The 262,981-nt window shown below is 38.9% G+C and overlaps 3 protein-coding genes and 1 long non-coding RNA gene across 11 annotated transcripts; 1 reads left to right on the top strand and 3 right to left on the bottom strand.

Annotated features, from left to right (window-relative positions):
• Positions 1 to 12,204: 12,204 nt before the first annotated feature.
• On the bottom strand, positions 12,205 to 14,754 carry Snx3 (sorting nexin 3). Its single transcript, XM_067769620.1, has 3 exons — positions 14,233 to 14,754; positions 13,032 to 13,127; positions 12,205 to 12,965 (listed from the first exon to the last, which is right to left on the bottom strand). The coding sequence occupies exons 1-3, from the start codon at positions 14,407 to 14,409 to the stop codon at positions 12,735 to 12,737; spliced, it is 504 nt and encodes a 167-aa protein (XP_067625721.1). The 5' UTR covers positions 14,410 to 14,754; the 3' UTR covers positions 12,205 to 12,734.
• Positions 14,755 to 63,030: 48,276 nt separating this feature from the next.
• LOC137242261 (uncharacterized) lies at positions 63,031 to 63,575 on the bottom strand. Its single transcript, XR_010950159.1, has 2 exons — positions 63,475 to 63,575; positions 63,031 to 63,411 (listed from the first exon to the last, which is right to left on the bottom strand). It is a non-coding gene; the product is annotated as an uncharacterized lncRNA (long non-coding RNA).
• Positions 63,576 to 71,594: 8,019 nt separating this feature from the next.
• On the bottom strand, positions 71,595 to 199,116 carry LOC137237161 (very long chain fatty acid elongase AAEL008004). Of its 8 annotated transcripts, XM_067760480.1 has the most exons (9): positions 198,995 to 199,108; positions 198,614 to 198,674; positions 198,214 to 198,434; positions 113,112 to 113,468; positions 112,958 to 113,038; positions 98,599 to 98,705; positions 98,463 to 98,518; positions 73,237 to 73,373; positions 71,595 to 73,160 (listed from the first exon to the last, which is right to left on the bottom strand). In XM_067760480.1, the coding sequence occupies exons 4-9, from the start codon at positions 113,373 to 113,375 to the stop codon at positions 72,963 to 72,965; spliced, it is 843 nt and encodes a 280-aa protein (XP_067616581.1). In that variant the 5' UTR covers positions 113,376 to 113,468; positions 198,214 to 198,434; positions 198,614 to 198,674; positions 198,995 to 199,108; the 3' UTR covers positions 71,595 to 72,962. The 8 variants fall into 8 exon arrangements, with proteins under 8 accessions (XP_067616581.1, XP_067616583.1, XP_067616580.1 ...); XM_067760482.1 differs by lacking the exon at positions 198,614 to 198,674 and having other exon boundaries at positions 198,214 to 198,322; positions 198,995 to 199,116; XM_067760479.1 differs by having other exon boundaries at positions 198,614 to 199,115.
• LOC137242252 (uncharacterized) lies at positions 133,122 to 134,307 on the top strand. Its single transcript, XM_067769608.1, has 4 exons — positions 133,122 to 133,214; positions 133,276 to 133,396; positions 133,457 to 133,625; positions 133,688 to 134,307. Exons 2-4 carry the CDS (start codon positions 133,373 to 133,375, stop codon positions 134,242 to 134,244), a joined length of 750 nt encoding a protein of 249 aa, XP_067625709.1. The 5' UTR covers positions 133,122 to 133,214; positions 133,276 to 133,372; the 3' UTR covers positions 134,245 to 134,307.
• Positions 199,117 to 262,981: the final 63,865 nt, after the last annotated feature.

The raw sequence follows: 262,981 nt of genomic DNA, 5'->3' as shown, positions 1-262,981 counted from the left end.
CGGCTGCCAGTTGACGCAGTTTACGAGTTCTGCGCTCACGATTGAGATATCTGGCGAACTGTGACAGCTTCCTACCATACGTGTGGGGGCGTCTCCGTTTATTGTGCAGAACGTCGTTTTTTCTATTTGATCCGCCAACATCTCACCCCTACTGTCCGCCCGCAAGTTTGAATGCCATAGATCGTGATAGGCATTGAAATCGCCTAAGATAATGCGATTGTTGCCAGTGAGTAATGCTCTGATATTAGAACGGTATCCACTGGGCCAACAGGTGGCAGGGGGGATGTAGATGTTGATGATTTCTAGGTTTGCATCGCCTGACCGGACAGATAGGCTTTGGCGTTCTAAGACATTGTCCCTGCGGTAGATGCCAGGATCAAATATATAATAATGCACAGAGTGGTGTATTATAAACGCGAGGCCGCCTCCATTTCCGTTCTCGCGATCTTTTCTGTGGACATTATATCCAGAGCAGGTCTGCAATGCAGATCGTGCTGTGAGTTCAGTCTCTTGAATCGCAGCAATGCGGATGTTGTGCCGCTTCATGAAATCGACTATCTCCGTAATCTTCCCAGTTAGTCCATTACAGTTTAACTGCAGAATTCTGAAGTGCATGGGGGGAGACGTCGCCACTCTGGGGGTAAGTGACGGGTGACTACGCCTGGGTTGAGGACGGCCAGGACGCAATTGCTGTTGTGGCCCTGGGACCGGGCGTCCTTGGGCAAGCATTGGGGTACCCGGATGATTTGGGTTTGCGACCTGGCAACATGGCGCGATGAAACCCGTCGGGGGTTGCCGTCGCGGAGACCAGAACATCTAGGAAAGTGGCACCACCCAAGGCAGGAGCTGCATTGGGCGGATGTCGCAAACATATATATGTATGTATGTATGTATGTATTTATTTGAAAAATTGCTGTTGGCAAACGGTGCAAACGGAGGTAGGGACTAAGAGTCTGTTTCCCTGGCCTACACGATTGCTGCCGGAAAAGAGGAGGAGAAGACGGGGACAGGGGCTGTTGCTCAGCATTGCTTCCGACTCTACTACGAAGATTGAAGTTATGAGTGGTAGCAGCTGTTTGAGTTGTTGGCGCGGTGGGGCGCGAGCAGCAGCGGGTACTTGTTGTGGCTTGCTGAGCGGCGGGGCTGCTGGAAGGTAGTGGAGGGGCGCTTAAACGTAGACTACAGGACGCCCTTGGGCGTGAACAGCAAGGAGCCACAAAATATTTATAAAAGTTACGTAGACGTCGGGTTTTGGGATCAAGCCCAGAACAACCTGTCAGATGCAACCATCCCTTACACGAGACACACTGAACAGAGTATGACCGTCCTAAAAAGATTCTTTTCAGGCAGATGCAGCATAACCATTTCTCAGGACCGGGGTCAGGAGACGGACCCGGATTGGATTCGATACCTTCCCGGAGCAAGAGAATATGGAGCAGTCCTGCTGCAAGGAGCTGCTGGGAGGATGACAATTTGTGGGGGGGGGGGGGGCGCAACAAATTAACTGAGATGACAGTCCTTGGTCGGGAAAAATCCCGCGTCGCTCCGGTACATAGAACCGACTGCCTTGGAAAGCGTACTTTGTCTTTTCCCCAAGTACTGCCGGCAAGAGATTTGAAGATTTTATTACGGGTCTGTATTTTTGGTACAATTGTACATCCTGATCAAACGTCCCACCCAAGATTTTGGGGTGTAGGACAGTCGGTAGCGTAGTGCCATCGACGTGGATGTTCAAAATGGTCGACATTTGGGACAACCATGTTGTAAATAAGGTCGCGGAGGATTTAGTCGGTGATAATTTCAGGTTTCGCGAGGCGAAAAAACCGGAGAGATCAGGGAGGTAGCCGTTTATTCTGTTGCAAAGCTCATCGATCCCTGGGCCTGGGCCTGTGGCCATTATTGTGCAGTTATCGGCGTAGGAAACGATAGTAACCCCTTCTGGTGGCGAAGGTAGCTTAGATATGTAGAAATTAAACAAAATTAGGGATAGGACACCACCCTGTGGCACCCCCTGTTTAATTCTTCTTGGTTTTGATGTTTCATTTCTAAATTGCACCGATGCCTGCCGACCACCCAGATAATTTGCGGTCCACCTTTTAAGACATGGGGACAGGGTAGACCCTTCCAAGTCTTGCAGTAACGTGCCATGGTTGACCGTATCAAAAGCTTTTCATAGGTCAAGCGATGCGAGTACTGTTCTATGGTGGGGGATTTGATTTAAACTGCAGTTTATCTGGGTGCTAATGGCATTTAGCGCGGTGGTGGTGCTATGGAGTTTTCTGAAGCCATGGTGATGGCAGGCTAGCTGCAAATTTGCTTTGAAGTAGGGGAGCAAAATGCTTTCAAGCGTCTTGGCTACTGGCGATAGGAGAGATATCGGGCGATATGACTCTCCTATGTTAGCTGGTTTCCCAGGCTTTAGTAGCGGGATCATCTTGACCATTTTACATTTTTCGGGTATGACAAAGGTGGAAAGAGACAGGTTGAAGAAGATATGTGCTAAATATTTGAAACCCTCTTTCCCTAGGCTTTTAAGGATCGGCATGGATATGCCGTCTGGGCCCACTGCTTTGGATGGTTTAGCATGACCGATGGCATCCTCAACATCTTTGGCGATGATGGTAATTGGTGACGTGCTGAACTTATGTTTATGTGCGTGTGTGTTGGCCCTCCGTCTATCTTTGTCGACCGTATAATGCATTATATATTGTCGGCAGAAAGCGCTCGCGCATTTTTTTCCCATCCGACAGCACTTTATCGCCAAAGGCAATGGAAACTTTGTCATTGTACATAGACGGATTCGATAGGGACTTTACGGTGGACCAACACCTACCTACACCGGCAGAGAGGTCACAACCGCTTAGGTGCTCCTCCCATTTCGCCCGCTTGTGTTCATCCACAAGCAATCTGATGCGTTGGTTTATATCCCTTATTTGGGGGTCGCCGGGATCGAACTGTCTTATAAGGTCACGTTCTCTCGCCAAACTTGCGGCCTCCGCCGGGAAGTGAGGCCGAATTTCGGGAATTCTACCGGCGGGAATGAAACGAGCCGAGGCGGATTCAATGACCTTGCCGAAAGCACGCTCCCCTTGGCGGGCATCAATTGTGATAGGGAGGGCAGCAAAGCGGTTGTCTGTAAAGGATTTGTATTCGTCCCACTTTCCTTTTTTAAAGTTAATGAAAGTGCGTTTTTCTGCGACGATGAAGTCGGCGGAACGCTCGAGCGAAATAAGTATAGGCAGCTGGTCGGATGCCAATGTTACCATCGGCTGCCAGTTGATGCAGTTTACGAGTTCTGCGCTCACGATTGAAATAACCGGCGAACTGGGGCATCTTCCTACCATACGTGTGGGGGCGTCTCCGTTTATTGTACAGAACGTCGTTTCTTCTATATGATCCGCCAACATCTCACCCCTACTGTCTACCCGCAAGTTTGAATGCCATAGATCGTGATGGGCATTGAAATCGCCTAAGATAATGCGATTGTTGGCAGTGATTACTGCGCTGATATTAGAGCGGTGTCCACTGGGGCAACAGGTGGCAGGAGGGATGTAGATGTTGATAGTTTGCATCGCCTGACCGGACAAATAGGCCTTGACGTTCTAAGACATTGTCCCTGCGGTTGTGCCAGGATCAAATATATGATATTGCACAGAGTGGTGTATGATAAACGCGAGGCCGCCTCCATTTCCGCTCTCGCGATCTTTTCTGTGGACATTGTACCCAGAACAGGTCTGCAACGCAGATCTTGCTGTGAGTTTAGTCTCTTGAATAGCAGCAATGTGGATGTTGTGCCGCGTCATTAAATCGACTATCTCCGTGATCTTCCCAGTTAATCCATTACAGTTTAACTGCAGAATTCTGAAGTGAATAGGGGGAGACGTCGTCACTCTGGGAGTAAGTGACGGGTGACAACGCCTGGGTTGTGGAATGCCAGGACGCGACTGCTGTTGTGGCCCTGGGACTGAACGTCCTTGGGTAAGCATTGGGGTACCCGGTGTATTTGGGTATGCGGCCTGGCAACATGGTGCAATGAAACCCGTCGGGGGGTTGCCGTCGCGGAGACCAGAACATCTAGGAAAGTGGAACCGTCCATGGCAGGAGCTGCATTGGGCGAATGTCGCAAACGTATATATTCTGTGCTGGCAAACGGTGCAAAGGGAGGTAGGGACTAAGAGTCTGTTTCCCTGACCTACACAATTGCTGCCGGATAAGAGGGAGGGGGGGGGGGGGGGGAGAAGACGGGGGCAGGGGCTGATGCTCGGCATTGCTCCCGACTCTACTATGGAGATTGTAGGTATGAGTGGGAGCAGCCGTGTAAGTTGGTGTCGCCGTGGGGCGCGAGCAACAGCGGGTACTTGTTGTGGCTTGGAGAGCAGCGGAGCTGCTGGAAGGTAAAGGGGCGCGCTATGACGCAGACTACGTGACGTCCTAGGGCGTGAACAGCAAAGAGTCACAAAAGATTTATAGAAGTTACGTGGAAATCTGGTTTTGGGGTCTAGCCCAAAACAACCTGTCCGATGCAACCATCCCCTACACGAGACACACTGACAAGAGTATGACCGCCCTAAAAAGATTCTTTTCCGGCAGATGCAGGTCTGGGGTCAGGAGACGGACCCGGATTGTGTTCGATACCTTCCCGGAGCAAGAGAATATGGAGCAGTCCCGCTGCAAGGAGCTGCCGGGAGGATGACAATTTGTGGGAGGGACGCAACAAATTAATTGGGGTTACACTGAAATGGCTGTCCTTGGTCGGGAAAAATCCCGAGTTGCTCCGGTACATAGAACCGACGGCCTTGGGAAGCGTGCAGCTAGCCTGTCATCAGCATGGCTTCAGAAAACTCGACAGCACCACCACCGCGCTCGCTTCCCAAGGCAGTCGGTTCTATGTACCGGAGCGACTCGGGATTTTTCCCGACCAAGGACTGTCATTTCAGTGTGACCCCATTTAATTTGTTTCGTCCCTCCCACAAATTGTCATCCTCCCAGCAGCTCCTTGCAGCAGGACTGCTACATATTCTCTTACTCCGGGAAGGTATCGAACCCAATCCGGGTCCGTCTCCTGAACCCGGTCCTGAGAAATGGTTTTGCTGCATTTGCCAGAAAAGAATCTTTTTAGGACGGTCATACTCTGTTCAGTGTGTCTCGTGCAAGGGATGGTTGCATCGGACAGGTTGTTCTGGGCTTGATCCCAAAACCCGACGTCCACGTAACTTTTATAAATCTTTTGTGGCTCCTTGCTGCTCACGCCCAAGGGCGTCCCGTAGTCTACGCCTAAGCGTATCCCCACTACCTTCCAGCAGCTTCGCTGCTCAGCAAGCCACAACAAGTACCCGCTGCTGCTCGCGCCCCACGGCGCCAACAACTCAAACAGCTGATACCACTCATAACTACTACCTTCGTAGTAGAGCTGGTAGCAATGCTGAGCATCAGCCCCTGCCCCCGTCTTCTTCTCCCCCCCCCTCTTTTCTGGCAGCAATCGTGCAGGTCAGGGAAACAGACTCTTAGTCCCTGCCTCCGTTTGCACCGTCTGCCAGCACAGAATATATAGGTTTGCGACATCCGCTCAATGCAGCTCCTGCCTTGGGTGGTGCCACTTTCCTAGATGTTCTGGTCTCCGCGACGGCAACCGCTCGACGGGTTTCATCGCGCCATGTTGCCAGGTCGCAAACACAAATCATCCGGGTACCCCAATGCTTGCCCAAGGGCGCCCAGTCCCAAGGCCACAACAGCAATTGCGTCCTGGCCTTCCACAACCTAGGCGTAGTCACCCCTCACTTACCCCTAGAGTGGCGGCGTCACCCCTCATGCACTTCAGAATTCTGCAGTTCAACTGTAATGGACTAACTGGGAAGATTACGGAGATAGTCGATTTCATGAAGCGGCACAACATCCGCATTGCTGCGATTCAAGAGACTAAACTCACAGCAAGATCTGCATTGCAGACCTGCTCTGGTTATAATGTCCACAGGAAAGACCGCGAGAGCGGAAATGGAGGCGGCCTCGCGTTTATTATACACCACTCTGTGCAATATCATATATTTGATCCTGGCATCGACCGCAGTGACAATGTCTTAGAACGTCAAGGCCTATCTGTCCGGTCAGGCGATGCAAATCTAGAAATCATCAACATCTATATCCCTCCTGTCACCTGTTGCCCCAGTGGATACCGCCCTAATATCGAGGCCTTACTCACTGGCAACAATCGCATTATCTTAGGCGATTTCAATGCCCATCACGACCTATGGCATTCAAACTTGCGGGCGGACAGTAGGGGTGAGATGTTGGCGGATCAAATAGACGAAACGACGCTCTGCACAATAAACGGAGACGACCCCACACGTATGGTAGGAAGCTGTCATAGCTCGCCAGATATCTCAATCGTGAGCGCAGAACTCGTAAACTGCGTCAACTGGCAGCCGATGGTAACATTGGCATCCGACCACCTGCCCATACTTATTTCGTTCGAGCGTACCGCCGACTTCATCGTCACCGAAAAACGCACTTTCATAAACTTCAAAAAAGGAAAGTGGGAAGAATATAAATCTGCAACAGACAGCAGCTTTGCTGCCCTCCCTATCCCGACTGATGCCCGCCAAGGGGAGTGTGCCTTCCGTAAGGTCATTGAATCCGCCTCGGCACATTTCATTCCCGCCGGGAGAATTCCCGAAATCCGGCCCCACTTCCCGGCGGAGGCCGCGAGCTTAGCGAGGGAACGCGACCTTATAAGACAGCTTGATCCAGGCGACCCCCAAATAAGGGATATAAACCAACGCATCAGATTGCTTGTGGACGAACACAAGCGGGCGAAATGGGAAGAGCACCTAAGAGGTTGTAACCTCTCTACCGGTGTAGGTAAACTTTGGCCCACCGTAAAGTCCCTATCGAATCCGACTAAGCACAAAGACAAAGTTTCCATCGCCTTTGGCGATAAGGTGCTGTCGGATGCGAAAAAATGCGCGAGCGCTTTCTGCCGACAATATATAATGCATCCTACGGTCGACAAAGATAGACGGAGAGCCAATAGACACGCACATAAACACAAACTCAGCGCGTCACCAATTACCATCACCGCTAGAGAGGTTGAGGACGCCATTGGTCGCGCTAAACCATCCAAAGCAGTGGGCCCAGACGGCATAGCCATGCCGATGCTTAAAAACCTAGGGAAAGAGGGTTTCAAATATTTAGCGCATGTCTTCAACCTGTCTCTTTCCACCTTTGTCATACCCGAGAAATGGAAAATGGCCAAGGTGGTCCCGCTACTAAAGCCTGGGAAACCTGCTAACGTAGGTGAGTCATATCGTCCGATATCTCTCCTATCGCCAGTGGCAAAGACGCTTGAAGCCATTTTGCTCCCTTATTTCCAAGCACATTTGCAGCTAGCCCCTCATCAGCATGGCTTCAGAAAACTCCATAGCACTACCTCCGCGCTAAATGTCATTGGCACCCAGATAAATTGCGGTTTGAATCAATATCCCCACCATAGAACAGAACTCGTAGCGTTAGACCTTTCAAAAGCTTTTGATACGGTCAACCATGGCTCGTTACTGCAAGACCTGGAAGGGTCTACCCTTCCCCCATGTCTTAAAAGGTGGACCGCAAATTATCTGGGTGGTCGGCAGGCATCGGTGCAATTCAGAAACGAAACATCAAAACAAAGGAGAATTAAACAAGGGGTGCCACAGGGTGGTGTCCTATCCCCGCTTTTGTTTAATTTCTACATATCTAAGCTACCTTCACCACCGGAAGGAGTCACAATCGTTTCCTACGCCGATGACTGCACAATAATGGCCACAGGCCCAGGCCCAAAGATCGATGAGCTATGCAATAAAATAAACGGCTCCCTGATCTCTCCAGTTTTTTCGCCTCGCGAAACCTGGCATTGTCACCGACTAAATCTTCCGCGACCTTATTTACAACATGGACACCCCAAATATCGACCATATTGAACATCCACGTCGATGGCACTACGCTACCGACTGTCCTACACCCCAAAATCTTGGGTGTGACGTTTGATCAGGATCTACATTTTGGTGCGCACGCAACCACAATTGTTCCAAGAATTCAGAGCCGTAATAAAATCCTCAAATCCCTTGCTGGCAGTACCTGGGGAAAAGATAAAGAAACGCTCTTGACCACATACAAAGCAATTAGCCAGCCGATTACGTGCTACGCGTCACCCATATGGTCGCCAAGCCTAAAAACCACCCACTGGAAGAAACTACAGGCCTGCCAAAATACTGCTCTCAGAATCGCCACGGGCTGTCTTCTTATGTCCCCAGAACACCATCTGCATAATGAGGCGAGAATACTCCCCATCAGGGAGAGAAATGAGATGCTGACCAAACAGTTTCTGTTGAATACCCAGAAACCTGGGCATCGCAACAGACATCTGATTGACGAACCAGCACTGCCTAGGGGCCTAAGGAGTCATCTCCGTAAGCATTTTGAGGAAATACGGCACCTGAGAACCCAGCCGTATGAAGCGGAAAAACACAAGCAGGTCCTTGGTGAACTCCATAGACAGGCGTCGGACCTTTATGTCGAGAATTGCCCGGTGAATCCAGTACTTGAAGAAAAATATCCAGAACTCGCAGAAGAGGAACGCATACTCCCCAGGGAAACGCGTGTCACTCTTGCTCAACTTCGTTCTGGATACTGTAACAGGTTAAACTCTTACCTATCCAGAATCAACCCCGACATACAAAATGTATGCCCTGCTTGCAATGTGTACCCACATATCACCAACCATCTCTTTAATTGTAATGTGGAACCAACGCCTCTAACACCCCTTTCCTTATGGTCCACCCCTGTTGAAACGGCAAGTTTCCTTGGACTCCCGTTAGAGGATATTGATGACAATTTGTGATCGGTCGCGGCTATTAGGTGGGGCGAGCATTGCTACAACAACAACAACAACCACCGCGCTAATTGCCATTAGCACCCAGATAAATTGCGGTTTAAATCAAAACCAGGCGTCGTCGTAACTTTTATAAATCTTTTGTGGCTCCTTGCAGTTCACGCCCACCATAGAACAGAACTCGTTGCGCTAGACCTATCAAAAGCTTTTGATACGGTCAACAATGGCACGTGACTGCAAGACCTGGAAGGGTCTACCCTTCCCCCAAGTCTTAAAAGGTGGACCGCAAATTATCTAGGTGGCCGGCAGGCATCGGTGCAATTTAGAAACGCAACATCAAGACCAAGAAGAATTAAACACGGGGTGCAACAGGGTGGTGTCCTATCACCACTTTTGTTTAAGTTCTACATATCAAAGCTAACTTGACCACCCGAAGGAGTCAGTATCATTTTTTACGCCGATGACTGCACAATAATGGACACAGGCCCAGGTCCGCAGATCGATGAGCTTTGTAGCAAAATAAACAGCTACCTCCCTGATCTCTCCAGTTTTTTCACCTCGCGAAACCTGACATTATCACCGACTAAATCATCGGCGACCTTGTTTACAACATGGACGTCCCAAACGTCGACTATTTTGAACATCCACGGCGATGGCACTACGCTGACGACTTGGGTGTGATGTTTGATCAGGATCTACATTTTGGTGAGCATGCAGCCGCAATTGTACCGAAAATCCAGAGCCGTAATAAAATCCTCAAATCTTTTGCTGGCAGTACTTGGGGAAAAGACAAAGAAACGCTCATTACCACTTACAAAGCAATTGGCCAGCCGATTGCATGCTACGCGTCCCCTACATGGTCGCCAAACCTAAAAACTACACACGGGAAGAAGCTATAGGCCTGCCAAAATACTGCTCTCAGAACCGCCACGGGCTGTCTTCTTATGTCCCCAGGACACCATCTACATAATGAGGCGAGCATACGCGCCATCAGGGAGAGAAGTGAGATGCTAACCAAACAGTTCCTGTTGAATACCCAGAAACCTGGGCATCCCAACAGACATCTGATTGATGAGCTAACACCCCCCAGGGGCTTAAGGAGTCATCTCCGTAAGCATTATCAGGAAATACGGCACCTGAGAACACAGACGTATGAAGCCAAAAAACACAAGCAGGCCTTCAGTGAACTCCATAAATAGGCGTCGGACCTTTATGCCAGGAGATGCTCGGTGAATCCAGTTCTCAAAGAACAGCACACAAAACTTGTGGAAGAGGAATGCACACTCCCCAGGGAAACGCGAGTCACTCTAGCTCAACTTCGATCTGGATACTGTAACAGGTTAAACTCTTACCTATCCAGAATCAACCCCGACATACAAAACATATGTCCTGCTTGTCACGTGTCCCCACATGACACCAACCATCTTTTTAATTGTAATGTGGAACCAACGCCTCTAACACCCCTCTCATTATGGTCCACCCCTGTTGAAACAGCAAGTTTCCTTGGACTCCCGTTACGAGGATATTGATGACAATTTGTGATCGGTCGCACCTATTGAATGTGGCGAAGCACTGCTACAACAACAACAAGCGTACTTTCCGCAAGGTCATTGAATCTGGCTCGCTTTATTTCCGCCGAAATTCGGCCTGATTTTCCAGCGGATGCCGCAAATTTAGCGAGAGAACCTTATAAGACAGCTCGATCCCGGCGACCCCCAAATAAGGGATATAAACCAACCCATCAGATTGCTTGTGGATGAACACAAGCGGGCGAAATGGGAGGAGCATCTAAGTCTGCCGTGTGGCTAAGCTTTGGTCCACCGTAAAGTCCCTATCGAATCCGTTCAACCCCGACATACAAAATGTATGCCCCGCTTGCAATGTGTCCCCACATGACACCAACCATCTCTTTAATTGTAATGTGGAACCAATGCCTCTAACACCCCTTTCCTTATGGTCCACCCCTGTTGAAACGGCAAGTTTCCTTGGACTCCCGTTAGAGGATATTGATGACAATTTGTGATCGGTCGCGGCTATTAGGTGGGGCGAGCATTGCTACAACAACAACAATCCGTCCAAGCACAACGACAAAATTTCCGCCGCCTTTGGCGATAAAGTGCTGTCGGATGGGAAAAAATGTGTGAGCTCTTTTTGCCGACAATATTTTTTGCATTCTACGGTTGACAAAGTTAGACGGAGGGCCAACAGACACGCACATAAACATAAATTCAGCGCGTTCCCAATTACCATCACCGCCAAAGAGGTTGAGGATACATTCGGTCAAGCTAAACCATCTAAAGCAGTGGGCCCAGAGGGCATAGCCATGCCGATGCTTAAAAGCCTAGGAAAAAGAGGGTTTCAAATATTTAGCACATGTCTTCAACCAGTCCCTTTGGGTAAATATAAAGAAACCCTCACTGGAAGAAGCTGCAGGCCTGTCAAAATACTATCCTCAGAACCGATACGGGTTGTCTGTTTTCTTATGTCCCCAGAACACCATCTACATAATGAGGCGAGAATACTCCCCATTAGGGAGAGAAATGACATGCTAACCAAACAGTTCCCGTTGAATACCCAGAAACTTGGGCATCCCAACAGACATCTGATTGATGAGCCAACACCGCCTAGGGACTTAAGGAGTCATCTCCGAAAGCATTATGAGGAAATACGGCACCTGAGAACACAGCCGTATGAAGCCAAAAAATACTAGCAGGTCCTCAGTGAACTCCATAAACAGGCGTCGGACCTCTATGCCAGGAATTACTCGGTGAATCCTGTACTCAAAGAACAATACCCAAAACTTGCAGAAGAGGAACGCACACTCCCTAGGGAAACGCGAGTCACTCTAGCTCAACTTCTATCTGGATACTGTAACTGCCCGTTTCCTTGGACTCCCGTTAGAGGATATTGTTGAGAATTTGTTATCGGTCTCAACTATTGGATGGGGCGAAGCACTGCTATAACAACAACCTCAAAATACAATCCAACCATTCAAAATACATTGGCCATCGGATGTTAAAAACCCCATTTCGCTGATTCTCTCTGTAAACTTACCAGCAAATTGCTGATTGGTAGGAAAATCTATTTGACACATTTCGCAAATAATCTCATTTTAGTTTCATATACTCGCTCAGAATTGTACTTATAAATAAGTTCGACTTTTTTTGACAAAAAAGTATAACTATTAATTTTATTTACTCAGACATTTTTTTTCTTGGAACAAAAGCAATATATCTATCTGTGTTTCTTTAAGAACACCAATTATTCAATCAATTCATGGAGTAACATTAAAAACTACATAAACATTTACATATCATCATAATAAAGAAATGGTTCGCAAAACATAATGTCAAAATAATGATTGTTTTTAATTTAAAGTACATATGTATGTACATATATTACATTTTTGTAAATTTAATATACATTTACATACTAAACATACTCTTACATTTATATTAATTTTGTTAGACTTTATAGTAATATTCATCTTTTATTTTCACACATTTAAAGGATGCAGCAAAATTGATAGTAAAGATAAAATAGTTTTGGAATTCGAAAATAGATATATATGTATGCATGTTTGTAAGTATGCGTTTATGTATGTATATGTTGATTAGAATGTGTTTTAATTCATACATTAAATATTATATTTTCAAATATATCAAATATAACCCCGACATTTTAAAAAATAAACCTTTTACTGAGCAGTTAAATCTTTCACTCATATAATTTTGTATGTATTTATGTATATTCGCATCTTTTCATTTAACTTGTACTCCCCAGCACGTGTGCACACTAGCAACTGTAACAACCACCTTTTTCTTTCGGCATACATTTCCCTTTTTATTTTTTGGACATTAACGTTTATTGCCTTTTATGTATTGCGAATCTTGCCGGGTACATAGTTCTTATCGATGACATTCTCCTGCAGAAACATATGTAAACAACGTTCATTTTGAGCTAATGGATGGCCAGCGATTTTGTTTATAAAGGCCTCTAATCCTTTACGTCGTTCTTCGATAAAGTTTTCATCAAAAATACCTTCGTCGCCGCGGAAAGGCATTTGCCGTTTCCATGCTTTGCCGGGCAAAGGTGGAACAACTATCTAATAAAGTTACGGTTTTAAAACTAAATTAACAGTTTTTAGATTTGGGTGTTAAAAAATTTGTACCTTGCTATCACGCTCCAATTCATTTCTTAACCATTCAAAATCGCTGTAGCGGCGGCGTACGCTAGACTCCTTTACTTTGAATACTGGCAGATTTGTCTAAAACAAAATATAAATTTGCGTTGTAACTACATAACTTAATAATTTAAAATTTTGTTAAATGATTGTTAAGTCTACAGTATTTTAATTAAAATGTATGTCTAGAAGTCATCATATTATCATTTCATTCGAATGTGGAACGACCGATGTTGCTGTTGTAGCGATAAGGACAATCGCAAAACGCACACTCCGTAGGGAAACGAGTCACTCTAGCTCAACTTCGATCTGGGAGGAACTTGAAGAAACAGGATTCGCCACGGGTAGGTGATGTGGACGATTGGGTTGGAGAAGCTATATATTGCGCTGGCACCGCTTGAATCAATTTGGTATTTTAGTCGCCTCTTAAGACAGGCATACCTGCCGCGGAGATATTCTAAGCCCCTAACCCTCTGAGGGTCTTGAAGATAACCGATCTTAGAGATAATCACTTTCGCTTGCCGGCGTAATATGGAGCCTATGTTCTTTCCTTTAAATAAAAGCGTGACCGCTTATCAAATAACGGCCGCCCTTGTATTTTTTCGTAACGATTGACTCGCTAGCAAAAAATGGACTGCGCTTCCGATTGCGCTGGATATATATTATCAAGAATAAGTTGTCGACACCCTGTAAAAACAGCGAAACTTTCTTTTGGGTAAATAAGAGGTTTTGTTTGCACATTTTTCGTTATTCATGTCACATGAATGATAAATCATATGTAATGTTCCACATGCGGGGTATTTTTAAATTGTTTCTACACATTTTCATTAGGTAGGTATTTCGGTTTATTTTACAGGAGTTTATTTATTAAACTATCATCATTTTTCCAGCAGTTACAGTATACATTATTTCAACGCCAACGCAGAAAGGTGTCTGCGCAAAAATACTATGGATCCCACCCCCGGTTTCGGAAGTACCCGCGGGTCTTTTTTCGGTTTTTCGTTAATATCTTTTGAACGAGTTAAAATTTTTCTTTTCCGCCTTCGATTATTGTTCTCGAGATTAATACGCGTCTTTTGACACCTCTCTCGATATTTTTTGACGCGTATTAGCAGTCGACCCCCCAACTAGACTATTACCACTATTTCAATGTAGCTACTACGGCAAATCAGTTTAAAAGGACACTTACCCGCATTCGCACCTCATAGTCCGTATATCGTTTTTTGCCTGCTGCCATGGTTGTTAGTGGATTGACAACATCAATTTCTAAAAAGTTAGCTGGAACCGCATATGCATCGTCCAGCGTTTGCTTTTTAACATTGAGGCGGCGTGTGGCATCAGCAGTTCCATCAGATTCAACCATCATTTTATTTTTTCGTTGTTTCTACCACAAATTAGATCTAAGCTGTAACGCCGGTGGGGAGAGGCACGGCTTATATGTATGTATATATAACTGTAGCGTAGATATAGATATGTAAGTTGCTTTACAAACAAGTAGCGAATCTTATTATGAGTTTTAGTGCTCGAACACTTTCAAAGTCGTGCAGCTGCAAACATTCAAATCAATAACGCGAATGCAATCAGTATTTAAGCCAAAAAATATTTTTGTGTTATTCGAGAATTTTTAACATTTAAATTGCACTTTCGTTGTCAGAGTCGTGATCCGCCCCTTTGCATTGACCATGCCGCAACGATACAAGGTGGCAGCATGGAACAGCTGATTATAAATTTTTTTTATTTGATTTGATACATCAACTTCCGGTGCAGTACGATTTTGACATTTGTCCATCGAATTTGCAAAAACAAAGTACATGGAATTTGTATTTATGTTTGTAGGTATGTCACCATGCTGCCACCTTGTATCATTCCGCTATGGCATTGACTACAAATTTTTTTCGTTTTGACTTCTACGGTTCTTCTTTGGTGTTGCCATATCACGCGGTGACCATTGTAAATCAAACTAAAGGGCAAATTAATGGTGACATATAACCATAAAGCCATAACCAGATAAAACAGCTGATCACACCTACATTATGGAAATCAATGTAATCGAGTTAGCGTTATGGTATGGCACCATTAACCGATTGCATTGATTTCCAAAGGTAGGTTCGATCAGCTGTTTTATCTGGTTATGGATTTATGGTTATAAGTCACCATTAATTCGCCCTTTAAGTGTGTCAACTGCCGGACAGGATGTTCAATATGGCTACTTTTTAGTGTTTGTTACGGTCTGCTGCTACGGTCTACGGCTACGACCCACTTGGGAGCGTGTTCACGGGAACACACCTAGCGATGTGGAAAGGGTTGCGATGAAAAATATCGAAAAAGAAGGGAACAGACAGACCGGCCATCACTAGAAGACGGAAAAAAAGAAAAAAAAAAGGAAGAAAAAACCACCACGAGTTTCCGAGGAAGAAAAAACTTCCTTTTTTTCTTTTTGCTGGCGGTCTGAAGCGGTAGAGCACACAACCCTCGTGACCAAAAAGTGGTCAAGTGAAAAATTACAGGATACTTAAGTGCATCCACATATAGTTGGTGGAACTGACGAGCGCGTTCTCAAATACAGATAGTTCACCATCAAAATTTGGGCGGTTTATAGCAATCGTAAAACACTCCTCTACATATGTTCATCGTATTTTCGGAATTCCTCAAAGCCGTGCTTATATACATAGCCAAATTTTGAAAGGCTAAGGAGCTACATACGGGAAGTTTACATTTTAACGTTTTAACCCGAAAATTGTCTCCGAAATGAGTGAATTCAATTAAAAACGAAGTAAGCTAGCCGGTGGCCACGTTGAGACCGTTTTAACCTACTCTCAGGACGTGCTAAATTCCCGAACATCGTGAATACTAATAAATAGTAATTGGAAGGCATCGGCGTTGCCTTCTCCGCGTATGCGAGGAGCGCGGGAATGTTGGAATATTCCCAACGATTGCCACGTAATATACACGGTTCCTCAACTTAGCAATAGTGGTGTTGGCTTAGCGGTGTCATTTCCATCCACACCAACTGCAATAGCACCAACCATATCCAGTGACCCCGGCACCGTCATATGCCAAGACGCCAGACGTACCACTCCTAGAGTGACATATCAACAAACACAGCGCCATTCACCACAGCAACATATTAATGATACACAACAATTGCAACAATTACAATTGCAACAACAAACGCAAAACCATCATCTAAACGAGCTGAGCAAATATTGGGTGGTGTCCAATGGCCAAGCATTGCCCTATAACATTCTACCTAATGGCACGATAATCACACCTCATTAACGCCAGCCAGCAACATCTGAGCAACATACGCACACTCAGCAGCAGCAGGTTCAGCAGCAGCAACAGCAACAACAACAGTACCAACACCAACTACAACAACAACGTTTGAAACTGGGTGAGTCCGTTCCAACTCGGTGAAATTGTATTATGTATCTATGTGAAGTGATAAAATTCGTCACTTACAGATTATCGTTTCAAATTTTTGTAATTCATTCCAAGCACGCTTAATGAATCTAAAGACCCCTTTCTGTAACTCGATTCGAACGTACGGTATATGCATTCGGACACTTTGGTGCTCTTAACTCTGTTGACCCGTCGGATAAGTGCAATGTAAAACCCGTTCTGCAATCTTGCGAATAAGAACCATTGTTCTGTAAAGCTTGTGAAAGGTCAATACAGTCAAGAAATAGAAAACCAAAATTATGAAAGTGTGAGTTCTGCAGATAATTTTATTCCAGTCGAGTTACAGAATAGTGTCACTAGTATATATATAATACCTTACATATTTGAATGTGTCACTCGGAACCATAAATTTTTTTATACTTACCTGCGAAAGCCATGTAAATGGGTAATGCATTACACATTAGCGACACAGGCCTTTCTGCGAGAGTTATAACCTAGATGCAACAGGGGTTGGGGAGCGATGTCCTTTTGAACCCGGAACAATAAACTCGTTTCAGACGTTTTTTTTTTTTTGTATTTTCAAATAACGTCGCGAATGAACCCTTGCACAAAAAAAAAAGGAAGAAGAGGAAGAATTCCCCAAATTAAATGAAATACATAAAAATGAATTTAATGTAATTGCACTAGTAATTAAAAACCAAAAGATATTTAGTACATTCAAAATATTTTCTACACTATATACGAAACCACTAGGCTGTAAGACATATAAGGAGTTGAATCCGAATAATTGTATGCGATGTAAATGTAATTCGGAATAAACGTAAACTCTAGCATCACATGTGAAACTTAGAAATTCTCGATAGAATCCTAAAAATTTAATGCATAAGTTATTAATTAGTATGAACTGTCAATAAATCTAAATTGTAAATGGGAATGCTGAGGTCTCCTTTCTTTTAGAGGGCACCTAAGGTATACAGGTAAGGGGCCACCGAAATTTTAGGTGCGTCGGTGGCCATGGATTTTGAGGGTGGGACTAAGCACCGGGCGTCGCAACACCACCCGCGGCGCCCCCTATGTATATTCGGCCCTTTTCTTTTTTTATTTTTAATTTTTCCAGCCTTTTTGTTATTGGTTGGTTTTTCAGCGTTTTTTTTTTGAATTTGATTTTCAGCGTTAGTAACCGGCCATGTCCGGTTCGGTAGTATTTTTTTGCGTCAGTTTTTTTTTGAATTTGAATTTAAATTTTTGGAATGTTAACGGTCTGTCCGTGACATCCGGTTCAGCCGGATGTTGTTTTATTTTGTATTGATAAGCGTTTTGAGTCGGTCTCTGCGCTTCTGCCAGGTTTTTTGAATTTGACAGCTGCTCGTTTTGATAGGCATGATAGGAACATTTTTCTGCTTATGGCGCAGGAACAGTAAGGTTGGCAAGGACCCGCCCCAGCCGACAATGACTAGCCACTGTGCACCAACACATCATGCCGACCGCCTTCCTTACTGCTCCGTTGTAGATGCGATACCATAACAGATGGCGCCCAACGTGGGGCCTGAAGCGCTGACCGCGGGGGTCAGTCGGGTCAACCTGTGAGGTTGACCATCCCACCAGTCCGAGTGAGCAGCCACAGAGCTGCCACCTACGTTGCGGTGGGATGGTTAGACGGATCAGGTTGTCCGGGCTGGTCATCGGGGGCAGTGGCTGACGGAGCCACGTGACTTAACGTCAGTTATCGGGATTTTGTATTCACCCGATGAGGCAGTGCTGCACGCACTTTATTTTTTTTGTAGTTGGGGTTTTTATTTTCCCGGAATGTTGTCCGTTAGTCGGCTATGGAATAATTTTGTCCGCTAATTGGGTTTAATTTTTTTTTGTAAAGTAGTTTTTTTTGTTTATTAGCCGAATTTGTGTTGTCCAGGGTGAATGTGTGTGCGCATGTAGTGAGGACCCCAGCTCATCCCACGTCCCAGGTGGTAGCTTGGAATACCACCTGGATGGTGATGGGTTGAGCTGGGATTCAGAGTGGCACTCCTTCCTGTCCCACCAGACTGGGGGAGCGGTTCCGAAACCGCTCCACCCATTGCGGCGGAGGCAGGAGGGGTGCCCAGTAAAAATGAACGGGAGGCCTCAACACCCCCAACCAGTCCCAGGGGCAAGCCCCTGGAGACTGCCCCTGCGTTGCGGCTGGGCGTGTTGAGACCAACCCGTGTGTGCCTGGAGTGACCCTAGTGGCCTCAGACCAGTCTCGTAGGGGGACCTTAAGACCCCCTCGCACTGCGGTTGGGAGCACTAGGGCCAAGTATGAATGTGTTTGTAGTAAATTTTTTTTTCTCAACCTGTAGCCCAGGTGCCTTCTGGGAATGGGATGTCAGCGTTCCCATTACAATTGCTACCAAGTTTTCTCAACTCCTCGCGTAATTTTTATATACACATTTTTTTTTTTTCAAGGCATCGCCTAAAATATAAGGTAAAAGGGGGAATTCTGATTTTTTTTTGTTGACCCCTAACTGCGCTACGCGGCAAAAGTTTTTTTTAACTACTACGTAACGAGCTACATTTTTTTTATATAATTATTTTTGATTATGTCACGCGAGCAATCGTTCGGCCAACCGGGGCGAAATACTCCGTTCGGGAGTGCGGGAGGGTTCCGGGGAAACCAAAACCGGGGCGGTGCTAATAGGGGGGCTTTTTCGAAAGCAAGGCGTCCTTTGGTGGTGCATACCCCAGTAGGAGGATCCTACGGAAATCCCGCGGGGACTCATATAGGCTCGGGCCCGAACGACGACCGCGACAAACTGGACATACCTGTAAGCACCAGCAATTTAAATGCATCGCTGCTAAACACACACAACATCTCGGGGATAATGACCAATGTGTCGAACTATGCACCAGATGGAGCGGGTGCCTTACCACCAAATCAAGAGGTTGGAAATTTTGGGGACGCTACCAGCGATCAGGCGAACCTCCTAGGAATGCAGGACGAAGCCACTCGTGGAGGCTCGTGGGTGGACGTGCTACACCAACTGTTCCAGGCTTCGCAGGAGGAAATGCGGAGAGAGATGGGCTCAATTAGAGCCAACATGGCCCAGCTCAACGCCGCTCTCGAATCCACGCAGCAAGCACACCAGCAACACAGGAACGCAAGCAGGATGGACCGTAACCCATTGCCATCGGTAGTACCGCCAATGTACCCGACTCCAAGCAGCATAACAGTAAAACCGCAGGAGTGGAAAATCGCATTCGACGGCACTGGGAGTGTAAGCGATTTCCTCTTCAAATTAAACACCTTGTGTGAGCGCACACAATGCCCTGACGAACAAATAATGGCCAGTTTCCACTTATTCCTTTCGGGACGAGCCGAAGAATGGTACTGGCTGTTCACAAAACAAAACCCAAATGCGACATATGCCTTTTTGTGCTACTCCTTAAAAAGAGAGTTTGGCACCTTGAAAACGGACCACGAGATCATGATGGAGATCTCCATGCGCAAGCAAAAGGCAAGTGAGTGTTATGACGTGTTTCACGCGGACATAATCTCCTTGAACGCGCGCTTAAGGGAGCCGATGTCAGAGCTTCTACTGATTGACATAATAAAAAGGAACGTCAACAGTAGCCTTAAGCTAATGCTTTTTAATGCGGACGTAAGGAACCTCCATGATCTGCGCGATGTAGCACGCCGAGGTGAACAAGTGCTGAAAGAGAGCAAGCTGCTGGGAGCCAATTACTCAGGACGGCATGTAAGCGAGGCACGCGTGACAACCCCGGACATGAAGATGGAAGGCGAGGACGGCGAGATAGATCCCCAGATAGAGGCGCTGGAATATAGACGCAGCAGAAGACCGGACTACTCAGGAATCCAGTGCTGGAATTGCCAGGGAATGGGGCACTCCTATATATATTGCGAGGAACCCATAAAAAGTCCTTTTTGTTTTAAATGTGGGTATAAGGGTGTATTCACTCCTAAATGCCCTAGGGACCATCGCAGGCAGGGAAACCAGTACCCGAGCGAGAAGATGGGGGAACCTCGTTCGGCTTCATAGCTCCCACATCAGCCAGTGCTCGAGGCGTCGTCCCGTGCGCTGAACCAGAGGGCGAATCTCTGCATGGAGGTGGTGAGCTTCCGAGGTGCAGTAGTACCCTGGCAGAAGAACCCTCGACTGTAATAATAACCTTCCCCGATAGTACTGACGATTCGAATAGTTCTGAATCCGAGAGTCGAACGTCCTCTTCCACGATGGGCGAGCAAATCAAAATCCTGCGACGCCAGCATAGGGATGTCGCGTGCCAAACGCAACTTTTCCCAACCCTAAAAGAAAGGGAGGATAGGTATGAACAAATGAGACATACCATTTTTGACCAATATCCGGTATCGGACAATATTTTGAAGTGTAGGAAGAGATACCACCGGAGAGTACAGGAGCGTAGACTGCTGCAAGCCACCACGTTAACGCTTACAGAGGACGAAAGGCCTTTAGTAAAGGCTAAAATTAAAAATAGTTTTCTTGTAGGGTTGTTGGACTCGGGAGCCAACGTCTCCATCTTAGGGAAGAATGGATTAGAATTCCTAAAGGGTAACGGCTTCGAATATCAGCCCTTACATGCGTTCATATATACCGCAGGCGGCAACAAGCAAAAAATTTTAGGCTCAGTATCTCTACCGGTCACTTTTAAAAATACCACAAAGATTATTCGTTTTTACCTTGTTCCCTCATTGCTCCAAGAAGCATACTTCGGGGTAGATTTTTGGAGAGCATTTGCGTTAGCTCCCGAAATATTCCCGAGCGTAGAGTGTTTAGAGACTAGGCTTGAAAAGGAGGAGGAACTTAACCTCCATGAATTGTCACCAGAACAGAAATCAGAATTGCGAAAAGTCATCGAGACGTTTCCTTCGTACGAGAAGTTAGGCCTAGGGCAAACTAAATTAGTGGAGCATCACATCGACACCGGTGATGCTGTGCCTATAAAAAGCAAGCATTTTCCTCTTTCGCCGCCGAGGCAAGCCGAAGCTTTTAGAGAACTAGACAGGTTACTACAGTTAGGAGTTATAGAAGAATCCAACTCCCCGTGGTGTAGTCCTGTAGTACTGGTCCGGAAACCAGGCAAAGTCAGGCTGTGCATAGATTCGAGAAAGGTCAACGCGGTGACTAAGAAGGATTCGTACCCCCTGCCTCATATCAACGGCTTATTGAGCAGACTGAAAGATACGCATTTTATTAGTGGCATTGATCTGAAAGACGCGTTCTTCCAGATCAAATTGACAGAGTCCTCGAAGGAAAAAACAGCATTCGCAGTTCCGGGGAGGCCTCTGTACCACTTCAAGGTGATGCCATTTGGTCTGTGCAATGGACCGCAGACTATGAGTAGGCTGATGGACAAGGCGATCCCTTCGCGTCTGCGAGAGAACGTCTTTGGCTACCTGGACGATCTGATGGTATGTAGCACTAATTTTGAGGATCATCTAAAATTGCTAGCGGAAGTGGCGAACTGTTTGAGAGATGCAGGTCTGACAATAAATGTGGAAAAAAGTAAATTTTGTCAGAAAGAAATACGCTACTTAGGGTATTTGATAGGCAGCGGGTGTCTGAAAGTGGATCCGGGAAAAGTAGAAGCAATACAAAACTTCCCGATCCCTAAATCCCCTCGGCAAGTGCGTAGGTTTGTGGGCATGGCGAATTGGTACCGAGCATTTATTACCAATTTTGCTGACTTGGCAGGTCCCTTGACCGACTGTCTCCGCAAGTCAGCAGGCCCGTTTAAACTCACTCCTGAAGCTATAGAGGCGTTCGAAAAACTAAAAGTAGCTTTGAGTTCCGCCCCTGTTTTGGCCCAACCAGACTTTTCAAGGGAATTCGTGATACAATGTGACGCTTCCAAAATAGGTGTTGGCGGAGTATTGTTTCAGGTCGATGATGATGGCGCTGAGCATCCAATCGCATTCGTGTCGAAAAAGCTGAATAATGCTCAACGCAATTACACAGTAACCGAGCTGGAATGTCTTGCAGCCATAATTAGCGTGAAGCGTTTCCGACCCTATGTCGAAGGATTACCTTTTCGGATTGTTACGGACCACTCCAGTCTCAAGTGGTTGATGACACAAAAAGACTTGAGCGGGAGGTTGGCGAGATGGTCACTCTTACTGCAAAGATACGATTTTAGAATGGAACATCGTAAGGGCACCCTGAATGTAGTACCAGACGCGCTGTCGCGTTTTGACGTTGACGAGTTAACTTTCACTACCACACCCGGAGAAATAGACTTAGTCTCTCCCGAATTTACCAGCAATGAGTATTTAGACTTAATTCGGACCGTCACCGAAAACGAGGAATCACTTCCGGATTTACGAGTGGTGGACGGTGTAATTTTCAAAAGAGTTAAGTTTCGTAAGGGGATGGAAGGGGAAGAAGACTCGCTGTGGCGTTTATGGTTGCCAAAAGGGTTGACTGAGGAAGCAGTGAGATTAGCACATGACGCTAACCGGAGTTACCATGGCGGATGGCTGAAAACCTTAGAACGTGTTAGGCAGAAGTACTTCTGGCCGCAGCAGACTAAGGACGTCAGGGACTACGTCCAGCGTTGTGACACCTGCAAAACGGTAAAACCCACCAATCAGCAGTCGAGACCACCTATAGGGAGTACCTTTGAATCCGAAAGGCCATTTCAGCGGTTGTATTGCGACTTTCTAGGGCCGTATCCGAGATCTAAGCGGCGAAATCAATTTCTTTTCATAGTGCTAGACCATTTTTCAAAATACGTTTGGCTAAAGCCCATGCAGAGAGCCACCACTGTAAACGTTATAAATTACTTCGCTTCAGAAATTTTTCCGGCTGTAGGGGTCCCTGAGTTTATTCACAGTGACAATGGTAAACAGTTCATCTCGAAGGAAATGAACCAATTTTTTGCAAACTCCGGGGTGACGCACGTGAGGACGGGGCTATATTCTCCCCAAGCGAACGCATCCGAACGCGTCAACAGAGAAATTGTTTCTAAGATTAGGATTTTCCTGAAGGATAAACCTGACCACACTAATTGGGATAAGCATATACCCGAAATTTTATCAGTTTTGAGAAGTGATTTTCATACAGCGATTCAGTGTTCTCCGTACTTTGCATTATATGGCCAAAACATGGTCCAACATGCCTCAACGTACAACATTTTAGGGAAACTCGGCAGCCTTCGAGAAGACCAGGTTACGGTAGTAAGCCGAGCTGACAAGTTGACTAATATTCGTGAGCAGATCCGCAGAAATTTAGATCAGGCCAAAGATAGGGGAGTAACCACCTATAACAAGCGCTCTAGACACGTCAACTATAAGGAAGGTCAGGAAGTTTTCCGGAGAAACTTTGCCTTAAGTAATTTTAAACAGGGCATTAATGCCAAATTCCTACCCAAATACCTGAAGTGTCGCGTGCTTCGAAAAATAGGTAACGCATTGTATGATCTCGAGGACCTAAACGGGAAATTGATATGTCGCTTTCACGCGTCGGACATTCGCCCGCAATGAACTAGAAAACGTTTCTTTTGCCAATTTACAATTTGATTTTTTTTATACACCCACCAATTGGACCTTTTTTTTGTCTGGGCGTTTTGGCGGTCGGGGACATCTCGCCCAGTATTCTCCCCGAGCACTGACCTCATAGGTTGTTCACACGCGTACTCACCGAGGACCGTGAACACCCTGGCAGTCCACGCTTAGGTCGGACTAGCCTTTCGGAGTTTGGACGAGTTCTCCTTTACCAAAATGTCTACGAAAATTTTTTTTTGTCTTGCCTTTTGTGGGGGCGATAACCACTAAAACCTTTCGGAGTTTTGACGAGTTCTCCATAACAAATGTCTAATTGCCGCAAAGCCCTTTTAAACTAGGAAACAGAATTAATTCCCAAATTTGACTTAACTTTTTTTGATGGACCCATGTTGCCCGGCTAGCTTCGTAGTAGGACTTTGAGACTCTTATCTCAGGGGTGAGTCGTGCCCCACGTTGCTTGTCATCGGAGATCCCTGGCAATAGCTTCCCACAGATGATCCGGTTCCCTGTTCGCTTCATCGTCAGGTCTTCAAAGCGAAGCAGGTTTGTTACGGTCTGCTGCTACGGTCTACGGCTACGACCCACTTGGGAGCGTGTTCACGGGAACACACCTAGCGATGTGGAAAGGGTTGCGATGAAAAATATCGAAAAAGAAGGGAACAGACAGACCGGCCATCACTAGAAGACGGAAAAAAAGAAAAAAAAAAGGAAGAAAAAACCACCACGAGTTTCCGAGGAAGAAAAAACTTCCTTTTTTTCTTTTTGCTGGCGGTCTGAAGCGGTAGAGCACACAACCCTCGTGACCAAAAAGTGGTCAAGTGAAAAATTACAGGATACTTAAGTGCATCCACATATAGTTGGTGGAACTGACGAGCGCGTTCTCAAATACAGATAGTTCACCATCAAAATTTGGGCGGTTTATAGCAATCGTAAAACACTCCTCTACATATGTTCATCGTATTTTCGGAATTCCTCAAAGCCGTGCTTATATACATAGCCAAATTTTGAAAGGCTAAGGAGCTACATACGGGAAGTTTACATTTTAACGTTTTAACCCGAAAATTGTCTCCGAAATGAGTGAATTCAATTAAAAACGAAGTAAGCTAGCCGGTGGCCACGTTGAGACCGTTTTAACCTACTCTCAGGACGTGCTAAATTCCCGAACATCGTGAATACTAATAAATAGTAATTGGAAGGCATCGGCGTTGCCTTCTCCGCGTATGCGAGGAGCGCGGGAATGTTGGAATATTCCCAACGATTGCCACGTAATATACACGGTTCCTCAACTTAGCAATAGTGGTGTTGGCTTAGCGGTGTCATTTCCATCCACACCAACTGCAATAGCACCAACCATATCCAGTGACCCCGGCACCGTCATATGCCAAGACGCCAGACGTACCACTCCTAGAGTGACATATCAACAAACACAGCGCCATTCACCACAGCAACATATTAATGATACACAACAATTGCAACAATTACAATTGCAACAACAAACGCAAAACCATCATCTAAACGAGCTGAGCAAATATTGGGTGGTGTCCAATGGCCAAGCATTGCCCTATAACATTCTACCTAATGGCACGATAATCACACCTCATTAACGCCAGCCAGCAACATCTGAGCAACATACGCACACTCAGCAGCAGCAGGTTCAGCAGCAGCAACAGCAACAACAACAGTACCAACACCAACTACAACAACAACGTTTGAAACTGGGTGAGTCCGTTCCAACTCGGTGAAATTGTATTATGTATCTATGTGAAGTGATAAAATTCGTCACTTACAGATTATCGTTTCAAATTTTTGTAATTCATTCCAAGCACGCTTAATGAATCTAAAGACCCCTTTCTGTAACTCGATTCGAACGTACGGTATATGCATTCGGACACTTTGGTGCTCTTAACTCTGTTGACCCGTCGGATAAGTGCAATGTAAAACCCGTTCTGCAATCTTGCGAATAAGAACCATTGTTCTGTAAAGCTTGTGAAAGGTCAATACAGTCAAGAAATAGAAAACCAAAATTATGAAAGTGTGAGTTCTGCAGATAATTTTATTCCAGTCGAGTTACAGAATAGTGTCACTAGTATATATATAATACCTTACATATTTGAATGTGTCACTCGGAACCATAAATTTTTTTATACTTACCTGCGAAAGCCATGTAAATGGGTAATGCATTACACATTAGCGACACAGGCCTTTCTGCGAGAGTTATAACCTAGATGCAACAGGGGTTGGGGAGCGATGTCCTTTTGAACCCGGAACAATAAACTCGTTTCAGACGTTTTTTTTTTTTGTATTTTCAAATAACGTCGCGAATGAACCCTTGCACAAAAAAAAAAGGAAGAAGAGGAAGAATTCCCCAAATTAAATGAAATACATAAAAATGAATTTAATGTAATTGCACTAGTAATTAAAAACCAAAAGATATTTAGTACATTCAAAATATTTTCTACACTATATACGAAACCACTAGGCTGTAAGACATATAAGGAGTTGAATCCGAATAATTGTATGCGATGTAAATGTAATTCGGAATAAACGTAAACTCTAGCATCACATGTGAAACTTAGAAATTCTCGATAGAATCCTAAAAATTTAATGCATAAGTTATTAATTAGTATGAACTGTCAATAAATCTAAATTGTAAATGGGAATGCTGAGGTCTCCTTTCTTTTAGAGGGCACCTAAGGTATACAGGTAAGGGGCCACCGAAATTTTAGGTGCGTCGGTGGCCATGGATTTTGAGGGTGGGACTAAGCACCGGGCGTCGCAACACCACCCGCGGCGCCCCCTATGTATATTCGGCCCTTTTCTTTTTTTATTTTTAATTTTTCCAGCCTTTTTGTTATTGGTTGGTTTTTCAGCGTTTTTTTTTTGAATTTGATTTTCAGCGTTAGTAACCGGCCATGTCCGGTTCGGTAGTATTTTTTTGCGTCAGTTTTTTTTTGAATTTGAATTTAAATTTTTGGAATGTTAACGGTCTGTCCGTGACATCCGGTTCAGCCGGATGTTGTTTTATTTTGTATTGATAAGCGTTTTGAGTCGGTCTCTGCGCTTCTGCCAGGTTTTTTGAATTTGACAGCTGCTCGTTTTGATAGGCATGATAGGAACATTTTTCTGCTTATGGCGCAGGAACAGTAAGGTTGGCAAGGACCCGCCCCAGCCGACAATGACTAGCCACTGTGCACCAACACATCATGCCGACCGCCTTCCTTACTGCTCCGTTGTAGATGCGATACCATAACATGTTTTGACCACAAATCACACACACAAGATTGCGCATTGCGAGGGCGAATCCACCAAGGATGGGGTGCGGAAGAGGAGGAGTGTTGATGGAAATCCGTCAAATTAATCTTCAGCACTCTAAGATGGCTTCCGTAAATGTGTTGCTTTACCTTGAAAAAGGCGGAGTGGATATAGTCCTTGTCCAGGAGCCGTGGCTGAGTAGTAACGGCAGAAAGATTTCTTTATTAAGGACGGATAAATTCAACACCTTGCTGCATGGGGGGGGGGGGGGGGGGGGGGAGGGGGGCAGGTAGGCCTGGATCCTGTGTGCTGACGTAAACACGGTCTGCCTCGAGCGAGGCAGTAACGAAATGTGGGTGATCTCAGCGTACATGCCCCATGGGGACGTAGCGGGACCACCACTTGCGATACTGGGCGAAATCACCGCTGAGGCAAGGCGGAGAGGTGTTGGCGTGATCATAGGTGCCGATGCTAATGCCCACCATAGCATCTGGGATAGCTCGGATACGAATACCCGAGGTGAGTCTTTACTTACTTTTATTGTAGATGAGGGACTTTGTATATGTAATATGGGGGATGATCCGACTTTTATTACTGCGGTAAGGGAGCAGGATATCTGGATGGAGTGTTCTCAACGAGCACTCCTTCTCTGATCACCATTATATTCAGTTCTCGGTGAACGAAGAAAGTCTCGATAAAATATCTTTTAGGAATCCTAAAAGTACTAACTGAGACTTGTATTGTAGGAAGCTGGGAGAGATGTTGGCTGCGGCGCCTACCGTTAGTTCGGGCCTGTCCGAACCTGAGATAGACGTTCTCGTGGAAAACTTCACCTCGGCAAGCAATAGCGCCTTTCAACTGTCCTGTCCGTTGAAAACTTACAGGGGGAAGGGAAAGTCGCCCTGGTGGTCTGATTCTCCTGACGACCTAAGAGCATCCAGTAGGCGGCTCTTCAACAGAGCCAGGAGGAGTACATTACCCTCGGACTGGGAGCTCTATAAGGTGAGTGTGGGGATTTATAAATATGAAATGAGGATAGCCAAGCGAGGTTCATGGCGAAGCTTCTGCGAAAACGTAGAAGGCTGCAATGAATCCGCGAGGTTTAAAAAATACTCTCTAGAAATCCCGCCCCTCCGGGGTATCTCAGAGATGATGGTGGGGACTGGTTGAGGAGTAGCGAGGAGTCCTTAAGGCTTTTACTGGACAATCATTTTCCCGATGTGCCAGTTGCGCATTGATCTTCGCCTGCATGGTCGGCGGTAGTTGGCCATGCAGAAATGCCTGCCATTCCACTACGGTAAAGTTAAATAACCTAGGCTATAGGCCCGTTCAAGCCCTATAAGTCTCCGGGTCCGGATGGAATCATTCCTGCGCAACTTCAAAAGTCTTTAGGGATTTCCTGCCGCTGGTTGGCCACCATCTACATTAACTGCCTCAGGCTTAACTATAACCTGAAGTCTTGGCACACGGTTAGGGTCATCTTCATTCCGAAGGCCGGCAGAAGTTCTCATGTATCACCTAAGGATTTCAGGTCAATCAGTCCCTCGTTGTTTCTTCGTAAGACGTTTGAGCGGTTTTGACCTGTACCTACGGGAAAGGATTTTTCGGGAGTTACTGTCGGCTTCACAGCATGCGTACTGCAAGGGCAGATCGACGGAAATGGCTCTCTATTCGATTGTAAAGCAAATAGAGGGGTCCCTAGAACACAAAGAGTTTGCTCTGGGTGCCGAGGGGGCTTTTAACAATGTCTTACCGGGGACAATCGAAAGATCTCTGGTGGGTTTAGGAGTAGAGGCCGCTCTGGTTGAATTTATTAGCAAACTTCTATGCAGCAGAATTGCCACAGCGTAGTGGGCAGGGGCCATAATTGAGAGGAAGGTGTGCAGGGTCACACCATAGGGGGTGTCCTATCTCCTCTGCTCTGGGTTGTGGTAGTCAACGAGCTTCTTGTGGAGCTGGAAGCCAATGGTTTTCGGGTGGTTGCCTATGCAGATGACCTCAATATCCTAGTCAGAGGCAAATTTCTGGGTACCCTGCGCGATGTTCTGCAGGGCCACCTGGATACTGTGGCTAGGTGGGCTGAATCGTGTGGATTGGCGGTCAACGCGGGGAAAACGGAATTGGTTCTTTGTACAAAGAGATATAAGATGCACGATTTTCGAACTCCCTCGATTGGAGGGGTACCGTTGGTACTTTCTGATAGGGTTAAATATTTGGGGAATGTTTTGGACAAGAAACTGTCCTGGAGACCCAATGTGGAAGATAGGGCCAGGAAGGCCGCGGTTGCCTTGTACTGCTGCAGGGGGCTATCGGAAAGAGATGGGGACTCGCGCCAGGAGTAGTACACTGGCTTTATGAGATGGTTGTTAAACCGATTCTACTTTATGGGGTGCTGGTCTGGTGGAAAGCACTGGACACGGCAAGCACCCCCAAAATGTTAGTATCAGTGCAACGGGCGACGCTGATCGATATCAGTGGCGCCCTCAGAACAACACCTACCTTGCAACGAGTGTCATGCTGAACATACATCCAGTAGATATTGCGAGAAAGGCAGCCGCGGCCCGGTCATTGGCTTTGTGATATGGGCTATGGGCTTTCTGACTTCGGACACTCTAGACTTATTACTATGTTCGACTTTATCCCGGACAGGACGAAATATTGTAACTGCTCCCTATACAACCTTCACACCGGTCATTCCCCCGAGAGAGGAGTGGGGAAGAGGATTCATCTGGGGAAGGGGACCGGCTAACTTTTTCACGGATGGGTCGAAGTTGGACGGAAAGGTTGGTGGGGGGGGGGGGGGGGGCTTTTGTCAAGAGCGAAATGTAAGCCGCAAGTTTAAGTTGGCTGATCACTGCAGTGCATTCGAAGCGGAAGTTTCTGCGATTAACCAGTGTTACTACGGTTAGGGAATTCAACATCTACTCTGATAGCCAAGCGGCTATCAAGGCCTTGAGTTCAACTACAGTGAGATCGAGTGCTTGACCTCGAGTGGGAGTGCCTGATCTCGTTTGTGATTGCATCGAACTATTTTATAATTAAGATTATCAGGTCCGGGGCCATGGTGATATCCCGGGCAACTGTCAAGCGGATTTCTTAGCCCACATCGGTACAACTGAACCGGACGAAGATAACTGTAGGGATCTCGTGGTTCCGCTGGCCACCTGTGGTTTGCTCCTCCATAGCTGGGCTTAGGGTCAGCTCAGCAAACGTTGGGCGGACACCACCTCTTGCAGGGTAGCAAGTTCTTTCTGGCCGAATGTGGATGGCAGGAGGTCTGCCGAAGTACTTCACTAAGGCTCACCTATCAATGGTCATTGGCGTTTTGACAGAGCACTGTCTCATAGGTATCCATGCGGTACGTCTCAATATACTGGAAACTCCATCCTGCTGCAGCTGTATGGAGGATGATGAGGTGGAATCATCAAATCACTTTATGATTGACTGCCCAGGTTTTGCCAGAACAAGGCGAAAGTACTTCGATCGCGACTCACTTGGATCTCCCAAGGATTTATCCAAGGTTGAGATCGGTATCATTCGGAACTTCCTAACGATTCTCTAAGTAGCTATATCTACGTCACCGCTATTTTATTTTATTGTATATGGTATCACAACGGACCTTCATGTTGTCCAAGTGAGCTTCCCCTATCAGGGTAGCTACCAACAAACCTAACCTAACCTAACTAGTAGTTTACACCGATCACTTTATCGTCGGCGCCGTAGGCACTATTATATACCGGCGGCGGCCAGCTTACATAAAAAATGATTTTTCTATTTAAAAAAATAAATTGTTTGTATGTATTTAAGGAAATCAACGTTTTGGCCATTTCGGAGGGACTGTCCTTCATTCACTTATTCCAGGGAGGTTTCGAACCTAACCCCTGTCTAAGGGACTGGTACTGCTACGACTGCTGAAAAAAGTTTAAGTACTTAAAATGGCCACACTTCTGTCTGTATGTCTCGTACAAAGTGTAGTTTCACCGAAGGAGATGTTCTGGTCTAACTCCTAATACTCGTTGTAGACACGATTTCTTTAAATTATTTGTGGCCGCTTGCTGGTCACGCACAAAGGCGACTTATGGTTGCTATTAATGGCCTTTTAATACTCATGGCTCTCGTGGCACAGTTTTCAACGCTGGTCTATTGTTGATCGCGGCAAAGGGCGCCTCCAGTTTTTTCGGCTGATTTAAGAGCTATAGTTCCCAATGTGCAAACAGTAGTAATCCTGTCCACCACTAGTCACTACCACGCCTCCGTGCCCTCACACCACATGCTAGCACAGAAGCTATAGGACTGCGATTTAGAACTCATACCTTCATCGACGTCACTTTCCTATAAGCTCTAGGTGTAGCTCCGAAGACTTTCTAACGGATTTTTTTTGTCGCGCTATGCTGCCGAGCACTACCATAGAAACACCTTGAAACGTTAGGAAGTAACTATTCGGCCAAGGATGCCGCCCTTGAAGTCAAAGCAGTCGAAATGGATATTATTGCGTAACTCATGGGTGGAAATGAGTATATTTAAATGTAGACCAAAATTTGCAGGCGTTTGTGTTCGAAACATTGATTTCAATAGTCTTCGTTAAACCAAACGATATTTTAGAATGAAAGTGGACCGATTTTAAATTGAAAGATGTTAAGGTTATATGCTCAGTTCAAACTATTGCTTTCCGACCTTTTGATACAAGAATTCATTAAGAGAAACCGCGTAGCTTCAGTTTTCAGACTAGTTCGACTGTCCACTACGTTAGAGGAGTAGCACACCCCGTCATTTGTTTGGCTCTCTGGGGAAAACTTTTGCTTCACAAAATTGAATGTTCTTGCGAAGGAAAAAGCCTCACCTGGTAAATAAACATATGTACCTACGTATTCACATATGTAACAGGAGCCGTAACGTGTAGGTGATATTTAAACTTGGTTGATGGGCTAGAATCAAAGTGATTCACTCCAAGGGACTAGTTGGGCTAGGGCCGCCAACTTTAGAAAATTTCAAATGTTGAATGATGAAGTATGAAAATCAAAATTAACACATCAGGCGCTATTTTAAAGTTTCGCAAATAAACAACATGAATATAGGGTCAAGTGACTTTTCAAACCCTTCTCATACGTTCATAAATCTTCAACTTAAGTATGAGCTGAGAATAATTTCAAAGGAGAGTTTAAACCCCCGGAACCTACTATAGGATTTTGCATCACTGATTTCGCTTATTATTTTAGATAATCTGAGTATAGAATTTGTGAAAAAATCAGCGCTTTTCTCGGATTACTTGCTTTTTTAACCACTTAAGGACAATTTGAAGACATGTTCGACTTGGGTAATTTTATTTGCATTCATTGTTCCTTATTAATTTTTTGAAAAAATTATGTAAGGTGAGCATTTACATTTTTTATATAACTTTTCTTTTAGAATTTTGTTTAAATAACTTGGTGAATTGGGTGATGCAAAATCCGTGTTGGCATTGAAAGCACCAGTTTTTAAATAACTTTTGAACGGATGGGAAGAGTTAAATTTCGCAATTGGATTTTTATAACTGGAAGTGATGCGTATCCGTTGATACTCCTTTCAAACATTTCGGCCCAATTTTCGACATGAACAGTGAATGGCCTAGACAGTAGAGCTGCAAAAGTATCGAAATTCAGCATACTCGATATTTAATAGGGAGGGTATCGATATATCGCGATATATACCGAATTTTTTGTTATAGTGAAAAGCGCTTACTCAATTTAAAAGCAATATCAGGTATATATCAGACATTTAAGTAAATATAATATATACATGTATATATATATATTTAATATTGTCTTCATAACTTCGAAACGATCATAAAACACATTGTCCGCGATGGTAGCTTATACAGCGAAGCGAGGGTATATACAAAGTTACGACACCCTTTGTCATCCACTATGGGAAAACGTCGAACGTCTGCGGTGGCTAAACCCCAGTAGGGTGCTGGCAAAAGCCTTTTACGTGATGATGGATCTTCATGTGTTTTTCCATATAAAAATTAATCTTATTTGGCGAGCTTTGTCAATCTAAATTTCCAGTTGTATGCGATCGTTCTATATGGTGAAACAAATTGAACATATTACCACTAGTTGTATAAATTTTTTGCAATAGTATTACTGATTTTGTCAAAATGGGTCAAAATGCTTGACTTTGTACTTCGTAGCTTTTTGGCAATACAATTTTCGTCTTCAAACTCAATGATGTCTTCTGTTGCGTGTATATCTACATATACGAATACATGTATATATGTGTATATAATACAGGGATGCACCTTAACGTTAAGCTAATCGTTTATCAAAAAATTTCCACAGTTTCCGTTGAAACACTTCGAAATATTATCGATAAAGAAATTATCAAGATAAATTGTATCTCGTTTTTAACCGAAAGGAAAAGCTTTCGTTAGCGTTAAAAACGTTAACAGAAACGTGATACTTTATGTTTGAATTGTGCTGGCAATGCTATAGCCATGGTGAAGCCGTAAGGTGGTAACAGCGAGCGGACATACACACACACAAACTCCATGTAATTTGTATGTGTAATTCGTTGTGGTAATGTCAAAAACACTCTGATAAATGTTCGTACTGTCAAAATTCATGAGAAAAGTTGCAACCAGCTTGGCTAATGCTTTCACCTTTAATGACTCCGCCACCAATCAGTTTTGCCAGCATAGTTTGAAATTAATAATCAACATAAACGATTTGATTTCGTTTTGATATGGCAGAAAACGAAACAAAATCATTTCGTTAATTTGACGTTCTTAACGTTAATAAACGAAACGAAATGACTTTGTTTCGTTTATTAACGTTAATTATCGTAACGAAATGATATCGGTTCGTTGGTTAAGCATGCCTGATATAATATGAAAAAAATAACGTAACTTTCACATTGAACTTTTGTAAGAATTTTTCAATATTCGGAGCCTTGTTAGGTATTCATCTAAAATAAACACAAATCTGACATAATGTATGTAATTTTATTTATTCATTTTTTATTTGTCTTACCAAAGTTTTAGACGCTGGTAATTCTGCCGCTAGAAAAAGGAATACGAAATGGGAATAAAGTACTCAATATTTAGAAAAAACAATCGATAATCGCACCTGGCATCGATGTATCGATATTTATATCGATACTTTTGCAGCTCTACTAGACAGTAGAAAATTTACATTCGGCGGTGCTGTGCGAAAACGACGAAAATCGGCGGCGGCGTATATCGCTAGTGTCTACATAGCAACACATTTTTATACCTTTCATGAAAATGAAATGGTATATTAATTTCGTCACGAATCCCAAAGTTATAAGCCCTTAAAGGAAAATAGATAGACCCACCTTTAAGTATACCGAAATAATCAGGATGAAGAGCTGAGTTGATTTAGCCATTTTTGTTTAGTCTGTCCGTCTGTCTGTTTGTATGTTAGTTCCTCAATTTTTGAGATATCTTGATAAAATTTGGTAAGCGGGTGTATTTGGGTGTCCGATTAGACATTTGTCGGAACCGGCCAGATCGGACCACTATAGCATATATCCTCCATACAACCGATTTTTCAGAAAAAGAGGATTTTTGTCATATCTTCCTCAATTTATCAGATTGAAGCTTCAAACTTCACCATATACTTTCGTATATTGCACATATTGTTGTCTGAAAAAATTGATGAGATCGGTCGTATATATAGTATATATCCCCACAACCGATTGCTCAGATAAGAAACTTTTCGTAATTACTGCCGTACTTTAAGAGCTAGAGGCTTCAAATTTCAACAAATGCTTACGTATATAGCATATATTGTTGTCTGAAAAAATCATAGAGATCGGTGGTATATATGGTATATATCTCATACAACCGATTGTTCAGATAAGAAACTTTTAGCAATTTCTACCCCATTATAACAGCTTTAAACTTCACCGATTGCCTACGTATACAGTTTATATTGTGGTGTAAAAAAATCATCGAGATCGTTGATATATATAATATATATATGATGGTATATATAGCATATATATAAAAAATAAAATAAATGTAAGGCGCGATAACCTCCGAAGAGATCTAAGGCCGAGCTTCTCTTCCAATTTGCGTCGTGCTCCTCTTGATTTTCCCTACAAATTGGCCGGAGGGGACCTACATGTTTTATGCCGACTCCGAACGGCATCTGCAAGGCAGATGAGTTTTCACTGAGAGCTTTTCATGGCAGAAATACACCCGGAGCGTTTGCCAAACACTGCCGAGGGGCGACCCCGCTTAGAAAAATTTTCTTCTAATTGAAAAACCTTATTTCTAAAATTTTGATGTTGCTTTGCCCGGGAGTTGAACCCAGGGCATACGGTGTAATAGGCGGAGCACGCTACCATCACCACACCAATTTTTTGCAATTTCATCCCCATTTTAACAGCTAGAAGCTTCAAATTCCACCAAATCCTTACGTGTATAGCATATATTGTTGTCTGAAAAAATCATTGACATCGGTGATATACATAGTATATATCTCATACAACCGATTGTTCAGATAAGAAACTTTGCGCAATTTCTGCCCCATTCTAACAGCTAGAAGCTTCAAATTTCACCAAATGCTTACGTATATAGCATATATTGTTGTCTTAAAAAATCATAGAGATCGGTGGTATATATGTTATATACCCCATATAAACTGTCATTTTTGCCCCCTTTTTACGGCTAGAAGCTTCAAAATTCATCAAATTTCATCAAATAGTTACGTTTACGGGAGGGTGGAGCCGTGTGTAGAAGTCCACGAAAGTGGGGAAAGCTTCTGACCGCCATTCACCTGGGAATGGCCAGAGCGATTCTTTTGCATGCGGTTCAAGCAGCTCACTACTGCCGGTCGCTTGCGGCCAAGTATCCTCTGGGTAGCCGCTAAACATCCGTTCAGCGGTGAGCTAATGTGAGAAGGCGACAACCTGGCTAGGCCACTCTGACATAATCGGTTTAAGGGCTAGCCGGGGGAGATCTCATCGGCAGCGTCTGTACACCTCTAGGTGCGGCTGCAAGAGGGCGTCTGTCTTGGAGCAAGCGGCTCGCTATATAAACGTGCCAAGTAATATTTTCACCCCCGCTGTGCTGGTTGTGCGCTGGGCTTGGGACCCGCCACGTAAAACCATACTCCAATGAAATATAACAACAAGCCTCGGATAAATACACTCTCTATTGATGACGACCATGGCAAAAGTTTGAAGGACAATGAATTGATGGCATGCACCTGGAACGTCCGCTCTCTGAATGGGATTGGTGCAGATGCCCGGCTGGTTGATGTCCTCGTCAGTGCAAAATCTGACATCACCGCCATCCAAGAAATGCGTTGGACGAAGCAAGGAAGAAAGAAGATCAAAAATTGTGACATCTATTGGAGTAGCCATACGAATAAGCGCAGTTTCGGCGTCGGATTCGTGGGTGAGAGAGAGACTTTGTCGCCAAGTTCTGGCGTTCACACCTGTGGACGAACGTCTCGCCGCTAACGAATAAAAGCAAAATTTTTCAATGTATCATTCATCTGCGCCCATGCGCCGACAGAGGAGAAAGACGATGAGGTGAAAGACACCTTTTATGAACAATTAGAACGCACATACGAGCGCTGCCCCCGTCACGATATAAAAGTCGTGCTTGGTGACTTTAACGCCAGGGTGGGCAAAGAAGGTGTTTTTGGCCCTACAGTCGGAAAGTTCAGCCTACACAATGAAACTTCTTCTAACGGACTGAGGCTGATTGACTTTTCCGGTGCTCGAAACATGGTCATATCCAGCACGAGGTTCATGCATAAAAAGATACATCAAGCTACATGGCTGTCTCCTGATCGAAATACTCGCAATCAGATCGATCACGTTGTGATAGACGGACGGCATGCCTCCAGTGTTTTAGATGTGCACACGTTCCGAGGACCTAACATCGACTCGGACCATTATCTCGTTGCAGCCAAAATACGCACTCGCCTCAACGCGGCTAAAACCAAGGAACAAAAAACATAAGGAAAGCTAGACGTCGAAAAGCTTCAATCACAACAGACTGTCAATGATTTCGCAACTCGACTCTCACACCTGCTCTCTGAGAGCACAACTCATCCTGAAGGAATACAGGAGGAGTGGGAGCATATTTCCAAAGCACTTCGTACTGCCGCCGAGGAAAAAATTGGTTACCGGCGACCACGAAAAAACAACTGGTACGATGAAGAATGCCGCGTTGCAACTGAAAGAAAAGACGCTGCCTACAGGGCTACGTTAAAAGCGATCGCATCAAGAGGAATGTGTGAACGCTATCGTGAGTTGAAAAAGGAAGCGAGACACCTTTTCAGGAAGAAAAAAGCAAAAACAGAAAGGCTTGAGTGCGAGGACCTTGAGCTGCTATCCACCAGGAATAACGCCCGAAAATTTTACCAAAAAATACGGCGACAGACGGAAGGTTTTAAGACCGAGGCAAACTCCTGGAGGAACGAAAACGGCGACCTTGTAACTGATGTCCAGAGAGTGCTTAGATTATGGAGGGAACACTTCTCTGTTCTCCTAAATGGAGGCAGCAATTCACCGCGCAGAGATGAAGAACCCGATCCCGCAATCGATGATGATGGAATATATGTCCCCCGCCCGATTATGATGAAGTTAGAATAGCAATAACCAGATTGAAAAACAACAAGGCCGTGGGCGCTGATGGATTGCCTGCGGAGCTATTCAAGTACGGCGGCGAGGAGTTGGTAAGGCGCATGCAGCAGCTTTTTAGCAAAATATGGGCGGAAGAGTGCATGCCCGACGGTTGGAATCTAAGTGTTCTTTGCCCAGTCCACAAGAAGGGGGATACTGCAAAATGCACCAAATATCGTGGAATCAGCCTTCTCAATATCGCATATAAGGTCCTTTCAAGTATATTGCGCGAAAAATTGAAGCCCACCGTGAACCGGCTGATTGGACCTTATCAGTGCGGCTTCAGACCTGGTAAACCTACCATCGACCAGATTTTCACAATGCGCCAAATCGTGGAAAAAAACCGTGAAAAAAGAATCGACGCACATCACCTCTTCGTCGACTTTAAAGCCGCCTTCGACAGCACGAAAAGGAGCTGCATATATGCCGCTATGTCTGAATTTGGTTTCCCCGCAAAACTTATACGGCTGTGCAAAATGACGTTGAGCAACACCATCAGCTCAGTCAGAATTGGGAAGGACCTCTCCGAGCCGTTCGAAACTAAACGAGGTTTCAGACAGGGTGACCCCCTATCGTGCGATTTCTTTAATTTGATGCTGCAGAAAATTATACTAGCTGCAGAACTTAACCGCACTGGAACAATATACTATAAAAGCGTGCAATTACTGGCATATGCTGATGACATTGATATCATCGGCCTAAACACCCGCGCTGTTGGCTCTGCTTACTCCAAACTGGAAAAAGAAGCGGTAAATATGGGTTTGATGGTGAATGAGGACAAAACGAAGTACCTGCTGTCATCGAGCAAAGAGTCAGCGCATATGCGCCTTGGCAACCACGCTACTTTTGGCAGCCATAATTTCGAAATAGTAAAAGACTTCGTTTATTTGGGAACCAGCATCAACACTACCAACAACATCAGCACTGAAATTCAGCGAAGAATCAGTCTTGCCAATAAATGCTACTTTGGACTAGGTAGGCAACTGAAAAGTAAAGTCCTCTCTCGGCGAACGAAAATCATACTCTACAAGTCACTTATCGTACCCGTCCTGTTATATGGGGCAGAAGCATGGACCATGACAACAGCAGATGAAGCGGCTTTGGGAGTGTTCGAGAGAAAAGTTCTTCGAAAGATTTATGGACCTCTACGCGTTGGCGATGGCGAGTACCGAAGAAGATTTAATGATGAGCTGTACGAGCTATACGCAGACATCAACATAGTCCATCGAATTAAAACGCAGCGGCTGCGCTGGCTAGGGCATGTCATGCGAATAAAAAATGATGCTCCGGCCAAGAAAGTGTTTCTATCGGAACCCGCCTATGGAAGCAGAGGTAGAGGTAGAGGGCGGCCCCACTCCGTTGGAAGGACCAGGTGGAAAACGATTTAAACTCCCTTGAATTGGCGCCGGTTGGCGGAGCGAAGGAGCGACTGGCGCGCCGTGTTGGACGGCCATAACCGTTTAGACGGTTAAGCGCCAATTAAGTAAGTAAGTAAGTTACGTTTACGTCATATATTGTTCAAATACGTGATTCGTAGTCATATTTTTTACATGCAGACCACAAAAAACGTGAATCTTTGCATCCTCACACCAAGTACCCACCTATTTTTATACCTTTCATGAAAATGAAATGGTATATTAATTTCATCACGAAACCCAAAATTGTAAGTCCTTAAAGGAAAATAGATAGACCCACCATTAAGTATACCGAAATAATCAGAATGAAGAGCTGATTTGATTTAGCCATGTCCGTCTGTCTGTTTGTATGCAAACTAGTTTTATTTTATATTTATCTTAAAAATCGTTTAGATATGTTCAAATTTCACCAAATGCTTACGTATATAGCATATATTGTTGTCTGGAAAAATCATAAAGATCGGTGGTATATATAGTATATATATGGTGGTATATATGTATATGTGTAGTAATAAATTAAATCGTGATCGCTTTTAAGGTTCTAGAACGAATGATTTATTCAACAGTAATTTCTTTATTACTACCTACGTATTATTTTACTTTACAGCTAACTATGTGCTATCATTCCAATGAGTACTTGCGAGAGCTCAATTGACATACATACATATATAGGATTATTCTCTTAGCAGCCGTGCTGCCGTAGTGTTTAATTCTAAATTTCGGCTTAAAAAGATTTAATTATATTTTGATGTGCTGCCACACTACCTTCCTCCAGAATCTTCGCTAAGCGGAGATAAGAAAGCAGGCTTCAGCTGATCGATTGAAATTTTTACACGTCTACCGTTCATATTGACTTCAAAATATTTCTCATGTCTGCTAACAATTTCAAACTGACCTTTATAATGCGAGGACAACGAAGACCTAATCTGGCCATCTCTTAGAAATACGTGCGTGTACATTCTCAAGCTGGGATGTACAAGTACTTTCCTTCGTGTATGCCAGGCAGTCTCTGTCGGCCTCAGCTCTCTCATAGCTTTACGAAAATTTTGCAAAGACTCTGCGTGAGATTAATCGGGTTCGCTGCTTGTAAAAAATTCTCCCGGCAGTCGAAGGGTGGTACCGTATTATACGAGATCACTGGGCGTTAATTTTATATCTTCTTTATAAGTGCAGCGCATACCTAGAAGTATTATTGGTAGGAAAGTAGTCCAGTTCTGCGCACTGTGACACAACATTGCGGATTTTAATGTGCGATGCCACCCTTCGACAGGCCCATTCGTTTGCGGATGGTACGGCGTCATACGCAGGTGTTTAATCCCGAGAGTTTTCATAAGCTGTCGAAAAACTGTGCTCTCAAACTGCTGGCCGAGGTCCGTGGTAATATCGACGGGAACTCCAAAATTGGCGATCCAACCATTAATCCATGCGTTGGATACTGTCTCAGCTGTCTTGTCGGGCATCGGAATAGCCTCTGGCCATCGAGTAAAACGGTCTACTATCGTGAGACAGTATCGGAATCCATCAGAAATGGGGAACGGGCCAACGATATCGACGTTTGTGTGGGCGAATCGCTGAGATGGTGTTTCCCGTCTGTAAAGTGGAGTAACGCAGTTGCGCTGAATCTTGTTTCGTTGGCAGGCCGTGCAGTGCTGAGCAAACCGTCTGCTGTCACGTTGCATTCCTGGCCAGACGTTCACACATTAGTCGAGACGTCGCTTTAGGCCCAGGATGTGATAAATCGTGAGTTGCATGTAGAGCGTTTGACCGAAACCGCTGGGTGATAAATGGCCGTATTCGCTTTTGCGAAAAGTCACAAATAATTGATCTATTACTGCTTAACAAAATATATGGCATTAATTGGAGTGAATTTTTTTTATTACCTTCGTGAAGAAATTTCTTTAGCTCTTCATCCCTCTCTTGATCCGCAGCTAATTCCTCGTAATTTATACCTTCCGAAGTTATAGACTGGATGCGCGATAGCAGATCAGCAACGATGTTTTCGCTGCCCACAATATAACGAATGTCGGTGGTTATTTAGCTGATGAAATCGAGCTGTCTTGCTTGACGATCGGATGCCTTTGATGAATTTTGCTGGAATGCGAATGGAAGAAGTCTATGGTCGGTGTAGATATGGCATCGCCTACCTTCCAGCATATATCGAAAGTGTTTCACCGCCAGGTATACGGCAGTCAGTTCGCGATCATAAGTGCTATAGCGAATTTCGGCCGGAGAAAATTTCAGTGAGAAGAAACTCAGCGGTTGCACTTCGTTACTCGCAACTTGATTTAGAACAGCCCCAGCAGCATAGTTTGAAGCTTCAACCCAAAGTGACAATTCAGTGTCCGGTAACGGATGGGCCAGCAATGTTGCTTCTGCTAGCTGTTGTTTCCTTTTCTCAAAACAGTATCAGTGGTCCATTTTAACAAGGTTTAGCCATTTTTTTTATTTGACTTAGCCATCTCAAATAGTGGACCTTGGATATTGATTGCATTTTTTAAAAATCGTCTATAAAAATTGAGCATAGCTAAAAACTTTTTCATCTCTTTGACGGTTTGGGGTTTCGGGAAATTTAATAATACATCGACATGCTTGCGCAGTGTGCGAATACCGTGCCTCGTTATAGTATGTCCTAGAAATTCCAGTTAGGTTACCCCAAAAATTGACTTCGATGCGTTTATGTATAAATTGTTATCACTAAGACGTTGAAAATATATTCGTAAATGTTTGCAATGAGTTTCGGAATTAAGGGGAGGCAACCACCACGTCGTCTAAATATGCGAACACAAAATTCAAACCTCTAAGAACCTCATGAATTAAGCGTTTAAACGTTTGGGCTGCATTTCTAAGCCCAAACGTCGCATGAGTGAATTCATACAGGTCGAAGAGTGTGCAGATGGCTGTTTTAGGAATATCTGTGGGATGGATCGGTACCTGGTGGAAAGCTTTTCTTAAATCAATTTTCGAGAATTTGAATTTCCTGCTAGGATTGTAGAAAAGTCGTTAAGATACGGTAAGGGGTACCGGTCCGGAACCGTAATTCAGTTAAGGGCTCGGTAATCCCCGCATGGTCTCCAGGACCCATCCGCCTTACGCGCCATGTGTAAAGGGCTAGACCAGCTGCTATTCGATGGACGGCATATACCGCGCTTCATTAGAGCCTCAAATTCCTCCTTAGCAGCAGTTAGCTTTTCGGGCGACAGCCTTCTAGGGCGAGCGAAAACCCGATGACCCCTTGTTTCTATGAAATGCGTAACGCCAGATAATATTTTAGTGCCTGGAACCGGTGGGCGAGTAATTGCCGCGAATTCTTCGATGATTTTTGAAATGTTCATGTTGATTTTAAACGATTTAATGGACAGTACATTGCTGCGGTCGATTTTGCAAACATATGTTGCGGCAGTACGGCGATCAAGTAAACATCGATGTTTAAGATCTACTAAAAGATCGAAGTGTGCTAAAGAATCAGCGCCAATGATAGGGCAGCTGACATCAGCGATATAGAAATTCCATACAAATTCACGATTGAAATTTAAGTTTAAGTTGAGTAGAACTTCTCCGAATACCTCTATCGGAGAACCGTTCTCTGCGAACAATTGAGCGTTGGTGGGTTTTGCCCTGACAGATTTTAATGATTTAGGAATGACAGACACGTCCGCCCCTATGTCTGCCAAAAAGGTTAAATTAGTTTTTTTACCATTTATTTTAAGGCGGGACATGCCATGTGTGCTCTGATGTAATTGACGTGCTACAGTTTGTTCGCGTTTACTTATAACACAACCTGTCGAGCAACCCTATTGTAAATTTGTTTTGTTCGGTTGCTGTTGTTGGATGTTTTGCCTTGCTTGTGGTTTTTCTTTCGCAAATAAACACGGGTCCCTACATTTTGTTGCTTGTCTACCATATTTTCGGTGATACCAACAAATGTTAGAGTCGTTTGTAGGAGAGCGAACAGAAGAGCTAAGATTCTCGAATTTTTTATTGATATGTTGAATTTCAGCAGAAATCTGAGCTATATCGTCGCGTAAGCTTAAAATCTCTGTGCCAGAAGTAACTGCGCTTACCTGAGTGCTTTGTAAACTATTTGCTTCAACTATAGCATCAGCGATGCGCAATTTTTCTGCTAAGTTTGCCGTAGATGCAATGACTGCGGGCTGCGCGGTCGGTGGGAGTCGACTGATCCAAAGATTCAGAAGTGCGCTTTCACTCCATGATGTACCAGCTACGTGCTGCATGTTAGAAAAAAATTCGCTGGGTTTTTGATCGCCTAATACCATCTCTTGAAGAACTTTTTAAAGACGTCTTGGTTGGCTGTCGGTGAAACGTTGAACTAAAGTGGATTTGGGGTAGTCGTACTTGCTTGATGACGGCGTAGCATCGATTATCGAGCGTAAGCAAAGTAGTTTGCTAGGAGGAATACTAGCTAAAACTATTGAATATTTGCGGCTGTCACCAGAAATGCCAGAAGCCTCATTTCAGCCCCATTTTAACAGCTAGAAGCTCCAACTTTCACCAAACGCTTTCTTATATAGCATACATTGTTGTCTGAAAAAATCATAGAGACCGGTGGTATATATAGTATATATCTCATACAACCGATTGTTCAGATAAGAAACTTTTCGCAATTTCTACCCCATTTTAGCAGCTATAAGCTTCAAATTTCAACAATTGCTTACGTATATAGTATATATTGTTGTGTGAAAAAATCATAGAGATCCGTGGTATATATAGTATATACAGAATTTACTGCAAACCCTCTTATTCGCAACTTTCTACTATCGTTCGTATCGCTAAACAGTTGAATAAATAACTCCAATATTTAATAATGCAAAATGGCCTTTATTAAAGTACTTCACAATAACACTGATACTTCACAACCAATAGCTTGCTTAAATGAAACTGAATTGTGATGCCTCAGCCTGTGCCGCTTTTATACTCTTCGGTTTCCTCGTTCACCCATTTCTTCTAAGGTCTAGTAATTTCGTGAACCTGATGCTTGTTTACTAGCTATATACACGTATTTTTGCAATTTGTATCCATATGCGTGTATATGTGTGAGCGGCTGATGATGACATGCGCTTGTGAGTATCTCTCTCTGTTGCCCCGCACGTATGTGTACAGACAATGATTAATTTGTTGACGTACATACAAGTGTAGCAGCTTGATTTATTGTTGTTGTGGCTTTATTTACTTACACCCCTATTATGAACTCATACGATACACGATAAACGCTTGCTTCAATGAAACTGAATTGTGATGTCTCAGCCTATCCACTTTTATACTCTTCGGTTTCCTCGTTCATCCATTTCTCCTAAGGTCTAGTAATTACGTGAACCTGATGCTTGTTTACTAGCTATATACACGTATTTTTGCAATTTGTATCCATATGCGTGTGTATGTGTGATCGGCTGATGATGACATGCGCTTGTGAGGATCTGTCTTTGTTGCCCCGCACGTGTGTGTGCAGACAATGATTAATTTGTTTACGTACATACAAGTGTAGCAGCTTGCTTTATTGTTGTTGTGGCTTTATTTACTTAGTATCAGATTAGTGATGGGAGTATCACTTAAAAAAAAATAAATAATGTAAAGCGCGATAACCTCCGAAGAGATTTAAGGCCGAGCTTCTCTTCCAATTTGCGTCGTGCTCCTCTTGATTTTCCCTTCAAATTGGCCGGACGGGACCTACATGTTTTATGCCGACTCCGAACGGCATCTGCAAGGCAGACGAGTTTTCACTGAGAGCTTTTCATGGCAGAAATACACCCGGAGCGCTTGCCAAACACTGCCGAGGGGCGACCCCGCTTAGAAAAATTGTCTTCTAATAATAAAACCCTTATTTCTAAAATGTTGATGTTGCTTTGCCTGGGGTGCGAACCCAGGGCATACGGTGTGGTAGGCGGAGCACGCTACCATCACACCACGGTGGCCGTGAGTATCACTTAGTGTCACTAATATTCGTCACAATATATATTATATATATTTTTTTTTTGCAACTTCAGCACCATTTTAACAGCTAGAAGCTTCAAATTGCACCAAATGCTTACGTGTATAGCGTATATTGTTGTCTGAAAAAATCATAGAGATCGGTGGTATATATATTATATACCCCATATAAACTGTAATTTTTGGCCCATTTTTTACGGCTAGAAGCTTCAAGTTTCAACAAATTTCATCAAATAGTAAATACGTGATTCGTAGTCATAGTTTTTACATGCAGACCACAAAAAACCTGAAACTTTGGATCCTCACACAAAGTACCTACCTATTTTTTTTATATTTATCTTAAAAATCGCTTAGGTATGTACATCTGTTCACCATATATTTCTTATCTTTTACATCCGATTATTTGGAGATTACGAACGGGGTAAGATTATTGTTCAGCTCCATTCATGAAAGGTGTGAAGTCTTCGGCACTGCCGAAGACAGTACCGTCCTTAGTTGTTTAACTTAAATTAAGCACATAAAATACACTGATTGGAATTTTTGAGAGAAAATGTTCATTTATTTTGTACAGATTATATGAATAAAAAATGTACAAATAATTATTAAATAATAATTACAGACAGTGGGTAGCTTCATACATTTTGCTGTGGTGAAAGTGTGAAGGTTACCTCAAATTATTTTTCGCGCATGCAACATCTTGGTATTCGAACGTATTTGATCAAAATACAGGTGCAGCAGCTTTGCCGTAGCACTGCTCGTTTTTTGTAATTAAATAGCTAGATTTCCCACATAATCGATAATCGGTAATAATGAACAAATTTTAGAAAAGCCGTTTTTTTTCCTATACCTTAAAGTGCGGACAAGGTGCTAAGGAATCGAGCCCCGGGAGTTCCGATCCCGAATCCCGGGCCTCCCAAGCCATATTGCAATCCCCAAATCCCGGGATAATATACAATATAGTAATATATATGATATACGGTTTCCAGTTAAATGTGCAAAAAGTTAAGGTCTAGCCTTTTAGATGTTATTTTAGATGCACTTATAGGTTAACGAGTCTTAAAATAAAAAAAATATTTTGAATTGACTGAAATTTCATATGTAACACATGTGTTAAAGTGTGCAAAACAATTTTTTTTTTTTTTGCGAAAATGATAATAATAATATTTTTTTGTTTACAAAACGTGTGTTTGAATTTGATTGATTCGATATGAAAAACATTTCATTCCTTTAAACTACTCATATTTGTATACGTAACAAAATTATTTTTGAACCAAAACTCAAAGGTAACAGTCTCTTTATGATCCCAAAAGATCCCAGGATCCCGGTATTCGCAATTCGAAATCCCGAAACCTCGGGATTGCAAAAGTGCCCGGCATCCCCGATCCTAAATCCCGGGCCTTCCGAGCCATTTTGCCGTCATGAAATCCCGGGATTACATTTAAAACAATCCCGGAATTTTGGGATTTCTTAAGGATCTCATATCTTTAATTGGTTTATTTTGTTGTTTTCATTTGCAACCACAGGTAATCCTTTTCCTGGTAAAGTATAGCCTCCTTTAGACGTCTCAAATTTAAATTATCCGATTTCAAAGGAAACAGACAGTTTTCTTATAAGTGTTTTTTGTTAACCTATTCATACTTGTATAATTGTCTCTAGATGATCCCGCAAAATTCTATGGTCCCGGAGTTAAAATTTTCAAATCCCGATATCCCGGGATTGCAAAAGATCTTCAGGACTCGATGCGGCGCGACATTTAGCGGCAGTTGCGCTACACCATTTGATCAACTTGGATGCTTTCAGCTAACGAAATTTTTGTTGATACGTGTTAGGATCTGCTGCTACGGTCTACGGTTACGGTCCACTTGGGAGCGTACTCGCGCGAACACACCTAGTGATGGGGCGAAAGTTGCGATAAAAAGTATCGAAAAAGAAGGAAAAAAAAACAGACCGGCCATCACTAGCGAAAATTGCCACGAGTTTTCGGCAAGAAAAAAAGGAAGAAGGTTGGTAAATTGCGTGAGCAAAAATTTTTGGCGGCCCTACAATTATATAAAAGGGATTATATAACATCTAGGGGCACAACTTCAACAGCAAAGGCGTCAAGCTCAGTTAATATACTGCTTCAGTAACCTTATTGCTCACTTCAACTGCGCATCCCCAACGATACTCAACTAATTACAAAACATCCTCGCCGGCTGTGCGCGTAAGCAGGTAAATGTCCAGAAACTAGGAAAGAGTCGATAGCACAAGGTACCGAAACCGTTCATTCCGACAAATCTCGTTTCTGCGCGTCTATTTTGGGTGGTAATAAACCTTACACCGGTTGTGTTGTGTTGACCCAAGATCCAGTTGAAGTAGGTCGGCGTTCACAGTCACACCTAGTGAGATAAACCCCTTCCTCTACGTTTACGAAGAACACTACCACCTGCGGAAAAGCGTCCGACACCACCTCCGCCTCCAGGGCCAGCAGTACGCTGTCGCTTAATACAATTAACGTCAAAATGGCCAAGTCATCCGGCTCGTAAAGGGCAGCACGAAGCTTTATCGCCACCCGGTTCATTCGGTTACCTCGGCCAGAAGCGCCAACCAGCACCAACGGCGCCTAATATTATCACGGACATCACCATCGGTAGTACCTCCCCCAACCCCTTCATTAGCGCCAACCACGAGCGCAACAACCACCAGACGTACCGCCACCACCAGTTGCAACGCACGTAGCAGGGCCACGAACATAGGCCTGCGGCCACTAATGTTAACACTGACAACAGGCGGTACCACCGACAACAATACTAGCCGCAACCTTATCAGCTACGACCATAACGGCTACAACAATACTAGCCGCAACCTTATCAGCTACGACCATACGGGCTACAACAATACCAGCGTAACAATACCAGCTACAATAACCACCGCAGGGCAGCGAACATAGGCCTGCGGCCATCCCAATTACGACAACGAATATCAGCGGTTAAAGCGGTGAGTTCGTTCCGATACTGACTAAATATACATATTTGTAGCCTCAATCTTGTTCTTTCATTTTTTTTTTGTATGACTCTGCAACAACATATAGTATTGATATACAAACATATTCAAATTTAAGGCTATCACCCTAGTATAGAATCTTAACACGTAACACATACATACCTGCATATACCTAAGTTAAAGAGAGCAAGCTGCATCCACTTGTAGTAAAGTTAACTTATTATACCATGCAAAAAAAAAAAAAAAGTAGACGTAACGTAAAGTTAAGTAGATAGGTTTAATTAACTTAGACGCAAAAAAAAAAAAAAGAAACAAGTAAGGAAGGCTAAGTTCGGGTGTAACCGAAAATTACATACTCACTTGAGAGCTATGGAGACAAAATAAGGAAAATCACCATGTAGGAAAATGAACCTAGGGTAACCCTGGAATGTGGTTGTATGACATGTGTATCAAATGGAAGGTATTAAAGAGTATTTTAAGAGAGAGTAGGCCATAGTTCTATGGATGGACGCCATTTAGGGATATCGCCATGAAGGTGGACCAGGGCTGACTCTAGAATTTGTTTGCACGATATGGGTATGAAATGAAAGGTGTTACTGAGCATTTTAAGAGGGAGTGGGCCTTAGGTCTATCGGTGGACGCCTTTTCGAGATATCGCCATTAAGGTGGACCAGGGGTGACTCTAGAATGTGTTTGTATCAAATGAAAGGTGGTAATGAGTATTTTAAAAGGGAATGGGCTTTAGTTCTATAGGTGAACGCCTTTTCGAGAAATCGCCATAAAGGTGGACCAGGGGTGACTCTAGAATATGTTTGACCGATATGGATATCAAATGAAAGCTGTTAATGAGTATTTTGAAAAGGAGTGATCCTTAGTTCCATAGGTGGACGCCGTTTCGAGATATCGCCATAAAGGTGGACCAGGGGTGTCTCTAGAATGTGTTTGTACGATATGGGAATCAAATGAAAGGTGTTACTGAGCATTTTAAGAGGGAGTGGGCATTAGGTCTATAGGTGGACGCCTTTTCGAGATATCGCCATTAGGGTGGGCCAGGGGTGACTCTAGAATGTTTGTACGATATGAGTATCAAACGAAAAGTGTTACTGAGCATTTTAAGAGGGAGTGGGCATTAGGTCTATAGGTGGACGTCTTTTCGAAATGTCGCCATTAGGGTGGGCCAGGGGTGACTCTAGAATGTGTTTGTATGATATGGGTATCAAATGAAAGATGGTAATGAGTATTTTAAAAGTGAGTAATCCTTAGTTCTATAGGTGGACGCGTTTTCGAGATATCGCCATAAAGGTGGACCAAGGGTGACTCTAGAATGTTTGTACGATATGGGTATCAAACGAAAGGTGTTACTGAGCATTTTAAGAGGGAGTGGGCATGAAGTCTATAGGTGGACTCCTTTTCGAGATATCGTCATTAGGGTGGGCCAGGGGTGACTCTAGAATGTGTTTGTACGATATGGGTATCAAACGAAAGGTGTTACTGAGCATTTTAAGAGGGAGTGGGCATTAGGTCTATAGGTGGACGCCTTTTCGAGATATCGCCATAAAGGTGGACCAAGGGTGACTCTAGAATGTTTGAACGATATGGGTATCAAACGAAAGGTGTTACTGAGCATTTTAAGAGGGAGTGGGCATTAGGTCTATAGTGGACGCCTTTTCGAGATATCGTCATTAGCGTGGGCCAGGGGTGACTCTAGAATGTTTGTACGATATGGGTATCAAACGAAAGGTGTTACTGAGAATTTTAAGAGGGAGTGGGCATTAGGTCTATAGGTGGACGCCTTTTCGAGATATCGCCATTAGGGTGGGCCATGGGTGACTCTAGAATGTTTGTACGATATGGGTATCAAACGAAAGGTGTGACTGAATAATTCGATTGAAATTAGGCTTTCTGACCAATTTGGTTTGAAGTGCAAGTTATATAAACTCCACTTTTTCAACCCTACGTTTCGCTAGGCTTCCTAGCATCCTCAGGGGTGATCTATTTATTTGCAACAACAAATATACATTAGACATCAAAAAGTTATGGCATATACGTACAAATATATAACAATACTTACAAAATTTAACTTAATGCTATTTTAAACTAAAGGGCATAAATCAGTACCACTCTTAACTGGTATCATTGTCATACTAAGTTTTGATTATAAACATAAAATGTAAGTAGCTGCAATAAAGTCAGTATCATTGTTTACTATATAGTTTGGCAGCTTAATTCGAGGTTATGTTGCGAATAGAGTGGAAGGCACTCGCAAGCCGTGAAAATAGGCACTCGAATGGAGTGGAATGAAGAACAGTAGGAAGACCAGAGTTGCATTGGATCAATCATTGCATCAATATTAAAGATAAATTTAGAAAAAATAATTAAATACTTGAGTATAAGCAAACATTTTCTTTCAATTACTGCAATTAAGGTGTCCTAGATGCTATATATTCCAAAATTATAACATTTTATGTCTGTTTAAAAATTTAACTTCAATTTCCCTAAGATTTCCGTAATATGGCCATTAGTGATGTTTGTGTGTGTGTGCAAATTTTGAGCGATCAGCTGTTAGTTGCGCTACTTGGTAAAGTTTACAATGGTCAGTATCTTCTTTCTTTTTTACTGTGTTTTCTCTTTTTTCCATTATTCGCAAACTCTCCAATATGTATCGTGTTCTGCCTTTTTTGTTTTTGTCTATTATTTTTGTGTTTATAAGATCAGCTGAGTGTCCAGTTGTAGTAGTGTGCTGTGATAAGGCGGTGGTGGTTTTCAACTTCCTTATGTCGGCTTCATGCTCTTTAAGTCGGACTCCCAGCGCTCTCTTAGTCGTCCCTATGTATAATTTTTCACACTTTTCGTTTTCTTTCCCTTTACATGTGATTTCATATATGACATTGTTTTGTTGCAGTTTTTCTATGGGGCTTTTTGTTTGTGTGAATATGGTGGCTAGTGTGCGATTAGATCTGTATGCTAATGATATAGTTGGATTGTTGGTGGTGATTACTTTACTGAGATTCTGGGAGAGGATTGGAATATATGTTGCGTTGAAATATTGCTTTGTTTCATTTTCTCTATGTGTTTTTGTTGATGTGTTTTGTTTGTTATTGATTTCAAGTATTTTGTGTTCAGTTAAGCTTTTTATTAGAGTGCCTGGGTAATTGTTGTTTTTCAGTATTTTGTTTATTTCCTGAAGATTAGCATTCCAGAATTTTTTGTCGCTTATAGTTAGTACTTTATGTATTTATTTTGTATTTTAAGGGTTGCGACGAATGAAAATTTATTAAGGGGCCCGAGGATAAGGACTTCGTGTACCAGTCGAATGAGAGACTTCCATAATTTTTATCTTTGTATATTTTAGCGTCGAGGTAGGGAATATTGCAATCGTTTTCTAGTTCATATGTGAATTGTATTTTTCTGTGGTAATTATTCAGTGCATTTTGGATAATTTCGATATCTTTACGTTTGACAATTGCCAAGATATCATCTACGTATTTTACCAGAAATTTTATTTTTATATTTGATATTTGCTTTAGATTATTGAGGGTATTTTCAATGAGATTATCTAATATTATGTCCGCAATTGTAGGGGAAAGTGGATTTCCCATTGGCATGCCAAATGTTTGCGCATAAACTTCGTTGTTGTATATAAAGTAATTGTTGTCTAGTAAACAAAAACTTAAGATGTCGCGGAATTTGCTTTTAGGTATACTTGTCATTGTTTTTATTTTGTCCCATTTTTCCATTATTATACGTATAGCGAGATTCGTGGGAATGTTTGTAAATAATGATACAACGTCGAATGATACGAGAACTTCTTCTCTGTTGACACGTATCTCTTTTAGTTGCTATTTAAGCCTAAACACATTCTTAATGTTGTACTCTTCCGACGTGATATATCTTAAGATGTTTGCTATTTGTTTTGATAATTTATAGCATGGTACATTAAATGACGAGGCTATAGGGCGTAAGGGCATGTTAGGTTTATGAAGTTTTGGTAGCCCGTATAACCTAGGAGCAATCGCTGCTGAGCAAGATAACGCAGCTTTTTCTTGTGCACTTATGTATTGTTGTTTGTATAGGTCTTCCACTAGTTTATTGTTTTTCTTTTGTAGTGTGTGTGTTGGATCCGTTCTCATTTTTCTATACGTATTTTTATCTTTTAGTAACTCTTCCATTTTCTCTGAGTACTCTTTTTTGTATATTACCACAGTTTTATTTCCCTTGTCTGCGTCCGTTATCACTATGTTGTCTTTGTGTAGTTTTAGGAAGGTTTTGCTTTTGTTGCATGTTTCTATTATGAATTTCTCTGTTCGACTGTTTCTTATGTTTCTTTTAAATTGAAGAATCCTATTGCTAACCTTGTTTCTCGTTTTTTCCTTTACATCTTCATCTCCTAATGCCTGAATTGCCTGTTCTATTTCTGCAATTGTGTGTATTGCTGAAAAGTTTGTTTTTGTTGTAGGTAGGGTGAATTTTTTCCCTAACGAGAGCAGCCATTTGACTTCTTCGGGAAAGCTTATGTTAGTCTTATTTACGAACCAGTCATTGTTTATGTGTATTCCTAAGTTGCGTAGTTGTTGTGTTTTTAAGTTGTTTATTTTTCTTGTGTGTACTTCTTGTATTTCCCTCGTTATTCTCTGCCCATAAAATGTTTGTTTATTTTTAAAAGTTGTTAGCTCACCTTCGTTAAGCTTGCGTACTAGCTCCTTTGTTGCATGGCATATATTTTTCTTCGTTGTTTTTATCTCTAAATTTGTTTGCGTGATTTCTATGCTCAAAACTTTCCGTAAGAAATTATGCTTAGTTTTTTGCAGTTTTTCCTTTAACTTTTGAGATGTTACTGAGCATTTTAAGAGGGAGTGGGCATTAGGTCTATAGCTGGACGCCTTTTCGAGATATCGCCATTAGGGTGGGCCAGGGGTGACTCTAGAATGTGTTTGTACGATATGGATATCAAATTAAAGGTATTAATGAGGGTTTTAAAAGCGAGTGGCCCTTAGATGTATATGTGAAGGCGTTCTCGCGATATCGACCAAAATGTGGACCAGGTGATACAAAAAATCATCTGTCGGGTACTGCTAATTTATTTATATATGCAATACCACTAACAGTATTCCTGCTAAGATTCCAAGGGCTGTTGATTTCGCCTTGTAGAACTTTTTCATTTTCTTCTACTTAATATGGTAGGTGTCACACCCATTTTACAAAGTTTTTTCCAAAGTTATATTTTGCGTCAATAAACCAATCCAGTTACCATGTTTCATCCCTTTTTTCGTATTTGGTATAGAATTATGACATTTTTTTCATTTTTCGTAATTTTCGATATCGATGAAGTGGGCGTGGTTATGGTCGGATTTCGGCCATTTTTTATACCAAGATAAAGTGAGTTCAGATAAGTACGTGGGCTATGTTTAGTAAAGATATGTCGGTTTTTGCTCAAGTTATTGTGTTAACGGCCGAGCGGAAGGACAGACGGTGGACTGTGTATAAAAACTGGGCGTGGCTTCCACCGATTTCGCCCATTTTCACAGAGAACAGTTACCGTCATAGAATCTATGCCCCTACCAAATTTGAGAAGGATTGGTAAATTTTTGTTCGACTTATGGCATTAAAAGTATTCTAGACAAACTAAATGAAAATGGGCGGAGCCACGCCCATTTTGAAATTTTCTTTTATTTTTGTATTTTGTTGCATCATATCATTACTGGGGTTGAATTTTGACTTAATTTACTTATATACAGTAAAGATATTAAATTTTTTGTTAAAATTTGAATTAAAAAAAATTTTTTTTAAAAAGTGGGCGTGTTCTTCATCCAATTTTGCTAATTTTTATTTAGCACATATATAGTAATAGTAGTAACGTTCCTGCTAAATTTCATCAGGATATCTTCAACGACTGCCAATTTACAGCTTGCAAAACTTTTAAATTACCTTCTTGTAAAAGTGGGCGGTGCCACGCCCATTGTCCAAAATCTTACTAATTTTCTATTCTGCGTCATAACGTCAACCCATCTACCAAGTTTCATCGCTTTAACCGCCTTTGGCAATGAATTATCGCATTCTTTCGGTTTTTCGAAATTTTCGATATCGAAAAAGTGGGCGTGGTTATAGTCCGATATCGTTCATTTTAAATAGCGATCTGAGATGAGTGCCCAGGAATCTACATACCAAATTTCATCAAGATACCTCAAAATTTACTCAAGTTATCGTGTTAAAGGACGGACGGACGGACGGACATGGCTCAATCAAATTTTTTTTCGATACTGATGATTTTGATATATGGAAGTCTATATCTATCTCGATTCCTTTATACCTGTACAACCAACGGTTATCCAATCAAAGTTAATATACTCTGTGAGCTCTGCTCAACTGAGTATAAAAAAAAACAAAACAATACCAGCACTGACTGGTAAATGCAAAACAGTTTACGTTTTACCTGAACATGTAAAACGATTTCATTAATTTTACTATAAATTTAAAAGTACCCGTTTTACCTGAACATGTAAAACGATTCCGTTAATTTTTCTATGAATTTAAAAGTACCCGTTTTACCTGAACATGTAAAACGATTCCGTTAATTTCCTATAAATTTAAAAGTTATGCTTTACTTGAATATGTGAAACAATTTCTTCGAGGAGTATGATTTACCCCAAATTTAATCTTAATTGCGTTTATAACAAATTTTCTTAGTTCATATTATATATTAGTGTCATTATACTATGCGTTATACCGAATTGATATTTTGTTAACCTCAAAAATAAGTTCTACTACAACAACATATTAATTTTGTAAGGGGGCCCCAATTATCGGAATTTGTATCCAAACTGTATAGCCCTAGAATAGGTTGGGAATGAAACGAAAACGGGCATTTAACCAAATTTTTACTTTGTATGTAATATATCTACTATTCCTAAGCACATTTGTTTACAATTTTTTTTTCACACCAAGCGCTTATAACCCTTGTCAAGAAAAAAGGGGTGACATAAATATAGGTATAGCTTTAAATATTTCTTTTATAGCATACATACGTTAGTAAAAATGAAATTTGAATAAACTTGTAAATAATATGGGAATGCTGGCGTCGCCATTTATTTAGAATGCACGTAGAGTTACTGGTAAGGGGCCACCGAAATTTAGGCCCGTCGGTGGCCATGGATTTTGAGGGTGGGTCGCAACAACACCCGCGGCGCCCCTTTGTATATTCGGCCCTTTATGTTTATTTTCCTTTTGGTTCTTTTATTTTAATTTCAGCATTTTTTTTCTCTTTGATTTTCATCGTTTGGTAACCGGTCATGTCCGGTTCGGTAATTTTTGTTGCGTTTAGTTTCTTTTTTGAATTTGAATTTAAATCTTTGAATGTCAACGGTCTGTCCGTGACATCCGGTTCGGCCGGATGTTGTTTTATTTTGAATTATAAGCGTTTTGAGTCGTCTCTGCGCTTCTGTCAGTTTATTTTAAATTTGACAGCTGCTAGTTTGATAGCCATGATAGGAACTTTTTCTGTTTATGGCGCAGGAACAGTAAGGTTGGCAAGGACCCGCCCCAGCCGATAATGACTAGCCGCTGTGCACCCCAACATCATGCCGACCCCCTTCCTTACTGCTTCCACGGAAAATGCGAATCCATAACAGATGGCGCCCAACGGGATTTGGTGCCTGAGGCGCTGTCGCGCTGATCATTCCGGGTCAACTTGTGGAGTTGACCATCCCACCAGTCCGAGGTGAGCAGCCGCAGGAGCAGCCACCTGCGTTGCGGTGGGATGGTTGTCCGAAGTGATCATCGTTGACAGTTGCTGAGGGCGCCATAACAGATGGCGCCCAACGTGGCGCCTGAGGCGCTGGTCGCGGGGGTCAGTCGGGTCAACCGGTGAAGTTGACCATCCCACCAGTCCGAGTGAGCAGCCACAGAAGCTGCCACCTACGTTGCGGTGGGATGGTTAGACGGATCAGGTTGTCCGGGCTGGTCATCGGGGGCAGTGGCTGACGGAGCCACGGACTACACGTCAAGTCCTCCGGATTTTTGTATTCACCCGGTGAGGCAGTGGTGCACGCACTTTATTTTTTTTTGTAAATTGGGTTTTTTTTTGTTGCCGGAATGTTGTCCGTTAGTCGGCTTTGGAAAATATATGTCCGCTAAGTTGGGTTTTTTTTTGTCAAAATTTTTATAGTTTTTTTAGTTTTCTTATGCCGAATTTTGTGATGTTCGTGTGAGTGCGTGTGTGTATGTGTTGAAAGAACCCCAGCTCATCCCACGTCCCAGGTGGTAGTTTAAAATACCACCTGGACTGTGACGGGTTGAGCTGGGATTCAAAGTGGCACCTCTTTCTGTCCCACCAGTCTGGGGAGCGGCCCTGGAAGTGCTCCACCCATTGCGGCGGAGGCAGGAGGGGTGTCCAGGGTGAATGATCGGGAGGCCTCAGCACCCCCAGCCAGTCCCACTAGCGAGTCCCTAGAGACCGCCTCTGCGTTGCGGCTGGGTGTGTTGGGACCAACCTATGTGTATAGGAAATTGACCCTAGTGGCCCCAACCAGTCCCAGAGGCAGGTCCTTAAGACCTCCTTATGCGTTGCGGTTGGGAACACTAGCGACAAGAATGAATGGGTTTGTGTTTTTATTTCTTCTTTTTTTTTGTAGCCAGAGTGCCTTCGGGGAATGGAATGTCAGCGTTCCCATTGACTACCCAAATATTTTTTTTTGGTCTTCTGTGGGGGCGATAACCACTAGCCTTTCGGAGTTTGGACGAGTTCTCCTTTATCAAAATGTCTACCCAAATATTTTTTTTTTGCCGTCTGTGGGGGTGATAACCACTAGCCTTTCGGAGTTTGGACGAGTTCTCCATATCAAAATGTCTACACCTTTTTTTTTGTTTTGCCTTTCTGTGGGGGCGATAGCCACTAGAAATCATCTTTCGTTTTGACGAGTTATCTTTAACAAATGTCTAATTGCCGCAAAGCCCTTTTAAACTAGGAAACAGAATTAATTCCCAACTTGACTTAGTTTTTTTTGATGGACCTAGGTTGCCCGGCTAGCTTCGTAATAGGACTTTGAGACTCTTATCTGAGGGGTGAGTCGTGCCCCACGTTGATTGGCATCGGAGGCCCCTGGCAGTGGCTTCCCACAGCGGATCCGGTTTCCTGTTCGCTTCATCGCCAGGTCTTCAAAGTGAAGCAGGTTTGTTAGGGTCTGCTGCTACGGTCTACGGTTACGGTCCACTTGGGAGCGTACTCGCGCGAACACACCAAGTGATGGGGCGAAAGTTGCGATAAAAAGTATCGAAAAAGAAGGAAAAAAAAAACAGACCGGCCATCACTAGCGAAAATTTCCACGAATTTCCGGCAAGAAGGAAAGGAAGAAGGTTGGTAAATTGCGTGAGCAAAAATTTTTGGCGGCCCTACAATTATATAAAAGGGATTGTATAACATCTAGGGGCACAACTTCAACAGCAAAGGCGTCAAGCTCAGTTAATATACTCCTTCAGTAACCTTATTGCTCACTTCAACTGCGCATCCCCAACGATACTCAACTAATTACAAAACATCCGCGCCGGCTGTGCGCGTAAGCAGGTAAATGTCCAGAAACTAGGAAAGAGTCGATAGCACAAAGTACCGAAACCGTTCATTCCGACAAATCTCGTTTCTGCGCGTCTATTTTGGGTGGTAATAACCCTTACACCGGTTGTGTTGTGTTGACCCAAGATCCAGTTGAAGTAGGTCGGCGTTCACATTCACACCTAGTGAGATAAACCCCTTCCTCTACGTTTACGAAGAACACTGCCACCTGCGGAAAAGCGTCCGACACCACCTCCGCCTCCAGGGCCAGCAGTACGCTGCCGCGTAATAAAATTAACGTCAAAATGGCCAAGTCATCCGGCTCGTAAAGGGCAGCACGAAGTTTTATCGCCACCCGGTTCATTCGGTTACCTCTGCCCGAAGCGCCAACCACCACCAACGGCGCCTAATATTATCACGGGCATCACCATCAGTAGTACCTCCCCCAACCCCTTCATTAGTGCCAACCACGAGCGTAACAACCACCAGACGTACCGCCACCACCAGTTGCAACGCACGTAGCAGGGCCGCGAATATAGGCCTGCGGCCACTAATGTTAACACTGACAACAGGCGGTACCACCGATAACAATACTAGCCGCAACCTTATCAGCTACGACCATAACGGCTACAACAATACTAGCCGCAACCTTATCAGCTACGACCATACGGGCTACAACAATACCAGCGTAACAATACCAGCTACAATAACCACCGCAGGGCAGCGAACATAGGCCTGCGGCCATCCCAATTACGACAACGAATATCAGCGGTTAAAGCGGTGAGTTCGTTCCGATACTGACTAAATATACATATTTGTATCCTCAATCTTGTTCTTTCATTTTTTTTTTGTATGACTCTGCAACAACATATAGTATTGATATACAAACATATTCAAATTTAAGGCTATCACCATAGTATAGAATCTTAACACGTAATACATACATACCTGCATATACCTAAGTTAAAGAGAGCAAGCTGCATCCACTTGTAGTAAAGTTAACTTATTATACCATGCAAAAAAAAAAAAAGTAGACGTAACGTAAAGTTAAGTAGATAGGTTTAATTAACTTAGAAGCAAAAAAAACAAAACAATACCAGCACTGACTGGTAAATGCAAAACAGTTTACGTTTTACCTGAACATGTAAAACGATTTCGTTAATTTTACCATAAATTTAAAAGTTCACGTTTTACCTGAACATGTAAAACGATTTCGTTAATTTTACCATAAATTTAAAAAGTTCACGTTTTACCTGAACATGTAAACGATTTCGTTAATTTTTCTATGAATTTAAAAGTACCCGTTTCACCTGAACATGTAAAACGATTCCGTTAATTTCCTATAAATTTAAAAGTTATGCTTTACTTGAATATGTGAAACAATTTCTTCGAGGAGTATGATTTACCCCAAATTTAATCTTAATTGCGTTTATAACAAATTTTCCTAGTACATATTATATATTAGTGTCATTATACTATGCGTTATACCGAATTGATATTTTGTTAAACTCAAAAATAAGTTCTACTACAACAACATATTAATTTTGTAAGGGGGCCCCAATTATCGGAATTTGTATCCAAACTGTATAGCCCTAGAATAGGTTGGGAATGAAACGAAAACGGGCATTTAACCAAATTTTTACTTTGTATGTAATATATCTACTATTCCTAAGCACATTTGTTTACAATTTTTTTTTCACACCAAGCGCTTATAACCCTTGTCAAGAAAAAGGGGGTGACATAAATATAGGTATAGCTTTAAATATTTCTTTTATAGCATACATACGTTAGTAAAAATGAAATTTTAATAAACTTGTAAATAATATGGGAATGCTGGCGTCGCCATTTATTTAGAAGGCACGTAGAGTTACCAGGTAAGGGGCCACTGAAATTTAGGTGAGTCGGTGGCCATGGATTTTGAGGGTGGGTCATGCACCGGGCGTCGCAACAACACCCGCGGCGCCCCTTTATACATATATTCGGCCCTTTATGTTTATTTTCCTTTTGGTTCTTTTATTTTAATTTCAGCATTTTTTTTCTCTTTGATTTTCATCGTTTGGTAACCGGTCATGTCCGGTTCGGTAATTTTTGTTGCGTTTAGTTTATTTTGAGTTTCTTTTTTGAATTTGAAGTTAAATCTTTGAATGTCAACAGTCTGTCCGTGACATCCGGTTCGGCCGGATGTTGTTTTATTTTGAATTATAAGCGTTTTGAGTCGTCTCTGCGCTTCTGTCAGTTTATTTTAAATTTGACAGCTGCTAGTTTGATAGGCATGATAGGAACTTTTTTCTGTTTATGGCGCAGGAACAGTAAGGTTGGCAAGGACCCGCTCCAGCCGACAATGACTAGCCACTGTGCACCACAACATCACGCCGACCGCCTTCCTTACTGCTTCCACTGTAAATGCGTTACCATAACATACGTTGCAAACATATTTCCGTTCGCTGAGTGATTGAAAATGTGTTCTACGATCGGAGAGTTCAGCCAACTGCCAAATGATAAAATTATTATTTAATTTTAAGGAAAAGGACTAAGTAGGTATTAAATTGGGGAGCCTAGAGGTGCCCAAACCTTTAAGATCTTTGAGTTAGCTCCCTATTGATCTATGTGTGCGGTACATGTAGCGGGGGTCTAATTTAAAAAAAATATATTTATCAACATAAAATGCATTTATATATATTACAGTACAATCTACAGGTGAAAACTATAAAAAAGATTTGGACCTAGTTTACATACAACAAGATTATCTTTTTTATTGTACTTAAATCCTAATCGGTGATTATATAACTAGATTTCCCATAGTTGGTTATCTGTTATAATTATAACTAGAGATGTACGTGTATAGCTCTCATATGCGCGTGTGTTTGTGAGCGACACTTCCACAATTATAATTGCATATCTCAGATAAGATATCTGCATGTGTTTGTGCGCTGCTTCTCTGCTACGGTACGCACATATGTGTAGTCATAATGATTGAATTATTGATGTGCATTCACGTCTCTGCTTAGCATCGGCTTAGAGATGGCAGTACCCCTTAATGTTGCTAATATTCGTAACAATATTCAACCATAAATTAATGGATGATCTAAAGTTAAGATAAATCGAAATTAAATTCAACGAGATAGAGTGGTTTTGCTTTTTTACTAGAATCGAAATAGAATTTTTAAACTAAATTTTTTTAAAAAATGTGTACTTTATTTCTGAATTCATATTTTTAATAAGGAAACACCCAATTTCACCGCTGTATTAAAAAAAAAGTATTACAAAAAAAAAAAAAAAACAAGTAAGGAGGGCTAAGTTCGAGTGTAGCCGAACATTACATACTCAGCTGAGAGCTATGGAGACAAAATAAGGGAAAATCGCCATGTAGGAAAATGAACCTAGGGTAACCCTGGAATGTGTTTGTATGACATGTGTATCGCCATAAAGGTGGACCAGGGCTGACTCTAGAATTTATTTATTTGTATGTTATGGGTATCAAATGAAGGGTGTTAATAAGTATTTTAAAAGAGCGTGGACCAAGGGCGCTCCCAGCTCTTCACAAAGGGGGGGGGGGGGGGGGGGGGAATTTATATATTTGCTGAATAATTATCATTTTTCTTGGGTTTTTTGCAAATTCATCTAAAATTAAATCTTTTATCTCCTCATCGTTTTCCTGAACCAATTTTCTGTGCGCACTTTGGAAAAGAATCTATACTTAATGGTGAATAACATTAAGTATAGATTCCGTCATTGTTGTTCTCAAACACGTTTTAACCCTCTTCAGAGTGCTGAAGGAGCGCTCCACCGTAGCGGTTGTACAGGGCATTGCCAGCAGTATTCAAAAAGCTTTTCTTATTTTTGGATAAAATCCTGTATTCTCGAAGGCACACACAAGTTCTATTGTTTGTTGATTTTGGCAGGCCATTTACCACAATTCCACTTCATTGTCGATGCCATCTAATTCATAAAGAACTTTGGCATCCACAAGTTTGTTGCTAATGTCTTCAATACTCATATTTTTTAAAATATTTGGATGCAACGCAGTCAATGAAAAGGCAGGATTATTTTGCTCCGAGAACCTCTCATTAACGGAACATACTAGAGAGTCTAGATAAGGTACAAAAACTGCTCGCCGGTAATACTCTAAAATAGATGTAAAAGGAACGTTCGATCTATTTGTTTGCCTTTCCACCACTCTCGGCATGCTCATTTCAACAGAAACACTTTCAGCCAGCTCAGAAGCATCTTTGAATATGTTATTGAATACAATATCAGTGGTCGATCTATGCGCTTGCACTAGTTCCAAAATTTTAGTTATATGTTTGGCGCATTTTATAATGTCATTTTCCTTCGATTGCAGTTTATTCGCTACGGCATAAAATAAAGACAGATTTACATGACGCGCTGTGCAACTGAAAGCACGCGTTTCTAGTGGCCGCATTTCCCTCTATACTTAGTTTTTCAAGAGCCATAACTATTGGAACAAAGTGCTTTTTAAAATCGCTTATACTGGCATATTTTTAAGACCATCGGGTTTCACAAAGCGAATGGATATTGGACACGTACTGTCTGCGTATAGGTGATTCTTTAAAGAAAACGATTATGTCTTTAATTGTGGAAATTGTGTTCCTTATTTCGGCAACCTTGTTCAAGTCATTGATTACTAAATTAAGTCTATGGCTTGCACAATGAAAATAAAGGCTTTTCGGAAAGGATTTCTTTAAAATTTGTTGGACACCATTGATTTTACCAACCATGGTAGCACATCCGTCAAAGCCAAGTCCAACGCATTTTAGATGGTCAAGGTCTAATGCAAAAACCAATTCCCTGATATTATCAGCTATTACTTCTGCCTTCATGGACTTGAGTTCTACAAAGCCCATAAATTCTTCCCGAATAAGCATTTGCCTCTGATCAAAAAAACGAATCCCTATAGAAAGTTGCTCTTTTCCTGCCATGTCCGCTGTTTCGTCCGCCAATATACTGTATGCCGTTGCTTCTTTTATATCTTTGCAAATATATAATTTTAACACATTTGCGCAAATTTCTAACAGCTCACTTTGGATTCTTGGAGACGTATATGGTGCATTTTTGTTAGCTTCAACCTTTGATTTTAGGCATTCATCTCCAGATTCTATTTTCAGCATCAGTAAGCCGTGTAATATGCCTGGAAAAAGGATATTCAGTCTTTTAGTTTTAGATTCACACTTATTTACAAGAACATGTATCGAGAAATTACCCAGAAAGTTCATGAAATACATATCGTTACCTTAATTCACAAATGCCCTAACTGACACATTTTTCGAAAATGCGTTTTTCACATATTTTAGTATGATATATTTATATACACCCTCACTACAAATTTTAGAGTGTTACTAGCAATAATAACAAACAGAAAGTTCCTTTTAGCTTGCTTGAATATACCATCCATGGTTTATACATTTCGAGCCAATTATAATTAAACTTTCGTTGTAAATGCTCAGCATCAGCTGAAAAATCATAATGCGCCGGTGGTACCCAACAGTTTAGAAGGAGCTCCCCTTTTTGGGAGAAAGTTATTGAGCTTCGGGCATTGACCCATTCCCCAATGTCATTGTGATGATAATTTACAACTCCAATATTGCTTGCAACAGGTGATTCCGCTGGATATTCCACACTCATCAGAACTAGTTGGGCTATGTCTTCTTTTTGAAGCTGTATTAACAAATAAGGGTTATGGTCTAATAATTAAACCATAACTAATAAAAAGATACTTACACCCAGAGGTGCAAAAAAACTTTCTTATATCCATAGCTTATATTTTATGTTGCACTTGCCAAAAAATTACAAAGAGTGATCGCAATTGTCAGCTGTTTTAGCTATTTACGTGTAATCGATGGTTATCGATATTGTCGGAGATGTACAGCAATAGGTGCGTTGGTGCACTTTTCTAGTACAATTGAAGGGTCAAATGCATTTGTCATTCGAAGTTATCAAAATCACGATTAATTGAATTTGGCTGATCAACTTATGCAACTGCATGAAAACATACCAATTATTAATTGGACTTTTAAAAACTAATAATAACTTCGAGATCTCTGGTATTCTAGGAATTCTAAAAAATGATTGTTGTAGATTTTTTAAAGCTCAGTTTCATCCGTTAAGTGGGCGGAAACGGCCCCCCTGCCCTTCCCCGGGAACGCCCTTGGCGTGGGCTTAATTCTATAGGTGGACGCCTTTTCGAGATATCGCCATAAAGGTGGACCAGGGGTGACTCTAGAATTTGTTTGTACGATATGAGTATCAAATGAAAGGTGTTAATGAGTATTTTAAAAGGGCGTGGGTCTTAGTTCTATAGGTGGACGCCTTTTCGAGATATTGCCATAAAGGTGGACCAGGGCTGACTCTAGAATTTGTTTGTACGATATGGGTATCAAATGAAAAGTGTTAATGAGTATTTTAAAAGGGCGTGGGCCTTAGTTCTATAGGTGGACGCCTTTTCGCGATATCGCCATAAATGTGGACCAGGGGTGACTCTAGAATTTGTTTGTACGATATGGGTATCAAATGAAAGGTGTAAATGAGTATTTTGAAAGGGTGTGGGCCTTAGTTCTATAGGTGGACGCCTTTTCGAGATATTGCCATAAAGGTGGACCAGGGGTGACTCTAGAATTTGTTTGTACGATATGGGTATCAAATGAAGTGTTAATGAGTATTTTAAAAGGGCGTGGGCCTTAGTTCTATAGGTGGACGCCTTTTGGCGATATCGCCATAAATGTGGACCAGGGGTGACTCTAGAATTTGTTTGTACGATATGGGTATCAACTGAAAGGTGCTAATGAGTATTTTAAAAGGGAGTGGGCCTTAGTTCTATAGGTGGACGCCTTTTCGCGATATCGCCATAAAGGTGGACCAGTGTTGACTCTAGAATTTGTTTGTACGATATGGGTATCAAATGAAAGGTGTTGATGAGTATTTTAAAAGGGCGTGGGCCTTAGTTCTATAAGTGGACGCCTTTTCGCGATATCGCCATAAATGTGGACCAGGGGTGACTCTAGAATTTGTTTGTACGATATGGGTATCAAATGAAAGGTGCTAATGAGTATTTTATAAGGGCGTGGGCCTTAGTTCTATAGGTGGACGCCTTTTCGCGATATCGCCATAAAGGTGGACCAGTGTTGACTCTAGAATTTGTTTGTATTATATGGGTATCAAATGAAAGGTGTTAATGAGTATTTTAAAAGGGCGTGGGCCTTAGTTTTATAGGTGGACGCCTTTTGGAGATATTGCCATAAAGTTGGACCAGGGGTGACTCTAGAATTTGTTTGTACGATATGGGTATCAAATGAAAGGTGTTAATGAGTATTTTAAAAGGAGTGGGCCTTAGTTCTATATCAAATGAAAAGTGTTAATGAGTATTTTAAAAGGGAGTGGACCTTAGTTCTATAGGTGGACGCCTTTTCGAGATATCGCCATAAAGGTGGACCAGGGGTGACTCTAAAATGCAGTTGTACGATATGGGTATCAAATGAAAGGTGTTAATGAGTATTTTAAAAGGGCTTGGGCCTTAGTTCTATAGGTGGACGCCTCTTCGAGATATCGCCATAAAGGTGGACCAGGGGTGACTCTAGAGTTTGTTTGTACGATATGGGTATCAAATGAAAGGTATTTATGAGTATTTTAAAAGGGTGTGGGCCTTAGTTCTATAAGTGGACGCCTTTTCGAGATATCGCCATAAAGGTGGACCAGGGGTGACTCTAGAATTTGTTCGTACGATATTGGTATTAAACGAAAGGTATTAATGAGTATTTTGAAGGGAGTGGGCCTTAGTTCTATAGGTGGACGCCTTTTCGGGATATCGCCATAAAGGTGGACCAGCGTGACTCTAGAATTTGTTTATACGATATGGGTATCAAATGAAAGGTGTTAATGAGTATTTTAAAAGGGCTTGGGCCTTAGTTCTATAGGTGGACGCCTCTTCGAGATATCGCCACAAAGGTGGACCAGGGGTGACTCTAGAATTTGTTTGTACGATATGGGTATCAAATGAAAGGTGTTAATGAGTATTTTAAGAGGGAGTGGTCCTTAGTTCTATAGGTGGACGCCTCTTCGAGATATCGCCATAAAGGTGGACCAGGGGTGACTCTAGAATTTGTTTGTACGATATGGGTATCACAAATGAAAGGGGTTAATGAGTATTTTAAAAGGAAGTGGGCTTTAGTTCTACACGTGGACGCCTTTTCGAGATATCGCCATAAAGGTGGACCAGGGGTGACTCTAGAATTTGTTTGTACGATATGGGTATCAGACGAAAGGTGTTAATGAGTATTTTAAAAGAGAGTGGGCCTTAGTTCTATAGGTGGACGCCTTTTCGAGATATCGCCATAAAGGTGGGCCTGGAGTGAGTCTAGAATTTGTTTGTACGATATGGGTATCAAATGAAAGGGGTTAATGAGTATTTTAAAAGGAAGTGGGCTTTAGTTCTACACGTGGACGCCTTTTCGAGATATCGCCATAAAGGTGGACCAGGGGTGACTCTAGAATTTGTTTGTACGATATGGGTATCAGACGAAAGGTGTTAATGAGTATTTTAAAAGAGAGTGGGCCTTAGTTCTATAGGTGGACGCCTTTTCGAGATATCGCCATAAAGGTGGGCCTGGAGTGAGTCTAGAATTTGTTTGTACGATATGGGTATCAAATGAAAGGCGTTAATGAATATTTTAAAAGGAGTGTTGGTAGTTCTATATGTGAAGGCGTTTTCGAGATATTTACCAAAATGTGGACCAGGGTGACCCAGAACATCATATGTCGGGTACCGCTAATTTATTTATATATGTAATACTACGGACGGTATTCCCGCCAACATTCCAAGGGCTTTTGATTTCGCCCTGCAGAAGTTTTTCATTTTCTTCTACTTAATATGGTAGGTGTCACACACATTTTGCAAAATTTTTTTCTAAAGTTATATTTTGCGCCAATAAACCAATCCAATTACCATGTTTCATCCCTTTTTTCGTATTTGGTATAGAATTATGGCATTTTTTTCATTTTTCGTAACTTTCGATATCGAAAAAGTGGGCGTGGTCATAGTCGGATTTCCGCCATTTTTTACACCAATACAATGTGAGTTCAGATAAGTACGTGAACTGAGTTTAGTAAAGATATATCGATTTTTGCTGAAGCTATCGTGTTAACGGCCGATCGGAAGGACAGACGGTCGACTGTGTATAAAAACTGGGCGCGGCTTCAACCGATTTCGCCCTTTTTCACAGAAACCAGTTATCGTCCTAGAATCTAAGCCCCTACCAAATTTCACAAGGATTGGTAAATTTTTGATCGACTTATGGCATTAAAAGTATCCTGGACAAATTAAATGAAAGAGGGTGGAGCCACGCCCATTTTGAAATTTTATTTTATTTTTGTATTTTATTGCACCATATTATTACTGGGGTCGAACGTGGACATAATTTACTTATATACTGTAAAGATATTAAATTTTTTGTTAAAATTTTTTTTTAGTGGGCGTGGTCGCTCTCCGATTTTGCTAATTTTTATTACGCATACATACAGTAATAGAAGAAACGTTCCTGCCGAATTTCATCATGATATCTTCAACGACTGCCAAATTACAGCTTGCAAAACTTTTAAAAGTGCCACGCCAATTGTCAAAAATTTTACTAATTTTCTATCCAGAGTCATAAGCTCAACTCACCTACCAAGTTTCATCGCTTTATCCGTCTTTGGTAATTAATTGTCGCACTTGTTCTGTTTTTCGAAATTTTCGATATCGAAAAAGTGTGCGTGGTTATAGTCCGATATCGTTCATTTTAAACAGCGATCTGAGATGAGTGCCCAGGAACCTACATACCAAATTTCATCAAGATACCTCAAAATTTACGCATGTTATCGTGTTAACGGACGGACGGACGGACGGACGGACATGGCTCAATCAAATTTTTTTTCGATACTGATGATTTTGATATAAGGAAGTCTATATCTATCTCGTTTCCTTTATACCTGTACAACCAACCGTTATCCAATCAAAGTTAATATACTCTGTGAGCTCTGCTCAACTGAGTATAAAAAAATAGAGGTATGTTTAGTTTTATTTAAACGCGTGGATTATGTGTTGAGGATTTATTGTAGATTAGTGCATGTGTAAACGTGGTTGGCTAACTTGTAACGAGTTCAATGTTCGCCCATATAAAAAGCAGTGACAACCTATCAATAGCATGCACCTTGGCGTCCTTTAAAGTAAAAATTTCGGTTGTAATTCATACTTTTCCTAAACATTCGAATTTATCAACTTACTCCATAGTGCGCTAGGCTGTGAAGGTGGTGTTCTCGTCTACCCCAACGAAGGTTCAGGGTTTAAGTCCGTGTCAAGCAAGTTTCCCGAAGACTTTGCAAGCACTCCGAGTGTATTCCTGCCATGAAAAGCTTCTTAACCAAAATTTATTTGCTTTACAGATGCCAATCGAAGTCGGCATAAAACATTTAGGTCACGTTCCGCGAATTTTGTACGAAAAATTAAGAGGAAGATCGACGCAAATTGAAAGAGAAACTCAGCCTAATTTTCTCGTAGGTGTACGGCGCCAGGTTAGTTTAGGTTGCACAGGCCGGTCCGTGAGTACCTCATATAGACTTAATGAGTCCGTAGTGTTACAAGAAGTTTATTTAGCGACCAAATTGAAAACCCCTATCAAAAACCAGGACCTATGTTAAAAGATAACTCTGTCCTCTTGGCAAATACTAGATACTTCTAGAGCCTTTGCCACTTGCTGCTTCTAGATCCGACTGTTGTATCACTCCTAACAGCTAGAGTCTTCGTTTGGTAAGCGTAGGGCACCATCACAAAACGTGCTCGATCATTTCCTCCTCAAACCCGCACTTCCTACATGTGCTATCACTGACCAAGCCTAATTTAAAGGCATGTGACGTCAGAAGGCAGTGTCAAGTCACAATACCCGTCATGAGGCTTCAGTCCTCTCTTCTAAATGATTGAAGTAACTTTGTCCAAGGTTGTAAGACCTACACATAATCTTCTTTACAGCCCCGCTCTTGGGCCCATGCCTTTCGAAGTTGATCGAATATGTGCAACTATCGCCTTAATTGCTGCTTCCTTCCATTTGGACGTAGTAAACGCAAAGTCCGCGCGTGCTGAGCCCAGAATCCTTTCCTCCCGATGAGAGTCATGGCTCTTGGTTCAGCACCACGTCAAACAAACTCTTCTCAAAGGTTATGAGGAGTGCACTTGACGCCACATTACTGTGTTGGAGGTTTATCTGTAAGTTTCGCAACGGCATCGGGCGCTATGATGGTGGGCTAAGCCCTCGCACTAACAACAAGGTGCATACGCTAGTGAGGGATCCTTACCGTACCGCGCCAAGTTATCATTTTTATTTATTTATTTATTTAAAGTCGACACAAAATGAAAACGGTCGACTGGTGAAGTATAAAATGAGTACAAAAAGTATTATAGCTTGTAAATTATAAGGTTAACATTGAATAAAAGTAAATTTATGCATTTAACAATTCAAATTTATCAGATCAGCCATCGTGAGAAGCTCAGAAGGGAGCTTACGCGAGGTGCTCAGAAAGGAGCTTGGTGCACATAAGGGATCACGCGAACTCACGCCTGTTTTCTACGGAAGAAATAAATGACGTATTAGTAATTAATATACATACATATAATGCATAGAATTAGTAGAAAATGAATTCAATATATTAATGAATACAGTTAGTTACTATTAAGAGAGGAAAGAACAGATTTTTTAATGCAAAAAAGCGAGTCCGAAACATCAAATGTGCTAGAGTGGGAGTTATAATTCTGACACAAACAGCGGAAGGGCTCATTTAATTCAAAATATGTTCTACAATGTTTTAGGTAGAGAGGTTTAAAATGTCTTGAAGGCCGGGAAGGGACATTAAAGTTTACTTGGCTCAACAGAAATGAGCTAGAGACCGAACCATTTAATAAATTAATCATAAATACAATTCCAAGCATTTCCCTACGACTAGCAAAGGTGGGAAGATTAATAAGTTTCAGGCGGTTAGTATAAGGTGGCAGATTACACGTAGAATCCCAATGGAAATCTCTAAGGAGAAAAGTAAGAATTGTTTTTGGACTGATTCTAGCCGATCAATATGAACCTGGTAGCTCGGGTTCCAAATTATTGCACCATATTCTAATATCGGCTTGACTAATGTTGTAAAAGAGCTTTAGTAACATATGGGTGACTAAATTCTTTAGACCATCGCTTTGCAAGCGCTAGAACTCCTCTAGCCTTATTAACAGTTGCAGTAATATGAAGGTGGACGTTAAGTTTATTGTCCATATTAACACCAACGTCTATAAAACTGTATACCTGTTCAAGATTATAATTGTTAAGAGAGTAGGAAGCTGGCTGAAGTAATCTACGAGAAAAGCACATAAATTTGCATTTTTTAAGATTAAGTGGCATATAGTTGATGGTGCACCAATTGTACAATGCGTCCAGATCAGATTGTGAAAGAGACCTTTCTTCGCTTGACGCATAGGATAAAAAAAATTTTACATCATCAGCATACATCAAGATTTTAGAAAATTGTATTGTTGTAGAAATATCGTTTATAAACAGCAAGAACAGAATTTGGCCAAGATGACTGCCCAGAGGAACTTCAGAAGTTACATCAATGACATCAGACAAAGCATTTTTAAAGATAACTCTTTGGGTTCTATCAAGAAGATAAGACGATATCCACTACGTGAGACCTGGTTGAAAGCCCAGAATGTCCAGTTTACGAATAAGTAGCGAGTGACATACTTTGTCAAACGCTTTACTAAAGTCTGTGTATACAACGTCCGTGTGCATGTATTCTCGAAACCCATTTGAGACATGAGTTTTGAATTCAAGCAAGTTGGTAATAGTGGATTTTCCCTTCCAAAATCCGTGTTGGCAACTAGCAATTGATGTAGAGATCGGAAGTGTGAGCAGGCTGGTAACAATAGCTTCAAATAATTTTGGAATAGCGGAGAGCTTAGCTATGCCCCGATAGTTTTTAATGAGAGACCTACTCCCGTTCTTATGAAGAGGAATGAGAAAAGATTCTTTCCACGCTGATGGAAAGATGTCACACTTCAAATATAGATTAAAAAAGTTAGTTAAAGGCTTATAGACATAATCTGCGCATTTTATTAAAAAGCATGTGGGAATTTTATCAGGACCGCTTTTGGAAGATTCCTTTAAGGTCCTGAAGTAAAATAAAACATCGTCATGAGAGATAGTTGGCGTAGTGATTAAGTTGTTAGAGCGAAATTGATAGGGATAATTGTGTGACTGAGCAAAGCCATCTATGGAATAATTAGCTTTGAAAAATTGTGCAAAAAAATTTACAATATCTTGAGTATCGTTGGATAAAAAATCTCTGAACTTCATAACTGGAGGGAACCCCTTTACGTTGCGTTTGGAGTTTACGAAACCATAAAAATATTTCGGATTGCGGATAATATTATTTTTCATCTTACAGATATAAGGCTTATAACACTTTTTAATGAGTTCAAAATACTTCTGACGTAAATTCGAGTACCGCAAGTAGTCTTTGATTTCTCGTATAACTTAAATGACCGGGGTTTTTTATTTTTTAAAGCTTTAAGTTCTTTAGTTAACCATACTTGGGTTGGTTCAACATAGGCAAAATTATGTTTAGGAACATACTTTTCGAATAGGCTGTAAATGGTATTATTAAAATGCCAGACGTTGGCTTCGTTGTTATTATTATTTATATACATACGGGATAAGAAAGGTGTCTTAACGATATTCGATCGAATCTTTTATAAGGGAGAGTTGATATTTGATCGTGTCTGGATAATTATTTTGGGAGTTAGTACATAATAAAATACATTTAAAACAATTTTTTTTAAATATTTATTCATTTTGAAATTTACAACACATATGTATATAAGTATGCCTGAATGTTTGTTGTAGTTCTTATGTACAAAATTTGTAGTCTAGCGTTTACATACATACATAACACAATGCACGAAAAGCCTTTAACATTCTTATTTTTTGACGCACGCTCTTTCCACAAACCATGGTTCAATTATATGGTTGGCTCATCTCATCAGCTGATTTTATTTATTTCATTGCATGGCTGATGGGATTCTCAAAAAGAGATGGCAAACTCAAAATGAAACCAACACATTGACAACATGTTCTTACTACACACAAAAACTGCTATGTTTTATGTTTTCATTTCATTCCATTCGCCTAATACCAATAAACAAATTTTGACAATTTGAACAGACATAATTTGTTGCTTTACAGAGGAGCCAACCATATAGTTGAACCATGCCACAAACCAAAAAAAAAAAAAAAGAATAAAAAAAAATTATGTAAAAAGCCACATTTGAATTATACAATTTTTTAAAGTTTTTTCGATCAATTTTGCTTAATCATTAGGCTTACTTCACAACTACCTTGCTCTGTGCTCTATTCGAGCAAATTCATTACTCAGGCTGACTAGTTGTGAAACCAAATTCTCATTATAAAAATTTTAACTAAAGTAAAATATTTGGTTCAGTTACATAAATTGTTCCATTTCAAAGGCTGGCTCTTAAGCTCGAATAGAGCCTAAGTTTGTGTGAGGGGCAACGATCGCTATAGTTTTTAGTTAATATTTGTTTGCGCTTACTTATCTACACAAAATGTAATTAAAGATAACATTTAAATATACGTACATAAGACTATACTTTTTTATATTTACTTATACGCTAAATATGTACAATTATGCACACATGTATCCACGGACCCTCAGCCTAGAACCACATTCACAAAACTTATTTTAAATCTATTTTCATCTGCGTTAAATCTCTTAAGCTCTATGGTATTTGTCGCGTTTTTAGCCTGCAACTTATGTTAAAAATTTTACTGATTTCTTTAGCAACATGCAGCAAGTCCACCCAATACCTTTACCTTTTATCCTACCTTTTTCACGCTACATCTACTCAAAATGTTGATTTTATACCTATCTTGACCGTTTATTGTTCAGGGGGTGTTGATTATGAATCACGTATCGTTTCTTATTGTCGTCCTTCAAAAGCTTCAACATATTGCAAACGTATAATTCATCAGTTGTGTGTTAGGAACGCTACAATTGTTTCCCCTTTGCACATATGAATACTTGTGCTAAGTCGAGTTTGGATTAAATATTTTGGGTGCATGATGGAGACATTCAATTTGCCATAAAATAGTGAAACGTATAGCAAGAAGCAATTGAAGACCGGTTCAATCCTGTTTTATGGCTCCATTCGCCTTGGCTTTCAATGCAGCTTCCTTATTGTAGTTTTTGATATAGAAAGAACTGAACATATATGTGAACAGGCCAGCATTAAATGTAAGTAACGCAGCGATTGGTTTTGGGAAATTGCAGTTCGGTTGAAATTGAATTTGAAGCGTATGCATAAAAATGATAAGAAATTGAATCTGCAAAGGAGGATTAAAAGTATTTGATTATAATTGCAAGTTCATGCTACCTCTAAATCTCAGTTTATGTACTTACAATTTGTAGAATAGTAATGTACTTTTTCCACCATAAATATTTTTGTACTTTGGGACCCAATGCGGAGAGCAGATAATAGGCATACATAATAATATGAATGAAAGAATTAATGAAGCCCAGCAGTGTGCCGTGACCGCCTTTTTGAAGAAAAATAAAATAAAATACAGTTTAAATTATCACAATTTCATACATGAGTAGAACTTAACACAAAATTTTTGGCAATTAACAAAAAAAAAAAAAAACAAGTAAAGGTGTCAAGTTCGGGTGTAACCGAACATTATATACTCAGCGTGAGCTTCAATTGTACATTTCATTTCAGATAAATTACTTTTCTATATAACACGTGGCACCGCCCGTTTAAAAAAAGTTTCTCCCCATTTCCTCTTACAAAAAAACTTTATAAGTGAAATATCATTGATTAAAAACTATTTTTTGTAAGTTAATAAGCTATAACTCTATTCTAGTCTATGACCCTTTTAAACTTGTTTTATATCAAAGTTGCCATGGTCTTTAATCGATCCCGGCGATTTTTACTAGAAATATTTTCCGCTATAAGGAAAATATGTTGACACAATTTCATTACGATATGTTAATTTTTCTTCGAGTCATGGGTGCTGAAACAGAAAATTGCTTAGACATAAAAGGGGCGGTGCCACACACATTTTCAAAAATTTTAGTGTTTTCCAATTTATTGTTATAATTCAATTTAGAAAGTAAAATTCTATTGATATAAAGCTCTTTTTGCAAAGATATAGCTTATTTTATTCGTCCACGACCCTTTTAAAAATCTTTTGCATAAAAAGTGGGCGTGGTTATCATCCGATTTCGCTCATTTTCAATACCAATCTATTGTGGGTCCGGATAAGCTAGTGTATCAAATTTGGTGAAGATATCTCAATATTTACTCAAGTTATCGTGCTGTACAACCAGCCGTTATCTAATCAAAGTTAATATACTCTGTGTGCAAAGCACGCTGAGTATAATTAAGGCATATTAATGAACAGAGCGTTTTAAGATATAATAAGACAAAATAACATCACATTACGAAACAACATAAGAAAGTATAAAACAACCAGTTATAACACTATGCGACAAAATCAACTTGTTTTCTGGGTATTGGACCAAACCTACTTTTTTGAGGAGATTGAGGCTTAGGTATAAAAAGCAATATCTCCGTTTTTCGAAGTTAGCCTCCAAAAAATAGATATCGGCTTTCGAAGTTCGAAATTCTACATTTGGAAATTTTATTTTTAGTTTTTTTTTTGTTAACGCGTTCACCAAATTAAAAAAGTAAAAATGTGGTCGTGGTCCGCTCGTTTCCCTTATTTGAAGGGCGGAATTCTTTTTTTGAGAAATTTAGTATAACAGCTGTTATACGAGGTGAAAAGTCAGAGCTTCGAAAATATGAAAAACCTCATATCTCCGAATTTTCGCTACACATATCAAAAATCTTAGTATTGCTGTGAAGGTGGTTAAATGGCCTTTGTTTTGATATGCATATCTTTAAAGAGAAATTTGGCAAAACCCCTGTTTAAGCGAAAAAATGCGTTTTTCTACCAAAAATTTATTTTAACCATCACAATTTCTAGCTGATAAAACTAATGAATATTAAATAAATCACAAACCTGCATTAAATGTGCTATTTTCAAATCAAAGCAATGCGTTTTTATACTTTTGAGCTCTGAACAGTACTTTTGTCCACTGTGCTCCCCAACAAATTATGACAATCATCTATGCCATGATTTAAATGTGTGTAAAAACGACAACTAAACCAGTCTCTACCTAAAAATTTTGTACAATTAAATCAAATAAAGCATGACTACACAGTAGAACTGCAGTTAAACTTGTGTTTTGTTAAGCTAAATTTGTTAAAAGATATACCTATTACAAATGATTTTACATATTGTTTGAAACAAGATTATTTTCTTAATCTATACCGTTAACGCCTTGGTCACCGTCAATTTCGTTCTCGTCCAAGCTTTCCTCAGCAATCTTTAGTCACCAAAATATATCAGCTATCATGGCGTTTAGCTTTTTGCCTTTGTATCGAGACTCCATTGGTATAGCTGTTTGGTGGAAGAGCTCTCCCTGTTCATCGGATTCGGTAGAAAGTTGTCTCTCTAACCAGTCGAGATGAGCATGCATCAAATGCACTTTTAAAGACATGTGGACGTGTGCTTTTGAAAACGCTTCCTCTAGGTTGGTGGCGTAATCTATACAATTGTCATCGCGCTGATTTCCAAGAACCTTAGTAATAACAATTTTGGCGCAAGAAAGTTTAAGAGACATTTGTCTCAGACACGCTTTTGAGGCATCATTGGTTTCAATGAATGAGTTTATAAAGTTTATTACTAGTCCCAATTTTATATGTAATGGCGGAATCAAGATTTTCTCACGACTTACTAGAGGACTGTTTATGACGTTTGCTTTCCCAACAGTATATTCTTATCGAAGTGGCCAATCTGTTTTATTGCATTGATCTCCGGTATAACGCGTATCCCACAAACAAATAAAACTCATATTCTTTGGCCATCCAGACGGCGGCAGTCCCATGATAGTGGCTACTACTTTCATGTCTGCACATACTCTCCACTGGAATGCTCGCACTGTATATAATTGGGAAGGACTTTCAAGTTGTTGTATGTTTCAAGCCTGCCTGTATTATACGCTAGTGGGACTGGGGGAATACCAAATCTCAGCTGTTCTAATTTACTTACATTAAAAGCATCGCACACTTGATGACCATCATATGTTGGGAAGCACAGTGGAAATAAGTACTGTTAAGGGCTCATAAGTATAAAAACGCAGTGTTTTGATTAAAAAATAGCACATTTAATGCAAGTTTATGATTTTTTTAATATTAAATAGTTTTACCAGCTGGAAATTGTGTGGTTAGAATAAATTTTTGGTAAAAAAAGGAATTTTTTCGCTTAAACAAAGGTTTTGACAAATTTTTCTTCATAAAATTTAAAGATATGCATACCAAAATAAAAGCCATTTAACCACCTTCGCAGCAATATTAGGATTTTTATATGGGTTGCGAAAATTAGGAAATATGAGGGTTTTCAAATTTTCGAAGTTCTGACATTTCACCTCCTATAACAGCTGTTTTTCAAAATTTTTCAAAATAAGAATTCAGTCATTCAAATAAAAGAAAAAGGCGGACTACGACCACATTTTTACTTTTTTAATTTGCTGAACGCGTTAACAACAAAAAAAAATAAAATTTCGAAATCTAGAATTTCGAACTTCGAAAGCCGATATCTATTTTTTGGAGGCTAACTTCGAAAAACGGAGATAGTACTTTGCCTACTTAAGCCTCAATCCCTACAAAAAAGTGGGTTTGATCCAATATCCAGCCGGCTGCTGCACAGTGTAATATAAAGTAAAATCGCACAGCGACGAGTAGCATTACGTATCAGGCATGCCTGTCTTAAGAGGGGACTAACATACACTAGAAGGTTCAATGTGGTCACATTAAATCGAGGAGGTCGAAATGGTACCTTAATGGTGCTTGTTACCGGAACGGTCCGGATCTTTATCCGACAAAGAACCATCAACATCGATAACAGTCTCCAAAGCCTTTGGGCAGTGTCTATTGCTACAATAATAACAACAACATAACGTATCAAAATATAATAAAACAATACATAAAACAAACGTACCTAATAGAAATAGAACATAAGACATAGTTTACATACAACGAGATTATCTTCATTTTCGTACTTAGCTCCTAACCGTTAATTATAAAGCTAGATTTCCCATATAAGTTTTCCCCTCGATAATCGGTAATTATGAGCAAGCTTTAGAGATGCGGATTTTTTTTTTTTCATAAAAAAGTTCCACCTCTAGAGTGTAATCTCTAATTGGAAGCACAAAATCAAGGCGTATTCAGTACCAAGTGTTGTTATCCCAACAGACGATTGCTTCTTCTAGATAATTTTCCAAAAACCGCCTTGTACAACAAAACGTCAGTTAATCGAAATCGATGAGAATTTACTTTTGACTTGACATTCTTCTGCACGGCGAATCGGTTGAATTCGCTTCGCCACCACCTGGTATAGATTCACCTTGCGTAAAATAAAAGAGAAACGTCAAATTTAACAGAAAATCATCTAGTTCCCTCGGATGGAACATATGTAAATGCGTAAATTATCTATTGAAGATTTATTGTATATTAAGGCATGTGTAAACGTGGCCTAAGATTTCATTAAGAAAATGAGTTATAAAATAGGAAAATATATATTTTCAAATAAACAATTTTAAAGTTTGGCTTGCAAGAGGAAAATAAATAATGTCTTGAGCGTTTTATTCTGATCGGGATGCCGCGGTTAAATCTAAAAATAAATTAATAAGACAACTTTTGCATACGCACTAGTCTACAATAAATCCTTAATAGTTTATCTACACGTTCACGTATGTATATCCCACTCCTAGGAACTAGATTATTAACTGTCAAGTTTTCACGTTTCTCCTTTATTTCGTGCCTTTTTTTTTGGTTTTCAATTTGCATGGCGAGCAGTCCACCCATATGGCCAGGGTAATCAAAACGTATTTCGTGCCTTCACCTAGAGCAAGGCGAATCCATACCAGGTGGCGGCAAAGCAAATTCAACGAATTCGCCGTGCAGAAGAATGTCAAGTCAAAAGAAAATTTTAATTGATTTCGATTAACTGACATATTAAAGTACAATACGCTGTATGGAAAATAATCAAGAAGAAGCAATCAGCTGTTGGGATAACAACACCTGGTACTGAATTCGCCTTAGTATAACAACACCTGGTACTGAATTCACCTTGACATAGAGTTGACAGCCTGGAGATGGTTCTTTATCATAATTATCGATGTGGTAAATTTATATGAGGAATATAGTTATTTAAATAACGATTATATGAAATAAGGACATTTCAGCTACAAAATCTTCTAAGAAATTAAGCACTCCACAAAAAGGTTTTTATTAAAATTTGGATGATCCCAATGTGTAAAATTTTTTTAGGTAACCGAAAAAAGCAGCCATTGATTCGGTGATCTCGAATGAGAGAAATCGGACTGTCAGAAGGACCGAGATTATGCCGGTCCACATGTAACCTATATACATATAAACGATATCTTTTCGGTGTTAAAACTTAGCAAAGTCAGGGTATTTGCGTATGACGCACTAATCGATAATGCTGGAAGACTTGAACTCGCTATACAGGTGGCTTTGTAGCAATAAGCTGACATTTAATATTAATAATTTTATGGTCATATCGAGAGCAATATATGAGCCCTTGATTTTGAAAGTGGTCTAAGTCAAAATTTTTAAAAATCGAGTTTATCAGCTACTTGTTATCTAACCATAATAAAATAACATAATCTGAAGAGATTGGCGGTATGCCATGAAAATTAACTCGTAAAATTGAATGAATTTTTTGGTTGTTAAACAAAATATAGAAACTGTTTATTTTGAAAGTGGTCTAAGTCAGTCTGTTGAGAAATTTTGGAAAATAAATAGTAATTTTGTAATGCCTTCAGATAACGATTCAGGTATGATTAAGTAATCCTTAAAATGTAAAAATGTTCTATATATAGTTAATTGTAGACATTATTCTGCGAAGAAGTGTAAGTAATGCTCCCAAGAAATGGAAACGAATAAGAGTAATATCGTCTTCAGATGAATCAACTGATACTTTAAAAGTGAATTCGGAACCCCTACAAATGGAAGAAATTAACTTGAAATCAAGAAAGAGGAGCCGAAATCAACATAATTATGCACAAAATTTAAGAAAAATTAAGAGAAATAGGGGAGAGGAATATGAAACAAAAAAGTCTAAGCTTGTGAGTGGCAAACTTTTCGAAAATAAATATTGCCTTTGTTCCAAACAATGTATAAATGCAATTGGATATGAAGACAGGAAAGCTAATTTTGATGCATTTTGGAAATTAGCAAGTTTCGAAAAAGAGAATTTGTTTCTGCATGGTTTGGTTGGAAAACTATTAATAAAGCAAAGGCGACCCAGAAATAACAAAGGATACATGAGAAAATGTAGTTATAAGTTTCATATAAATTTACGGATACTTTTAAAATATCTTACGGAAGATTAAGCCGTTCCTTAAATGCTAAATCCCCTGGAATGGATTTACGTGGCAAAATGACTGGTTCATCGAGAAAAACAGATGAAGAAAAAATTAAAGTGGTACGAGAACATATTCTGAGTTTTCCAGCATGTGAGAGCCATTACACGAGATCACATCACACTTCAGGTCGAAAGTATTTAAGTGCTGACTTAGATATTCGAAAAATGTATGAGCTGTATGTAGAAAAATGTGATGAAAATAATACACCACGTGTGAAGGAGTGGACTTACAGGAAAATTTTCAATACGGAGTTCAACTTAAATTTTCATACTCCTCGCAAAGACACTTGCCAATAGTGTGATTCACTAAAACTAAAAATAGAAGCATCCAGTAACGAAGACGAGAAGTTGCATCTTATGGAAATTCATGATTCCCATCTTAACAGTGCCGAACAGGCTAGAAAAAGTTTGACAGAAGACATACAAAGAGCAAAAGATAACCCGAGTGAATATTACGGTTTCACATTTGATCTACAGAAAGCACTTTCTTACCCAAAACTTTCTGTCTCGGTAGCTTATTATAAGCGCAACATGTATGTATACAATTTAGGGTTTCATAATTTCCACAATGAAAATGCTAAAATGTATGTATGGGATGAAACAATCGCTTCAAGGGGATCACAGGAAGTTGCGTCTTGCATCTTAAAGCACATTCAGGACATTACCACTCAAAAGCATGTCATAGCTTACAGTGATGCATGCACAGGACAAAATCGTAACATCAACATAGCTTTAATTTGGTTAAAAATTGTTCAGTCATCTGATAATAATGTTGAAACTGTTGATCATAAATTTATGGTATCCGGCCATTCTTTTTTGCCAAATGATCGGGATTTTGGTTTAATAGAAACTAAAATTAAAAAATCAAATTATTTATACATACCTGAGCATTATTATAGTTTAATAGAAGTATGTAAAAAGAAAAACCCATTTTTGGTGGTACAAATGGCTCAGAGAAATTTTATTTCGACAAAAAAACTTAAAGATTCAACGAATAATAGAAAGAAAAACACCAATGGAGAAGCTGTGTCTTGGCTTAAAATTCAATGGATCAGATTTCTAAAAAAATCTCCACATAAGATGTTTTATAAAACTTCCTTGGATGACAATTCCGAATTCAAAATATTAGACCTCTAACCTAAAAAATTAAGACCTAGAATATATGCAAATATTGATTTGCCTCCATTATACACAACTATTAGACCAATAACAAAAGAAAATCATAAAGATATGATGGATTTACTACCCTATATCCCACCAATTTTTCACAAACACTTCACTTCCCTAAATATGTCATAATAAATAATTTACTTTGTTATAATGAAATGAGTTTGAATAAAATGTTAATTACTAATTAAAATGTTTCCTTGGTATAAGTCATTTATAAAGTCATTCTGTTAATTTTGAAAGTGGTCTAAGTCATTTCCAACCTTTCAAAAGCACATTTCCAGTTAAAAATGGTAATAAATTTCACAACCATAATAAATTCTTGTTTGTTGGCACTACTTTACTGTCGAAAAATCATTTTCCATAGTGCAAAAATATTTTTCAATCCTTTATAACGCAAAACTCTACTTATCTCGAAACAAGGAAAATATGACTTAGACCACTTTCAAAATCAAGGGCTCATATGTATGTACATTAGGCCGGGTCGATTTGTGGGGAGGCAAAAAAATCGCCCATTGCTCTGTGAAAATCATATTCTAGGGATCAAAATAAGAAACTTTGCCGAAGGAACCGTACCTCTAAAACGAATTCTGATGTCCCCCCTTTGGGTCGTAGGGGCAAATTTTGAAAAATCCCACTTTGAAATGCATATGTTTTTTCTTTTTGGAGTTTATTTTTCTCTTTAGAAATTTATTTATTCAGAACATATGTAAATGAAAAAATGAATTTAACTTAGTAATAGAAAAGAAATTTAAAAAAATTATTGGAAATTAGCGTTTTTACAATCCCCTTTTAAAACCAAGGCATCACTGTGATGCATTTGCATGTCGTAAACATAGTTGTGTGGGTTTTTTATTCAGCCGTTTTAAAAAATGAAGGTATCACTGTGACACAATTGCAGATCGTAAAATTGCTTGTGTTGTTTTTTTTTAAGCCACCACAAGACACAGCAGGTAGAATTGAAATTGCCCCTACCCAAAAGTTCGACCCAAAGGGGGGGACATCAGAATTCGTTTTAGAGGTATGGTTCCTTCGGCAAAGTTTCTTATTTTGATCCCTAGAATACGATTTTCATAGAGCAATGAGCGATTTTTAAATCGACCCGCCCTAATGTACATACAAAGAATCTCGTGAAAGCACCCTTAAAATAATGAGCTCAAACATTGACGAATGAGCAATTCACAAAAGTGTGAATGTTAAATTATAAGAATTGAGTTGTTGCCATTTTTTCGCATACTATCATCTCTAAGCCGATACTAAGCAGTGACTTGTATGCACCTCAACAAATCAATCATTATGTCTATACATATGTCCAAACAAGCAGCGGAGAGAAACGCACAAATACATGCACATATCAGAGATACTCCCAAAAGTAGGCAATCATCGGTGGAAGTATCACTCACATATACACGCGCATATGGCTATGCGAGAAGCTATAATAATCGTGCATCTGTTGTTATAGCTGAGAAATTTATAGCTGAGAAATTTATAGCTGGTAAACAAGTAGTAAATTCTAGAAATAGAAACGCCTAGAAGTATGCGAACGAGACATCACAGAGTATAAAAGGAGCTAAAGCTGAGTAAGCAGTAATCAGTTAGATTTAAGCACGCTATTGGTTGCCGCTTTGCATCGAATACGTGGTTTCAGTGAAGGACGGTAATACCCCTCTAAGCATATGCCCCGCGAAATTAGCATGGAAACCGAAGCATACGCAAAGATATTGCTGATCGTATTAGCTCAATGCCCGTGTGTGACTTTGCAAAACTAGACTTACGGACCTGCTGAACTTTTGTACCTCCAGTTATATAAACTTGCTAATTACTTTTTTTTTGATGAATTCATTCAGATCGAATAAAGTTTAAGTGCGTTAATAAGTGATAACTATTTATTCTCCAATGCGTGCAAATACCCGTAAGTTTGCATTAAATCTGGTGTATATTCCTGTAAGTAACAAAATTTAGCGTAGGAGGCTACTGATAAATTAACTGATGTGATGGTAACAACGTTGGAAAGTAAAGCAAAATCTGCTGCTGCGGTTTTTTGTAGGAAACCTAAATATATTTCGGAAAATGCGTGGTTTGACAGCCAATGTTTTAAGGCGCGCAAAGGGTTGTTGAAACATTTAGATGAACTTAGAACCAGTGGTTCTGAAGAAGCTCGCGTATCTTATGTTGCACTTCGTTCTAGCTATTCTAAACTGTGCTCCAAGAAAAAATTGGAATATAGATGCAAAGAAATTAACTAATACAGTAAGAAACTCAAAAAACTGGTGGCGGGTTGATAACTCGTTAAAAAACCGTCCTCATAGTATGACTGGTAGTTTGACGCTAGGAGATTTATATAATCATTTTAAGATGCTGTTGTCGGATACACATGAAGCACCCTCCATGCAATGGACGTTGCCCTCAGTGGTCGACCTTTTTCTCGATGCCCCTTTTGAGCTCCGCGAGCTGCAGCTTGTACTCAAAGGTTTGAAAGACAACAAAGCTCCTGGCCAAGACCGTATCAGCTATGAGTTTTACAAATATGCGCCACAATCCCTCTTAACCGAACTACTTGCTTTGTTTAACGTAATTTTTCTAAAAAAAACAAGTACCTCATTCGTTTCGCAGCGCTATTATAATCGCCTTTTTCAAAAAAGGTGACCCTGATCTTCCATCCAACTACAGGGGCCTATCACTGCTTGATTCGATTTATAAAATTTTCGCTGGTTTGCTGCTGAGCCGCATCAACGCGTGGCTTTATTGTAACAATATAAATACGGAATACCAGGTGGGTTTCCGCAAAAACTATTCAACAATGGACAATCTGTTCAATTTAACTAGTATAGTACACTTAAACTTCAGTGCGAAGAAGAAAACTTTCGCTTTCTTTGTGGATTTTTCATGTGCTTTTGACACAGTTCCTCGGAATATGCTTTTTTACAAGTTGGCTCAAATCGGTCTCTCCAGCCACATTATAGAGGTTCTGCGACTCATTTATAAAGATACATCAAGTCAGGTATGGTTTGATGGAGTGCTTTCTGAGTCGTTTACTGTCAATCAAAGTGTTCTTTTCTCGATATATATAAATGACCTAAGTGACAGTCTCACCGGCGGTGTACAGGTTGCGGACACAACAGTAAAAGCTCTTATGTACGCCGATGATATCGTGCTTTTAGCCGACTCGGCACAAGTTTTACAAAAAATGATAAATGAGCTTTACGAGTACAGTATGCAGTGGGGAATGTTTTCAGGGAATGTAACAGGTCTCTTACTTTTCAATGGAATTATGGGAGCGAGATCATTGAAATTGTTAATGAGTACAAGTACTTGGGAGTTCTATTGAACTAAAAATTATCGTACATAAAGCACCTTGAGGCGAAACTGGCAGAGGTTAAGACAGCTATAAATGCTACATGGTTAAAATACATAAATAACCCTCGCATTTGTATCTCAAAAAAGATGAAAATTTTTGACGCCGCATGTAGGTCCATAATGTTTTACGGTGCCCAAATATGGGGTGTTGATAAGTTTGAATGCGTAGAGAAACTTCTGCGTTTCTTTGTAAAAAAGTGAATCTTTCTGCCATCTAACACACCAAATTATATGATACACCCAGAATCAGGTTTATGCTCCCTATTTATACATACTTTGCGTACACACATGCTTTATATTTCACGCTGTTTAAGTTTGACTCCAAACAGACTCCCCCGCGTTGTAGCAGAGGAAGCAGTAAGGCAATGTTCCTACTGGGTCAAAAAGTGGAAAAACATTTACGAAAGTGTTAACATGATTCCCCAGTCGGACTTCTCCCACGCATCGCTCAAGCTTAGTATTCCAATAGTACTAGAAAAATTGATTCAAAAAGAGTTTGATAACTACACCGAAAGTGCACGCCAGTCTAGGTCACATGACCTCTACTCCGGCTTGATTCCTACGGACTCCACCTATTTTAATGATACGTATTCTGTGTATGCCACAAGACTGATGTTCCGGGCAAGGCGTGGCTTGCTAAATCTTAATGCTACAACTTTCAAAAACGTTGCTTCCGTAAACTGCTCTATTTGCAACCTAAATCCTGTTGAAGACACATACCATTTCATTGGCATATGTCCTATATATAAAGATATTCGGTATAATTGTTTTGGTGAGAAAGTTTTAGATCTGCAGATGGTGATAAATATCCTAAAAGGTTGTAACTATCATTCGCTTTACGTTTATATAAGTAACTGTCTTAAATATAGAAGTCTTATTATGAACGAATTTTCCTAAATGTTTTTTTAGATATAAATGATATTAAGACACACAACATTTATTGTTATTGTCTAAAAAATTTTTTTATTTATTTTATATCTAGTTCAGGTTAATTTTACTTTTACTTTTGTAATTCCATTTTTAAAAGAAAATAAATAAACTACTACTACTACTATTGGTTGCGAAGTATAAGTGTTATTGCGAAGTACTTTAATAAAGGCCATTTTGCATTATTGAATACTAGAGTTATTTATTCAACAATTTAGCGATACGAACGTTAATAGAAGGTGGAAAATAAGCGGAGTTTCCCGAAATTCGTTACAATATAAAATTTGAAAAAAGCATAGCACATACGGCGTATAGCAGACCTTGTGAATTACTTAAAGGTTAAAACTTTTTAGTACTAGGGGCCCAGATTGATAGTAAATTATAATTTAAAGATCATATTCATTATAAAGTTGTCAAAATTGGCAAAAAAATAGATTTTTAGACGAGATTAAGACAATTTATTGGACATTCATATGCTATAAGAACAAAATAACAAATTAAGATTACCTCTTTTCAAAAAAGAATTCGGCTTGGAAAATATATTTTACAACGGCCTGAAATATTTTAATGAATTTCTAATAAATTAAATGAAAGTGTTTAGGTTACTATACTTTTAAATAAAGTTTAATGGATCATTGTAAAATCCTCCAAATAATTTTTCCGTGTTATTTGCATTGTTTTTGTTGTGAAAAATGTTAGGTTAGGTTAAGTTGGGTGGTAGCTTCCCTGATAGGGGAAGCTCACTTGGACAACATGACGGTCCGTTGTGATACCACATATAATAAACTAAACTAACGGTGACGTAGATATAACTACTTAGAGAATCGTTGGGTAGCAACGATAAAGTTCCGAATGATCCCGATCTCGACCTTGGATAGCTCCTCGGGAGATCCAAGTGAGTCACGACCGAAATACTTTCGCCTAGTTCTGGCAAAAGCTGGGCAGTCAAGCATAAAGTGATTTGGTGATTCCACCTCATCATCCTCCATACAGCTGCAGCAGGATGGAGTTTCTAATATATTGAGACGTACCGCATGGATACCCATGGGACAGTGCCCTGTCAAAACCCCAATGACCATTGATAGGTGAGCCTTAGTGAACACAATTATTTCAGCAGACCTCTTGCCATCCACTTTCAGCCAGAAAGATCTTAATACCCTGCAAGACGTAGTGTCCGCCCAACGTTTGCTGAGCTGACTCGAGGCCCATTTATGCAAATAATATTAGTTGTTTGAACCAAATTTGAAATAATGCATTTTCGCGTTTACAATTTGGAAAATTGCTAACTGAAGCTATTTCATTTTTATTAAAAACTTCCCAAATATTATCGGCTAATTTAACCAATTCACTTATTTCACTCGAATTCGAATTAGCAAGAAAAACACTTAAATTTTTTATTAAATTCCTCATCCAAAGCTTTTTAAGAATTTCCTTGCTAAAATTGTTTCCAGAGAGTAGCACTAGAGACCGATAAAACTCAGAAGGTTTACGATCTCCCATTTCTGAATCGGATAGCACTCGATCTAACTTGGCATTCTCACTTAATGAGTGCATTTCGATTAAAACTAGCTTTAATGCAGAAAATTTGTTATCTTCAGGGGGATTTTGAATAAAATCAAGAATTTTTATAACTACATCCTGCGGAAGTGCAGTTATGACATATTCATGTTTTGTTTCTTCCTGAGTAATGTTCTTTCGACTAAATTGCATTTCAGCATGGATGAACCATGCTTCAGGGCAATTGGTCCAAAATTGGGGAAGTTTTACAGATGTAGCAATAATTTCGTTATTTCGATTCGCATATGGATTTGGTAAATCATTTTGATAATTTTCATTGTCTAAATCGATAAGCGAATCATTTACTTGATTTCGTGGTGTAGATGTGCGTGTATTTGATGGTGAATGAAACATTGTTAATTAAAATAACTACAAAAATTATATTATAAGAAAAAAGTTCAGAAAGGAGCGTTTACAAAAGTTTAATTTATTTTGATACATATACATATACATACATATAAATAATATAAATTTAAATAAAATAAATGTTAGATACAGCTCACCAAATCCCTTTATTTGTTGTTGATAGTTGTCGCAATTGCATATTTTTTACTGATTTTGAAATAAGGTGGTTGTCCAGAAGACCCAAAACTTCGTAACAAATTTTCCTAAGTTCCTTCTCAACACGTTCTCTGTACTCGCGTGCGAGCTGTCTATTACATGTTTCTATTACATTTGTTGTTGTTGTTGTTTCTTCCCGCTTTCTATTGTAGTTGTTGTAGTTCACTGCTCTTTATTTCAAATGAATTCTTTAGTTAAATTTAGATTGTAGTTTTGGAATTATTGTAATTTTATACAGGATATTATAATAATAAATCGCACTGCTTATTGTGTGTATCTAATTTTTTTCTTTGAATAAAATTTTGGCTTAAAATGCACATGGATAACACTCTCAGCTCTATGTGTATTGTTCGGCTCCAAGTTATAGCTTTAGATGAGATATCTTTTCTGCTCTTAATTGTTGCTCTAGCAATTTACATCAACCAGGAACGTTTTTTCTTCTTGCTGTTGTTGTTACTACTGCTGTTGCTGCTACTGCTTTTGCTTCTGTTGCTGCTTGCTTTTCTTGCACGCTTTTTGTGGTGTTATTGTTTAATGTTTGCTTGGTTGCATTCTAGCTTTTATACTGTAACGAATTTACTGCAAATCCTCTTATTTGCCCTTCTGCTAACGTTCGAATCACTAAACTGTTGAATAAATAACTGCAATATTTAATAATGCAAAATGGCCTTTATTACAGTACTTCACAATAACACTGATACTTCACACCCAATAGCTTGCTTAAATGAAACTAACTCGCGCCTCTACTGTTGTCGCCTTTTATACTGTCTGATTTCCTCGTTGCATACTTCTAGGCTTTTCCATTCCAGAACTTACTAGTTAGTTATCAGCTACAAAATTACCAGCCACAACTACGTTTATAGCTTGTCATATGCGCGTGAGTAATACTTTCACAAATTATTGCCCTCTCTTGTGAGCACCTCAGATAAGATATATGCATGTGTTTGTGCGCCTCTTCTCCGCTGCTCGTATGGACATATGTGTAGACATAATGATTGATCTATTGATGTGCATACAAGTCACTGCTTAGCATCGCTAAGGGATGACAGTACCCCTTAGTGTTGCTAATATTCGTAACAATACATTCATCGTTCAGGATCCCAACAAGATGGCCAAGTAATGGCACTGGGCATTTGTTAATTTTCTGCTAATCTTGTTGAAGTTATATTTGAGGTTGTTTTGTACGCTTTTTAAAAAAGGCTGGCTGATCGGCAATGTGGTAGTTGATAAATATACCACTATTTAATTGTACACATACTTTTTATTTTTTATAAAATATCTTTATTTTAACGACTCCTAAATGTATGTTACAGTAAGTTTATAAAATTCATAAACGAATGAAAATTTTTGAAAGAAGAATAATTTCAAAATTGAAATATAAAAAATTAACAAGAACAAAAATTCACTTTCTTTAAAGTAGATTCATTTAAAGTTAAATATAAATATAACCTTACAGACTGAAGCTAACAAATTTTTTTAACGGCAGCAGATTACTAAACGTCCAAAAGGAATAATAGCCAAACTCATCAATGCAGTCAAACTTTAGGTGTTAAAATAACCTAAATTTGTACGGCAGCCATAGTTCTGAAAATTCCCATTTGTAGGGATGGTGCCATGCCCCCTTTTCCCAATTCCACATTTTCTTGGTGGTGTTAGGGATTTCAATGTTCTGCCATGTATACCTTCAGAGTTATGCAGAATCAAAGATTCCATTTGTATGGGAGGTGCCACGCCCCTTTTATATATCGAAATTATTTTTAGCCCAAAACCATCGTGTTGATCGAAGGAACCCATAGCCACAATTTGGTGATGATTGAATTGTGGGAAATACGTTTCCATAGCGAGTACACATGCAGAATTTGATTTTTATATATACAGAAGATTATATGTGTTTGTGTAAACATAAAAATTGCACAAGTAAATTGTCTTAGATAACAACATTTCAATGGAAGTTGACGATTTAGGTTAGGTTGAACTGGCTGGTCCATGAGGACCTCTCATAGACTGAATGAGTTCGTAGTATTACCAGAAGTTTGTTTTAACGACCAAACTGAAAACCCCGATCAAAAAACAGGACATATGTATGTTGTAAAATAACTCCGTCCTCTTGGCAAATACTAGAAGCTTTCTAGGACTTAAGCCACTTACTGCTTCAAGATCTGACATCGGTATCACTCCTAATAGCTGGAGTCTTAGCCTGGCAAGCGCAGCGCACGAGCACAGAACGTGCTCGATCGTTTCCTCCTCCAAACCTTCTTACATCTGCTATCACTGGCGAAGCCTAATTTAAAGGCATGTGACGCTAGAAGGCAGTGTCCAGTCAGAATACCCGTCATGAGTCTACAGTCCCCCCTTTTTAATGATAGAAGCAACTTTTTGAGTCTAAGGTTGTAAGACCTACACTTCGACACTTTACAGCCCCGCGCTTGAACCCCGCCTTTCCCGCTTGGTCGATCATGTGCAGCTCTCGCCTTGTCTTAATCACGCCCAGTCAAATTTGGACTTCTACGGACCAAGCTTCAAGGGATGCGCCCTTTTTAGCTAGTTCATCTGCTTTTTCATTCCCATCTATTCCCATATGCCCTGGGACCCAATATAGATGTATGCTTCTCCATGTCCCGATTCTCTCCAGAGACTGCTTACACTCTAACACGCATTTGGATGCTGTGCTACGCGAGATTATTGCCTTAATTGCTGCTTGACTGTGAATATAAAACTTAACACCGATGCAGCTTAAGCTATCCTCTTCCAGTGTTTCTATTGCTTTCGTTACGGCTAATATGTCAGTGATCTGGCAGCTTGTAGGATCTGTTTATTTCCGGATCAGCAGAGTATACCGCGGACCCTACTCCTTCCACTACTTTGGAACCATCTGTGTACACATGTATCGGCTCGTCCGCCATTTGAGCACCCTTGCGTCAAGCATCCACCTCTATTGTGGCTTTAAGATCTCCCTCGAAGCGCAGATAGGGAATCAGGTAGTCTGTTCATTTTATGATTGATGACGCTATACTACTATGGCCGTATGGTCAGCGCTCAAGCTGCCCCGAGGCACCGAGGCTGGTTGCAGTAACGTTTTGCTACCAGGTCTACAGGTGGAATGTGCAGAATGGCATACAGCGCAACCGTCGGGGTTGTTTTCAGGGCTCCCGTAATGCTAAACATTGATAGTCTGCATACTCCTTCTAATTTTCTGAGGAAGGCTATTTTGTGTGGCTTTCCACCAAACAAGAACTCCATAGTATAGAATAGGGTTTACAATCGCTGTAGAAACCCAATGAGAAAGAGAGGGCGATAAGCCCCACGTACACCCTAGAATTCTTTTCAATACATAAAGTGCCTTTGAGGCGTTCTTGCTAATCGTTGGAAGGCACTTTCCACTTATGACGATTGCAACGTCATCTGCGTAAGCCGTAAGTTTTACGGATCCCTCATCGAATCGCCTGAGCAGTTTGTTGATGACCAGCGTCCACAGCAGAGGTGATAGCACCCCTCCCTGCGGCGTGCTACTGTCCACTGATTTCGTGACCTCGTATAATCCCAATTGTGATGTAAATTTCCTGCAATTTAACATGCAGCCGATCCATCTCGTTAAGGCTGGATGTACTTTAATGTAATTAAGACCATCCATAATCGCCCATTTAGAAACATTATTGAAAGCACGGCAATGTCTAAGAAGACTCCTAGAGCATATTCCTTATATTCCAGGGCTTTCTCTATGCTTATTACCACCCTATGCAATGCGGTGTCTACCGACTTGCCTTTGGTGTACGCATGTTGTGTTGTGGAGAGCAGTTTTTCATCCACGTTGGACTTTATGTACACATCTATCAGCCTCTCAAAGGTTTTGAGCAGAAATGATGTTAAGCTAATGGGTCTATAGTCTTTGGGATGCACATGACCGATCTTCCCCGCCTATGGTAGGAAAGCTACACGAGCAGTTCTCCAAGAGTGCGGTACATGATTTAGCCTTATGCACCCATCGAATATTATTTCAAGCCATTGCACGACCGCTCCCCTTGAAACTTGTAGCATGGCCGGGAATATACTATGTGGGCCCGGCGATTTAAACTTAGAAAACGTCTTCACCGCCCATTCGACCTTGGTATTGGTTACCAAGCTCGGCACTAGCCGTTCCGTGTTGGAAGTGTGATTGCTGTCTGCTGGCTCTTCTAAATCATCTCCCGATAGGAAATGTATCGAAAACCACCTCAAGGGATTCCTCACTATTACGTGACCATTCCCCGTTCTCTTTATTTATTAGTCCCTTGACTATGTTTCCCCCTGCTAAGACTTTTTTCAATCACGCCGTTTCGCTGGAGCACTCTATGTTCGTACAGACACTTTCCATGAGATACTCTTCGCCCTGGAAATTTTACGCTTGTAGATTGTAGCATGCAACGTTTTGTAGTAAGCACAGTATATACAAAAAGTACGGAGCGGGTGCACGTTTTTAAGTCTGGCTCTTGCTCGTCGGCTAACGGAGTGGAGTTCTTGCTCCTATCTTTCGCTGCCAGCTTACACTACAGCACAATTATTTTATTTAACGTGTCAAAGGAAAAGGAAAAAAGATACCTAAAGGAAAGCGGATACCTACATTGACTTACAAGTTTTGATGTCGCATTGGTTTCAGTATGGGGCATGTTGTATGGTGTTGTTGCAACAATCGCCCTCCCTACCATGATTTCTGTAGTCTCTGACTAAAACAAAACGAACTTGGAAATCCCTACATTATTTCTGCTTCTTCTTCTTTAAGAAAGATTAGATATAGACACCAATGTGTGTCATAATTAAATGCATGTACACTTTATATTTATATAGATAAATATATTTAATTTTCCACATTTTTTCTACAAAAACTAAGAACCATGGAATTTTCTTTTCCTTTAATTTGTAAGAAAACAAAATTTATATTTAAATTATAGGACTTAGAAGTAAAAGCACGATTTTAATTCCGAAAAATTTAGCTTTTTCTTTCAAAGATAAGTAAAAACTTGGCAGCGAACTTCACTCTTTTATACACTAGGAAATATGCCGCATCCCAAAGAGAACTCGTCCTCAGAGGATGATGAAACTGGATGCTGGATTTCGGGGGTCCTTTTAATTTTAAAATTTTTATATATTATAATTAATTTCGTGGGTTAAAATCTCGCGGATTTATGAATTTTAAGAACTCGATTATCGCGAACATTTCGAACCGACTTATAAATTTAGCTTTCGATTTTGAAAGTCGACGAGAGTCACACTTAAGACTCAGAAATTTCGCACGGTATCGAAGCACGAACTCAAAACTGAGACACCGCCTTCTTCCGCTTGGCTTAGTCGCAACATGCGGGATTTTTGGTTTTTTTTTGCTTAATCGTCGCGATTGTCGTGATTTTTAAGATCTTAAAACGACATAATCAGGCCTGTTCTGAATTCCGATTCCGATCAACTTTTTCGGAATCGAAATAGATTGGTGTTCTCAATTTCGATTCCGACCAAAAATTATCGGTTTGAAAAGTATTGCCTCTGAGCAGTCGGAATGAAAATTAATTGGCAGATTATACACAAATGTTGCGATATTTGTCTTTCAAATAATTTTTTTTAATTCTTCATTTTATTTGGAAGAGTTGTATGTATTTTTTTGATTAAATTTGAGTTAAATTGGCATAATAAATCTTTCTTTAAAAACTTCTATCAATAAATCTGTTCGGCAAACAAATCAATGCTGATCGAAATGAAGTCGACCTGTTCTGAATTCCGATCCAGCGCATTTTTACGATTCGCACGCACAATAGCACGTCTTCTTGCGTTTGCGCATCCAAAAACCATATCTGCAGGCATTTTTTAATTAAAATAACATTTTATGATACTTAAAACAAAACACATAAACAAAAACAGCTGATTAAACTGGTTACCGAATCGGAATGAAAACGATTCGAAATCGACTTCGAGTCGATTTTTTACAATCGGAATTGAGAACACCAAATAGAAACCGAGTCGAAATCAATGTCGATTTACTTTTCATTCCGAGTCGGAATTCAGAACAGGCCTGAATGATAAATGTCAGTGTAAACATTCAGGCCTGTTCTGGATTCCGATTCCGATCAATTTTTTCGGAATCGAAATGGATTGGTGTTCTCAATTTCGATTCCGACCAAAAATTATCGGTTTGAAAAGTATTGCCTCTGAGCAGTCGGAATGAAAATTAATTGGCAGATTATACACAAATGTTGCGATATTTGTCTTTCAAATAATTTTTTTTAAATTCTTCATTTTATTTGGAAGAGTTGTGTGTATTTTTTGTTTAAATTTGAGTTAAATTGGCATAATAAATCTTTCTTTAAAAACTTCTATCAAGAAATCTATTAGGCAAACAAATCGATGCTGATCGAAATGAAGTCGACCTGTTCTGAATTCCGATCCAGCGCATTTTTACGATTCGCACGCACAATAGCACGTATTCTTGCGTCTGCGCATCAAAAACCATATCTGCAGGCATTTTTTAATTAAAATAAAATTTTATGATGCTTAAACCAAAACACATAAACAAAAACAGCTGTTTAAACTGGTTACCGAATCGGAATGAAAACGATTCGAAATCGACTTCGAATCGATTTTTTACAATCGGAATTGAGAACACCAAATAGAAACCGAGTCGAAATCAATGTCGTTTTACTTTTCATTCCGAGTCGGAATTCAGAACAGGCCTGATTAATATTGTTTACATGAAGTGGCAATTCCTAGATTAGCAAATGACAAAACCTGAAGTTCGAATTTTTCGATATAAAAGTAATTCGAAATTCGGTACTTCTAATTAGAATTCAAACTTAAAAAGGCAAAATAATTTGAGATATATTTGCATGTAGGTATAACTAAATAAGAACTAAAATCATAGAACAGAATAATAAAGATATAGTAGATATAGATAAAATAGCTATAATTAATAATAATAGCATAGATAGGGTAGATATAAAAAAATTAGATATAGTTGTACTAAAATTCAATCCAAAATTTTAATTGGAAGATTATGATTGAAAAATTTGCATTCTACTAATCTTATACAAAAAATTTGACTGGCAAGTAGAAATGTGGTTCATGCAAGATAGGAATGGTAATTCGGCTACAAGATCCTCAGTAGATCCCTGTACTCGTCCCGACACGCTTCGCTTTCCGCGGTCTTTGCTAGCTAAAACATTTCTTTTAACTGTCTCCTTAGAGAGACTCAGCTCATTGTTCCACCATGGCGGCTTTGCTTTTCCTCTGGATCTTCCTAGAGGGCAAGCTCCATTATACGCAGTCATAAGCGTCCTTGTTAGGAATTCATTACACTCCTCCAGTTCCTCCATATTGGCAACCTCTTTGGGTTGTCCCAGTTTTCACCTGTTTCTGGAATTTAGTCCAGTTCGTTGACCTAGAGTTTCTAAAGATTCCTCCCTTCTCTACCCTCTTTAGGGCGATGCTGAAGCCACGCATGGTCGGAAAAGAATGGTCTATCAAGAGCCATCCAATCATACCTTGTTATATTACGTTCGGAGCTCAATGTAATATCAAGAACATTGCTGAATATTGGACCACTGTATGTAGAAACACTTCCCCTGTTGGCTATCTGCAAATTGGTTTGCAGGATGTAACAAAATAAAGATTCACCTCTCTCTTTCGTACCTCCTCGTCTCTACGCATTGCGGTACGCATTTGCATCCGCGCCTATGACCAACCGCCCTTCGTACTGTACTAGCCTCTTGCACTCCATCGGCGGAACCTCCGCAGCAAGGGCCAGGTAGCAGGATGCCAGGATAAATGCCTGCTTATTCTTTTGCTCAACGGCCACCACCTTAGGTCCCCAGTAGTGTAATTAGACAGCATATATGAATGCAGCAGTTTCCTTACTCTGACTACAGCTCGCACCCGTCCTTCCGTTTGCGCGTAGTAAACGCCAAATCGGCGTGCGCTTAGTCTAGAAACCTTTCCTTTCGATGACAGCGACGGCTCCTGGATCAGCGCCACGTCAAACGAACCCTCCTCAAGGGTTAGGAGGAGTTCGCTCGACTCCACTTTACTGTGTTGGAGGCTTATCTGTAAGACTCGCAGCACCATTGGGCTGTTTGTCCCCCTCCGGCACCTTCATCGTGACGTTTTCGTCCTCCCCTTGCCCTTTTGGTTTAGAGTATTCGATGCCTCCTTCAGCCTCTCGTAAATGTTGTGCCGGGTGTTCCTCTGCGCCACTCGCAGCACCTCTTCTAACACCTTCGTGGTGACGTCGGGTACCTCCACCTGTCCTTTTTCTCTTAGGCTTTTGAGGTCCTTTTCGACTTCGCCCACTTCTATCGTGTTGGGATTTGTACCCTTGGCACTTCTTTTCCTGAGTCGCATATAAATTTTTCCTGTACTAAAGGACATTTTTCCAAGCTTCGTGTACAATATGTCCTCCACCTGCTTGTTTATTTGGAAGATGTAAAACTGACCTTCCTCATTAGGCCGAGATACAGCAAGTACCTGCCAATCCTGTATCGGTATGTTCGGATCTGATTCTGCAAAAGTCCCAGTGTATCCTCCGACCTCATCACGAATGGTATCCATACCTTAACTTTTGGTACCGTGGGGATTTGCGCTTTATCAACCACCTCAAACCGCGCGTTCGTGCCTTGACTTTGGAGGCTTGGAGCCACTTCCTCCAGCCACCGCAAGCTTGCGATCATCTTCACACCATTACAGACGTTTCCCGAAGAAGAGCGGAATAACTATGAAGCGTTGATGGCTGCTGTAGAACGAGGATACGGAACCGAGCATAGGAGACAGATATACCAAATGTAGTTACTGAACCGCTGTCAGAAGGCTGGTGAAACATCAAGAGTTCGCGGCGGAAATTGAAAGATTGACTCACCTTGCAAAGGCGGGACGCACCTGTGGCATACACTGAGAGAGTTAAAATTCAAACTTTCACAAATGGAATTCGGGATGTCGAAACGAAGCGAGCCATATACGCAAACCCAAAACCTACATTCGCAGAAACGGTATCACATGCTCTGATTCAGGAAACAGCATCGCTTCTGTGTAAGCGAGCTTTCAAAGTACGCCGTTTGGAAGTAGAAAGGCCAGACTGGGTGAACACAATATAAGAGGCACTGAAAGGATCGCAAAAGCGGAGTGAAAGACTTATCAAATGTGTCAAATGAGGGAAGCCAGGTCACATTGCACGTCATTGCGGTATTGATTCTAGTGGTTACAACAGCACGGGTGGTGTTAAGTACAAAACTGGAGGAGATGAGCAAGAGCGAACCAGATGTATAGATCGAGAGCTAGCTCCAGCTGTTGAATGTCCCGTTATCTCTGTATCACAAATCGGAAGAAAATCGAACAGTCTTACCGATGGAGGATATGTGGATGGCGAGGAGCGTTTACTGACCATAGATACGGGTGCATCATTCTTTAATCCGATCCGATTTGGTAAACAGTAGAGTAAAGCAATTACCTGAAGCAAGATTGCGTACGGTCCAGGGAGGAGTGGTTTGTGAAGTCTTAATGAGGAAGCTTATGGTTCTACACAAATTCGTTGTGGCAGAGATCGTTGAGGAAGTCATATTGGGAGTGGATATAAGAACAAGGAGGTACTTAACTTCAGTTCTGAGAAAGGGTTCAGCATTAAGCGAGTGCTGGTGGAGAGATTCGGCAAAGACCACGAAAGTCAAATGCAGTAGGCAGGGCAAAGATTGGTGGAACGAATGGAACACACAAATCAAAACCGACTGTACCTGCGGGAAGAACACTGGCATTGACTAACCCAAATGGACGCGTTAAAACAAAAGAAATAATTCTCCAGAAATAATGCAAGGGTGGTTTCAAGCCACGACGTATAACTTTTGTGAAACGTCAAAACCATACTGATTATGTATAGTTAATCCGTTAGGCTCAAGCTCTACGAAGTAGTTCATTGGTCAAACAACAGAGTGTGAGGGAACGAACCAGGATAATGAGTAGTAAGATGAAACACAGGTACGACGTGAACAACAATTCGGAAGGTTTCTTGGAGGGAGATTTGGTACTGTTACACAACCCTCACCGGCGGAGAGGTGTTCTATCCAAATTTCGGTGCAGTTGGGAAGGCCCGTAGAAAGTTGTGAAGCGAATCAGTGATGCCGCATACCGCATACAAACAATTGGGAAACCACGAAATAGAAGGGTGGTCCATTTGGAGAGGCTACTAGCGGTTGGATCTGACTTAGGTGGAGGGCAGTGTGGTGAATATTATGCTGTTAGTAAATAATCGCAACAACAAAAACAGCAAGAAACGACACTTATGTACAAGGCAACGAAGAACATTCCACACGCATAAAATAATAAAGTTAATTAATTCACCGAAAATGAAATATTTATAGGTTAAGGATTGATCAGCTGTTTTATACCGATATGGATATTAGACTAGGTCGATGTATTAACCGATATCGCGCCATCGATTTTTCGATAGGATTTCGGCTCATGAAAAAAAAGTTCCACTACGCATACCAAAAAAAAAAATAATTTCCGAGCCTGCGAAATTTCATCGATTTTTTCGATTTTTTATGCATTTTTTTCATTTTCAAGGCTCCAAATAATTTTTTATGTGTTTTTTTCGTGTCAATTGGCAAATGCAAAATTGGTAAATGCCGTTTTTTGAAAAAAATTTCTTTTATGGAGATTTAGAAGAATTTTGGTCGAAAAATCTACTTTTTTTTCGCAGGCTCGCAAATTATTTTTTTAGTTATGCGTAGTGGAACTTTTTTTCCTGAGCCCAAATCCTATCGAAAAATTGAATGCGCGATAATGGCGCAATGGATACCCTTCAAAAACGCGAGTACTCTATAAATAGTGTAAGGAATACTCCTTTAGGAGTGTTCCAAAACTAATCTGTATTCATACAAAAAATGTGCTCCAATTAACATTGCGATGTCCTAGGAGAGGTTTGTGAGTATTCCATAGAGTACATACGTTAGACTACTTTCCAAAGTACTTTCACTGTAGTACTCTATGGAGCACCCACAGAGGATCATATGCCAAAGTACTAAAGAGGAATTGTATCGGAAAGAATTATCGGAGTGAATTTAATTTAAAATGAAAGTAAATGAAGAGGGGCAATACAACTTTTATATTTTATACTACGAATATTCTTATGTTATTTAGCATTTGCGTGAATAAAGAAACTATTGTATGTATACATAAAACCAGTGCGCGGTTGCATTTTATCAGAGTTGCCGTAGTAAAATTTTATCATCACTTATTGTATGCAATATTTTACTTTTGGCAACTTTGCTCGATCGTGAACGTGTCGTGATCACGGTCGTTAAAAAACGAGCAATGATCGGCTGATGGTGGTCCGCAAACGCATTGCAAAGGAGTATTGTTAGAGTACTCCAACATGAAGAAAATGGAACACGTAATCCAACAATTTTTGCAGGGTATGCCAACTTTGCCAGGGCCTCAATAGTCATATATAAGTTCTATAAGGTAACGGACCATTGGATTGGGCAATAAATCCGCTAAAATAGTAATAAATATAAACACCATAATTAAAAAAATACCAACCAGCAAAATATTTAACACCCACAAAGGCACAAATTGGCATCAAGGTATGGTGGTATCTGGAAGTTTAAGATATGTTAATTTAACAAATGTGCGAACAAAACCAAAAAATAACTAATTTATACTTAGATTAACTTACAAGTGCAGAAAGGAAATTTGACGTTGTTTCTTTCTCAACACAAAGAAAACCGTATCCAATAGTTCAGTGAGTTTAGCAATATAGTAAAGCCAAACCGCTCGCGCCATCTGTAGAAGAAATTGTACAAAAAATCGATTAATTCATACAAATATAACATTGTACCTATCTTAAAATCAAAATTTGTGTAAACTTATTCCCAGAAATGCAGTAGCAGTCGCTATAGTATTTAGACAATATTTTGGCTAAACTATTTAGGCAAAAAGTATTGCGCAAAACAACATTGTGTATAAGTACAAGTGTGTTGACTTCTTACTGACAGGCACTCACTTAAGTTAGCATAACGGGAAAATCTGGGTTGCCATTGTTGTTTCGGTTGAAAATGGTCAATTAGGGTTCTGTGCAGGGACGTAAAAGATTGAAACAGGGTTTATGTAGTCACAAAAGTGTTGCTCCTGGTACACAGCATTTTAATTTTTTTCATGGCGAAAATTGTCCAGTTCAGAGTTATTGGCTCATAATCATAGTCAAAATAAAATAGGTTTTAAATTTAGTTGCAGCTTTTTGACATCATTTTCTATGAGCTATCTGTCAAAAAAGCTGCAACTAAATTTAAAACCTATTTTATTTTGACTATGATTATGCGCCATTGATTTTCAATGAAAATTTAATTTATAACATGAGGTTACTCCTATAAGTGTAAAAAGCATAGAAAACGTCGAATTTTTCGAATTATTGTGAAAAAGTTTTTAACACAAGAACAAAGTATATCGGTAATTTATTTTCTATGATTTCTTAATTTCTGTACACAAGTTCATTATATTTGTGTAATACAATAACCTGGTAACAGCATTTTTAAATGAAAAAACAATAATGTTACACGTGTGGCGCTTTATATTTTGTTAAGTTTTTCTTGACGTTTTTGACTCTAATTTTAATAAATATTGCTATGTCCGTATGTTTCCGCATTGTTGGAGGCTAAAAGTCTTCTATTATTTTTATTTCCGTGGAAATATATGCAACTATTTGAACTGTAAATACTACAAAGTTTTATTAAACTATTAAATGCAACTCAGCTTAAAGTACTCGTACGTACCAAAAATGTAACTCTAGACCTGAGATTTGCATCAGGTGAGCGAGGCTGTTTGTAATTTTGACGTTTATCGCTCGTTTATCGCACTATGCAAAACAAGACCAAAAAATGAAGTGTTAATATATAATAGGCTGTATCATTGTGTTTGAAACTAAGTGTGATATCTTATCTGTCAACTGCCTGACAGGATGTTCAATATGGCTAGTTTTTAGCGTTTTGACAGGGTGTTCAATATGGCGGCGCATATTTTCAGCGGGTGATAGAAAGAGATACAGAATGAGACAGCGATAGTCAATTACAAACCAGGTGATCCAATCACTTTGGAATTTTGACGTCTATGCAGAAGATATCACACTTAGTTTCATTCACAATGGGCTGTATTTTTCATGCTAATCATTTCAAAGTAACGTTTTTTTTAGTTTGAAATAGTCATGGTCGGGTCAATAAGTTTAAATCAATGAATCATATACCGCACTCTTGCAAAACTGCTCGTGAAGTTTTCCTGCCACAGGCGGGGAAGATCGGTCATATTTATTCCAAAGACTACAGACCCATTAGCTTAACATCATTTCTGATCAAAACCTTTGAGAGGCTGATTGATGTGTACATGAAGTCCAACATGGATGAAAAGCTGCTCTCCACAACATAACATGCGTACACCAAAGCACCATGTCTACTAAGCACTGCATAGGGTGGTTATAAACATAGACTGGAATATAAGGAGTATCTAAAGCATAGTCATAGAGTCTTTTTAGACATCGCATGGGCTTTCAACAATGTCTCTAAACGAGCGATTATGGAAAATGGATCCTCTGCATGTTAAATTGCAGGAAAATTACTTCGTTATATGAGGCTACGAAATCAGTGGACTGGGGCACGCCATAGTTCGGGGTATTATCACCCCTTCTGGAGACGCTGGCTATCAACCAACTGCTCAAGCGATTCAATGAGGGACCCCTGAAACATACAGTGTAAGCAGATGACGTTACAGTTGTCACAAGTGGAAAGTGCCTTCCAAAAATTAGCTTTTTAGTGGATCCGGTGCGTTGGGATATATGTACATACCTGGACATCTGATATCGGATTGATCGCCAACACGGAGAATATTGATATGGTCTTCTTTACTAATGCCCGGTTCTGCAGTGCGAGTTTAAACTACAGTTGAAGTTGTCTAGAGTTTAACCCTGCCACTGAAAAACCGGGCATAAGAGGTATAAGGTCGCAAGGAGGGGTTACCCCGCAGGAGAAACCTTGAATAAAATATTTAGGAATCATTCAAGGCAGTACTTTATGCATGTAAAAAAAGCTGGGACGTACATGGGGTCTATTACCCTCTAACTCTCATTAGGTATATACAGCGGTTGTAAGGCCTAGCCTATACTATGGAGTCCTTATTTGGGGGGGTCTATCACCCTCTCGCTCTCATTGGGTATATACAGCGGTTGTAAGGCCTAGCCTATACTATGGAGTCCTTTTTTGGTGGAAAGACACACAAAATAGCCTTCCTCAGAAAATTAGAAGGAATATGCAGGGTATCAGGGTTTAGAATTGTGAGAGCCCTGAAAAAAACCCCTCGCTTGCACCGTATGCCATTCTGCATATTCCACCTGTAAACCTAGTGGGAAAGAACATAGCTTTAACAACAAGGCTAAGTGCCTCGTTGCAGTTTTAGCGCAAAACACATGGCCATAGTAGTAATGCCATCAAATACAGGACGAACATACTACCTGATTCCTGCGCTTCAAGGGGCTCTTAGAACCACAATAGAGGCGCAAGGGTGCTCAAATGGCAGACGTCGCGATACACTTGTTCACCGATGGTTACAAAGTAATGGAAGGAGTAGGGCCTGCGGTGTACTGTGCTGACTCGGAAACAAAGAGATCCCACAAGCTGTGAGATCACTGTAGTACTTTTCAGGCAGAAGTAGTAGCCGTAGGCAATGCAGTGAAATACTCGAATAAAATAGCTTAAACTGCAGCCCCGCCAACTTTTATATTGATAGCTAAGCAGCAATTAAGGCAATGATCTCGCATAGCACAATATCTAAGAGGGTTTTAAAGTGTAAGCAATCCCTTTAAAAATTGGGATAGGGGGCAGCAAACATCTATATTGGGAAAAGATGGGAATGGAAAAAGCGCCATGAGCTACCGAAAAAGGATTCATCCCTCGAAGCTTGCTCAGTAGACCTCTCAATTAGATTGAACGAGAATAAGAAAAGGAGAGAGTTGCGAATGATTGACGTTTTGTGCTCGCGCTTGCCAGGCTAAGACTCCAGTTATTAGGAGTGATACAGCTATCAGATTTAAAAGCAGTAAGCGGCATAGATACTAGAAAGCTTCTAGTATTTGCCAAGAGGACAAATTTATTTTAAACCATAGGTCCTGGTTTTTGATAGGGGACGAACTCAGTCTATGTGAGATCCTCAAGGACCTGCCATTTCAACCTTACCTAACCAGGTGAATAATTTATAAAACTTTTACTAACTTAAAGCAGTTACCAGTAAGCTAGAGGTTTACGCCGATCACTATATCGGCGGCGGCGGCGTGGGCGGCACGCCTGTGTACGCCGGTGTTCTTGCTTTAAAGCGCTTTTTTCTATTTAAAAAAGTAATATTTAGGCAAGGTGTTGTTTGTATGTACAAATTTGTTAGTGTAGAAATAAGATAAACCGAATTAAGCAAGGAGAAAAATACAAAGAGGATAGCCTACCCTGCAAAAATTGCGAGTACTCCATGCATGAATGTATGGAGTACTCGCTATGGACCAACCGAGTGCTCCAAAATTAACCACAATTCATAAGAAAAAAGTGGTCCAATTAACATTGCGATGTCCTAGGACTGGACCATATACTCCAGCTCCGCATTACATCAGAGTAATCCATGGAGTACACACAGTCCAATAAACATCGTGTAATGATTACAATCGTTAAAAACGAGTAATGATCGGAGCGTGCTTTCCGCAAGGTCATTGAATTCGCCGCGGCTCGCTTTACTCCCTCCGGAAGAATTACCGAAATTCGGCTTCACGTTCCGGCGTAGGCCGCAAATTTAGCGAGAGAACGTGACCTTATAAGACAGCTCGATCCCGGCGACCCCCAAATAAGGGACATAAACCAACACATCAGATTGCTTGTGGATGAACACAAGAGGGCTAAATAGGAGGAGCATCTAAGAAGCTGTAATCTCTCTGCCGGTGTGGGTAAGCTTTGGTCCACCGTAAAGTCCCTCTCGATCCGTCCAAGCACAACGACAAAATTTCCATCGCCTTTGGCGATAAAGTGCTGTCGGATGCGAAAAAATGCGCGAGCGCATTTTGCCGAAAATATATAATGCATTCTACAGTCGACAAAGCTAGACGGAGGGCCAACAGACACGCGCACAAACATAAATTCAGCGCGTCCCCAATTCCCATCACCGCCAAAGAGGTTGAGGATGCCATCGGTCAAGCTAAACTATCTAAAGATGTGGGCACTGACGACATAGCCATGTCGATGCTTAAAAGCCTAGGAAATGAGGGTTTTAAATATTTAGCACATGTCTTCAACCTGTCTCTTTTCACTTTTGTCATTCCCGAAAAATGCAAAATGGCCAAGGTGGTCCCGCTACTAAAGCCTGGGAAACTAGCTAACATAGGAGAGTCATATCGCCCAATATCTCTCCTATCGCCAGTAGCCAAGACGCTTGAAGCCATTTTACTGCCCCATTTTAAGGCAAATTTGCCACTAGCCTCTTTGCCACTTGATACGGTCAACCATGGAACGTTACTGCATGATCTGGAAGGGTCTACCATTCCCCCAAGTCTTGAAAGGTAGACCGTAAATTATCTGGGTGGATGGCACGCATCGGTGCAATTTAGAAACGAAACATCTAAACCATACATGTTAAATTCCAATTAGAATTAGCAATTGATGCAATTGGTTTATATTCTCTAATTCATTAAACAATTAGAAATAGCTCAACTAATTTCCATTAGGTAATTGTAATTTTTATTCTAATGGTAAATCTAATTGCAATTAGGTGCCATTAGCAAAAAAAAATTGGGTTACATTTACAATTAGAAATCTAATTGACTTCTGCTAATGCAATTAGATATTCAATTAGCTCGAATTAGAATCAATTATTTATAGTTATTTACATCATTATTCGCTCACTTCAATAATTCTTTGAAAAAAATTTATTTTTATCAAAATAATTGATTCTAATTCGAGCTAATTAAATATCTAATTGCATTAGCAGAAGTCAATTAGATTTCTAATTGTAAAGGTAAACCAATTTTTTTTTTGCTAATGGGAACTAATTGCAATTAGATTTACCATTGGAATAAAAATTTCAATTATCTAATGGGAATTAGTTGAACTAATTCTAATTATTTAATGTATTAGAGAATTTCGCAATTGAAGGTTAATTAGCAATCATTAGCATTATCTAATAATTACTTAACATTATGATCTAAACCAAGGAGAGTTAAGCAAGGGGTGCCACAGGGTGGTGTCCTATCCCCAATTTTGTTTAACTTCTACATATCAAAGCTACCTTCGCCACCAGAATGAGTTACTGTCGTTTCCTACGCCTGCACAATAATGGCCACAGGCCCAGGCCCACAGATCGATGAGCTATGCAACAAAACAAACGGCTACCTCCCTGATCTCTCCAGTTTTTTCACCGCGCGAAACCTGATATTATCACCGACTAAATCACCGGCGACTTTATTTACAACATGGACGTCCCAAATGTCGACCATTTTGAACGTCCACGTTAATGGCACTATGCTACCAACTGTCTTACACCTCAAAACCTTGGGTGGGACGTTCGATCAGGATCTACACTTTGGTGAGCATGCAGCAGCAATTGTACCGAAAATCCAGAGCCGTAATAAAATCCTCAAATCTCTTGCTGGCAGTACTTGGGGAAAAGATAAAGAAACGCTTATTACCACTTACAAAGCAATTGGCCAGCCGACTGCATGCTACGCGTCCCCGATATGGTCGTCAAGCCTAAAGATTACCCACTGGAAGAAGCTAAATGTCTGCCAAAATACTGCCCTTAGAACCGCCACGGGTTGTCTCCATATGTCCCCAGAACACCATCTACATAATGAGGCGAGAATTCTACCAATAAGGGAAAGAAATGAAATGCTAACCAAACAGTTTCTGTTGAATACCCAGAAACCTGGGCATCCCAACAGACATCTGATTGATGGGCCAACACCGTCGAGGGGCTTAAGGAGTCACCTCTGTAAGCACTATGAGGAAATACGGCACCTGAGAACACAGCCGTATGAAGCCAAAAAACATAAGCAGGTCCTTGGTGAACTCCATAAACAGCCTTCGGATCTCGTATGTCAGGAATTGCCCGGTGAATCCAGTACTCAAAGAACAACTCCTAAACTTGCAGAAGAGGAACGAACACTCCCTAGGGAAACGCCATTCACTCTAGCCCAACTTCGATCTGGATACTGTAACAGGTTAAACTCTTACCTATCCAGAATCAACCCCGACATACAAAATGTATGCCCTGCTTGCAATGTGTCCCCACATGACACCACCCATGTCTTCAATTGTAATGTGGAACCAACGCCTCTAACACCCCTCTCATTATGGTCCAGCCCTGTTGAAACAGCAAGTTTCCTCGGACTCCCGTTAGAGGACATTGATGACAATTTGTGATCGGTCAGACCTATTGGATGGGGCGAAGCACTGCTACAACAACAACAACAACAACAGTAATGATCGGCTTAGAATATGTTCGTGTAGAAACATGAGTTGGTCCATTGCTGCATTACGGTGGAGTAAAATGGTAAGTACTCCAGTGGACCACATGATCCAACGATTTTTTCAGGGTAGTGGTTAAGGCAACTGCAGTTTCACCATGTGATTCGCGGTTCGAATCTCGGTGAAACCTTTGATAACATTACGAAATTGCCTGACGATGAATTCGTGGCGGTTTTCGAAATGGTACCATCGCAATATGCCAGTAAATGTTTCTTTCTTTCTTTTCAGTTTCTCTTAGAAAAACATAACAATTGAATATTCTATTATTACAAGCCGGTGTTAAGCTCATGACTTCTTAATAAAAATTAAATTTAATTATAAAAAATTTAAGTACTTCAAATGGTCACACTTTTGTCTGTATGTCTCGTGCAAAGCGTAGTTTCACCGAAGGAGATGTTGTGGTTTAACTTCTAATACTCGTTATCGACACGATTTCTTTAACTTATTTGTGACCCCTTTTTGGGCACACACAAAGGCGACTTACGGTTCCTATTAATGGTCTTTTAATACTCATGGCACAGTTTTAACGATGAGCACCAACGCGGGCCTATTGTTAATCGCGTCAAAGGGCACATCTAGTTTTTTCCCGAAGTGCGAACAGTAGCAATCCTGTCCATCACCAGTCGCTACCATGCCTCCTGAGCCTCATACACAATGCCAGCACAGAAGCTATAGCACTGCGGCTTCGAACTCATATCTTCCTGAACGTCACTAGAAGCTCTATGTATAGCTCCGAAGGCTGTCTAATATATTTTTTATAAAATTTTTCTTTTGGTGTTTTGTTTTAATAACTTGGTGAATTGGGTGATGCAAAATCCGTGTTAAGCTGGCATTGCAAGCGTCTGTTTTTATAAATTACTCTTGAACGGGTAGAAAGAGTTACATTTCGCAATTGGATTCCTATAACTGGCAGTGATGCGCATCCGTTGATACCCCTTTCGACCATATCCGTCCAATTTTCGACATGAACAATAAATGGCCTAGACAGTTTTAAATGAGTAGAAAATATAGTACCGCGCCGGACGCCGCCGCCGCGCCGATATTTTTGACATTCGGCGGCGGCGTGCGAAAAACGATGAAAATCGGCGGCGTATATCTCTAAAGTGAGCACAACAACAAAATTGTGGGGCTGATCAAAACTAAAGCAATAAATCATTACATTGAAAACAAACCTTTCGTTTGGAGTAAGTAAGTTATAATCTACAGCCTAATGTGATATCAGCTGTCACTTCTCATTGATGTTTATTAACAAACAGTAACGGTTAATAGACCGCTGAGGCTCTAAAGGGGATTCAAGACTATTTACTGGGTCCATGAATAACACACCATAAGCCCTTTTATTCCCAGATGATAATTTATTAGCATGGGCTACTAATTCGGGTCGTTATTTTAGTAAACAATTCTTATATGCTGCATAATCCACTGCGCCTACACGTTTATTTTCGTTTAGATGGCTTACACATCACAGCACTGTGGCAGGTTTCTGTCAAAAATATTTTATGCACATATGTACAACATGTATGAGAGCCATGCAATTGAATTAACTGCGTAAAAGCTACCTCGGCTACCAAATTTCGGTTTGGTAACTTTTCGGTTTGACGTTTGCAGCAGAATTTGTGAGCGTTATTCCTATCAGCAAGCATCAGAAACTCCACGCACTATCGCCGTTCGGTCTCTGGTTTTTTCTATCTAAGCTTATTGTTCCCGTCGACATTATACCGTTTGTTTTCTGGACTCACAAGAACCCCTATATTTATGTATATACCAGGAACACAAATTCCATATGGAGTTCTATTCTGTCTTGTAGCTCATCGTAACTTCAACACAGGGATGCACCTTAACGTTAAGCTAATCGTTTATCAAAAAATGTCCACCGCTTCCGCTGAAACACTTCGAAATATTATCGATAAAGAAATTATCAAGATAAATGGGTTTTAACCGAAACGAAAAGCCTTCGTTAACGTTATAGACGTTAACAAAAACGTGATACTTCATATTTGAATTTTGCTGGCAATGCTATAGCCCAGGGATGCACCTTAACGTTAAGCTAATCGTTTATCAAAAAAATTCCACCGTTTCCGTTGAAACACTTCGAAATATTATCGATAAAAAAATTATCAAGATAAATTGTATCTCGTTTTTAACCGAAACGAAAAGCTTTCGTTAACGTTAAAAACGTTAACAAAAACGTGATACTTTATGTTTGAATTGTGCTGGCAATGCTATAGCCATGCTGAAGCCATAAGGTGGTAACAACGAGCGCACATACGCACACAAACTCCATGTAATTTGTTTGTGTAATTCGTTGGTGGTAATGTCAAAAATACTCTGAGAAATGTTCGTACCAAGGCGAATCTATACTAGGTGGTGGCAAAGAGAATTCAACCAATTCGCCGTGCGGAAGAATGTCAAGTCAAAAGAAAATTTTCATTGATTTCGATTAACTGACATGTTGTAGTACTAGGCTTTGTATGGAAAATTATCAAGAAGAAGCAATCAGCTGATGGGATAACACCACCTGGAATGAATTCGTCTTGGTTCGTACTGTTAAAATTCATGAGAAAAGTTGCAATCAGCTTGGCTAATGCTTTCACCTTTAATGACTCCGCCATAAATCAGCTTTGCCAGCATAGTTTGAAATTAATAATCAACATAAACGATTTGATTTCGTTTTGATATGGCAGAAAACAAAACGAAATCATTTCGTTAATTTGACGTTCTTAACGTTAATAAACGAAACGAAATGACTTTGTTTCGTTTATTAACGTTAATTATCGTAACGAAATGATATCGGTTCGTTGGTTAAGCATGCCTGCTATAGCCATGGTAAAGCCGTAAGGTGGTAGCAGCGAGCGGACATACACACACAAACTCCACGTAATTTGTTTGTGTAATTCGTTGGTGGTAATGTCAAAAATACTGTGAGAAATATTCGTACTGTCAAAATTCATGAGAAAATTTTTTAATGACTCCGCCATCAATCAGCTTTGCCAGCATAGTTTGAAATTAATAATCAACATAAACGATTTGATTTCGTTTTGATATGGCAGAAAACGAAACAAAATCATGCAATATCATATATTTGATCCTGGCATCGACCACAGGGACAATGTCTTAGAACGTCAAGGCCTATCTGTCCGGTCAGGCGATGCAAATATAGAAATCATCAACATATACATCCCTCCTGTCACCTGTTGCCCCAGTGGATACCGCCCTAAAATCGAGGCCTTACTCACTGGCAACAATCGCATTATCTTAGGCGATTTCAATGCCCATCACGACCTATGGCACTCAAACTTGCGGGCGGACAGTAGGGGTGAGATGTTGGCGGATCAAATAGAAGAAACGACGTTCTGCACAATAAACGGAGACGCCCCCACACGTATGGTAGGAAGCTGTCATAGCTCGCCAGATATCTCAATCGTGAGCGCAGAACTCGTAAACTGCGTCAACTGGCAGCCGATGGTAACATTGGTATCCGACCACCTGCCCATACTTATTTCGTTCGAGCGTACCGCCGACTTCATCGTCACCGAAAAACGCACTTTCATAAACTTCAAAAAAGGAAAGTGGGAAGAATATAAATCTGCAACAGACAGCAGCTTTGCTGCCCTCCCTATCCCGACTGATGCCCGCCAAGGGGAGCGTGCCTACCGTAAGGTCATTGAATCCGCCTCGGCAAATTTCATTCCCGCCGGGAGAATTCCCGAAATCCGGCACCACTTCCCGGCGGAGGCCGCGAGCTTAGCGAGGGAACGCGACCTTATAAGACAGCTTGATCCAGGCGACCCCCAAATAAGGGATATAAACCAACGCATCAGATTCCTTGTGGACGAACACAAGCGGGCGAAATGGGAAGAGCACCTAAGAGGTTGTAACCTCAATACCGGTGTAGGTAAACTTTGGTCCACCGTAAAGTCCCTATCGAATCCGACTAAGCACAAAGACAAAGTTTCCATCGCCTTTGGCGATAAGGTGCTGTCGGATGCGGAAAAATGCGCGAGCGCTTTCTGCCGACAATATATAATGCATCCTACGGTCGACAAAGATAAACGGAGAGCCAATAGACACGCACATAAACACAAATTCAGCGCGTCACCAATCACCATCACCGCTAGAGAGGTTGAGGACGCCATTGGTCGCGCTAAACCATCCAAAGCAGTGGGCCCAGACGGCATAGCCATGCCGATGCTTAAAAACCTAGGGAAAGAGGGTTTAAAATATTTAGCGCATGTCTTCAACCTGTCTCTCTCCACCTTTGCCATACCCGAGAAATGGAAAATGGCCAAGGTGGTCCCGCTACTAAAGCCTGGGAAACCAGCTAATGTAGGTGAGTCATATCGTCCGATATCTCTCCTATCGCCAGTGGCAAAGACGCTTGAAGCCCCTCATCAGCATGGCTTCAGAAAACTCTATAGCACTACCTCCGCTCTGTATGTCATTAGCACCCAGATAAATTGCGGTTTGAATCAATACCCCCACCATAGAACAGTACTCGTAGCGCTAGACCTATCAAAAGCCTTTGATACGGTCAACCATGGCTCATTACTGCAACACCTGGAAGGGTCTACCCTTCCCCCATGTCTTAAAAGGTGGACCGCAAATTATCTGGGTGGTCGGCAGGCATCGGTGCAATTCAGAAACGAAACATCAAAACCAAGGAGAATTAAACAAGGGGTGCCACAGGGTGGTGTCCTATCCCCACTTTTGTTTAATTTCTACATATCTAAGCTACCTTCACCACCGGAAGGAGTCACAATCGTTTCCTACGCCGATGACTGCACAATAATGGCCACAGGCCCAGGCCCAGAGATCGATGAGCTATGCAATAAAATAAACGGCTATCTCCCTGATCTCTCCAGTTTTTTCGCCTCGCGAAACCTGGCATTGTCACCGACTAAATCTTCCGCGACCTTATTTACAACATGGACGCCCCAAATGTCGACCATATTGAACATCCACGTCGATGGCACTACGCTACCGACTGTCCTACACCCCAAAATCTTGGGTGTGAAGTTTGATCAGGATCTACATTTTGGTGCGCACGCAACTGCAATTGTTCCGAGAATTCAGAGCCGTAATAAAATCCTCAAATCCCTTGCTGGCAGTACCTGGGGAAAAGATAAAGAAACGCTCATGACCACATACAAAGCAATTAGCCAGCCGATTACGTGCTACGCGTCACCCATATGGTCGCCAAGCCTAAAAACTACCCACTGGAAGAAACTACAGGCCTGCCAAAATACTGCTCTCAGAATCGCCACGGGCTGTCTTCTTATGTCCCCAGAACACCATCTGCATAATGAGGCGAGAATACTCCCCATCAGGGAGAGAAATGAGATGCTGACCAAACAGTTTCTGTTGAATACCCAGAAACCTGGGCATCCCAACAGACATCTGATTGACGAACCAGCACCGCCTAGGGGCCTAAGGAGTCATCTCCGTAAGCATTTTGAGGAAATACGGCACCTGAGAACCCAGCCGTATGAAGCGAAAAAACACAAGCAGGTCCTTGGTGAACTCCATAGACAGGCGTCGGACCTTTATGTCGGGAATTGCCCGGTGAATCCAGTACTTGAAGAAAAATATCCAGAACTCGCGGAAGAGGAACGCATACCCCCCAGGGAAACGCGTGTCACTCTTGCTCAACTTCGTTCTGGATATTGTAACAGGTTAAACTCTTACCTATCCAGAATCAACCCCGACATACAAAATGTATGCCCCGCTTGCAATGTGTCCCCACATGACACCAACCATCTCTTTAATTGTAATGTGGAACCAACGCCTCTAACACCCCTTTCCTTATGGTCCACCCCTGTTGAAACGGCAAGTTTCCTTGGACTCCCGTTAGAGGATATTGATGACAATTTGTGATCGGTCGCGGCTATTAGGTGGGGCGAGCATTGCTACAACAACAACAACAACAACAAACAAAATCATTTCGTTAATTTGACGTTCTTAACGTTAATAAACGAAACGAAATGACTTTGTTTCGTTTATTAACGTTAATTATCGTAACGAAATGATATCGGTCCGTTGGTTTAGCATGCCTGCTTCAACATGTAGGTAGGATCATATTGTTCTTGCATTTGCATTATACATTTTTATCGGAAACTGGATCACTGTCCAGCGGAACGCACTAAATGAAACGTATTTCTTCACTCTGCTGCGGTCAAAGTGTAAATGTAAATCCGCTGAGGAAGTCGTATATGTTTACACGAAAGCGCCCGTATGGGCGACGCTGCACAGCCCTTGCTTAAACCAAAGATTATCGAAAAGCAAAGATGTTGCAGGGACGAAAAATCGTGTGAAGCAAGCTTCACAAAACTTGTAGTAGGTCACATTCACCACTTACCACAGCAGAATTTGTTAACTACCACTGTCTGTATTTGTTAATTAATAATTATTTATACACTTTTTATTCAGCTAATGTGTTCAGAATTTTAACTTTTACTCTCTAAAACTACAATCAGTGTATTTTTGTGCTTAAATTATGTTAAAAATTGTGTTAAAGTTTTTGGTGTGATGGAAGTGATCTACTAGAATTTTGTTACGCTCCGCTGCTTTCCACCAAAGTTTGCGCGTGCAAAATCTTTACTTTTCGATAATCTTTGTTTAAACTAGAGGTGCACAGCTTCGAATACAAACGCACGCAACATTTTGGAAGTGGTATTTGTGTACATCGAGAAGGGTGAATTATAATTTGAGCATAAAGGGATATGAGATATATACTGCTTGAAATTCAAGCGAAACCCAGGCCCGTATTACGTTTTACGATCATTGGCCGATAACCATTTTCACTCAATCGTTAACTATGCAACTGTCAAACTGTTTCTATAAATTATAGCGAGTTATGTAACGAGTAGTATTTGTCGCTAGTTCACATATCCCATTAATCCGATCCACCATTTCAGAACTATTGTAATTTAAAAGAGGAGTGTCGATCAGGGATCGTAAAACGCCATACGGTCTCAGATTTACTGCTTGTTCTCCTGAGCCAAGAGGGTAAATATAATAAGAGCCGTCACTTGTTATTTTGTGGTGAGTAACTCGCTGGAAATTAAAAAAATTGATGCCGAATGTTTTCTGAGAGGAACATTTTTAATTGTCTAGAATTTATCCATGCCGTGTAGGCACCTTGTGCAACTGTGATTTTTGGAAAGAGAATTAAATAATTATATACAGTCGAAAAAATTTAACACAAATACACCACGAAAATGTATAGAAAAAATTTATTAACATCTCGCCCAAAGAAAAAGTAGCGACTACCTCTCAGTTAACATCGAGCAAATGCCTAAAAAATAACGAGTGACGGCTCTTATTATATTTATCCTCTTTGTACTGACTCTTCAAATAGATCTTCGATGATGTACGAATATTTTCTGGGCACCTATGCTTTAAACTATTAAAAAATAAGTCATTAAATTGATGTATTAAATTAAGTAACAACAACAAAAGTGCGTTTGAAAAAAACGTATACGTCAATTCAATTTTACGCACCCGCATTGAAATTGGATCTGTGGCATAATTCACCGGTTGGCAACGGAAATTGTAGTGTCCGCCCCATCCTGATTTGTAGCCCTGAAAAGATGGAAACAAAAAAGTTTGTTTTGAAATATTTTTTTCAAAATAAAAGAGTGTATAAATAACTTGCCTCATAGAATAGCACCCAACTGAGCAGCACTTGCACCGCATTATACACCAGCAATGTATTCTTCAACTCGAATGCTTTACGATCGCGCATATACCGTGGACCCGCATACAAACAAAAATACAAATAGCCAGCCAAAATCATGAAAAGTGGTCCAGGCGCATTTGAAAGAAACCAACTTTTTGTGCGCATATCTTCATGTTCCACCAAAAAATTCACCATACGATCAACAATTGTATTTGTCTCGTTCATTCTAACAGCTGACATTTTGTCAAAGTGTATATGTGTATGTTTGTGGCTTAAATCCGGTATTTGAAGTGTTAAGTACAAGTTCCGGGAATTTTTATTCGACGGAAATATCTAAAAAAGTTCACAGTAAAAATTGCATAAAATTATAATTAGTATTGAAGTGTTTATGTAAGCGGCGTGAAAATCAATATAGTATATTATTTATGTGCATACACTCTTTTGTATATATAACATATAAAAAATATTTACAAAATAAATACCTGGTTGAGGATAATTTGTTCTTATTTAGAGCACTTAAGCGATAGTAAATATATTAAATTGCAAAAGCAAAAACGCTATACTGTTTACTGATATTAATGTCATTTATTAAAAAAAGTTAACTTCGAAATAATTAAAGCATAATGGTTTTGTTTTTTCAAATACGTTAATACAAAGCGTTGCTCAAAACACATTTAAATTTATATTCAAATATTTTCATTTAAATTTCTGATAATCTTGATCAGACCTGCTTACACTTATTGCACCTTTGTTTTGAATATAAAAAAAAATTTTCATAGCACTCCCATATGCCCTCATATATAAATAAGATTCATATTGTGAAGTGTCTGAATTTCATATGAAAGTGTAAAGAAAAAGCCCTTCCATACCTTCCAACCAAGGAACTTCGGTATGATATTAAAATTTACACTAGCAAATTGATAGCACACAATTGTTTAAAAATGTTGTAGCACTGAGATAAATTGAATTCGAAATGTATTCATTAATACCTTTATGACACTACTTTGTCTTGGATTCCAAGCTGAAAAAACTGACGAAACTTTATCGGAACTTCAAAATACAAAAACAATTTCTACCATGAAAGGGCGAGACCACTATTCCCCCAAAATTTGTGAGTTTGACCTGTTTCTGTTTATATTTTAAATTAAATTTTTTCTATAACATTTTTAACAATAAAAACAATCCAAATAACACGGGAAAATTATTTCAGTCTCTGTTGGAAAGTTGATTTTAGTTGTGTTTTTATGCACAAAATTTTCAAACTAAAAACAAAACTTTCATTTGTCAGAAAAAACGGCCCAATATCAAGAATAAAAAAAAATAAATGTAAGGCGCGATAACCTCCGAAGAGATCTAAGGCCGAGCTTCTCTTCCTATTTGCGCCGTGCTCCTCTTGATTTTCCCTACAAATTGGCCGGACAGGACCTACATGTTTTATGCCGACTCCGAACGGCATCTGCAAGGCAGATGAGTTTTCACTGAGAGCTTTTCATGGCAGAAATACACCCGGAGCGCTTGCCAAACACTGCCGAGGGGCGACCCCGTTTAGAAAAATGTTCTTCTAATTGAAAAACCTTATTTCTAAAATTTTGATGTTGCTTTTCCCGGGGCGTGAGCCCAGGGCATACGGTGTGGTAGGCGGAGCACGCTACCATCACACCACGGTGGCCGCCAATATCAAGAAAACCTATCGAAATACAAACGGACTCGGTTGTTTTTAATGAACTAGTTGTATTTTCCTTCTATTTCGTTAGTTTTTTGAAATATAGTTTACACACACCAGTATTGAAACCGTATTAGGAGGGAGAGCGACAAAAAATACAGGAAAAACTAAGAGAAAATAGTGTCATATATTTATAAGAGGACCATAAAAATTCTTTAAATATTTAAAATATTGTACCCAAAAAATTTGTTTCAAGAGATTGATAGAAAGCTTCCTTGATGTCTTTTGAAGTTCGAAATTAACTCATCTTAATATATATTTTTTCTTTATTGTATTCGAACCATTGTGAACAAAATAAGTGTGATACATTGTGGCAAAGAGGATAAATACAATTTTTTATTTTTTTGGCATTTACGCGATGTATACTGAGAGGTAGTCGCTACTTTTCTTTTGGGCGAGATGTTTATAAATGTCTTCTATACATTTTCGTGGGGTATTTGTGTTTATTTTTCCGACTGTATTTAATTAATTTATTTAATTCTCTTTCCAAAAATCACAGTTACACAAGGGGCCTACACGACATGGATAAATGCGAGCCAATTAAAAATGTCCCTCTCAGAAAACATTCGGCATCAATTTTTTCAATTTCCATCGAGATATTCGCCACAAAATAACGAGTGACGGCTCTTATTGTATTTATCCTCTTTGGTATGCGTCCATGGTTCAATTATGTACAGGTTGGCTCATCTCATCAGCTGATTTTATTTATGTCATTCCATGGTCGAAGGGATTGTCAAAAGGAGATGGCAAACTCAAAATGAAACCAACACATTGGCAACATTTTACTTATACATACAAAAACTGCTAAGTTTTATGTTTCCATTCCATACCATTAGCCCCAACACCAATACACAGATTTTGACAATTTGAACAGACATATTTTGTTGCTTTACAGATGAGCCAACCTGTATATAGTTGAACCATGGTATGCGTCGCCATATTGTCAAAACCAAGGCGAATCCATGCCAGGTGGTGGCAAAGCGAATTCAACCAATTCGCCGTGCAGAAGAATGTCAAGTCAAAAGAAAATTTTCATTGATTTCGATTAACTGACATATTGTTGTACAAGGTTTTGTATGGACAATTGTCAAGAAGAAGCAATTAGCTGTTGGGATAACACCACATCTACTGAATTCGCCTTGGTCAAAGCGCTGCCAAAACACGAAAAAGTAGCCATCCTGAACATCCTGTCAGGCAGGTGACGGGTAAGATATCGCACTTGTTTTTTCCACAATGGTGTGATATCTTAAGCATAGACGTCATAATAACATATACAGGCCTGTTCTGGATTCCGATTCCGATCAATTTTTTCGGAATCGAAATGGATTTGTGTTCTCAATTTCGATTCCGACCAAAAATTATCGGTTTGAAAAGTATTGCCTCTGAGCAGTCGGAATGAAAATTAATTGGCAGATTATACACAAATGTTGCGATATTTGTCTTTCAAATAATTTTTTTTAAATTCTTCATTTTATTTGGAAGAGTTGTGTGTATTTTTTGTTTAAATTTGAGTTAAATTGGCATAATAAATCTTTCTTTAAAAACTTCTATCAAGAAATCTATTAGGCAAACAAATCGATGCTGATCGAAATGAAGTCGACCTGTTCTGAATTCCGATCCAGCGCATTTTTACGATTCGCACGCACAATAGCAAGTATTCTTGCGTCTGCGCATCAAAAACCATATCTGCAGGCATTTTTTAATTAAAATAAATTTTTATGATACTTAAACCAAAACACATAAACAAAAACAGCTGATTAAACTGGTTACCGAATCGGAATGAAAACGATTCGAAATCGACTTCGAATCGATTTTTTACAATCGGAATTGAGAACACCAAATAGAAACCGAGTCGAAATCAATGTCGTTTTACTTTTCATTCCGAGTCGGAATTCAGAACAGGCCTGATAGTCACGATCACGTGACGGTTTTATTTATTTCAATAATATCAAAACCGAATCAAGGTGTCATATGACCCCTGCCGAGGATCAGGCGGCTGTAGGCCCTGTAAAATAGTCCATACGGATTATATCGAACACCGGGCGGAAAATGCGGATCTTTGTTGGGGCGGACCTTTCCTTTATCCGCTAATCGCGGGTGTGTATAAAGTAGAGTTTTAAAAAAATAAAACCATTACTTTTGAGGAGATCGGCTTTCCAAAAAATTCGAATGGAGCTAGCTCCGCTAAATGTGTCCCGGCACAATCGGCTATTGGGGCCGGGTGAAGGCGGGCTCGCGTAGTCCAAAGGCTAGGATATAACGCAGAGGTACTGGATGGGCGGCTAACTCGCAAAACAAAGACTACATCAGTGGACTTGTCATTCGGCGTTCAGCGTCTGATGATCACGCTGCGGGAGGCTCAAAGGTCGTGTGAAGTCGAAAATAGTGCCCAGGACGCATATAGATGACTACCGGTTAACTACAAGGTATCTGCTGAAGACTGGGCGAAGGAATGGCAAGATCCTGCGTCGGCGCGGCTAATTTTGCCGGAAACCTCGAAGCGCCGGTGTTTAGTGGAGAAGGTAACTCCATAAGTATTGCAGGGAAATACAACATACTTGGCACTGCGCAAACAACTTGAGATTTTAAATGGATAATAATGACTTCGAGTGTAAGTGTTAGAAATTCCAATGCACAGCCTTGTCCTAACCCACATACATGTTGCGACATAATACAAAATGGCGTGACCTGGTGAAGTGTTGATACCACTTGTTTTAGTGCACCGGGGTCGCAACGCTTTGGGGCTTTTTTTACACTTAGCTTACAAATTCTGTAGCGGTAGCCTGGTTCGTTTAGAACAACTCTACTGCGAGTCTCTCGAAAGAGCTTACGTTTGCACACTATCAAAAATGACCGCAGAGAGGATAAAAACGGGAATAAAAAATCATGTACACGGTAGGCTACACGTCCTGGCTAAGCGCAACTTTGGATGGGAGGATGCAAATTGAAGCTCATTAAGACCATACTTTAAATGAGACCTAACACATGGTAACAGGTACGGCTCTCAGATACTCTCTGTCGGTTTGGCTACTCCAGCTTCACTGATCATCTTGGTAAGCACAGTCTCAGCGTTTGAAGAAAATCTCTGAACTTAGGGATTCAGCCCTAGATGACATATTTTGAAATGACTTAGGTTACTGGAAATTTCTCAAACTTAATACTATTGCATTCTTATCTTATTGGCCTCGTGGACTTTGCACTTCTTGCAGTTGGTAGGCTAGAGATTATTTAGAAAACGTGTTTTTATAGAGAAAGGGCATTGAAGAGATTTACAAGTTATAATAACAGCTGTCGCCTTGTCCGTGCTGATGTCACGTTGTTTAAATCTTTCCAAATTATTAAATAAGTTAGAAATTATAAATTATTTTTATACTAAATTAAGATGAAATCCCATCCTGAAACCTTTGGAGCTGTTAAGTATAGCAGTTACTTAATTTAATTTATTTATTTCAACACCAACTCTCACTTACTGATATATCCTTTATCTCACTTTTTTGAATATAAATTGTATGCTTTTTAATTTAACTGTCAATACCGTTACTAGCAGTCCATCAAACTTTTAAGTAATAATTTCTCTTAAACATTGTTACGAAATTCCGCAAAAATTAAATGTCATATAAACTCAAGAATTAGTTAAAGAATCGAACTTGCATAACCCGCACTACTTAAAATCTAATAGAAGACTGTCGATCACATCCAAAAACACTCGCACGATATTAACTGGAGTAGTTTACTAATATCTCTAATACATATTTTTTCTAAACACCCGAAAAAAAGAGATGCTCACAAGATCAAAAACCAATATACATACATATCTTGGCCATCCGTTTTTTCGATACCGTCAATCGAACTCATATGCAAATAAGTAATGTCAAAAAGTATTGACTTTGTCGCTTATTCATATAAAATAGACAAATAAACACACAAAATGCTAGAACTGCTTACCCTCCAACAAAAGTGTTCTTTATAATGTGATCATAGGAGTTATAAATCATTTATTAATTACTTGTTTCTTAACCGCCTAAGCGGTTTTGGTCGTTGTTAAGCAATTTACGCTAGGGATCCCCGTTTGGCGGTATCTGACGCCAATTGGCGATTGAATGGTGGATCGAGTAAAATTCTTCCCTTACTCTGTTTTCAAATGCTGGTATGCATACGAACACATTTTAGGCTGGAGTCCTTTTATCCGCTCTGCAAAAAGCTAATACAGCTCAAAATTGTACTTTCTTCGATAGTCGCCGTCAGCATCAAGGACACTCCAAGGGCCATTCATGAATACAGGTAGTGTTGTACCGATAGTACCTTGTACTCGATACCTGCACGATTTGATGCACTCACTTGATAGGATCGAGAAAGGTAATTATTAAAATTTAACCCTTAGCTATATATTATAAAATAATCGGATTATGATAAAAATAGGTAAGGTTCCACTAAAAAGAAGTAGGCGTAGTTTTCAGAGCGCCCGCTAAATCGCATACTTACATGGATCTAATACTGTTAAGTCCTGTTTAATATTGTTTTTGTGTGCGGGTATAATTACTTAAAACGGACCATGATTTTTTATGAAAATCTATCGTTTCTGAATGTAGTTTTTCACGAGAAAGGCTTAAGTCGAAGCCAACGAACTGATTGTACGTTATCGGTACGGTTAGGCGCCGATTAATGATAATGGTTTCTTCATGAGAATTAAAAATTTCCAACGCCTGGATTTTTTTGGAAGCCAATGTATGAGCGGTGTGCAATATTCTTTTTGGGATACTTTTATATGGGAACTTAAAACAAAGTTTAGCGGGAATAGAACAAATTTGCAAAGTACAGATAGCCGTATTTGACATGAGTAATTGGTACCTAGATACGGTGCCCACGTACTCGACACGTTAGAAAGTAATTGCACGACGTTTGACTACGAAAACTGCTCGGTACTTTGGCAAAGTACTCGAGTGTGTACTCGTATCAGAACAAAGCTAATTTTGCGACACTTGTAAGGTATAATTTTTATTCGACGAGAGAGGACTTTACTTTTTAATGACATACTCAGTCCAAAGTAGTAGTCAAATGATTCTCCTTTAGATATTCAAGCTGGCATAGTTTTCACTGTTAATGCTGGTTAAATTATATACGAAATCCTTCAAAGTTTCGAATTTATAACTGTGGACAGGTACGTTGCAAGCCATTCACCTCATGTCTCCCTTTTTCGCCTTTTTATCCAGATCAGAGAAGGCAAAAATTACTAAGTTTTTGCTAAGCCTAACGATATCAACTTAATTTTTGCGAACTCTCGGAGTTTGAATAGCTTGGTTGGTTCGTTTCCCGACAGTGTGTTACATTGGGTTGTAATATTAGGAACGCATATTTCGTCATCGAGAGTTGAATATTTGGTATCGGGTTCATCATCCCCCTCACTATCATGCAATGAGGAAAAATGATCCCCCATACTTCGCCTGCTGGGTGCTTTGTTACAAAAACGCTCTTCGATTTCCTTCAATATTTCAGAGAAAAGGCGTTTTTGAAACAAATTATGAAACAGGGCGTTATTTAAAAGTTTTCTGAGATAAGTTGTTTTCGAAACGGCACCCAAGATAAGGTGATATTCCACTCAGCAGCCTGTTTTAAGCCAGGTCTTCAAGCACGGTTTATAAAATACACAAAAATATGTCCACCATTATATTAGTAGGATTTCAGTAATATCATATTATTTAAAGGCCACAGGAGCATAATTTTTAATAATGCCCAATCCAGGGCCGTGCCTTTTAGCTTTTATTGGTGAGTTCAAGAGCCGGTCAATCGGAGTCGGCACATCTCGAATATATTACCCGAGTGCTACATCACACTTTTTTAAGAACGAAATTTGAATAAAAACAGGACACAACAGGATGTTTTAATTAAACGATCTTGCCCACTTTTATTAGAAATATTCCTCTTTAAAAAGGAAAAAATTTACCGTTTTTAAAATAGTTAAAATTTCCCACCAGTTATTGCTCCCGACGCTCGGTGGGGTATTTGATCAATCTACATTGCCAAAATTAATGCAGTAGTTATATCTGTTAAAAAAGTGGTTGCCTCACTTCAATGTTATTAAAGGGAATATTTGACAGTAAATTCAAGGTGTTCCGCGCAGAATTACTATGGATCGAACCCCGGTTTCGGAGGAACCCGGGGTCATTTTTTGGCATTACATGAGATATGTATGTCAATATGGGTATTAAACGAAAGGTATTTTACTCCGCATCTCTACCGACAGTTTTAAGTAGGGTTGACACCTCATCTTTTTTTTTATATTTCTTTATATATCAACTACCATCTCGGAAACGGCTTAACCGATTTGAAAGAAATTTGGTACATCGATATAGTATTACAGTTTGAGGATTTTTCACAAGGTTGCCACCTTTTTTAAGTTAAACAAAATTACATGGGCTATACCAATAAGGGCATCAGTCTCTTAAAAGTTGATCACCATCCAAAAAATCGCTTTTGAAAAAAACACAAGCTTATGTATCGCCAAAAAATTACTGACATGTTATGCCATGAAAAAAATATATCTTTTTGTTTGCAAGGTTTTAAAAAAATTAATATTGAAAAGTAGTAGTATTACAAGTAGAATAACTAAGTTAAAAATTGCGGTATAAAAAATCTAAAAAATGAATTAAAAACGCATTTACCTGTCCTAAAAGAGAACGTAATTAGAGTTGCTTAATGCTAAACAAGTGTACAAGTATTTAGGTTAGAAGGCTATATTGCTTTTTAATCCAAAAATACATCGAACTACACACAATTTTTATACAACTTTAGATGTGCGTGCTTAGCTCCGTTGACTTTGCAGACGGCTTTTGTGGTATGTATACTATTCAGTGGACATCTAGAAACGCCAGGGAGTATATTTAAAAAAAAATTGCAATATTTTGAAAAATCGACTTTTGGCCAGCTAGATTGATCAAATACCCCACCGTGCGACGTGTAGAATAATGGCGCTCATTTTCAAATATTTTTTATTTTTGCAAAGTCTTGGTTTAATTGAACTTCGGAAGTAAATTGGCATTAATCTAATATTATTTTTCACAAAGATATTGTCTATTCTATTAATCTACGATCCTTTTAAATATGTTTTATATTAAAGTGGGCGCGGTCCTTAACCGATTTGACTTTGTGAGCTTTTCTCAGCTGAGTATAAAGTAAGGAGTAAGGTTGGTATTGAGAAGGAAAAATGATGAATGACTTGCTCTACCCTGGTGGTTGTATTTGTCAGTCAGTTATCTAAAAACTAGGTGACTTGGGAGCTAGATGGAGTCTCACCAAAATGGTCTAGACGGTTAAGTCTCAATTAGGAGGAGTATAAATTTGTATCCAACCTGTCGACGAAAGGTATACAACAAGTAGTTCTGCAAAACCGATGTCTACAATTGCCTACATCCGTAGACAAAAATGCCGCTTTTTTCATGTCTTTTTTACGTTTTATGAAAAATGCAGTTTTTGAGAGAAAAATTTATAACTCCCGACTCGTGTGCCATATTTGATGAACATTTTGAAGCTTTCCCCTTACAAATAAAAATATTTTCACCCTAAGCAAAGGAGCGCGACTCAAATTCGAAGAGAAGCTCAGGCTAAATTTCTTTGGGCTCATGATTAATTACTAGAGGTTTGTTCTTAAACAACGACAGAGCTTTAACTCCCAAAGTTAAAAATCAGGACTGCTTGCTTTTACGAAGCAAGCAAAGCGGGGAATAATTCAATTCCCTGCAGCGAAAATTGTAGTAGAAAAGTAACTTGAGTAGTACATTAGTACAGATGGTAATTTTGCAAAGGCCAACAGGTTATAGAAGTTATTAATTTTTTACTCAATATTCAGGAGATTATTGAGCTATATTGCTTTTGCCATTATTTCAGAATTTTTTGTTTGAAGAGGACCGTACTTCAGAATTAGTTTCAAAACTACCCAATCTGAACTATATTCAATATATTTGACATAAGATACGGCGTTTGTGAATCAAATTCTGAGATAGGGCCCTTTTGAAACAAATCCTAAGTTGTAGAATTTTTGAAAAATACTTTGAGATAGGGCGAGTTCAGCTTATGTGCGGTCTTGCTACGCAGAGAATGCATTTACATATTTATTCCTGAAACTTCGGAAAGCTTTTTTTCGTTTAGATATTCATGGAATCGTTCCGGATAAACCGTTCATTTGGAATATTCGAAACACGTTCGCTCTGAATATTTCAAATATAAAAACGATTCCATAAAATGGAACTGAGCATGCTTGGTGATCGATTCCCCATTTTCGCAGGAAATTGTATACCAAAAATGAGGATCGTACCAAACTTCATTATTCGATCATATTTGGTTCTAAAGTTATGATTCTTAGGAATTTTAAATATTATTAAATGTGTATACAGGAAATGATCAAGGTAACTTACTTAAAAAATAGTAGTTGAACCATTTATGGAGTTATCATAAAATATTACAAAATGATAGCGATATGCAGGTACAGATGTTGATTTGCATGACTTTTATTACAGATTTACTCTAGAGTAAAAGTAGTACGTTCACCAGTTTTGAATAAAATAACTCTATAAACTTATGTAGTAGAACCGCCTTCGCAAACAAAAACAATCGTCTACTCAAAAAATTGTTATGAAAGTGAATTTCAGTTTGACAGCTTAATGTCCTTCAAATACATTGCCAAAAGCTACGGTAAAAAGTGGGAGTGGCTTTTAAACCGATTTCGCCCATTTTCTGGGCAACTAATTTTCGTCTTTTGTATCAAGCAAAATGCCCCTGACAAATTCCAAAAACTTATATTCAACGACTTTTGATTTGTGTCTTGCATAAATTTTAAATTTCCTACTTTGAACTGTGAGCGGTGCCATTTCCAAATCGTGCTTTTGGTTATAAATACAATCCACTTTACCTGTGGATGAATTAGATCATTTTTCCACATCCATTTCATTCCATTTCGATGAATTAGACAATTTTTCTGGTTTTTGAAATCTTCGATAAAAGTGGGCCGATTTCGCTAGCCGATTTCGCTAAGATTACCGTGTATAACAAATATGTATTCAAGTTATCATATAAACGCACCCTCAGATGGAAAGGCGAACGATGGGACAGGAGAACGATGGGACGGCGAACGATGGGACAGGGCTCAATCAAAATTTTTTTCGACACTGATAATTTTGATACAAGGACTAGTGATAGAATTTTCCTTAATTCATTGACAACAGACCGTTATTCTATTATAATTATAACGCCTTGCTCACAAGTAGAGCTATTAAATTTAAAATTTTGCGGTATATTTCTTATTTAGGAAGGAAGCTGCAGAAATGGGAAAAACAGCATCACCAATTTGGAAAAAATTTTTACGTTTTCTTTCAATTAGAGAAAGTTTTTCTAACCGTGGTTGCACGCGTCAGTGGTTTGACAAACGCTGAGTGTATTTCTGTCATGAAAACGTTCTCAGTGAAAATGCATCGGCCGTTCGAAGTCGCGAAAATTAGTAGAGAAAATTAAAAGGAGCTCGAAGGCAGTTGAAAGAAAATCTTGGTTGATTGCACTGAAATGGGAGACGAAATTGGGCTCACTATCATTTCGCTCTGACCTCGTGACCTCTAGTTGCAGGAGAACAGACCGTTTGTAACAGGTAGATCGTTAAAGATTACGGAAGCTACCGATCTTATCGGCGAATTCTTCATAGCTGAAAGCGCTCGCACAATTTTCTAGCAGGTATGCAAATTTTTAAACAAATAAATATTAAAGAAGTCGCTATAAGACTTTCAAGAAGAAGAAGAGTAAGAAGTACAAGATAATAATGAAAAAAAAAAACAACAAAATGAAGCGATATTTCTTAATGTGTGGCAATAATTAAGTGGGACAATGCCATACAAACGCCAGCGAAACTTGAAGAGGAATATAACTATAATTAATGCAGATATGCATATTAACATTTAAGAATCAAAGCTATATATTTCGGATACATCCGTAAATAATAAATAAAAAAAAGCCAAACGAGAATAAGAAGTAATAAAATATGCACACGCGAATTGAACGCAAGCGAACAAAAGAAGAAATTAAAGCTGAATATAATTTTTTTTGTTATCCGTGAAATTAAAAAGTTACGCAAAAATTTAGTTCCACCTTAGCGAAAATTAATAAATATATGCAGAGTTACGTATGTACATATGTATATAAATAAGAGCAAGCGTATTTTTATAAATAGCCGCATAGTTTTGTTTATAATTGGTTTTTTTTCTTTGAATTATGTATATATTTTTAAATTTAATATTCTTCTATTACTTTATAAAATAAAAAAGAACAAATCTCTTAAGCAATCACTTAAGCAAGTCGTGGTAGAAAAAAAAAATAAAACAATATCTGCACAATAATCTGATGAAATTTTAAAAATTCATAAAATCTAAAAAATCAGTGGTATACTTATGTACATATGCATATTGTATATGTATTTGACCGACCTTGTGATTGGTTTCTTCAGATTTTTGCAGATTATAATGTATGCCATATATGTAAGCATCTGGTAAAATTTGAAGATAAAGCTCTTAAAATAAAGAAGTTTCGAAAAAAAGTCTTAACTTAACAATCACTTGTATGGGATATAAATAATATTGTGACGAATATTACCATCTCTAAGCTGTTACTAAGTAAATGCATAACAACAAAAACATTAGAATAAGCTACATAAACACATTAATCATCATTTACCCACATACATACAAGGCAACGAAGAGATAAATCACACACAGATGTAGTCATCAATCGAAGTAGTACTCACATGTACACACTCATATGGCTATGCGAGAGGCTATAAACTACAAATACGCACACATGGATGGTAACCAAGTAGAAAATTCTAGGAGAAGAAACGTCTAGACATTTGGGCAGAGAGTATAAAAGCAGCACAAGCTGAGCAGTCAGTAATCAGTTTTGATTTAAGCACGCTATTGGTTGTGAAGTATAAGTGTTATTGTGAAGTACTTTCAAAGTATTCTAATAAAGGTCATTTTGCATTATTGAATATTGGAGTTATTTATTCAACAATTTAGCGATACGAACGTCAGTAGAAGGTTGCAAATAAGCGAACTTTCCCTAAATTCGTTACAATATATATGGCCGAACTTGACCATTGAAGAAATTATGAAAACCCTTTCGTAAAAATTTCGTATGGGAGACATATTCTGTAGTGGCCCGATCCCGTCGGTTCCGAAAAGTGTTAAATCGGACACCCAAAAATATCCACTCATCAAATTTTATCAAAATATCTCTAAAATTGAGTGACTAGTGCCCTCAGATATTGGTCATCAATCAAATGCTCAAGCGTAAACCCAGCTCTCTGATGACTAGGCATATAGACGACGGATCTAGTATTGTTTAGTAGGAAGTATATTTTACCAAATCTGAATAAGTCTAAGCTTTGGGGTAGCCCTGTAAGATTTACCCATTACAAAATATATCAAATCTTGGCTGTTGTTGTGAAAGCTCAATGTGGAAGCGAGAGTGTTTAACTTGGGTGTTTAAAGCTATTATGAACCCTCGAAAACAAGCTGCCAGCTCACTGTAGTTCTTTTCAAGCGTGGTTATCAAAGCATCACAGATATTGGAGGAACACTGCAACTGGTCTAAGTTTACATTGACAACCAGAGAAGTATTTTGCGGATGTGGGCAATTTATTTTGGGAATTGAGAGCAAAGTGGTGGAATGGGTTTTTTTTTTTGTTTAACTCTGTCTGTAACAATAATATGCGTAAAAAGCAGGTAATGATTTACGCCCTTATTCTAAGTTGGCAACAACATTTTTTTTACCGGTTACGAAAATTACAACTTTTCGTATTCATTTATTGTTGCTGTGGATAACAACGTTACCACCAACTAGGTGGCAACGTCTCGGTACCACGCAAAAGTGCACGAGTTAAATTGCAGTTACCCACGAACGTACGTACAAAAAACGTGTCAGCTGACAAGACCTATCTAATGAATGTGCAATGTAAACGAAAACTCACCGACGTTCCACGCACGTACGTACGTAGCCCGGAACGTAGAAATCAAAACAAATTTGATTTTTCCGTAAGAACGTGTCAGCTGATCGCTCTCTCACTAGACAGGGTTGCCTAGTAAACTTTTGTACGCTAATTTTTTACCGTTTGCAGTTTTATGCAAAAACACCTAATTAATGTTTGAAATATTGTGGAAATAATTCGAAATAATTATGTAAAAGTTCAGATTATAAACATGTAATCTATTTATACTTCTTTAATATTAATTCCAGCTTTTTACAACATCAAAATTAAAATAGAAAAAGTTGATGTTTCCATAAGCATGCATTCAAATAGGTCAATGGCAACATTTTTTCGTTGCCACTACGGGCATAAATTTCGCTCAAACTTGTGTACGTACGGTATACGTATACGTACGTTACACACATCGGTGCATAACTGCAGCTTTAACTAACGGCCTTATTCCGAACGTTACCTGTAGTTTTTTATTATTTAACCGAAAATCTTTACCAGTTCATGCAACCGTGATTCTGGCTTGTAAGGTTATACTGTAAAAAAACCAAGATGCGCAATTGAGAATAAAATGCGAACTAAATTTCGGGTTAAAAAGTATTAATATTGTTTAGATATTCGTATACATTAGCATGGTTACTTTTTACATGCAATTTTGCGTAGTGGCGAGATGTTACCAGCTACTTTGCTGGTAACGTTGTTATCCGCAATCAGAATACGGGAAAGTTGTTTTTAATTTGTGTAACCGGTTAAATTAATGTTGTTACCATCTTAGAATAAAGGTGCAACTATTTGTTTGAACAAAAAGCATTTTCATTTTATTCTCAACTGCGCATCTTTCAATTCTGACAGTGTAACAGTGCACGTTACACTAACGGCCAGACTCTGAGCGTTACCGGTAAAATAGTACCCAGAACAGTATGTAACCGAAAATCGTTACCAGTTCTTTGATTGGCGATTCTGGCCAAAGTGGTAACGCTGTCATCACCGAAAAACTCACCAGTGTCTGTGGTGATATTTAAAAGTTGGCTTTCTTCGTTTTACCCATGGCGGAACGATACAAGGTGGTAGCATGGGACAGCTGAATATAAACTTTTTTTATTTGATTTGATACATCAACTTCGGCGCAGTATGATTTTGAAATTTTTTGTCCATCGAATTTACAAAAACAAAGTACATGAAATTTTTATTTATGTTTGTACCATGCGGCTACCTTGTATGATTCCGCCATGGCTTTACCGAAAATGCGTTACTCGTAGATACGAGGTTAACGAGTAAACGGGACGATGTGTATATATGTACATACATGCATAAGTTTTTACATAGCTATATTGTAATATATACTGTGAAAGTACGTAATGTAAACAAATGTGTATAGCAAGAGGCAATACTTTTTTACTATTATCTTTCCTTATTTGCGCTTACAATTCTTTATTTTTCAGTTTTGCCTTTTTGTAAACAACAGCTGTTGTGTGGTTATTTCGATGTAACCACCTACTTTTGTGGGTAAACAATTATCCGGCTAATTTCGCGGGTAGAATACCAAAAGGGTGTATAAGTTGCTACATGATTTCGTTACCGTGGTGATGAATGTTGTTACCACACCAGAATCGGGGCGTAACTGGTAACGATTTTCGGTTGCAAATTTATCGGTAACGTCCGGAATAAGAGCGTGAATGTGAAAAGTGCGACGAAGAAGCGCGAACGAGCCAATGGATATGTGGGATTGACTGAATGACAGTCAAATTAGCAAATGCACCTGTGTATAACAGTAAGTGATTGTCATTGTATGACAGTAATGTGCAAAAGTCCCAGGTTCATACTTCGGGAAAGTAGACATGAAAATTATTCAGGAAACGGTTTTCAAAGCGGAGCTGCCCCTAGGCATTGATTGACCAAACTCTACCATTATATTTATGCCATTAAAAGCTTCTCAATACAATAATCATCTGCTGTAGCAAATGCTTTCGGAGTTAAGCTGCAGACATTGGTGCTTTATCGGTAACCGTATCGGTAACCTTATAACAGCTGATTAGACCAACCTTATGAGAATCAATGCAATCGATTATTAGTGCCGCTAATGTGGTAACCGTATCGTAGCCAACCAATTGGTTTTTGGTTTACCGTCGTAACGATAAACAGCTGACGTTAGAGTTACGACTATAGCGATACGAAAAACGGCACCAATGACTACAGCTTTAGCGAAAAACTGTAGGGGAAGAAATATAGCTCGGCCTTTATCTCCTTGAAGTCAAATCGAGCCGAATGATTATTATTATTGTTTATAATATCACAAACCAACGGTAAGGTTACAATGTTGAGGCACCCTCTCAACAAGCACACTTTCATAGAACAACATACACACATGAAATGCCTGACTTTAGTAACGGTTCACTGCACAAAGTGGGAAATTTCACTTTTTTCGGTAATTTCGAGTGGATTAACACAGTATGCAGGTACCTACATTTTATATAAAAGCGTCGAAGCTGAGAAAATTCGCTATTCGTCTTAACACAAGCGCAAAACGCCTTCATTGCTACACTTTTTTCATCATTTATTCAGACACTTGTGTTCATTGACGAACCAACGCGCGAAGCTGAGAAAATTCGCATTCGTCTTAACACAAGCGCAAAACGCCTTCATTGCTACACTTTTTTCATCATTTATTCAGACACTTGTGTTCATTGACGAACCAACGCGCTACTTTTTGTGTGATGGATGTAGTCCTAAAAAATATGTATGAGTGATGTTGGTGCTTAATGTTTAAAAATCCGAATCTGGGATTTCAGTTCTTTACATATGTGTTCATTTAGGTTTTAAGGTCGCATTTGTGATGTGTAAACTTTTTTGCTCGCAGTATGGTGGAATACAGAATGCAAGCTTGTAAAGAAAGGCAAGGAAAGAAAAGGCAATGGGAGAATAGGAACAGAAGGCAAAGGAACAATGGAAGAAATGAAAAGAGAAGATAGGAAAGATTAGAAGGAAACAAAAGCGGATGATAAGCTCAACTTGTTTTCGCAGTTTAACGCCTTAATTATCGAAGTGTAATTAACTTGCTATCGATAACAAATGTTGTCAGTTTCACTTGCAATGTGGAACCATCGGCTCTAACATCAATGTCCCCCTAGTCCATTCCCGTTGAAACTGCAAGTTTCCTAGGACCCTCGTTGGAGAATATCGATCGACTTACGTGTGATTCGGCGAAGCACTACCATAAGAAGATGAGTTACGGTTTGGTATCGATTCTTTATCGAAAAGTAGTTGATATGTTATCAAAAAGTCATAACTTTGCTATCGATAAGTTATCGATGTATTATCGGAGTGTTATCGATTTGTTATCGAAATATATAGATTTGTTTTCAGAAAGCTATCGATTCATTTTCAAAAATCCCTCGATATGTTATCAATAAGTTTTCAATATGTTATCAAAGGGTCTCTAATTTTTTATCGATATATTATCGATTTTTTATAGAAAAATAATCGGTTTTACCCAATTTGCTATAGGGGTGTTTGCATTTTGTTATGGATGACTCAGCGAATTATTATGAAACTTCAACATAAAATAGTCGGAAATATGAAACCCGACGATGATATGCCGAAAAGAAACAAATAATAAGACGATGACAAGCCGATTACGAGCCGCTAACAAAACGATAGCTCGGCATTAACTTCGCTTTCGATAATAAAGCAATAACTTGTAGGTATGGGTTGTTACCAATAAGAAGCCGACGAAGCATTACTCAAATAGCCCGAAACTATTTATGGTAAAGTTACCTCTGTTTTGGTCTAAGTTCAACCCCTGGGTGCGCTCTAGTTAACTTAACACTATAAGTTTTCTAGACGTACCTACACGAGTACTTAGTAGTCGTGCCTTTTTTGGTGCTTTAAAATGATTTTTCGAGTCTATGGAACCACTCCTCAGTTCTCCTGAAACAATTGTGAGTCGGTCATTTGAAATCGAAAAACTACATATGTGACCTGGAATCATGAAAGGGACCTATTGTGCGCAAATACCGTTGTTCACTTTTTGTCTGATTCTTATAGGAAATTTAACGCTCTTTCCAATGGAACAAACCACAGTTTTCTATCTTTCTAGTTTTTTTCACAAATCGCATTTATAGCCAAATCGGACCACAAATACGATTTTTTGAAATATTTCGATCCATGCGCCACCTATCGGAGTTTTTTTCTTATTATTGCATTGTCATCGGGTTCTGAACTATATTCCAAGTTTCAAGCTTGTAGCTTATCAGGAAGTTACTTAAATTTTAATTCCAAAATTCGTTCAAAACCGGCCGGCCGCTACACAGAGTCAAGCTAAACAAAAACCGCGAGTTTGAATCGAGCTCAAGGCCTAACAATAATTATTTTATCATTATTATTGTTATAATATATTTTTTCTTAATTGAAAAAATTTTTTAATTAGAATAGAAGAAAGAAAAAATTTAGACAACTGCCAAAGCTCGTTGTATAGATCCATTTCGGGAACTGCTAAATTCCTTCATCGGCTACGTTTAGGCGCCGCTGCTATAACCATTCAGCCACCACAGCGGTTTTTTGTTTGTCTTCATTATTCCTACTTCAATTCTGGTTCTTGCCAATTGATGTTCACAGCACTGCGACATCTGTTACAGAATAGTTGTGAAAATTGGACTTTGTTTATGGCGATGATGCCATAGTGTCATATTTTATTGACACTTTTTCCCCGTGCTCTGGGATGTATTAACAAGTTTTGTTGTTATATCGGCCTACTGATTTTAAAGATCGCGAGTTTGAATCGAGCTCAAGGCCTAACAATAATTATTTTATCATTATTATTGTTATAATATATTTTTTCTTAATTGAAAAAATTTTTAAATTAGAATAGAAGAAAGAAAAAATTTAGAGAACTGCCAAAGCTCGTTGTATAGATCCATTTCGGGAACTGCTAAATTCCTTCATCGGCAACGTTTAGGCGCCGCTGCTATAACCATTCAGCCACCACAGCGGTTTTTTGTTTGTCTTCATTATTCCTACTTCAATTCTGGTTCTTGCCAATTGATATTCACAGCACTGCGACATCTGTTACAGAATAGTTGTGAAAATTGGACTTTGTTTATGGCGATGATGCCATAGTGTCATATTTTATTGACACTTTTTCCCCGTGCTCTGGGATGTATTAACAATTTTTGTTGTTATATCGGCCTACTGATTTGTAAGATCGCGAGTTTGAATCGAGCTCAAGGCCTAACAATAATTATTTTATCATTATTATTGTTATAATATATTTTTTCTTAATTGAAAAAATTTTTAAATTAGAATAGAAGAAAGAAAAAATTTAGACAACTGCCAAAGCTCGTTGTATAGATCCATTTCGGGAACTGCTAAATTCCTTCATCGGCAACGTTTAGGCAACAAAAATTGCTAAACAAAAACTTTAAACGGGTTTTTCTCGAAAACTTGTTTTCGCACAATGGGTCCCTTTCATGCTTTCGGGTCACATATATTCAAACCTGCTTTAAGTTTCTTCACGGTCGGGTTTCCACGTGTTCATTAATATACATATGTATGCATATTTGACTGTAAGTTAGTTATAAAGGCCCAAGCCGTTGTAGCATGAGTCGCAACCAACGGTAGAACATCAATGAATACACTCAGATGTGTACAGATATATACTTGAATGTATGTAAGTAAGATCATTGCTGCAAATATAATTGCAAATTTGGTGTGAGGTTGAAATCATGAAATCGTAATGATCGATGTCAAGTGGTCAAGTGCCATTGGCTGTAAGTTCCTTTAACGGTATTAAGCATATGTTCATTAGGATGTTGTACTCTTAATAATATTTTTTGTATCTTATACATATATGTATGTATCATAATCAGGGCAACCTGGAGTATGCATATTTTTTATATGATACGTAAACATTGAACCAATAAAATATGTATACGTTTTACTTTATATAACATATTTTCGCAAATTGTACCACAAATGCACATATTTGCATTTTTTCCAGTTAATACATATTTATTGGTATGTTTGGCAAACAAAAAGTTATATTTTATTACTTTTTTTTACAGTCAGAGCTAATAATATTTAGGGATTTCACAATATGTACTATTCATTGTATTCCTTTAATCATGCTATTGCATTAGCACAGTTGTAAAACTGTTGTTTTTGTTTCACATGCACAAATATTCCTATTTCAATACAACCTTGGAAGGTATGTTTAGTGTGCTATTTGTGTATGCTATACGATCAGCTGATTTTGTTTACCATCATTTTTACATTTTTTGCAAGACCGAAATCAAAAGTAATTACTAGTATTAATTAATAAAACAGAAGAATGGAATTAGAGCAAAATAATAAAGTAAGTAATATTTTTTTAAATGCAAACTCATTTGGCTTTTTAAAAACTTTTTTGATTCCAGGTCAAAAGCAAGCGCATTCGCTGCAACCCAACTCGGAGATGGACGGTGGCAGATGAGAAGTATCTGATTGAATTTTTACTGGAAAATCGGCTACTTGATGTTTGTTTTTGTTTGCACAGAAGTAAAATAAAATTATGTGGAAATATACATATATACATACGTGCATACGTTTATTTTGCAGAAGCCGTCCGCTCAAGTTTACTATAAGCGGTTTTGCGAGGAGAAGAATGTCACAATGGAGTGGAAGCTGGTGCGTGAAAAAGTGCGGAACATGAGGTCGGGCTACAATAAAGCCAAAGCATGGGAGGAATCGACGGGAGCAGGCAGCATGACCGGCGATACCATTAAAGGTATATAGGTTCTTAAAATATTTCTTTACCGATGAATTTCAAAAGCCAACATTTTTTCCAAGGAACTTTGCTAAAAATGTGCACATTTTTTTACGAGCTGGATGACATTTTTGGAAGCCGGATTTGCGAGTCTTCCGTAATCGATGACACAATGGCAAATTTAAATGATGAGGGCCAAATAATCGAAGTGACTGAAGAGTGCCAAATAATTGGAACCGAATCGCAAAGGCCGGTACAGATTACGGAAAGCTATCATATTCCGGTATGCTCTTCTAAGATGACACCAACCACGAGCTCCCAGAGTCCAACAGCAGGCATGAGCTGTAAAGGTATATACAGCCGGACAGCAGCTTCCGACATTATGAAGGTGCAAGCTGAAGCAATGGCATTCAAGAAGCAGAAATTGGAGGCAGAAACTATAGCAAGAGAGAAGGAGTTGGTCGTAAGGGAAAATGAATTTACCCTTAAGCAAAAGGAGTTTGAGCTAAAGGAAAGGCGGGTACGAAATGAAGAAAATTTTAAAGAAAAGCAACTCCAAAGCCAAGAAAAATTGAAAATTCTTGAACTTGAAATGCAAGAGCGTTTGGCTATGGAGGAATTGAAACTAAAGTTTAAATGAAAAACTTCATTAAATAATGTCCTCATATGCATATGAAAATATTTTTTAACTCTTTTTATTAATAAAAACACACAACTGATTGAAAATTATGTTATTCAAAACCTTTTTTCAGTGCTACACAATTTTTTTTAAAACTTTTTGATGTCAATTTGTTAGTGTACATTTCAATATCATACCGAAGTGCCTTGGCTTCATATGGAAGTGATTTTTCTTTGCACTTTTAGAAATTCAGGCACTTTTATATGAATGTGAGGGCATATGGGAGTGCTATGAAAATTTTTTTAAATTCAGGGTGTGAATTTGTATCTGTGCCTATTCTGCAGGGTAAAAAAAAAAAAACAAAAATGCTACAAGTGGATATGGGTTGAAAGCTCTGCTATAAGTAAAAATATTTGGAGTAACCATATTTTATTAACATGATGGAGGAGTTTGATAGTAGCATTAATTACTGGGTTGATTTTGAATAAAGTTTAATAAACTATCCCTGAGGTTCGTTAACGGTAATAAGTTGGCAGTTGGCTCTAAACTACTTTCTTCACCCTCATTGTTGAAGCTTATGAAAATGTTGTGCAAAATACAGCATACCATTATCCAATCATTGCAATCTCATTTGTTTTGTATTGTATGCAATCTGAACTTGAGTTCTTTCAGGCTAGGAAAATTTTCTTTCAAAGCCCCGAAACAATTTTCAATTCGCACGCGATATTTTGAGAAGTACTTGTTAAATTTTTCTCGCTCCTCTCTAGTGTATTCCGTACTATTTTGGCGGAATGGGGTCAGTAGATATGATTTCAGTGGACATGCACTATCACCAGCAATCCATTGCGATGTCGACAAAAACCTATGTGGGTGTTTTGAGAGCAAGGAGTCCGAAAACATTTTTGCATCGTGGACACTACCCGGGTAATGTAGTGTAGCTTGCCTTATGCGTAAGCGATAATCACAAGTTACTTGAATTTTGATGGAGTACTGGCGTTTATGGGAAAAGAAGATCTCATGATGCCTTACGGGTGCTTCGGCCAATTTAATTTCGGAGCCGTCAATATATCCAACACACCCAGGCATTTCTTTTTCTGTGGCTGCAATCAAGTGTAAACGCTCCCTTTCATTAGACCAAAATAAAAATCTACCCTTTAAATTGAGTATGGCTTGAAAAACTCGCCTAGTTACGATTTGAATAGTACTGCCATCTCCAACACCAAACAAAGATGCCATTTTCCGGATCGAAAGTCCTTCACCTGAAGATCCCAACCTATAAAGTACGATTTTAAGCTGAAGTTCAATCGGAAGTTGTACTGTGTTGTTATCACTACGAAACGCATCATCGTCTTTTACTAAGTTAAAAAGGTGGTCAAACTCCGTTTGGTTTACGCGCAGCATTTGGCAAAATTTATTTTCATCTAAATGCTCCAATACATTCAGCTCCCATTGGTTGGACTTAGGAATTCCTAAATGGACACCTCGGCGATTGTTTAGCAATAGCAGCATATATAGTCTGAACCTTTCATCGATATCTTCCTGCTCGTCTTCGTCACCTACAATCAACACGTAAAAAAAGCACAAAGGAAGTGTTGGATTGCCTACTCTCTTCCACAATGACGACGTCATATGTATATTTTTGACAAATCGCAGCTATTATTTTACTTTTTTCGCTCCTCATGGAAATTTTTATGTTTATATTTATATTTTGTATTATTTTCTCTTCTGCTAAACAGCTGATTAATTGGATGAATAGCACACACAATATTGCATAAAATAGCACAGGCTGTTCACACGTTCGGCTATGCAAGTGTGCTATATCAATAGCAGAAGGTAGAAATAGCATCAATAGTACACCTTGTGAACTCCCTAATTGTAACGTGTTTCGGGAAACTCCACTTATTTAAAACCTTCTGCGAACGTACGAATCGCTAAATTGTCGAATAAATAACTCCAATATTCAGTAATGCAAAATGGACTTTATTAGACTACTTTAAGGTACTTCACAATAACACTTATACTTCACAACTGATTGCGCGTTTAAATCAAAACTGATTCTGCTTACTCAGCTTTCGCTCCTTTTATACTCTATGCTGTGTCGTTCGCATACGTCTAGGCGTTTCTTCTTCCAGAATTTACTACTTAGTTACCAGCTATAAACTACAGATGCACGCATAGCCATATGCGCGTGTATATGTGAGTGATACTTCCATCGATGATTGCATACTTTTGTGGGTATCTCAGATATATGCATGTGTTTGTGCGTTTCTCTCCGCTGCTTGTATGTACATATGTGTAGACATAATGATTGATTTGTTTATGTACATACCAGTAACTGCTTAGTATCGGCTTAGAGATGATAGTATCCCTAAGTGTTGCTAATATTCGTCACAATATGAATTTTAGTAATATAACAATATGGGTTTTATAAATTAAGGTAAAAATATGGTTAATAAACAAGGAAAGGTACCCAACAAGCAAAGTAAACCTTAAATAAATGTTTAAGATACGAAGCAGATGTTAAGCTTTCAAAGAGCTGATTTTTCCTTTACAAAGCCTTTGAAATTAAACGTAAAATAGTAGGAATGGAATGTTAGTCAAAAGCTTATAAATGCAAACCTACGTAAAACTAAAAAATTAGGCTTTTTGTAAATGTTTATCCAACCCCTTATTTAAGTGATATTTAAATATCTAATACTTATTTTATATGTTCCTGTATATAGGGTATTTCATCCCATTTCGACCAATTTTAAACCCGACCCCTTTAGAATTGGCTGAAAGTTTTTCTTCTTTTTCTAGCTTACGAAAGACGTTTTTCAGAATTTTTTCATTCAACTCAAAAAAAGTTATGAATTTAAAAAAAAAAACACCGTTTTTGTTTTCAAAAAGCTATAACTTTTTCAAAAATTGACCGTTTGGGATCTTTTTTTTAAAAAAAATTTGTTTTTAAATGTATTTTCCGAAAAAAATTTATTTAATTGAAAAAAAAATAAAATTTAAAAATTTTTTTGTGTTTTTTCCGAAAATTACATTTAAAAACGAATTTAAAAAAAAAAAAAGATCCCAAACGGTCAATTTTTGAAAAAGTTATAGCATTTTGAAAACAAAAACTGTGTCCAACTCAAAATAAGTTATGAATTTAAAAAAAAAATTGTTCATACAATTACGGTGGCTAACTACAATTTGACGTGTTGGTAATTTGGAAAAGCGGCTTGGATGCAGCCATTCTCATGTACAAACATGCGAGCTTTGTAATTTTTCTCTAATATCAATAAGAAAAATATGGTTTATGAAATTATTTAGAAAATTTTCAAGATGAAATAAATTGAAAAATTGTTTTATGCTTTTTTTGTAAACATTTGCGTTTTGTATTTAAAGTTAAATCATTAATAAATATTCACTCTCAACGTTAGGTTACTAAACAATTTTTAATTTCTTCAATATTGAAAACCGTTATGCTTCATATAGTATTAGATCAAGCTTATTTTAAATGGTTTTCAAATACATTTACAGCTTGACATTTACAGAAATGCATGTTGGCTATCGAAGAAATTGAAAGTGTTTTAAAAATATGCGTACTAAATGTTTAGGTTTTGTTTGTGAATTATGTTCATTTATTCCAATAGAATTTGTTCAAACAGGGAGAAGCTGGTTTATGATGATTCCATCAATCTTCCCAGAACTTAAGTGAAAAATTCACGCATCCCTAGCCAAGAATAACTTTAAGGGCTTCAAAATTCTGATGTTAAGTATGACTTAAGCCCTCTGACCTTGGAAAACTTCACTAAAAGAAGTTTGGGTCCGTTAAAATTTGATGTTCTGGGTGCTGATCGCCGCGGAAATGCTTCTTTTAGAAGAGGAAGTCAATTCATGACATGAAGAAATGTATACTTTTGGAAAATTTTTGACCTTAAGTGTAAATTTTCAAGCATCAATTTAGACTTTAAGGATAAACAATAAGCGTCAAAAAGCTGTATTTCTGCATATTTCGGATTGTCCCAATCATAGCTTAAGCAGACTTGTGCATGGCTTTAACTAGGTTGAATTTGACCACAAACTTGGTCATATCACTGAAAAGGGCCTGTCACACAAAGTCCAATGCCTTTGCAGTCATATTTGACTACAAAGTGACGATTAAATTGACCAATAAGTGAAAACGGCCGCAATTACCCAACGGTTTGACGTTTTATTTGTTTACATGTTGCAATTTAGTTAAGTTAGCCAACGGTCTGATGAACATTCCTAAAAGAATTTTTGCTTTTGTATAACAAATTTCGCGCACCCTAATATAAAATTGATGTACATTAGACTGGGTCGATTTATTAACCGATATCGCGCCATCGATTTTTCCATAGGAGTTGGGCTCAGGAAAAAAAGTTCCACTACGCATACCCAAAATAATAATTTTCGAGCCTGCGAAATTTAATTTTTTTTACTTTTTTCGACTTTGGATTTTTAACGTTTTTTTCATGACCTACTAAAAAATTTTCATTTGATTGTAAAATTTTCAATTATACCCTGTCCGACCCAAAAATGTCCGCTAAAAACATTGGCGATAACATTTTTTTGAAAGAAAAAAAATATTTTTCGACTTTGATTTTTCATTTTTTTTTTTTTTTTCAAAAAACTGCTATCGACAACGTTTTTAGCGAACATTTTTGGGTTGGACAGGGTATACATTCATACCAACGCTTTTTTAGTAGGTCATGAAAAAACCTTGAAAATCAAAGTCGAAAAAAGTCAAAAAAATGAAAATTCGCAGGCTTGAAAATTATTTTTTTGGGTATGCGTAGTGGAACTTTTATTCCTGAGCCCAATCCTATCGGAAAAACGACGACGCGATATCGGTTCACTTTCGCCCATACAAATCGACCCACCCTAATGTACATACATATGTGTGTGCATACTTTGTATACAAGATCTGCTGACAAAGAAGCATATCATTCATAAATCTATAATCTACGGCTAATGGGCTTACTTCAATAACGACTGTGCCTTTTGCACATGCAATTTTGGCTTAATTTCAGAAGCTCAACTAAAGCGTGGCTTAGACCATCGACCCTGTGGTAAAGACAGTTGAGTATTTGTTTTACATACAGTATGTCTTGTGCAGTGCACGGACTTTACCACTTTATTGGTAGATCTACAACTACTACGATCATTAGGCAAACGTATTTAATTTCCGAGCACACCCAAATAACATTAGGAGGTGACACTAACCAAACTAACCAATTTTGAAAAATTTGTGCGCAAATTCAAACAAGAAATACATTTTAATAATTTGGGAAAAATTTAAACATTAAAAATTGCTTCAAATAAATGTTTTCATACATTTAAAGCAATAAGGGTAATCCCCGCTTAAAAAAAAAACTCATACAAAAAGAAATAAATTTGTTTATGTAATAAATGTAGTAAATGAGCACGCAAATATTTTCCTGCGATATTTTCATCAGTTTTTATACCCAGCTGAGCAGAGCTCACAGAGTATATTAACTTTGTTCGCATAACGGCAATCCGTAATGGCATAAACTAATCGAGATAGATATAGACTTCTATATATCAAAATGATCTGGGCAAAAAAAGAAATTCATTTAGCCATGTCCGTCCGTCCGCCCGTAAACACGATAACTTGAGTAAATTTTGAGGTATCTTGATGAAATTGGGTATGTGGGCTCCTGGGCGCTCATCTCAGATCTCTATTTAAAATGAACGAAATCGCAACCACGCCCACTTTTTCGATATCGAAAATTTCGAAAAACAGAAAAAGTGCGATAATTCATTACCAAAGGCGGATAAAGCGATGAAACTTGGTAGGTAGGTTGACCTTATGACGCAGAATAGAAAACTAGTAAAATTTTGTACAATGGACGTGGCACCGCCCACTTTTAAAATAAGGTAATTTAAAAGTTTTGCAAGCTGTAATTTGGCAGTCGTTGAAGATATCACGATGAAATTTGGTAGTCACGTTACTCCTATTACTGTATATGTGCTAAATAAAAATTAGCGAAATCGGATAAAGAACACGCCCACTTTAAAAAAAAAAATTTTTAAGTCAAATTTTAACAAAAAATTTGATATCTTTACAGTATATAAGTAAGTTATGCCAACATTCAACTCCAGTAATGATATGGTGCAACAAACTACAAAAATAAAAGACATTTTCAAAATGGGCGTGGCTCCACCCTTTTTCATTTATTTCGTCTAGAATACTTTTGATGCCATAAGTCGAACAAAAATTTACCAATCCTTGTGAAATTTGGTAGGGGCACAGATTCTATGACGATAACTGTTTTATGTGAAAATGGGCTAAATCGGTTGATATATCTTTACTAAACTGAGTTCCCGTACTTATCTGAACTCACTTTATCTTGGTATAAAAAGTGGCCGAAATCGGACTATAACCACGCCCACTTTTTCGATGTCGAAAATTACGAAAAATGAAAACAAAATGCCATAATTCTATATCAAATATGAAAAAAGGGATGAAACATGGTAATTGGATTGTTTTATTGACGCAAAATATAACTTTAGAAAAAACTTTGTAAAATGGGTGTGACACCTACCATATTAAGTAGAAGATAATGAAAAAGTTATGCAGGGCGAGTTCAAAAGCCCTTGCAATGTTGGCAGGAATACAATTTGTGGTACTACATATATAAATAAATTAGCGGTACCCAACATATGATGTTCTGGGTCACCCTGGTCCACATTTTGGTCGATATCTGGAAAACGCCTTCACATATACAACTAAGGGCCACTCCCTTTTAGAACCCTCATTAATAGCTTTAATTTGATTCCCATAACGTACAAACACATTCTAGAGTCACCCCTGGTCCACCTCTATGGTGAAATCTCGAAAAGGCGTCCACCTATAGAACTAAGGCCCACTACATTTTAAATAATCATTAACACCTTTCATTTGATACCCATATCATACAAACGCATTCTAGTCACCCCTGGCCCACCTTTATGGCGATATCTCGAAAAGGCGTCCACCTATAGAACTAAGGCCCACTCCCTTTTAAAATAATCATTAACACCTTTCATTTGATACCCATATCGTACAAACACATTCTAGAGTCACCCCTGATCCACCTTTATGGCGATATCCCGAAATGGAATCCACCTATAGAACTATGGCCCACACCCTTTTAAAAGGCTCTTTAATACCTTTGATTTGATACCCATGTCATACAAACACATTGCAGGGTTACCCTAGGTTCATTTTCCTAAATGGTGATTTCCCCTTATTTTGTCTCCAAAGCTCTCAGCATGTTATGTACGGTTACACCCGAACTTAGCCTTCCTTACTTGTTTGTGAATAGTTTTGAAAGAAAATAAAAAAAGTTTTAAGTAAACGATAACATGCCGAAGTGGGTTATTTTGTGGCAGTATTTTTGGTACATTGGAAAATTGTTGTTGTTATTATACGTTTCGGTAAATTTTCGTCAGTATTTTAAGCCCGAAATACTGGAAAAAAGCAAGTATCATATATGCATAAGCTATGTATATACAAATTTACATATATTTTTTTGTTTTGTTTACATGCTTTTTAAACGTGTTATTTCCTTGAAATGGGCTTTATTTGTTATACAATACGTTATGAATTGTTTAGTAAGTAAACCCAACGCTTTGTTGGCTATAGATGAAATATGCATGTTAAAATTCAATTTCGGATCAAAAAGGACACCTAGATCATTTGCAATAGATATACGCTCCAAAGGCGTACCATCTATTACATAAGATTTCAATGCTGGCTTCACTCGGTGAAATGTCATATGCTTACATTTAGAGCAATTTAAAGCTAGTAAATTTGTTGTGTACCAACATTGGAACGAGTTCAAGTCGGCCTGAAGAAGATCCAAGGAACTCAAATCGATAGGACAGTAAGTGTAGCAAAGTTTTACATCATCCGCATACATTATAGTATGGGAATATAATATTGTCTGTGGCAAGTCATTAATGAAAAGGGCAAAGAGCAAAGGGCCTAGATGATTTCCCTGGGGTACGCCGGAGGAAACTCCGAACGATTCCGACAGATTGCACTTGAACAGGACTTTTTGGGTCCGGTTAGAAAGATAGCTTTTCAGCCACATTAATAAGTGAAACGGAAAGCCCAGTAAATCAAGCTTATGAATAAGCAACTCATGGTTGACGGTATCAAATGCTTTGCTGAAGTCCGTGTAGATGACATCCGTTTGCTTGTTCGCTAAAAATCCTTCCATAACTATAGAGGCGAATACAAGCAAATTTGTAGTGGTTGACCTTTGACGAATAAAACCGTGTTGGCATGGAGATAAAAGACTAGAACACTGATATTGGAGTTGACTGGTAACAATATGTTCAAAGACTTTAGGAATGACTGCAAGTTTAGCAATACCCCTGTAGTTTTAAACTTTTGACCTACTACCTTTTTTATGCAGGGGTATAATAAAAGACTGTTTCCAAAGTGCCGGGAATGACGCAGATCCCAGAGATAGCTCAAATAATTTTAAAATAGGCTCATACATGTTTTCGGCGCAGTACCTAAGCACGCAACTAGGAACACCGTCCGGTCCCGGAGAAAGGGTGGGCTTCAAAGATTGAAGACCCTGAAGAACAATATTACCATCAATAGCAGGATTCCTAATGTAATTCGAGCTATCTAAGCGATAGGGATATTGACCGGAATGAAAACCACTGGATGAATACGTGGACTTAAAGAACTCAGAAAATAGTTCAGCAACGTCGTCATCAGTGCAAGCTTTTTTACCTCCAAAGGTTAATGAGGAAGGATACCCAGAAGTTTTCCGCTTTGAATTTACGAAACTGTAAAACTTTTTTGGATTTCTAAAAAATTGGGCTTTACAACAACTCAAGTAATTTTTATAACAAAGCTGATTAAGACGGTGAAATTTAGAACGAGCTATTAGATATTTAGAGAGGTCTGCAGATGCTCCAGATTTCTTGAAGCTCTTATAAAGCCTAGATTTGATATTATTAAGTCTGATAAGTTGCCTTGAAAACCAAGGGGGCTTATTCGAACATAGGGTATAGCGACTAGGAATGCAGGTATAAAAGAAGCCATCAAGCGTACTGTAAAATATAGAGATAGCCGAATCGACATCAGTGCAAGCATAGAGATCCGACCAATCATGGGAAGCCAATAGATCATTGAGCATAATGAAATTTGCTTTGTAGAAGCATCTAGATCGGGGACGAGACTGTACTTGAATCCAACGGGGTAGGCTGATATCAAGTGATATCTCTAGCGTAGGGTGAAGAGGGTCTTCTGGAAGGGATAAAGGTGGTATTTGCGTAAGGGCAGTACCCACCGAGTCATCCACAAATACTAAATCCAGCATTTTATTTCCAATATTTGGAACATTGTTAATCTGTAAAAGAGATGAGTCTAACAAACAATTGAGAAACTCATGTTGAGCGGTGGGAGTTAAAAAGTTTGAATCACTTATATTAACCCAACTAACTGTTGGCAAGTTAAAGTCACCAACAACAACAAGTCGATCGTTATCTCCCAACTGCGAATGCAAATCGCAGATGGCCGGGCTATGACTAGCATAAACATCCATATCCGAACGAGGTGGTATATACGAACAGCAAACAATTAGGCTATAGCTACCGAATGAAAGCTCAACTGCTATGAATTCGATATGAGAGATATTGTCCAGCGAAATCAACTCAGATGATAGGTTAGATTCAACAGCAATAAGGACACGTCCCGCTCTAGAGATGCAATCACGCCGATAAACAGCATATTTATTTGAAAAAACCTCAGAATTGTAATTATCAGGCTTTAGCCAGGTCTCCGTAAAAGCTACAACTTGTGCAGAAAAGTTGAAAGAATTAAGGAAGAATGGAACAAGTTTTGATCGTACACCACGAACATTTTGGTAATTAATGAGAAGACGGGACAGATCAGCAATTACCTTTTTGTTGTTATTACTGTGTTCGTCATACCGTGTTTTGGCTGTAATAAAACAGGTTCGGCCGTCGCCTTTCTTGTGAACAAGTGAACCACAAAAAAAGAAATCAAGTACCTTATCGAAATATTCATCTGAAAGGAATATTTTAAATGAGGAGATGTCTCTCTCATATTTAAAGTTAAATTTATACACACTGATGTTACTAGTGGGTGCAACACCAAGTTTAGAGCAAACGTAATGAGCAATGTCATTTTCGGTAAGCGAGACGTGTAATCGGGACACAAATACAACCCTACGAGGTGGCACGCCAGTCACCTGCAAAGGAGTAGCGGATAGCGCACCAGAGAGCTGGGAAGGTGCGGCCGTTATAGAACAGTTGACAGAAAACGCATTGCTTGACCTAGCGTTGGTTATCGAGCCCGTCAAAGAATTACTATTTTTTTCATGTACACTTGTATCGCTAGCAACAACCCCAGTATCGGTAACTGTTATTGTTGGAGCTAAAGATACCGGTGGAGGTGTAGGATGAATTGGGGAGTCCAGCGAAATCAACATTGGTGACGTAGAACAAACAGCCGCAAAGGTACCACTATTAGTTCGTGCATCGTTTAATTTGCCAGAGATCGTCTCACTGGAAGTCTCGACATAACCTTGTGGAGATTCTTGTGGAGATTCCTGAGCTGCATTGTTCATAACGTCTTTGGTAAGTCTGTTCGAATCAGTCAACGCGGTTGAAGGGACATTCGTAGGAGGACAGCTTTGCCCCTGACTCGAAGACAAGTTGAAGTCATTGTTAGGCATACATTTCTTACGTTTTGGGGATTCAGATATCACTTTCAATTTTTTAAAGTGAGCCTCCATCGTTTTGAATCTTTCGTTAAGGTCACGAAACCCAATAAAAATGTTGTTGAACTCTTTCTGAGTTTGCCTCATAAAAGCTCGCATGTCATTTTCTACGGAACGACAATCCTGACATGTCCAGTTCAGTCCAATTTTGCTGGATATTAGGTCAACCACCCGACCACCTATGTGAGAGAAACCGGTACAGATAATATGAGCCATATTATCACAGAGCCAACAACAAACATAAGTATCACCACGGGAAATTGTCGTTGAAGATATCATGATGAAATTTGGCAGGAACGTTACTCCTATTACTACATGTGCGCTAAATAAAAATTAGCAAAATCGGATGACGAACACACCCACTTTTAAAAAAAAAAAATTTTAAAGTAAAATTTTAACAAATAATTTAATATCTTTACAGTATATAAGTAAATTATGTCAACATTCGACTCCAGTAATGATGTGGTGCAATAAAATACAAAAATAAAAGAAAATTTCAAAATGGGCGTGGCTCCGCCCTTTTCCATTTAATTTGTCTAGAATACTTTTAATGCCATAAGTCGAACAAAAATTTACCAATCCATGTAAGGGCATTGCCTCGATAATTTTAACTGTTTTCTGGGAAAATGGGCGAAATCGGTTGAAGCCACGCCCAGTTACACGATAACTTCAACCGGCCGTTAACACGATAACTTCAACAAAAATCGATATATCTTTACTAAACTTAGTTCACGTACTTATCTGAGCTCACTTTATCTTAGTATTAAAAATGGGCGAAATCCGACTATGGCCACGCCCACTTTTTCGATATCGAAATTTTCGAAAAATGAAAAAAATGCCATAATTCTATACCAAATGCGAAAACAAAGGATGAAAGATGGTGATTGGTTTGGTTTTTTGACGCAAAGTATACATAAATTTAGAAAAAACTTTGTAAAATGGGTGTGATACCTACCATATTAATTAGAGGAAATTGTAAAAGTTCTGCAGGGCGAAATCAAAAGCCCTTGGAATCATGGCAGGAATACTGTTCGTGGTATTGTATATATAAATAAATTAGTGGTACCGGACAGATGATGTTCTGGGTCACCTTGGTCCACATTTTGGTCGATATCTCGAACGCTTGTAGCTAAATGAGAACTTACATAAAAACCAATCCCAAAATTCCCTCCGTTTCGTACGATTTTCCTAAATATCTCATCCCGTGTGCCCCCTAGCGAATCTTTTTTTATTGTTTCGTCAGCTGTCATCGACCTATGAGTTTGAAATTTCAAGTCTCTAGCTCATCGAGAAGTTACTTAAAAGCTGGTTTGAAAATTTTCAAATTATTACCTAATTTTTTCGATTCGTGCGCCACCTAACGGATTTTTTTACTTTTGTAAAAAAAAGTATTTAATATACATACATGCATACTTTAATGTCTATATGTTTTTAATAAATTTATAAAGTGAATATTCATTTATTTAATAAATCGTTTGAAAGTCTTGAAAAGAGTATCTATCACAGCAAATATATGTATGTACATAGTATGAATGCAACTACGTATTTATGTATGTTATGAACAAGTGCTAAGATAATTAAACGCATCACTACTTAATATATTACATTCGATTGCAGGTATATGTATGTATGTATGTAGGTAAATATATGAAAAAATCAGTTTTTCGCTACATTTCAAACATTTGGTGATTAAATTTACATAATTATACCCTTAGGTTATAAAAAAAATACTGTATAATTTGTCATCACATTATCTCGTTGACTTAATTAATTGAAAGTCACAAAGTCATGCAAAAATGTACTTAAGTACTTATATCCCAAGAACTTATCAGCTAGCGTTACTTTAATAATAATAGTAAACAGTAAACCACCTAACGCTCTACCGACATGAGGGGCGCATCCGCATGACCCACCGACTTTCCTTTGGTTTTCGCTGATTGTAGTCGGGGCATCTAGGATTTAAATAGCGCATGTGCACTTTGTTTCATCAGAATCATTAATTAGCGCTTAACTGTTAGGAATTTGTGACCGTTGCGTAACAAAGCATGCCAGCTATCTCTGTTAGAATATATCTGATGCCAATTGAAACACGGGGTCGTGGCTTTCTTCTCCTACCAACTTCATCTTGTAGCAGTAGTTCGCTTATGAATAGCAATCGATTGGACGGAAGTCCAAGGAAACTAGCAGTTACAACAGGGTTGGACCATATAGACGTTGATCTTAGAGGCGAACTAACGCACATCACAATTAAAAAATTGCTAGTGTGATTTGGGGACACGTTAGATGCATGACGTATGTTACGTATAAGTAATTGTCTGACTATAACAATAACCAGATCGATACAGTTGAGGCAAAGTGACGCGCGACTCTCTGTGTAGTTTCTCGTTACCATCCTTTATGGAAAGCACCTTCGCCTCCTATGTAAATGATGTTCAGATGTCATAAGGTTTGCAAGTGAGGAGATGTCTTCTTTATGAGTAACTAGCAGCGTTTAATTGGTTTTTGCCCCAAGAGCGCCTAGCGAAAGACTTGAAGCTTTTAATGTGGATCTGTACTAACGATGCAATTACGGTTGCATGTGAATAGAAGGTGGGGCCAATATTAAAGTAACGTCACACATAGATGTTCAATAGTTATCTACCTTATCTCTGTCGTGAATAATGTTGCTATAAAATTAGCTGGTGATAATTTCAAATTACGTGAGGCCAAAAAGCTGGAAATACTAGGATGATATACTTTAATTGTGAAGCATAGCTCGTGAATGGAAAAGCACGGGGATGAAGCCATTATTGTGCAGTCATCCGTAAAGGAACCAATTATGACTCCTTCTGGTGAGGGTGGGCATGTTTCATTCCTTAACTGTAGTGATACCTGCCGACTATTCAAATAAATGTGCTTCATTCATTGAAGACTGGGGGAAGGGAAAATGCTTCTATGTCTTCCTATAACGTACAATGAATGACTGTGTCAAAAGTCTTTGACAGATCTAGTGCAACATATACTGTCATGTAGAGGAGTGTGTCTTAATTTAACTCGCAATCTATTTAGGGGAGCAAATTTGATACATAGCAAACCGGAGATTTGCGATAAAATGAGAGGACAGGATGGTTGCCAATGTCTTCATAGCTCGTGACAGGAAGAATATCGGGCGTTATGACTCTCGTAAGCTAGCTAGCTTTCCAGCCAGTTAAAAAACATCTTTATTATATAAAACTTTTGAGGAGTGACAAAGGTGGATAGGAACAAATTGAACACATGCACCAGGTAACTTAATCCCTAGTCGCCAAGGCATCGGCATGGCTTTTCGGTCTGGCACTACTGCTATTGAGGACTTTGCCTCCTTGCTGGCTTGGGCAGCTTCTACGGTGCCGATTATGGGAGACGTATTCAATCGCCGCCGTCTGCCTCATCAACCAAGTAATGCATTACATATTGTCGGCAAAAAGTGCTCCACCTGTCTCTCCTAACTCAGAGAAGGTTTTCTACTTACTCTGATGCCGAATACGCCGGAAATCCTTACTTTATGGATAACGCTTCTTAAGGCCCGGTTTTCAGTACATCTCCAACTCAGTTTGTTAGTTAAAATACGCTTAAACTTATCATGTAGCTTTTCAATCTACTTTAACTGAAATCTAAGCTGAGATTAAGCAATGGCGTCGAATATATCCAACAAGCATTTGGGCTTGAGTACCATAAGAGCTCATGTTGATAACTAGCGTAATTTTAAAATCACAAGCGTTGTTTCGAAACAGTGCCCAACTTGAGAATCATACCGTTTACAGCGAAAAACGGACTTTTTTATAAAAGAAAAAATGCTGTTACTTAAGTTGAAAAACAAATAGTTTTCAACTTTATTCTGTGATCCTCTGATTCGACTCAAATGTTAAATTCCAGTAATACGGTATTTTAACGAAAGTAAAATAAATGTATAACTCTATATTACTGTTACTAACCAGATGCTTTTTTTTAAATTAACATTTGTTTGCTGTGGTGGTACCGCCTGCGAGAAGATTTTTATCAACTGCATCTCAACTCAATATCCTATGTAGGCGGTTCACTGGGGAAATGTGCTGGATATTCATTTGAGAACTATACATTTCTCAAAATCTCTCAAAGGTTGGAGAATAATTTGAAAATGACATTGGAGATCAACTGGAGACTGTAATTTTTACAAATTTCTCAAAGGTTTTATAGTGATTGGAGAATAATATCGGATTTAAACTCTCGAAATATTAGAAATATATTTCTCGAAGGTTGGAAAAATACTTTCATGGAGTGTTCTATCTACAAATTATCTTGATTATAATGAAAACCCGATGATGCCGTACAAAAAAGCTAACCCCAAACAGTGACTGAAAACCTGATCTGTAGTTTAACTGGAGTTTGAATTTGACTAGAGCTTAAGCAACCTAAGTTTAAAATTAGCTTAACCAACCACTGAAAAACCAGGCCTTAATATTTATTGAGTGGCATCCTTGATAGTGAAATGTCAAAATTTACGAAGTGTTCCCAGGGGAATTAAGAAAAAACTAGTAACCATTTATTCGCGCCGCACATCTTGAGCAGAATTAAGCAAAGTTAAGTATTTTTCTCTATTTGAGAATTCTTGCCCTTTTTTATATTTTTTTCAGAATAGCGTCCACTTCCATTATCTGCAGTTGCGTTCCACGACGAACAAAGACAAATGCCATTTTCTCAGAAAAAATCACAAATTAAACATCAAAATAATAATAACAGGGTATTTAAATCAGTAAACAACAATCTCGAGCATGATTGCCATTAACCATTGCTGCGTGCAGTTTTGAAGTGTCCATTATAGTTTGAATAAAACTATTTTAATTTGCTTTTAACCGCATTTTCACAAAATTTATTTAAATTATATAATTTTCTTTTGATTTATTCAAAAATTTTCATTTTAAAAAGGTAACAAAATTATTTTTAAATATTGAAATATTACAAGTAGAAAACAAGTTAAAGTATTAACATAAATAAAGTAAACAACTAAATATAGACCCTACATTTATGCTATGTTCAAACAGAAAAATAAATTGAGGCAATATCAATTCAAATTGAGTGGTGTTCATACAACTAGATTTAGCTTACACAATAGTAATTTGATGGCCAGTTGGCTCATCTCTACAGCAACAACATACCTGTGTTCAGAATGTCAAAATGTGCGTGTTGGAATTAGGTGAATGGAATGGAATGAAAACATAAAACTTTAAAATTTTTATGTGTTGTAAGATAATGTGTTCAATGTTTTGGTTTCATTTTGAGTTTGCCATCCTCCTTTGACAATTCATACTCCAGTGAAATGAAAAAAATAATATCAGCTGATGAGATGAGCCAACCATATAGTTGAGCCATGCGCAGCTGACGTTTAAATCGACTCAATGAACACACTTTACAAGGTTGTATTTACAGTTTGAAACAATTTATTACGCAATTTTTTTTAAATTGGCAATTTGTTATTACAATTTATTATATGATAAATTGCGTAATAAATTGCCCAAATGGTATAAATTGCCAATATGGCGTGTGTTTGTACCTAGTATTACTCCCCCTCCAGTGAAACGATCAATAAAATTAAATATTAATTAAGGTTAAATGAAATTTTTTTTGTTGTGTGCATTAGTCATTATTGTATGTGCGGGCTTAAGTAAATCTATGGAACGAGTTTTTATAGTATTACCATGTTGAATTTTGAATGTTTTATTTTGTCTGGAAATGACTTTAAATTGTCCCTCGTAAGGTGGTTGTAAATTAGACTTCTGAATAACTTTAAGAAAGACGTATTCATAAGTGTCTAAATTTTTTGGAATAAAATAATTTTCTTTGATATGATGAGTTATTTTTGATCGAACAATTGAGAAATGTTTTCTAAGCTTAGTAAGAGTTTCATTTGTGTTTTCAATTTCATTATTATTATTAGAAACAACTAATTTACCAGGTAGTCTAATTGTTTGTCCATATACAAGTTCAGCGGAAGAGCATTTCAAATCTTCTTTAATAGAAGTTCGTAAACCTAAAAGTATCTAAGGTAAAATCTCTGACCAATGTGTGGAGTCGTCCGAAGCTGTAATTGCCGTTTTTAAAGTTTTATGAAATCTTTCAATCATTCCATTTGACTGTGGGTGATATGGAGAAGTCTGAATTTTATGAGCCCCTAATAAAACAGTTAATTCAGTGAATAATTTAGATGTAAATTGTGAACCTTGCTCCACTGTAATTTTGAGTATACCGAAACGAGGAACATAATTTTAAACAAACGTAGTTGATACTGTTTTTGCTGAAATATCTTTTAGTGGATATGCTCTGGCCAACGTGTATGTCTATCGATAATAATCAATATATACCGATTTTCTCTAGATATAGGCAGTGCACCAACTAGATCCATATGTATATGTTCAAATCGTCCTGAAGGTATATCACTTTTCGTATATTTAGGAATTTCACATTTTTGCCAGTTAATACAACTAATTGCCGAATTATTAATACCCTTACCCATTTCTGGCCAAAAATATTTAGATTGGATGAGACGTCTAGTTGTACGAACACTTGGGTGAGATATACAATGAATTTTGTCAATTATAATTTTTCTCATCGAATTAGGAACATATGGTCTAAAAGGGTTTTGAGCAATGTCACGCCAAATATTGAGATTGAGAAGAGATATTAATTCCTTTTAAATTATTTTTTGAACAAAGATCTGAAATTATATTTTTAAGAATTTCATCTTTTTGTTGTTCATCATATAATGTTTGAAAATTAGTATCTTTTGTTAAAATTGTATTAATATCTGGAATCCGCGAGAGAGTATCAGCTACTATATTAATTTTTCCAGAAATGTATTGAATGTCATTGGTGAATTGTGCAATGTATTCAAGATGACGAGTTTGACGAGGAGATCTGTCTGTTTTTGAATTTGAAATATGTGTTAAAGGTTTATGGTCAGTGTATATAGTAAATGTTCTTCCTTCAAGAAAATGTCTAAAGTGTTTAATAGAGTTATATATTGCTAGAAGTTCCCTATCAAAAATATATAATTTATTTCAGTTTGAGTTAATTTTCTTGAAATATATGCAAGTGGCTCTAAAGAGTTGTTACTTATTTGTTGTAGAACTGCTCCAATTGCAACATTTGATGCATCTACAGCAAGTGATAATTGACCCTTTTTATCAAAGTGAGTGAGTAGTGTTTTTGTGTAAAAAGTTTCTTAACATTTTCAACAGCTGAATTAGTTTTTTCTGTCCAAATTTAATATTTCATGTAGTAGACTAAGTTCTTTTGCCAAAATTTTAATATATCTATGGTAATAATTCACAATACCTTTGTAATTTATTAATTGAGAGAGGTTTTTGAAAATTAGAAATTATTTCAACTTGTTCAAAAGAAGGTCTGATTCCTTCACTAGAAATTTCGTAACTTAGAAAGTCTAATTTTTCAACTCCGAAAGTACATTTCGTAGGCTTAATATTTAAATTATATTTCTCAAGTCTTTTAAAAACTGTTTTTAAATGTTCTTCCTCATTGTTACTCATTGTCGTCAATATAGACAAAAACAAAATCTAACAACTGACTTATCTTGTTTTGTTGATTTTCCGACAGGGTGGATAAATGATGTATATTGGAACGATTTTCCGTCATCCCTTGTCAAATTTGGTTTTGGGACAAACCGGTTTCGCCGTTGTGCCATCATCAGTGTCGATTTTCGTTCTGATCTGTTATTGTCGTTTGTCCTGTATTTATAGTTCGTAGGTGCATGAGTAGGTATTGTCAAAATTGATGCTTGTGTATATTTATTTAGTTATTTGTATGTGCTGTGTGTTCATTCAGAACCGAGAGTCGTTTACTAATCGATTTGTGTGGCTGACTGGGGAAGGTAGAAATCCGCAATTTTAGTCGTTTGACCTTCTTTGTGGGTTTGTTGTTTTGATGTGTTAATTGTTTTGTGTTTATTTGTTGTTGTGTATTTGTGTGTTGTACCTGTGTGATTACTTTGTTTCTTGTAAACAAGTTTTAGAGGCTCGAATATTGTGTCAGATATTGTGTTTACCTGTTCGTTTATTATTCTACCGTCGAATGTTTTCTGTTTGTAGATTTCCATGTTTTCGAGTACGTTGAGGCGTCGGCCTTTTGCTTGTATGTGCAATATCATTGATACCATAGGAAGAAAAGGAGCACGCAAGACACATGTGCAGGGAAATCATAAAAAAGGAGGTGAAAGCACAGGAAGGACAAAAATCTAATACAGAGGAAAAAACAATAAAGAATCTACGGCATAAACTAAGGAAAAACAATATTGCCACAACGAAAGCGGACAAAGGAAACACCACTGTGCTAATCGAAAAAGAGAAATATATATCCAAAACCGAAGATCTCATAGAGGAAATGAAATTTCGTAGAATGAGAGAGGACCTCACAGATGAATACCAAAAACAAATCAAAGTTGCTATAAAAAATGCAACAAATATAGTAGATTCTAACATGGCACATAGATTGGTCCAAATGAACCCTTCGGCTCCTCCACTGATTGCGCTACCAAAAATCCACAAGCCGGACACGCCACAGAGACCCATCATAAATTTTAAATTGGCACCATGTTACAAACTATCCAAATATTTCAAAACGATATTGAAAGATTCGTGTTATTTTATGCTAGATACGTCGATGACATAATATGCGTTTTAACTACAAATAACGAAGAGCTTGTACTGGAGTACCTCAACAAGCAGCACGGAAATATAAAATTTACAATGGAAACCGAAAAAGACGGAGGAATCAACTATCTAGACCTCACGATAAATATTGATAAAGAAGCCAAAATATTTAACTATGACATATATAGAAAGCGAACGGCCACCGACATAATAATACATAATACCTCAAATCACCCCCAACAGCATAAAAATGCAGCATTAAGGCACTTGGTACATAGACTTGAAAGAACACCTCTTACATAAGAGGCATAAAAGAGACAACTTGAGGTCATATATAATATCGCTGCAAACAACGGATATAAAAAAGCACTAGTAGATAAGCTCAGAAGGACAAATGGAGAACCAAAAAGAAATAATGAAAAGGAAAATAATAGCTGGACGACTATGACATATACTGGAAAAGCAACATATAAATTGGCAAACTTCTTTAAAAAATACAACATTAACACAGCATTCAAAACATCAAACAATCTAGGGCGAAAACTAAGAACTAACACTAACCCAGACGATCCGTTTAGCAGCCACGGCGTATACAAGCTTACCTGCGGATGCCAGCATAGTTATATAGGACAAACAGGACGGAAAATAAGAACGGGGTTCACAGAACAATTAGAGATTACAACAAAAAAATACGGAATCCAAACATTATACCCGAGTCTAACTTCGCGAATAACATGGTCGAGAATGAATGTTCCCCAGCAAATATCAATAAAACAGTTAGGATTCTTCACATACAAGCAAAAGGCCGACGTCTCAACGTACTCGAAAACATGGAAATCGAAAAAACAGAAAACATTCAACGGTAGAATAATAAACGAACAGATAAACACAATTTCTGGCACAATATTCGAGCCTTTAAAATATTTTAATTTATTTTAGTTAACTTGTTTACAAGAAACAAAGTAATCACACAGGTACAACACACAAACACACAACAACAAATAAACACAGAACAATTAACACACCAAAACAACAAACCCACAAAGAAGGTCAAACGATTAAATTATGGATTTTTACCTACTATCTTACCTACCTACCCTCTTACCTCAGCCACACAAATCGATTAGTAAACTACCCTCGGTTCTGAATGAACACACAGCCCATATCATAGATAAATATACACCAGCATCAATTTTGACAATACCTGCTCCTGCACCTACGAACTATAAATACAGAACAAACGGCAACAACAGATCAGAACAAAAATCGACGCTGATAATGGCACAACGCCGAAACCGGGTTGTCTCAAAACCAAATTTGACAAGGGATGACGGAAAATCCTTCCAATATACATCAAAATCTAACAATTTTTGTTGTTATATCGGCCTACTGATTTGTAAGATCGCGAGTTTGAATCGAGCTCAAGGCCTAACAATAATTATTTTATCATTATTACATCCCAGAGCACGGGGAAAAAGTGTTAATAAAATATGACACTATGGCATCGTTGCCATAAACAAGTCAAATTTTCACAATTATTCTGCAGTGCTGTAAATATCAACTGGCAAGAACCGAATAGAGATAGAAATAATGAAGACAAATAAACAGCCGCTGTGATAACTGAATGCTTATAGCAGCGGCGCCTAAACGTTGCCGATGAAGGAATTTAGCAGTTCCCGAAATGGAACTATACAACGAGATTTTACAGTTGTCTAAATTTTTTCTTTCTTCTAATCTAATTTAAAATTTTTTCAATTAAGAAAAAATGTATCATAACAATAATAATGATAAAATAATTATTGTTAGGCCTTGAGCTCGATTCAAACTCGCGATGTTACAAAAACAAAATCTAAACCTGAAAATACTTCGTTTATGAAACGTTGAAATGTCTGAGCACTGTTTCGTAATCCAAATGGCATTCGTACGAATTCAAACATTCCGAATAGAGTTGGTATAGCTGTTTTGTGACTATCTTCTTCTGCCATTGGTATTTGGTGATATGCACGAATGAGGTCAGTTTTTAAAAATATCTTTTTATTTTTCAAATCTATGTTAAAATGATGAATATGAGGTAAGTGATGCCTATCTGGTATTATTATAAAATTTAGTCGTCTGTAATCTCTACAAGGTCTCCAGTCATTTGGATCTTTATTAGGGACTAGATGGAGTGGAGAAGCAATGTGAGAGTTAGAAGGCCTACATACACCAGTTTTGACTAAAAATTCAAATTCAGTTTTTGCTATTTTTAATTTAATAGGATCTAGACGACGAGGTTTAGAAAAAGGAGATACGTCTTTTATTTCTATTCGGTGAACCGTTTTGTGTTGTACTTTTTCAGTATAATTAGGTTCACACGTAATAAAAGGAAATTCATTTTATATAATTTTCTTTTTTAATTGATTCAAAAATTTTCATTTTAAAAAGGTAACAAAATTATTTTTAAATATTGAAATATTACAAGTAGAAAACAAGTTAAACTATTAACATAAATAAAGTAAACAACTAAAGTAAACAACCTTTATCTTCACAGATTGTAGAGAGATTATTCTACATCCACCCGATAAATATGGTCGGCATTTGCTTGGTGTATGTTGTAAAAATGTCGCCCTGGATTTGGTCAGTAACAATGTCAGATTTCGCGACGTGAAAAAACTGAAAAAATTAGGGAGATAGTTGTTGATTTTATAGCATGGCTCGTCGATGGATGGAACGGAACTTGTTGCCCTTATCGTGCAGTCATCGGCTTAGGTTACGAAAGTAACGCCTTTTGTTGGGGAAGGCACCCCTTGTTAAATTTTTTTTTTTGGGTATAGATGTTACGTTCTTGAACGGCACCGATTCCTGCCGGCCACACGGATAATTTGCAGTCCACCTTTTGAGACTGGGAGGAAGGGTGGACCCTTCCAAGTCTTGCAGTACGCGCCGTGGTGACTGTATCCAAGGCTTTTGATAAGTCAAGCGTCTTGAGTATTGTTCTATGGTGGGGTTCTTGATTCAGTACACAATTTATCTGTGTGTTGAATGCGTTTAGCACAGTGGTGGTGCTATGTAGTTTTCGAAAGTCATGCTGATGATTGCCAAGCCGCAGGTTTGCGGTGAAATAAGGAAGCAAGAAAGTTTCAAGTATCTTGGCTGCTGGCGATCAGAGAGATATTGGCCGATAGGAGTCTTCTACGATAGCTGGTTTCCGAGGCTTTATTGGCGGTACCACCCTCGCCAGGACAAAAGCAGGGTGAATAAGAGCGCTGAGTAATTTAGTCTTTCATGGCCGAGGTTTTTAAGCATCGGCATGACAATCCGGTCCGAGCCTTATACTTTGGATGGTTTAACATGTATTCGATGATGGTAATAGGGGACACGCTATGTTTTTCACCCTGATCTTTTTGATATGTGAAAGGCTATATTCGATTAGTTTAGGCCCTTACAAGCTACCGGTATGCCAACAAAGCTCTATAGCTTTGCTTAGCTGAGTATTAAAAGCTTCAGATAGTTTCTTTATTAAATGAAGACGCAGGTTTGAAGAATCTTAAAAGCAATTTTTATTTTTCTATTTTGGTAATGATCGCCGTTAATATTTTTTATTGAGATTGAAGATTTTACTCTTCAATTACAAAACCTTCAAAATGCAATGACAGCGTTTATTATTTATTAGAATAGAGAGGGAGTGAGCAAGTAAGGATGGGACTGTCTTCTGCTGTGTCGATATGTAAGATATGTGTTAATGTACAAATGTATATAAGCGCCATTTTCGATAAATATCAAACACATCACAGACCGGTAGTTCTCGCACAAAACTTAACGTTTTTTGTTGTCTATTTGAGATAGCTAGGACGATGAATATAATTTGTATGGGATATTTACTATATATACAACCGATCTCTATGTTTTGTCCAGACCACAATAAAAGCCGTGTTCGAAAGTATTTGGTGAAATTTGAAGCTGCCAGCTGCTAACGTGGCACAGAAATTATGATAAGCTTACAATCTGAACATTAAGTTGTATGGGATATATATATATATATATATGACTTTTTCATACGACAATATGTGAAAAATGCGAAAGCATTGTGTGAAATTTAAGCTCCTAATTCCTAAATTGAAGATGAGATGTGATAAAAAATACCTCTTTTCTGAAAAATCGGTAGCATTGGGTATATATGCTACAATGGCGGGATCCATTCAGTTTCTACAAATGTATAATCGGACACCAAAGTATGCCCGCTCATCTAATTTATTCAAGGTATTCCAAAAATTGCGTTCAAATAGACCGACAGATACGCAGACATGACTGAGCCAACTCAGATCATCATCCTGATCATTTCGGCATAGTACGGGTGGGTTTACCTCTTCTTCTTTAAGGAAATATAATGTTGAAATTTGTACCAAATTTAATGTGCCATGTCATTTTCATGTCAGTTATAAAAATTCCGGTCAACCGATATTAACATAAAAACAAAGTCAAACAAAACCCGTTAAAATTCAAAAGTTCATACACGACCACACGGCACTGGGTCAACGGCATTTTGATTGTGTTCTTTGTCAGCCTTACTATTAGAAACTAACAAAGAGGAAACCCAAATTGAATTTGAGAGGCGTTCTTTTTTTATTGCCCATTATCGAAATCGAATGGAAATATTTAATAACTAACATTGTCGTCATCGACGTTAAATTATAACAATAACAAGAACACTTACTATTTCAAGCACATAAAGTTATGCATAAGTAGGTACGCAATGAATGGAATTCGATTATATGAACATATGGACGAAATTAGTTAATTACATTAAACCGTCCTGAAAAATTTAACAATTCTTCACCAGGGACCCAAAAAAATTATAAAAAAAATAAAATTAAATCCGGAATTTTCTATTTTAAGGTCCGTTTTTATAACTATCTAAATAAGTTGAATTCCTTTTAATACAGAATACTTATTCTAACACAAAACGGTGTATAAAATTGCAATTTAAGTTTACTATGGAAAAATACTAGTATAGTGAGAGTTGGTTATTGTTTTTCGATGACAAATCTCTAGTATTAGTGTCAAATATTTTGAGAGTCCCTAGAGGTTTCAAATCCAGATTTTAGGAGTACTGATTGGTAAAAAATTCGTTTCATTTCTGCCCTCAAAGCATAAAAGTCCTGATTTTATTTTAAAGTTCCAAAAGAAAGTGTGCATGATATGTCATGAAAACGCTATGGGGATCCCCGGGAACCCTACAGTGAACCCGCTTTACACATCTATTTTGAATCCACCCAATTTGCCCAATAAAAGAAGCTATAGCACTACGAATGAACGCCAACTTCATGGCTGCCAACCGTAAAATAGTTGCTAACGGCAATCATCTTTTTAACACGCTTATGTTAGCTACACTTGTATGTATGCATGTTTGTAACTCTCTAGGCTAGGCGCGCAAAGGAGAGTTACAAACAAATAAGTGTAGTTTAAAAGAAAAGTGAAAAATAAATATAGTTTAAAAAAACTAAAAAACACTAAATAAACTCGAAATAAAAAGTTAAAAATAATTTTCAAAGTAAGTTTAAAACAATAATGAACGAAGAATACTAGTATTATTGTGAAGCGTTTTCGCTTTGTGCCATATTTTTCAATATTCCTTAGTTTAAATTATGACTTAAGCCCCTACCCGGAACATCTCATCTGAAACAATAAAATCCAACTCGAAAAAATTACTCGTCCTTCAAACCGTTGCATGTGATATATTCCTTAGGGTAAATGCTTTTTAAGGATTCGAAAATATATGCTGATGCACCAACTGCTCAAATATCGATTAAGAAGGCAATACAACCTGTGAACAATTATTATTAAATTGTTTTAAACTAAGTTATTGAACAATAAGTTTATTGATATTGACCTGTTATATTAAGTCTGATTGCCAGTTTGAAAAAAGATTATACCAGAATATTTGGCAAAATGTCCTACTTTCTTTCAAATTTCTTCAAAAACGGTTCATCCCTAATTCGTTCGAAGACCGCCTTATATCCTCAAGAGTAATTTTTGCGCAATCTCCTGATCTATTGATAGCAGTGCTAAACCGACAAGCTGTCATGGCCGAACGCAAGTACGTTTTGATTAATTTCAGTTTCGAAAAGCTACGCTCGCCACTCGTAACCGACATTGGTATCGTCAACAAAATACTAAATTGGGCATGAGACCAGACAAGTTGTGTTGTAAAATATAACTAAGGTGAAAATTAAATTTTTTTAATGAAACTAAATATAGGGCCCCTACAAAATTTCTTTTTTTTTTTTTGCAAAAAAGATTTTTAGTACAAAAGCGTTTATCGAATTTGGTGCCCCCTAGAACTTGGTGCCCTAGGCGGTCGCGTATATGGTAGAGTCGGCCCTGAGCTCAAGGCATTCTTCAAGTATCTTTGGAGATAAGTTCGTTGAAATGGAGCTTTTCTAAAATGCCAGATACTTCACTCAGCAGTCGATTTTAAAACAATTTCAAGATCATTGTGAGACTGTCTCCGAGTAATGTCCTGATTGTTTGAGCGCTTCGTAATTATGAAGAGCTATTCAGTACTGCTTTAAAGGTGGTCTTTGGGACATTTTTGGGACTATTTTTGGGATCATTGTGAGTCTGTTTCGGGACGATTTCAGAAAAATTTGGGATTAGTTATTTCTGAAAGTTTCGAAAATGATTAGGAATTATTTTGGGATTTTTTAAAGATTGTATAAGGATCATAACTAGACCATTTTGTTGGCATTTGAAATTGTTTTGAAATTTGTTTTAGGGTTATTCAAAGGATAATTTCGGGACTTTTTCGGGCACCATAGGATGGTCTGAATTTTTGTTCTTTTGTATCTAAAAATGCTGCTGCAAAAATATTCCATAATGGAATATATACACTAGACTGGGTCGATTTATTAACCGATATCGCGCCATCAATTTTTCGATAGGTTTTGTGCTCAGGAAAAAAAGTTCCACTACGCATACCCAAAAAAAATAATTGTCGAGCCTGCGACCTACTAACAAATTTTCGTTTGATTGTAAAATTATTAAAAAAAAATACTTTTTTTCAAAAAACTGTTAGCAACAACGTTTTTAGCGGACATTTTTGGGTCGGACAGGGTATACATATGAAATTTTTTTTTAGTAGGTCATGAAAAATCAAAGTCGAAAAAAGTCAAAAAAATTAAATTTCGCAGGATCGAAAATTATTGTTTTGGGTATGCGTAGTGGAACTTTTTCCTGAGCCCAAACCCTATCGAGAAACCGATGGCGCGATATCGGTTAACTTTCGTCCATACAAATCGATCCACCCTAATATACACTGGTCTTTTGATAATTTGCTACTGTCTAATGTACAAACTTACAAATAAAGTTATATATGCTTATATGATGATTAGTATTTCCGTGATATTTTCTTCGACTTTAGCTAAATAAATTCTTGACACGTTTATGTCTCCGCCGGTATGTGTATACAATGTATACATATATAATAATTTGGTATTGTCCTTTTGCTTTTGAAATTCTATACAATAGTTTTCGAGCTATCATCGCATCATATGCCTTTTAGCTTCAATTAAAGCATATTTCAAAAGCGCTGCCTTTTTTGGGCTCGGTTGCCTTATGTAATGGCATATTATTTAAATTTCAGCTCACTAATATTTTATAAATTCAACACAAGCTAAGGTTTTATATTTGTAACTTTACAGTACTTTATAAAATAAATGTAAATATGATGTTTAAAAAAGGGTAAGAACTTATATTTGAATGAAATATACATAAGTTTTAAATTTCGTTAACACAAATATTGCAGAAAATATATGCCCAAAGTCAGCTATAAGTCAGTTGTTAGTCGTGTAGGGTTGTTATGGTAACCACTGTACTTGTCAAAATAATCAAACCGAAATTTTTTAAGGCAAGTGTGATGTATAAAGCATTTACTCACTTAATTAGCGCTTAACCGTTTAAACGGTTATGGCCCTCCCACAAAGGAGGGCCAGTCGCTTTTTACCTCTGCTCACTGGCGCCAATTGGTAACACCAAGGAATTTAAATCGTTTTCGACCTGCTCCTTCTAGCGGAGTGGGGGCCGCTCTCTTCCTTTGCTTACATAGGCGAGTTCGATAAAAACACTTTCTTAGCCGGAGCATCGCATAACATGGCCTAGCCAGCGTATCCGCTATATTTTAATTCGCTGAACTATTTTGCGTAAATCTTGTACAGTTGCGAGAGTGGAGCCGTGTGTCCACGCAACTGAGGAAAACTTCTGACCACCATTATCTAGGGAATATCCATGTCGTTTTTTTCGCACGTGGTTCAAGCAACTCACTACTGCCGGTCGCTTGTGGCTAAGTATCCTCTGGATAGCCCCTGGACATCCGCTTAGTGGTGAGCTAATGTGAAAAGGCGACAACCTGGCTAGGCCACACTGACATACTCGATTTAAAGGCTAGCTGGAGGATTTTCATCGGCAGTGTCTGTCCACCATAAGGTACGGCTGCAAGCGGGCATCTCTCTTGAATCTTGCGGGTTATGCGCTGAGCTTGGAACCCGCAAACCACAATCCAATTAAAAAAGATACAAAAAGGCACGTTCACTAGATTTTTAAAGTCTCATCCTGCATCTCTTTCTATCACCCGTTGAATATAGCCGAACGTATGCACCGCCATACTGAACATCTTGCCCAAACGCGAAAAAAAGTCATTTTGAACATCCTGTCAGTCAGTTTGATGGATAAGATATCACACTTGTTTTGTATACTTTGTTTCACATAGTTCATTATACACGAGCAGTGTAAGAAAAAGTATGCAAATAAATATATTTGGCAATTCACAGGAGTTCGTATTCATGCCAAAATTTAAATTTGATTTGTTTCCCGAGTTACCAACATAAAGACATACAGATAACAGTGAACAATGATTCATTGAAAGCTCACTTATATCAAGTTTGTAGTTTCCAGCTGGGTATTAACAAATCTGCCTCATTGTAGCATATGATTTAACATTCAGTATAGTGAAATTTTATGACATTAAAACGGATAGGGATTGGGAGAGTATGATGTAGACTGTGGAAGAGGGGAGGAGGGAAAGGGTTTAGATAGAGACAGAGGGTGAGGGAGATGTAAAGGAGAGAGCGAAGGGGGAGATATAAGGAAACAGTTATGAAAAGGGAGAAAAAGTTTGCCTATCGGGATTCAAGAGGTTGCCAGCGCAATTCATAGCTTCTTAACCCCAATAGCCAACGTCACCTTCCCTCTTACTTAGTAGGAAAGGAGGTTGGATGACCTAGAAGGTTCAATGTGGTCACATAAACCTATCCCCAGAGGATCAATATCCGGCAAAGCACTATCCTCCTCAAAACCTTCCGGATGTCTTCCTTAAAGCTACAAAGAGAAAAAGAGAAATTGTTAATCATTACAGCTTATAACTAAATACGAAATATTTTTCTAAAAACTGTTTTGTACAATTGGGTTTTCCGCGGCAGGAATGCGCCGGGTACCAACTAGTTCCATATAAAGGAATCAAAAGTAGTTTTAGTCGCATGATCTCTTAGGCACGTTTTGAAACATATTCTAAGATAGGGCGTTCTTCAAAAACGTTTCCGCCGTGATAGAGTGGAATATTAGCAGTCGCAATAAAACAGATTCATATCAAAGTCGCCATAAAACAACGATAACTCACACAGATAAATATGCTTTTATTTATTGTTATCATTGTTACCAAAACAGGACTTCTATAAGGTCTTTCCGATTTTTAGAGATTGCCCACACGAAAAACTTAATGATATATTTGAATTGTAATTGGAGTATTTTTGTAAATTTACATGGACGCGCAGAATTAATAAAATTTAATTAAAACCCATTTTTGGCGGGAATATACATTAAACACGTGTGCCAAAATAGTCAAAATATTGTAGGTAGGTATGTATGTATATATGTAAATGAATCGATTATGATTGTATGACAATATACCTACGATACGCATGTGCGTGGTTTTAAGTTCGAATTTTTTAAATTTATACATATTTACATGACTGGTTTTTTTTTTAAATGATATTCACACAAAGTTAAGTGCTTATTTAGTTATTCACTATTTATACATGTATGTTCTAGTGATGTATGGTCGCGAGTATTTAAAAAGCCGGTACAAGTCGGCTTCTGAGTAGCGCTACAACTTGATGAGTAATGCAATCAAAAATGCACCTGGAATTTATATTTTTGTTTAGATGACCTATAAAGCCCTCATTTTCACCAGCTATAACACTTGCCCCATTCATAAATACTTCTATGAATTTATTTGGGAGTGTTTTCAATCATTTCTAAATTTTGCAAAAATTTTAAGTTTATTTCGCCTTGCCAATTCAAAATTTGCCACATTCTCACTATACTGGAAAGATAACATATTTTTGTTTTTCATTTGTTAAATTGCAGTTTTTAACTGTGAGCAATTTTAGAAAAGTACCAACAAAGTACCACCCTTAGCCAAAGCAAATGTCATCTTCTTTTTATGCTTTGCTTGCAACAAAAGTTGGAAGTTGGCTACTTTTTCATGTTAGATGGCGCCAGTGTCGCTGAATCTGCCGTTCTCCTTAAAAATACGGGCAGTCTACTCATAATGTATAAGATTGAGTTAAACGAAAAAAAAAAATTAATAATAACAAGTAAGGAAGGCTAAGTTCGGGTGTAACCGAACATTACATACTCAGTTGAGAGCTGTGGAGACAAAGTAAGGGAAAATCACCATGTTGTAAAAAGAACCTAGGGTAACCCTGGAATGTGTTTGTATAACATGTGTATCAAATGGAAGGTATTAAAGAGTATTTTAAAGGAAGTGGGCCATAGTTCTCTAGATGGACGCCATTTAGGGATATCGCCATAAAGGTGGACCAGGCCTGACTCTAGAATTTGTTTGTACGATATGGGTATCAAATGAAAGGTATTAATGAGTATTTTAAGAGGGCGTGGGCCTTAGTTCTATATGTGGACGCCTTTTCGAGATATCGCCATAAAGGTGGACCAGGGATGACTCTAGAATTTGTTTGTACGATATGGGTATCAAATGAAAGGTGTTAATGAGTATTTTAAAAGGGCGTGGGCCTTAGTTGTATAGGTGGACGCCTTTTCAAGATATCGCCATAAAGGTGGACCAGGGGTGACTCTAGAATTTGTTTGTACAATATGGGTATCAAATGAAAGGTGTTAATGAGTATTTTAAAAAGGCGTGGGCCTTAGTTGTATAGGTGGACGCCTTTTCGAGATATCGCCATAAAGATGGGCAAGGGGTAACTCTAGAAGTTTTTTGTACGATATGGGTATCAAATGAAAGGTATTAATGAGGGTTTTAAAAGGGAGTGGCCCTTAGTTGTATATGTGAAGGCGTTTTCTAGATATCGACCAAAATGTGGACCAGGGTGATCCAGAACATCATCTGTCGGGTACCGCTAATTTATTTATATACGTAATACCAGTAACAGTATTCCTTCCAAGATTCCAAGGGCTTTTGATTTCGCCCTGCAAAACTTTTTCATTTTCTTCTACTTAATATGGTAGGTGTCACACCCATTTTACCAAGTTTTTTTCTAAAGTTATATTTTGCGTCAATAGACCAATACAATTACCATGTTTCATCCCTTTTTTCGTATTTGGTATATAATTATGGCATTTTTATCATTTTTCGTAATTTTCGATATCGAAAAAGTGGGCGTGTTCATAGTCCGATTTCGGCCATTTTTTACACCAATACAAAGTGAGTTCAGATAAGTACGTGAACTGAGTTTAGTAAAGATATATCGATTTTTGCTCAAGTTATCGTGTTAACGGCCGAGCGGAAGGACATACCGTCGACTGTGTATAAAAACTGGACGTGGCTTCAACCGATTTCACCCTTTTTCACAGAAAACAGTTACCGTCCTAGAATCTAAGCCTCTACCAAATTTCACAAGGATTGGTAAATTTTTGTTCGACTTATGGCATTAAAATTATCCTAGACAAATTAAATGAAAAAGGGCGGAGCCACGCCCATTTTGAAATTTTCTTTTATTTTTCTATTTTGTTGCAACATATCATTACTGGAGTTGAATGTTGACATAATTTACTTATATACTGTAAAGATATTAACTTTTCTTTTAAAATTTGAATTAAAAAAACATTTTTTTTAAAAAGTGGGCGTGGTTGTTCTCCGATTTTGCTAATTTTTATTAAGCAGACATATAGTAATAAGAGTAACGTTCCATGATATCTTCAACGACTGCCAAATTACAGTTTGCAAAACTTCTAAATTACCTTCTTTTAAAAGTGGGCGGTGCCACGCCCATTGTCCAAAATTTTACTAGTTTTCTATTCTGCGTCATAAGTTCAACTCACCTACCAAGTTTCATCGCTTAATCCGTATTTGGTAATGAATTATCGCACTTTTTCGATTTTTCGAAATTTCCGATATCGAAAAAGTGGGCGTGGTTATTGTCCGATATCGTTCATTTTAAATACCGATCTGAGATGAGTGCCCAGGAACTTACATACCAAATTTCATCAAGATACCTCGAAATTTACTCAAGTTATCGTGTTAACGGACAGACGGACGGACGGACGGACATGGCTCAATCGAATTTTTTTTTTCGATACTGATGATTTTGATATATGGAAGTCTATATCTATCTCGATTCCTTTATACCTGTACAACCAACCGTTATCCAATCAAAGTTAATATACTCTGTGAGCTCTGCTCAACTGAGTATAAAAAAGCTGCTTATGTGACAGGGCTTTTATTTAAAGTATTGATAACCTTTGTTTAATGCGCGTTTTTTAGAAATTTTCAAGTTCAACAAAATTATATGAATGAAGTTTCTTAACGAACAAACTATGAAAAACCAGGACAACGTTCTCTTGGCAAACACTAGTGCTCGATCGTTTCCCTTCCTACCCGAACTTCTCGGTGTACACGTGTATCGCCTCGTCTGCTATTAGGACCACCTTGGACCAACCATACCCCTTTATTTTCATGCTCCGCCTACCACATCGAAGATTGTGGGTTCAGCTCCCGGCCAAAGCAGCATCGAAAATTCGTAAACAAGTTTTTTCAATGAGAAAAAAGTTTTTCTAAGCGGGGTCGCCCCACGGCAGTGATTGGGCAAACACGCCGAGTGTATTTCTGTCGTGAAAAGCTTCTCAGTGAAAATTCATCTGCCTTGCAGATGGCGTTCGGAGTCGACATAAAGCATGTAGGTCTCGCCAATTTGTAGGAAAAATGAAAAGGAGCACGTCGCAAATTGGAAGAGAAGCCCGGCCTAAAATATCTTCGGAGGTTATCGCGCCTTTAATTTATTTTATTTTTATACTACTATGGTCGTATGATCTGCGATCAAGTTGCCCAAAGGCATTGAGCTTCGTTGCAGTTGTTAACGATATGCTCTTCGCCAACATGTCTACAGGGGGAATGTGCAGAATGGCATACAGTACAGCCGTCGGGGTTATTTTAAGAGCTCCCGTAATGCTAAGCATTGATAACCTGCATATCCCCTCAAATTTTTGAGTTAGGTTCTATTTTGTGTGGCTGTCTACCGAACAAGGTTTCTAAAGTATAGAATAGGCTTTACAATTGCTGTACTTAAATACCCAATGAGAGAGAGAGAGAGCGATGGGCCTCACCCCACACTCGTTTACATGCATTAAATGCGGTCGAGGCCTTCTTCATTTTGTCCTCCATCTTGAGCTTCCACGATAACTTACTGCCTAGAATGACAACCTGATCAGTTGGTTGATAAACAGCGTCCACAGCGGAGTTGATAATACCCCGCCCTGCGGCGTACTCCTGTCCACAGTTTTTGTAGCTTCAAACAACCCCCATTGTGAAGTTATCTTCCTGCAATTTAGCATGCAGTCGATCCATCTGATTGGGGCTGGATGTGCTTCAATGTTATTAAGTCCATTCATGTTCGGCCGTTCAGAGTCTTTATTGATTTGCAGCGAAATTACAACTATATTTCGATGGTAACGTTTTCCTGAACAGGGATAAGGTAATGTTTTGAAAAAAAGTTGTTTAAGTGTGATTAATCTGAATACGCCGGCATAGTGTAGAGATAGCGTGCTCCGCCTACCACACCGCAGGTCCTGCCTTCAAGTCGGGTGCAAAGCGATATCAAAAATTTAGAAAAAATTCTTCATTAGCAAAAAGTTTTTCTAGGCGGGATCACCTCACGACAGTAGTTTGGCAAACACTACTAGTGAAAATTTATCTGCCTTCCATATGCCGTCATGCTGTTGGAAAAATGAAAAGGAGCACGATGAAAATGAAAGAGAAACTCAGTCTAATTCTCTTCTTTTTTAACCTGAGTCTATGGTTTTCGTTTCTGTATTCCGATTTCGGGTTAGGTTATGTTTGAGATACACACTTAAGCAAATACGGAGGTTTCAGGAGCCAATCAGCACAAGTCAGTAAACCAAAATATGTAATAAAATAGATTTTTATTTTCATAATATCGCATTAATATCACATTATTTATTCGGCGATCACGCTAGGCGCCGCCATCTCTTACTGACCTTCGCAAGTAATAACTTGAGCGCTTTGGCAACCGAAAGTAAGCAGTGGTGGTTGACGCTAAAATGGTGAAAATAGCAGTGGAGTAGGGGTCTACTTTGCTATTGGTATCTCTTTGAAAGTACAGTTGACAGTTTATTATCAAAACATGAGCTCAATATCATATGATTTAGCTTGCGAAAGCTATTCATACATAGCATATTACTTATAAGTTTTGAGTACCCAAATCTTGTGGTTACCAAAACTGGAGATGCGTTTTGCCTACCTTTACGCAGGTGCAAGTGCTCGATACACTGATGCTGGGTATATTCAGTGAACTATGTACGCCATAATTTCCTATCGCTTACCTTGCCCTGCTAACAAACAGGGCAGTTATTGTTTTCGTACATCTGTTGTCGTTTGCTCGTTGCTCGTTGCAACTTTCATTGTCTAAACCAACAATGTTATAAATTGTACTTAAGCAGTTGTAAATTTCAATTTTTCAACAATCCGAAAAGATTTTACAGTTTTGTTAATTCCAAGAGGAAAACATCTGGTTTTCCAGCTCATTTTTCTTTTGGTTGCAAGAATGCTAGTTCTGATAATGATATTGCGGAATTATTTGCAGAATTCTTCAGGTCGACCTACTCATCTAAACGTTTTCAACCCGGTCAACACTCATACAACTTGGAAAGTTTTAATTGCATTCCTAATCCAGTAATTGATAAGAATACTGTTCTTCAGAGCCTTCTCGGTTTGAAACCGATTTTTTCTCCGGGTCCAGATGGTGTTCCTAGTTGTGTACTCAAATACTGTGCAGTTAACTTATCCGAGCCGATACATAAATTATTCCAATTATCTGTGGAATCTGCCACTTTTCCATTGATTTGGAAGAAATCATTTATTATACCTTTACACAAAAAAGGTAGTAGGTCTAGTATCGAGAACTATAGAGGTATAGCTAAGCTTTCAGCTATTCCCAAAACATTTGAGCGAATAATTACATGTCGACTTCAACACATGTGTAGCTCCATATTATCGCCCTGCCAGCATGGGTTTGTGCCGCGCAGATCAACTACTACCAACTTGCTAGAGTTTACTTCTTTTGTAATGGATGGATTTTTAAACAATAGGCAAACGGATGTGATCTATACCGACTTCTGTAAAGCGTTTGACTCTGTCAATCATGAGCTTTTAGTTTACAAACTTGATTTACTTAGATTTCCAAAGCATTTGCTTGCATGGCTCGAAAGCTATCTCGCGAATCGGACTCAACAAGTTTTGTTTAAAACCAGCTTTTCTAGGTTGTTTGATGTAACGTCTCGTGTGCCTCAGGGTAGTCATTTGGGTCCGTTACTTTTTACCTTGTTTATAAATGACTTACCACAAACTCTCATACATTCCCGAACTCTTATGTATGCAGATGATGTTAAACTTTGTTACTCATACTTGCCTTCGGAGTCTTCCCGTGTGGAGTTTCTTCAGGCAGACTTGGACTCATTTCAATGTTGGTGTACTGCAAATTTACTAGTTTTGAATTGCTCGAAGTGTAAACTAATGACATTTCACCGAGTGAAGCCAAGTTTGACATCGTATACGTTAAACAGCACGCCTTTGGAGCGTATATCTGTCGTAAGTGATCTAGGCGTTCTTTTTGATCCTAAACTGACTTTTAATACGCATATCTCATCAATGGTAAGCAAAGCAACGGGTATACTCGGTTTTGTGAAGCGATGGGCTAAGGAGTTTAATGATCCGTATCTGACTAAGACCCTCTACACATCGTTGGTACGACCAATCTTAGAGTATTGTTCGTGTGTCTGGTGCCCAGGGTATCAAAACTTTATAAAGCGTATTGAGTCAGTACAGAAGCAATTCATTATATTTGCACTACGTGGTCTTAACTGGGATTCTAGTGTGCATTTGCCACCATATATAAATAGGCTTCTCCTTATAAATCTGCCAACTTTAGAAAATCGAAGAACTTTACTCGGGGTAATGTTCATTCACAAGCTCATTGTGGGCGAGATCGACTCATCTGATCTTGTTAGTCGACTAAATTTTGCTGTTCCTGGTAGAACATCCAGGCACTTTGTGCCTTTTTATTTACCACTTTGCCGGCAAAATTTTGCCAAAAATAATCCACTGCGAAGTTGGTGTTCGCACTACAACAACTTGTATAACTGCATCAGTTTTGAATGTTCGTTTTCCGAGTTGCATAATTCAATACTGTCACGTCTGGCCTAATATTTTGTACTTTCTTTCCTATGTATGGTTGAATTTAAAATATTTCTAACATTAATTTTATGTTTTATATATCTTAGTAGTCGACCGCATTGTGTCTGTGTCGACTTTAATCCAAATAAATTAAATTAAATTAAATTAAATTAAATTAAAGCTAGATAGCAGCGTACGCATCGACTTGGCAACCAGTGTTTTACGGCCTGAAAAGGCAAAAATATTTCGCGCGTCTATTCTATTAGCGTGGGTCGTCTCCAGAATTTGGCGAATGGTGAATATATGTTTAAACAGATTTACCAGGTTTGAGTTCGCAATGATGGAGCACAACCAGTTCATTGACGGGCTTCAAGGCGGGGCATGCGCTTGTCTGATCATATTTAGCAGTTAATATATGCCCTTATCAACCCTAAGCATCTGCGTTTGAACAGCTTTGAGGGTAGTCAGTCGTTATCGGCCGCCTTGCCATTGTTTAGGCGGGATATTGCCATTCCGCATCGACAGGAAACTGAACCGGTCTTGAAACCTTTCGTCATGAAAGGGACTATTGTGCGAAAACAAGTTTTCGAGAAAAACGCGTTTAAAGTTTTTGTTTAGCTTTTAAGTAACTTCCCTATAAGCTACAAGCTTGAAACTTGGAATTTAGTTTAGAACCCGATGACAATGCAGTAATAAGAAAAAAACTCCGATAGGTGGCGCATGGATGGAAATATCTCAAAAAATCGTATTTGTCGTCCGATGTGGCTTTAAATGCGATTTGTGAAAAAACTAAGAAAGATAGAAAACTGCGTTAAATTTCCTATAAGAATCACTCAAAAAGCGAACAACGGTATTTTCGCACAATAGGTCCCTTTTATGTTCACATATTAAGAACCAAGATTAAGTTCATTAAAGCTCTAAATGTTCGGTTTTACATGCTTTTCTGTATTCGGTTTCTCCCTTCGGCACATCACTTACGCTAACTCTCGCACACACACCTTAACTATTTTGGTATGCACTCAGCATTAAATCCACACAGTAATTCGTTGAATACTAATCAATTCAACCAAACATTTCATTGCTTTTGAAGGTGATGGTGATCGAGATGAAGATGATGGCGATGCCGATGGTTGTGATGTTGTTTGTTGTTTTTCTTGCTGCTTTTTAAAAATTTGAAGGTCAGCTGATGTAGGAAATGAGCTATTGCAACTAGTTGGTTGCTGCTGCTGATGATGCTAAACAAGTGTTAAATGTTGCTGTTGTTGTTATTTAGTATTTTCGGCTTCTTTCACAATTTTCCAACAGCTCTTGGTTACTAAACTTGTATTTCTTTCAATTTTAAATGCATGCTAATCAACTTGTCTATTTATTATTCACAAGCTATTAAACTGCAGTGTGCTAAAATATTTTATTGTTATTATATAAACTTACCAAAAAAAAAAAAAAGATCATTAATGGATCGGCGGAAACAATAAATAACTGAATTCGTAACATTGCGCCTGTGTGCGTAAGTGTAAGAATAACTAAATGTATGTATTTCAAATCAAATGGTTTGTAAAAAAATCAATACAGGTGAATAAACTCCTAAATATTGCGTGCATAGTAAATGTTTTTTGTTTAGATAATTATATTAATTTTTAAATCCGCAGCGCTGCAAGTATAAGTGGCCAAATGCGCGTGATATTGCTTCAGCTACCATTGCTCACTTGTTGACCTTGAATGGTATCAACGAAACAATTTAATGCGTCGAGAACACTACTTAAGAAATAATTATCGAATTAAGTTCCGGTTTTAAATCAATAATTTAAATTTATAAATAAGAAGCTGAACGATTTAGAATGCACGATTGGCAAAAAGTTTTGTTGAATAGGGCATTTTAGTATTAGACAAACTGCTTACAATAAGACAAAATAATCAACGCCATAATGTAATTTTGGAATCTATGTGACGAAACTCAAACATGGGGTGCATCAAACATGAAGGGAGATGGAGATGAGGCTTAGAAAGAATAACCTCAGGACCGATTTCTTTCACTTTGTGCATTCTTTTGTTTTCTACCTGCCATGGTAAATTTCATACTTCTGTCACACTCAAATAACTATTAAAATAAAGAAAAATCGTTTATCATATTTCGCCATATAAATCCTTCCCCGATCTATATAGAAAAGTAATTTTCTAAAAACATAAAAAAGTTTTGTTGCTTTCTTTGAAGGAATACTTTTCTTAAGAATGGAAGTATATTTCGAGTTGAGGTTTTGCCAACAAAGTGTATTCAACAAAGTCAATTCCATTCAACAAAAACAAATATTAGCCCACTTGTGAAACCGCGGCCGGCGTGGTGTGATCGTAGCGTGCTCCGCCTACCACACCGAAGATCCTGTGTTCACGCTCCGCGCAAAGCAACATCAAAATTTTAGAAACAAGTTTTTTCAATTAGAAGACATTTTTTCTAAGTCGGCAGTGTTTGGCAAGCACTCCGAGTATATTTCTTTTCTGCCATGAAAAGCTTCTCAGTGAAAATTCATCTGCCTTGCAGATGCCGCTCGGAGTCGGCATTAAACAAGTAGGTCCCGTCCCACCAATTTGTAGGAAAAACTAAAAGGAGCACGATGCAATTCGGGCCTTACATTTATTATTTTAATATAAATGTAGAAATAGGTAAATTTTTATATTTTTAAATAAAAACAATTATTTGCGATAGCAGCACATCAAGAAGAGTAAATACATACATGAACACTTATAATATTTTGCAGCTTACAAGATTCAAATGGAGATCATAGACGATGCAAGTATGAAAAGGACAAGAACATACGAACTTTGCGAAGACAGCGAAATAGATCGACTTTTCAAAAGGGCAGCATGCGAATCAAGACGGAAGTGATGTGTATATGTCACTTGTGAAAAACACTTTAAGAAAACTAACTTTATCAGCTGTCAGCCAGAGATAGCGCTATTGTATTCATGCCAATAAGAAATACGTAAGACACAGTCTACAAGTCTTTTATCGGGCCCGTCTTACTATATGGTGCAGAAGCATGGACCTTGACAACATCAGATTTAACGGCTCTGGGAGTGTTCGAGAGACAAGTTCTTCGAAAGATTTATGGACCTCTACGCGTTAGGCGATGGCGAGCACCGAGGAAGATTTAACGATGAGCTGTACGACCTTTACGCAGACATCAACATAGTTCAGCGAATAAAAAGGCCGATGTTGCGCAGGCTAGGCCATGTTATGCGAATAATAAATGACGCTCCGGCTAAGAAAGTGTTTCTATCGGAATCCGCCTATGGAAGCAGAGCAAGAGGGCGGCATCCACTCCGCTGGAAGGACCAGGTGGAAAATGATTTAAACTACCTTGATGTGACCAATTGGCGCCAGTGGGCAGAGAGAAGAAGCGACTGGCGCGCCTTGTTGGACGGCCATAACCGTTTAAACGGTTAAGCGCCAATTAAATATGTATGTAATACAAAATACATATACGCACCAGATAGACACACTGTAACTTGCGTGTGTTTAAGTGATAAAATGCAACATGTACCACATACAGTAAATTCATTTATTTGTATCTTCTTGGTGTAACAGTGCCTTACAAGATAATCAAGGCCGCAGCACAATGAAATTTTTCATATAGAAGCGTTTAACATAAGCTTTTGCATTCCAGTAACATCGCCACAATCAACCAAGCCATTCCGTCCGTCCGTCCGTTAACACGATAGCTTGAGTTTTAATTGAGACACCATTACGAAATTTGGTATACTGGCTAACATTGACAAAGAATAGATTGGTATTAAAAATGGACACAACCGAGCGATAACCACGCCCACTTTTTCGGTATCGAAAATTTCGAAAAATTAAAAATATTTCGATAATTAATTAACAAAGATAAATAATAATAATATTGACTTTATGACAAAAAATTTATGTTTGGAAAAAATTTGGAAAATGGGCGTAGCATCGCCTACATATAGAAGAAACAAATTTGAAAGTCTTCTAAGCCGTTGAAGATATACCGAAAGAAATAAAGCTTGGAAAATCAACAAACTGGTCTTATTGTTCTTGATTTAACAGTTGTGCAGCAAAATTGATTCATTATTGCTACTTCAACGGAGTTTTTTGTCCAGAGGACAAACTTGTGTGGTCATTTCAATAGAGGAAAAACTGTCAGTCTCAAGTTACCAATTTTCTATAAAAAATACAGTTTCTCAATCAATCTAACTAACTTTTCTGTTAAATAAGAAATGGCTTTAGTATAAGCAGCCACTGTTATATTTTAATAGTTTTCATTGCTATTTTAAATACACCAGAGCTAGACAGCGTCCGTGGTGTTTTGGTAGCGTGTTACGCCTACTACACCAAAAATTCTGGAATCTTGCCTGGAAAAAGCAACATCACGCGATTTACATTCGATCAAATTTTTTTTGTTCATTTCACTGTTAAAACGGTTAATTCAGAATCAGAAATTTGTTCTAAGTTGATTCAACAGCTCAATTTACAGATACATCGGTTGAATTCGGTAGATTTTATAAAAAGAAGGTTTTAAAGTTTTGCAAACCGTGATTTAAAAGCCATTTCCTATATCAGAAAAATGGAAAAAATGCTAAATTTCGTTACCAGAGACCGATAAATTAATGAAACTTGATATGTTGGTTGACTTTGTGACGAAAAATATATACTTGGTAAAATTTAGGAAACGAGCCGGAGCCGTGCAAATCTTGCGCAACCCATATCAAAGTATCTTATCAAATATCAACAAAAATCAGCTGTTCTATCAATCAATTAAAACTTGCAGCTTGCGCTGCCATCTAGCGTATGATAGCAACTGCCAGTAATGCAGTGCAAATATTCACAATTCTTTGTGTGCTCACAATCGTTTATTTTTAACAAATTCTTTCAATAAAATATAGCTAAACAAAAGCTCTACAACCAAAATTGCCAAAAGCTCGCTAATAGCCCGAACCTCCATCGTTACAACCTGTTGAGGTTTTCACTTTTAGCAATTAAATGGTATCTTACAATGTGGCAACTACATTTCGTTTCCTGTATGTCATAATTAAAAATATTGCGGATTCTGTAATTCCTTTTCCGTTTTTGTTATCTCTCTCTCTCTAAAAGATCTCGCTAAGGTGAACACGTTTCTTTTGATACGTCTTGTATATTTCATAAATTGTAATCAATACTCATCTATTAATTACTTAAATTAAATCATTTATCACATAGCATAAACCTTTGTCGTTATTACTTGGTCTGTTCTACGTTTTTATTTTGGGTGATCCTGAAAAATCTTCTTTATCTTAACAGGTTATGGGCCCAGGATCCTAACTGCACAAAACGCATAACATTTTTATATGGAAAGTAAAGAACCATCTTCCCATATAGATTCTGCGATTGGAACGGAGCTTACAGAGAGTTTAACCGACGGTGATAGGTCTATTCAAGCCGAGGGTGAAGACATTACTGAGACAAAGATGAGTGAATCGAAGGTGTATCACATACATCGTTTTAATGGGCAGAACTACCAACTATGGCGTAGACAAATGGAAATATACATGGTTGAAAATAAGCTAAAGAAATATATCCTGGGAGCGGAAAAGCGAACGGACTCAAATGCCACAAAATGGGACGAAAAGGATGCAGAAGCGCAAGCCTTCATCATGAGAGGTATCGAGCTTGAACAATTAAAGTATCTTACAGAATGCTCTACAGCAGCCGAGATGTGGTCTAAATTAAAAGCTGTCCATGGCGAAAAAAGCGAGCAATCAGCGCAGGTTCTCTTAGAAAAATTTATGAGTGCTAAAATGAGCGATGAGCAGCCAATTGTCGATTACGTCGCAGATATTACATCCGTAGCACAACGACTTAAAGATATGGAGTTAGAGCAGAAGGAGCCTATGGTAATTGCAAAAATCTTAAGCAGTTTGCCAGCTAGATTTGATCATGTACGTACAGCCTGGTATGCAGTTCCACGTGAAAGCCAAAATATTGAGCGGTTAACAGAGCATCTAGTAAACGAAGAAAGTTTCATGAATTCCCGATCAAATGTAGACACCAACAATGTGAGCAATTCGGTCTACTCAGCAAGTAAATTTAGAGGCAACAACAACTATTCAGCAAACAAAGGTAAGAACAACAATAATGCAAAACGAAAAGGCAATTGCAACTATTGTCATAAGCCTGGCCATTGGGCTCGCGAATGTCGAAAACGTCAAAAACATCAACAAAACGTAATAGAGAAGAAAAATGAGTCTCAAAATCTATTACTTGAAAGTAAAACAAATGACAAGAAAGGGCAAACAAAAGAAACAGCTGATCGTCAAAGCTCATATTTATTTATTTTGAACGCATCAAAAAATGCAAATAAAGTTGAGAATGTTTTCTATGCAGATTCTGGTGCAACAGATCACATGTCATTTCAGAAAGAACTCTTAACGAATTTTAATAACAAAGTGAGCAACGTATATGTAAAAGTTGGCGACGGCAGGCGTCTCAAAGTTGAAGGTAAAGGCGATATCGAGGTACGTGGCTACATGAACTGCTTGCACATAATCAAGGACGTTTTACTAGTTCCAGATTTAGACAAAAATTTCATTTCAATATCTAAAGCAACCAGAGGTGGTGCAAGTGTAGTATTCGAATCTGGTGGTAAACACGTTTACTTTATGAATGAAAATAATGTAATTAGCAAAGGTCAAATTGAGAGCGGCTTGTATCGTATGGACTTGAAACCAGAGGTGGCATCAGCTGCAAATGTTCTAACATCTGAGACTGCAATGTTATGGCATGAGAGATTGGGTCACGTGAACTTTAATACACTTCAAAAAATGTGTGAGAGGAGTGTGGTAGATGGGCTGAATCTAACCGATATACAAACAACCAATGTATTTTGTGAAGGCTGCGCATACGGAAAACAGCACAGACAATCTTTCCCAAAAAGCAGGGCGAAACGTGCCCAAGTACCCGGAGAAGTTTTTCACATGGACCTATGTGGAAAGATGAGTATTCCATCGGCTGGTGGGTCCAATTATTTTCTTCTTTTGAAAGATGACTACTCGCGTTATTGTTTTGTTTATTTTTTGAAAAATAAAACAGATGTTTATAAAACACTTTCGCAGTTCTTGGTAGACGTTCGAGCAGACGGACATTCTGTACAGCGCATACGTTCAGATGCTGGTTTAGAGTTTTGTAATGAACACATTTATCAATTGCTCCTGAAAAACAGCATAAAACACGAAGTTACTACGCCAAGAGCGCCCGAACAAAATGGTTTTATTGAAAGGCAAAACAGAACCATAGTTGAAAGTGCAAAATCAATGCTTCACAGCAGGCACTATGCAAGTATAAGTGTCCGTAATAACTTTTGCGTTATTAACTGCTGTTTACATGTAAATATGTATGTTTAATAACGGGTGAGCTCTCACTGTTGCCTTCTATGCATGTGGCTGAGAAATATGCAATCAAAGTCAATTGTGTTTTTTTTTACGTTTAAATTATGTTAAAATATGAACATTATGAAGTATATCCTCATTGTAGGTTATATGTACATTGCTTTTTTACCCCATCCAATAGGATAATTTTGAACAACTTTTCAAATAGTTGTACAGCTTGCGAAATTTAAATACAATCGTAAGATCATCATGTTGATTTATTATTTTTTAAATCAAGTTTAATGCAATTTTGCTTTACATATTTTCTAGAAAACAATAACCTTAAAAGAAATTATCTGATACATCGGACGCGTTCAATTGCGAATGTCTTACTGAGAACAAACATGAAATTTTTACTTCAGGTTTATGTGGAGCGCACAGTCTTATCATGATTTGAAAAACATGCATACAACTTATATATAAAAATGGTACTCAATTAAACCACAAAAACATGCATGTATCTATCGCTGTGCTTTATCTATCAATTGCGCGTAAAAGTAAATAATACTGCGCAGTATCTATCCGAAGAGATTTCATCCAATTTGCGAGTAGCATAGTTTAAAAACTGTATCACTTAAGTTATTATGCTGACTGCGATGGAATATGCTGGGTGACTGTAGGTTGGCAGTTTAATTTTACAAAATGCCTTAATTTTACACTTAAGAGGAAAGTGAGGCTATTAATAAAAGATGCCACATTACTCTTTTCAAAGGTTTTCAAGGAGCTCCCTACAATCTTCCCTATGTTTGTTTGGGAAACACGCGCAATTATTACCAAAAACCGAAATTTTTAGGAAATTTTTTTCGCATTTAGTTGTTTTTTTATTTCTGAGTGCACATTCTAGCTAAAGTGGGTGATATTTGAGCACTACCGCAAGCAAAAAAAGCTCAGAGAAGTATCCCAGATAACATGAACCGCTGACGGTGTCGCAGGCACTAAAATATTTCTGCCAGGGTAATTTACAAATCGTATGACTTTCCTATCAAAAGTTCTGCAATGACAGGCGGCAACAATATATATTTCTGAAGCCAATTTGAAACTTGCATACTCATTGCACTTTTCGTTAACATCTATTGCTTTGTGGCCGGGGTCAGAGTAAACACTGCCTCTTTGCATTCCAGGACACTTCTTGATGAAGTAATTACTGTGTGAATTTATTGCCATAATCACCGCCTCGCGATTGCAGCTTAAGCAACCTTCCTCCAAAACTTCTTCTACATTCTTCACGGCCACATTTTCCACCTAAAAACACCGCAGTGATATGGAAGCCTTTAGAATCTACTTGTGATAAAAATATTATATCAAACAAGGTTTATACGATATGTTTTATTCACTGAAAATCACTAAAATCTCTCCCACAAACTGTGAGATTATAGATAATTTAAAATATTTGCAAAATATAAATGTATCTACATACATACACAGCTTTTGTTTAAAGTTGCAACTTTATATATTTTTTTTAATTTATTACTTTCTTATTTAAATTAAATTGCAAATGTCACCAGTTTAAGCAGCAGTGATAAGTCGCCAGTTGCCTTATATGAATTAATCACTTGAAATATTTATTATTTATAGTAAGAGCTTTAATCAATTCAAGTGTAGAAAATTGTAAATGAACAACGCCCTCTAACACATTTACTGCCGAGCTCTATAAATATAAGTTTAGTATTTAAATGCTGATTGTAAAATATTGCAGATCTAACGAGAGACTTAAGACACGAACTTCATTCCATTTATCGTATGTAATATTGTTTAGTACTTTGGTAGCTCAATTTAAATACCACAAATCCATGATCAGCAGTAAAAAGGCAAACGCATGTAAACAATCACAAATCAGGGCTTTTCTTTTGAAAGCAAGTGATTTTTATTACGATTACATAAAAATTATATTAGTTAGTGATAATTGGATAGCGCCATGAATTTACGCCATTAATTCCATACATATAAATATTAAAGTTACTTAACTCGTTTGTATAAATTAAATAACGAAAAAAAACTAAAATTAAGAACGGGAATCTATTATGAGGTTCATTTTAAATAGCACTGTCATATATTTGTTAGAAATAATTATATATTTCATGTGAAAACGGTAAAAAGCACCAAGAATAGGATGGAGAAGATGTTCAATTGTATCGCAGACAAGTCAATAAAAGCTATTGCAGCCTTGCAAATTTGCTAAAGGCCATGACTTCTATTATTTTTTGTTGGTTGGCTTCTGTGCCGCAAGGGGCGCCATTTCTTCTGGAACCAATTGCTGATGTTTTAGTATGGCTAGTCGGTAGTCCGTTCGAACCATTTGGTGTGGGCGATGAGTCTGCTAATATATTTGTGCAGAATATTTAGTTACTTCCTTAAGTTTCGGCAGTATATAACTGCCCATTCTTGGAAGCCTAGTATGTGCTAAAGCTGGGCATTCACGCAGAGAGTGCGCGACTGTTTCTTTGCTGCCTTCCTCAACGCAGCTCCTGCAAATGCTGTTAAAAGAATCACCATTACTTCAGCATTTCACCATTATGTAGTAGGTCCTCTGTTCTCCTACTAACGTAATTCAGCCAGGTTTGATTGGTTATCTTGCAGGTATCCGAGGAGTACCAGTTGGGAGCTTGCTAACACCTTAAATCTGTTATGTATGTTTCTTTTGATTGATGTAAGTGGATGATGCATCTTGACAGCCTTCAGCAATGCGACTGTCTTTGCAAGTTTGTCTGCCTTCTCGATGTTCCTGTGGCCAGGTACCAAGATAAAATCTATGTTTGCGAAGTAAGCTGTGCCTTGAAGCGATGGGGATAAATGCACACTACACGCCTTATGACATCTGTCAATAATCTTATTACATAGCAACACCGGAAAGGCTTAGGAGAATACTGCGTGTGGTCATACTGCCTCAAGTTTGGACAGTTAGACTCATGCAGTCTTACTGCCAAATAAGTTGCATTTTCACGTATGTGAAGGTTCAGAGGCAGTTGATATAGGAGCATATTTAGTGTGCCAGTTGGATACGACCTCCGTGCACTTGTTACCCCTCCGTGGAATGCCGAACAGCAGGCATTATGTTCATCTTTTTAATTTATATTGTTTGTCAATAACCCGCGACAATGCTATAGTTAGTATAGATCTGACCACAGCCTTATATAGCCACATCTCGAATTTGCGCTTAATTCCCCAGTTTCTGCCTTTGTAAGCCTTTGTAAGCCTTTTGGACCGTATGTTCGATATTCGATTCGTGGTATTTTGTTCTTGTTACTAAACAGTATCAGCTTCCTTTTGTTAAGGTTTACTTTAAGGCCCCTTTTGACTGTCCAGACGTTAATCTACTCTATTTGAATCAGACAAATGATATTAAGATATATGAATGGTAGAGCTGGGAATGTTCGATTATTCGAATGATTGGAATGCTTTAATATTTGATTTTCACAATTCGATTAGCTGAAATCGAATAATCGTACATTGTCGATTAGTAGAACAATCGATGCTAAACGATTATTGGAATGTAGAAATATTCATACATAAACTTGAATGCATAATAATTTAATATGTCTCAAGAGTGTGACCGTCCTAAAAAGATTCGTTTTCGGCACACGCAGAAAAAATATTTCTATGGACCGGGGTCTGGAACTGGCCCCGTATTGGGTTCAATACCTTCCCAGAAGTGGGAGAATATGGAGCAGTCCCTCTGCAAGGATTTTCTAGGAGGAGGAAAATTTGTGGGAGAGACACAACAAATTAAATGGGGTTACACTGAAATGACAGCACTTGGTCAGGATTTTTGTCGACATAAAACCTGCTCCATACAGCATACCTATACCGCACTTTCTATTACTCTATACACTACATATACCAATATTACACACTACTCCTGCATTTACATTATACATGTATTTCCCATATAGCATGCCCATTCCAAATCTACACTTACGCTTACACCTTAGACCTTACGCTTACATTCAGGATTCCCACACCGTGAGCAAATAATCAGCCCTATTCTGCATTTCGATTACGTTCCCGTTCTACGCTCCGCTTTAATCGAAGTTTGCTATTCTGCATTACGACGGAATCGTAAAGAGAAGAGGAAGACCAAATGATTTTTCGAAATCAGCTGTTGGTACGGAATGTGTGAACATTGGAACAAAATAAATTTAAGAAAATTTGTAAAAAACACTAGGGGGGACTCATGTAACCGTATAAATGCCTTATAAAGTGTGTAAACGTATAAATTTATCTAGTGCGTAAACGAGCTGTCAAATTTTGTATGAAAAATCATTTACACAATTTGTATAAATTTACGCGCACATTTCATTGTGTAAACGCGATAAACTCGAAGGAATGCAACCTTGCAGACATTACAGCAGGCATTTTCATCAGAAATCTCCAACATCAGCAAGTAAAGGCGTTTTAGTTTTGATTTTTCACTTAATCTTGGTATTTTTTAATTTGTATAACAATCAAAAAAATTTTGTTTGGCAATAATACAGCTGATAAATAATCAAGTTTATCAAGAGTATTGCCAGGTGCGTTCATATAACCGCGTGTGTAAATGGATATAATTTTACACCTTATAAGTTTATATGCTATCATGAGTCCCCCCACTGAAAAACGTTTAAATTTTATTATCCACGCCAGTTTGTACTTAAAAAAGCAATAGAATATATTGTCGCAGTGTTATATTTTTTTGAGTGAAGTGCTTTCATAATTGTAAGTTTGTTTTTGTCGTTCTTTTGGTCAATTCCCTGCCGTGGCCACCAAGTTTTGTTAAAACGGATTTCTGCACGAATATAGTTGATATTTTCTAAATTTTAAGGATGCTAATTTCATTGCACTGACTTAAAATACTTTATAAAGGTTTATTTATTCTTTCCGCAAGGATTGTTTACGTTTTCGCTGCACCTTCCTCTATGCCGGCAGCTTGCTTTGGCATATAACTGGACCCAACGAACAGACACAAATTATAGCTGTCTATTATAATGGAATCAATAGCCGCGGCATTATTTATGGAGTTGGAAAGCAACGCATACGAAAATTGCCAGGCGAGAATGGAAAGGCAAATATTGCGAGACGAGTGACGAATTGTAAGAAATTGAACTTAAAAGTGGTAAAGTTTAATGACTTATTTTCTTATTTAGGTTCAAAAAAAAAACTATCGACTTAACAAGGATGCTTTCAAGTATGTGTTAGATACTTTTGCGGGGCAAATACGTCCAAGGACATCGACATGTTGTTTTTGACCTGGAAACATATAAAAAACAATCATCATCAAGCATTCTACGTTTCTTAACAAATTTTACTTATATTTTTGTTAAAATTTTGTTATAAATTAATAAAAAATTAACAAGAAAATATTTTTCCGCCAACTAATTTGCAACGTAGAAAAACGGAACTACGATCGAAATGCAGAATACAAAAAATCGAACGATTCGAAGTTGGATCGAAAGAGATTGGAACACAGAATACCAAAATTGTCAAATCGAAAAAATTCCAATCCAAGTCGAAATGCAGAATAGGGCTGAATATCGTAAGATATTAACGTAAATAAAAACACACAAAGTCAGCCTTAGCAAGCACAATCCAGAGTTGCCAGAGCTTGAAGCATTTTCTGCAAAAAAAAACACACATAGTCAGCTTTAGCAAGCCCAATCCAGAGTTGCCAGAGCTTGAAGCATTTTCTGCTAAAAACAACTCCCTAATTTGAAAACTTCACCACCGATATTTGCCTAGCTATTAGCGTAGAATACATGTGAATGTACGGTTGGGGTGTGCTCTACTCATTGTGTATTATACATGCGATAAATAATTTGATAATGATATTTCATAGCTGTCCCTACATACATACATCAACTTTGCTCTACGAGTACTTCCCAACATATTTGGCTATGCTGGTTCGCTGCACTGACATTGAAGGTGTGTATGTATTTGTGTGATTAGCGTGATGTTGTCATCATTTTACTTGGTATTTGTTTGTTCTGTTTGAGCGACTTTGCCAAAAAGGCACTTACATTTTTTTCTCGAATTTTTTAGTGTTTTCTTGTTGTTTTATTTATTTCTCTGCACGCATGTGTGAATTTTCTTAATTCATAACAATTCAACTCAGGGTTTAATTTTGGGTGTTATTGTCGTTTTAACAAGACAAGTTAGCTTTACTTTTAGCATGAGTAAGTTATGCAAAAATGTGTTAGAGATGACAACTTTTAAAAATTATTGTTCAGCGTTGTGCATATGAAAGAATGAGAGAGAGAGTATTTAACATATTTACTAATTTTTAGTTATTTCAGTTTAAACAAAAATAAATAAATTTTCATAACATACTAAGAGCGCCCACTAATGAGATTAATCGGAAAGAGAAAATATGGAATACTTAAAAACATCACACACCGCAGTTACTTGACCAGTTCATTGTTTTTGAATAGGTGAAGATGATCCCGTTCGGGATGTATTGCTATTGATACGTTCTACTGATAGTAGAGCAGTGGTCGGCAAAAATTTAAATGTAAGTGTATTAGTGAGAACTAGAGCACAGCACCCAGTAGGAAATTACAATTAAAATGCAACGTGCGTTTATTAAAAAGAGTTATACCAAAATTTTTTAAAAATTAAATTTTTGATTCAGAAATATTTGAAAATATTCCCAAGCCAATTCATAAAGTTTTACACGCTTTAAAGGGTACCCGATATTTTTACATGCGAATATCCAAAAAGAATGCAAATACATTTTTGCAACCATGGAAATACAAAATGTTTAAGAAATATGTGGCTGACTTAAAAAAAATACATAAAGACACATTAATGCCAATTTTTTTACTACTTCGCTAAGTTACTTTAAACATTATAAAATAATTTTTTCCAATGAAGAAGTTCAATTTCTTGGCTCAGAAAATAAAGGAGTAAGATGCTTACACCTTTGTTAAAATAATTAAATAAAAATAATTAAACATGCAACACATGGGAAAGTTATTAAATATAACATATCTGAAAAGGAAAAACCCCAAACCAAAACATGTTTGGAAGTTGAGCTACATATGAAAAGGCCGTCTTGCCGTTGCGTTTCCTCGTACTAAAATTTCTCATAGGGAATTTTAACATTTGTGCGACAGCCGTGCGCAGTGTTTATTCGTCGCTATTTTGCTAACGACTGACGATGGAGAGTAAGACGGCCCATACATTAAACAAAAGCCATGCGCAAATATAAAACGACGGAATTTGTGCAAATGAAAATTTTGACATACACGGCTCAAAAACACTGCGCAATATTCATTTTTAATGTAGCGCAACAAATGAAACATGTGTTTTAATTGTATAAAGAAGGCACTAATTTTATAAAAAAGCACTATTTATTTTCCACAGTGCTGGTAATTCACAGTATAAGTCGAAAAACCCGCACCAGAAGTGTTTATTTTCCATTTTATTTATAATATATATATTTTAGTTGCAAGACCATCTCAACTCATTGCAGCACTGCGCAATATTCATTTTTCAACTAACACAACAAATGAAACATGTGTTCTAATTGTATAAAAAATTATTATGTATTATTGAATTTGTGTGAATTCCTGTTACAAACTAGAGATGGTCCTTAAGCCTTCGATATTAACATTTTTAAGCACCAATTACTGATATTATATTATCAGAAACCAAAGGTAAACTGTGTAACATTCACCACACACGAGCATGTGCAATATTTGCAGACATGCGTAAATATCAAAATCGTTTTGATTTTAGCGCAGCTCTCTGCGCAAATAGCGCAACCAGTACACACACCGGGCAAATCCTTGTGCAAATTCGTAATTGGCACAAGGATACTTGAGCCGTGTAATTGGCGTATAAGAATATGTGTGAAGCAAGTCTGGCTCAATTGAGCTACGGCGTGCCGACCACTGTAGTAGAGCAAATTGAAGATATTTGTTACGAATGTAAACATGGTGGAAGATGCGTTTCTTTTGGCGTTTTGCTTTGGTTTGTCGTTATCATGAGAAGACAACGACTTTTCGACCCCTCCAATTTTCATGAAAGTGGATTTAAGTCGCTTATTATGACAGGTATGTCCATCGTGGGAATATACCAAAGGCCTGAACTCATTCAACTTTAACATCGTTTTGGCGATGGCGTCACTTTGAAAAAATTTACTTTGAAAGTTTTCCTGCCACAATGAATACAGTAAGAAAGCTGAAGTTTTAATTTTTCATTCGAAATATATATACAACATATTTTTAAGTTCAAACGAGAAGAACTTTTTGTAAATTAGTAGTTTCACGAGGTTTGAATAGATAAATTCATCTTGTTGTTGTTTTTATTGCTGTAGCAGCGCTTTGCCCCCTTCATACATCGGGTATGTTAGGGTTGCTTATGGATAGGTTAGAGTTTAACCTACCCCAGTCAACTGTGAGCTTAGCGTATTTGTCTTTTAGAGCGGGGTTCGCTGGGCATTTGTTAGCATAGGAATTTGACGACTTGCTGTGGATGTCTCTGAGAGCCCATTTTTTTTTGCTTCTTTTCTTCATACGGCTAAATTTTTGAGTGTCGCATTTTTGCATAGTGCTTACGAAGATGACTGCTTCAGTTCCTGGGATGCACGCCTTCCTCAACCAGATATTGAGATGCCCAGGTTTCTAAGTATTTAACAGAAACTGCTTGTTACGTTAGTTGGTTTCTTAGGCTTTTCAGCGATGATGAAACTAGGCAGAGACAGATTGAAGACGAGCGCCAGGTATTTCAATCCCTCATAGCCAAGGTTGTTAAGCATCGGCATGGTAATCTCGGATACGGGACTACTGCGTTAGATAATTTAGTATGTTCGATGGCTTCTTTAACCTGTGTGGTGGTGATGGTAATAGGAGACGAGCTGTATTTATGCTTATGTGTGCATCTATTTGCTGGCTGTCTGAATGTCGACGGCCGAATGCATTACGTATTGCCGGCAGAAAGTGCTCGCGGCTTTCATCGCATCCGATAGCACTTTATCAAGTCACTTAATACAATACATGGAATAATATTTGCAAACAAAAACGTATGCTAATCCATTTGCATATAAGACGAAATCTATGCAGATTTAAAAATTAAAAGTAAAAAAGGCTTTAATATTATCGCAGTTGGTTAGTTGTGCAGCTTATAATCCATAAAGTCCTCTACATAGAGGTCATATGGCATTTCGTTTGATTTTTTGATAATCATTGTTAATCCAACTTTTTACCTTCAACTATAATAAGGAGAAACTTTCACTGAAAGTTGAAAATATTGAGAGCGGTTTTCACCATCTCCACTTTTCGTTAACTGACACTAATCTCACAGATCATCGAACAATTTGTGGCTATAAATTGCTAGTTAGCGCTAACGGCATGATAAAAATATAGAAGCGTAGTTCCACTTGTTCTTTTCCGCCATTGCCAACATTTAACAAAAACTGTGTTTTGACATTCTCTTGACCGTCCCAAAACGAGGTTTTTGTTTGCAATTCTACTTGTCTCTTTCTTTAAATATTTTGGTCTATTTTTTGATGTTCTAAAAGCTTTTCAAGGCAGGTATTGAAGACAAGAGCAAAAAAGAACTGTATTTGCAGGAAAATAGAGATCTTGCTCCTTCGTATCCAGTTAAATTTAACTATTGCTCCGAGCTTGACCCATAGCAAACATATATCAATCTCTTTTCCATTTTTGGATCTTAAGCCATTGATAGCACAGGCAGCTTGTCACTAATGTTAGGGCTAAGTCCTACTATTAAGTTTGAGTGGGTTAGACACTTGCGCGCGGAAGTTGTGCTGTATTTGAACACAGCCTTTCTCTCACTTTTATTGATATATGAACGTGTGTTAAGACAGGTACTCCGGTTTTACTTTGATAACGAAGAAAAATGCTGTGACTCCTTCTTTATAAGAAGGTTAACGGAGCGACGAAGCAGTTCCTGGCTGTGACGCTGATAGAAGCTGGAATTCCAATGGAGTTAGGTTTAAATATTTAAAGAACTTTTTCCACACTTTCAAAGGCAGAGCAAGATTTCCATTTGAGGTAAAGTCTCATGACGTGTCGGACCGGAATTAAAACCGTAATATACCGACACGGGACTGAAAAGTACTCCGCATATATCGTTTCTCCTTATAAGAAAAGAGGCGGGATATATGTTGTACCCAGGACAAAAAGAAGACGTAGTCACAATGCACACAACCTTGTAGGGGGACAAAGAAATTGCTTAGCAATGGTTTGCAGAATAGTTTTCCCACCAAAGCAGTCAGGGGTTAAGAAGCAATACTTTCCTTTAAGGAGTATACAGATTTACTTTACTATTTGGATTCGACATTTCAGTTTAATTTAAATCAATTCACCTTTTAACAGAGCTCTGTAGTTATTTATCCTTTGAATATTGGTAGTTGAATAAAAATACCCAAAAAAAAAATTTTTAATTTCCAAAACACAATTTTGTTGAGGTAGCAAAGCCTTTTCAGAATTTGACAAATTGTAGAATGTATTTGGCCCTTAATTCCCTTAAACTGCCGGGTTCTGGTCAAGGGTAGTTATGACATTTTTCTAGAGAATAGGCAAACTTACGGTACATACGAACATTGGAAATATATTTAGATGATATGACAGCGACAATCGACATATCTGCGTATTTATTTACTTAGCTATTAATACAGAAGATTTGGCCATTAAAATACCTTTGGCTATTCTAAATTTCAAAAGCGGCCTTTAGTCTTGCTTATACGATAATTTAGTGCATGCATTTTTGTTGTTATATTTGAGTTTTTAAGATATCGTCGACGCAAGGATAAAAGCTGCTAACTTCATCCGGAAAAATCAATTGAATGAAAACGTTGAAACATCACAATGTATTGAAAAGATAGGATGTGAGCAGCTTTTTATAATTTTGCTGGAGTTCGAAGGTTTTTTTTTTTGCTCATAAAGATTCAAATTTTTAATGATTATTTAAAGAAAATAGGATGACCATATTTATATCCCGCAAGTCGCGTCAAATACCGCGGAATCAGCCTGCTTATTATAGCGCATAGCATAGTCCAACAAACTGATAAGATCTTATCAATGCGCCTTCAGACCTGGTAAATCTACTGTCGACTAGATTTTCACGATGCGCCAGATCCTGGAGAAGACTCACGTTAAGAGAATCAGCACTCACCATATGGGATTCAAGGGGTTGATAAGATACTGTCTTGTGTAAATCTTGAAGACCACAGAATATCCGATCACGAAACTATTTCATTTGCTATAAAAGTAAGTAATTCAAACCCGTTACGAAGAGTCGTTTCATCACTATCCTGGGAGAATTATTCTGCCGATAACTTGCCGACTCTACTAAGGAATTGCGATCTCAGTTTAATAAGAAGCATGAATGTCAACGACATGGTCTAGATTGTATGGGAGCACTAACGGTCTAAAAAAACAGTACGGTAAAATTAAGAAATAAATGGTATGACCAAGAATTGACAGAATTGAATAAACTAAAATACCGGTTGCACGCACAAGCTAGAGCAACGGGTGACTATACCGAATATAACATGGTCGCGAGGTACTACAAAAAACTAATCAAATTTAAAAAGATTAAATACATTGAGAATAATATTGATATCAATAGTTCAGATAGCAAGCTAATGCAGAAGCATCTTAAGCATGCTGTAAACTTAACGGGACCACAAGAAAGATTTTGACGGTTATCGTAAAAGGTGTGACATATGATACACCTCGCGATATTGCTGAAGCATTGAACTCCTTCTTTTTAGATAGCATTGTTGATATAAACAGGGAAATTGAAGTTGTTCAGAGTCAGAACGACTTCCAATTTACAGCTAGGTCATGTTTAAAATTCGAAGAAATTACGGTTGAGGATGTTATACATATAGCAAAAAGGTTCAAAAATAAAACTGGGGGGGGGAAAAATTTACTTTCAGAAGGCGTAATTAAAGATTCGGTATCGTATATGGGTTTCTTCTATGCAACCACTATAAACAAATCCATGACTACTGGAATATTGCCAGATATGTGGAAAATTTCGACAATAGTACCAATTAGGAAAGTAAAAGATTCAATAATGGCAGAAGAACTAAGACCGATAAATACATTGCCGAACATAGAAAAAATGCTGGAAATTGTAATAAAAAACCAACTGCTTAATTACTTAGAAAGTAATAAAATTCTTATAAAGGAACAATCCGGTTTCCGAGAAAGGCACTCTTGCGAGACGGCGTTAAATTACGTCATATCTAGCTGGAAGGAAGAGCTTAGCCTAAAAAAACATATAATAGCAGTTTTCATTGACCTGAAAAGAGCGTTCGAAACAATTGATATGAATATAATGCTCGATAAACTACAAAAAATTGGTATTAGGGAAAATGAATTGCAGTGGTTTAGAAGCTTCTTATCAGACCGGAAACAAAGAACAACCATCGAGTCAGTAGTCTCATCCGAGGCACAAGTGGACATAGGTTTACCACAAGGGTCGGTATTAGCACCAATCCTGTTCAACATTTACATAAAAGATATATCACCAGCACCGAAATATAGTATAATCAGGTTGTTTGCAGATGATGCGCTACTTGAAGTAAATGAAACGGACATTTCAATAGCAAGGAGCAAAATGCAAGAAGATTTGGACTCAACTCAAGCTTAACGTTAACAAAACTAAGTTCATGGTTTTATCTAGGACGACCAATAAAGAATCAATTAATTTAGATCTAAAAATAATGAATACGAGCATTGAGGATGTCAAAATATTTAAGTACTTAGGGATCCTGATTGACAATAAACTGAGGTTTACGGATCATATTGATTATATTGTTGCCAAAATGGGCAAAAAAATGGATTTTGGAAGAGATCGTGTAAACTTATTAGTAAGAAATATAAGTTGAAAGTTTATAGATCCATCATAGAACCGCACTTCTTATATTACCCTACAATATGCTTTATTGCCAATGAAACACAAGTAGACAGGTTACAAATTATGCAAAACAAAGCTATGAGATTTATATTGAAAGTGAGGTACGACACTTCCATAAAGAGTATGCTTAATGCACTGGTTGAGTGTAAACATTTGATATTTTACCATAGTATGAAATTTGTATTTTATATCAAGCATGGTAAATTACGAGCCTACCTAAGTGAAAAACTTGTTTATGTGAATCAAACCCATTCTTGCATTATCAGGGAAAATAATAATTTTAGATTACCTCTTCTCAAAACAGAAATGGACAAGCAAAAATATTTTACAAAGGCCTGAAATGTTTTAATGAACTACCTAATCATGTTAAAAATTGTGAAAACTTAAACACCTTCAAAAAAAGTTTATTAGAATATTGCAAAACCCTTCCAATAAGATAAAATATTTTGTATCTGTATTTCATGTTATTGATGTTTGAGCGTACATGGCAATCCAAATAGACACAGAGGAACCTTATGCATCAGGTCAAATACATATATTGCTCGCAATCAAATTGGGAAAGAATTCCTGAAAATATCGTCCTAGCCAAACAGATGGAGTGTTCATGTGAATTACGTATATTCCTACAATAATGATATATTATAATTAATTATGTTTACATAAAAGCTGGTACAGGGAGGATTGGAAACACGTCCTTTCCAACCGTCCGATAAGAGTGGCTCATTCTGCTGTGTTGCTAGCTTTTGGGTTGACCGGAATCAAATGCATTCCGACAGCATAAATAATAAAACTGTGTAATCATACGTCTTGGAGTAGGGCAGAATTGAGTACACGTCCTTCCAACCTCCCAATGAGATGACTCCAAGACTCGCCCGTTGCGACCGCCAGTTCCCGTGCTGATCGGAATCTCATGCATTTCGATACCCCAAACGCTAGAAATCCTATTATTATTAAAATATATTTATAATTTGTAATAATCTAAGTTTAAGGCTTAAAACGCCGTAATAATAAATAAATAATAATAAATAATAAGCGCAATACAAAGCTTTATAGCTTCAGCGCTTCCGCAACACAATTGTCAACCTCAAATATGAATGTATCATACACGTGTATAACAAAGACGTTTAATGTGGTATTAGTCGTTCCCGAGATGATCGGACTAGTAAGTCAATGGTACTTTTAACCGGAACGTATCGGATCTGTATCCAGCAAAGAACCATCAACATCGACAACACACTCCCCAAAACCTTAAGGGAGTGTCTTTATCGTTAATACAACAACAACAGAACTCGCCATATTTTCGTCGACTTCAAAGCAGCATTTGACAACGCGAAAAGAAGCTGCGTGTATGCTGAAATGTTTCAATTTAGGTTCCCTGCAAACCTAACCTGCCAAATTATGTTGAGCAACCATTAGCTCCGTGAGGAGGGAACTCTCTGAGCCATTAGAAACCAAACGAGGCTTTAGATAAGTCGACTCAATTTTGCGCGATTTCTCTAACATAATGCTGAAGAAGATAATTCTAGCGCAAAACTTACCCGTGATGGTACAATCTATTATAAGACCGTAGAATTACTATCGTATGCAAATGATATTGATATTATTGGCCTGAACAAACGCGCTGTGAGTTCTGCTTTCTCCGGATTAGATAAAGAAGCAAAAAGTGGGTCCTGCGGTAAATGAGGACAAGAGAAAGAACTTCCTGTTGAGGGATATAATTGGAAGGATATCCTTTCTTTGGGAACCAACATTAACAGCAAAAAGAATTTCAGCTTAAAAAACATACTAAGAATAAATCTTGCCAACAAGCGCTACTTTTGACTGAGTAGGCATGTAAAAGGTAAAGTCCTCTCTCTTCGATCAAAATTCACCTGTCCTGATGTATGGCTCGGAATCATGGACGATGTCGACAGAAGATGAGATGGTTCTTGGTGTGTTCGCGAGAAAAGTTCTCCGGAAGACATATGGTCCTGTACGTGATGCCAACGGTGAGTACCGAAGGAGGTATAATGATGAGCTGTATGAGCTTTACGCAGATATGACGATAGTGTAGCGAATAAATACCCAAAGGACCAAGACGCTACGGCCACAAAGGTATATCAGTCGACACCGCAGTTTGAAAGCAGAGGAAGACCACCACTGCGTTGGGAGAAGCAGTTGGAGGGAGACTTGACTTCCCTAGGTGGAATAGCTGGCGTGACTTGTTAAGAAACGGCAAAAATTGATTAGGCAGTTAAGAGCCAATTAATGATGATTATACTTATATCTTTCACAAACTATCATGTGGATATTGAAAGGAGATTGTGATTGTGGTCCAAACTCCTTATTTTGTTTAAAAGGACCGTAGACGAATATAAAAGGGTTTATCTTTGTGGAAAATAACTTAATGGCATTGCTAGTTTGCTTTTAAGGCGTATTTATAACAAGAAAATAAAAAAAAATGTATTTACTAATTTGGGAAAAATTTAAACAACGTGACATCAGGACGGACAAGGCGACAGCTTTTTCGATTATACCTTGTAAATTTCTTCAAAGCCTTTTCTCCCGTGAGTGGGATTAGAACCCGCACTCCTACGATGGTTGAAGTGCTACAAATTAATAATTTAAAATTGCTTCAAATAAAGGTTTTCATACATTTAAAGCAATAAGGGTAACACCCGCTTAAAAATTCATACAAAAAAAATTTTTTTTTGAAAATGGGCATTGCCCGCAATCATTACTCTACGATAGGTTAGGTTAGGTCCATGAGGACCTCACATAAACTGAATTAGTCCTTTGTGAAAATAACTCCGTCCTCTTGGCAAATAATATAAGCTTTCTAGGACCTATGCCACATGTAGCTTTTAGATTTGACAGCTGTATCACTATAACTGAAGTATAAGCCTGGCAAGCGCAGGCACGAGCACAAAACGTGCTCCAACTTGCACTTCCTAAATCTGCTGGCATTGACCAAGTCTAATTTAAAGGCACTTGAATATTCATTCTTGCTAATCGAATGCAAAGCGAAATGGTTTGCTGCCGCACTTGTATCAACAGGCTTAAATCTGAGCTATGTATATGTATTTAAATAAATTAATCAAAAGCAGAAACTGTCCCAGAACCACCTTAATTGCCACGTCACGCCACCTATATGTAGACTTTCTTCCCTGGCAGAGCACATATTCATGGGGAATGTAAACCAGAGTTTCATTCTCCAGTTCAGGTAAATGTATCGGTGACTATAGTGCCTCGTATAGTACCCAGTGAGAGTTCGTAAGTCCTCTCTGCTCAGATTGATAAGTTTGGCTGATACTTTCGTTGCTGGGAGTAAAAATAATTTGGCCTGTCTTTGCTCTGGGCATTCAATCCGGGGTTGTCTGAACTGCTTTGTTTCCCAGTTATTTTGGTTTTCCTTGTGTGTGCTTTTGTGAGTCCGAAAGAGGCTCTGGATCACAGAATGTTGCTACAGTTGTTCATTACCTTTATTTCGCAGATTCCCGGGAACCCATCCCAGGAAACCTTGTTTTTGACTCCCAAACCCTTTAGGACTCTAATAAATTCATACACTAGCTTGGAAGGAATTGTGTAAGACTGCGAGATACGTAAGGCTTCCTGGCTGCCTGACATAATGAGGATGTTCCTCGAGAATAAGTCTCTTCGTAGACATCCTCATCTGCAAACGTCTATTGAATGGATTTCTGCATGAAAAATGGTGCGGTATACCCATTGGTATAGATTTCTTGAAGTTCGGCCCATAGATGTCAGCTTCCGTTTTTCCGTCATCAAATTTGAATCCACCGGTGAATCAGTCCCCTCAGTCAGGGTCAGTATATGGATTCCCGGTTTCCCAAAGAGTTGTGTACAATGGACACCTAAAAAATTCCGTGAGATTCAGAGTGTAGGAGCCTACATCACGTATTACTATAGGATTTTCTATGAATTTTTTCTATTATTTTCTTATACTCCGTCGTGCTTCTGCTCTTTAGCTGAGAGATGTTTTGAAGCCCAAATGCATCGAATTTTCCCTCTTTCTCTATAAGAATAGGAAAGGGAGGTATTTCCACTAAGGCACTTCACCAGGGGCCGGCCTCATCGCACTCGTTATGCCAATACAAACTGGTCGATACAGTTTGCTTAGTTTTGTTATTGCTGTTCTCTGCGTAGTCTTCGGCCACCAAATTAAGGAAGTATACCAATTTGGGAGATAGCCCCTGTGTTTCGCCATAGAGTGAAGTGTGTAAAAAGAAAGCTCTTCTTTCTTTTGGTATCACACCACCTTTCTATGATGCGCATGACTTGTTGCATGCGATTGGATATTATTACCTCGTGCGTCTCTGTGGGACACATAATTTTGTGTGTCAAATCCCTGGATTTCAGTAACTGAAGCATATCATCTACGACTAAGGTCCACAAGAAAGGAGAGAGTACACCTCGAGGGCATATCCTAGTTGCGACATTGACATAGCTGTTCCCCTAAGCTCAACGCTGATTTCTCCTCCCTTTAGCATGGATCCATTTCAAGGAACGATGATTGGATATGTAGGATACATGTAGATAAAATATTTCCTGAGAACTTTCTCTAAAACTGGCCACTGAGCCCCAGTTTCTGTAAAATTATGGATTTGATGTTTTTTTTTAAGTTTGTCATTAGGCGTGTGTTTATTTGCAAACATCTGAACAAAAGAAAAGTCTAGCACATTTTTCAATACTCTATCGGCTGGTACAAGAAAGCACCTAATTAAGAAATTATGATAATATAAAACTTTACTTTTATTTCCTTTCTAAGTTCAACTATTACTATTACTTCTATGTTAAGAAGTTATGTAATCTTTCCATACATTTTGCAAAAAAGCAATGTAGTCTGTGGATGTCATATAAACCAGGGAGAAAGATTACTTCATTTATAAAAAAACTGTCATTGCTGAGAAAACTCCTAGTGATTGAATCATGGGCAACAACAAAGTCCATATGCTCAGTCCTCTACCTTACAAAACAGAGTAGACATTTTGAAACATATGCCATTCTTATTTTTAGGTAAAGTTCGAATGTTTAAAAAATACCACTATATGTAAGCATACATCAATAAAACAAAGGTAATGATAATAAATTACAAAAGTGGGATACTAAAAATTCATTCACGAAAAGACGGTTCAAAGGGGGTAAGAAGGGCTACCGCTGGTGTCAATGTCTCACAATTAGCAGCAACCGGTATAAAAGGTGCTCCTTTAAAATCAGATGAGCGCATGCGCACCGCTGACCCAATTTGCTGCCTTTTTTAGTTCGTTACTTTATTTTCTTTTGTTGGATGGTTGAAGATGGTAGTGAAAACAAAATTGAAAGTAGGCGATGAAATGGAGATTGTACTAAAAATACACGTAATTTGCTATGTATAAGTATGGATTGAAGTAAGTACATATGTATATAGCGTATGCTAAGATATGTTGAATGTATATGTATGTATTATCTACTTCCAATTTCTTACCTCCTCAAAAAGAATGCAAATATAGTGTGAGATAGATTTTGAAATAAGAAAGTAAACAACATAAAAGTGAATTGTTCATACCGGATAATTTGTGTTTTCGTTTTTTTTCTACCTTACGAGTGTTCACGTAGCGTCAATGACCAAATCACCTGTCTCATTGATGCCTTTCACTACTTAAGTGCGACTTCACAACTTTACTCCAACTCTAGCTCATCTATCTAGGAATCTTCGTTCGGTGTTGACATTGTATATATTTGTTTACATTTTAATTTATTTGATTGCTTTTGTTGCACGGTTAGAAATTTGAGCTTAAAATTTAGACCATTAATTTAAACATTTTTTAGAAACCTCTCAATTTATAACCATGTTACCAACTAAGTTTCAAAAATATTAAAATAGAAACTTGTATACACGTCTGGGTTTAAAACAAATCTCAAGACGCTAAACTAGCTGCTGAAAATTTACAAATAAAAATGTCTCTTTATTTTCAAACCCCGATGACATTTTCAAGGTCTGATGAATTTCCTCGCAAGCGAATTACACATAAAAAAATTCAGACAGAGCAGCGCAGAGGCAACTGCTTCTCACTGTTATAAAAGCTGTTTTGAAAAGCGACCATCGTGGCTCTGTAGGACGTTAACGCGTAAAAAGCAATTGCGACTAAAACTCATCTCCGGCTTCAAGCCGAAATTGGATTTATCCTAATCAATTTTTTATATTATATGTTTAAAGAATTAAAAAAGTAAAAATAAAGACGTTTTCTCCCCTTTTTCTTAAGTAATTGAATTTTTTTGGATTTATTTCTTTTCAAGCTTTTATAAAAGGGGCCAAAAGTAGATCTTCGAAAATATCAAAAGCGGTTAATTATACAGCTAGCTATATATATCTATAATAAAAAAATGTTCGCACATCTGGTAATTGCGACGTATTTTAATGACGTGCATCGGAATATGTCATCTAAATTGAGCTAACGGGTCCTGATTTATACCTAACTCCAAAAAACGGAAAAAAACCAGATGCTTCTGAACGTTTTTTAAGTTCATGCGTGAAAGGGACTTAGCGCATTAAAATGTGCATTATTTATTTTAGCGAAGATCTGCCTATTGTTCCCTTATAATACCTTTTATATAATTATGAAAATAGACTAATTTATTCAATTAAATAAAGAAAAAAAGAGAAACACAAATTTTAACCAATTCCTTTGCATAAATTGATCAAAACGCAGTATATAGTTGGTCTTTAAACACAAACATAATGTTGATGAATTTTTAAAACTTGATCGCAAGATCCTTCCGTTTGCTATGAAACTTATAAATATCTCGCCCGAGACGTCGCCTGTCGGAATTGTTCGCTTTATTAAATACATTGTCATCGGTCTTTCCGCTGCGTATGAGATTGTGGGTCAATGAAAAGTCTTTCGATTTTCCTTAATATTTTTTTGGTATACGTGTTAAATTGTCATTGACTTCTGATATTTAAAATTTCAAGTATCAAGTTACTTAATAACGAACCCAAGATTCCAAATATCAAATTTTCTAATTATCTAGATCCGTGCGCCACCTAACGGAGTTTTTTCGTTTTGTTGTTATGGTTCGGTGACTTCAACTAAGTGGTAGGTTTCAAGTTTCTAACTCAATGAAACTCAAAATTCAAGACTCCACATATCCTATATGGATTTGATAAAGGTCTCTAAATATATCGATTTCTATTATTTCAGAGTTGGCGGTCGCCGTGGTGTGAAGGTAGGGTGCGCGTCTACCACATCAAAGCTCCTGGGTCCAAGGCTCGGGAAAAGCAAAATCAAAATATTTGGAAAAATTTTCTCAATTAGAAAAAAAAACATTTTTATGCTGGATCGGCCCTCGGCAGTGGTCCCAGTGTATTTCTGCCAAAAAAGCTTCTCAGTGAATCGGCATAATCGGCGCCCCGCTAATTTTTAGGGAAAAATTAAAAAGTAGCGTTCCGCCGATTGGAAGATCTGCCTAAGCCTTCTGGGTATTTTTATGTTCAAAGTTTTTAGTCTCTCTCGATAACCGGGAAGTTACTTAAAACTCGAATGCAAATTTTCAAAATTCTGCCGAACTTTTTAAATATCACGATCCATGCGCCACTTACCGAAAGGTTTTTCCCTTATAATGCCTTGTCGTCGGTTTCTGAAGTATTTTCCAAGTTTCGATACTCTAGGTCAACAGGAAGTTACTCAAAAATTGATTGCAATTTTGTACTTAAATTTTCCGACAAACACGAAACCGAGCAATACATACATAAATCAAATAAATAAATAAGTCAAATATATTAGAAAGAGCTCCACTTCGAACTTCGAAATATTTTGCAAGCTAAATTTGAAAATAATGGCATTAACTTTTTGCTTATCGAAAAAATTTGTTTGGCCCAATACTAAAAAAGTGATTGTATCATATTTTTCCTCATAGTTTTGAGGCTTGAAATTTCAATAATTTTTAACATGTCAAAATTTTTCAACTGTTTCAGTCTTAGTTTTTCAGAATTTACTTGCCTTTTAGTTTATTCTTATTTTAGTTGAATTTCAGCTGCATTCGCATATTGCAGCACTTCTCCTATACAGCAAATCAGCATAAAACAACAATTATTCCATTTAATTTTTTTTTTTTTTGTCAAAAACATAAAATACAAATTATTGTTCTGTTATTTTTTCCTTTTTTTTTGCTACTAAATTTTGCTAAATCACTTTTAGTTTCTTTTTAACTTTTTACAATTTACAACGAATTTGCTATGCCATTTTCGACTAAAATCGCACACACAGCATATCACCGCACTAAGCCGTTAAATTTTTTGCCGCTATAACGTTTGTAATTTTTTTCCCCAATAATATTTTCGTATTAAAAAAAAAAAAAAATATATGCCTACATATACATACATAAACAAAAATAATATTGCTAACAACACTGCTCAGCACTTTTCACATAAAATGAAGTTGCATTTTTGCCTGTTTATTAATGGTTTTTAGGTATTGGGCCGAGTTAAGCACTTAACGGTTCGAATAACTTCCACAGACTAACTGCTATACCAACGCAACCCAACGTCTTCTATTCAATTCGTTTCGCTCATGTCACCGCAGTTGTGTGTGTTTGTAGCTGTCGACGTCGGCGCACTTGCTATCAGTTAATTTTTGTTAATTGTATTAGTGATTTGCTTTCAACGGGCAAAAGTTTATGCGATTTAGTACCTTACGAATTAATTTATTAGTTTGTGGCTGTGTGCGTGCGTATGCGGTTTCTAGGAAGCTACTAGCTACTAAGGCTAAGAAAACCTTCCAGAGTTAGTACAAGTGTACCTTTTGTTTAAATCAAGAAACTAGACTGATTCAAAATAATGTTCTGGTTTCGGTTACGATTCTCGGCCTCAGCTCCGGCTCTGCAATAGAAATATTGAACTAAACAAATGAAGGGCTCTAATTTAAGGTTGCTTTTGGATACAATAGTGAAAAAGAAGAACTCCGCGCTCAAATAAATAAGTAAAAAGCAGATATAAGCAAACAATTATATTTTCATACATCAGTTCTTTTTGGAGTTATAACTCCCGAAACGGTGGTAAATGCGTGGTAAAAAAAGGCATGAGTACCAAGCACTCGTGCAGTTCGATGTGTAAACATACGAAAACGTCTAGGAAAATAAGGTGTTTAAGTTAACTAGAGCTTATCCAGAGATTGTAGTAAAACAACAACAGATGTAATTTTACCAGAAACGAATAGTTCGGGCTTTTTGTGAAGGTCTTGAAGGGTCACTGTCCAATGGCGGTTCATTCGGTGCATCTCAACATATGGGAGACCCCCTCTTGTTGCAGCTGCCTGAAGGATGATGAGGTGACTGTCCAACTATTGCCAGAACTAGGCGAAAGTACTATCAGTATCGACTAACTAGATTCGAAAGACTTATACAGAGTTAATATCAGTCTAAGTCGTTTCGACGCAACAATTGTATAAGTCGATTTGTCACCGTTATCTTATGTGGTATCACAGCGTACCTTAATATTGTCCAAGTGAGCTTCCCCTGTAGAGATGGTTACTACTCAACATAGCTTAACCTAAGGAACAAATTTGGTAGCCTACAGCTCCAAGGACGTTAAGAACGAACCCTTCTGCAATTTGCGGTATGCTATTCTTAGTTTTTCCTAAAAATTTATGGTGATGCCGACTTCGAGCGGCATCTGCTGAGTAGCTTTTTATGACAAAAATTCGTCTGAAGCACAGCAATACCAAGAATTAGTAAAAGTGAGCACCATGGACATTTTTTTATTGAAATAAATATTTCCACTACCACTGGCTTTTCACTGGGAGAGCCTTGCCTCGTCTGTCATCGTTCACCTCACAATAGATAAATTTGTGTATCGGGTATATTTAACTTACTCAGGTAATGTGGTAAACTGCAGTGTCCCGTATAGTACCCACGGAGAGTTCGTAGGTCCTCTATGCTTAGATAAATGAGTTTGGCTGGTATTCTCGTTGATGGGATTATAAACAATTTTGCCTGCCTTTGCACTTGGCATTCAATCCTTTTTCTTTAAACTGTTTTGTTTTCTATTAACTTATGATTTCCATAATGTGTGCATTTGTGAGTCCTCAGAAGGGCTCTGGATCATAGAATGCCGCTAAAACACGCTGTTTGGATAGGTAGTCTACCTGTTCATTACTTTCATGTCCCTGATGATCGGATACCCATCCTAACAAGGCTTTTCATATAACACTCCATTGGAATAATGAAGATACTTCTGGACGAAATGCCTTTTGCGTAAAAATTTCGGATTTCTGCCTAAAAAATAGTCGGGTATCAGCCCAGTGATATTGATTTCTTGACGTTCGGCCCATAGATGCCAGCTACCGTTTTTCCGTAATCAAATTTTTATTCATCCATGAACCAGACCTCTGAGTCAGGGTCAGTTTTTGGATTGCTTGTTTCCAAATGGACACCTCAAAATTCTCTGAAACTCTGAGCGTGGGAGGCAATTACATCACATAGTTGCATTACGAGATTTCCTAGGAATTTTCTTTTTACTTTCGTATGCCCCGCCATTTTTCCGCTCTTTAGTTCAGAGGTATTTTGAAGTCTTAGTGCAGCAAGTGTTACTTCTTTATCTAATAGAATTGCGAAGGGAGGTATTCCCACTAAGGCACTAAGTGTATCAGCATGGGATATTCCCATCGCACCCGTTATACTAATAAAAAATAGTCGATGCAGTTTTCCCAATTTTGTTATTGCTGTTCTATGCGTGGTTTTCCGCCACCAATCTAAGGAAGCATAGGTGACTATTGGTTTTCCAACAATATTAATTGTTCAGTACACCATTTTGGGAGAAAGCACCCATGTTTTGCCATAGAGTCGAGTGCAGGCAAAGAAAGTTCTTGTTGCGTTTTTTAAAATAGCATTTAGACGGGAATTCCACGTGAGGGCTCTGTCGAGTGTAACAAGCTTTCATTAAAAAATGCTCTAGAGAGAAGTGAGAGTTAGAGTGTGATTGTGTCTTTTTATCTTGTGCCTTTTTACATGGCTCACGGTGGAAAGGATGACGAATCTAGATGGAAAAAAGTTATCCCTCACGTCTAATTTAGTAAAATTTTAAATTTCGACAAATTTTCAATTGTTGATATCGAATGGTGCTAGATTAAAGATATTTCGTGTTTCCTGTTACAAAGCAGAGACGAAAATAATTGTTATTTTTTCATACATATGAAAAGGTAAAAAGAAAGCAACGGTTAAATTTTTGAGGAAGTTTGTAACCATTATCGTTAGAAATTTTTTTTGTTGCAAGTTACCATTATAAATAAGTGTTATAATAACCAAAACAAAATTTGTTGTTACAATTTTTTTTGTTATCGTAACCTGAATCGAAATTTTTTTGTTTATTTGTTTCTGTTAGTTATTGGAACAAAACCACAGACATGCCTTTGACTTATATATATGATTTCAAGGTATCATAGAGCCTTATAATTGAATACATATTACGAAGCGGGTTTACAAACAGATATTTTCTCCATTAACAGTATTCTTCCTCGTTTGGTCGTTTGAATCGTACTGTGTCCTTATTGCTCACTTACTGTTGTTTTTTTTGTAGCGATAAAGACATTATACTTTTGGGGAGTGTTATAGATGTTGGCGTTTACTCACTTCCGGCAGAAGAGTCATATTCTTGGTTCGGAGTTACTTTTGCTACCATGCATGAATTTATGGGGGGAACCGACAAAAATTTTAGGATGGTTGTGACGGATGAAACATCGTTGCCTTGAAACTTTACCACTTGGAGTTACCGCTAGCATTACTATATTTGTGTTCATTTGAATATCTAGTCCTATATCAAGTACAAATTTTGATGAAATTTCGTATAAAGGTAACATGTACTTATGTCGCTATAAGAAACAACTTTCTTAAGTAGAAATATTTCTAATTTGATGTAAATTGGCATCCCTAAAATATCTTTACAACTATCGATTATCGGCGAGAAAAAGGTATATGGGAAATCTTTTACGCCGAATCCGAACGGCATCTTCAAGGTAGATGAGTTTTCACTTAAAGGCTTTTAATGGCAGAAATGCACTCGGAATGTTTGCCAAACTACTGCCGAGGGGCGACCCTTTTTAAATGAAAAAACTTGTTTTTAAATTTTTGATGTCACTTGGCCCGGACTTGAAATCAGGATCTTCGGTGTAGGCTGAGCACGCCACCAACACACCACTGCAGCCACGTGGAGGTTGTCCTTGTTATTATATATACACTTTCAGAAAATAAACAAAATCGGTTGGGGACCACGCCCACTTTAAACGATGTAAAAAATTTAAAAAACTTTAAATAGTTCAATAACTCATTATCAAAGATAGCTAAAGCGATAAAACTTGATATGTGGGTTGACTTCTTATGACTAGAAATAGAAATTCAGAGAAATTTTGGAAAATGAGCGTGGCACCGCCCACATTTTATATAAGAAAATTTAAAAGTTTTTCAACCCATTAATCAAAAGTTGTTGAAGATATCGTGAGGAAATTTGGCGTTGAGGTTGCCCTTGTACTATATAGACTTAATGAAAACCGCCCAAATCGCTTAAAATAATCGATGTCGAAAATTTAAAAAATTATGCATTAATAAATGCTATCAAGGAGATGAAACGTATCGGGTGAATTAAATTTATAACGACAAATAAAACATTTACGCCCCGATTCTGAGCGTTACTGGTAAAATAGTACCCAGAACATTATGTAACCGAATATCGTTACCAGTTCTTTTATCCGCGATTCTGGCACAAGTGGTAACGCTGTCATCACCGAAGAACCAGTTTCTTTGGAGAAATTTGAAAGGTAGTTTTCTTCACTTTCGCGGTTGCTACTTTGGTCCATTTGGACCAAAAATGGTCCCTTCCAACCCCATTTGGTCCGCAAGTCCCTTTCTTCAATTTTGGTCCTTTTTAGGCAGTAGCCACGATTGGTACTTTTCTTTCTCTTTCACTCAGGTAAAAATTCACAATATTGCCCAAAAATTCGCCACACTTTCGTTAGCCGCCATATAGTTTTGAATTTACTCCAATGGAACTTTCACCATAAAAAATTGCTCAGTCAATAAAATGCACCAGAACAATAACATTTCACCTAGGATAAAATTTATGCCAGGCATTAAAAAGAAAAGTGTTGGCAAACACATTGTCTTTAATTGTTGATGAAATAACCGACTAATCAAAAAAAAACTCTTGTTTTATAATAATATTAATAACGGCTAGATATTTCGATCGGTTATACAACACTATGTAAAATATATGAAAATAAAAATTGCTTCTCGCTTAGCATAGCTTATAGCGAGCACTCTGCCGTGAGCCTAACACTTTCAAAACTTATACAAGGAAATTCTATGCATTACTTCTCGTTTGGCACGTTGATATTTAAATCTTTCTCACCCAGCTCAATGAGTTCAAGGAATTCCAGGACTATAGTTGTGTTAAGCCACGCAAGGTAATTGAAAACTAAGTGTCTTCGCACAAGAAATATTTTAACTCGAAGACAGAAGGAAGCAAATGCAAAAGAGATTTGATTTTAGAAGAAATGTTTTGTATAAAATTATTCCCGTAGGTGCTAGCAGAACCCCTGAGGCCTGGGATCAAAACTCACACTTACTGAATCTAGGCCCTGATATAAAGTTTAAACGTTAAGGGAAAAAGTAAGCATCTATAAAAATAGCACTAACAAAATTGCCTAGTTTCATTTGTGATTTACAGAGTTTTCCACATGCATTGTTCGGCACCACCAGAACGCAAATTTTGAACCGTTTCTTATTAAAACCTAACTGCTTTATACATTTTATTTCATTGCAACCAACAACATAATGCTAGAACCAAGGTTAACAACGATTGGTTGGTGGAAGACATAGACTTATCTTATGTCAAAATATAGTACCATTTTTGGTTGCATGCTCATATATTTGTTTGTTCAGCTTGAATTAAAGAGAAGTCTTCACTATGTTTAATAAAATTTTATATGGAAACATCCTAAAATTTTGTATTTTATACTAATAAAATACAACAAAAATTTGGTCCTTTTTTCGATGAATTTTGGTCCCAAATGAAAACATGGTGTGGCAAGCGTGTTCGCTTTACCGAAAATGTCTCACTTGTCTTCACTATGTTTAATAAAATTTTATATGGAAACATCCTAAAATTTTGTATTTTATACTAATAAAATAAAACAAAAATTTGGTCCTTTTTTCGATGAATTTTGGTCCCAAATGAAAACATGGTGTGGCAAGCGTGTTCGCTTTACCGAAAATGTCTCACTTGTAGATACGAGGTTAACGAATAAACGGGACGATATGTATATGCATATTATGCATTATAAGTTTCTACATGGGTATATTGTAATTTATTCTGTGAAAGTACATAATTTAAACAAACATGTGTACCAAGGGGCAATACTATTTTACTATTATTTTTACTTATTTTCGCTTACAATTCTTTATTTTTCAGTTTTTCTTCTTCTAAACAACAGCTGTTGTGTGGTTATTTCGATGTAACCACCTAATTTTGTGGGTAAAAAATTATCCGGCTACTTTCGCTGGTAGAATGCCAAAAGAGTGTAAAAGTTGCCACATGATTTCGTTACCGTGGTGAAGAATGTTATTACCACACTAGAATCGGGGCGTTAGTGACATTTTGTAAAATTCGCCCACATTAAAGGGAAGAAAATTTAAAAACTTTGCAAGCCGTAAGTCAAAAGCCGTTAATATTATTTCGCAATTTTATTATATTTAGGCTGAGGGAAATCAGATAACGACCACGCCGATTTTTTTTTAACTATCACAATTTGGCAATATATTTGTGACAGTTAACAGCAGGACAAAGAAGGATAATTTAAACGATTGTAAATGGTCCTGTAGGCTCCTTTTAATTAAGCCCTTCACAAAACTTTAAGTATCAAAGTCGAACAAAAAGCGACGAAATTCAACGAAATACGGCAAGGCCATTGTTTCTTTGACTGTTACTGTTTTATAGTTCCGTATGGAAGAATATATTTGCGTATGTGTAGGTTAGGTAGTGTATTCCAGCTATCATATCAATTAATGTTGGTGACATTTCCCTTAAAAAGTATCTTCAATATATATATGAGAGAACCCGTTCCGTATATAATATTGGGCTCGCCCGAACTAAGACTGTCTTAATTGTTTGAATTTGATTTTGTCAACAAAAGTTTTGTTTCATATCAATGTAACCACTTTGAATTCCTACAAGTGAAGGATATTCCCAGTCCTCCATTGCAATAATTACCTATCAAATAACGCCAGCTATCACGAATTATCAAGGAATGGAAGAAAGGGTTGTTTGGTTGCTCGCGGTAAATAAATTGCCATGAATTCCCCAATTGTGTTTCTTTTCAAATGTGTTTATAGAGAATCAGACTATACAATAATATTTATTTATAACAAGTAAGGAAGGCTAAGTTCGGGTGTAACCGAACATTACATTCTCAGCTGAGAGCTTTGGAGACAAAATAAGGGAAAATCATCATGTAGGAAAATGAACCTAGGGTAAACCTGGAATGTGTTTGCATGACATGGGTATCAAACGGAAGATATTAAAGAGTATTTTAAAAGGGAGTGGGCCATAGTTTCATAGGTGGACGCCATTTCGGGATATCGCCAGGGGTGGACCAGGGGTGACTCTAGAATGTGTTTGTACGATACGGGTATCAAATGAAAGGTGTTAATGAGTATTTTAAAAAGGAGTGTTGTAGTTGTATATGTAAAGGCGTTTTTGAGATATCGACCAAATGCGGACCAGGGCGACCCAGAACATCATCTGTCGGGAACCGCTAATTTATTTATATATGTAATACCATAAACAGTATTCCTGCCAAGATTCCAAGGGCTTTTGATTTCGCCCTGCAAAACTTTTTCATTTTCTTCTACTTAATATGGTAGGTGTCACACCCATTTTACAAAGTTTTTTCTAAAGTTATATTTTGCGTCAATAAATCAATCCAATTACCATGTTTCATTCCTTTTTCATATTTGGTATAGAGTTATGGCATTTTTTTAATTTTTCGTAATTTTCGATATCGAAAAAGTGGGCGTGGTCATAGTCTGATTTCGGCCTTTTTCTATACCAAGATTAAGTGAGTTCAGATAAGTACGTGAACTGAGTTTAGTAAAGATATATCGATTGCTGCTCAAGTTATCATGTGAACGGCCGAGCGGAAGGACAGACGGTCGACTGTGTATAAAAACGCTAATTTCTAATAATTTTTTTTAATTTCTTTTCTATTACTAAGTTAAATTCATTTTTTCATTTACATATGTTCTGACTAAATAAATTTCTAAAGAGAAAAATAAACTCCAAAAAGAAACAAGTAAGGAAGGCTAAGTTCGGGTGTAACCGAACATTACATACTCAGTTGAGAGCTGTGGAGACAAAGTAAGGGAAATCACCATGTTGTAAAATGAACCGAGGGTAACCCTAGAATGTGTTTGTATGACATGTGTATCAAATGGAAGGTATTAAAGAGTATTTTAAGAGGAAGTGGGCCATAGTTCTATAGATGGACGCCATTTAGGGATATCGCCATAAAGGTGAACCAGGCCTGACTCGAGAATTTGTTTGTACGATATGGGTATCAAATGAAAGGTGTTAATGAATATTTTAAAAGGGAGTGTGCCTTAGTTCTATAGGTGGACACCTTTTCGTTATATCGCCATAAAGGTGGAACAGGGGTGATTCTAGAATTTGTTTGTACGATATGGGTATCAAATGAAAGGTGTTAATGAGTATTTTAAAAGGGCGTGGGCCTTAGTTCTATAGGTGGACGCCTTTTCGAGATATCGACAAAAAGGTGGACCAGGGGTGACTCTAGAATTTGTTTATACGATATGGGTATCAAATGAAAGGTGTTAATGAGTATTTTAAAAGGGAGTGGGCCTTAGTACTATAGGTGGATGACTTTTCGAGATATCGCCATAAAGGTGGGCCAGGGGTGACTCTAGAATTTTTTTGTACGATATGGGTATCAAATGAAAGGTGTTAATAAGTATTTTAAAAAGGCGTGGGTCTTAGTTCTATAGGTGGACGCCTTTTCGAGATATCTCCATAAAGGTAGACCAGGGGTGACTCTAGATATTGTTTGTACGATATGGGTATCAAATGAAAGGTGTTAATGAATATTTTAAAAGGGAGTGTGCCTTAGTTCTATAGGTGGACAACTTTTCGAGATATCGCCATAAAGGTAGAACAGGGGTGATTCTAGAATTTGTTTGTACGATATGCGTATCAAATGAAAGGTGTTAATGAGTATTTTAAAAGGGCGTGGGTCTTAGTTTATAGGTGGACGCCTTTTCGAGATATCTCCATAAAGGTAGACCAGGGGTGACTCTAGATATTGTTTGTACCATATGGGTATCAAATGAAAGGTGTTAATGAGATATCGATATGAAGGTGGACCAGGGGTGACTCTAGAATGTGTTTGTACGATATTGGTATCAAATTAAAGGTATTAATGACGGTCTTAAAAGGAAGTGGCCCTTAGTTGTATATGTGAAGGCGTTTTCGAGATATCTACCAAAATGTGAACCAGGGTGATCCAGAACATCATCTGTCGGGTACCGCTAATTTATTTATATATGTAATACCACGTACAGTACTCCTTCCAAGATTCCAAGGGCTTTTGATTTCGCCCTGCAAAACTTTTTCATTTTCTTCTACTTAATATGGTAGGTGTCACACCCATTTTACCAAGTTTTCTTCTAAAGTTATATTTTGCGTCAATAGACCAATACAATTACCATGTTTCATTCCTTTTTTCGTATTTGGTATATAATTATGGCATTTTTTTCATTTTTCGTAATTTTCGATATCGAAAAAGTGGGCGTGGTCATAGTCGGATTTCGGCCATTTTTTCACCAATACAAAGTGAGTTCAGATAAGTACGTGAACTGAGTTTAGTAAAGATATATCGACTTTTGCTCAAGTTATCGTGTTAACGACCGAGCGGAAGGACAGACGGTCGACTGTGTATAAAAACTGGGCGTGGCTTCAACCGATTTCGCCCTTTTTCAGAGAAAACAGTTATCGTCCTAGGAGCTAAGCTTCTACCAAATTTCACAAGGATTGGTTAATTTTTGTTCGACTTATGGCATTAAAAGCATCCTAGACAAATTAAATGAAAAAGGGCGGAGCCACGCCCATTTTGAAATTTTCTTTTATTTTTGTATTTTGTTGCACCATATCATTACTGGAATTGAATGTTGGCATAATTAACTTATATGCTGTAAAGATATTAACTTTTCTTTTAAAATTTGAATTTAAAAAAAAATTTAAAAAGTGGGCGTGGTCGTTCTTCGATTTAGCTAATTTTTATTAAGCAGACATAAAGTAATAAGAGTAACGTTCCTGCCAAATTTCATCATGATATCTTCAACGACTGCCAAATTACAGCTTGCAAAACTTCTAAATTACCTTCATTTAAAAGTGGGCGGTGCCACGCCCATTGTCCAAAATGTTACTAGTTTTCTATTCTGCGTCATAAGCTCAACTCACCTACCAAGTTTCATTGCTTAATGCGTATTTGGTAATGAATTATCGCACTTTTTCGATTTTTCGAAATTTTCGAAATCGAAAAAGTGGGCGTGGTTATTGTCCGATATCGTTCATTTTAAATAGTGATCTGAGATTAGTTCCCTGGAACCTGCGTACGAAATTTCAACAAGATACCTCAAAATTTACTCAAGTTATCGTGTTAACGGACAGGCGGACGGACGGACGGACATGGCTCAATCGAATTTTTTTTCGATACTGATGATTTTGATATATGGAAGTCTATATCTATCTCGATTCCTTTATACCTGCACAACCAACCGTTATGCAAAGTTAATATACTCTGTGAGCTGTGCTCAACTGAGTATAAAAACATAGGCATTTCAAAGTAGGATTTTTCAAAATTTGCCCCTACGACCCAAAGGGGGGACATCAGAATTCGTTTTAGAGGTATGGTTCCTTCGGCAAAGTTTCTTATTTTGATCCCTAGAATATGATTTTCAAAGAGCTATGGGCGATTTTTTTGCCTCCCCACAAATCGACCCGGCCTAATATACATACATATCTACATATATATGAACTCGTATTTATGGCCAAGAGTCAGAGGACCATCACAATTGAAAAAGCGATTTGTATACATAAAAAATTTAATAAAAGTTTATAGAAATAGATTCATTATTTTATCCGGTTTCAGTTTTATATGATAAATATTCGAATTTAGTTTATGCTTTACAAAAATTAGCATTGATTTGTTTTTAAATGCTGCGAGTTTTTACAAAGTTTGACCTTGCAGAGCTCGTGTTTGAAATTAAACTTTTAACTTAAGTAGTGGAGAAAATGAATGCCGGCAAAGCTTACATGTGATTTTGTTGGTAAAATTATCAGTACTATCTTAAACATATTAAAATGCTGGATAAGTTTTGGAAAATGAATAGCGGTGGGTAGAATTCCACGTAAGTGTAAGTGGGGGAAGCTTCTGGTCGCCATTCACCAGGGACTGGCCAAGGTGAATATTATGCTGGTCAACAGTTCACTAATTCTGCTCGCTTGAGGCCGATTTGGAGTTGAGTTTATGTGAGAAGGCGACAACTTAGCTGGCCACTCCAGCAGGACTAGCTGGTGTACTTTATCATAAGGTGCGGCTACCAGCGGGTGTCTGTCGTGAATCAAGCTCGCTATATATGTAAATGTGTATCATATTGCCCCATCTCCGCTGACCGGGTTGTGCGCTGTGCCTGAGACCCACCACGTAAAATCACAGTTCAATGAAGACTGTAAGAATGCACCTGGAATGTCCGTTGCCTTAATGGGATTGGTGACGATGCCCGGATGGTTTCTTCGTGAAATGCCGCTATTTTATGAAATCTCACTCATCATGATTTAAAGTCGTCCTTGGCGACTTTAAGACCAGGGTGGTTAAAGAAGGTGTTTTTGGCCTCACGGTAGAAAAGTTCCGCCTCTACAATGAAACCCCTCCTAACAGACTGAGGCTGATCGACTTCAAAAAGATATACATAATATACGGACGACATGCTTCAAGTGTTTTAGATGTAAGGACTTAACAACGACTCGTCGATCGGATCACTCCGAACACTATCTCGTCGCAGCGAAAATACGCGTCTGCCCCGTCAGCTAAACGGAAGAAACAAAAAACACAAATTAATCTCATTTTGCAAGTCGACTCTCCCACCTGCTCTCTGAGAGCAGAAGTCAACCCGACAGAATGCAGGATGAATAGAACATACATATCGCTAAAGAATTTAGTACCGCCGCCGAGGAAAAATTGGTTATCGTCAACTACGGCAAAATAACTGGTAACATGCCGCGTTGCAACTGGAAAAAAGGACGCTGCCTACAGGAAGAGTGTGTGAACGTTACCGCGAGTTACAAAGTGAGACGAGACGCCTTTACAGGAAAAAAACCTGCTGCAGAAATCCATGAGAGCGAGGAGCTCCAGCTGCTAGCCACCAAGAAATGCCCGCAAGTTCGGCGAAAGGCGGGAAATTTTAAGTCCGGGGCAAACACTTGTAAGAATGAAAACGGCGGCATTGAAACCGATTTCCAGAGAGAACTTAGATTATGAAAGAAACTTAAAAAGGCCACGGGCGCTGATGGATTGCCTGCGGAGCTATTCAAATAAAGAGGCAAGGAGTTTGTAAGGTACATGCATCAGCTTCTTTGCAAAATATGGTCGGCGGAGTGCACGCCTGGCGATTGTAATCGAAGTTTTATTTTCCCCGTCCACAAGGGGGAGCCTGCAAACGGCACTAGTTATCGCGGAATCAATCTTCTTAGTACCACACATAAGGTCCTTTCAAGCGTATAGTGCGAAAGATTTAGGCCCACTATAAATAGGCTGATTGAACTATTTCCTTGCGGCTTCAAACCTGGTAAATCTACCACCGACCAAATATTCGTTATGGGCCAAGCCTTGGGGAAACTAGCAAAAAAGTATTGACTTACATCACCTCTTGGCCTATTTTAATGGCGCCTTCGATAATACGAAAAACAGCTGCCTATATGCCGCTATGTATGAATTTGGTTTACCCGCTCAGTTAGAATTGTGAAGGAACTCTCCGATCTGTTCCAAACTAAACGAGGTTTAAGACTGGGTGGCCCACAATAGTTCTATTTCTTCAATTTAATTAAGGACGAAAAAATATAAGCTGCACAACTTAACCGCTCTGAAACACTGTCTGAAAAAAGCGTTAAATTACTGGCGTATACTGACGACATTAGGGCTGATTACATTCAACATGGAGTCTACAGACCACAACCACAATAAAGCAAAGCTTGCCCACAACCGAAGCCAAGCATTGGCTACTTGATTACTTTGAAGGCGGCAGCCACAAATATAAATTATAGCAAACAGTAGCGAAAAATTTAGAAAAAAAATATTGTATGTTTAAAAAACGCCCTAAAGAATGATTTTAGCATTTATTATCTGTTATTTACTTCCATTTTAGTTTTTATTGACAAAATAAAGAGGACGCCACTCACTCTCGCTACCTAAAAATAGAATTAGGTTTAATCTGGCTACCATTATCTGGCAGTCGTGATTGATTGTCGTGCTGCTCTGTCGCGCCGAAAATAACGACCCTCATAAGAACATGTGTAAAAATAAATTGGCAGATGTCGCTTTGTAGTCGCTGTCGTGTATGTAATCAGGCCTATTCATATTATCGTCGCTCTGTTAACTACAAACTGGAAAAGGGAGCGGTAAATATGGATTTTGATAGTGAATGAGGGCAAAACAAGGTACCTGCAAGGTACCTGCACTCATTGAGCAAAGAGTCAAAGCATCTGCCCCTTGGCAATCCCATGCCACTGTTGCCAGCTATAATTTCGAAATAGTAAACATCTTCGCTTAACTGGGAATCAGCATTAACGCAAACAATAAAATCAGCTTAGAAATGCAGCAAAGAATCACTCATGGCAATAAATGCTTCGTTGGACTGAGTAGGCAAATGAAAAGTCCTCTCCCGGTAAACGAAATTCATGCTTTAAAAGGCACTTATAGTCATTGTGAATGATGACTAAGTGTGATATCTTCTGCATAAACGTCAAAATTCCAAAGTGATTGGATCACCTGATTTGTAAATGACTATCGCTGTCTCATTCTGTATCTCTTTCTATCACCCGCTGAAGATAGGCGCCGCCATATTGAACAGCCTGCAAAACGCTGAAAAGTAGCCATATTGAACAGCCTGTCAGGCAGTTGACAGATAAGATAACACACTTAGTCATCATTCACAATGCTTATAGTATCCGTCCTGGTATATGGTGCAGAAGCATGAACTATGACAACATCAGACGAGGCGGCTCTGGGAGTGTTCGAGAGAAAAGGTCAACGTGTTGGCGACGCCGGCCACCGACGAAGATTTATTAATGAGCTGTACGAGGTTTGCTCAGATATCAACATAGTCCATCGAATTAAAGCACAGCGGCTACGCTGGCTTGGCCATGTTATGCGCATGAAAGATTATGTCAAGCTAACAAAGTATTTTATGTGAACCCGCCTACGGAAGCAGAGGAAGCGAGTGCATTTTAATTTTTTTTACTTCTCGTACTTTTCTTTACCATGTCACTTCTGTTAGTTATGAACAGCAGGAAATTGATTTTTTTGTTAACATTACACATTGAAAAATGTTTTTTTAAGTGGGCTTATCGTCAAATCGATTTAATTAATTTTCACTAATTGTATATAGTTATAAGAGCAAGGACAACCTTCCTGCTAAATTACAACCAAATATATTCAATGGCTTTTGGTTTAGGCTTGCAAAAAATTCGCTTTTTTTAAATGTGGGTGGGGCTACGTCCGTTTTACAAAATTTTACCAAATTTCTATTTGCGTCATTGACTCATAATGTTAACCGGTATATCAAATTTCATCACTTTATCGGTCTTTGGTAATGATTTATGGCAACTTTTCCATTTTAGAAATTTTCGATATCGAAAAGAAGGTGTGGCTATCGTCCAATTTCGACCATTTTCAATACCAATCTATTCCGGTTCCAGATAAGCCAAATTTCGTAGATATCGCAATTTTTTCCATTTAAATTTTAAAACATTTAATTAAATTTCCCCCGGACAAAGCAACATCAAAATCTTAGAATCAAGCTTTTTCAATTACAATAAACTAAAACAAAATTTAATACAATCAAATTAAATTAAATTCAATTAAGTTAAATTAAATTAAATTAAATTAAATTAAAATAAATTAAATTAAGTTAAATTAAATTAAATTGAGTTAAACTAAATGAAAATATATAAAATGAAATAAATTAAATTTAAGGACACGGGTTTGAATCGAGCTCAAGGCCTAATAATAATTTTTGTATTATTATTATTGTTATGATGAATTTTATCTTAATTGAAAAAGTTTTTAAATTAGAATAGAAGAAAGAAAAAAATTGGGCAACTCCCAAAGCTCGTTGTATAGATCCATTTCGGGAACTGCTTAATTCCTTCATGGGCAACGCTTAGGCCCGCTGCTATAACCATTCTGATTTAAATTTAATTAAAATAAGTTAAATTAAATTAAATTAAGTAAAATCATTTTAAATAAAATAAAATTTAATTAAATGAAATAAAATAAAATAAAATTAAATTAAATGAAATGAAATGAAATAAAATAAAATTAAATGAAATGAAATGAAATAAAATAAAACAAAATAAAATTAAATAAATAAAAAAAAATTAAATGAAATAAAATAAGGTTAAAATAAACTAATTTAATTAAATTAAATTATGATCTTTGATTTCATCGTCTATTCATTTATTAAGTTCGTTAAAATTTACGAATTAAATTAAATTATTTATTTTCCGTAAATACCTGTACGTTTACATATCGAACTTCCCGAGTACTTGGTACTCACGCTTTTTTTTGTAGAAGTTAGTTAATATCTAAAAATTCATGAGCTTAACATTAGTTTATAATAATTGAATATTTAGTTGTTATTTTTGTTTAAGAGAAACTGAAAATAAAGAAACATTTACAGTCATATTGCGATGGAACCATTTCGACAACCGCTATGTAATGTTCCATGTACCATGGATAACTCGGTGAAACTAGATTTGTCTTCATCACCAGGCTATGCTGCTTATATTGAAATCAACAGACCAAATTTTAATGGTCTTTGGAAAGTGTCACACGATAAGACAACGCTGCTAATGCTGCATCGTGATTCGTATTGGCAATATATAGTTACTCAACAAAATAAATACACACTTGGTTTATGCTGAAAAAACTCAAATGCAGTGGCTCACAGCTTAATTGATAATTTTCATTTAAAATATCGCTAATTCCCAAAAAGAAACCACATTCAAAAAATGTCAATGGTTATTCAAAGGTAAGGAGAATTAATCAAATTTTCAAAAATGAAAATCAATTTTTAAATTTTTTTTTTTCAGAATTTCTGGAAAATTTTTGAGTATACATTTTTGTAGCCCAATAAATTTTAGTATAATAATGTGCAAGTTGGAAATAGCTCAAAATTGTTCCTGAATTATCAGAATTTTTTTCGTCGAGGGTGTTGAGCAATTTCCCACATACAAAATGCATTTTTGTTCATGCGATTTATGGAAGAAATTGCTCAACACCCTCGACGAAAAATTTCTGATAATTCAGGAAAAATTTTGAGCTATGTCTAACTTGCACATTATTATACTAAAATTTATTGGGCTACAAAAATACATACTGAAAATTTTGATGGTCATTTTTGAAATTTTGATTAATTCTCCTCACCTTTGAATAACCTTTGACATTTTTTTGAATGTGGTTTGTTTTAGCGAATTTGCGATATTTTAAATAAAAATTATCAATTAAGCTGTGAGCCACTGCATTTGAGTTTTTTAAGCATAAACCAAGTGTGTATTTATTTTGTTGAGTAACTGTATATTGAACTGATGGATCGGCGTGCGTATGGCTGAGCTTGCAATAAATATTGACAAGCCAAAACAAATAATTAATTATTTTAAATTATGTTTTTCTCCTGTGAATTCCGATTCTACCCGCACTAGGTACACAGTTTCAATAGTATACTCCCTTTTATTTTTCGCAAAATACAAAAAATTAAAAGAAATACTTTTTATTGACAGCATTTGCAAAAACCGAAACAATGCAACAATTCGTCAAAATTATATTTTTGTGAAGTAATTTTATTATTAATAATGGGCATATGCATAAAACTAGTGAAGTATTTTCTTGGTAGTAATCACTTTAAAGTTATAATGAAATTTGAAGTGATTTCTATTGAATAAGATTTCACTGTTTTTATGCATATGGCCCAATATTTCTGTTGACAATAAGTTGCTCGATGGATTGCTGCACTTGCAATTAACATTTTCAATACCGCGATCCATATTAATGGATCTCAAAATGTTTAGATATTTAGCGATCCGGACCACGGTCCATCAATACTTCATGCTAAACGTTCAATAAATATCGTGATCCAATATTTATAGCATTGCCTCATCGTGTGACATGGCCGTATGAGAAGTCCAAATAACTAAATAAAAAATACATTACTCCAAAACCTCATTCCTATGTTTTTTTCTTATGGCTCAATATCTTCCAAAAATGGGCTTGGCCGGGTAATGTATAGTGTAATTATTACTACAAGATATTTTATAACAAACACTATGCATATACATACATACATACTCATCAGCTAATTGCCATAGCAGCCAGCGCTTTTTTATTTGTATATCTTAAAATTTATTTAAAGCCCACTATATTGGTTTGGTTGAATTGGCCTGTCAATAAAGGCCTCACATAGACAGAATGTGTCGATAGTGTTACCAGAATTTGTTTGACGACCAACCGGAAGAACCACAATCAGGTACCAGGAATTATCTTATAGAATAACCCCATCCTCTTGGCATATACTAGAATTTTTCTAGGACCTAGCTTAATTTCTGCATCAAGATCAAGCAAATCTGCCTCCCCTAATATCTGTAGCCTTGAAATGGCGAGCGCAGGACACGAATCCAGAACGTGCTCAACAGTTTCTTCCTGCCGCTCGCACTTCCTACAACTGCTGTTACTGACGAGGCCTAGCTTTTTAGCATGTGACGCCAGAAGGCAGTGCCAAGTTAGTATGCCCATGTGTGCAGTCTTCTCTCTTCATAGATATGAGCTACATTGTGAATCTAATATCGTAGGCTTTGTAGATGATCTTAGAAATTTTGCAGCTCCGTGCTTTTGTCCACGTCGTTCCTACTTGAAGGATTATATGCAGCTCCTGTCTTCATTTAATTTCTCCCAACCGGTTTGGGGCACCTATTGTCGTTTCAGCGAGTGTAGCACCTTCCTTTGCCAACTCGTGGGCCTTTTCGTTACCTTCTATCCCTTTATGATCGGGAACCCAGTATAAATGTATGGACCGGCCTAAACGAGGTTTTTCCAATGCTTCTTTGCATTCCAGAACACTTCTTAATGAAGAACTGTGTGAGATTAAAGCCTAAATCGCTGACACGACAGCAGCTTAAGCACGCTTCTTGCAGAATTTCTGCTGCTTTCTTACTTACTTACTTACTTAATTGGCGCTTAACCGTCTAAACGGTTATGGCCGTCCAACAAGGCGCGCCAGTCGCTCCTTCGCTCCGCCAACCGGCGCCAATTGGTCACACCAAGGGAGTTTAAATCGTTTTCCACCTGGTCCTTCCAACGGAGTGGGGGCCACCCTCTACCTCTGCTTCCATAGGCGGGTTCCGATAGAAACACTTTCTTGGCTGGAGCATCATCTTTCATTCGCATAACATGGCCTAGCCAGCGCAGCCGCTGCGTTTTAATTCGCTGGACTATGTTGATGTCTGCGTATAGCTCGTACAGCTCATCATTAAATCTTCTTCGGTACTCGCCATCGCCAACGCGTAGAGGTCCATAAATCTTTCGAAGAACTTTTCTCTCGAACACTCCCAAAGCCGCTTCATCTGCTGTTGTCATGGTCCATGCTTCTGCCCCATATAGCAGGACGGGTACGATAAGTGACTTGTAGAGTATGATTTTCGTTCGCCGAGAGAGGACTTTACTTTTCAATTGCCTACCTAGTCCAAAGTAGCATTTATTGGCAAGATTGACTCTTCGCTGGATTTCAGTGCTGATGTTGTTGCTAGTGTTGATGCTGGTTCCCAAATAAACGAAGTCTTTTACTATTTCGAAATTATGGCTGCCAACAGTAGCGTGGTTGCCAAGGCGCATATGCGCTGACTCTTTGCTCGCTTGCTTGCTGCTTTCTTATTGGCTATAATTTCTGCTTGAAAGCCGCTGCAGCAATCTGGCAGCATATAGGGTCTACTTATTTTTGAATCGACGCAGTAAACAGCAGACCCGACCCCTTCCCTCACCGAATGCACATGCATAGTATTTTCTGCTATACTACACCCTGGCACCAACCCTGCGGCTCAGTTGTGGCCCTAAGATCTCTCTAAGCTCAGGTGCAGGATCATATATTCCGTTTGCCCGGTCTTAAGCCTTGTTGCATTTGCTAACGCGATGTTTTTGGCCATTAGGTCCTGCATGCATACAATGCCGCAGAGGCTTTCTTCGCTCTCTCTTCCACATGGAGTTTCCACGACAACTTACTATCTAGTTGTGCTATATTTTTCTTGCAATGTTACCCCTCTGAGCTTAGGCTTAGTTCAGTTAGGGACTTCATATTTCCAAGTAAATAGTACTAGATCGGTTTTTTCTGCGTTAGCGGTTAAGCCGACTCCAGATGCCCAAACATGTACATCTCATAGTGCCTGATCCATCAGAGAGTTGATTCTTGTTAGGCATATGCTGCTTATGATGACTAAAACGTCATCTGCATATGCCGTAAGTTTGACAGGTCCTCTGTCGAACCGTCTAAACAATTGTCATTCACAGCATTGTGATAGAACTCCACCCTGCGGCGTTCCTCTCTTTACATATTTTGATGCCTCGTATATACCCCATTGCGATGTGATCATTCTGCAGCTTAACATGGAGCCGATCCAGTTTGGATGAGCTTCAATCGATTTAAGACTGACCATGATTGCTTTTTTCGAGACATTTTTGAAAGCTAAGGATATGTCCAAAAAACATCTAGGGCAACTCCTGGTGTTCCAGGACTTTCTCTATATTCATGACCACCCTTTACAATGCAGTGTCGACTGACTTGCCTTTGTTATACGCATGTTGGGCTGAGGATAATAATTCCTCGTTCATTTTTGATTTTATATACACATCTATTAATCTCTCTATAGTTTTGAACAGAAAAGATGTCAACCTAATAGGCCTATAGCCTTTCGAATGCAGAGGACTGGTTTTTCTAGCTTTCGGTATGAATACTACTCGAGCCGTTCTCCAAGATTGCGGGACGTGATTCAGTTTAAGATTTTCTTAGCCATTCTGTAATTGTTTTACCGGCATACAACATAGCAGGGAATATCCCAACTGGATTCGGCGATTTGGACTTGGCAAAAATTTTGTATTGCCGATTCAATTTGGTTTTTGTCACCAATCTTGGTACCTCTCGCTACGTATTAGGATTGCAGGCGTAGTAACATAACTCTTCCGCATCATCTCCTGATGGGAAGTGTGTGTTAAGTAGTGCCTCAAGGGACTCTTCTCTACAATGTGACCATTCCCCGTCGTCCTTTTTATCAGTCCCTGGACGGCATCTCCCTTAGATAAGACTTTCCTCAGTTTCGCCGTTTCGGTGGAACATTCTATGTCGGCACAGAATTTCTTCTACGAAACCCGCTTTGAGCTGTTGATTTCACATTTATAGATCCTCGATAGATCTCTGTATTCGTCCCAGCACTCCCCGCTAAATATATTATAATAATAATAAATAATACAGACTCATGTGCATATACATATGTACATGTATGTGAGCACAAAAACAGAACAGAGTTTAAATAATTCACATGATTTCATTTTCAATCACGCCGCATTCACTGATAATTTTTCCTTTGCTGCTTAACGCCAGATTGCAGCGTATTGTTATTTCGTATTATATTTTGATATGCAGTGTTCTTATTGTAATTAATATGATTTTAGTTTGTTTAGCTGGAAGCGTTCTTTCCATTTTTGGTATATTTTTCTTCCGGATATTGAAGGCCGATGGTTTCCTTTCATAATCACCTTAAAAATATTAATAACAAAATAGCCTGCATATATTCGTTTTGTACAAGAAACTCTTGTATGAACAATGCGCATTGGTAGGCAATACATATGTAGTTTCGACAAAATTGACAACGTTTATTTTGCTATTGATACAAAACGAAAGTTGGTTTTTTTATATGAAGTAAGTTTGCCTTAACCCTTTCAGGTCTATGGGAAATATATTTAAATTAGGGAATTTTAATATTTTCTAATATCTGTTCAAGCGAGTGTGTTTAAATATAAAAAGGCGAGTCCCCGTAATCAAGTTAAGCAGATTGACAGTATTTTCAAATATTCTTTATTAAAAGTGTAAGTAAAGTCGGCAAACTTTCGAGGAGTGAAGTGTGTTCATATTTATTTAACTTATTTAAAATTTCGTGTTTCAAATTGTTTTTAAAAGCTTTTTATTTGTTGAATGGTAAGTACGAAGCTAAACAATGATCAATTTTATGTTATTAAATGGGAAAGAGTATCTAAAAATAAAGAATTATTATAAGGGAAACATGTACCCTGTGGACCACAAAGGAAATTTTTAGGTACTATTTTTATTATTATTTTATAATGCGATTTACTTATTTATTCATGTTTTTCGAACTCACTATAGACAAAATGGCTGGAAAAAGATGCAGGGAATTTCATTTGAAAGAAGATGAGACTTTACAATTACTCATGGCTGACAATAGTGTGGGAGAAGATGAACTACAACTAGACCAAGAAGATCAAGAATATCTTGCTCAGGATATGGAAAATGGTGTAGGTGTGGTAGAAATAACAAGTTCAGTCCCAGAAGTTCAAGAAGACAAATCGGATGAGAATCCTGTCCATACCTCTGATGAAGAAGCTCCTGTTTTCAGATGGTGAAAATACTCATATGCGCCGAGTATCTTTCGAGAAAGTGACTATGAGTTCGGTCGCTTAAATATATTCTGTGATAAGCGTGAAAGTGTGAACTCATTTGAAATTTTTATGGAAGTTACACAGCTGGATAAGTTAATGAAAACCATATTGGTTCCAGAAAGTATTCGTTATGCAGAACAACATGGTAGAGTTTTCACCGTTGACGAGTTGACGCTGAAGGTATTTTTTGGTATGAACTACGTGATGAGCTACCACGTATTACCTACTATGAGAAGCTACTGGTAGACTAATGAAGATATGAGCGTTCCTTTTGTATCCAATGCCATGCCACGAGTAAGATTTGAACACATACGTGAAAACTTATATTTCTGTAATAACGATGATCAGTCACAAGTTACTGATAGAGCTTATAAAATAAGACCTGCAATGGAGCATTTTAATGAATGTTTTCAAAAGACAATGAATAATTCAAAGCAATAATCAATAGACGAGCATATGATAAAGGTTAAAGGCCACAACGTTATGAAACATTACCTAAAAAACAAACCCATAAAATGGGGATACAAAATGTGGTGCAGAGCCACAAATCACACACAGAAGATTGCGCATTCACGAGTTCAAAGTTGCTTCGTTCTGCGCAGCTACGTCACACTTGACTGCTTTAGCGAATGAAAGAAAGAGAGAAAAAACAAGAGCTAAAGGAAAATGACGTAAAAATTGCCCATAAAAAATAGCTGATCTTTTGTTTACATGCGCAATGCGCAATCTTGTGTGTTTGATTTGTGGTGCAGAGCTGAATCAACTACAGGATATCTGTTTGAATTTGATTTATATACGGGCAAAAAAACAATACCTAAGTTGGGTTGGGTGAATCAGTTATTTGGCATTGTGAATGATGACAAAGTGTGTTATCTTATCTGTCACTGCCTGACAGGCTGCTCAATATGGCTACTTATCAGCGTTTTGACAGGCTGTTCAATATGGCGGCGCCTATCTTCAGCGGGTGATAGAAAGAGATACAGAATGAGACAGCGATAGTCAAATACGAATCAGGTGATCCAATCACTTTGGTATTTTGACGTTTATGCAGAAGATATCACACTTAGTCATCATTCACAATGTTATTTGGATCTGGTCCTACAGTTAAGTGGTCTTGGCTAATTTTTTCAGTTCGCCTCTTTTGCAATATAAACTAAGAATTCATAATACTAAAGCGTGTGGAACTGTAAGAATTAACAGGAAAAACGTGCCAAAAACATTGCCGTTGGGCAAACATATGTCCAGGGGTAAATCCATTTGGGAAAGTTTTCAGGGCATATCGTTTGTCAAATGGATGGACACAAAAATCCGCTCATATATTGTCCAATTTCATTTCACCCATCGAAACAGGCTTCGTAAAGAGGAGAAAGGCTGGGTCGGCCGAAAAAGTAAATATTATGTGCCCAGAGATGATAATTAAATATAATAAATATATGGGCGGCGTTGACCTAATGGACCAGGGAAAAGTCTGCTATGAAGTTGATCGCAAAGCAAAGATAAAATATTACTTACGCCTTTTTTCGATATAATGGATATTGGTATGAACAACTCATATTTGGTGTATAAAAAGTTACATGAGAAGAAACTTGTAGATGCAAAGAGCCAGGACGTCCGTAGTGAATAAACCGAAGAGTCAAGTCGGTGTGAAGCGAAGATTACAAATAAATGGTTTATTTTCCAAAATCTATATATTTTCCATAGGGTCCATAGGGATATATTTTTCCCATGAAATTGCAAAAAACAGTGAAATTAATTTAAAAGTCGAATTGTTTTTTATGTATTTTGCTTTCAAATCAACTAAATAAAACAGTCGTACAACAAAATTTACTCGTAGTTTTCTTATAGTCCTGAAGGGTTTAAAAAGCATGAAATGAAGAGGTTACTTGTATTTTAAATTACTATGTCCGTTAGACCATTATAAGCTATTTACTGACTTACCTTATTGGCGCTTAACTGTTTAAAGGGTTATGGCTGTCCAACAAGGCACTTCTTCGCTCTGCTAACTTGCGCCAATTGGTCACACCAAGGGCTGACTTGATCACACCAATGAATCCCTATACAAATAGGAAAAAATCAAATTTTTGCAAAGATTATATAACGTCCAGATTAGCGACCTTGGTAGTTGGTTGATTAATACCTTAGTAAAAAATAGTTTAAATCTAAACTTTAAGTGGAAACTAGTGAGAAAAAGTCCTCCATGATAGTTTCAAGTCAACGTAATAAGACTTGCTTGCATTTTGTAAATTTCGATAGATATCTGCAAGTGGAAGGGATCTGCACTAAAAGATACATTTTTTTCAACATATGTAAATGTGGCGTTTTGGTGTGGACCTCCACACTTGTATTTTTGTTGTTAAATATTTATTATAAAGGCGACGTGTTATTTTCAACATCTATCAGTATTCTCATACAGAAATGCACACACCAATATGTATATGTATGTGTACATGAAAATAAATATAAATACTCAAATTTTCGCCCAAATTGTAATTACATATTCTTAAGGCATACGTATGTACGTATATGTAAGTGAACAAACATACTTACGTGATAATAATTTATATCTATAGAAACATATTGTGACGAATATTAGCATCACTAAGTTGCTACTAAATAAATGCACAACGACAATAAAGCAGCCACTCTTATGTAGAAGGCGCCGAAGAGATACATATCTCACACACACAAATATGTAGTCATCAGCCGAAGTAGTTACTCACACATACACACGCATATGACTATGAGAAACGCATAAGCTACAAATATACATGTCTATAGATGATAACTAAGCAGAAGATACAAAGGTTCTAGAAGGTGAAACGTCTAGACCTTAGGAGAAATATGCGAACGAAGCAACGGAGAGTATAAAAGCAGCGCAAGCTGAGTAATCAGGAATCAGTTTTGATTTAAACACGCTATTGGTTGTGAAGTATAGTTATGAATTACTACTCCCAAAGTATTCTAAATAAAGACCAGTTGTCAATACTGAACATTGGAGTGATTTATTCAACAGTTTAGCGATTCGAACGTTAGCAGAAGGTTTCAATTAAGCGGAATTTCCCTAAATTCGTTACAATATTAGTGTACATATATACAAGACTGTCAAATCGTTAATCGTTGCACAGTACAATACTCAGTGTTTTCTTAGGTTTTTTTGATGCTAAACATAAATATGTGCTTCGGAAACCTCAGAAGTGATAAATTTTGATCATGGATTAGGGCGCATGTCTGTAATCTAGATTTCAGCTCTTTTAAAGAACAAGGTTCATATACCATTTTCTAGTATTAAAGTGAAGCATGAAAAGCATGCTCAAATTTTAGCGCATTCGTGGTTTCCGACACCGTTTTCTCAAAACCGAGATATCTTCGAAAATTTTTGGCGGCAAATTCGTGTTCAGCATCAAAAATCCCTAAGAAAACCCTAGTATTGGCAGTAGTTTTATAAAAAGCTGTTTCAAAATATCGATTTTAGCGGTATATTCACGTAAGTATAAAAGCAGTAAGTACAATGAAAGCATAAAAACTTGTTACAAAGATTTTTTTAGCAAAATTTATCTTTTCGCCGATGACCACGGCTGGTAAACGAGATATTTTGCTAAAACCAGAAGTGCCGACTTTATTTCAAACGAATTTTGAAAATTTAAATAAAAATTCGAAATACTGGTACTTCGCTTTATACTGCACTGCAGAGAGTGGCCATGAACATAGAGAAAGCCCTGGATCACTAGGAACATGCCCTAGGTCTCTGATGGATCAAACGCTTCGGGATGTACATGCCTGGGCATTTTAAGTCGGATTAACCGCTAACGTGGAAAAAAATGATCTAATTTGACTAAGCCTAAGCTTGGAGAGGTAGCCCTACAAGAAAAGTACAGCACAATACATCTAAAAATTAGACTAAACTCTCACACTGCATGTGGAAAGGGAGCTTCTTAGCTTAATGCTTAAGATGATGGGGAACAATCAAGTAAGCCCCTTCCAACCTTTGATTCGGGGGGATGGTATAATGGTGTGAGGATGATAGCGTGCGACAACATCGCGGTGGCTGGAGGAAGTGGTTCCTAATCTCCAAAAGCAAGGCACGAGCGCGCGGTTTGAGGTGGTGGATAAAGCGCAAATCCCCACGGTACCAAAAGTTAAGGTATGGATACCATGCGTGATGAAGTCGGAGGATACACTGCGCTTTTGCAGAATCAGAATCCGAACATACCAACACCTCGGCCTACCGAGGATGGTCAGTTCTACATCTTCCAAATAAACAAGAAGGCGGATGATATTTTGTACACGCAGCTTGGCAAAATGTCCTTTGGCTCTGGCAAAATTTGCATGCGACTCAGGAAAAGAAGTCCCGAGGATAAAAACCCTAACACGCTAGAGGTGGGCGAGGTCGAAAAAAACCTCAAAAGCCTAAGTGAAAAAAGACAGGTGAAGGTTCCCAACGTCATCACAAAAGTGTTAGAAGAGTACCAACCGCTAAATGGTGCTGTGACTCGCACAGAGGAACACCCGGCACAACAGTCACGAGAGGCTGAAGGGGCCCCGAATACTCTAAATCAAAAGGGCAAGGGGAGGACGACGCCGTCAAGACGAAGGTGCTGGAGGGGGACAAACAGCCCAATGGTGCTGCGAGTCCTACAGATAAACCTCCAACACAGTAAAGTGGCGTCGAGCGAACACCTCCTAACCCTTGATGAGAGTTCGTTTGACGTGGCGCTGATCAAGGAGCCGTGGCTCTCATCGGGAGGAAAGTTTTCTGGACTTAGGGCGCGCGGGTTTGGCGTTTACTACGCGCAAACGGAAGGACGGGTGCGAGCTGTAGTAATGGTAAGGAAACAGCTGCATTCATATATGCTGCCTAATTACACCACTGAGGACCTCGTAGCGGTGGCCGTTGAGCAAAAGAATAAGCAGGCATGTATCCTGGCGTCCTGCTACCTGGCCCATGCTGCGGAGGTTCCCCCGATGGAGTGCAAAGGCTAGTACAGGAGGAAGGGGGCAAAGGGCGGTTGGTTATAGGCGCAGATGCAAATGCGCACCACAATGCGTGGGGAGGAGCAGATACGAACGAAAGAGGCGAATCTCTACTTTTTTACATCCTGCAAACCAATTTGCAGATAGCCAACAGGGGAAATGTCCCTACATCCTACATACATTGGTCCAACATCCAGCAATGTTCTGGATATTACATTGAGCTCCGAGCGTGATATATCAAGGTATGATTGTATGGTTCTTGATAGACCATCCTTCACCGACCATGCGTATATCAGCTTCAGCATCCCCCTAAAGAGGGTAGATAAGGGAGGAACCTTAAGAAACCCTAGGTCAACGAACTGGACTAAATTCCAGAAACATGTAGAAACAAAACTGGGACAACCCAAAGAGGTTGCTAATGTAGAGGAACTGGATGAGTCGAATGAATTCCTAAAAAGGGCGCTTATGCCTGCGTATAACAAAGCTTGCCCTCTAAGAAGATTCAGAGGAAAAGCAAAGCCGCTATGGTGGAGCAATGAGCTAAGTCTTCTAAGAAGACAGGTAAAGAAATGTTTAAGCTCTCAAAGACCGCGGAAAACGAAGCGTGTCGGGACCAGTACAGGGATCTACTGAGGATCTACAAGCGTGAAATTACCAGGGCGAAGAGAAACTCATGGAAAAGTTTCTGTACGGACATAGAGTGCTCCAGCGAAACTGCACGGTTGAAAAAAGTCCTAGCAACGGGAAACACAGTCCAGGGACTAATAAAGAGAACGGGGAATGGTCACGTAATAGAGAGGAATCCCTTGAGGTGCTTCTCGACACACATATCCCATCGGGAGATTGTTTAGAAGAGCCAGCAGACATCACTCACACTTCGATCACGGAGCTAGTAGTGCCGGGCTTGGTGACCGACACCAAGATCGAGTGGGCAGTGAATACGTTTTCTAAGTTTAAATCGCCGGGCCCAGATGGTATATTCCCGGTCATGCTACAAGTCTCCAGTAGGGCGGTCGTGAAATGGCTTAAAATAATATTCGATGGGTGTATAAGACTGAATCATGTACCGCACTCTTGGAGAACTGCTCGTGTAGCTTTCCTACCAAATGCGGGGAAGATCGGTCGCGTGTATCCCAAAGACTATAGACCGATTAGCTTAACATCATTTCTACTCAAAACCTTTGAGAGGCTGATAGATGTGTACATAAAGTCCAACGTGGATGAAAAGCTGCTCTCCACAACACAGCATACGTACACCAAAGGCAAGTCGGTAGACACCGCATTGCATAGGGTGGTAATAAGCATAGAGAAATCCCTGGAATATAAGGAGTATGCTCTAGGAGTCTTCTTGGACATTGCCGGGCCTTTCAATAATGTTGCAAAATGGGCGATTATGGATGGTCTTAATTACATTAAAGTACATCCTGCCTTAATCAGATGGGTCGGCTGCATGTTAAATTGCAGAAAGATTACATCACAATGGGGATTGTACGAGGCCACGAAATCAGTGGACAGGGGCACGCCGCAGGGAGAGGCATTTCGATGAGGGACCCGCAAAACTTACGGCTTACGCAGATGACGTTGCAATTGTCATAAGCGGAAAGTGCCTTCCAACGATTAGTTCTTGGATGGATCGGGCGCTTCGGTATGTTCATACCTGGGCATCTAATTTCGGGTTGAAAGTCAATGCGGAGAAGACGGATACGGTCTTGTTTACAAAGAGGTACAAGGTCCCAAATTGGACCAACCTCCTTACAGGAGAAATGTTGCACAAAATATCTAGGAATCATCCTAGACAGTAAGCTGTTATGGAAGCTCAACGTGGAGGAGAAGGTCAGAGAAGGCCTCAGCGGTACTCTATGCATGTAAAAGAATGCTGAGGTGTACGTTGTGCCTATCGCCCTCTCTTTCTCATTGGGTTTTTACAGCGATTGTAAGCCCTATTCTATACCATGGAGTTCTTGTTTGATGGAAAGCCACACAAAAAACAACATACCTCAAAATATTAGAGGGGGTATGCAGACTATCGATGCTTAGCATTACGGGAGCCCTGAAAACAACCCCGGAGGCTGCACTGTATGCCATTCTGCATATTCCACCTGTAGACCTGGTAGCAAAGAACAAAGCATTAACGACCGCAATCAGGCTCGGTGCCTCGGGGCAGCTAGAGCGCCGACCATATGGCCATAGTAGTATAGCGTCATCAATCACAAGACGAACAGACTACCTGATCCCCTATCTACGCTTCGAGGGAGATATTAAGGCCACAATAGAGGTGGACGGTTGGCGCAAGGGTGCGCAAATGGCGGACGAGGCGATACATGTGTACACCGATGGTTCCAAAGTAGTGGAAGGAGTAGGGTCTGCGGTATACTCTGCTGATCCGGAAATAAGCAGATTCTACAGGCTGCCGGATTACTGCAGCGTTTTCCAAGAGGAAATATTAGCCGTAACCAAAGCAGTAGAAACCATGGAAGAGAATAGCTTAAGCTGCAACCGTGTTGACTTTTATATTGACAGTCAAGCAGCAATTAAGGCAATAATCTCGCATAGCACAGCATCTAAATGCGCGTTAGAGTGTAAGCAGTCTCTGAAGAGAATCGGGACAGGGAGAAGCATACATCTATATTGGGTCCCAGGGTATATGGGAATAGATGGGAATGAAAAAGCGAACAAACTAGCTAAAAAGGGTGCATCCCTTTAAGCTTGCTCTGTAGACGTCCCAATTAGATTGGGCGAGATTAAGCGAAGGCGAGAGGTGCACATGATCGACCCAGCGGGAAAGGCGTGGGTTCAAGCGCGGAGCTGTAAAGTGTCGAAGATTATGTGTAGGTCTTACAACCTTAGACTAACAAAGTTGCTTCCATCATTAAAAAGAGAGAACTGTATACTCATGACGGGTATTCTGACTGGACACTGCCTTCTGGCGTCACATGCCTTTAAATTAGGCTTGGCCAGTGATAGCAGATGTAGGAAGTGCGGGTTGGAGGAGTAAACGATCGAGCACGTTCTGTGCTCGTGCCCTGCACTTGCCAGGCTAAGTCTCCAGCTATTAGGAGTGATACAGCTGTCAGATCTAGAAGCAGCAAGTGGCTTAAGTCCTAGGAAGCTTCTAGTATTTTTATAACATAGGTCCTGGTTTTTGATAGGGTTTTTCAGTTTGGTCGTTAAAACAAACTTCTGGTAACACTACGGACTCAATCAGTCTATGTGAGGTTCTCATGGACCGGCCAGTTCAACCTAACCTAACCTAATCTCACATTGCGTATTTACGACAACTGCCATGCCCACACTTTACTATGGGGTCCTAGTTGGGTGGACAGCCACACAAAATAGTAAGTTTACCGAAAAACTTAAGGGGATATGTAGATTATGAATGATAATCATAACGGGAGCTCTAAAATCTACCCCGACAGCAGCTTTGCATGCCATTCTGCACATTCCAATAATATCAAACAGTGCTTCAAAAAGTGTCCTGGAATACATGGAAGCATTTCAGAACTTCGCTCTTGTCCGATCATACATTTATACTGAGTTTCAGGTCTTATTGGGATAAAAGGTAACGAAAAGGCCGATGTGTTCGTAAAGGAGGGTGCAGCACTCTATGAACCGACGGTAGATGTCCTAACCAGTTTGGGAGAAATTAAAAGGAGACAGGAGTTGCATATGAGTCATCAAGCAGGAAAGGCGTGGGTAGAAGCGCGGTGCTGCAAAATTTCTAAGATGATGTGCAAATCCTATGACGCTAGACTCATAAAAATGCTCATATCTCTAAAGAGGACAGACTCAAGGCTCACAATGGGTATGCTTACTGGGCACTGCCTTCTGGTGTCACATACTTATAAGTTAGGCCTCGTTAGTAACAGCCGATGCAGCAAGTGCGACCTGCAGGAAGAAACGATTGAGCACGTTCTTTTATTGTTGCTGTATTAACGATAAAGACATTCCACGAAGGTTTTGTGGAGTGTTAGAGATGTTTATGGTTCGTTGCTAGATATAGATCCGGTACGTTCCGGTAACAAGCGCAGCAACAACAACATTAAAGTACTAGACCGATCATCTTGGGAACGATTAATATGACCACATTAAATCTTCTAGACCATCCCAAATAGTTCCATGAGGAACTTGCGGTCGCCAAATCCTCGCCTTCTAAATATGTTTATAATACATTTATAAATGTAACAGGTGAGGTTGAAAATCGGGTTGCGGAAGATCTGAAGCTATACAGCTTTGTATTGCGGCTATCAGCCGCCCCTTGAATCCCAATCTGTGTTTGTGCCTTGCGCTCGCGAGGTCAAGGCTCCAGCTTTTAGGGGGGCAGAGTTGCCAGATCTCGAGACAGCAATTAAGCTAGGTCCTAGAAAATTTTTAATTTGCCAAGTTATGCTATAACATGGGTCCTGATGCCTAATTGGGGTTTTTCCGTTTGGTCTTTGTTATCCAGCTAGTTAAACCTAACGTTGCTTCACTTTAAGGTTCCAAAATACCTCATATTATAACCAAGATGTAACAATATGAGAACATCAAAGTCTTCTTTGGAAAAAAACCCCTTACAAAAAATTTAATTTATTATTTTTAAAAGTTAACCAAAATAAAAATTATTTTGAAGGAATGCATCGCTAAATTTTTAGGTTTTATCCGTCCATATTAAGGTGACAAAAAAAGTTTATATGAAATAGATGTAACATTATTCAAAAACTAAAAATGTTCATATCCTTCTTAGTTCCCGGCCACACGGTTAAAGGTATATATATGACCAAACGATATTTGGTTTAAAACTCAGGTTATAGGTAACAAAAGTCAGAACCATGATTCAATTACTACAGGATTGTTCTCCAATGATGACATAGATTTTGACACTCCCAGGTTTAAAATTCTGGACGGGTTTCTTTTACGAAGTAAAATTTTAGTAGGAAAGTACCTTTAGTAGTATATTAGTAGTGATAATAAATGTGTAAATGCCAACTGATTTTGGGGGAAATAATTAATTTTCTACTAAATATATCGTGAATTGATATAGTTTTGTTGGTTTGATCATTCTTTCAGAATTGGTTTGAAGGATGCCGTACGTGAAAGTTTTATTCAAATATACTCTATCCCAAATTTGTTTCAAAAACTCCCAATCTGAGCATAAACTAAGTGCATTTTGACATAAGAGGGAGTATAAATATATAATAATTCTGATATAGAGTGTTTTTGTGACAAATCCTGAAATGGGAAATTTTTGAAAAGTATTTTAAGATAGGACGATTTCGAATTGGCAGCCGGCATGGGGTGATACTCTACTAATCAGCCGCAAAGAACTGACAAAAACAAAAAAAATTTAAGAAAATGGCTTATGGACTTAGAACTTTATATTCCGGCCTTGACTTTGGCAGAAACGTTAAGCTATTGTGCGGTCCTGCTACACAGGGAGTATTTACCTTTTTATTCTGAAATTTCGGAAAGCTCTTTTCCGTTTAAGTATGGACGCGTTCCGGATAAACCGTTAATTTAGAATATTCGGTTTCATTTAATACTACCTCACGAGGTCCGAATATTCGAAATAAGTATATACATAATATTCCAAATATAAAACGACTTAACAAATTCTTAAATGCAGACGAATGTTCCGAACATACAGAATGAATAAGTTAACTCGCCCAATGAGTACATTTCGTTATGGCATCTCCATTATTTACTAATTACATTTTTACGTGAATCGATTTACTAGTCGAGTTTTTGACGTTGAACGATGAATTTTAAATTGGTTTAAACAATATAAATGTAAGGCGCGATAACCTCCGAAGAGATTTTAGGCCGAGCTTCTCTTCCAATTTGCGTCGTGCTCCTTTATAATTTTTCCTACAAATTGGCGGGACGGGACCTACTCGTTTTATGCCGACTCCGAACGGCATCTGCAAGGCAGATGAGTTTTCACTGAGAGCTTTTCATGGCAGAAATACAGCCGAGGGGCGTCCCCGCTTAAACAAATTTTCTTCTGATTGAAAAACCTTGTTTCTAAAATTTTTCTGTTGCTTTGCCCGAGGCGTGAACCCACGATCTTCGGTATGGTAGGCGGAGCACGCTACCATCACACCACGGCGGCCGTTTGGTTTCGCCGTGGTTTAGGTTTCGTATATTTATAGGTTGACGAAAGTGCACGATTACTCGATGTCCTCACTTTTCATAAAACTACCTATATTCACACTAAAAGACCATGGCATGGTTAATAAACTCATCATAAAATTTAAAAAAAAATTCTAAAGAATTATGCAGCTTAGTATTTATCCGGTATTTGTAAACTAATTGCTCCTTATTTCTACTACTTATATTTTTCGAAAAATCGCAAAGAAACAACACAGTTAACGGATGTCAACTCGATTCGCGAGGAAAATGGCTGTAATTGTCAAAAAATGTGTCAGCCGAGCAAACCTCTTGCGATTGAATCATGAATCAGAACCCTTTTTTCAGAACGACAAAATCCAGTAGTCATATTTCTGAAGGCAACATTCTGAAAGTAATCAGACGGCGGGAAAAACATTTAATTTTTCTCAAAACTCAGAAATTATTATTTATTTGGAAGGTATCATGTATAAAGAAAAAGTAATACAATCTATAATTTTAAATTGGGTGCAATGGCGAACATGTAATTAATTAAAATATATATTTTTTCTGCGTTTTCGATATGGCTCACCTCCAGCTGAAAATTGCCGCAGCTTTTTTCCGTTATTGCCTGTTAGGGTATGTCCCAAACGCACTTCGAAAGCGTTGCGTCGCCTATGCAACCATTAACCACTGCTTTGGGAAAACCAAACGACTGAACAAAATTTTAGAAATCAAAATTCAGAAAGTGATCAAACGTTTTTGCACAAAATTTAATGTTTTAGCCGTCTAATTACTTCCTGAATTTTAACTTCTGAAATTCGACTTCTGGGTTTTGATTTCTGAAATTTGACTTCAGAATTTTTATTTCTGAGCTTTGACTTCTGAATTTTGGCGTTTTTGAACTTATGGGGGAACCGCAGAATCTAGTGGCAAGGTTTCGCACCGACGTGTTGCGGATTACAGTAGGGTTGGCAGTCATATATATCCCTCACTAGGGTAGGCACCTTGTCGTTGGTGTGAGGGCTTAGCCGAACTCCATAGCGCCCGACTATGAGGCGGAGCTGTTTAGGACTGACATCTACGCCGTTTCGCCTCATAGGAGGGCGGCGGGATGTCGGTGACCAAGAACTGCCAACCCCCTAATCCAGGGTGTTATGCGGACCGTGCCTATTGGACGATTTGCAGCCAGGGGATAAATTCGGCTGTATTCGAACGGAGCCTTCCCGATACCGGGCCATCTCGGGAAGTATTTATGGCCTTACCGCAGTAAGGGGCGCTGCTGTGGCGGACGGTTCTTTCCCCGTATATAATACTGGACCGCTGAGCCCGCCTTGTCGGGCAGGTGGTCGTACGACCAAGATGAACAACTCATTACCTGAATGTAATAAGGAGGATGTAAAGAGGAGGACTGAGTCGCAATCCAAGGACGACAAATACGAATTAAGCGATGCGTCGGACTCGGGGAGCGAGAGTAGTGCTGATTCAATGAACTCCGTGTTGGAGAAGCACACAAATGAAAACGGAGTAGAAGAGTGGAGAAGGGTACGGAGCAGAGGAAGTAAGCAGTACCGTGCAGCACTAAGAATTGTACAACGCTTGGGAGCAGTGGTCGACCCAACAGAAGTGGAGATCGAGCGCTTGGAATGGGCCCATGAAGCGGTAGAAGTAGGTCGAAGGCAGTTCAAAAGGTTTGCTGCGAGAAACCCTCGGTTCTGCAACCGGTACGAGGAGGAAGAAGCGTCGAATGGCAGAATGAAGAGGCAACGTTCGGCAGAAGGCGACAAGCCTGCTTTCAAGAGGTAGAAAGGACCCAGTCCTAGAGCCGCGAGGCAGGGCAGTCGCATAGACAAGACAAGTAGGCCCAAAGCTGTAAGACAGATGGGTTCCAATAGCGAGGTAGCAACTACCTCGAAAGCTGCCAGTCAGAGGGAAGTTCCAACTACGGAAGTAGGAGATAAGCCAAAGGGAGATAACGCTAAGACTCCGGCTTTCTCGGAGGCGCTAAAGGGAGTTAACGCGAAGACTCCGGTGTTCTCGGAGGTTCTAAAGGGAGATAACACTAAGACTCCTGCTTTTCCCGAGAAGATGAGTGATGTGGCAAAGCAGTCACTGACTGTGGCGCTGGTTGATCGTAGCAGTCCGTTCGGACAAATGACTACTGAAAGGTGGAGATCTGTGGAAAGGGAGCTTATTAGCTTAATGCTTAAGATGATGCGGGAACAACCAAGTAAGCCCCTTCCAACCTTTGATTCGGGGGGATGGTATAATGGTGTGAAGATGATAGCGTGCGACAACATCGCGAGCTTGCGGTGGCTGGAGGAAGTCGTTCCAAACCTCCAAAGGCAAGGCACGAACGCGCGGTTTGAGGTGGTGGATAAAGCGCAAATCCCCACGGTACCAAAAGTTAAGGTATGGATACCATGCGTGATGAAGTCGGAGGATACACTGCGACTTCTGCAGAATCAGAATCCGAACATACCGACACAGGATTGGAAGGTACTTACTGTATCTCGGCCTACCGAGGATGGTCAGTTCTACATCTTCCAAATAAACAAGCAGGCGGAGGATATTTTGTACACGCAGCTTGGCAAAATGTCCTTTGGCACTGGCAAAATTTACATGCGGCTCAGGAAAAGAAGTCCCGAGGATAAAAATCCTAACACGCTGGAAGTGGGCGAAGTCGAAAAGGACCTCAGAAGCCTAAGGGAAAAAAGACAGGTGGAGGTCCCCGACGTCACCACGAACGTGCTAGAAGAGGACCAACCGCTAAATGGTGCTGTGACTCGCACAGAGGAACACACGGCACAACATTCACGAGGGGCTGAAGGGGGCCTCGAATACTCTAAACCAAAAGGGCAAGAGGAGGACGACGACGTCAAGACGAAGGTGCTGGAGGGGGACAAACAGCCCAATGGTGCTGCGAGTCCTACAGATAAACCTCCAACACAGTAAAGTGGCGTCGAGCGAACTCCTCCTAACCCTTGAGGAGGGTTCGTTTGACGTGGCGCTGATCCAGGAGCCGTGGCTCTCATCGGGAGGAAAGGTTTCTGGACTTAGCGCGCGCGGGTTTGGCGTTTACTACGCACAAACGGAAGGACGGGTGAGAGCTGTAGTAATGGTAAGGAAACAGCTGCATTCATATATGCTGCCTAATTACACCACCGAGGATCTCGTAGCGGTGGCCGTTGAGCAAAAGAATAAGCAGGCATTTATCCTGGCGTCCTGCTACATGGCCCATGCTGCGGAGGTTCCACCGATGGAGTGCAAAAGGCTAGTACAGGAGGAAGGGCGCAAAGGGCGGTTGGTCATAGGCGCAGATGCAAATGCGCACCACAATGCGTGGGGAGGAGCAGATACGAACGAGAGAGGCGAATCTCTATTTTGTTACATCCTGCAAACCAATTTGCAGATAGCCAACAGGGGAAATGTTCCTACATACATTGGTCCAACATCCAGCAATGTTCTGGATATTACATTGAGCTCCGAGCGTGATATATCAAGGTATGATTGGATGGTTCTCGATAGACCATCCTTCTCCGACCATGCGTATATAAGCTTCAGCATCCCACTAAAGAGGGTAGAGAAGGGAGGAACCTTTAGAAACCCTAGGGCAACGAATTGGACTAAATTCCAGAAACATGTAGAAACGAAACTGGGACAACCCAAAGAGGTTGCTAATGTAGAGGAACTGGAGGAGTCGAATGAATTCCTAACAAGGACGCTTATGACTGCGTATAACAAAGCTTGCCCTCTAAGAAGATTCAGAGGAAAAGCAAAGCCGCCATGGTGGAGCAATGAGCTGAGTCTTCTAAGAAGACAGGTAAAAGAAATGTTTAAACTCGCAAAGACCGCGGAAAGCGAAGCGTGTCGGGACGAGTACAGGGATCTACTGAGGATCTACAAGCGTGAAATTACCAGGGCGAAGAGAAACTCATGGAAAAGTTTCTGTACGGACATAGAGTGCTCCAGTGAAACAGCACGGTTGAAAAAAGTCCTAGCAAAGGGAAACATAGTCCAGGGACTAATAAAGAAAGAGAACGGGGAATGGTCACGTGATAGTGAGGAATCCCTTGAGGTGCTTCTCGATACACATTTCCCATCGGGAGACTGTTTAGAAGAACCAGCAGACATCACTCACACTTCGATCACGGAGCTAGTGGTGCCGGGCTTGGTGACCGATACCAAGATCGAGTGGGCAGTGAAGACGTTTTCTAAGTTTAAATCGCCGGGCCCAGATGGTATATTCCCGGCCATGCTACAATTCTCAAGCAGGGTGGTCGTGGAATGGCTTAAAATAATATTCGATGGGTGCATAAGACTGAATCATGTTCCGCACTCTTGGAGAACTGCTCGTGTAGCTTTTCTACCAAAGGCGGGGAAGATCGGTCACGTGTATCCCAAAGACTATAGACCCATTAGCTTAACATCATTTCTGCTCAAAACCTTTGAGAGGCTGATAGATGTGTACATAAAGTCCAACGTGGATGGAAAGCTGCTCTCCACAACACAGCATGCGTACACCAAAGGCAAGTCGGTAGACACCGCATTGCATAGGGTGGTAATAAGCATAGAGAAATCCCTGGAATATAAGGAGTATGCTCTAGGAGTATTCTTGGACATTGCCGGGGCTTTCAATAATGTTGCAAAATGGGCGATTATGGATGGTCTTAATTACATTAAAGTACATCCTGCCTTAATCAGATGGATCGGCTGCATGTTAAATTGCAGAAAGATTACATCACAATGGGGATTGTACGAGGCCACGAAATCAGTGGACAGGGGCACGCCGCAGGGAGGGGTGCTATCACCTCTGCTGTGGACACTGGTCATCAACCAACTGCTCAGGCAATTCGATGAGGGACCCGTAAAACTTACGGCTTACGCAGATGACGTTGCAATTGTCATAAGTGGAAAATGCCTTCCAACGATTAGTTCTTTGATGGATCGGGCGCTTCGGGATATTCATACCTGGGCATCTAATGTCGGGCTGAAAGTCAATGCGGAGAAGACGGATATGGTCTTGTTTACAAAGAGGTACAAGGTCCCAAATTGGACCAGGCCTAAGTTAGGAGCGGTGACCTTACAGGAGAAACCTTGCACAAAATATCTAGGAATCATCCTAGACAGTAAGCTGTCATGGAAGCTCAACGTGGAGGAGAGGGTCAAGAAGGCCTCAACGGCACTCTATGCATGTAAAAGAATGCTGGGGTGTACGTGGGGCCTATCGCCCTCTCTTTCTCATTGGGTTTTTACAGCGATTGTAAGCCCTATTCTATACTATGGAGTTCTTGTTTGGTGGAAAGCCACACAAAAAACAACATACCTCAAAAAATTAGAGGGGGTATGCAGACTATCGATGCTTTGCATTACGGGAGCCCTGAAAACAACCCCGACGGCTGCACTGTATGCCATTCTGCACATTCCACCTGTAGACCTGGTAGCAAAGAACAAAGCATTAACGACCGCAACCAGGCTCGGTGCTTCGGGGCAGCTTGAGCGCCGACCATATGGCCATAGTAGTATAGCGTCCTCAGTCACAAGACGAACAGACTACATGATTCCCTACCTGCACTTTGAGGGAGATCTTAAGGCCACAATAGAGGTGGACGGTTGGCGCAAGGGTGCGCAAATGGCGGACGAGGCGATACATGTGTACACCGATGGTTCCAAAATAGTGGAAGGAGTAGGGTCTGCGGTATACTGCGCTGATCCGGAATTAAGCAGATCCTACAGGCTGCCGGATTACTGTAGCGTTTTCCAAGCGGAAATATTAGCCGTAACCAAAGCAGTAGAAACCCTGGAAGAGAATAGCTTAAGCTGCAACCGTGTTAACTTTTATATTGACAGTCAAGCAGCAATTAAGGCAATAATCTCGCATAGCACAGCATCTAAATGCGTGTTAGAGTGTAAGCAGTCTCTGGAGAGAATCGGGACAGGGAGAAGCATACATCTATATTGGGTCCCAGGGCATATGGGAATAGATGGGAATGAAAAAGCGGACGAATTAGCTAAAAAGGGCGCATCCCTTGAAGCTTGCTCCGTAGACGTCCCAATTAGATTGGGCGAGATTAAGCGAAGGCGAGAGGTGCACATGATCGACCAAGCAGAAAAGGCGTGGGTTCAAGCGCGGGGCTGTAAAGTGTCGAAGATTATGTGTAGGTCTTACAACCTTAGACTAACACAGTTGCTTCTATCATTAAAAAGAGAGGACTGTAGACTCATGACGGGTATTCTGACTGGACACTGCCTTCTGGCGTCACATGCCTTTAAATTAGGCTTGGTCAGTGATAGCAGGTGTAGGAAGTGCGGGTTGGAGGAGGAAACGATCGAGCACGTTCTGTGCTCGTGCCCTGCACTTGCCAGGCTAAGACTCCAGCTATTAGGAGTGATACAGCTGTCAGATCTAGAAGCAGCAAGTGGCTTAAGTCCTAGGAAGCTTCTAGTATTTGCCAAGAGGACGGAGTTATTTTATAACATAGGTCCTGGTTTTTGATAGGGTTTTTCAGTTTCGTCGTTAAAACAAACTTCTGGTAACACTACGGACTCAATCAGTCTATGTGAGGTCCTCATGGACCGGCCAGTTCAACCTACCTACCTACGTCATATATATATATATTGTTACGAATATTAGCAACACTAAAGGATACTATCATCTCTAAGCCGATGCTAAGCAGTGACTTATATGCACGTCAATATATCAATCATTTTGTCTACTCATATGTACGTACACGCAGCGGAGAAGAGACGCACAAACACATATATCTTATCTGAGATGCTCCCAAAAGTATGCAATTATAATTGTGCTCACATATACACGCGCATATGAGAAGCTATAAACGTAGTAATTGTATAGCTGATAACCAACTAGTAAATTCTAGAAATGGAAGCGCCAGAAGTATGCGAACGAGAAATCACAGAGTATAAAAGCCAGCAACAGTAGAGGCACGACAATCAGTTTAATTTAAGACGCTATCTGGCGAGCAATAGTAGTGTTATTCTGAAGTACTTTAATAAAGGCCATTTTGCATTACTGAGTAGTGGAGTTATTTATTCAACAGTTTAGTGACTCAAAGGTTGCAAATAAGGGGAATTGCAGTAAATTCGTTGCAATATACTGAAATAAAAAGGCTGGTAAAATCAACCGAATTACGGGTAAATTGAACTCATCATATTTCTATCAATTTTTATCCATCGCAAATAGCTGTTGAATCAACTTTGCGCAAATTGTTGATTCTGAATTAAGTTTTTCACATTATTTTAGAAGATGAAAGAAATAAATAAATGTAAGGCGCGATAACCTCCGAAGAGGTTTTAGGCCGAGCTTTTCTCCTCGAATTTTCGTCCTGCTCCTTTTAATTTTTCCTACAAATTGGCGGGACGGGACCTAATTGTTTTTTATGTCGACTCCGAAGGCAGATGAGTTTTCACTGAGAATATTTTGATGGCAGAAATACACTGGAAGTGCTTTCAAAACACTACCAAGAGACGAGCCCGCTTCGAAAAATATTCTCCCAATTGAAAAAACTTGTTTCTAAAATTTTGATGTTGCTTTATCCGGGGCTTGAACCCAGGATTTTCGGTGTGGTAGGTGGAGCACGCTACCATCAACCACGGTCAACACCTTTGATCCACATTATGGTCCCGTGGGAAAAAAAGTTGGGAACGCTTTTCTAAGGTGGAAAATGTGAAGAAGTTTTGATTAATAAACTCAAAATGGAGTTCGTGTTCGAATGAAACACCAATACTCTGATTCAAAGTTGTGCATGTTTTTCCGAAAAAATCGATTTCCCATCAGTTAAAAATTCAGATATTCACCTTTACAAATTATCAGCATACTTAAGTCTTATTTCGATTTCCTTCGTTCATGAATTACCAATTGTAAATAGAACAATCGTGGGAAAGTTTCAAATCGATTGGACTAATGGTGTTCGAGAAAATGTGCTCACTGCAAGAACACTCTTCCAAAAAAGACATTTTTCAGATAATCGAGTTCAGAATCTCGGTTACATTATGGACGAGTCCCAACATAGCGAGCTTTAATCTACTGTTACTTTGGTTTTTCATTACAGAATTGTAGAAATATGGGATAAAATTATTTGTGATTTTTTGAACGCACTAAGTGGATATAACCCCTTGGAGAAAATAATAAATACAGGGACTTTCTTTCTAAGTGAAAAAACTTTTTTTACATACATTGATGCTGCTTTTTCCAGGTCTTGAACACAGGATTTTCGGTGTGTAGTCTTAGTACGCTGCCATCACACCACGGTTCGCTACATTCGCTCAAGTTATTTATTCGGCTGTCTGATTATTCCTCGTAATATTATAGTGAAGTGTGTAAAATAATTTAAAAAGCTATTTTCCTTAAAATTTAAGGATAGTTGTTTCAATTGTCAGTTGGCTGAATGGCGAGCTCGTTGGACAAAACTCACTCAACTGACATATTTACAACGCATCAAAAAAATTGTACTCGCTCAAAGTGTCCAGAAATTTCTGGGGCAAAAAAGTCATAAGAACAAACTGTCGAGCGCCGTGAGCGTTAATTTCTCTTTAAAATTAGCTGATGCATTTGCATAATAATGACAGTTGAATCTGTCATTTTAACAGAATATTAGCTGTGTTTCGTTAACATGTATATACATATGCACCTAAACTTTACATGGATTGCTAAGTGCACTTATGAAATTTTTGCGCATAAAATTAATACAAAAATATAGTGTCTTCATTTTCAATTTTGGTATGCGTTTTACACTATGCCATAAAAGGTTTGTGTCTCCACTATCTCTCCATACACTACTATTATATGTAAGTCTCCTCGAGCGTTTTTTTAGTTGCAAGTGTAGCTATAAAAAGTAAAAAATCTCGTCGATTTATATTCAGAGGGTATTGAAAGAGAAACCCCAGTTTTTCAGGAGAGCAGAAAAACAGTTCTGACAGTTGTTTTGGAAACTGCTAATGGGCGCTTTCAACGAATACAAGTGTTGATCCATCTTTGAGCGATAATTTTCTGAACACACCCCTTTGTTATTTCTGCTCCACTCAACGGTTGGAACTGTACGTCAAATTACTGAGCATAAAATATTTTCGCTACATTCCCTCAACGTTTTTTTCCGGTTATCTGACACTTTTTGACATTTCGAAGTGTTTTCCTCTTAATATGTGTTATGGTTACGCATTTACTATGGAAGCAGTAAGGAAGGCGGTCGGCATGATGTGGTGGTGCACATTGGCTAGTCATTGTCCGCTGGGGCGGGTCCTTGCCAACCTTACTGTTCCTGCGCCATAATCAGAAAAAAGTTCCTATCATGCCTATCAAAACTGAAAGCTGTCAAAATCAAAAACCCTGACAGAAGCGCAGAGACCGACTCAAAACGCTTATAAATTCAAACTAAAACAACATCCGGCCGAACCGGATGTCACGGACAGACCGTTGACATTCAAAGATTTAAATTCAAATTCAAAAAAGAAACTCAAAAGAAACTAAACGCAACAAAAATTACCGAACCGGACATGACCGGTTACTAACTCTAAAATCAAAATTCAAAAAAAAAACTGCTGAAAAATAAAATTGCAAAGAAAAAGCTGAAAATTAAAATAAAAAAAGAAAAGGGCCGAATATATCTTGGGGGCGCCGCGGGTGTTGTTGCGACGCCCGGTGCATATACCCACCCTCAAAAACCATGGCCACAGATGCACCTATTTTTCGGTGTCCCCTTACCTGGTAACCCTACGTGCCTTCTAAATGAACAAGAACACCAGCATTCCCATTTTAATTACAAAGTTTATTCAAATTTCATTATTATTAGCGTATGTTTGCTACAAAAAAATTTTAGATAGTACAGGTTTCTTAACCAGGGCTACCACCTAGGCTCCAAAGCCAAAACAAGGCTGCTTATAGCATCGTCCCATGACAACTTCAGAACGAGAAAAAAACTTTGAACTACGAGCAGCTATTTACGCTATGAAAATGTATGTAAGTGCGTGTAGCATTTAAAGGGAGAGAAAAAAAAAATGATCCAACAGTTTCCCACTTTATTGGGCCGAAATTGAAAACGAAATCTAATATGAATATTTAAGTCTGGCTAAGTTTGTCCTGTTGGGGGTTCCTTTCTTTTCTCTTACTTTTGCTCGTAATATTTCAAGCTATACCTATATTTATGTCACCCCCTTTTTTTTTGATAAGGGTTATAAACGCTTGGTGTGAGAAAAAAGTGTGATTAAATGTGCTTATGGATAGTAAATATACTACATACAAAGTAAAAATTTGGTTTAATGCCCCAATGTTATTCACAAAACATATTTTAGGGCTATAAAGTTTGGATACAATTTCCGATAATTGGGGCCCCCTTACAAAATTATTATGTTGTTGTAGTTTATTTTTGAATTTAACAAAATATCAATTTGGTATGACGCATAGTATAATGACACTAATATGTAATATGGACTAAGAAAATTTGTTATAAAAGCAATTAAGATTAAATTTAGGGTAAATCTTACTCCTCGAAGAAATCGTTTCACATATTCAAGTAAAACATAAACTTTTAAATTCATAGTAAATCATACTCATCAACGAAATCGTTTTACATATTCGAGTAAAACGTAAACTTTTAAATTTATAGTAAAATTAACGGAATCGTTTTACATGCTCAGGTAAAACGTGAACTTTTAAATTTATAGTAAAATTAACGAAATCGTTTTACATGTTCAAGTAAAACGTGAACTTTTAAATTTAGAGTAAAATTAACGAAATCGTTTTACATGTTCAAGTAAAACGTAAACTGTTTTGCATTTACCAGTCAGTGCTGGTATTGTTTTGTTTTTTTTTTTTCTTGCTTCTAAGTTAATTAAACCTCTTTAACTTAACATTACGTTATGTCTACTTTTTTAACTTTACTACAAGTAGATGCCGCTTGCTCTCTTTAACTTAGGTATATGCATGTATGTATGTATTACGTGTTAGGATTCTATACTAGGGTTGTAGCCTTAAATTTGAATATGTTGGGATATTAATACTATATGTTGTTGCAGAGTCATAAAAAAAAATGAAAGAACAAGGTTGAGGCTACAAATACGTATATTTAGTCAGTATCGGAACGAACTCACCGCTTTAACCGCTGATATTCGTTGTCGTAATCGGGATGGCCGCAGGCCTAGGTTCGCTGCCCTGCGGTTGTTGTTGTAGCTGGTATTGTTACGCTGGTATCGTTGTAGCCTGAATGGTCGTGGCTGATAAGGTTGCGGCTAGTATTGTTGTAGCCGGTATGGTCGTAGCTGATAAGGTTGCGGCTAGTATTGTTGTAGCCGGTATGGTCGTAGCTGATAATGTTGCGGCTATTATTGTTGTCGGTGGTACCGCCTGCTGTTGGTATTAACATTAGTGGCCGCAGGCCTATCGTCGCGGCCCCGCTACGTGCGTTGCAACTGGTGTGGCGGTACGTCTGGTGGTTGTTGCGCCCGTGGCTGGCGCTAATGAAGGGGTTGGGGGAGATACACCCGATGGTGATGCCCGCGGTAATAGTAGGCGCCGTTGGTGGTGGTTGGCGCTTTGATCCGAGGTAACCGAATGACCCGGGTGGCGATAAAGCTTCGTGCTGGCCTTTACGAGCCGGATGACTTGGCTATTTCGACGTTAGTTGTATTACGCGGCAGCGTACTGCTGGCCCTGGAGGCGGAGGTGGTGTCGGATGCTTTTCCGCAGGTGGTAGTGTTCTTCGTAAACGTAGAGGAAGGGGTTTATCTCACTAGGTGTGACTGAGAACGCCGACCTACCTCAATTGGATCTTGGGTCAACACAACACAACCGGTGTAAGGTTTATTACCACCCAAAATAGACGCGCAGAAACGATATTTGTCGGAATGAACGGTTTCGGTATTTTGTGCTATCGACTCTTTCCTAGTTTCTGGACATTTACCTGCTTACGCGCACAGCCGGCGAGGATGTTTTGTGATTAGTTGAGTATCGTTGGGGATGCGCAGTTGGAGTGAGCAATAAGGTTACTGAAGCAGTATATTAACTGAGCTTGACGCCTTTGCTGTTGAAGTTGTGCCCCTAGATGTTATATAATCCCTTTTATATAATTGTAGGGAGGCCAAAAATTTTGCTCACGCAACTTACCAACCTGCCTCGTTTTTTTCTTGCCGGAAACTCGTGGCTTTTTTCGCTAGTGATCGCCGAATTTTTCTTTTCTTTGTTTCGATACTTTTGTATCGCAACTTTGACCCCATCCCCAGTCACTAGGTGTGTTCGCACGAAAACGCTCTCAAGTGGCTTTGCGGCAATTAGACATTTGTTACGGAGAACTCGTCAAAACTCCGAAAGATGATTTCAAGTGGTTATCGCCCCCACAGAAAGGCAAAACAAAAAAGTGTACACATTTTGATATGGAAAACTCGTCCAAACTCCGAAAGGCTAGTGGTTATCGCCCCCACAGAAGGCCAAAAAAAAATATTTGGGTAGACATTTTGATAAAGGAGAACTCGTCCAAACTCCGAAAAGCTAGTGGTTATCGCAGAAGGCCAAAAAAAATATTTGGGTAGTCAATGGGAACGCTGACATCCCATTCCCCGAAGGCACTCGGGCTACAAAAAAAGAAAAAAAAAACACAAACTCATTCATTCTTGTCCCTAGTGCTCCCAACCGCAACGCATAAGGGGGTTTAAGGACCTGCCTCTGGGACTGGTTGGGGCCACTAGGGTCAATTTCCTACACACACAGGTTGGTCCCAACACACCCAGCCGCAACGCAGAGGCGGTCTCTGAGGACGAGCTAGTGGGACTGGCTGGGGGTGCTGAGGCCTCCCGTTCATTCACCCGGCACACCCCTCCTGCCTCCACCGCTATGGGTGGAGCGGCTTCAATACCCGGTCCCCAGACTGGTGGATCCCCAGACTGGTGGATCCCAGCTCAACCCGTCACAATCCAGGTGGTATTCTGTGGTACTACCTAAGACGTGGGCTGAGCTGGGGTCCTACCATTCGCTCACACACTCACACCAACATCACAAATTCGGCTAAGGAAAAGTTATATAAAAAAAATTAAACCTTACAAAAAAAATATAAAAATCCCAATTAGCGGACAAAATTATTCCTAGCCGACTAACGGACCACATTCCGGGAAAATAAAAACCCCAAATACAAAAAAACTAAGTGCGTTCAGCACTGCCTTACCGGGTGAATACAAAAGCCCGGAGGACACGACGTTCAGTCTCGTGGCTCCTTTGGCCACTGCCCCCGATGACCAGCCCGGACAACCTGATCCGTGTAACCATCCCACCGCAATGTAGGTGGCAGCTTCTGTGGCTGCTCACTCGGACTGATGGGATGGTCAACTTCACAGGTTGACCCGACTGACCCTCGCGACCAGCACCTCAGGTCCCACGTTGGGCGCCATCTGTTATGGCGCCCTCAGCACTGTCAACGATGATCACTCCAGACAACTTGATCCGTCCAACCATCCCACCGCAACGCAGGTGGCTGCTCCTGTGGCTGCTCACCTCGGACTGGTGGGATGGTCAACTTCACAAGTTGACCTGGAATGATCAGCGCGACAGCGCCTCAGGCACCAAAGCACGTTGGGCGCCATCTGTTATGGTTACGCATTTACTATGGAAGCAGTAAGGAAGGCGGTCGGCATGATGTGGTGGTGCACTTTGGCTAGTCATTGTGCTGGGGCGGGTCCTTGCCAACCTTACTGTTCCTGCGCCATAATTAGAAAAAAGTTCCTATCATGCCTATCAAAACTGAAAGCTGTCAAAATCAAAAACCCTGACAGAAGCGCAAAGACCGACTCAAAACGCTTATAAATTCCAACTAAAACAACATCCGGCCGAACCGGATGTCACGGACAGACCGTTGATATTCAAATATTTAAATTCCAATTCAAAAAAGAAACTCAAAAGAAACTAAACGCAACAAAAATTACCGAACCGGACATGACCGGTTACTCACTCTAAAATCAAAATTAAAAAAAAAACTGCTGAAAAATAAAATTGCAAAAAAAATGCTGAAAATTAAAATAAAAAAAAAGAAAAGGGCCGAATATATCTTGGGGGCGCCGCGGGTGTTGTTGCGACGCCCGGTGCATATACCCACCCTCAAAAACCATGGCCACCGATGCACCTATTTTTCGGTGGCCCCTTACCTGGTAACCCTACGTGCCTTCTAAATGAACAAGAACACCAGCATTCCCATTTTAATTACAAAGTTTAGTCAAATTTCATTATTATTAGCGTATGTATGCTACAAAAAAAATTTTTGATAGTACAGGTTTCTTAACCAGGGCTACCACCTAGGCTCCAAAGCCAAAACAAGGCTGCTTATAGCATCGTCCATTGACAACTTCAGAACGAGAAAAAAACGTTGAACTACGAGCAGCTATTTACGCTATGAAAATGTATGTAAGTGCGTGTAGCATTTAAAGGGAGAGAAAAAAAAAATGATCCAACAGTTTCCCACTTTATTGGGCCGAAATTGAAAACGAAATCTAATATGAATATTTAAGTCTGGCTAAGTTTGTCCTGTTGGGGGTTCCTTTCTTTTCTCTTACTTTTGCTCGTAATATTTCAAGCTATACCTATATTTATGTCACCCCCTTTTTTTTGATAAGGGTTATAAACGCTTGGTGTGAGAAAAAAAAGTGTGATTAAATGTGCTTATGGATAGTAAATATACTACATACAAAGTAAAAATTTGGTTTAATGCCCCAATGTTATTCACAAAACATATTTTAGGGCTATAAAGTTGGATAAAATTTCCTATAATTGGGGCCCCCTTACAAAATTATTATGTTGTTGTAGTTTATTTTTGAGTTTAACAAAATATCAATTTGGTATAACGCATAGTATAATGACACTAATATGTAATATGGACTAAGAAAATTTGTTATAAAAGCAATTAAGATTAAATTTGGGGTAAATCATACTCTTCGAAGAACTCGTTTCACATATTCAGGTAAAACGTAAACTTTTAAATTCATAGTAAATCATACTCATCAACGAAATCGTTTTACATATTCGAGTAAAACGTAAACTTTTAAATTTATAGTAAAATTAACGAAATCGTTTTACATGTTCAAGTAAATCGTGAACTTTTAAATTTATAGTAAAATTAACGAAATCGTTTTACATGTTCAAGTAAAACGTAAACTGTTTTTCATTTACCAGTCAGTGCTGGTATTGTTTTGTTGTTATACTCAGTTGAGCAGAGCTCACAGAGTATATTAAGTTTGATTGGAGGTAGTTCATATATAAAGGAATCGAGATAGATATAGACTTCCATATATCAAAATAATCACGATCGAAAAAAAATTTGATTGAGCCATGTGCGTCCGTCCGTCCGTCCGTCCGTCCGTTAACACGATAACTTGAGTAAATTTTGAGGTATCTTGATGAAATTTGGTATGTAGGTTCCTGAGCACTCATCTCAGATCTCTGTTTAAAATGAACGATATCGGACTATAACCACGCCCACTTTTTCGATATCGAAAATTTCGAAAAACCGAAAAAGAGCGATAATTCATTACAAAAGACAGCTAAAGCGACGAAACTTGGTAGATGAGTTAAGCTTATGACGCAGAATAGAAAATTAGTAAAATTTTGGACAATGGGCGTGGCACCGCCCACTTTTAAAAGAAGGTAATTTAAAAATTTGCAAGCTGTAATTTCGCAGTCGTTGAAGATATCATGATGAAATTTGGCAGGAACGTTACTCCCATTACTGTATATACGCTTAATAAAAATTAGCAAAATCGGAGAAGGACCACGCCCACTTTTAAAAAATATTTTTTTTTAAAGTAAAATTTTAACAAAAAATTTAATATCTTTACAGTATATAAGTAAATTATGTCAAAATTTAACTCCAGTAATGATATGGTACAACAAAATAAAAAAGAAAAGAAAATTTCAAAATGGGCGTGGCTCCGCCCTTTTTCATTTAATTTGTCTAGGATACTTTTAACGCCATAAGTCGAACAAAAATTAACCAATCCTTTTGAAATTTGGTAGGGGCATAGATGTTATGACGTTAACTGTTTTCTGTGAAAACGGGCGAAATCGGTTGATGCCACGCCCAGTTTTTATACACAGTCGTTCGTCTGTCCTTCCGCATGGCCGTTAACACGATAACTTGAGCAAAAATCGACATATCTTTAATGAACTTAGTTCACGTGCTTACTTGAACTCACTTTTCATCTTGGTATGAAAAATGAACGAAATCCGACAATGACCACGCCCACTTTTTCGATATCGAAAATAACGAAAAATGAAAAAAATGCCATAATTCTATACCAAATACGAAAAAAGGGATGAAACATGGTGAGGTAATTGGATTGGTTTATTGACGCGAAATATAACTTTAGAAAAAACTTTATAAAATCGTTGTGACACCTACCATATTAAGTAGAAGAAAATGAAAAAGTTCTGCAGGGCGAAATAAAAAACCCTTAAAATCTTGACAGGTATTACATATATAAATAAATTAGCGGTATCCAACAGATGATTTTCTGGGTCACCCTGGTCCACATTTTGGTCGATATCTTGAAAACGCCTTCACATATACAACTACCACCACTCCCTTTTAAAACTCTCATTAATGCCTTTAATTTGATACCCATATCGTACAAATATATTCTAAAGTCACCCCTGGTCCACCTTTATGGCGATATCTCGAAAAGGCAAACACCTATAGAACGAAGGTCCACTCCCTTTTAAAAATACTCATTAACACCTTTCATTTGATACCCATATCGTACAAACAAAGTCTATAGTCACCCCTGGTCCACCTTTATTGCGATACCTCGAAAAGGCGTCCACCTATAGAACTAAGGCCCCCTCGCTTTTAAAATACTCATTAACACCTTTCGTTTGATACCCATATTGCACAAACGAATTCTAGATTCACCCCTGGTCCACCTTCATGGCGGTATCTCGAAACGGCGTCCACCTATGGAACTAAGGATTACTCCCTTTTAAAATACTCATTAACACCTTTATTTTGATACCCATATTGTACAAATAAATCCTAGGGTCACCCCTGCTCCACCTTTATGGCGATATCTCGAAACGGCGTCCGCCTATGGAACTAGGGATTACTCCCTTTTAAAATACTCATTAACACCTTTCTTTTGATGCCCATATTGTACAGACAAATTCTAGGGTCACCCCTGGTCCACCTTTGTGGCGATATCTCGAAACGGCGTCCACCTATGGAACTAAGGATTACTCCCTTTTAAAATACTCATTAACACCTTTCTTTTGATACCCATATTGTACAAACAAATTCTAGGGTCACCCCTGGTCCACCTGTGTGGCGATATCTCGAAACGGCGTCCACCTATGGAACTAAGGATTACTCCCTTTTAAAATACTCATTAACACCTTTCTTTTGATACCCATATTGTACAAACACATTCTAGAGTCAACCCTGATCCACCTTTATGGCTATATCCCTAAATGGCGTCCACCTATAGAACTATGGCCCACTCCCTCATAAAAAACTCATTAACACCTTTCATTTGATACCCATATCGTACAAACAACACATTCCAGGGTTATCCTAGGTTCATTTTCCTACATGGTTATTTTCCCTTATGTTGTCACCATAGCTCTCAACTGAGTATGTAATGTTCGGTTACACCCGAACTTAACCTTCCTTACTTGTTTTTTCTTGCTTCTAAGTTAATTAAACCTCTTTAACTTAACATTACGTTACGTCTACTTTTTTAACTTTACTACAAGTGGATGCTGCTTGCTCCCTTTAACTTAGGTATATGCATGTATGTATGTATTACGTGTTAAGATTCTATACTAGGGTTGTAGCCTTAAATTTGAATATGTTGGTATATTAATACTATATGTTGTTGTAGAGTCATAAAAAAAATGAAAGAACAAGGTTGAGGCTACAAATACGTATATTTAGTCAGTATCGGAACGAACTCACTGCTTTAACCGCTGATATTCGTTGTCGTAATCGGGATGGCCGCAGGCCTAGGTTCGCTGCCCTGCGGTTGTTGTTGTAGCTGGTATTGTTACGCTGGTATCGTTGTAGCCTGAATGGTCGTGGCTGATAAGGATGCGGCTAGTATTGTTGTAGCCGGTATGGTCGTAGCTGATAAGGTTGCGGCTAGTATTGTTTTAGCCGGTATGGTCGTAGCTGATAATGTTGCGGCTATTATTGTTGTCGGTGGTACCGCCTGCTGTTGGTGTTAACATTAATGGCCGCAGGTCTATCGTGGCTGGCGCTAATGAAGGGGTTGGGGGAGATACACCCGATGGTGATGACCGTGGTAATAGTAGGCGCCGTTGGTGGTGGTTGGCGCTTTGGTCCGAGGTAACCGAATGGCCCGGGTGGCGATAAAGCTTCGTGCTGGCCTTTACGATGACTTGGCCATTTCGACGTTAGTTGTATTACGCGGCAGCGTACTGCTGCCCCTGGAGGCGGAGGTGGTGTCGGACGCTTTTCCGCAGGTGGTAGTGTTCTTCGTAAACGTAGAGGAAGGGGTTTATCTCACTAGGTGTGACTGTGAACGCCGACCTACTTCAATTGGATCTTGGGTCAACACAACACAACCGGTGTAAGGTTTATTACCACCCAACATAGACGCGTAGAAACGAGATTTGTCGTTTTTTTCCTGACGGAACTAGTGGCTTTTTTCGCTAGTGATCGCCGAATTTTTCTTTTCTTTGTTTCGATACTTTTGTATCGCAACTTTGGCCCCATCCCCAGTCACTAGGTGTGTTCGCACGAAAACGCTCCCAAGTGGACCGTAACCGTAGACAATAACAGCAGACCGTAACATATGATAGTGAAGTGTGAAAAATTATTTAGACAGTCCTTTTCTTTAAAATTTGAGGACAATTACTTCATTTGGCAGTTGTCTCTACTTGCCGTTCAGAGAACAAATATTCTATCACTAAACTGACGGAAACATGTTTGCAACATATCAACAAAAAACTGTTCGCTGAAAGCACCCATTGCACCAAAAACTTATGTCTCTCGACAGCGGCCATCAGGGCTTCATAACTCTTCCGTTCGTACTCTGGGTTAGTTTGTAAGATTTCAGCTGCAGGCCCTTTCAATTCCACGAACAGTGCAGCAACTTTATCTTCAGTATTCCAATTATTCACTTCTGACGTCTTCTCGTATTGAAACTTAAATACCTGGAAAGGAACAGGGCCGTCAAAAGATAGAGGCTTTACGTTCGAACAGCTGGGGGATATAGTTGCAGCTCCTGCGTACGACCTTGTTATGTATGAAACGAGATGGCAGCGCCACGACAATAAATTATTTATATATACATCTGGCAACTGTGTTGCCACAACATTCTTTATCTTCTTCTTTATTACTTTTTTATCTTTCAATTGATATACTTGTCCTTCAAACGTTTGCCATGGTCGTCATCAATAGAGAGTGGATTTATCCGAGGCTTGTTGTTATATTTCATTGGAGTATGGTTTTACGTCGCGGGTCCCAAGCCCAGCGCACAACCAGCTCAGCGGGGGTGAAAATATTACTTGGCACGTTTATATAGCGAGCCGCTTGCTCCAAGACAGACGCCCGCTTGCAGCCGCACCTAGAGGTGTACAGACGCTGCCGATGAAATCTCCCACGGCTAGCCCTTAAACCGATTATGTCAGAGTGGCCTAGCCAGGTTGTCGCCTTCTCACATTAGCTCACCGCTAAACGGGTGTTTAGCGGCTACCCAGAGGATACTTGGCCGCAAGCGACCGGCAGTAGTGAGCTGCTTGAACCGCATGCAAAAGAATCGCTCTGGCCATTCCCAGCTGAGTGGCGGTCAGAAGCTTTCCCCAATTTCGTGGACTTCTACACACGGCCCCACCCTCCAACCTCTGGACCTCTACGCGTTGGCGGTGGCGAGTACCGAAGAAGATTTAATGATGAGCTGTACGAGCTATACGCAGACATCAACATAGTCCAGCGAATTAAAACGCAGCGGCTGCGCTGGCTAGGCCATGTTATGCGAATGAAAGATGATGCTCCGGCCAAGAAAGTGTTCCTATCGGAACCCGCCTATGGAAGCAGAGGTAGAGGGCGGCCCCCACTCCGTTGAAAGGACCAGGTGGAAAACGATTTAAACTCCCTTGGTGTGACCAATTGGCGCCGGTTGGCGGAGCGAAGAAGCGACTGGCGCGCCTTGTTGGACGGCCATAACCGTTTAGACGGTTAAGCGCCAATTAAGTAAGTAAGTAATTGATATACTTTGACGCATTAAACTTAAAATGTAACAATTAACTTATTTCATTAATTAAATAAACACTATAAAAGTACCAAATTAGATCAGATTTCAGAGGATGAATGTGAATCAGTTCAAACACTAAACAGTGTTAATGCATGCAATGCAGTAGATAGAAAAATGGTTCCTATATATATAGATGGGAAACAAATTCAGATGAAATTAAATACGGGTGCACCATGTGCAGTAATGAATTGCAAAACGTTGCGTTCGATTAAACCAAATTTTAGGTCGTTAAAGACAGATCGATGATTTACAAGCTATACGGGCCACAAGGTGAACTGCATTGGACGGGTCGTAGTAACTGCGACAATGGGAAAAAATTCACGACGACTTAATTTGTATGTCGTTCAAGGAGATTGTAATACACTTTGCGGCCGAGAATGGATATCGCAATTCGCACGAGAAATAAACTTCACTGAACTGTTTTCATCGTCTAACCGAATCAATACTATAAATTCAACAGCACCAAAACTATCAATAAACCAACAAATGCGACTGCAACATCTCATTACACGTTTTGAGGACATCTTCAGTACGACAGCTGGGAAGTTGAGTGGGCCACCTGCAAAATTAAAGCTCAAAGCTGGAGCAACACCAGTTTTCGCGCGAGTGCGCGATGTACCGATGGCGCTGAGAGAGGAGTATGCCCAGGAAATAGATTTTAAAATTCTGTGAGGTTTTTACAAGAAAATGGAGCATTCAGAATGGGCCTCAACAACATACGTAGTAGCAAAAAAGAATGGGGGTATTCGCATTACCGGTAATTATAAGCCCACTGTCAATCCAAAAATGATCATCGACGAACACCCGATTCCAAAAGCAGAAGATTTGTTTAATAAAATGAAAAACGCTACAATATTTTGTCAATTAGATATAACAGATGCATATACGCATTTAACAATTGACGATGACTTTGCGCATGTATTGACATTAAATACAGTGACGCATGGGTTAATACGACCTACTCGTGCGGTATATGGAGCAGCAAATATTCCAGCTATCTGGCAAAGAAAAATGGAGACTGTGTTACAGGGAGTCCCAAATGTTTTAAATTTTTTTGATGATATCTTGGTGTTTGCTGAAAACTTCGAGCAGCTACTGATAGTTTTGGAAACGACACTAAATCGCATTAAATCACATGGTTTGCATTTGAACAAGTCAAAGTGAGTCTTTGCGACACCATCGGTGGAGTTCCTTGACCACCGCATCGACGAACAGGGCATACATAAATCCGAAAAACACATTGAAGCGGTACTAAACGCTCCCAAGCCAACGACTTTCGAAGAGTTACAGCTGTTTTTAGGAAAAACCACGTATTATAGCGCATTTATTCCAGATTTGGACACAAGTGCACGGCCATTGCGGGATATGCTGAAAAGAGAGAAATTTTACTGGACTAAGGAAGCAAACGCAGCGTTTGTCCTATTGAAAGAGACGTTGGTTTCACCTCAAGTGTTGATGCCATACGACCCAACACTACCTGTACTACTGGCAACAGACGCGAGTCCAACAGGACTAGGAGCCGTGCTTTCACACCGTTTATAGAACGCGACCGAACGACCAATTGCATACGCAAGTCGAACATTGAATGCTACAGAACAACGCTATCCACATATTGACAAAGAGGCATTGGCAATTGTGTGGGCGGTTCAGAAATTTTTCAAATATTTATACATGCGCCATTGTCACAAATATTACAACCTGACAAATCGCTTCCAGTATTATGCATAAGTAGAGTCGCGAACTACGCAGACTTTTTAAGCAGATTTGATTTCGAGGTAGTGTACAAGAGCTCAAATGCGAACGCGAATGCCGACTATCTTTCATGCGCCCACTTTCAGCCACCGAAATCATTACAAATTAACCAGTTGCAGCAGGCAGCCATGACGAATCTAGACGAATATGATGAGCTCGACCACTTCATGATTCGCCAAATCAACCAATTACCACTAAGTTCAGAACACATAGCAAGAGAGTCCAGAAAAGATGAACGAATGGGTAAAATAATTAAACTACTGGAAAGTGGCCAGTGCTTGAAAGGGGCAGGGTACAAATCCCCAGAAATCAATTATAAGTTGTCCTCCGGATGTTTGACGTTAGAACATCGTGTTGTTATTCCACCAAAATATCGAAACAAACTGCTTGACAATTTACACACAGGGCATTTAGGAATTGTTAAGATGAAAGGGATTGCTCGCTCATTCATGTACTGGCCGGGCATAGACAATGATATCGAGAATATTGCGAACCAATGTGATGCATGTGCAAGACAAGCAAACAAACCGGCAAAAAGTGAGGATCATCATTGGGAATACCCCAAGGGACCATGGGAGCGTATTCATATCGACTATACGGGACCTTTCGACAGAACGATGTTGCTGGTAATCTCGGACGCATACAGTAAGTGGTTAGAAGTGAGCGTTACTAAATCTGTAACAGCAACGGCGACTATTGCGTTGTTGGACGAAGTGTTTGCGGCTTACGGCGTGCCGCTAACTGTCGTTTCTGATAATGGAACAAATTTCACTTCTACAGAATTTAACAACTTTCTGACAGCAGTTGGTGTTAAATATCACAAATATTCAGCGCCGTATCACCCAGAAACTAACGGACAAGCGGAGCGTAGCGTACAAACAGTCAAGAAAGCATTGAAAGCGATGGGTACTACGAGTAGTTCATTAAAGACAAATTTGAATGAATTTTCGGAGTATTTTACTCCGCTCTAATTTTTCTACTACATTTTTTATCTCAAAGGTTTATGTGGGTCGAGTTGAAAACTAAATAGTATTACTACCTAATATCTTTTGGTTGGTCTTTTCATTGCATACGTATGAAAAGCTGATTGTTTACAAGTGACGATTGGATGAAGTGACTTGAATTCACTGCTCGTGGTTAAGACAAATTTGTTCACATTTGACTTACAGTTTTTGTACTTTTTTCGTTCGGAATGAGAATGGAAAGAGTAAACTGTAAACAAAAAATGTGTTGGGACGCGATCTGTAAATCCTGCCACAATTCAACATACTGTTCTTTACACAATTCCCCTTATTTGCAATCTTCTGCTAGCGTTCGTATCGCTAAACTGTTGAATAAATAACTCCATTATTGAATAATGGAAAAATGCCCTTTATTAAAGTACTTCACAATAACACTTATACTTTGCAACTAGCTTGCTTAATAACCAAACTGACTAATAGCTTAAACAAAAATTACTCGCCTCTACTGTTGTCGCCTTTTTATACTGTCTGATTTCCTCGTTGCATATTTCTAGGCTTTTCTAATTCCAGAACTTACTAGTTAGTTATAAATTTCTCAGCTACAACTACAGATGTACGTGTATAGCTATCATATGCGCTTGTGTTTGTGAACGACACTTCCACAATTACAATTGCATACTTTTGGGAGCATCTCAGATAAGATATCTGCATGTGTTTGTGCATCTCTTCTCCGCTGCGTGTACGTACATATGTGTAGACATAATGGTTGATTCGTTTATGTAGATACATGATTGATTTATGGATGTGCATACAGTCACTGCTTAGCATCGTCTTAGAGATGGCAGTACCCCTTAGTATTCGTAACACTGCCCTCCACTTAAGTCTGATCGTCCCGATCATACAAATCTCTTGATCTAAACGCTGACAGCCTTTCCAAAAGAACCATTTTCATTTTGGTTCGTGGTTTGCCAATGGTTTGTATGCGGTACACTACATCGTTGATCCGTTTTATAACTGTGTATGGGCCTTCCCAATTACACCGCAATTTCGGGGACAAACCTTTTTTTCGTTGTGGGTTGTATAACAGCACCAAATCTCCTTCCTGAAAACCTTCCGAATTGATTGCTTTATCGTATCGGGTTATTTAGCTATATGTGTGTGTTTGTGTGAGTAGCAACTTCTGCTCTTAACTAATGACTACGTATGTGTATGTGAAATAATCTCTTTGCTTCAACCTGCTGGTTATTTGTAAGTGTGGCTGCTTACTTTGATGTGTTCATGTACATAAGTGTGGCTGCTTGCTTTGATGTCTACGTGTAAATAAGTTTAGCTGCTTGATTTATTGTTGTTGTGCATTTTTGTTTAGTGGCAGCATAGTGATCTATATAACTGCTAATATTCGCCACAATATGTATGAAGTTATGTAACGTTAAGCCTATTTGCCATTACCTTTCACTTTCTCTCATTCTCTATCTTTCTGTAGAGTCGCTGGAGTCTGCCTTATGAAAATCCCTCAGTCTTGGTGAAAATTTCTACCATTACCTTCATTTCCTCAGCCGATGCTCGGTCGTTTTTTGACTTGCTGGTGGACGCCATTCTGAAAAATAAACTTAGAAATAATGCAGTAAATGTTCAAACAATATAAATAATATCAAAAAAAATGATTACTTGTTTTTTTGACATTTCACTACCGGAGATGCCACAGTTAGTTGTGAAATAAATTTTCTCGGCGTGACGTCACCCTTTTGACAACATGTACACTGCGTCAGACTTTATTCCAATCGGAGTATTTTACTCCGCTCTAATTTTTCTACTACATTTTTTATCCCAAAGGTTTATGTGGGTCGAGTTGAAAACTAAATAGTATTACTACCTAATATCTTTTGGTTGGTCTTTTCATTGCATACGTATGAAGAGCTGATTGTTTACAAGTGACGATTGGATGAAGTGACTTGAATTCACTGCTCGTGGTTAAGACAAATTTGTTCACATTTGACTTACAGTTTTTGTACTTTTTTCGTTCGGAATGAGAATGGAAAGAGTAAACTGTAAACAAAAAATGTGTCCGGACGCGATCTGTAAATCCTGCCACAATTCAACATACTGTTGTTTACTGCAATTCCCCTTATTTGCAATCTTCTGCTAGCGTTCGTATCGCTAAACTGTTGAATAAATAACTCCATTATTGAATAATGGAAAAATGCCCTTTATTAAAGAACTTCACAATAACACTTATACTTTGCAACTAGCTTGCTTAATAACCAAACTGACTAATAGCTTAAACAAAAATTACTCGCCTCTACTGTTGTCGCCTTTTTATACTGTCTGATTTCCTCGTTGCATATTTCTAGGCTTTTCTAATTCCAGAACTTACTAGTTAGTTATAAATTTCTCAGCTACAACTACAGATGTACGTGTATAGCTATCATATGCGCTTGTGTTTGTGAACGACACTTCCACAATTACAATTGCATACTTTTGGGAGCATCTCAGATAAGATATCTGCATGTGTTTGTGCATCTCTTCTCCGCTGCGTGTACGTACATATGTGTAGACATAATGGTTGATTCGTTTATGTAGATACATGATTGATTTATGGATGTGCATACAGTCACTGCTTAGCATCGTCTTAGAGATGGCAGTACCCCTTAGTATTCGTAACACTGCCCTCCACTTAAGTCTGATCGTCCCGATCATACAAATCTCTTGATCTAAACGCTGACAGCCTTTCCAAAAGAACCATTTTCATTTTGGTTCGTGGTTTGCCAATGGTTTGTATGCGGTACACTACATCGTTGATCCGTTTTATAACTGTGTATGGGCCTTCCCAATTACACCGCAATTTCGGGGACAAACCTTTTTTTCGTTGTGGGTTGTATAACAGCACCAAATCTCCTTCCTGAAAACCTTCCGAATTGATTACTTTATCGTATCGGGCTTTCATCTTGTCACTCATAATCTTTGCTCGTGGTCTTACAAGATCGTGTATCTCTCTCAGCTCTTCTTCCAAGACACCAGTGGATTTCTTGACATTTCTCTCCGCATCGGCATATATCCCAAACTTCAAATCAGCTGACAGTCGAAGGTCATTGCCAAAAATTACTTTTGCAGGTATTTGGCCCGTTGTCTCATGCACTGCTGATCGTTAAGCCATCAAGAGTATGCGGGTATCTCACTCCTTATGGTACTTGTCTACTACTTTCCTTAAATGCTCCTCCAAGGTTCTATTGAAACGTTCCACCATACCATCGGACTGAGGATGCAATGCAGTTGTCCGTGTTTTTCGAATGCCCAATGTTTTACACATTTCCCGGAACACAGCTGATTTGAAATTCCTGCCTTGTTCAGAATGGAACTGTATTGGTACACCATACCTTGCAACCCAATTGTTTTGAACACTTCTGCTACTGTTTCTGCTTCTTGATTTGGGATTGGGTATACCTCTAGCCATTTGCTGAAATAATCCAAAACTACCAGTACATATTTGCTTCCGCAGTTGCTAGTAGGAAATTGACCTGCGACATCCATAGCGATCCTTTCAAATGGCGCACCTGAGTTATATTGCTTCATCTGGCCATGACTTCGGTTTTTGGGCCCTTTCGCTCTGCTGCAAATCTCGCAGTTCGCAACCCACTCAATGACCGACTGACGGCAACCAACCCAATATAATCTCTGTTTAATCTTCTCGAGCGTCTTCGTGATTCCAAGATGACCTCCGTTTGGACCATTATGCAACCCGCTGAGCACGTCAGGAATCCTATTTCTGGGAACAACTATCAGTTTCTTCTTGCATTGACCATCCTCACTCTCGCATACTCGATGCAAGCAACCGGATATCAATTCTAAACTGTTCCACTGTACCCAGTATGACTTCGCAATGGGACTCTCTGCTGACATCTCCTCTCTATTTGTCTTTCTTTTCGTTCGAGCCCTTGCATAACATGTGACAGATCTGCATCTTCTAGCTGACACTTCCTTAGTTGTTCCTTGTCCCATTCATGCGCACACGTTATAGTAATTTGCCGGACATCTATAATGTCTTCTGTTCTTCTGACTGTGTTTCCTTCTTAGATCTGTGTCGACTGTAATTCCAGTTGTTTTTCCATCTTGGATGTTAAACGTGTCTCCTGTGATTCCAGTTGGGATGACATGTTGATGGATATTTGTGATGACATTTCGGACATTTGTGCCGACATTGCAGACAATATCATGTTCAGGTCTGTGTTCGCCATTGTCTGCGGTGTTTCTTCCATATTTGTTGTTCCCTCGCCATATAGATGAAAGTCATACTCTTCCACGTCAATTCCTTCTAATTCCATTGCCTGTCGTAGTCGTTCCTGAAGTTCTAGTTTAATGCCGGTTGTATTCAATCTGCGGCTCTCTAACTCCTTTTTCAGTTGCTGGATCTTCAATTCACTTAACTTTGGCATGTCCAAGTTGTATTCGAAGTCTTCAGAATTTATTCAACAATCCCACTTCTGACACCAATTGTTACGAATTTATTGCAATTCCCCTTATTTGCAATCTTCTGCTAACGTTCGTATCGCTAAACTGTTGAATAAATAACTCCAAAATAGAATAATGGAAAAAATTCCCTTTATTAAAGTACTTCACAATAACACTTATACTTTGCAACTAGCTTGCTTAATAACCAAACTGACTGATAGCTTAAACGAAACTGATTACTCGCCTCTACTGTTGTCGCCTTTTTATACTGACTGATTTCCTCGTTGCATATTTCTAGGCTTTTCTAATTCCAGAAATTACTAGTTAGTTATAAATTTCTCAGCTACAACTACAGATGTACGTGTATAGCTTTCATATGCGCTTGTGTTTGTGAGCGACACTTCCACAATTACAATTGCATACTTTTGGGAGCATCTCAGATATCTTGCATGTGTTTTTGTGCATCTCTTCTCCGCTGCGTGTACGTACATATGTGTAGACATAATTATTGATTCGTTTATGTAGATACATGATTGATTTATGGATGTGCATACAGTCACTGCTTAGCATCGGCTTAGAGATGGCAGTACCCCTTAGTATTCGTAACAATACAGTACCTCTTGAAGTTTTGTATAAAAATGAAGTACGTTGAGTCAGTGAGGTCAGCTAACCCTGTTTTGCGATAAAATCGCCAATTGGGAGCACCAAGCGTGGTCAAATCTTCCACCAACTGTTTCTCCCAACTCAGTAAAGGTCTTCTCTTTCCTCGGCTTACAAACTGCGGTTACTTTCTTTCTTGGCCGGAGCGTACTCGTCCATCCGCATAACATCACCTAGCTAGCGAAGTTTTCTGTTTTTATTCTTTACACTATCGTCATATCTGCGAAAATATCATATAGCTCATCATTATACCTCCTTCGATACTCGCCGTCGACATCATGGACAGGACTATAAATTTTCCGGAGAACTTTTCTCTCGAATACTCCAAGAACCATGTCATCTTCTCTCTACACCTTCCATGATTTCGAGCCAAACATCAGAAAAGATATGATGAGTGTCTTGTAGAGCGAGATTTTTGTTGGCCGAGAAAGGATTTTACTTTTCAATTGCCTAAAGAAGCACTTGTTGGCAAGAGTTATTCTCCGTTTTATATCTAGGCCGGCATTGTTTTTGCTTTTAATGCTGACTCCCAAGTAGGCGAAATGCTTCACAGTCTCGAATTTATATCCGTCAACAGTGACGTGGCAACAAAGGCCGCGATGATAGCAAGTACTTCGTCTTATTCTCATTTACCGCAAGACCCACTCCTTTGCTTCTTTATTTTATGCCAACTCTTCGTTTCCATGTTTGAACAGCCGGGCCTGTATCCTGTAATTACTTGGCACCAGGTGTTTTTTTAGCCGGGATATTGCCATTCTCACTTCGCCATAGTTGGATGACGGAGCGTGTTATTCATCAACGGCTATGGGGGTACCGGGTTCGTCTTCCCCTACACTCTGTCCGTCAGTTACCAAGTCGCCATTATCGTTCCTGCAGGAATCTTCCCCGTCTTGAAACCTTCCGTCATTAAAAGAGCATGAAATAGTATGGTAAACTGAAAATAATAATAATATTTTTTTGCGACAAATATCCGGGGAGATAGAGCCCACTTTTCTTCCAGATTGTGGTGTGCTAATGGGAACATTAATTGGTCATCCTACACCTTTTAGGGCGACTCCATGTGCATCTGATAAGGCAGATAACTTTTTTGCTGAGAAATATTTAATGCAGAAACACAATCGAAGGGTTTGCCAAGCCACCAAATCAATTTGATATTAGTTGTTCGCTCGCTTTTAAAAAAGAAAGAAAAAATATTCTCCGAAAATTTAATTTTTACTCCGGCGTAGTCGTTTACTCAGGTAATAGTTATAAATACTCCGAACACTGGTAGGGAAATATGAGAGAAATGTAATAAATCGAAAAATTTCAAAAGCGCTACGTCATCAAACTTTTTTTTTTCAAATTCAATTACAACAAGTAAGAAAGGCTAAGTTCGGGTGTAACCGAACATTACATACTCAGTTGAGAGCTGTGGAGACAAAGAAAGGGAAAATCACCATGTTGTAAAAAGAACCTAGGGTAACCCTGGAATGTGTTTGTATGACATGTGTATCAAATGGAAGGTATTAAAGAGTATTTTAAGAGGAAGTGGGCCATAGTTCTACAGATGGACGCCATTTAGGGATATCGCCATAAAGGTGGACCAGGCCTGACTCTACAATTTGTTTGTACGATATGGGTATCAAATGAAATGTGTTAATGACTATTTTAAAAAGGAATGGGCCTTAGTTCTATAGATGGACGCCGTTTCGAGATATCGCCATAAAGATGGACCAGGGGTGACTCTAGAATTTGTTTGTACGATATGGGTATCAAACGAAAGGTGTTAATAAGTGTTTTAAAAGGGAGTGGGCCTTAGTTCTATAGGTGGACGCCTTTTCGGAATATCGTTATAAAAGTGGACCAGGGGTGACTCTAGAATGCGTTTGTACAATATGGGTATCAAGTGAAAGGTGTTAATGAGTATTTTAAAACGGCGTGGGTCTTAGTTCTATAGGTGGATGCCTTTTCGAGATATCGCCATAAACGTGGACCAGGGGTGACTCTATAATTTGTTTGTACTATATGGGTATCAAATGAAAGGTGTTAATGAGTATTTTAAAAGGGCGTGGCCTTAGTTCTATAGGTGGATGCCTTTTCGAGATATCGCCATAAACGTGGACCAGGGGTGACTCTAGAATTTGTTTGTACGATATGGGTATCAAATGAAAGGTGTTAATGAGTATCTTAAAAGGACGTGGGCCTTAGTTCTATAGGTGGGCGCCTTTTCGAAATATAGCCATAAAGGTGGATCAGGGGCGACTCTAGAATTTGTTTGTACGATATGGGTATCAAATGAAAGGTGTTAATGAGTATCTTAAAAGGACGTGGGCCTTAGTTCTATAGGTGGACGCCTCTTCGAAATATCGCCATAAAGGTGGACCAGGGGCGACTCTAGAATTTGTTTGTACGATATGGGTATCAAATGAAAGGTGTTAATGAGTATTTTAAAAAGGAGTGGGCCTTAGTTCTATAGGTGTACGCCTTTTCGAAATATCGCCATAAAGGTGGACCAGGGGTGACTCTAGAATTTGTTTGTACTATATGGGTATCAAATGAAAGGTGTTAATGAGTATTTTAAAAGGGAGTGGGCCTTTGTTCTATAGGTGGACACCTTTTCGGAATATCGTTATAAAAGTGGACCAGGGTTGACTCTAGAATGCGTTTGTACAATATGGGTATCAAATGAAAGGTGTTAATGAGTATTTTAAAAGGGCGTGGGCCTTAGTTCTATAGGTGGACGCCTTTTCGAAATATAGCCATAAAGGTGGACCAGGGGCGACTCTAGAATTTGTTTGTACGATATGGGTATCAAATGAAAGGTGTTAATGAGTATCTTAAAAGGGCGTGGACCTTAGTTCTACAGGTGGACGCCTTTTCGAAATATCGCCATAAAGGTGGACCGGGGGTGACTCTAGAATTTGTTTGTACGATATGGGTATCAAATGAAAGGTGTTAATGAGTATTTTAAAAAGGAGTGGGCCTTAGTTCTATGTGTGGACGCCTTTTCGAGATATCGCCATAAACGTGGACCAGGGGTGACTCTAGAATTTGTTTGTACGATATGGGTATCAAATGAAAGATGTTAATGAGTATCTTAAAAGGGCGTGGACCTTAGTTCTATAGGTGGACGCCTTTTCGAAATATCGCCATAAAGGTGGACCAGGGGTGACTCTAGAATTTGTTTGTACGATATGGGTATCAAATGAAA

Source organism: Eurosta solidaginis, chromosome 1, assembly GCF_040869045.1.
Source record: "Eurosta solidaginis isolate ZX-2024a chromosome 1, ASM4086904v1, whole genome shotgun sequence".
In the NCBI taxonomy this organism is placed as follows: Eukaryota; Metazoa; Arthropoda; class Insecta; order Diptera; family Tephritidae; genus Eurosta; species Eurosta solidaginis.
Note: the sequence above shows the minus strand (reverse complement) of the source record. Positions and strands in the feature narration are given on the sequence as shown.

Bases quoted from the DNA above. Each gene is read 5' to 3' on its own strand.
- Snx3 (XM_067769620.1), bottom strand. From the start codon at position 14,409: ATGATGGTTGAATCTGATGGAACTGCTGATGCCACACGCCGCCTCAAT. The intron at 13,128-14,232 runs GTAAGTGTCCTT...ATTTTGTTTTAG, and splicing joins ACTATGAGGTGCGAATGCGG to ACAAATCTGCCAGTATTCAA. The intron at 12,966-13,031 runs GTACAAATTTTT...TAACTTTATTAG, and splicing joins AATTGGAGCGTGATAGCAAG to ATAGTTGTTCCACCTTTGCC.
- LOC137237161 (XM_067760482.1), bottom strand. From the start codon at position 113,375: ATGTCAGCTGTTAGAATGAACGAGACAAATACAATTGTTGATCGTATG. The intron at 113,039-113,111 runs GCAAGTTATTTA...CCATCTTTTCAG, and splicing joins GTTGGGTGCTATTCTATGAG to GGCTACAAATCAGGATGGGG. The intron at 73,374-98,462 runs GTTGGTATTTTT...TTCTTCAAAAAG, and splicing joins GGGTGTTAAATATTTTGCTG to GCGGTCACGGCACACTGCTG.
- LOC137242252 (XM_067769608.1), top strand. From the start codon at position 133,373: ATGTTTGTTTTTGTTTGCACAGAA. The intron at 133,397-133,456 runs GTAAAATAAAAT...TTTATTTTGCAG, and splicing joins TTGTTTTTGTTTGCACAGAA to AAGCCGTCCGCTCAAGTTTA. The intron at 133,626-133,687 runs GTATATAGGTTC...ATTTTTTCCAAG, and splicing joins GACCGGCGATACCATTAAAG to GAACTTTGCTAAAAATGTGC.